The 280672-nt window shown below is 39.5% G+C and overlaps 31 protein-coding genes, 2 long non-coding RNA genes and 1 pseudogene across 76 annotated transcripts in view; 13 read left to right on the top strand and 21 right to left on the bottom strand.

Annotated features, from left to right (window-relative positions):
* Positions 1–1340: 1340 nt before the first annotated feature.
* LOC110185909 (putative fatty acyl-CoA reductase CG5065) lies at positions 1341–20519 on the bottom strand. 6 transcript variants are annotated; one of them, XM_020955103.2, is made up of 11 exons: positions 19819–20519; positions 7645–8608; positions 5865–5981; positions 5694–5798; positions 5487–5630; positions 5284–5418; positions 5104–5224; positions 4494–4793; positions 4274–4406; positions 3935–4192; positions 1341–3449 (listed from the first exon to the last, which is right to left on the bottom strand). In XM_020955103.2, exons 2-11 carry the CDS (start codon positions 8098–8100, stop codon positions 3302–3304), a joined length of 1917 nt encoding a protein of 638 aa, XP_020810762.1. In that variant the 5' UTR covers positions 8101–8608; positions 19819–20519; the 3' UTR covers positions 1341–3301. The 6 variants fall into 6 exon arrangements, with proteins under 6 accessions (XP_020810762.1, XP_086685062.1, XP_020810697.1 ...); XM_086828936.1 differs by lacking the exon at positions 19819–20519 and adding an exon at positions 18661–19042; XM_020955038.2 differs by lacking the exon at positions 19819–20519 and adding an exon at positions 14989–18875.
* Positions 20520–24285: 3766 nt separating this feature from the next.
* Positions 24286–36092, top strand: LOC110186132 (putative fatty acyl-CoA reductase CG8303). 4 transcript variants are annotated; one of them, XM_086828940.1, is made up of 6 exons: positions 24286–24434; positions 32602–32977; positions 33758–34262; positions 34723–35164; positions 35243–35500; positions 35561–36092. In XM_086828940.1, exons 2-6 carry the CDS (start codon positions 32669–32671, stop codon positions 35691–35693), a joined length of 1647 nt encoding a protein of 548 aa, XP_086685066.1. In that variant the 5' UTR covers positions 24286–24434; positions 32602–32668; the 3' UTR covers positions 35694–36092. The 4 variants fall into 4 exon arrangements, with proteins under 4 accessions (XP_086685066.1, XP_086685067.1, XP_086685065.1 ...); XM_086828941.1 differs by having other exon boundaries at positions 24363–24438; XM_086828939.1 differs by lacking the exon at positions 24286–24434 and adding an exon at positions 24474–24657.
* LOC110187599 (uncharacterized) lies at positions 29335–32006 on the bottom strand. The gene has a single exon (XM_020957022.2). It carries the CDS (start codon positions 31769–31771, stop codon positions 29462–29464), a length of 2310 nt encoding a protein of 769 aa, XP_020812681.2. The 5' UTR covers positions 31772–32006; the 3' UTR covers positions 29335–29461.
* Positions 36093–37856: 1764 nt separating the features above from the next.
* On the top strand, positions 37857–43795 carry LOC110186480 (putative fatty acyl-CoA reductase CG8306). Its single transcript, XM_020955705.2, has 6 exons — positions 37857–38312; positions 41314–41898; positions 41955–42064; positions 42129–42579; positions 43119–43376; positions 43433–43795. Exons 1-6 carry the CDS (start codon positions 38305–38307, stop codon positions 43569–43571), a joined length of 1551 nt encoding a protein of 516 aa, XP_020811364.2. The 5' UTR covers positions 37857–38304; the 3' UTR covers positions 43572–43795.
* A 1601-nt stretch (positions 43796–45396) lies between these two features.
* On the top strand, positions 45397–47868 carry Dolk (Dolichol kinase). Its single transcript, XM_020955827.2, has 4 exons — positions 45397–46219; positions 46291–46777; positions 46836–47481; positions 47537–47868. The coding sequence occupies exons 1-4, from the start codon at positions 46089–46091 to the stop codon at positions 47752–47754; spliced, it is 1482 nt and encodes a 493-aa protein (XP_020811486.2). The 5' UTR covers positions 45397–46088; the 3' UTR covers positions 47755–47868.
* A 163-nt stretch (positions 47869–48031) lies between these two features.
* Positions 48032–48623, bottom strand: RpLP2 (ribosomal protein LP2). The gene has a single exon (XM_020956924.2). It carries the CDS (start codon positions 48538–48540, stop codon positions 48199–48201), a length of 342 nt encoding a protein of 113 aa, XP_020812583.1. The 5' UTR covers positions 48541–48623; the 3' UTR covers positions 48032–48198.
* Positions 48624–52477: 3854 nt separating this feature from the next.
* On the bottom strand, positions 52478–59160 carry Cdk4 (Cyclin-dependent kinase 4). Of its 5 annotated transcripts, none has more exons than XM_086828970.1 (7): positions 59084–59160; positions 57455–57652; positions 55032–55197; positions 53758–53893; positions 53368–53696; positions 53173–53308; positions 52478–53102 (listed from the first exon to the last, which is right to left on the bottom strand). In XM_086828970.1, the coding sequence occupies exons 2-7, from the start codon at positions 57546–57548 to the stop codon at positions 53019–53021; spliced, it is 945 nt and encodes a 314-aa protein (XP_086685096.1). In that variant the 5' UTR covers positions 57549–57652; positions 59084–59160; the 3' UTR covers positions 52478–53018. The 5 variants fall into 5 exon arrangements, with proteins under 5 accessions (XP_086685096.1, XP_086685098.1, XP_086685100.1 ...); XM_086828972.1 differs by having other exon boundaries at positions 58673–59130; XM_086828974.1 differs by having other exon boundaries at positions 58846–59127.
* Positions 59161–62256: 3096 nt separating this feature from the next.
* On the top strand, positions 62257–64387 carry Lst (Limostatin). Its single transcript, XM_020956819.2, has 2 exons — positions 62257–62724; positions 63699–64387. The coding sequence occupies exons 1-2, from the start codon at positions 62704–62706 to the stop codon at positions 64098–64100; spliced, it is 423 nt and encodes a 140-aa protein (XP_020812478.1). The 5' UTR covers positions 62257–62703; the 3' UTR covers positions 64101–64387.
* LOC110181308 (venom protease) lies at positions 64377–66243 on the bottom strand. The gene is made up of 3 exons (XM_086828969.1): positions 65928–66243; positions 65650–65857; positions 64377–65195 (listed from the first exon to the last, which is right to left on the bottom strand). The coding sequence occupies exons 1-3, from the start codon at positions 66184–66186 to the stop codon at positions 64577–64579; spliced, it is 1086 nt and encodes a 361-aa protein (XP_086685095.1). The 5' UTR covers positions 66187–66243; the 3' UTR covers positions 64377–64576.
* Positions 66244–66799: 556 nt separating this feature from the next.
* RpS15 (ribosomal protein S15) lies at positions 66800–68127 on the top strand. The gene is made up of 4 exons (XM_020943338.2): positions 66800–66839; positions 67024–67112; positions 67179–67401; positions 67877–68127. The coding sequence occupies exons 1-4, from the start codon at positions 66831–66833 to the stop codon at positions 68000–68002; spliced, it is 447 nt and encodes a 148-aa protein (XP_020798997.2). The 5' UTR covers positions 66800–66830; the 3' UTR covers positions 68003–68127.
* On the bottom strand, positions 68120–72300 carry LOC110176853 (serine/threonine-protein kinase SBK1). Of its 25 annotated transcripts, none has more exons than XM_086828952.1 (8): positions 72031–72300; positions 71234–71469; positions 70310–70571; positions 70144–70243; positions 69879–70061; positions 69335–69821; positions 68703–69072; positions 68120–68388 (listed from the first exon to the last, which is right to left on the bottom strand). In XM_086828952.1, the coding sequence occupies exons 2-8, from the start codon at positions 71288–71290 to the stop codon at positions 68192–68194; spliced, it is 1656 nt and encodes a 551-aa protein (XP_086685078.1). In that variant the 5' UTR covers positions 71291–71469; positions 72031–72300; the 3' UTR covers positions 68120–68191. The 25 variants fall into 25 exon arrangements, with proteins under 25 accessions (XP_086685078.1, XP_020798986.2, XP_086685091.1 ...); XM_020943327.2 differs by having other exon boundaries at positions 68120–68334; positions 72031–72295; XM_086828965.1 differs by having other exon boundaries at positions 68120–68334; positions 71234–71442; positions 72031–72291.
* Positions 69026–69282, top strand: LOC147644416 (uncharacterized). Its single transcript, XR_015270712.1, has 2 exons — positions 69026–69140; positions 69205–69282. It is a non-coding gene; the product is annotated as an uncharacterized LOC147644416 (long non-coding RNA).
* A 660-nt stretch (positions 72301–72960) lies between the features above and the next one.
* DAT (Sodium-dependent dopamine transporter) lies at positions 72961–80305 on the top strand. Its single transcript, XM_020958099.2, has 8 exons — positions 72961–73423; positions 74524–74796; positions 77436–77570; positions 77632–77786; positions 77848–78026; positions 78086–78463; positions 78521–78758; positions 78823–80305. The coding sequence occupies exons 2-8, from the start codon at positions 74610–74612 to the stop codon at positions 79450–79452; spliced, it is 1902 nt and encodes a 633-aa protein (XP_020813758.2). The 5' UTR covers positions 72961–73423; positions 74524–74609; the 3' UTR covers positions 79453–80305.
* Positions 80306–80423: 118 nt separating this feature from the next.
* On the bottom strand, positions 80424–84370 carry Syn2 (Syntrophin-like 2). The gene is made up of 9 exons (XM_020942697.2): positions 84296–84370; positions 84085–84234; positions 83741–84026; positions 83501–83665; positions 83098–83282; positions 82876–83034; positions 82589–82813; positions 82327–82530; positions 80424–82266 (listed from the first exon to the last, which is right to left on the bottom strand). The coding sequence occupies exons 1-9, from the start codon at positions 84368–84370 to the stop codon at positions 82156–82158; spliced, it is 1560 nt and encodes a 519-aa protein (XP_020798356.2). The 3' UTR covers positions 80424–82155.
* Positions 84371–88586: 4216 nt separating this feature from the next.
* Positions 88587–91570, bottom strand: LOC110180037 (uncharacterized). 2 transcript variants are annotated; one of them, XM_086828976.1, is made up of 7 exons: positions 90791–91570; positions 89592–89689; positions 89406–89495; positions 89201–89281; positions 89015–89104; positions 88827–88931; positions 88587–88767 (listed from the first exon to the last, which is right to left on the bottom strand). In XM_086828976.1, exons 1-7 carry the CDS (start codon positions 91060–91062, stop codon positions 88661–88663), a joined length of 843 nt encoding a protein of 280 aa, XP_086685102.1. In that variant the 5' UTR covers positions 91063–91570; the 3' UTR covers positions 88587–88660. The 2 variants fall into 2 exon arrangements, with proteins under 2 accessions (XP_086685102.1, XP_020803319.2); XM_020947660.2 differs by lacking the exons at positions 89015–89104; positions 89201–89281 and having other exon boundaries at positions 90791–91185.
* Positions 91571–105542: 13972 nt separating this feature from the next.
* loopin-1 (cytosol aminopeptidase family protein loopin-1) lies at positions 105543–107495 on the top strand. The gene has a single exon (XM_020948141.2). It carries the CDS (start codon positions 105754–105756, stop codon positions 107302–107304), a length of 1551 nt encoding a protein of 516 aa, XP_020803800.2. The 5' UTR covers positions 105543–105753; the 3' UTR covers positions 107305–107495.
* A 1754-nt stretch (positions 107496–109249) lies between these two features.
* Sema2a (Semaphorin 2a) lies at positions 109250–149962 on the bottom strand. Of its 3 annotated transcripts, none has more exons than XM_086828944.1 (15): positions 149563–149962; positions 146359–146515; positions 117970–118057; positions 117859–117910; positions 115637–115705; positions 114510–114617; positions 114154–114291; positions 113951–114083; positions 113462–113818; positions 112675–112903; positions 111896–112232; positions 111419–111582; positions 111178–111330; positions 110886–110994; positions 109250–110433 (listed from the first exon to the last, which is right to left on the bottom strand). In XM_086828944.1, the coding sequence occupies exons 2-15, from the start codon at positions 146447–146449 to the stop codon at positions 110362–110364; spliced, it is 2100 nt and encodes a 699-aa protein (XP_086685070.1). In that variant the 5' UTR covers positions 146450–146515; positions 149563–149962; the 3' UTR covers positions 109250–110361. The 3 variants fall into 3 exon arrangements, with proteins under 3 accessions (XP_086685070.1, XP_020799989.2, XP_086685069.1); XM_020944330.2 differs by lacking the exons at positions 146359–146515; positions 149563–149962 and adding exons at positions 127693–128104; positions 128896–128967; XM_086828943.1 differs by lacking the exons at positions 146359–146515; positions 149563–149962 and adding exons at positions 127693–128104; positions 128871–128955.
* Positions 129199–132546, bottom strand: LOC110177565 (congested-like trachea protein pseudogene; annotated as a pseudogene). The gene has a single exon (XR_015270711.1). The product of XR_015270711.1 is annotated as a congested-like trachea protein pseudogene (transcript).
* A 607-nt stretch (positions 149963–150569) lies between the features above and the next one.
* knon (knotted onions) lies at positions 150570–153329 on the top strand. Its single transcript, XM_020942835.2, has 2 exons — positions 150570–150871; positions 151040–153329. The coding sequence occupies exons 1-2, from the start codon at positions 150714–150716 to the stop codon at positions 153213–153215; spliced, it is 2334 nt and encodes a 777-aa protein (XP_020798494.2). The 5' UTR covers positions 150570–150713; the 3' UTR covers positions 153216–153329.
* A 4207-nt stretch (positions 153330–157536) lies between these two features.
* Positions 157537–159804, bottom strand: S-Lap8 (Sperm-Leucylaminopeptidase 8). Its single transcript, XM_020942610.2, has 2 exons — positions 159466–159804; positions 157537–159232 (listed from the first exon to the last, which is right to left on the bottom strand). The coding sequence occupies exons 1-2, from the start codon at positions 159565–159567 to the stop codon at positions 157736–157738; spliced, it is 1599 nt and encodes a 532-aa protein (XP_020798269.2). The 5' UTR covers positions 159568–159804; the 3' UTR covers positions 157537–157735.
* Positions 159805–163435: 3631 nt separating this feature from the next.
* LOC110181297 (serine protease grass-like) lies at positions 163436–164628 on the bottom strand. Its single transcript, XM_086828975.1, has 4 exons — positions 164330–164628; positions 164219–164273; positions 163987–164162; positions 163436–163929 (listed from the first exon to the last, which is right to left on the bottom strand). Exons 1-4 carry the CDS (start codon positions 164547–164549, stop codon positions 163526–163528), a joined length of 855 nt encoding a protein of 284 aa, XP_086685101.1. The 5' UTR covers positions 164550–164628; the 3' UTR covers positions 163436–163525.
* Positions 164629–165453: 825 nt separating this feature from the next.
* LOC110181287 (uncharacterized) lies at positions 165454–166233 on the top strand. Its single transcript, XM_020949011.2, has 2 exons — positions 165454–166032; positions 166105–166233. Exons 1-2 carry the CDS (start codon positions 165502–165504, stop codon positions 166213–166215), a joined length of 642 nt encoding a protein of 213 aa, XP_020804670.2. The 5' UTR covers positions 165454–165501; the 3' UTR covers positions 166216–166233.
* Positions 166211–167375, bottom strand: LOC147644417 (testisin-like). The gene is made up of 4 exons (XM_086827629.1): positions 167046–167375; positions 166942–166987; positions 166727–166881; positions 166211–166671 (listed from the first exon to the last, which is right to left on the bottom strand). Exons 1-4 carry the CDS (start codon positions 167242–167244, stop codon positions 166280–166282), a joined length of 792 nt encoding a protein of 263 aa, XP_086683755.1. The 5' UTR covers positions 167245–167375; the 3' UTR covers positions 166211–166279.
* A 113-nt stretch (positions 167376–167488) lies between these two features.
* Positions 167489–168171, bottom strand: LOC147644418 (uncharacterized). The gene is made up of 2 exons (XR_015270713.1): positions 168035–168171; positions 167489–167966 (listed from the first exon to the last, which is right to left on the bottom strand). It is a non-coding gene; the product is annotated as an uncharacterized LOC147644418 (long non-coding RNA).
* A 1100-nt stretch (positions 168172–169271) lies between these two features.
* LOC147644419 (chymotrypsin-like protease CTRL-1) lies at positions 169272–170746 on the bottom strand. The gene is made up of 4 exons (XM_086828977.1): positions 170464–170746; positions 170286–170331; positions 170081–170223; positions 169272–170014 (listed from the first exon to the last, which is right to left on the bottom strand). The coding sequence occupies exons 1-4, from the start codon at positions 170663–170665 to the stop codon at positions 169617–169619; spliced, it is 789 nt and encodes a 262-aa protein (XP_086685103.1). The 5' UTR covers positions 170666–170746; the 3' UTR covers positions 169272–169616.
* Positions 170747–170919: 173 nt separating this feature from the next.
* On the bottom strand, positions 170920–171963 carry LOC110181281 (serine protease ami). The gene is made up of 4 exons (XM_020949001.2): positions 171774–171963; positions 171664–171709; positions 171474–171610; positions 170920–171416 (listed from the first exon to the last, which is right to left on the bottom strand). Exons 1-4 carry the CDS (start codon positions 171961–171963, stop codon positions 171016–171018), a joined length of 774 nt encoding a protein of 257 aa, XP_020804660.2. The 3' UTR covers positions 170920–171015.
* An 8826-nt stretch (positions 171964–180789) lies between these two features.
* Positions 180790–181607, bottom strand: LOC110179690 (uncharacterized). Its single transcript, XM_020947303.2, has 2 exons — positions 180974–181607; positions 180790–180915 (listed from the first exon to the last, which is right to left on the bottom strand). The coding sequence occupies exons 1-2, from the start codon at positions 181450–181452 to the stop codon at positions 180894–180896; spliced, it is 501 nt and encodes a 166-aa protein (XP_020802962.2). The 5' UTR covers positions 181453–181607; the 3' UTR covers positions 180790–180893.
* A 33207-nt stretch (positions 181608–214814) lies between these two features.
* On the bottom strand, positions 214815–216732 carry Parp16 (Poly(ADP-ribose) polymerase 16). Its single transcript, XM_020945950.2, has one exon. It carries the CDS (start codon positions 216043–216045, stop codon positions 214993–214995), a length of 1053 nt encoding a protein of 350 aa, XP_020801609.2. The 5' UTR covers positions 216046–216732; the 3' UTR covers positions 214815–214992.
* Positions 216733–217238: 506 nt separating this feature from the next.
* LOC110181570 (protein G12) lies at positions 217239–219166 on the bottom strand. The gene is made up of 3 exons (XM_020949365.2): positions 218430–219166; positions 218146–218360; positions 217239–217546 (listed from the first exon to the last, which is right to left on the bottom strand). Exons 1-3 carry the CDS (start codon positions 218926–218928, stop codon positions 217439–217441), a joined length of 822 nt encoding a protein of 273 aa, XP_020805024.2. The 5' UTR covers positions 218929–219166; the 3' UTR covers positions 217239–217438.
* Positions 219167–226815: 7649 nt separating this feature from the next.
* On the top strand, positions 226816–229148 carry LOC110181489 (NADP-dependent malic enzyme). The gene has a single exon (XM_020949253.2). It carries the CDS (start codon positions 226949–226951, stop codon positions 228809–228811), a length of 1863 nt encoding a protein of 620 aa, XP_020804912.1. The 5' UTR covers positions 226816–226948; the 3' UTR covers positions 228812–229148.
* Positions 229149–230604: 1456 nt separating this feature from the next.
* jtb (jetboil) lies at positions 230605–231763 on the bottom strand. Its single transcript, XM_020949376.2, has 2 exons — positions 231019–231763; positions 230605–230769 (listed from the first exon to the last, which is right to left on the bottom strand). Exons 1-2 carry the CDS (start codon positions 231643–231645, stop codon positions 230662–230664), a joined length of 735 nt encoding a protein of 244 aa, XP_020805035.2. The 5' UTR covers positions 231646–231763; the 3' UTR covers positions 230605–230661.
* Positions 231764–232919: 1156 nt separating this feature from the next.
* The window catches only part of Sema2b (Semaphorin 2b), a 49881-nt gene continuing 2128 nt past the window's right edge, over positions 232920–280672 (bottom strand). Inside the window, exons 2-16 of one of the 4 annotated variants that reach the window (XR_002319500.2) lie at positions 266717–267324; positions 244569–244656; positions 243314–243365; positions 242287–242355; positions 241908–242015; positions 241314–241451; positions 240690–240822; positions 240237–240593; positions 238490–238718; positions 237325–237828; positions 236642–236794; positions 235483–235591; positions 235194–235290; positions 234614–234751; positions 232920–234471 (exon numbers count right to left, since the gene is read on the bottom strand). Coding sequence is in view for 2 of the 4 variants with exons in the window: in XM_020949223.2 (XP_020804882.1) it covers positions 235201–235290; positions 235483–235591; positions 236642–236794; positions 237325–237828; positions 238490–238718; positions 240237–240593; positions 240690–240822; positions 241314–241451; positions 241908–242018; positions 242287–242355; positions 243314–243365; positions 244569–244656; positions 266717–266909 (2226 nt within the window). In the remaining 2 variants the exon portion in view is untranslated. Of the gene's footprint in view, positions 234472–234613; positions 234752–235193; positions 235291–235482; positions 235592–236641; positions 236795–237324; positions 237829–238489; positions 238719–240236; positions 240594–240689; positions 240823–241313; positions 241452–241907; positions 242019–242286; positions 242356–243313; positions 243366–244568; positions 244657–266716; positions 267325–280672 lie in introns of all 4 variants that reach the window. The other 3 variants (XR_002319499.2, XM_086828985.1, XM_020949223.2) reach the window with 3 other exon arrangements.
* Positions 245606–247771, top strand: Menl-1 (Malic enzyme like-1). Its single transcript, XM_020949240.2, has 4 exons — positions 245606–245882; positions 245938–247137; positions 247197–247491; positions 247548–247771. The coding sequence occupies exons 1-4, from the start codon at positions 245712–245714 to the stop codon at positions 247769–247771; spliced, it is 1890 nt and encodes a 629-aa protein (XP_020804899.2). The 5' UTR covers positions 245606–245711.
* Menl-2 (Malic enzyme like-2) lies at positions 247906–250274 on the top strand. The gene is made up of 4 exons (XM_020949268.2): positions 247906–248070; positions 248216–249412; positions 249481–249775; positions 249838–250274. The coding sequence occupies exons 1-4, from the start codon at positions 247906–247908 to the stop codon at positions 249987–249989; spliced, it is 1809 nt and encodes a 602-aa protein (XP_020804927.2). The 3' UTR covers positions 249990–250274.

The following is a 280672-nucleotide window of genomic DNA, read 5'->3' on the forward strand; positions in this document are numbered from 1 at the left end:
AAACAATGACTTGCAATTTTTGTAACACAACACATTTCTGAGACTTGGCCGGCAGAAGTCACTTCGTTCCGGGGATGTTAGAACCAGTTGGGAATCATATGCACAGATGTGCGAGATTTGTTTTGAAACAAATTTAAGTTTATTTAAACGAAACTATGGAGTTATTCGTCTATATAATTTTACTAGTATATAAGTAAGAGCATTTCAAATTGGTGGACTTTATATATACATACATATATAAAGCTGACATAGGAACAAACGGAAGATTTATGGAACTATGATCAGTTATTAACTATGACCACTAATTAACTTTGAGAAGTAAGTAATTATGAGCAGTAAGTAACTCTGAACAGTAAGTATCTATGACCAGTAATGAACTATAACCATTAAGTAACTATAATCAGTAAGTAACTATGATCAGTAATTATCTATGACCAGTAAGTATGTATGATCAGTTACTAACTTTGAACACTAATAAACAATGACTTGCAACTTTTGTAACACAACACATTTCTGAGACTTGGCCGGCAGAAGTCACTTCGTTCCGGGGATGTTAGAACCAGTTGGGAATCATATGCACAGATGTGCAAGATGTGTTTTGGAACAAATTTAAGAGCAAGCTACTTGAATGAAACTATAGAGTTATTCATGGCGCATGGAAAATCGGTGGACTTTATATATACATACATATATAAAGCTGACATAGGAACAATCGTAAGATTTATAGAACTATGCTCAGTTATTAACTATGACCACTAATTAACTTTGAGAAGTACCTATGTTCAGTAGGTAACTCTAAACAGTAAGTATCTATGACTAGTAAGTATCTATATCCAGTAAGTATGTATGATGATAATGATATAATTGTCATGATAAAGACTTACCGCTGTAGAGGGACACGTCATTGCCTAATTCCATCCAATGTAGTTATATTTTTTGTAAGTCCAATTAAGCTTTTAATGTTATCCATTGGTCAGGTGTTATTTTTGGGTGGAGGAGCAATCACTATCACTACCACTATCAGTAAAGATGTTAACAGCTGGGAGGCCGCGCACAGACTGAGGCCAGCGAGACGACTGGGCCTGTATTTATAGTCCCCGAGTAGAGAGAGCAGAGAAAGTGAGAGCGAGAGCAGGAGAAAGAGAAAGAGATAGCTCCAGAGATGAGCAAAGAGAGTTAGAGAGCTTCAAAACTGAGAGACTGATGGACAGACGGCCATGGCAAGCTCAACTCGGTATTTAATTTTGATCAAGAATATACATATATACCGGAAGTTGCCATATATAATACATATATATGTATATACCTTTACCTGAAATAAAAACCACATTTCCATACCATTTTCTTTATAATTTCTTTTATTGAGATTTTTTTGTAGATTGAATTATTTTCCTGTTTTTCTTCTTCAATTCATTTTCATTCATTTCATTACTAAATTTCAAATTTCTTGTCAGGACCAATAAGAACTAAAACTTTTATATAGCTTACAATTGGTTTTTGTATAGTTTTAGCTTCTCTCTTTGCTTCGAAATATATTATTATCATTAGATAGTTTTTAATTTGTTGTTTTTTTCTAGAGGCTAATTGAACTTTGTTTATTTTTAAGGAAATAATAAGAAGAACGCTTTTGTATATTTTGTATTATTATTTTGGAAGTGTATTTTATTGATGCACTGCAAATTTACAAATCGATTTAGAAATAAAACATAATAAATTCTAGGCATAACATAGGATATTCAATAATTGCACGAAAACGAACCCGAGAACGAACTATCCTGGCCGTAACCCGACCCGGCCAATATTACCTGGCCCATATATATCGATCAAACGAGACGGGAAGCAAAAGTCCAAAGTGGAGGAAGAGTTGGTTGATGACCCGATTTCCTACTGACTGGATGGAATGTTCTTACTATATGTGTCTTGGTTTCTTCTGTGTGTGTGTGTTTTGTCTTTTGTTTTTTGTATTTATAATTTATCGCATTTAAATATAAATTTTCATAATCATGTTTCTCTAATTGCGTTTGTCTCAAAAAACTTCATTCATAGTTTATTATTTTTTTATTGTGGAAACTCTTTTCTGGCTACGCTTAGATTTAGGTTTTTTTTTTGTTAGGCTGCAAATGCTAAGAAATTATGTTTCTGATGTTTATATATAAATATAATTTTTGTTTTCATTAATTTATTATCATTATTATGGATTTTTTTGTGTAGTTTTTGCTTTTTGTCATATACATATACATAAATTGAATTTTGTATATTTGAATTTTTGTCTCCTGTCGTATATAATTCCGCTCCTTCTGCTTGGTTTTTTTTTTATATAAATTGAAAACTTAATTGTAAATGTAAAAATGTTAAAACTACATTCAATTATAAATAATGTTGGTTTTTGTTTTTGTTTGTTCTTGTCGTATTATTTATATGCAATGTTCGCTCGTTACGTAATAATATTTATAATTAATATTAATTAATTAGCATAGTTTACGTTAGGTTTATGTAATTTTTTAAAGCAATAACAAGCCATTTCATTTAATTTCATTTACTCTCTTTACTAATCATTTTCTTGAAATAATCGCCATTGTTTGTTTGTTTCTTTCTTTCATATTTGTGTGTGGTTTGTATCATAGTTTTGGATGTACTAAAAATCATGCAAAATTGTTTCATTCATTACCGCTGAATCCCCGACCATAAGTTCACGCTTCACACCCCTAAAAAACTCTCTATGCAAAAAGGTGGAATTCCGGAATTCAATTCTTCTACTTTGGGTTTCTTCTGCGCTTCTCTCACTGCGCTACTTATTTATTTCACAAAATTTTACAATCTCGCAGAAGGAGAGAGAGATAGAGAGAGACATGTGGAGACAACAACCGACACCAGAGGCCTTTAAATCCCGACCTATATCATTGCACCTGAATAAGTTAAATGGGTGATGTGTGTGAGTGTGTGTGAGCCAATGCCATTTAATAGTTTACCCCATTTTGAGTTTACTACTCGCTATATTTTAATCTGATGTTCCTTTTTCTCGCAGTGGTTGCTATGGGTTTTGTTGATGTTTCGTTTTCTTTTGCATATTTTTGTTTTGTGGATTCTGCTTTGTTTGTTTACTCAATTTGTAACATAAAAAATATTTGCTAAAAACCTCAAAAATGTTTCACCACGTTACGGGCATTTAGAAATCGCAAAGAAGATTAAATATGAACATCGCAGATCCTGTCAGATCGCAGCGAATAAACACATATATATATATTATATATATGTATGTGTCTCAGCTTCCACATCGGTCGCCACCTCCTCGTCCGGCTAATTACAAAAAGGGTATCAAGCGCGCCATCTTCAGTGCATTCTCCAGAAAGGCGCTCCACAAGTCATTCAGGCGCTTGGAGCGCGACATTAGGAAACGCCAGGTGAGCAGCACCGCCACCAGTTTGGTCAGCTGATGCAGATAGTAGAGCCTGTAGAGGAGAGGAAGTTTAAAATATTAAAATCATTTGGGATTTTGCCAAAGAAAATATAAGGACTAAGATGCTTAACATCACTGGATCCCTTATACTCAAGTTTAGGACTGACTCAGGACTAATTGTGTTGAGAAGATAATTCTCTTAAGCATTCTGCCTGCTTGTATACATTCTTTCTGGTTCTATTTTAACTCAAAAGTGCAAAAGCATTATATTCTTAGGTATGTACATATATAAGCTATAAATTAATTTAAGGGATAAAAAACTAAATTAACTTCCAAGCAAAACTGCTTTCGCGTTATACATCTTATTCTATACTTTACTTTAATCATTTGAAGAGAAATATAAGTATCTTGATTTTAAGAAAAACCTGAAATATTAATAAATAATATTCCTAGAATGTTATGTATATTTTTCCTTAATAAATTCTCTATTTTCCCTACATTTACTATACATTTCCCAACGTGTAAACAATCCCTCACCTGAGCATGCGTTTTCTGCTGGCCGGCAGCGAGTCGGGTCGCTGCTTGAACAGGAACTCCCTGAAGCCCAGGACATAGCGTTCCACATAGTTATCCCAGTTAATGTGACGCACATCGAAAACGAAGATCTCACGATCCTTGGGACTCAGCGTGTGCAGCAGGGCGTGGACATTGTCGTCCTTGAAGCGCCATTGGCGTGTGGCAAAGTACTCTAAGCATTCCACAGCTTTGGCAATTTTATTTTGTACGTTGACAACGCTAAAACAGAGACAGAAAACAGGGAAAATTCCAATGAAAAGCTCTGGGGGGAAAGCGAAAGATTATAAATTGAAAACTTACAATGGCTTCTTGCCCATGATCCTTGCCACTCCGTCCAGAATGTAGGCCGGTAGGAAGTGTTTGACTATACAATTCAGCGTGTTCATGGGGCGGTTCATGCGCAGGTCGCCAGTCGGATACCACAGGCAGCCCTCTGAGGAAAATAATAATATACAATATAATTCCGGGTAATTATAATGCTCTCAGACAGGGTGAGGCAATTTTCGGGATAATTACTCACCCAGGGGATGCTTGCGCACACTGGACATGGCGTGTTTGACAAACTCCGACCAGACAATGGGATTGCGCTGGCCGGTGCAACAATTGTAGATGAGTAGGTTGTTGGACTTGCGGGTCGCTGTGCGCCAGGCGGCGGCAATCATCAGGTTAATCACAATATCGACAGGTACCATATCGGCCACATAGTTCTTCTCGCACATCATTGTGCGGAACATGCCCTTGGCCAGCGCCGAGACCAGGCCCGTTGGCCCATTGAAGTTGTCCACCCAACCGGCGAACGGCTCATTCAGACTGGCAGTCACTGCGGAGAGAATAATAGTATTAATATAAATTTCTTTAAATATATTATACTATTTCAAATTTATTCCAAAGCGGTCTTTAGATGTATTTGCAGTAATCAAGCTTCTAGATAAGCCCCTTCATATATAGTTAATTATCATTATTAGGTTTATCTACTCAATTCAAGGTGTAATTGATTAGCCATAGAATTAAGCAAATGTCGCAATTCAAACGAGACACGAATGTAAACAAAATTAGAGGCTCAAGTGTATGGGAATATTTACAAATACTTAATGAGTTTATTTTTATGATGATTAATAGATATGACTTACCAATCGATGGCCTCACAATGGCAACGGGCAGATTACCAGCCTCCTTAAGTAACATATGCTCCGCTAAGGCTTTTGTAAATGTGTACGTATTGGGACGCTTGCCAATCAGGCTCGGTGTCAGCTGTAAATATAAATTAATTAATTAAAGAACCAACTTGAAAATTATATTTAAGAGCTTACCTGATCGAGTATATCCTCCGGAAGCCAGTTGATTAGTGAAATGATATCATCGGGGTTATAGGGCGGTGCATAAATAACCTCGGACACATCGGTTCTATCGCAATTGCAATAGGCAGTGGATACATGGATTAGTGCCTATAAAAAATGTTATTTTGATTACTTCCTTTGATCAGTTATATATATAGTTATATCCTAAAACTAACGTCCAGTGACAGCATGCGATGGCAGAGCTCAACGAGACGTTTCGTGCCCAGCATATTGATTGTGACAGACAGTTTGAGCTTCTCATCGAATTTCACAGTGGCAGCCGAATGAAAGACAACGGAAACATTGCGACACAGTAGGTTCTGTAAAATAGTAAACATCTCTTAGTTGAATATCTAAAGATATGGTTAATATATAAACCATACCTGATCTTTCTCTGAAATGCCCAGCTCCTCGGAAGTTATGTCGCCCGAAATGGGTATGACTTTGCTCAGCTCCTTGGGCTTCTCCTGGCGCAGTGATTCGAAGAGCTAAGGAATAATAATAACATTTTAAATATATTTTAATATATAAATAAACTTTAGTTATGTACTCACTGGTGCATTTAGTAGTTCCGTGAGACGTGCCGACACTTCTTGACCGCGTTTCGGTCGTATCAGTAGATATATATTCCTTATATCCGGACATGAACGCAACAACTTCTCCACCAGCACCTACAAAATCGAATTGTAATTAGTGACTCAATCATGGGATATGGCCATTAACCAAATAAACGATTATTGTTACACCCACAGGGTACACAAGGACACACTTGACCCACTTTGATGGTGTCTGCGGTTAGTCTTGATCTGACTTCAGTTCAATAGCATATATATTTAGGCGAGGGGTTTGGGACACGCCCCGAAAACGATGTGAGAATTGTAGCGGAATTAAACGACAACAGCCCACAGCAGACACAAAAAGGGGTTAGATGGTGGTCTGTGGGCGGTGGGCGGTCTGTTGGTGGTCTGTGGGCGGTCTGTGGGTTGTTAACTGGTTGGCATTTTGGAAAGGGTGGCAAGTAGGATGGGCGGTGGGCGGTGGGCGTTGGGCGCACGACTGCGGGCTGTGGGCGTGTGCCAGGCGCACAAAATCGATGAATAACACACAGTGTACTACTGTGAGCTCAGAGTCTGGGCGGCGCCACTGCGATTTCATGTCATAATGACGCAGTCAGGAGCCACCGACATGCAATATGCACAGAGAATAATTTGGGGGAAACTAACAGTTGAATTTATAAAATATGAATATATATCTACAGGAAATGTTGTGCTATCTTTAATACATTAGGCTGTACAAGTGCTTAAACTTCTGATCCAAATATTATTAAGAAATTGCTTTTATGAAATTAATTTTTATATAAAAGTGTATTTCTTCTTGTGTTCTCTATATACATTTAACAATGGCCTGGACGAAAATTGGCACAACAGCCGGAGGATGTATTTGAAGCAGGGGAACCGAGTGCTTGCCCCCATTACTTGGGGAACAATTAAGTGGAACTCGGAGTGGTAGAACGAGCAAACCAAAAGCCAAATGCATAAACGCAGCCACAAATACTCGTTCCAAATAAAACATACAAATATGTATATATATTCACATACGTACATATATGTAGCATTATTATGAAGTATTCGCATGGCAGGCGACGATGAGTCAACATCGTCTGGTGCAGCCTAGCTCAACGCGACTCAACTCAAGCATTTCGGCTTAGAAAAAAAAAAAAACAAAAAGCAAACCAAACCAAGTCAAGCATACACGCACATCGCTCATAAGCAGCTCGCTCGCACACAGTGCATTGAAAACTCAGTGGAAAGCATTTGGGGGGAAAACCTACTCTCCTACTCCAAGCAAAGTAATCACTCCATTGCCGCAAGACTTGTTGTTTTGTTTATAGCCAACACACAGAAATATTTGTGTGCATATTTTATGACTTGAAACGCTTCGAGTTCTCTCAATCGAGCCCAACCATACCGGTAGCGGGTTCAATAGTTCAATTCGAAGCCAATAAACACACGCGGCGTATGCGTGATGTGAATGCAAAGAAGTTTGGCCGGCAGCCCGCAAAAGTATGCAATAAAAGTTGGAGCGAGCATTTTCGATTGAAAAAAAGGATAAAACGAGCGAATAATGGGTTAAGGCTATCTTTTTTGGGGTGTTTTGTTGTCAATAATATTAGTAAAAAATGTGTAAATGGTAATTCAGATTCTATACAAAGTCGGCTTTCTTTAAGAACTAATAAAAAATACTATTAATGTCAATAAAGAGATTTTCCAGAGAGATTTCATTCCTCACAACCAAATTAACTTCCTTAAAAAGGTTTTCTTCTCAAAAACTCACCTTTCCCATAAATCCTGTGCCGCCTGTGATGAAAACGCTGCGTCCCGCATAAAACTGGGCGATGGGCACATAGCTGGTGTCTTCCGCCCGAAAGCGTTCGTAGGGCAACTGGAGGCCATTGCTGCTGGGCGGCAGGGGCAGGGCCGTCGAGGGTGTCACCGCGGACAGGAGGCTCGAGACGGCCGAGGCCGAGGATGAGGCTAAGGATGAGTTGGCGCCGCCGGAACCGGAAACGGAGCCCGATCCTGCCGCACTCGAAACATTGTAGCCGGCTGACGTTGCTGAGGATGATGCACTGACGCTGGCGGCCGCATGGGTTAAGCCGTTGGTTCGGGCCAAACTGCCGTTGAGTAGCTTGGCGGCATCGTGACTGTTTGCGGGCTGAGGGGTCGACTGTTTGAGGCTGCTGTTTGTGGCTACTTCCGTTTCCGCTTTGTTGGCGACCGCGTTTGACATGTTCGATTTGTTTGTTGCTTCTGCCTGTCCTCGCTGGTTAAGTTGGTGATTGTGTTAATGTGTTGTATTTATCCTTCTTAAGTTTGTAGTCTAGGAAGCAGTTCTTTCTGTCATTTGCAGTGTGCGCTCGAGCTATCCTTCTCCTTCTTCGTCCTTAATATTGAATATTTACTTTTGGTTTTAGTTTGGAAGTGCTGCTTGCTCTAGTTTTGCCCTAGTTGATAGCGTATGAATTGTTCATATAAACTTATGTGGAATAGCTAGCTGAAAATCGTTTTGTCGCCGCTGAGCGTTTATCCATGTTTCCATGAGTCGCGCTTGTCCAGGAGGTTGCCTTGGCTTTTCAGGTTCTATTATGTTGTTTGTTATTTTGTTTTTTTTTTTTTTTGTACAAAAAGAATTCAGCAGGAGAGTGTAAGTCGTCCTCAGGTGTATCCTGTGGGTGTGGGTGGGGGGTGTTGAACGTGACCGATTTACGACAACTTCCAAGTGTTATTGCTCTGCTGAACTGTAATGCAAAAAATACAAAACAATAATTAGCATCGTTGAAAGTTCTTGAAAGTTGTGTATTTGAAAAGCGACAGTTAGAAGGCATTTCATACATTTTTAGTAAACAGTTTTGAGTTTGTTTAAATTCTGTATATATAAGCACTTAAATCCACTTTCTATAAGTTAATTGTGAGCTTATTTTTCAGGAAACAAAGAACACATTAGAAACTCTTACAACTCTTACAATTTTCATAAACCTTCCCTTAACTTAACAATATTTCCTACGTTTCTCTATCTTATTTATTATATTTCACTTTTACTATTTTATATCCTTTACCAATACCCCCATCACTTCCTATTACCAATTTCTCGTCAAAAAACAAACCTCAATTAGCCGAGGACAACGCAATTGTGTCAAGCTTAATTATCCCACCAACAACCCAAATCAAAGTCTGTTTATCCATTCAATATCGCATATATCCTTCCACCCAAACCCAATCCCATCCATCCATCTATCTATCAAAACGTCATTTATCCTTGGGACCGCCTTCTAAAATTAGCAAACCCTTTTCTGAGCCACAGCTGAGTGGCAACCCAAATCCGAGCTATGACGTCTAACAGCTTTGGCAATCGGCCATCACGGAAAAGGATATGCAAATGACGTCGAAGGATATGAAATGTATGCAAAGAACACCAACACTGCACATGAGTCTTTCCAAATAGTTTTCGACCGGCCACAATCGAATTTAACGCACAATAGAACAAAATATATGCAAAGGCAGCCTAATGCCTTAATCGGCTTACAAGGCAAGTGCTGAGAACTCAGAGGCGAGAACTGCAAACTGCGATGGAGAAACAAGAAACGAGAACCGGGAAGCGGGAAGCGAGAACTGAAGACCCGAGAACACAATAGATACACAAGCCGGGGAGACGCGACGATACTGTCGATAGCAGTGACAGTTGGCGAATGCTCACTATCCGCCTGGGAACACCTTCATTCTATATTAAACGATTTTACATGAGCCGAGCTAAGCTGAGCTGAGCCGAGAGATTTCCAGCAGTATAGGGCGACCCGCATGATCAAGTGCCACTTAAAGAGGGTCTCACACGTCATAAATCTCCGCAGGTCCAAAGTTTTAGTGCCCTTCGTAAATGCGCAAGCTCACAACCTCCCTTTCAAAAATAAAAACAAACATAATAAGGAGTTTAATACGCGACAGAGGCTAATTGATTGCCATCTAGGAAATAAATATATTTCTCAATGGGAATTAGAATCTCTTGTTAACCTTTTGTGGGCAGGAGGTTAGAGAGCGTTTTTAGCCAAATCAAACAAACGTGTCGAATACGACGTACACATAGTTTCCTGACTCTCTGTGTAGGGTTGTAAAGAACCCCTAATGAATTTGTCAACAAGCTTTGGTAACAAGTGAAACAACAGGTCTGGCTAAAAGGAAAAATGTCAGATAAACAATAAATCGTATTTGTTCCTCCGCAAAATAAAGACTTGACTGCGCTGACTGCGCATTTGGGAGGAAAGGGCCTGGGGGTCTAAGCTTAAACTTCGAACCCTTGTATCAGTTAGCGGCTATCCATAACTCATCTGTAATTCACCGAATGCGAATGCTAATTGAATTTCAAATTGATTGTTGACCAAATATTGATCATAACCAGGAAATATGGGAGAGTGTGTGTGAGTAATATCTTGGCTAGATTGATTGGTAGATGAGATATACTTATGGGTGTGACGTCAAGACTAGATGATCATAATCGTAATCATAATCGTAATAATAATGATGATGGTGTGGTGGTGGTGTCGAATTTTTGGAAGTTCAAACTGCTGCCCATGACTTTCACTTTTTATTTTTCGAATCTGTTTGTAGGTCTTTGGTTTTTTTCGGCTTTTTTTTAATATCTAAATTCCGCAATATTTTTTTTCCACCACCCGTTTGCATGTATTTAAAATTTGTTGTTGTTTATTTTTTATATTTTGTTTTTGGTTAAACTTTCGTTTTCAATTTTTTAGTTTGTACAAAAATCAACCGCTGTTTTTGCTGTTTTTGGTCATTTGCATTTGGGGTTCGATGGTTTTTTTAGTGACTTGGCTAAATAAGATTTCGATGCTTGGCTTGTTAAGAAATTTGGCACATTTCGGCCAAGAGTGTGTGTGTATATATGTGTGGAGATGTTATCAAATCTCTGGGCTATATCCGCTGAACTAGTTGTGAACGACTCTATATAATTAAAGTTTAAACAACTCTCGAGACGCGGCGGCAATCAGAGCGGCCTCATCACGTAACTGTAAATTTATCAATGAAGACCTGGCCAACTTCGTTTACTGGTGTTTGTTCCATCTTCATTCTAAAGTGAAATTTCTTGAAAATCAACTTTTTCTCCATCTATCCCTGTCTCTCATTCTAGCTAGCTCTCTCTGTTTTTCTCTCTCTGTCTCAGTTTCTTCCTGGTTTCCAACTGCAACTTAAAATTTGCGCGGGCCAGCTTCAAGAGGCAAATGAACCGACATCGAACCATCATTGAAGAAGCCACGCCTCTTTCTCGGCCTTTTCGGAGGAGCGTGTTAACCAAACATGAAGACCGAAATGCTGTTAAACGGTAAACATTCAGCATTCAACATTCAACATTCAACCTGCCTTGACAAGGTAGTTACACACCAGCAAGAGTCTCTGCTGGCCCGTGTATTGTCTGACCCATTTCCTATAATCGTGCCGCATTATCATCATCAAGCTCATCATCATCATCACCATCATCATCAGCAGCAGCGGCAACCTCAACCTCGTCATCATCGACTTCATTATCATTATCATTATCGTCTTGGTCATCGTCATCATCATTGGACAACTGGCCAAGTCGCCTTGCCCTGCCTTGCCCTGCCGGACATTTGGTAGCGACCGCTTTACCAATTTTACATATACCCTAGAGCCGGCAAAAGCGATGGGTGGCTTAGGCAATTAGTTGTTAACTGAGGAAATTTATTTTTTATAACCTGTTTCTGACTCATTTTGCTTAGAGTATAATTAATTAAATAAAGAATACTTTATACTTAATATAGAACCTTTCAAAGTCACGGAAGAAGAAGAATCTTTAAAATTTATAATTGGTATTGTAAATAAAAAATTCAAGTATCAACTATAACGTTGCTTGGTTTTTAAAGCGCCTAACTATTTGTAAACAAAGAATTAGCAAGCCCTTTGTATACGTTTAAATATTATCAACTAATTTACTTAGTAAGTTAGCAACTTTGCAACTTTGTACATCAAAGAGCCACCTTAAATCGTTTTAAAAATTGCAGTTATTAACCTATAATTTACCCTTCTAGAGTATTTCTTGTTTCGACCACATCAACTGGCTTACTTTTTCCCATGGCTGGAAGACCTGTCTTTAAGCTCGTTTCTTCTTTGCGCTTTTCTACACTGTCTCCTCTCTTTTGGGCCCTGCCGTTTCCTCATTTGGAGCTTGTTGCTTTCGGATTACGAGTCTTTAGCACTCAGGGCCTCGACACATAAACACATATATATGCGACACACAAAACAGTGCATAACACACTTCCGCATGCAGACATTACAAATACAGTATAGGGATATATGTACATACATATAGCTTAAAAGCAAAAGATATAGATGTGCGATTCTGATGTGAATACGATGTCAACCTGTTTGTTTTTGGCAAAATGTGGAAGAGCTCGTTTCATTTCGGTCGAATCGGTTTCTTTTGCTCCGAACTTCGAACACAAACGAAAGTTCAAATATGCATTTTCACTTTTCAACAATGGAAGGCCTCTTATTATGTAAACCCGTGAGCTCTACGGCGGATGCTGTGGTTATACATATGGTGTGCCAAGTGTGTGTGTGTGCTATGTGTGTTGGTTGGTGTTTTTGTATTTTTGTGAGTGCCCATAATGGGTCTGTGCCCTCTATTCTATTGAACCTTTGAGTGGAGGCTCTGGAATTGCCGTGAGCCGTTGGTGGGTTGCTGCTGCTGCTGCTGCTGATGCTGATGCTGCTGGGATGTCGCCATGTCGCCATGTCGTTTTTCCAGCTGGCGACTATGTCTGCTCTTGTAGTTATCGTAAGCTATCTATGCTTTGTGTGTAATTGAATAAATCTGTAGGGGGTTGTGGTGGATAGAATGGATCTCGGATCTCGGATCTCGGATCCCGTGTCTCCCTCCTGCCCATAATTTGTGTGGCTTGATTAACAAACAAAAGCGCTTTCGCAGTTTACAGCATAAAAGTTAAATTTAACTGTGTATAATGGGGGCTTGCTGGCTCCTGGTCCCCGCTGGCGGGCCCCTCACCTGAAAGGCCCCCATTCGGAGGTAGTCAGCAGATTAGCTATCCAATTTAAAAGCTCAGCTGAGTCGAGTTAAGCCTCTGTCCCCGCTACCGGCCCTCACGCCCTCACACGCTCACTATCTAAGATATTAAATAATTCACAATTATAATATACACACATGTTTTCATCTTATTTTTAGGCTTTCATCACATGAGCTAAGACCAAATGTCTACGGGCCCAATTAAAGCACTCTTTTGGTTCGTAGTCCGCCTCCTGTGCAATTAAAAGCACTTTCTCGGCTAATTTGAATAATCAAAAACAATTTGGACTTTGCAATTATAAGATGAAGATTTATTGTCGACGAGACCTTAAGATGAACGTCTTTTTTTTATCTCGTAAACTAAGGACTGTGATATGGGGTTCATTCTGAAGGATTTATGTAGATTTTTTGCGGGTTCAAGTTCACATAAGATAAGCCATTCAGCAAGGTAATAAAAAAAAAGATTGAAGGGTGTAAAAAGTAGAAATAGTAAAAGTTTATTGTAAAACAAAAAAATTTAGGTTATTGGTTTATGAAGAAGATGTTTGTACGTTTCTAAATCTACTTTTTATATTCATATTTTTGTACTATTTAAGAATTCCATTTTATATTTTTTTTTTTTTTAAGCTAATGATGGAATGATGTCTTTATTTACTCTTCCAAAAATTTTAGTGAAATAAGAATTGCCATGAAAGGCAAATATGGCAAGTAAACAATAGATTTCAATGACATGTTTATAGCGTCTCTAAGCAAGCACTGTTTACAGTCACCAAATACTATAACTTGCGAAGATTTAAAGGTTCTAAATAGCAAAAAATATCTACGGATCATCTCCAGAATTTTCGCTTTACGTCACAAACTGCGAAAGTGTGTGCCAAATAGACAATCGAACTGAATGCCAAGTGGCTGGCTTAATGGCTCTGTAACCCATTTCGAGTATGACCATTAGCCAAGTAGAATCAATCTAGCCCAGAGTTGCGAAAGTGAAAAAGAAATTCGATGGTTCGCATTTGCTCAGTCGAAGCACGTAATCAATAGAAATATGTCGCCAAAGTATCTCCAGATACCAATAGCACAGATACCTAACCGATATACCAATACTATATGTACGATACGTATCGGGCATTATTGACTGTGGCAATTATTTTCGGCTGAGCTCAGCTCGACGGGCTGCCGATGCATTTGCGCATGCGTCCACTCATTTCATTCCATTCCACACTCCACTCCCAGCCAAAAATGTGGGTCAAGTCAACGGTGGGTTCGCAATTATGACACATTGTCCGAGCGACAGATATTTACCCCACAAAAGCAGAAATCGGTGTAATGATATTTGTAAATGTAAAAATTAAATAAACAATCGGAGGGACGCTGCCTTCTTTTTTTTCTTGGAGGGTTTTTGAGGTAATTCGGTTTTTTTGGTTTTTCATGTTTTTATTTTTTTCTTTTTGCAATGTGAGATGTGTAGTATCTTTGTATCTGGTAATGTGTGTGTGTGTGTGGCCATGATCCATGTTTATTTATTATGCTCCATCGTCTTTTCGCTGTCGTTATCGTTTTCATTTTCGTTTTCGTTGTCGCTAGTCGTTGTCTCGTCTGTGTGCAAATTTTATTTGTAAATATGCAATGATTAATATTACAAATATACAGCAACAAAAATTTCGAAAATATTTGTTGCCTTTTAAAACTTTCTCGCGGCAACAGACAACCTGGATATGGATATTGGCTACAGTCTGGCTTCCTTAAATTGAACCTTTTATTTGCTTAAATTGGTATCTAAATTAGCTTTATTCGCTCCCTATGTTAATGTATAATACCTGGCCTACTATCTTTGAATTCAATTTCATTAATTTAATAAAATATGAAGAAAGTTCCCAATAAATTTGATGAAAAACATAAATTTGCTTAAATTAATTCAATATCTAACTTGTTCCTATCGAGGCTCCACTGTGTCTTAAAGCTGTGGGTCAAATATTAGCTAAAAAACGGAATTGCATAATCCCGACGACGAAAAAAAAAAAAAAGAAACAGCTCAAATATTTGTGGGCCAGGCCTGCCTTGGCTTGCACTTACTTGTCAGACAAACATATATGGCCACAAGATATTGGCTTTAATCGACGAAGACGATCTGAAGATGCTGCAGCAGCTCGCGTTTCGATTGAACTGACTTGATTTGTGAATCGAATTTCCCCGCTTCTTCCGCTTCTTTCCGAGGAACACCGAAATCTAGGTCATTGACATAAAACGGGGACTTGCAAATAATTCGTTTGTTGTGGACTCCGGTTTTCGTTTTCTTTTCTTTTTATTATTATTATTATTTATTTTCTTTTCGGAACTTTTGCACTTGCGAGGGGTTTTCGAGGTCGTTCGTTCGGTTGGAAAAAAACTGATTCGACAGAAAACAATTCTCGTTGACAATTATGCAGAGAATATTTTATTTTCAATTTGACACTAGAGGCAAGGCAAGGTACAAATACGGATGATCCGATACCGATACTGTTATGGGTAGCCACTCCTGACACACTAAAAAACTTCAATCTGAAATTCTTCTGCCGCTTCTTCTTGGACCCCCAAGAAATTTCTCCAAATATTTTCACTTTTGCGACAGCGCGCGAGAGAGAGAGACAGGTGAGAGCGAGGTGAGTGAGTGAGCGCGCGAAGAGAGCCAAGACGGTTGCGCAGGCGCAAAGAAATCGAACCGACTGCGACTTGCGGAAGAAGAGAGAGACAGAGAGCGGTCGCGGGAGAGAGTTGACCGTTCTTCTTGCCCTTTTTTAAACTTAACTTTAAGCTTTTCAGGTGATCTTTTTACGTTCGCCTCGTCGGCCGTTCGAAATTGAACTAAACTTGGCCGCCGAAGAAGTGAAAGATTTATGCAGTCGGCGTCAAAGCTGCGCTGCCAAGAAAGGCGCACAAAAGAAAGCAGCGCAAAGAGAGAGCGGCTCGGACACGTAAACCAAACGATCGGATGGAGAGAGCGAGTGTGGAGAGCAAGGCCTGGAGGAGAGCATGAGCATGCAACAAGCTTTAATTGAAAAAGCCGCAAAAGAACGGTGTGTGTATGTGTGCGTGTGTGGAAAAACAAGTCGTGGAAAACGGAATGAAGAAGGAGAAGATTCAAGTTGAGGGAGGGGGAAATTCGATATGTGGTCAGCAGGCACTGACATTGACCACGACGCTGGCAGAGACGCCGGCAGAGGCAAAAGAGGTCAAAGTACACACATAAGCTTCCCGAGTCTGGTATCAGGTATCTCTCTCCCTCTCTCCCTTGCTCCCTCTCACGCTCGTTGCGTGCGTGTGCATGCATAATCTTGCAGTTGCCACCAGGTAACTGGCAACGCGTAAATTGACCAAAAAAAGACTTTCGTGTCTAATTGAAAGGCAAGTCACACTTGCGGTTAAGCAAAGGGGGGGAGGGGGAGGCGGGGAATCAAAAGCGGGGCTAAGTGAAAAGGGGGCAGGAGAGGTGATTAATTCACCACAGCTAACTGCAAGAACTAATTGAGTGCACTGGAAAAAAACAGCTAGCAAGAAAACATGCTATTAAATATTAGAAAAAAATAACAAATTTATATATTAACATAATTAATAAAGATTAAAGGAACGAAGGAGTCATTTCCGACGCTATAAATCATATACATTTTGTAAGCAAATAAAAACTAATAAGGAAAGCTTTCCAATTTGAAATTAACGCACTTTTAGCTTAGTTAAGATTTAATTTAAGTTTTTAAAATTCCTGTCATGCTTAAGTTACAAGTCGTGTAAATTAAGCCATTCCAAGTCCATATGCACTAATTATATGTAAATTTAAAATATACTAGTATGTTGTTTTTAACGATACCCGCTTCATAAATATTCAATAATCATTCTTGATATAGGGAAACTCATTCGTAAATGCAAATTTCACTAGTATGCACCTGTAATTCTCCACGATTCCCCAGACCTATGATACTATTGATAGACTAGATATGCAAAGATAGAATAGTAGCTCGGTATATGCATATGTATAGTACCATAGGTCAGAAAAATCGTGAAGCATTACACGTGCATATACAGAAAAAATGCAGTTTTATAATTATAATATTGAAATTTGCATTGGCGTATAAAACATAAATTTATTTTGCAGTCAACTAAGCACTTAACCAACGACAAGAGAAGCCTAATTGACAACAAAGTTAGTTCGAGACTCTTAAACAAAGAGGCAGTTAAACAACTAAACAATTAATAATTATTAATTAATTATTATAATTATTAAGCTATATTTATGTACAACAAAATATTCCCCTTTAAAGAAATGAATAGGTTTCGAAATAAACACTCAATAACTAGGCTCTTTATCTTTCAAATATCTTTTTAATCATCTTAAAGATTTTTTTGAGCTATGCACAACAAAGGTCTCTGGCACATGGTGGTGGGGTGTGTTCCATTGATCTTTCTGCCACGTGCACCCGAAATCCTGCTAATTGCTTTGGTCAATATTTGAGTTTTTAATTGATTTTGCATACACTACTTCTCACATTCCCACCCAAAATAGGCGAACGGAAAGCGGAAACTGCCGGCCAGATCGAAGAGTTAGCGAAGCGTAAGCTTAGCTTCGCCGCCCACCCCCACCTTTTTCTCGCAGTGCAAAAACTAGAAGCAGAGCCACCAGAAAAGTTTCTTTGCCAAAAAAAAAAACCGTAGAATTTATTCACGGGAAAAATAATACTTGAAAAGGGGAGGAGGTAGTGTGAGGCTGAGAGAAAGAGACCCATTTGCCTACTTTTAGGCTGAGCAAATGAATTCCAATCTGACCGGAAATGAAGCAAGCATAAAACAAAAGTTTTCCTTTCCTCAATGGCAGGCAATATTCACATTAAATGGGATGGAACAGAACGGCTGTAGTTTTCCGTAACTCAAACCTATATTTTTCATGGAATATACACTCAACTTTGGGTTCCACTTCGAATGCTATTAAAAAGAATTCACTTTTTCTGAAGTTGTTTTCGAATTTTGTTGCTTTTTCAATAGATATAAAATAAGTAGCACAATATCCTTAAAAAGCCATCACTTTTCCAAAGTTTCCATTTGATGCAAGGATGTGTTTTGCTAGAGAACTAATATTCCATAAGCAGGGACAAGGTTTCCTCAGTCACAATCATTCAAGTGTCACACTTTTGGGGCTTAATATATACACCCCCTTCCACTCTCAGACCCATCACATTTTCCACCCACAGCTTTGCTCATTTTTATTTTTTTAATTACACAAAGTTACGGCATTAGATGGCGCCCTGTTGACAGGACCTTCTCCCTGGCTCGTCCTCGTCCCCGTTTCCCCTGGTCCCTTGTCCCTTTTCATTTTCCCATTTTCTCGGCTGTGAAATGGCAAACACTCACACACATGGTCACAATGGGAAATCGACGGGGCGGTGGTGGGGGCGCTCTCGGGTGGTTTAAGGTAGACAACAAAACGGGGAAAATGACATAATGCACTTGAAATGTTATCGCCTCGCTGTCGAGTGCAACAAATACACTGGCACACACAAAAGCACACTCGCACACACACACACACACACGCACACTGATGGAAAATCTTCGATTATATCGAATTACTATTAATGGAAAGCAATTAACCACGGTCAGGTTGTCAGCCTGACCATTCATCTTGAAACATACTTTCGGGCATCCCGGGCATGGCCACTTGCGGCCAACCCCTTGTGAATTTTCCCCAAAAGTTTTCCGGGCGCGATGCCACACACTACTCACACATCGTATAGTATTTTCTTTTTTCTTTTTTTGTGTCGTGTCAACTCAGTTGGCGGAACTTTCCCAGCCCTTTTCACGCATTTTCGCAAACATTTTCACCGTCTATCGAAATACACCGAATTAAAGGGAATTTTTCTTAAATTTTTGTTCGGATTTTTTGTTGGAGGAAACTTTAGAAGTCGCGTCTCGACCGCCTTGAAAATCAATTGGAAAATGCCTGGCCTGTGTTTCATTTCATTTTCTTTTCTCCTCCCAAGCTCCCCGAGATTATTTCACGCGCCTGCTCTCGTTTCGCAGGAGAGATACAATATTGGAGAAGTTGAGAGAAATCAAAAGAGAGACTTCAGGCTCGCTCTTTCGCTGCCATTTTTCTGCTACTACTATTTTCCTGGGCGTCTGCCGGCTTTTCCTGGGGGGTTGTTGGCTATTGCCAAGCTTATATTATATAATGTGCCCAACCAGCTGACTCAACAAACTCTCTGTCAGGCCGATGGATGTATCAGATAAGATAGCTATCCCTATCTATGGGGTTTTATCGATCTAATATTAATATTGGCTGTACATTTATGGGCGGCTGCTTATTTAAGTAATTTTCTAGGGGAATTCATAATTTTATGGTGCATAATTTTAGGCTGACACATGGCAAACAATGCTACTCTCGCCCACTCTGTCTCTTTTGCTCGATGGATTTCTCTTTGCATTTTCCGCTTAAAGCTCGACTTGCTCTCTCCCTATCTCTTTGGCGGAAACATAAAGCGGAAATGTCAGATTTTCTGCTAAATTTTTTACAACCATCGACGCCAAAAAGCAGCGAAATTCTCCGGATGAGATAATAAACCCAGCGACATACATTTTTTTATGGGCAATGTATTTGCGCGGGGGGCGGTGTTGAGCTGAGCACAGGGGCTGCTTTTAAAAGGGGTCTAAAAATAAATGTCAAACGAGAAAGCAAAAAAAAATATAACAAGAAAAACAAGAAAAAGCATGCTCAAACTAGGCAAACAAAATTATGCTAAAAATATGCTTAAAATCGGCTAAAAATTATGCCAAAAATAAAGGCAGACAATTTGGGAGGTCAAGAGGGGGCCTTTTCCTGTTCGCTTTTCTTTTTCTTTTGCATTTTCGTTTTACGTATTTTTTTAAAGGGCGTGTACGTACCGGCTCCAAAACGAAAGTGAGGTTAGAAACGTGCGTGTGGATGCTGCGGCGATTTGGAACTGAGCTGGATTTCCGGAGTTCCTTGATTTCCTTTCTCCTTTCTTCTGTTTGGTTTTTTTTATATCTTTAATAATTGATTGCTATTATTTGCATCACACTAACACACACACACGTTGCCAGGCATTTCGCGTCGCACTTATTTCCTTTTTTTGTTTTTTGTTTCTTGCCTATTTTTCTGTTGTATTATTCTAACACACACAGGCCTTTTTTCGGAGCAAGAAGGAAGTGTACCGTTGTTTGCTCGAAATGCGAAATGTGACTGAGGCAGGAAGAGGAAGAAAGCTTCTGGCGAACCCGGCCGCTCTCTCTCTCTCTCTCTTTCTCTCTGCTTTCTCCACCCTCGCGCCCGCGCTGGCCGTCGCTTTCGCTGTCTCTTTTACACTGCTCTCTCCTGGTCTCTCCTTGATAATAAATTTCTTTTTCGGTGGTGAGTTGACGAAAACACGCACGGTCTGGGGGCTGATATTGCTATGATTTTTCCCACCACCTTGCCCGCTTTTTCCTATTGAATGAAATCCACTTTGGTCTAGTTCTTCTTCCTATCTTCTTTCCGACTCTTTTGAAGGGTTCTGCGCCTGCGCCAACCGAAAGACAACAAAATTGTTTAAGGGCAAACAGAGAAAACTGATTTTTCGCACTGCATTGGGTGCCATAAAAATCAGCGCTAACTGCGTTTTGAATTAATCACCAGTGTTGCCACGTAGCCATGTGAACAGAGTTGCCATTCGGCGGTTAATTTAAATTTTAAAACTATTTCATGTAAAATAAATATGCCATAAATAAAGTATTACTTTAATGGTGGACATATTTATACAATTAATAATTAAATTCAAGCATAAAATGTAACAAAAGTATAAAAGCCATATATTTATAAATCATTATGTGTTATAATGGCATATATAGTAAAAATATATTTTACAATAGTGAATTTATAATGGTATTTAATTTCCAAAAATTTAAATAATTTCTCTATCTATAAGAATTTATTTATACCAATTTACTTTAAAAGTTAAAATATCTATCGAAAGGTATAATAAAAATAATAATAATAATATAAACAAGGAGTTGAAATCTAAATCTGTATAGTATAGTTTGACTTGTAATTATAATTATCTTTATAGAAGTTAAGTTTTCCCAATAAAATCTAGATGAACTCAACATTATATTCGACTTTTCATAGATCTCTGTCGATTTTCTATTTAATTATAATCTGGTATCGTGATAACCTTCGTAGGCCCAAATATTTGGACAATAAGCAAGGTCGCCAGCCGATTGCAGTGCGGTCCAACATAATGTGAAAATCGAAAACAGAAAATACGACAAAAACAAACCAAAAATGCATTGTCATGTGGGGACGGTGGGGCCTTAACTTGTCGATTATATAGACCCGGGGGGCGATTGGTGGGGCTTGGTGGTGATGACGGCTATATCCACTCTGCATATTAATCAATTTTTAAGCTGGGCCGCCGCTGTAAACACATTAAGACAAATGAACGCCGCGACACCAGAGTGGAAATACTAGATGCTCTTAAAGAGGTAATAATTGATAAGTCAAGAAAAAGTCATGCTATATTAATTAGAAAAGCTAATTAAATAAACATTAATATTATTGGTATAATTTTGTGATATATTAAAGATGTTTAAAATTATGTTAAAGGGGATGTAAAGCTAAGATAGTTTGGAGTTTGTTCCTTTTTCTTTTGGGTTATATATCATTTCCCATATTATTTCTATGAAATCTTATAGATTATTTTCAGGAAATATTTTTCTGCACTTCCAGGGAAAATATTTGTTGTTCATTCAAAAAGTTCACCAGGTCAGCTAGTTTATAAATTTAGCATAGATTAAAACCTAGATTCAGTCTAATAATTTTTGTTACAGATTAGTCAGTGAATTACCAAGAACTTTTATTCCAATGATACCTTATCTCATGTGCACTGCTCGCATTTCACTTCAAGTTTTTATTTAAATGTATTTTTTATTAATTCAATTAAACCCAACCTTAACTTTTGTTTTATAAATACCAATCTGATTCAAATTATACCACAAAAAAAATATGTTAAGCTTTATGATTAAGCAAAATCCGACATTACCCCTTCGAACCGCTCCCTGTTGTGGAGGGTATCAGCGGAGACAAGCGTCTTTAAAGCGTTAACAAACAGATGAGAGACATCGGCAAACAGACAAAAGCCAAACATGAAATGAAATACCCAAAGCCCCAAACTCATTACTCATGCGCCCTGGGTGACGTCGCTTTATGGCCAAGACGCCCGCCTCCAAGATGCCCCATCTTCACCTGCCTGCTGCTGCAACTCCAGCTTCAACTCGCGATGACGGAGCACAAAAAAATGTGAGGCAGCAACAATGCCTCGTCATGGGATCACAAGTACATCGAGTAGCAGAAGCCAAGTAGCACTGACTAAGTGGAAATGCGATTAACTAACAAGAACCTATTCTTATTGCGGTTTTCCTGTTTATGCAGGCAAACAAACATTCAATTGGTGACACGTTGATCGCCACTTGTGGTTAATCAGGTTGAAAATTGAATTGCTAATACTGGCAATTGATTTGTTTGCGGTTTCAATTGCAACATAGTTGGGAAATTTTAAGCATTGACAAATTATGGTACAACCCCTTTGTTTCCGTGTTTTCAAATATGCTAATTTAATTGATTGCAATTGTTGGGGTTTTCCTCTGAGAGGTTCATCTTTACACCTATCCTATTTGAGATGTTAATTTCCCAAGAGTTTATTTTGTGACCGCAGTTTCCCTATTGTTACCTCTTCTCAAACCTTTTTCCCCCTTCTCCTTTTACAAAAGTTTTCCACCTTCAGTGACTTTCCTTCGCGTGTTGCAAAAATTACTGCCAATTTTAACATTTCTTTTGTATTTTTTTGGTAAAGGTAAAGAGCTGGGTCGTAGCCTCACACACCTGTAATTACAGCTCACGTGAGGCGCTCTCTAGGGTGTTGCTGTTAAGGCCTATAACTCTGGTTTCAGTATCTTCCACATTTTTGTGTTGTTTTTGGTTTGTCTTACCTGACATTTTAACCAGGTCAACTGCAATTGAACCCGTCGGAGGGGAAACGAGCTTAGAAAGCTCGGAAATCGGATGCGGATCGTCTTTAAGTCGATGGTTTTGTTGTACAAAAGAAAAACCCTCCAACTCATTTGCATTTTTACATTAGATCTATTATTAAGATATCTAATAAAAACTCAATTAATAAAAGTACTTTGCCTAATTAGACAATTAACATGATCGGTAAACACCTCATTTAATCAACTGGTGATTTTCCTACCTTATAATGTAATCGGTAAACACCTCATGCAACTGGTGATTTTCCTACCTTATAATGCAATGCCCTCATTGAAACTCAACTCGAACTCATCAGAATCAGCAAAATATATATGTACTTGGCCGTAATAAATTGGAGATGTCAGCAAACTATTTCGTGTGCTGGTTTATGCAGGGAAATGAATATGGTAACAAAATGAAATGTTGCACAATAATTTGAAGGGAATTTAAACTTTTTTTGGGATGGAAAAATATATGAAAAAGACAGGTAGGGTCTGTCTAAAAAAGATACTTTTCCTGTATGGAGAAAAATAGATAACAATTTCCAATTTGTTTAATATATATTTTTTATAGACCATTAAACCTTAGCAAAGCATAATAATTAAAGTTTTTACAACAGGAACCGAATTGTTAGCCGTTAAAAACATAGTAAGAAAAGACTATTAAAAACGATTAATATTATATAAAAAGCTTTAAAATAAATATATAAAACCACATAAATGGCAAGGCGGAATTAAAAACTAAACTTATAAGAAAAACTTAAGATGCATTTGAATTTTTTGCAACCCAACAAGATTTTTCACCAGAAATTTCAACAATTTAATGGTTCAAATAAATGGCGGCATTTCGTAAACCCTTTGGCATTATTTTACTTGAGATATAATATGCATAATAGAGTAATTTTAAAATTATAATAAAGACAGTTACAATATAAACCAAAATTGAAGTTTCTAAACTAGAAAATGGCCAATGAATGATTGCATTAAATGAGCCACTTTAAGATGATTTTCGGTGAATATTTTAAGAGCCACTATAATTCAATGTGACATTTGATTTTGTGCTTTCTGTTTGATGCGCGTATTTATGGCTCACTCGGAAAGCCGTAAAGACATTGCCAGATCCACTCAAAAGATACCACGCACTCGTAATAGATCCAGCAATAGCCACAATTTGGAGAGTCAGCTTTCTCGGTCTCAGTTACCAAAAAGTCAAAGCCAAGTCGCTGCTTCGCTGGCCACTCAAAGCTTCTCTCTCTGACGTTTTTGGTTTCTGTATTTTTGCTTGGCTGCTGCTGCTGCTGAGTTTGCGGGTTTTAGTTTTTTGTATTTTGTATTTTGTATTTTTTGTTTCTCCCATTCGGGCCGGGCCTGGCTCTTGATTATTTTCTGTTCCGATTTTCATTACGTGACCCGAAGTCTTGGCGAGCTGAGCTCAGGAACAACTCGGCACTTCGGAGACTTAGAAGCTCCGAAAGACTCAAGTGAGTGATTGAGTGAGTGTTTTTTTATTTCAGCAAATAATTCCCTCCCCAGAGCTCCGTGTTATAGGAGCTCTCCATAGAGACTGGAGACAGTCAGTCTTCAGTGAGCGTGCGTCGGCATTGGCAGCAAGTTGGCTAAAAGCGGATCCGATCCGATAGATACCGTTCCACCACCACCTCCTTCGCAGTGACCACCCTCTTCCCCCCACCGATCTCCTTTTTGGTTAGTCAGTTATTGAGTTTGGTTTGCACTTCGGCTTAGCATAATCTTGGCCAAAAGTCGTGCTCCGAGCCGTTTTAATCAAGTGCAAAGTGAAACCCTCACGGGGTGGTGCAATCGATCTCGATCGATCAATTCGGTGGAAGTTATAGTAAAACTAATAAACGAATCGTTTGCCAAATCAATTGCCAAACAATCGGGGCGGAAGTGACGAAATTCAGTTCTGTTTATTATTTTAGAAAGAAAAACAAAAAAAAAAGAAGTGTAAAGTGAATCATTGATTTTTTCCCCCGTTGGCTACTTTGGTTTGCGGAAAAACCAGACGTTGTCTTTAGCTCTTTGATTTTCACTTAAATGTTTGTTTTCATATAGCTTTTCCAGTTTTCCTCGCCGCTCGCAGCCGCTCTCTTTGCGTGAGTCCGTGTGTGTGTGTGTTCAAGAGTGTGTGTTTGTGTTTTTCTTGAGTTACTTGAGTTTTTCGCGACACCGAACTGAGTGAGTACGTTTTTCCGCACATTGCTGGAAAAATTCATGGGCAGCAAAACAAAGCGAGAGAAGAATGTTGTTTACAATTTTCCATGACCAGTAGTAGTATTTAGTAGCTCTCATTAATATTTTATGATTTTTGCTCTGGGAACTTGACGCGTGGCTTTTTTATTTGGCCAGAGATCTTCGCCATAATTATTTATATATTTCTAGCATCGAATTTTTATGCCGCAAACCGGTTTGCCAAATGTCTGGAAATTCAAATAAATAAAACTACAAATCAATTGACAAAATTTAAAAAGCCCTAGTAACAAGCCCTAGTTTCCTTAGTCTGCCATTCAAAGGAATTTCCAATATCTAATATATAGAGATTTGTTATTTTTCTATTAGAATAACAAGCTTAAAAAAAATTAAGAGATTTTTTACATTGTTTAAAACATAAGAAGCACAAAAACATTAAAGCCAAGTAACAAGATACGTTAAAGTTCGTTGCCTAAGTCTTTTGATTGCCATTGAACGAAATCTCAATTATCTCGTCAAACTAAAAGGTTCAATCAGTCCGCTTTGTTTCTGTTTATTTTCTGTGTTTTTTTTTATTTTGGGGATTTCAATGTTAAGGTCTATACACACACAGCAATTTAATGCTAATGCCCAGCCCAAGTGCGATTTGTTCGCTATGCTTTTTTCTCTCCCTCTTGGGTTTTTTTGTTTTTATGGCGCATTGAATCGCACACACCTCGAGTCACTCCTCCCTCTCGTTGTCGCACAAGGTGTCCATGTGCCTGGCATAAACAAAACAAAATTATTTGTTACACATTTGGTTGCCAAGGCGGAAATATTTATACAAATAGTATAAAAAAATCAGGCAAAAATGCGATCAATTCGAATGGCATCGGAATCGTATTGAATGGAATAAAATCAAAGCATAACAGCACATGAAGAGAAATCAATGCTGGGGACGAGATGAGAGAGATCTGTTGTTCATCGTAAAATAGAAAGTGACCAAAATGGATCTTTAGTCATAAACAAAACCCAAAAATTCGTCACAGTTAGAGGATACCCTCACAGCTAAACAGAGTCTCTCCGCTAATCACTTATACCATTCCCTCATTAGGGTCTAGTTTTTTTTATTTTATTTTTTTGCTTATTTATGCCTAGGGCTTGAATTTGATATTTGCCATTTAGAGAGGCTGCAAAAGAAATTTACCAAATATTTAATATGCAGATGGAGTATATATATATATTCCAACGCTGGGTTTCAGTCATTTGTCTAAACAAAAAATTACGAACGAAGCAAAACGCAGACGTAGCAAAATTATGCAAATCTTAGGGCATATAATGGCCACGGGTCTATCTCTAAATATATCCATACAAAAGTATTTATTTATATATAAGTATATAGTGCCCCATGTGCTTTTTCCTTTAAAAATACAAAATAGAAGATGAGTAATGATAAGACCTCTTTCCAAGCTCGATAAATTGCATTTTGCATTGCGGATTAAAAAGGCAGACAAAAGATGTTGCAATTTTGTTGTTTTTTAAAATGACACTACAAAAAAAATTTGATTACTTTTATGCTTCAGCTAAGAATATTACTTAAAGGGTTTCCTGAAACAGTTAAAATAAAGATCCCTATTTCAAAGATTTATCTCGACACTTTCCGTTGGAATTCACATATTCCCATGGATTCTCTATACTCCATAACTTAAAGCAAAGCTCAATAAATCAAAGTAATATATCATTAAGATTTGAATCTTGAAGCATACAAGGTCTTTGGCCCAAATTTAGAATAAACCCAATAAACCAATGTCAAGTTCAATGATCTGATCTGATCTGATCGGAACCCTTCAAAGCCATTAATAACTCAAGCTGTCCATCCCGAAGCGAAAACCTGTTGGTCGAAAAACCAACGAAAAACTCCAAGAAGCCAAAGCCAAAAGTATTACAAATGCGCCGTGAAAATATGACAAAAATGTTGCTGGGCCAGGCCAAAATGGCGATGTGTTGAGGAGACTCTTGGCTCCAAGATTGAGGAAATGAAATGCAAATCATTTGGATGGGGGCCAGGCCAAGAGCAAAAGACAACCGAAACCAGTTAACTTCGTTTAGTTCAATGCTGACCGATTGATGGGCGGCATTCTGTCTCAGATCCCAAGAATCGCTAAGGCTCTCTCGTTCATAATTTGCATAATTCTGGATACAGCCACATGGCAGACTTTTGTCCGAAATCCAAAAAAATGTGTCGAGTCAGTGCCTTGGAAATTTGTTGAAGGGAAAAGCCAACGAAGGTTTCTTATTTTTGCGGGGCTGTCCGACCTGTCAGTTGGCCAATTACAAGCGAATCAATTAGCGCTTGGGTGTTAGACCACAAAAAAGAGAGAAAACACAGAAATGCGCAACTATAACATCTGCATTTTTCGTACCGACTTTGAAAAAAAGAGAGAAAGACAATTCATCTGCATACGAAAACACGCAGCAAGACGATCGACGATCTCTAGAGATCAACAGCGATCTGACCGTGACCGTGCATTTTCATTAAGCCAAGCATTCCGGCTCCAAACTCCAAATATATATATGTGTGGACAAATATTAAGATAAATATTGGTGGGCCTACAGATCGCCACCATCTCCTCCTCTTCGAATGGACAACTCCACTCAAGATCTCTGCAGCGGGCGGCCTTGACACAAATTTGGAAGCGCCGATCGAGTCACACGAAAATGTTCAAAATTAATCTCTCCTCCAACAAATTGTTACGCATTTCGTTAATTATCTTTTCCACCTGTGTACACCTGTACAATGAGCTTGGGCAACGTGCGCCGAACGCTCCGTGTGAGATCTAACTACATTGGTTATACCTTGGTTTGATTTCTTTTTTATTTTTGAGTTTCTATTTTTTTTGTCGGATATACGCGTCATTTGCCATTAATTAGTCGAGCTATTGATGGTTGTGACTTTGGTTCGGAGCGAACAAAGGGCGGTCTTGTGAATGGGTTTTTGGCAGTTGGCAGCGGGAAAGTACAGTTAACAGTGTTGGGCAACGGCCATGAGAGTTGCTTCGAAAGTGTGGCGGCATCGGGTCGAAAGTTTCTTTAAAGGGGTATTAATTACCCTTGAGCTTAGCTTAGCCGCTCTAATCAATTTTGTTGATTTGTGTAAGAGGTTAATTAGAGTTAATTATGGGAAAGTTTAGGTGCATAATGCACAGGAAATTTAACGATTAAGCAGTATTTGTAAACTATAATATTCTTAAAAGGCAGTGTGCCAAAGGGTGTAATGATGAAGAAAACTTCATTTCCTATTTGCAGTCATGAATTATATGTATTTGCTGGTAATAACTGCTTTAGAAGGTGGGGCAACACCGTTCTAGCTTAAACTGTAATTACAGGTGACGTTAGATTACCTTCCTGGCATTGTAAACAAAAATTAAACGTTTTATTTGCTTGTAAATTAGGTTCCCAAAAATAATTACCATTTATTTACACTTGTAATTGTTAACTAACAAGGTAAACTTTTTCTTCCGGTGAATAAGCCAACGGAAAAGTAACAGAAAAGTGGGAAAACTTTCCCTAAAAATTTTTGTATATACCTTGGCAAGGATATTACAATTTTAGTCAGAAGCCTGTAACGTTGTAAGTAGTCTTGTCCGACCCTATAAATCATATAGAGTCTTGATCAGTATCAACAGGCGAATCTTTCTAGCCATATATATTTTTTACCGATGTTTTCACAATTTTTTAACCTAATAAAAACTAATATGGAAAAGCTTTCCGAATTAATATTAAAGCCTTTTTGGCTTAGATATGAGTTTTTGAAAATTTGTCTTATAAAATTAACAATAAATGTCAATTCAAAACATGGGAATATTTGAAGCTTAGTTTCAGTTTCCAATTCAATACTATTAAATACTATTCAATACTAATAAATTTCGGCTTTCCGAAGTTACTTTTCTTTCTTGTTAATGTTATTTTTTAACAATTCTTGACTTTCCTTAGAACCAATTTTAAAATGTCATGTTAATTTTGTCATAGCTCTAGTTTAAAATTTGTTAATCACAAAAGTGAAATAAAGAAATGAAATCTCTTTGAAACAATTTACTTTAATGACAAAATTGAAACTCACATTGAAAAATCGGTCCTTAAAAGTAAAATGTTATAATTTCAGTAGGAAATAATAATAATATTAATATCTTTACGTCCATTGTTTCGTAAACCATATTGTTTAATTGCATTTGTCTAATAAATTGTACATTTCGGTAACAGCGGTGGTATCCCAGCCTTGGACGATGTATTTTTATGTCAATTTAAAACAAACTGCAATCCTTTAGTTTTCTGTTACCAAAATCTTTTTCTTGGCCTGAATGCAATCGTCCAACAAGGGCTTGTTTAGGTTGTCCATATGGAAGCTAGGACCTGCCACCTCGGACAGGAAGTTGAGTCGCCGCAGGTGACTGTTGACGGGTCGGCGTGAAATCAAAGGACGAGTCCTAATGGTCATCTTGAAGCGCGGTGGCTCTGCAGTTTTGCGTTCACGTTTGCGTTTGGGCTTCGTCTTCTTGGGCTTCTTGGGAATGGCACGGAGTGGCTTTGGCATTGGTGGGGCGTTGTCCAGTGGCTCCGACTGGGTCTCAATGGGTTGCGGATTTAGGGCGGTCTGGTGGTAGCTTCGCCTCTGACCGTCGCGTGTATAGGATGGTGGACGGACCGAAAACTTCTTGCGACGCGAATGGTGTTTCATCTCCACATTGGTCTCTGCCTCCTGGTTGTTGGGACAGGAGTACCAGGAGTGCCAGTATTGTGATTCTATGTCCTGATCGCGTTTCTTTTGCCAGGACTTTGAGGGCCGATTGGGATCATAGACCGGCGAAAGGTTTCTGGCCTTCCATGCCTTGTCTTCCGCTTCCGCTTTCGTTTCCGCTTCCGAATTGGACCTATCTTCCTCCGCCTCCGCGGTGGGATTCTGCGTTCGCCAGTCCTCCTCTTCGGCCTCTGGTTTCTTCTCAGCCTCCATGAGCTCCATGAGGCGTCTTTGTAGACCGGTGTTTTTGAGCGGGCGGCCATCACTCCAGCCTTTTAGCCGCCAGTCTTCCTCTTCGGCTTCTGGGCTCCAGCCTTTTACTCGCCAGTCCTCTTCTTCAGCTTCGGCCCTAGGGTTTTTTGAACGCCAATTTTGGGCTTTTGCCCGCCAGTCCTCTTCTGCTTTTGGCCTCCGGAATTTAACCCGCCAGTCCTCTTCCTCAGCCTCTGCCCTCGGGCTGTTCACCCGCCAGTCTTCTTCTTCCGCTTCTGGCTTCCGGGCTTTTATACGCCAGTCCTCTTCTTCCGCTTCTGGCCACCGGGCTTTTATACGCCAGTCCTCTTCCATTCTCCCTTTGATTTTTCTCATCCGCCAGTCCTCTTCTTCCGCTTCTGGCCTCCGGGCTTTTATACGCCAGTCCTCTTCTTCCGCTTCCGGCCTCCGGCCTTTAATACGCCAGTCCTCTTCCATTCTCCCTTTGACTTTTCTCATCCGCCAGTCCTCTTCTTCCGCTTCCGCCCTTGGACTTTTCACCCGCCAGTCCTCTTCTTCCGCTTCCGCCCTTGGACTTTTCACCCGCCAGTCCTCTTCTTCCGCTTCCGCCCTTGGACTTTTCACTCGCCAATCCTCTTCTTCCGCTTCCGGTTTTCTTTCGGCTTCCATGAGCTCCCTGAGACGTCTCTGGAATGACAAGCCTCGGGGTTGATCCTTCATACGCCAGTCCTCAACTTCCGCCTCCGCATCCCCCATATCCTTTTTTGTCCACCAGTTGTCTTCCGCCTGGCCGGTCGCCTCCTTTTCCGCTTCCGCCCTTGGTTTTTTTGTGCGCCAATGTGATCTTTCCGCGTCCTCGTCGGCGTTATACTTTCCCATCAGCCTCTTCATGCGCCTCTCGAACACAGATTCCTCTGCTTCCGCTTTTGTTTCCGCTTCTGCTTCCCCCATTTGCTTTCTTACCCACCAAGTCGTTTCCGCTTCCGCCTCCTTTTCCGCTTCCGATTTATCCTGATATCGCTTGAAGTCTCCCTGCCGATCAAGATCCTTATGATTCATATTTGCTGTCAGCTGTTTATGGTTATCGGGACGGTATGTGATGCCCGATAAATTGATTTCCCTCTTTACCTGCGGCCGACTTTGCCATAGTCGGCGGTTCATCTCGATGATCTCCTTCTGCCGGTTCTGATGCTCGACAGGATCCTGCATAATGACACGCCGCCGCATATCTGTGTTTTCCTGATCGGGATTAGGATTGAAGTGCTTTTGAACCCGCTTCCGGGCCTCCATGCGACGCTCCAACCGCTTCTGGTCATACTCCTGCTGATTGTAACGATACTTATTCTTTGCCATATACAGGCGGTCATTGCAATGGGACTCATAACCGATATCATTCAAGTTTTCTGGGAAATCCGCTCGCCAAGGATTCTCGCGCGGAAGGCCGGCCTCAATACCCGCCTTTTTGATCGCATCGATTCGAGACTGGGTCAGATCATCAAAGGTATAGCGACCGGCATAGTAACGCTTCTGTAGACAACGGAAATTGGACCCATTTCGGTGTAAGCCGCCAATTCGCCAGTAATATGTCGCACCCAGTCGTCCGACTTTGAACGTCCTACTCATAGTGCCAAAAACGGTGTCCGGGATGGGACAGATACAGTTAATTTTCGTAAATCCGTACTCAAAAATTTGTATTGACCAAAACTGTAAGGATGCAAAAAATTTTCAATACCGAAAAAAAAATTAACCAAAAAATTTTGTGAACTGAACACTTTGGAGACTAGAAATACTATGCATAGATGTATACCTAGTTGGACTAAAAATGAATGAAAAGTCTATGGTTTCTCTGATAATAATGTGAAAATGAGTCAATGAGTCCAAGGCCTACTAACTAGGCCTCGAAAGAGAGTACTTAAAAGGCCCTTAAAATGCAAATATTTTACTTAGAAAACCTTAATTTTGTATATTCATTTTTATAGGGTTAATCAATTTTTTAAAGGCACACATATATTCCTTATTATTCTTGATTCCATGGAAGAATTTCCATAGTTAGCATACCTATAAAATATCTCCCAAGCGGTCTGTCTTTGAAGTATACTTCACATCGTACAAAAAAAAGCACCTAAAAAGGGAAGTTTAAATGAAAATTAAACATGGAAAGCTTAACTTTATGCAGGTTTAGAGCCATGTCTAGACAGTAACCTTCCGGTAGCTATAATCGCATCGTGAACTCCACTTCCATATAATTTTGATAACAGATTTATAATGCACTTCCGTCGCCAGCTCAACTTGACACACTGAGGGAGGTGTCGTCTAGCTGGTTTCTTGGTCAAATTGCCCTCGATTGCCGGCTTTTTCTTTTTATATTTTTCATAAAACTCTCAACTCTAAGGCTATTGAACTTGAACCAAGTGATTTCATGGCTCGTTTTATTTTTCTTGTACTTCCTGCAGCTTGCCCCATCCGATTGCAACGCTCAGCAGCAAATTGGCGCCGCCGACGAATCTTGAGCCCTACACCATGGCTGTCATCACGGAACATGGCAGCACCAATTCCACCTCCGAGAATAACAACACCGGAATCGTGGCAAATGGAAAGATCCGGGTGAATGGTACTAGCCATCGGCATGAACTGAGCACGGCTCTTACAATTCCGGAGTTTTTTGCCCACAAAAATATCTTCCTCACCGGCGGCACTGGTTTCCTGGGGACCGTTCTGATTGAGGCTCTGCTGGACACACATCCGGATATTGGTACCATTTACGTCCTGGTCCGGGGCAAGCGCAAGTTCGATCCGAATGAGCGAATTCGTCGTCTGCTCCAAAAGCCGGTAAGTGTGGTGGCATTTGCGGGACACGCCCCCTTTGACACGGATTTTTGGGGGTTCGCCCGAGGGTGACAAGGGGCATGTCATTAAAGCCAATTACGAGGTCTTTTTTATGGGAGCGTTAATTTGTCCAAGTTGCCATCTCACCTCAAAACGACCTCTTCCGCTTTTGACTAGCGATCGCGGCGGTGTTTTAGTTTCTTTCTTTGTTTCTAATTGTATTTGTGTTTTCTTTAAAGCGAATATGGGTTACACTTTTTTGGGGAATAATAATAGTACAATTAGTAATTTTAATAATTTCCTTTATCTTTAATTGAGGTGATTTCCTTTTCTTTTTAAATACTGTTTTGAAAGGTTTTTCTTTTCTTGAAAGTATTTACTGAAAATGAATACAATAAAATAATATAATCCATCATCCGCCTTTAGTTAAGACCTTTTATTTAATTTGCTCTTTCTCCTTACGAGACTCTTCACATATTGTTAATTAAATTTTAAACGCATTTTGAATGGCGTAACAAAAAGTTGTTAAAAGCAAATGCTTTGTTGTCTTTAGACATTGCTTACCTGCGAGCACTTTTTCTCCTACCAAAAAAAGGCTAAAGTGCAAAAAAAGAAAACACTCAAAGCTAACAATCAAAATTTGTGCGGCTTATATGTGGGCGGGAATATTTACCAAAGCACCTTTCGACTCTGGAATCATTAATTGCTTACAACAGCAGATACATTTTAAAAAAAATTATATAGCTATTAATTATTACTTATTGAATATCTCCCCCACAATAGATTTTTGAAAAGTACACGGAGAAAACCCTGGCCAAGGTCGTCCCCGTAGTGGGGGAACTAAGTGAGCCGAATTTTGGCTTTGCTTCCGAACTCCTCCAGGAGCTTATTGACCGCGTCAATGTGATCTACCATAGTGCAGCCACCATCAAGTTCAGCTCCCCGCTAAGAACCGCCATTCGGACCAACCTCACGGGAACCATGCGAACCATTGAGTTGGCCAAACAGCTGAAGCAGTTGTCCGCCTATATTTACTGCTCCACGGCCTTTTGTAATAGCAATAATCGAGGCCTTATTGCCGAGGAAGTGTACAAGTCACAATTCGATCCATACGAGATGATGAAGATGGCCGAGGATGATGCTGCCTGGGAGGATTTCAATGATCAGAAGTGCAAAGGTTATATCCGGGATCATCCCAATACGTATACGTTTACCAAGAATCTTTCCGAAAATCTGCTAATGGCCGAAATGTCGGGATTGCCAGCGGCCATAGTCAGACCATCGATTGGTAAGTCGGGTTTTTTTTACGAATGTTGACACAACCAAACAACCAGTGGTAAGGCCAAGATTATCTAGCCATATAATCAAAGTTTGGCAGTTGACGAAAAATCAAAGAGTAGGACGATAATAGACACGTATAGTGTTTTTATAGTGATTATAACTGAACAACATGGTCGTTTTCACACGTTATGTTGGTATACTGCCGTTTAATTGATAGTAGAAAGAGGTATTTTGTTGTTAAGTTGGGGTTTTTTTAAGCTTGAGTGGGATGTTTGACTACTAAAAATGTTTGAAAAGTTTAATTACAATACCAAATCGGTTTGCTTTTGTTAAAATATGTTTAAAAAGTCTATAGTTGTGACAATGTATAACTGATTTCATGTAAAGGTTATCGTCCCGAAGATAATTCCTAAACAAACAAGTCCCTTAACCTTCTTAACTCTTCTTATTTCTTCTATTTCAAACAGTTTATGGCACCTTGGAGCACCCAATGAAAGGCTGGGTGGGCAATGCAAACTCTGGTCATCTCGGCTTCCTGGCCGGTTTCGTGAAGGGAATTTTCCGAACGATGTGCGGAAGTGCGAATGCTGTGATTGATATCATACCATGCGACTATGTGATCAACTCATCCCTGGTCATGGGCTGGTATGTGGGCACACGGGAGCTGGAGCAACCGGAGATTATCCACTGCACCTCCGGGGAGGTTAATCCGCTGACCCTTTCCGAATTCTGTACGATCATCAATGACAGTGTGGAGCGACATCCGCCCAATAGTTTTGTGTGGAAACCGGCGACAAAACTTCGCAATGGTTGGCGTTACAATCTATTTTTCTATCTATTCCATTTGCTGCCAGCAATGGTTTTCATTATACCAGAGAAGCTTTTTGGCATAGGAATGCCACAGCACACGTAAGTTGCTGAATTTATATAATATTATAATTTATACACAATTTATATAATATTATTAATATTTATGATATTTTTTAGGGCCTATGAGTACATGCGTGTGTTCCAGAAGGGCACCAAGGCCTTTGACTACTTCCTGGACAAGGACTTCCGGTACTCCTTGAAGAATGCCCTGCGTATTTCAGCTTTAATACCTGAAAGTGATCGAAGACGTTATAATTTCGATGCCAGTCAATGCGATTGGTCGGAGTTCATCGATCGCTGCTTGATTGGCATTCGGCGTTTCTATTTCAAGGAGTCGGCAGTGACCACAGAATGGCATCGCAATTACTGGAAGGTGTAAGTAAAGATATCTCTATTTGAAATCCTTAACTGATTAGTATCCTTCTTTTCCCATAGCTTCAATTTCCTGTACTATGCGGGCTATGCTGTCATCTTCGCCGTCCTGTATATCGTCCTTACCTTTTCCCTGGGCCTGCAGCTTGGTCTTACGTTGGCTGTTCTGATCTGGGGATTCCTGGTTTGGTTGTAGCCTGGATTCATCAGGCATCGGATTGTGAAAGATTCCAAAAACCTCCCGCACTTGGTTGATCGTTTCCATCCGTAGTTTGTTCTTAGTAGGGTATCATGTATTTTATCTTTAAGTCTTTTCACACAAGCCAAGTACAAGTCAGACAAAGAGTTGTAATATAATAATAACTAACTAACGATCAGAGCAACACTAGATACGAATCTATCTATTCACACAGCAATGCAAAAGTAGCCCAAAACTTAGTCACATTAACTAAACACTAAATGTTAAACTAATACACGATTTGTACATTGTTGTCATAATTATCCGGTTTATAGTCAAATAGTTGAAGAATACGTGAACTAAACTTTAAATATGTAACTATTATTCAAATAAAAATTATTTTAATATTAAGGAAAATCGTTGAACAAGGTGATTTTTTTTGGGAAAACGGATGAATTAGCTGGAACAGAATCAACCCTTGATTAATTCACGAGACATTTGGTTTTTCGGCTCAAATTACTTTAGTAGAGCTGACAAAATATCAACAGTTTAAATATAAAAATTTATTGATCCTTCTGAGGTCGACATGGATCGAGAACATAGTATATAGAGGCCTTAATCTCAGACGCTCAGAAGTTCGATTTCATTATGTTTTTACACGGGGACTACCAATTTTACACTTCTTTACACTAAGGTTACTTACATATTATACAGTTTCTACATTCAGGCATTATAACAGTTCAGAAAATTTCCGGCAGTTGCGCTTTTAAATAAGAGAAGAAACTATGTATTTAAAAATATTGGCAGTAAATTCCCGATGCAACGGATTACACATATACTTTTAAAAAAGTTAGGTAGCTTTATGGTACAACTACTTAATTTACATAGAATTAATTTGAATTAAACTTAATTTATATAGAATTGTTGGTAGATATTTTTCCCTCCTATTTAAGGTCTTAAATTACCACAACAAAATTTATTAGTAATATCTGTATAAATTTATAATTAAAGTACATAAATAATTTTATAGTGTCAATGCTGCTAACAAACTATACAATAATTAATAGTTTTTAAGGTTAATATTCAGAATCTTGTATAGTTTTGAAAGACAGATTTTTTATATTTTTTAAAATTGAATACAATATGTTGTTTTCAACAATCTGTTCACTTTTCAGAGAGTTCCCTATAACGTTAACTGTTATCTCTCCCACTTTCTCTCTCTCTTTTTTTCTCTTCTTCTCTCTTGCTCTCTATTGTACAAGTGTGTTGTTGCAAACTCTCTTTAAATAATTAACATTAATATCGTAAAAAGCGAGTAGACGACTGGCAATAAATAACCTGGTTGTATTTGGGACGCAAGTGTACATTGGGCCTGACTTAAAAATGTTGTTAAAATTTAAGTCTTCTTATTCATTAATTTGTAATGGAAAATATAGTTTAATTATACTAACATTACATTTTAAAAACAATAAATAAAACTCATATCTTGAAGCTGAAGTTTTTATACCTAGCTGTTAGCAATTGACTAAGTAAGCTTCAAATATTCCCATTTTTTGAATTTATATTTATCAATCTTCAATATGACAATATTTTTGACAAATTAAAATTTAAAAAATTCATAACTTAGCAAAAAAAAACATGCATTTTAATTTGGTTAGCTTTCCCATATTAGTTTTTATTAGGTTAATAAATCTGCTTACTGCATTTAAAAATTAAAAATTTTTTGGAAATTTTTGAAAATTTTAACGTTGAGCCCCTTATAAAATTTGGAAAAAAAAATCGGTCAAAAATTATATTTTTCCCTCTATGGCTAGAAAGATTCGCCTGTTGATGCTGATCAAAAATATAAATGATTTATTGAGTCGGAAATAACTCCTTCATAGCGTTTTAAGCCTTTGGCTAATATTATAATTCTCCGCAGGGGTATAATAAACCAGAATTGAGCCTGACATTGTTCTCGTTTTTAGAGAAACAGAAACCTTTTTAGAAAAGCTAGATAAATTCTTCTTTTCTGTTCATGAATATTTTTGTACCTTTTAGTTAGCTTGCAAACGTCTGACTGAATCTATAATACCCTCAGCTAGGGTATAAAACTCAACAACATTTTCGACTGAATAACTGGTTTGACCGACTGCTACGATCGTGGTGATAATGACGTTCCGTTGTGGCGTTGGAAACGATCAACGGCCTGGCTGCCGAGCACATTTCCGTGGCCATTCAGCGGGCAAGACATTCAGTTGAAGTTGTACTCTTGCCGGCAAACGTTCGGATATCGGAGCAATTCGTTGGATCGCAGATCGCTCTCACAGATACTCAGATACACAGGCGGCGTAACTCTCACACGTGCAGTTGCACTGGTGTTTGTACTTTGTTTACAGTCGCATCGCAGCAACAATAACGGCAGCGGAGTAAAAGATACATATGTACGATATATATATATGTATGTAGAAAGAAAGGAGACGAAGCAAACGAAAACGAGGAGGAGGCAGTGAGAGAGAAGAAAATACGTGGAAAAGAGAAATTCCGTCGTTCTAAGCCAAGTCGCTAGTCTGAGGCAAATAACCAAATCGTGCGGCTAACTGCAACGGCTGGCATAATTATTGGCAATCACCACACCTGCTGAGTAACCATGGCCAGGTAAGTGTGTGTTATTGCCTAAACAACGGTGATTTTGTGATCTTTTAGTGGTATTTTTTGATATTTTTGGTAGCCAGTCTGACCGCTTTCAGCCAGCAGCAGCTTCAGCTTCAGCTTTTTCTCTTTTCACCGCTTTCGGGTGTCATTTGTGAGGTTAGAAAGGCGGTGCAAAGTTCGAAATGCGACAAAAATCTGACAAGAGATACGTATTTTAAGTTCAAGATCAGTATCTTAAATCTATAGTTGTATAGGTTTGCCAGCAGAAATTCTTTAGGATTGGTATTAAACATACAAATGTACTTGCATCTTCCCAATTTGTACCTTTTTAAGTATTTGTTTATGATCATTTTAAGTAATACCAATTTTTAGGAGCGGTTCCAGAACAGAATTCATACAGTACAGTTGATTCTAATGCAGTACTAACTTCCAATGATAATATACTAAAATAACTTATGGTTAAACTTAGTAAAGATGCTGTTAAAGTTACCCTAAAGTTAGGCAACTCTTATAAAGATCTTTTTAAATGAAATACACATATATTTCAGATCTTTGTTCCATATCTCTAAAACCTTTATAACTGACAGAACGTACTTTGAGTTAATTAGAAGTTTAAAGTTTGACTAAATAGTATATATACTATATTATTAACTGCCGCTCGTGTCTGGAGACTAATTCTAGTTCATTACGGATCGTTTAACTCGACACTTTCTTTCCCAACGCGAGAATCTCTCACCTGAAGGGTCAACTCGCATTTGCGTCAACAATGGAAAATTTTATTAACCGGCTTAAATGTGAGAATAAGATTCAAATGGGATTAACATTTAAATTATTTCGACCTAAGTTTGACCTGTCTAGTAGTCCCTATTCAATAACAAGGTGCAATAGTAAAACCGGAAATGGAGAGGAAAATTACAGGTTAACCGGAATCAAAAGAAGCCGAAGGGAAACAAGATCCTGACAGGTTGCTAAATATTTACTGAACACGGCATCATAAATAATAATTTGCCCAGAGATTTATGTCCAGGCACAAGGTTGGATGCAGTTGGTAGGGTCAGTTACCCAAAGTCGAGTGCCTTAATGGCCGAGTTGGGACCAGCGAGCACTTAAGTTTTTATGCAAGCTAATGATATAGTGGTTCTTAACGCCAGCAATTAAGGAATGCGGTAAACTGTTGCCAATGAATGTGTGTTGCTACTGAATTATGCAACAGTTTTCCAGCGTAGTTTTCCGTTAAAGCTTTCAAGCGTTATATTTATCAAAAGCAATAAAATAATGATTAAACAATGAAAATGTATAAAGGAATTTACTTAGTACTTGACTTAGTTGCAGTACAAGTCAAGTATTCAACTTCCATATTAATTTAAATAAATTTAATAGCTATTTAGCAATATTATTTATACTTTAACGTGTTCCTAGGCAAACCAAAACTTAATTTGAAACAATTTTCAAGTAGCATTGCCACCATAAATCGCTTCACTTAATTATCCCAGATAAGCCCGTGACTGGTCAATGGAAAATCTAATCTCAGTAGCAGGCAGTTGATTTCGAAATGATAAGAAAGTTAATTTGCTGCAGTCAAAAAAAAGATAGATAGAAAGAAAGATAAAAAACAGCGGGAAAAAGTTTAAGCATAAAATCTGTCCAATGAGTTATTTCCAAATTTGGCTTGATTGGGTTCACCTACCTACTACCTGTTGTCCCTTTCGTTGCCAATCTGTTAGCCACAAAGTGAAAGCTTAATTTTGGTTGGCTTTAAAGCAAGCTCTTGAGCTGTGAGCCTGGTTAAAACGATGACTTGCCTTTTTTTCTGGCATGTAAACATACTGAAGCACCTGCAAAAGCTTCAACTGCACACTTTATCACATTTTCTTGATGTGTTTGTCCCCCTCGAGGTCCTCCTTTAATTGCTCAAAAGAAAATTTGCATTCCACTTTTATTTTTTGCATGCACAAACATAGGAATAGGAAATGTTGCATTTATTTGCTTCCATCCTAATGGGATTTGTTATGCAGAAATTATATCACGCTTGGGTAGAGGGGGCAAACATAAAAGACAAGAAAGAAAACACAGAAATCATCTTCAATGATCGTCATTATAAAATCATTTGGCATGACAAAAAAAATGTAAAGAAAAGACCGGGACACAGCGAACTGTGATGGAGGTCATTAAAAGAGAAATGAAGTTGGCTAATTGAATGGTCAGATTGCGTGTTTTTGTTAGAGATATCCCCTATGTTTGGTAATTCAATCGAAACAGTTGGAAAATATTGGATTTCAGTACTTGGTGAGAGAGACTTCCGGTTATGGAAAACCATTTTCTTTATCTAAAAAGAGTTATCATAAAAAATTAATGCAGTTTTAATAACAAAATCCGAATAGAAAAAACCCTTATAACCTTTAAGATTAACTACAAAGCCAGACATCTAAAGCTTCTCTTAGACGTCTAAGGGATCAAAGGTTAGTTCTAATAATCTTAGGTATCTTAGGTAGCCTCGCTAGTTATTAATTAACATTAAACGTGATCCTCCTACCACCTTATACAGGTTCTCTACTCTCTCCTTGGTTAGTTTCCTCAGTTCATTTGCAAGTTATTCAATCGCAAGACAAGTTTCCAGTGGAGTGCTCGTTCCAAAGTACCATGAGAACAGCATTTAAAGGCGACACCCACGACATGGATTTGAATGCTAGCATTAACCCGCAGGCCAACACCTGCTAACAAATCATTAGTTAGATCAATATTAGAGGAATCCATACAATGGGCACTTAGAACTTAGATATTCCATGGGGGGAAAACTGGTTTCCCGCTGGACAAACAGAGTCAAAGATGCTGCCCTCTCCCTCATAGGTTTTTATGGGTGAACGAGTGTCGTAAGCAACGGCATTCGCCCATTTGAATGGGCGATGAGAGAAAGTTTGGTTCATCATTTTTTATGAGACATCCATAGATATAGTCGCTAGTAGTTACATAAACTAATTGGAAAAATGAAACTACGTGTTTGCAGCTCACCCATCACAGAATTTTACGGAGGACGCAATGTTTTCATTACGGGAGCCACTGGCTTTGTGGGTGTCACCATTGTGGAGAAACTCCTACGTGATGTTCCCAATGTGGGCACACTCTATCTGCTGATGCGTGCCAAGAAGGGCAAGAATGTCCAGGAGCGACTCGAGGAGTTGAAGAAGAACTCCGTGTTCGATAAGTTCAAGGAGCTGCAGCTGGAGTCACGTCTATCCAAGATTGTTCCAATTGAGGGCGATGTGGGACTGGAAAATCTGGGCATCTCGCCCAAGGATCGCCAGACCCTGATCGACAATGTCAATGTGGTCTTCCATTCGGCGGCCACTTTGGACTTTTTCCAATCCCTGAAAGAGACCACAAACATTAATCTAAGAGGCACAAGGCGAGTGGTGGAGCTGTGCACGCAGCTGAAGAAACTGGATGCTCTGGTCCATGTGTCCAGTGCCTATGTGAATGCTTATCTTACGGAAGTTGAGGAGAAGCTATATCCCTCGCCTGAAGATCCAGAGAAGATTATCCAGCTGGCGGAGACGCTCAACGATGAGGCCCTCAAGGAACTGGAACCAAAGTGAGTGGTTAGCTGTTAATTAATAATTCAATCTATAACGAGACAATCTCTTAAAGACTGATGAAGGATCATCCAAATACTTACACCTTTACCAAGCACTTGGCTGAGCACGAGGTGGCAAATGTGGCCAGTAAATTCCCCTGTGGCATTGTCCGTCCCAGCATGAGTGAGTATCCTTTGAAGCAATCCTCCTACAGTATCCATAAACTGATAGTAAATCTCTTTCTTAGTCACCGCCGCTTGGAAGGAACCCATTCCTGGCTGGACCATTTCGAAGAATGGACCACAGGGCTTCTTCATGGGCGCCTCCAAAGGTGTATTGCGTCGCCTTCCCTTGGATCCCAATATCATCATGGATTACATACCCATTGATGTGGTGGTCAATGGCATCATAACCACCGGTTACTATGTCCACTCTCTGCAGGCTAAGAACGGCGGTCGTCCAGACGAGCTGCAGATCTTCCACCTGACCTCCAGTACTTACAAACCCTTCCGCTTCGAGCTGATGACGGACAAGATCAATGGGTATCTCCACGACTATCCGCTGAACAGTGCCGTCTGGTATCCCAACCTGCGTTTCGTCAAGAGCCTCTGGGTGTTCCGCCTAGGTGCCATTCTCTTCCACTTTGTGCCCGCTTTGATTCTGGATTTGGTGACGAAAATTGGAGGCGGCAGACCGATGTAAGTAGCGAAATGATTTATGTCTATATATTTGGTGAAAGTATGCAATTACCACAACAAAAGAGGAAAGATTAGGGGGGTCTTTAAAAAAAATAATTAAAATATATTGGAAGCTAAAAGTGGCGTTTTTGCATTGCAAATTATGTTGCGAATTTCGAGTTTTCTAATCATTATTTATTTTTATGAACTTTTACCTCGTCTTCTTTTTTTGCACGTTTATTTTAAATACAACTCGCGAAATGCTTTCTTATCTGCTTTGAATTTGAAAATAAACTAAATTTAGGAGATTTGGAGAAACCGAACAGAAAGCTGGGATAATAAATATTATTTAGCTCTTATCAAGAAGATAATGTATACAATATTAAAGCGTTTATTTAAGATTGAAATTACATTTGTCAAGGTTATTTTCATCTTAGAAGCTCTTAACTTTTAAAAGTTTAAAACATTTTATTACAAACTACTTTGAAACACTTAAAAAGGTATTAAGTTTCTTATAATTGTTTAATATATATAATTCAAATTTGTATCTTTAAATACAGCCTGATTCGTCTGCACAAGAACGTTTGGAACTCCCTGAATACCCTGGAACGCTTCATCTTTACGGAATGGCATTTCGACAATAAGCGTCTGCTGGCTCTCTCCAAGGCTATGAATCCGGTGGATAAGAAGAAGTACATCATTGATATTGGAGAGCTTAAGTGGGATGAGTACTTTAGCAATACGATTCTGGGAGTGCGTCAGTATCTCAGCAAGGAACCGCCCAAGAACCTAGAGAAGGCACGTCGCAAGGACAAAATGTAAGTAATTGGGTTTGAGGAAATATAGACCAAGTACTAAATCGTATATCCAACAGCCTCCTGGGTCTCCATGTGGCCCTGCAGCTCGGCTTCTGGTATGGCATCTTCAAGCTGGTCATTGGCATTACTGGTATTTCGGCCGCCAAGGGAGCCCTCATTCTGCCCGTCCTCTATTACCTGTTTGGACTGCTTTAAGCCAGCGATCACTTTTCCTCCATTAGTTCAACATTCTCTTAATGTTATTTATGCTAAATGCAACTTGTGCAAGGTTTGGTTTTAAAATATACAAAAAAAATACAAACAGGAAATTAAGTTTCTGGAAAGCGGATATTGGTATACCCTTGCGGATTACCAATAGACCCAGTAGCATTCCCAGTAGAACGTTTAAAGTCTATTAAATTGTTGGTATTCAGAATCTACTTTTTGATCTATTTATTTATTATTCCCTTGCAGTTTTAGTCAGAAGATATGTTTTTGTTGAGCATCAATAACCAAGTCGATCTAGCCATGTCCGTCCGCTAGTCCGTTTCTACGCAAACTAATCCCTCAGCTTGGAAGCTATCTGAAGCTATCAATTTTCAGTTAGTCTTCTATATACTCTCACTCGTATATAAAACAGAACGAGCCGGATCGGATGAATATAACATATATCTTTTATTATTATTGAATTTCGTTTTTAGTTTAATGAAAATCGGTATACCATATAATATAACTGCCAGAGAAACGGTTGTTAAGTGTAGAGGATCAGTAAGTATCTTTAAACAATAAGTAGATATTACCAGGTAAGTATCAATGAACATTAAGTAACTATGGCCAGTAAGTAACTATGACCCGTAATTAACTCTGATCAGTAAGTATCAATGAACAGTAAGTAACTTTGACCAGGAAGTATATATCACCAGTAAGTACGTATGATCAGTTACTAACTTTGAGCACTAATAAACAATGACTTGCAATTTTTGTAACACAACACATTTCTAAAACGTAGCCGGCAGAAGTCACTTCGTTCCGGGGATGTTAGAACCAGTTGGGAATCATATGCATAGATGTGCAAGATTTGTTTTGGAATAAAGAGCAAGCTATTTGAATGAAACTATGACGTTATTCGTCTATATAATTTTACGAGTATATATGTCGGATCATGGCGAATCGGTGGACTATATAAAAATATATATATAGCTGTCATAGGAACGATCGGACGATTTACAGAACTAAGTACTTACAGAAGTAAGTATCAATTAGCATTGAGTAACTATGACCAGTAAGTAGCTATGACCAGTGAGTAACTATAATCAGTAATTAGCTCTGATTAATAAGTATCAATGAACAGCGAGTAACTTTGACCAGGAAGTATCTATGATCAGTAAGTATCAATAATCAGTAAGTATCTATGAACACTAATAAACAATGACTTGCAACTTTTGTAACACAACACATTTCTGAGACTTAACCAGCAGCAGTCACTTCGTTCCGGGGATGTTAGAACCAGTTGGGAATCATATGCATAGATGTGCAAGATTTGTTTTGGAATAAAGAGCAAGCTATTTGAATGAAACTATGACGTTATTCGTCTATATAATTTTACGAGTATATATGTCGGAGCATGGCGAATCGGTGGATGTGTATGTATACATATATATAGCTGCCATAGGAACGATCGGAAACTTTTAAGAAAAATAAATTATAACTTTTTCAGTTTTCAACAGTTTTTGATTATTTTATTCTACAATTTTGTGTAACATTTTATGAAAATCGGACTACTATATATAGCTGCCTTAGGAGCGATCGAGAAATTAGTTTAATTAAAAACTATAACTTTTTCAGTTTTTAACAGATTTTCATATTACTTAATTATTATTTTAGAATTTTGGTTTTAATTTTATGAAAATCGGACGACTATATCTTATAGCTACCATAAAACCATAGTTAAATGTAAAGGAAAATGCAAAACCGTGAGTGTAGCTTTAATTTAATATGTATTAGTGAATGTAATGAAACTACGTATTACTTCGTTGTTTTTTAACATTGATATGTATGTATATATAGTTTATATGGTATTATTTATTTATGATCCAATTGCAATCTGCAATGGTATACAATCATCGGCGCGCAAAAGTTAACATTCTTTAATATTTTATTTATTATACTTGAAATTCCATAAATATTAAATGAACTGCAGAAATTTCAAATTTGCTAAGGCATTTTGACCCAGTAGTCACTAAAGGGTTAACAGAGGCGCGCTGTTAAGGCAATGCTAAGTGACCGTTTGGCTGTACTTTCTGGTATATTTTTTTGGTCGAACTAAAATACCATAATGTTATTATTATTTCACTTCGTTATTTTTCGTAGATTTGCTGATTTATTTACCCAAAATGTGTATTTAACAATCAACTAATTATAAATAAACTGCCAAAATGGAGTTTAAAGCTAGCTTTGACCGAGTTAACACGCGCGCGCAGTATGAGCGCACTCTAAGACCAAAAATACCAAAGTGCATTTGAAACCAAACAAAGCAGCAGCAACAGTTTGGTGCATGGACAACAACAACGCGCGACCAGCTGGTCCAGTGCATCCCAAAACGCTTTCCCGAAGCCTGACCTGCAGGAAAGAAAAGCCCACGCTTTTCACCGTGACCTCTTTGCCGAATACACACCGAATACGCGGACACTTTTGGGCTAAAGCCATGTTTTGAGCCACCGAAAGGAGCTGATAATGCGGCGTTCCGAACCAGATATCGAGCCATCGGACTCGGATTCCTGCTCCTCCACGACGGACAGCCAGGCGAGCCACGAGCGGATCACCCAGCGAGCGGATGTGTTCACCATCAAGGCCATGTCGCCCAGGTGAGTCGCCGAGAAGGTCCAAAGTGCGGTGATTCTTATCTCTAATCCGGAAATCTTATCTGACCCTTTAGACCCAATGCTAGCCTCGGCGCCTGGCTATGTTTGTTGCTTCCACTGGCCCTGGGCGTCCGCCTGTTGCATTCCCCGACTGGCTGCCAGGATGAAGCCCAGATGCAATGGATTCTCACCGTCTCTGCCGGCGGAATGGCCCTGGAAACGCTCTGTTTCTTCATCTATGCGTTTATTAAGACGGGCATCTTGGTCAAGTGCCTGGTAAGCCTTCTGCCCGGAGTGATTACGAGTATGTGCTTCTGTCTCCTGGCGGACACGTCACTCGCCTTTGCGCTCTCCGTGGGATTCGTGATGACCGCGTCGTATCAACAGATTTATATTTACACACTGCGCGGCTTTAAGAACTCCTTCACGTATGGCGAGGCTTCTGTTTTTGTCCAGGGACTGGTTCTCTTTGTCATGAGTGCTATCTATCGATTCAGTGGCTTGTTTTGCGACGGATCCTGGGCAACTGAGGATTTTGACAAGCTCAATATGATTATGGTGGTTGGTATACCTGAGTTTACTGATGTAGATCTCAATTTTGATCAATTCTCTTCCCCAGAATGCCCTTTTCTGGCTGCTAGTGTTTTGCGTGGCTCTAATCACACTTCCCTCGCTGAGAAAACCTGTGTCCTTTTATCTGTCGTTTGGTGTACTCGCGGCGGCAGTCACCTGTATGCCGGTGACACAACCCCTGCCCTTGATTAACCTCATCCAGTTCCTGCTCCGGGATCAGAATCGTCTGAGCATCCTGGTCTTCTATCTGCTGCTGGTCCTGCTCACCTGCATCACTGTAGCCTGGCAGATTGGCAGCACGGCCAATACACGGGTGCGAAAGATATTCCATCTCTTGATAGTGCTCGTCTATGTCCCGGGAGTGATCTACGAGTGCGCCCTGCTGTACCTAGCTACTGGAGTGGCGTTGGCTGTATTTGTGGTGCTGGAGTTGCTGCGTGTGCTTAAGATTCCACCATTCGCTGACAAACTCGGGGATGCCTTTCGTTCATTCAAGGATGAGAAAGATGCTGGCGATATGGCTTTGACTCCGTTTTGCCTGCTCATCGGATGCTCAATGCCTCTTTGGTTGACGCCGTGTCCTTGCTCTGGCCGGGATGTGCTGGCCTTGCTCTCGGGTATTCTGGCCGTGGGTGTTGGTGATACTGCCGCCAGTGTCGTTGGCTCCAAATGGGGTCGCAGCAAGTGGGGAAGTGAGTTATTTTATGCTCCTATTTTATAGGATTTACTAAATAACAGTCGTTATAGAATCATCGCGATCTGTGGAGGGCACCGTCGCCTTTGTGGCCTCCATCCTGTTCGCTGTCTGGCTGCTGGATTACGCCGGATTAATGGCCATGACCCAGGCCAAGTGGTTTGCCGTCATTTTCGCGGCTCTCAACTCTGCCCTCATAGAGGCCTTCACCGACCAGGTGGATAATTTGGTGCTGCCGCTGATATTCTACGCTATAGTGGGCCTGGCCTAAGCTGCTTTAAGCGGCTGTACATAGTATGTAACTAATAGTAGCATTCCCCGGTGTATTTATGTGTAAATTATAATTAATTAAGAACTATAAGTAAATAAAAATCAGTCCGCTATACGTTTAAATGTTCTGTTAATTAACAGTATGTTAGCCAAGATAAGGGGTCTTTAACAGCGTTGTGCACTGCTTTCCAACAGAATGTTAACAAACACGTGGGGCTTGCAATTTCTTTTTTGGCAAAAATACAACATTTAGGCAAACAAATAACACATTTTGGGCATTTCTATATAATGTGCAAATACTGCAGATTTTTATTGTATAACAATGGTCATCGGATGATAAGTTCTTTATCGTCTGCGGAGTACTCCAGGGGTGACAGTCTGCTTGGTCCAGTATTTACACAGTATATACGGCGTTTTTTGGGTGGGTAAAACTAGAAGATCCAGCTTATTCGAAGAGAGCGAAGCCCATGTCGTCATCCTCGGACTCGGACTCCTCCTTCTTCTCCTCCTTCTTGGCCTCCTTCTTGTCGCCTCCAGCGGCGGCAGCGGGAGCAGCATCGGCAGCAGCGACGGCACCGCCGCCTCCAACGGGCATGGAGGACAGCTTCTCGCGTCCCTCCTTGATGAGCTCCTCGATGCTCTTGCCGGCCAGCTCCTTGATCACCTTGGTCAGGCGCTCAGTGTCGACCTCAATGCCCACGGAGCTAAGGATCTTCTCCAGATCGGCGTTGGCGGGGGAGTCCTTGCCACCCAGGACAGCCAGAAGGTATGCAGCCACGTAACGCATGTTTAAGTCTTTATTTTTAATCGACACGAAACGTGATTAGCAAAAAAGCACAACTTTCCTTTGCAAGTTGAAAAAGCGAAAAGAGACGGAAGTAGGGCCAGAGTTGCCAGTTTGGCCTATATCTGCTACATCTTTAGCTATATCTAGTATATCTGGTATATTTAAAATCTGGAAAGCTTGCCGCTAGCATATAGCGATAAAAAAGCTAGTTTCAATATTCATCTTGCATATTCTACTATATTTTATCTAATAATACATAGTATTTGTACTACGTGTGTTTTATTTAATAAGAAAGATAAATATTCAATTTATATTTACTGACATGGTTTTTTACATCAATATTAATATTTCAAAAAAGCATTTAACTTAAGAAGGGAGAAGGAAAATGCCAATCAATTTTTGGTTTTTTGTTTTGTCTTAAAAACAAATTTTAAAATAAAAATATACTACAATTATCTAATATCATTATCAAATTTCTTACCCTTTTCATACTGAAACAAAGTAAACTATTTAAAAACTTATTCCTGAAATTTATCATCTCCTTTTTCCACTAGATGTAGCGTTTTTAAATTGCCTAGTTCTTCATCTTTTAGAGCGAACTTGGCATAACACAAGCATAATTTAATTAGAAAAACCCTATCACTATGATGGCCAATCCACCAAACTCAAGCTCCGAAAACATCCTCAAATACATAGACAGCTGTCAAATCTTCTACAAAATATGAATCCCATGTAAATATTAAAAAAAAAATTTTAAATAATAAAAAAAACAAAACAAACTGCAGTAAGCAATAAATTATTTTGTAAATATATGTAAACCAATATAGAAATAAGCCACATGTAAATTCTGTAAGTAAGCACCATTAACTACAAACGTAACCAGCGAGCTGAAGGCCTATGTAGCTATAGCTCTTAAACATAAGTTAGCTCTTAGTTTATAACTATCTGTAAGCTTCAGATATATAAAAAAAATACAATTAATTAAGAAAATAATACTGTATACATTTCATGTATAGCTTAAATCTTAGTATTTAGTTTAGCTATTTAGTATTTATTTAGCTTATTTTAGCTATTTTCACCCAGAATTTAGCTATTAAGTGTGGTCATAGCCGGCCACACTGGTTGGGGGTAAGAGCCATAGCTGCAAAAATATCGATGTCGGTATCGATACCACTATGGGGGATGTTTTCCAACATCGATATTTTCGCGAGATAGCTCTAAATTCATGGGCGGATTAAGTATGACCAGTCCCTTTTCTGACTTTTTTTGCTGCAAAGCTTTCGCGCAAAATTCAAATAATTGCGAAAACTAACTTTCTGCAAAGTCGAAGGGCAAGCATTATCACTATCACTTATCACACTAGATGTGAACAGCGTGGAGACCGCGAACAGACTGAGGCCCGCGCCAGTATAGTGCCTGAATTTATACTCTCCAAGTAATGAGAAGAATTGAGAAAGTGAGAGCGAGAGAACGAGATATTGCTTTAGAAATGCAAGGAGAGATGGAGAGAAAGAGATACTCAGAGAAAGGCTGACGACCGTTTCTATGACATCTATATGATATAGTCGTCCTAACTTCGGCACGCCGAAGTTTATATACCCTTGCATATAGAACTTCGATGACTTCCTGGATTCCTTCCATACAATATAAAATATATATATTAATGTTAAAAAACAATGAAGTAATACCTGCTTTCATTTCATTCACCTATACATATTATATTTTCAGTTTTACATTCACAGATTTGCATTTTTGCTCCACATCTAACGATCGGTTGTATGGCACCTATATGATATAGTCGTCCGATTTTCATAAAATTAGACACAGAATTTAAGACTGATATAAAATGGCTATATCTTAAATTTAATGAAAATCTGCTGAAAACTGAAAACGTTAAATTTTTTAATTGTATTCATTTTTTGATCGTTCCTATGGCAGCTATGTGATATAGTAGTCCGGTTTTTTTATACCCTTGCAGGGTATTATAATTTCAGTCAGAAGTTTGCAACGCAGTGAAGGAGGCACCTCCGACTTTATAAAGTATATATATTCTTGATCAGGGTCAACAGCCGAGTCGATCTAGCCATGTCCGTCTGTCCGTCTGTCCGTCTGTCCTTCTGTCCGTCTGTCCGTCTGTCCGTCTGTCCGTCTGTCCGTCTGTCCGTCTGTCCGTTTCTACGCAAACTAGTCTCTCAGTTTTGAAGCTATCTGAATGAAACTTTGTAGTTAGCCTTCTATATACTCTCACTCGTATATATGTCGGAACGGGCCGGATCGGACGACTATATCATATAGCTGCCATAGGAATGATCGTAAAATTTTTACAAAAAAATTTTTAACTTTTTCAGTTTTCAATAGAATTGGATCAAATTTAAGATATAGCCATTTTACTATACTCTACAATTTTGTGTAAAATTTTATGAAAATCGGACTAATATATCATATAGCTCCCATAGGAACGATCGAGAAATTAATACAATTAAATTTATAACTTTTTCAGTTTTCAGCTGATTTTCATCAAATTTAAGGTATAGCTATTTTATATTAGTCTTAAATTTTGTGTCAAATTTTATGAAAATCGGACGACTATATCTTATAGGTGCCATACAAACGATCGTTTGATGTAGAGGAAAAATGCAAATCTGTGTATGTAAAACTGCAAATATAATATGTATAGGTGAATGAAATGAAAGCAGGTAGTACTTCGTTGTTTTTTATTACAAATATATATAATTTATATTGTATGGTTTCCTATTCATAGAAGTTCTATCTGCAAGGGTATATAAACTTCGGCGTGCCGAAGTTAGCTTTCTTTCTTGTTTTTTATAACTTTACACAAAATTGTAGATTAAAATAAAATGGCTATATCTCATATTTGATGAAAATCTGGTAAAAACTGAAGAAGTTATAATCTTTAATTTTATTAATTTCTTTTATTTCTTATAAAATGGCTATGTATCAAATTTGATGAAAATCTGTTGAAAACTGAGAATGTTATACTTTTTAATTGAATTAATTTCTCGATGGTTCCTATGGGAGCTATATGATATAGTCGTCCAATTTTTTATAAAATTTTACACAAAATTGTAGAATAATATGAAATGGCTATATCTCAAATCTGTTAAAAACTAAAAATGTTATAATTTTTCTTGTAAAAATTTTCTGATCATTCCTATGGCAGCTATATGATATAGTCGTCCGATACGGCCCGTTCCGACATATATACGAGTGAGAGTATATAAAAGGTTAACTACAAAGTTTCATTCAGATAGCTTCAAAACTGAGAGACTAGTTTGCGTAGAAACGGACAGACGGACATGGCTAGATCGACTCGGCTGTTGATCCTGATCAAGAATATATATACTTTATATAGTCGGAGGTGCCTCCTTCACTGCGTTGCAAACTTCTGACTGAAATTATAATACCCTGCAAGGGTATACAAATTTCGATAAAAACAATTAAAGAATGTGAATATTTCGGCTCTTCTACAGGTTATAAATTTCCCAAAAACAAGTGATTAAAAAAAAAAAAAATTAATAAAATCATACTAAAATTGTAGTTAATTAAAATTTAAAAAAAAATAATGAATATATTTGAAAAGAATTTCGAAAACAAAAATTGACGTAAGGAATGTAAATTTTTTGGGTCTTAATCCAAATAATCAATAATAAAATATCAATAATTTTAATTTTCCAAAATGTAACAAAACTAAAATTAAAAAAAATGCAAAAATATTTCTTGTACAAAATTTGCACACTCATGATAATTTGTTTTTCGATTAAAATCTAATTAAATTGTAGTTATTATGGCTTAGTTTTATTAGCTTGCCTAATACACGTCTTCCAAATTTGTTCCTAATTGAATGTATAATTTAAACAAATACAATTTTAAGGAACTTTTGCCTTGCACATTTCCAAGCAATAGAAAAGATAATTGCTTTGCGTTTTGTTTATATATATTTCATTTGTTGCTGTATATATAGTTATATATTGTTTATTATAATTACACATATATGTATAAGTGGTTGTTGTTGTACAAAATTTTGAAATTGTATAATGCATTCCTGAACTTTGTGTATCACATTTCGATTTGGGGGACTTTCCGTTTGTCCTCGAGAATCGTTTCACATTTACGGTCATCCGTCAGTTGGTTGTATCATCTATATATAGCTATATACATATATATATATATATATATATATATAGTTGATCGGCAGTAATAAGTATATATCGCGACACTGTTTACACGTTTAATCTTACAACTACAAACATATTAAGGTAATTCCTTCCATATTCCGGACCCGGATCCGGGACACTGTAACTAAACTGGACTGTATTGAAAACAAAACTGCTTCTTCACACACTACACTTAAAAAAGGAACATTGTAACAAGAACGTTGCGAGGCCATTTGTGGGGAGGGGCTCAACTAGTCTCCGGGGATGTAATGATCCCCCAGTGGTTCTGCCACTGGCCCAGGGTTAGAGCGGCTCCTGTTGGAAGTACTCGTGTTCCATGCAGGCCAAGGCAGAGGGTCGCAATCGGATGTCATAGGACAGCATTTGCTGGTGATGCAAGAAAGCGAGAGTATTAGATATATAATAGGAGATTTTTATATAGAAATAATATAGTTACATTCAACAGATCGTCGGCATACTCGCAGAGATTGGGACAAAAGTCACGGGGTCTCTTTGGATGACGATTGGGAAAGTGCTCCCTGGCCACGGAGATAGTTTGTGGCCATTGCTGGTCTGTGGGACGACCCGTCAATCTGTAAAATAAATAGAAATTAGATTTAAAGTTTACAGAAAGGCTATTATCTTGCATTACTCGAAGATGCGGTCCAGCTGATTCTTTTCCGAGGTTCCCGGAAACAGGGCCTTGCGGTTAAACATCTCAAAAATGATGCAGGCAGCACTCCAAATATCCACGGTGCTGTTGTAGGATTGTGCAAGCAGGACTTCCGGTGCTCTGTACCACAGAGTGACCACCACCGAGGTGAGCTTCATCTCACAGTCATAGGTCTTGGCCAAACCAAAGTCTGCAATTTTTAGATGACCCTGCGCCGAGACCAACAGGTTCTGTGGCTTCAAGTCCCGATGGACAATGCGATGGGAGTGCAAGAAGTCCACGCCAGTTAGAAGTTCCCTCGACAGACGCTAGAAAAAACAACAAAAATATATGTATTAAATAGATTTAAGGAGAAACCTAGAAACTCACCTGCACTGTGGCCGGCGACATGCCCGACTTGGGCAGCCTTTCTATGAGATCCGACAGATCCTGCTCCAAGTGTTCAAAAACCAAGAGAATCATCAGCTGGCCATCGCGTTCCAGAAACTGGCATACTTCGAACAGTCTGGAAAGAGAGGGGTAACACACAAATACATCAGTTTGTTTGTGTTGTATACAGGGGAAAAGTTTAAATGTTGAGAGCGTAATACCCAAGCTGTCATACAAGTGCTGGCAGCGCCACTATTCAAGTGGCCATACTTTGGCAATTTCTGGAACTAAACAAAGCACTCCAGACAAACACACATGCACATGGCCTACGATATTACGATCAAAGAGCAAAGAGTTTGAGTAGCGGAAACAAGCAAATAAGAGAAGCAACCTAACATAATGTTAAGCAACATTGTTGATGGCGCTGCTAAAGGTATCTCTTTATGAATTGTTGACAAAATAAATAATTTTATACGTTACTATATAATGTCACTTAAAAATTTGAAATATTTTGCATTTAAAATTATAAAAATGCTTAAGTTTAAGGAAAAATAATTTTTTCCTAAAGTTTTCAAGGCTCTCCTCCACTTATATTTTCTTCAAACCCAAAATACACACTTTTGCTTTCAAACAACATCGAACCCCACAACAGCAGCGCCAGAGTAAACATACAGCTGTTGTCCACTCTCTAACATACGACATTCACGCTCTCCCTCTCTCACGCTGTTGATCTCGCCTGTATCGTAGGAGTGAGAGCGCAACACACAAAGCCAAGCGAGAGTGAGTGAAAGAGCGGCATGCTCTGCCTATCGATCGTTAGCAACATTATTTCTTGGCGCTATCGAGTCTGTTGGGCGCGCACTCTCTTAAAATTCAAATTTAAAACGGCTGCCGCACTATAAGTTTTTGCCAATACAAAATCAGCGGATCTGTGAATGCACAGCGACTGGCGTCGTTATCAGCGGGGAAAAGTTGAGCCGCTTCAGAGTTATTTGACAGGCATATGTCCGAGTAGGGTGAGGAAAGAGCAGCAGTGCAAAACTTGCAGCGCCAGATCGGCGGCCTATATAAAACGTGCAAAAGATAAACAAAAGCAAAGTGACATTGTAGCGATTAGTTGGGGCGCCACCTCGGCCTCATTACATGTATATAAGTATATGTGTGCAAGATAACACCCCCTCATGTGTATACATATAATAATTGTACCCTGTTTGCTTCTTAATTTTGTAGTTTAAAAAAGCTAATATTCTTGAGATAATGAAATACACACTCACTTGACTATATTGGCATGATCGCTGGCATTTAGCTGCTTTAGCAGGGCAATCTCCCTTAACGTGGACATTGGCACTCCATTCTCATTCAATGCGATCCGCACCTTCTTAATGGCCACTATCTTACCAGTTTTCATGTCTCGGGCTCTGAAAACCGTTCCATAGGCGCCTGCAAAAAGAAGAAATCAAAGAAAAAAAGAGCACACGAAATTAGATCAAAATTTTGCGAATGACGGAATAAAATGGAAATGCTAATCAGAAGTGCAAAGCAGAGAGGAGAGCGTACGAAGGCCAGATAAGAGTAAAGTAAAATTGCCGAAAAATTTCGCAACACAAGCGGGGGGTGTGGGAGGTTAAGGGGGAGATATCACCCAAGTCAGCTGTGCTGATAAGATCGGCGAATAATGCCGGCTGATTGGGTGATATCTGGCGCAAAACTATTCAAGATTGCAGGAAATATAGGAGCAGCAGGCAGCAGGGAGGCACAGGGAGAAAATCAAAGCACAAAAACAAACAGCAAATTGCTCATCAATTTGGCTTTGATTTATATATATAGGAAAATAAAAGCCACTTATCTATGACATATGAACCAATATGATTCTTTCAAGCATTTCATATTCATCGGTTTATATTTAGCTTTATGCTTAAAGGGGATATTTATAAAATTCTCTTTATTTTGTCCAGTTTTAAAGGGAATTATATATGTTATTAATAAGAAATAAATATATATTTTATTATACATAATAATTATATTGCAAGACCACCCTTGATAGAAGTTGTTGTATACTAATTTACTTCACCATTTTTATACTGAATGCCAAGCTTTAAAACAATCTTTTAAGTATCTTTTATTATAACTATAAGTATAGACATATAAGCTTAAAAACCTGTATAAGTTAATCTTAAGATACGTAATCTTAAGATTATCTTAAGTTATATAAGTTCCTGAGCTTCTGACGCTATTAAAACCTGATATATAATGATCATATAACATGATCTTGGTTCTGTTTTGTTCTGTTTCCTTTTTTTTTTGCGTGTGTGGAGAAAGGCCGAAAGAGAATAGAAAGAGAGCCAAAAAAGAATTCCAATCAGAATCAAATGCCAGAGACAAAATGTTGTCACCGGAAATTTACGAGTATCGTCCGGGACTGATGGACGGACGGAGACATGCGTGGGATACCACGGCAACCATCTATTTTGGGTGACATTGACAGGCAAGGTAATAGACCAAGGGGCACGATCTGGGGAGGTGTGTTTTTGGGTGGTATGGGGTCTGTTTGGTACTCCACACCACCTATTTAGCTTGTGAACTGTGCCGCTGTATTTCGCGAGTCACAAGGCACAAGGCCGGAGAGCTCGACTTTGACTATTATTGCGACTTGCGACTCGTTTTTGCCGTCGGCTACTGGGCTCTCCGATTTGATTTTGTCAAAATACAACAAAAAATCTCGAAAAATTGCGCACAGACCAAGGCACAAAAAATAAAAAATAAAATAAAGAAACAACAATGAAAGGTTGGAGCGAAAGCGAATGGCAAGGGGCAATAATTGAATGAATGCGAACAAGAGGAAACAGACAGACGAAAAATGTAAGTGTGTGTCGTATAACAGATGAAATTCAGTGCCCCATGAATGGCTTTACCTTCCGTTTAAAAAAAAAAAAAAAAAACCCCTACCTTTACGCCCCTCTACCTGACAATATCAATCATTAACATTCGCTCGGTGACGTAATTGATATTCGGCCTTTATTTACACAAAAATAAACGGTTTAGGAATTACGGACTCAAAAAAAATAATAAGAAACATAACGATCATGAAACACTTGTCAGAGCATCGATCTGGCTTCAATATGACTTGCTTATAAGCAATATAAAACAATATTAATACACGTGGCCCTTGGAATAAACCTAAAAGTATGCAAGGAATGCAAGGAAAAGCCCCTATAGAGGGAAGTTTTTAATAGAGAGGGGTTTACTAAGTCAATATTTCCCCTTTTCCAAGAATTTTCATGCTTAATTAGTTGCGGTTTCACTATAAAACTCTACAAAAGGTTCGACTTAGCTGACTGACAGAGTACCCTACAGCAAAAAACCTGTACAAATTATATTTTCCCTATTTAATACCCATTATTAGTCAACAAATTAACAAAAATCATTAATAAAAACCCGTTTTCAACTAACAAATATTGTGTTTGGTTAAGCTTCATTAGTTCTCTGGCTAATAAAAACTTTTAGTAACCCTAAAAATAAGCCATAAAAAACTCCCTTCCTTAGCCCAAGTTTGTACAAACAAATTAATACAAAATCTTTAATAATCCCACACACACACAGATCCGCAGAGCACCTCGCCAACGATAGGTAAACAGCGCCAGAACTATGAGAAAGCCACCTTTGCAATGACCTATCCCAACAACAAAAATCCGCTTACCTGTGCCAATGATGTTGAGCTCCTCGTAATTAAACGGATCACCGCTGCCAAACTTCTTTGGCTGTGACATTTTCTGTCGCTTTGAGAGTGACATATATGTTGATTTCTATAGCTACCGATCTTTCGCTTCTGGATTTGTCACAATTCACCGGAATTTGGCATGAGTAGATCGTTGGTAATATTCAATTATTGCGCCCACTGTAATAAACGTAGAAATACCGATTATCAATCTGTGCCAAGTTATCGATATATCCTTAGCCGCCTGCGATAGTTTACAGAGAAGTAGACAGAGAAAAAGAGAGACGGGGAGAGCCTGTTACCGGTTACCTGTGCAGATAACCCAAAACTCGCGATAAAGACTGGTGTGACAGGTGTTAATGGAGGGCCCTCGTAAGAAAACAGAAGTCTGGCTATATGCTCTCCTATGCTCGTTCTATCTATGAGACCACACACGCACACACACACACACACACACACACACACACAGGCAGGCAGGTCATTGAACTTTGGTTAATGTTTTCGTTTATTTGTACTTTTATTTTATGTCTAACCGATCGCACGAGAGCAATCGCGCTTCACACTAGCTCTAGTTATGATTTATGCATGTTGCTTCTCTCCCCTCTCTCTTCTCGTTCTTCTTCTTCTTTGGCGTCTCCCTTTTGGGGCTTCTTTCGTGCATCCTGTTACTTTTTACAGCTCACGGAATGCTACTTATTCAAGGATGACACTTGCTTTACTTTCCAGAGAGAGAGAGAGAGAGAGAGAGAGAGAGAGGGAGACAGAGATAACATAAAATGTTAATAGCTTTCCATTTCTGCATTTCTTTGTATTATGATAATAAAGGAATTAAAAAGGAATTAGTTCGCTCAGTGTACTGCTAGCAAGTTCCCAATGCCCGAAAAAAAAGAACCCGAATAATTTGTTGTTCTTGCCATTTGTCAATTAATTCTAATCGCGAGACAACACAAACAACAACAAATAAATAACGCAACAAAAAAACATAGAAGGCACACACAAAGTTATAGGTGAAAAGGCAACAAAATAACAAAAAAAAAAAGAGTGGGTAGATTTCGAGGAAAAGAATTATGAGAGGTGTATAAATCTGGAATAGTTATTGTTGCAATAGTTGTTTCCCGAGTCCCCCTCTCTCTCTCTCTCTCTCTCTGTGTGTCTCTCGCTCTTCCACTGATAACACACACACACGCACGCTTTTTTCACCGTTTCTTCTTCACTTCTTCGTTTTTTTCCCGGTGTATTTCAATGTCAATGTTACTGTTTTTTTCGGCTCTATTGTTGTTGTTGTTCTTCTTGTTGTTGTTGGTTGGTTTGCAAAATATTAGTTAAATATTAAAAAATGTGTTTTTTATTTGCCAAGTGACTCGCACACGCACACTTGTAAGCACTCTGGCGATCTCACACGCACACATCCAAACATCTCCATATATGTACACAGGTATGTCTGTATGTTTGTAGGTTCAATTTTTATATTCGCCTTTCGATGAAATAATTTTTGGGCATTTGTTGATAATCAGCAAGAGCCGCACACGATCGGAGCACGGCGACGCGTAGCGAATGCGGTGGGTAGCCCGATTAATTAACAAATTCTCTAAGTTAAAAAAAAACTTTTACCAATATTTGTAAGAACCGACGGCGAGGAGTGTTTTGGTTGCAATAATGCTGATATACTTGGTTCGCTAACGCGACGCTTACGATATTCGGCCGTTACAGCGTTTTCTCTTCGGCTGTTGGCGCGCTGTTAGCTAACGCCGGCCGGCTAACAGCCTGTTGCTCCTGCTAAAACTGTTAACCGTTAAATTTCGAAAGTGCTTGGAGAAGTGGAGTAATAAAATTATGGTTTATTATCTTTATTTTTTTATATGTTGGGTTTAAGTAAAGGTTACCAAATATTAGAATTGATAAAAACGGAAAAAATATTTTTAAAATTATATATGTAATTTTCCAAGATTTATTAAATTAAATTAGTTGTGAAATGTGAAATTTTAAATACTTTTTGACTTTAATATTTTATAAATATACTTAAAAAATAACTCACAATAGCATGAACAAAATGAAAATATATTTAAAAATTTGAAAACTCAGAAAACGTTTTTCACATGCTTCTGTTGGACTAGGACAAAAATAACGAATTGAGATTAAATGAAACAAAATATTCAAATAATTTATAAAATATTTAACTAAATTAAATATAGATTTGTTTAAATTTAATGATTAATTAATTTATTGTTATATATTTAAATTAAATAATAAATAAATATAAATATTTAAATTAAAAATTGTACTTTTTTGCATTTAAATCAAATAAAATCTAAAACAAAACTTTTTAATACCTTTAAGAGAGTGAAAAATTGTTTATTTTATCTTTGCAAGTGGCGATATAAATCATAAAGTCTAAATATTTAACAACAATATTTAGCAGACAAAACAATGAAAAAAAAAAATATAATAACAAAAAATAAACATTTTTTGTACATAAAAAATATACATTGTTTGTTTTTATAAATAAAAATTAGGACAAGAACCACACGATTACTAAAATTTTTTTTATTAAAAACTACTTTATTATTTATTCTTTATTTCACACATCATATCATTAGGGAACAGATTATTCATTTTAAAATAATTAGCATCAAATAAAATATTTAGACTTATATTTTATTTTATTTTATTTAATGCTGGAATTGTTTATTAAACTAAGATTAACATAAAAACTTTAAGAATTAGCTGACAGTGTCATCCACTGCATACATATGTATTTATAGTGCAGTCTTATTAATAATCTAAAAATAATCCTATTTTAAATTTTTTATTTGAAAGAATTAAAATTTTAAACTTTGACTTTAATAAATGTTAACGAAATACAAAAATCTTTAATTTTACATCAGTGTTACACTCTATTTTAAATATACATGTAAAATTACATTTACTACATTAGGTTCACGTCTAAGCTTGACGAAATCCCGTATTTCGATATAGAAAAATGTTAATTTGTACGGGATTCGATATAGAAAAAGCTCAAACCAATTGGGGCTCGATATCGAAAAAGCTCTCTCGCATCTAAAGGCGCCAAAATTCAAACACAAAGGTTGCAAAAAATCACGTTTCATTCAAAATTCCAGCAGTTAACACCCTTAAATAATACCCAAGCCTAATTAACTCTGGCAAAATTTCCATGATCTTTGGCCAGAGCAAAACAAATTAGGGCTTAAATCAAATTAGAGCTTGTCCGTCCCAGTGGAAAGCGTGTGACGAAGCCAGGCAAAATGTGTTAATTAACCCGCGATGGGATCCAAATCCACAAAGATGACGTACTGACCGAGAGCCAAAAGTGAAAATGCAAATAGTAAAACCAGGATGAATGGCGGCTGGGGAAAATTGAGTTGTTAGTTTTTTGCCTAGAACGTGCCCCTCTTTTGTCACCTTTTCGGGGCGCCATTCCAACAGCCAAAGCAGCCTGTGATTCAGTGCATCCCAATTAGCACCTCAATGACTCGCTCACTCCTCCGCGGAAGTCAACGCCCAGTGACGGGACACATATTTTAGCCAATTAGAATGATTGCATTTCCGATTTAACTAATTATTTTATTTAGGATTAAAAGGAGTTAGTTTTAAGCTAGATTATTTGTAGATAATATTTTGTATTAATCACTTATCACTAATTACTTATTAGGCAGTAACACACTTTAATTTTGTTCATTTTTTAGATTTGTTTGATTAAAGGATCTGGATTACTCCAGATTTCTTCTATACATACTTTATACAATTGCTGATAAGGTTTTTATATTTTGTTTTTCACTCTATGACATTTGTGACGACCTGCTTATCTGTGGGCCATTTGTCTTATTGCGTTGCAAACCGGCTTTAAGCCAAAAAACTAATTAAATGAAATTTATTGAACAAATTATCATGGATAAAATCACTTTGCACTCTGTCTAAAAATACCAAAAGGCTAAGAAGAAACCAATAAAGCCAGGTGAGAGTCTAATAAGTAGGGGGGAGGGTGGCTCGACTCTTAACTCTCTTTAGTCTCCCAAAAAAAAAACACAAAACTAAACACCCAACCGGTTGGCCATTGACACGGCCAAAAGTGGCTTTTAAGTGGCTTCAAGAGGGAGGGGGGGAGGGAGCCATCAGCGTCATAGCAATTCTTGATCTCAATCAAGATCGAGCCAATCTGCTACTGATCACGTGCGGCAGGCGGCAGGGGGACAGGGGAATGGGAGTGTGCGGTGCTCCAGTCAAGCGTGGCTCATTACCATTACCATTAGCTTGGCTTTAACAAGAACCAGCGACCTTCAAATTCCCCTCCTCAAGCATGAAAGCCAAGCTCAAGTGCCAGTGCCAAGTGCCAAGTGCCAGTTGACAATTTTCCAAGCCTGGCCCCTGGCATAGCCATCGGACATGCGTCATCGAGCTCAGCGATTTGCATAAGTTTAAGCCTCAGCTTTTTGGGGTAACAATAATGAGCGCCATGAAATTGGTTCCGACACTGATCCGATCCGATCCAACTTAAGCTTTACGAGTCTATCTCCCTACTCTTCCGTGTTCCAGTTGGTTCCTCATCTCATCCTGGGATTAATCTCTCACATATCGGATATGTTGATTAGTAAGTGCGTCATGGAAAAAGTTTAATTAATTCCCACCCCAAAACAAAAACGAATCGAAGATCACCTAATACCCAGTGCAAACAAACACGGCTGACGCATATACGGTGATGATGATGATACTCCTTGGGAGGAGTCTCCCCTCTAAGCGTTAATTATCCAAATACCAGCCAGCTGGCTGCTCTCCAATAACCAATGCAATTTGGCAATATATTTCAGGCCCGAATACACATTCACTCTAAAGGCTACGCCGCGATATCGGCAACACTTAGCAGGGCGAAACCCGTTCGGCATCGAGGCAGGCCGTATAAAAGTGAATTGTGGCAAAAATTCTGAACAGTTGAAGCGCACGCTTAGCGGCGACAGCATCGCATTGAAGATTATACTTAAAAATTAAAAAAATAACATACAAAAACGGGAGGCCAACAAGGTGTTACTACTGATAACAAATCAAAGCCCACTTACAACCCATATATTACGCGAGTGACAACACAACGGCCAAACAAAATTGGATTAATTTCGACTTGTGTCAAGTGCCTTCAAAACCAGTTAGCAAAACAGGATACCATTAGCTAATCAATTAATTAATTAAGCCATTAAAAACAAACGGTACAACCAGGCACCAAGATGTTTGCATACACTTGGCAAGTAAGTATATCTCGAGGGAATTGAATTTCGTATTTGAAATTTTCGATATTTATGAGGCAAACACACAGAAACGTGTTTCGGCCATTAACATTTTCAACCAAAATTCACCGAAATTAAGGCTGCAAAACAAAGACCAGCAGACCAGACAGAGCCGTACTCTGATTATTTCGGCAAGGCCAAAAGCATTATCGAAATCAAGTTATATACATTTATTCTATTTCTGATTTCTACCAAAGAGACGCGCTGTGATCTTGTGATCTTCATGAGGAAGTGTCATAAAAATGATACAGCTTTATTGTCACTTGATCTTTAATCTTTAATCTTCGATCTACGATCTACAGATCCTGTTGGAAGCCTTGAATGCTTTAACCCTGAACCACTAAAGTCAAAAAAGAAAAAATTCAAAAAATAGCAACCGGTTACATGGCCGCAATCTCAATCTGTTGATCCTCTCCTTTTTTTTTGGCCCTCTGGTTGATTGAAATTAATTTGTTTTGCTGTCTGCGGTTAAGGTTTTACATAATTCAAAATAAGAAATAAGAAATAAGAAAAAGAAGTGGGTGTGAATGGGTGATTCATCCATCATTAGGCTTCCAGGAATATACATAAGTTTGACATTAGCATAGAGAATATATTATAAGCGAAGAGAGTGGTGCATCCGGTTAGATGAATCTTAGATCTGGCGCCTAGAGATCAGCTGGATTCTCGGATCATGCTCGATGACGCCTACCAAATTCGAGACGTGCTCATGAATATTTTACGTGCGACTATAAATTAGATTTGATTGCGGTTATATCATTGACTTGGGGCCCCTTCTCCCTCTTAATTTAAATTAATTATTGTATGCTAATTCCGCACAGCATAAGCGCTAAGAGCAGACAGGTTCTGGTTCTGGCACCGCTGGCCTCCAGCCGCTATTCACACCTCCCGTGTCTCACCTGTGTTTCCCTTTCCTTGATTTTTTTTTGTTGCAGATCAGCTCTGTGATCCTGCTGGTCCTGGCAGCGATGGTTAGTGCAGTTCCAGCTCCCCAGCAGCAGGAGGTTCCACATGCCCTGCTGGACATCGAGACGCCGAATCAGTTCAGCTACAGTCCCTCGCCACTGGCCCAGCCGGAGAGCCTGAGGTCCAAGCCGTACTTTGATTTCCTGAGCACACTCTATGCCCATGATACGGCCAAATCGAATCTGTTCCGGCCTTATAGCCGTCAGCGTCGGGATGCGGATGCTGTGGCAGCCAAGAAGTTGGATCGTCCTCGTAGGGCCATCGTCTTCCGGCCCCTGTTCGTGTACAAGCAGCAGGAGATCCGCAGGCAGGAGATCAGGGATAGGAATGCCCAGAGGCGTCACGATTTGAACCGCCTGCAGCGTCTGTAGTCCTGTCCTCACTGTGTGTGTCCAAGCAGCCAACCCGGGATGTTGGCCATCTACAGGGTCCTCTAGCACTTAGCCTCCACTGTGTCCTAGCCTTAAGTAATGCACTGCAGCACGACGAGAGAGAGAGAGAGCACTCATTGCTATATTTTATATATATATAAATAATCCATTTGCACCGCCTTCACCACCACCCACACCCATCCTTGTAGTTCTAAGTCCAAGATGTTTGTTATGCAATTTGTTATCGCGACTTTTGATTAAAGCTAACAAAACTGATTTTGATACGAGCAGACAGGTTTCTTTTTTGGGGGAGGTGTTTGTACAAGCTGTTATCGTCACCCCATGTGACTGTATTAGGATCTAATTATATTATAACAATGCTTTAAAGGTTATCAACCGGATGTCAATGTCATCCTATAAAACAGTGGATTTATGTTTCAGGTTTGCTCTCTCTAAAATACTACATTTTAAAAGTCTTATTCACCCCACACGATATTCTCAATCCAGTCGGTGTAGAGATAAACCTTGGTGTAAACACTGGGCAGTCCCTCAACACCGCACACAATGCCATAGGATGTGACACCAATTACTTGCTTGAGGCAGGTGTAAACGGGATGCTGGACAAAGACAGGTCCTCCGGAGTCCCCGTAGCAAGTATCGCCACTGCTGCTCCTGGATCCCGCACAGAGCTGAGTCCGCACATCGATCTTGTGGCTCAGGCGTTCGCTGCACTGCTGCTCCTCGAAGCGCTCCAGGGTGACTTTGAGGAGATGCGAGGAACCTTTCCCACCCTCTGAGGTGGCTCCCCAACCGGCAGCAGTCACCTGGGGATACTCATTTCCACTGCCTGGTGGCAGGCAGGCAGGTGCCACATACTCGTTGAAGGTAGCCTCTTTGTCCAGTTCGAGAAGAGCAATGTCATTGAAGCGACTTCCGGTGTCATCATCTTCGCCATAACCAGGATGCACCACATAGTTGACCACCATAAAGTCCTGTGGCCGGGCATCATCCGAGTTGCTATTGTAGTCCAGTTCTCCCAGTCTTACCACATACTTGGGACAGTCGTAGTTGGGATCCAGACGTTGGGCCTTGGTCCTGGAATGATTTTGGATATAAATATAAGGAATCTAAGTAAACAAAATGCTTAAGAAAATCATAAAACTAGTAAACTGGCAGAATATATGTAATATTAATTAATAGCAATTAAATTGAATGGAAATTTCTGTCTTTTGAAAAACTATTCCTCCTATAAAAAACATGTTTAAAACATGGTGCTTCTCTGTTTGCTTTTTAGATCAACATAGTTTATAGCTTAAAGATAAAATAATTTATGGTCTATACATAATAGAGTTGAGAAAAAGATTTTAATGGAGTAACTAGAAGGCAAATAAAAATGTATAAGGTTAACTTTTAACAGAATTTCAAGTTTTAATTAAATAAATTCTTTTTAATTGATTTGGAAAATTCCAAAACACATAGTGTAAGCAAAATCTAGTGAGATATTTAAAGCAATTTAGTAATTTAATATTTAATCAGTAATCTTACTTACTCACTGGTTTCCAGGCAATGGGCGGCGGTTAGCACGAACTTGGGATGAATGAGGCTGCCACCGCAGTCCCATTGAATATGTGAAGAGTTTTTCCTACGTTGTCCCAGCAATGCCATAAAGGGAAATTCGCGGCCCTCGGCCTTGGCGCCTCCCACTATAAAAGGCGTGGAACGGCAGGAAGCTCTTATCTCATTATAGCGGCGGCATTCTGTTTAGAATCGAAAACAACGCAATCTTAATTCAAAGAATTAACTCAACTTATTTTTCGTGTAACTGACCCTTCTCAAATTTACTTAGCCTTACGCCGGTGGAGAATGGCTGCACCTGGCTTTGCATATTAATTGGCAGTGGACAGCAGACAATGTCGTTGAACTCGTCGCAATATTTCACATAAGGTCCGATTGAAGCCAGGTTATGAAATATGGTCGGACAGCCGCTTAATTCCTTGCATTCTCCAGTTCCATTCTCACAAAGTTTGGGCACAGTATGGCCGAGGACGACGCCAAAAATGAAGGGAGTCAAAACCAACACTTGCATTTTGGGTGGTGACGCGTTTCAAACTGAACAAAAGTCAACTTCCAAGTCGAGCTTAAGCTGACTGATAAGCAGAGTGGGTGTTTTTTGGGTTTTTTAAAGAAATCAATCGTTATTAAAAATAATATTAAATTATTATATTGAGCCTAAAATTAAATATGGTAATTTGTTACAATAGACTGCATTTAGTTGCATTTAATAATTCTGTGATAATTTGAATTTAACTTTTGAATTTTTAGGTGTGACTGAATTCTGTATGGCAAAGTAATATCAATTTAGAGTGAACCGCCTAGTATTTTAATTCACGAATTGGTATTTGAGCAATGAGAGAGAGCGAGAGCGTGAGCAACCAAAATACTAGAAAGTCATGTCGCAAAGGAGCCTCGCAAAGAATGGTTTTATTGTTTTGGTTTCACTGTTCCCTCATTAATTTAATAATATGAAAACGGCTAAATACCATAAAGTGTTCACAAATTAAATTAAAACATTTAAAATCATTGCTGCATTCCTATCCATAAAATACCAAAATATCATTAGAGTTACCATGTCAAAACACAGTATTTTTTTGGCTGCGGTGTATTTTAGCCGAGGTCATCTGGGCACACTGATTTTAATACTCTTTCCGTTTTGTCAACCAACCAAAAAAGATGGCCGACGTAAATATCTTTCGAAAATCCAAATAAATATTTGGCATCCGTGTTGGAACTGACCGAAATACAGTGCGAAAAGAGTTTGGCAGTATTTCTCGCACGATGGCAGATGTTATTTTGGAGTTATTCAGTATGAAAATTGCAGCTATACTGACTGTGTTTTTCTTTCCCTTTGATTTTTGCAAAACAGCAAGTCGATGAGAATCTGAAGAAGAAGCGCACCTTCAAGAAGTTCACCTACCGCGGTGTCGACTTGGACCAGCTTCTGGACATGCCCAAGTGAGTAGTTGGAATATTAAAATATTAATTATGCGGCTTCTAACCGGCGCCCTTCTTTCCCGACAGCAACCAGCTGGTGGAGCTGATGCACAGCCGCGCCCGCAGGCGTTTCTCCCGCGGTCTGAAGCGCAAGCCAATGGCTCTGATCAAGAAGCTGCGCAAGGCCAAGAAGGAGGCTCCCCCAAATGAGAAGCCCGAGATTGTCAAGACCCACCTGAGGAACATGATCATCGTTCCCGAGATGACCGGCTCCATCATTGGTGTCTACAACGGCAAGGACTTTGGCCAGGTGAGGAATACATTCTCAGCGGTTATCGTGACTTAATTAGGAGTTCATTAATGCGCTTTTAAATGAGTGATGATTCTAAAATAGATAAATATTGTGTGTTAGCCTGTTGGTCCATGGAATGAGGGAAGCAACTCTGGCTCCTTATACATTCAGCTGTCTGATAACTAGAGATTTAAAGATATAACTATAAACTCAGTATAGTAGTAATGACAAAAGTCTAGCAATTATCGTTTAAACCACTTTGCTGTTCTTAAAATTAGCAAAAAGCCATGTTAAAGGTTAACCTTCATGTATTGAATAATTTGTTGTTATTTATGCTAGATAGTTGATATATTTCTGTTGGATATTCTGAGAATGTAAACTCGTAACTACACCAAGGAATTTAGCCTCTATAATTAGGTCACGAAAACGTCCCATAAATGTTATCCATATTTACTGCCAGATATCTAATTCTAATTTTCCTTTCACCCCACAGGTTGAGGTCAAGCCCGAGATGATCGGTCACTATCTGGGAGAGTTCGCTCTGACCTACAAGCCCGTTAAGCACGGTCGTCCCGGTATCGGTGCCACCCACAGCTCTCGTTTTATTCCTCTGAAGTGAGCGCTGCTCATCTTTATTTTGAGATGTTGATGCGTAATAAATGAAACGTACTTTTATAAGAACTATGTTGCGTTTCCATCACACCAGATCAGATAAAGTAAAAGGAGTGGATAAAACTTAAGAAATGTACGTTATCTATTTATTGGAACTTGTAAATCAGTGAGTGGCTGTGCGAACCCAAAATGGTAGCTATCTGCGCTGGCGGCGAGCGATATTGTGGCTGCTGCTGCTGGTGCGGTCATAGGCGGTGTCTTTCATAACTGGGGCACTCCGGGGACTCCTGCTCGTCGTCATCTCGCTGACATCGGCCGATCCGTAGGCGCTGTCTTTAACTTGAGAAGCATACGGGAGATTAGCATAGCTCGAGGCCCGGCCATCATAAAGCTCTGAAAGTGCGGCAAGGATTAGTAATTAGCCGGCGGTTGTCATCGCCTAAAGAAGGAGTTGTCTTTTGGATTGAGGCCTGTGGATGTCTGGAGATGCTGGTTGAGCTGCTGCAGGCTATGGCTTTGGCCCATGTTAAAAGCGCCCAAAGCGGGATAAGCGGCGGTTACGATTGAGGATTTGAGGATGCTCCGGCTGGAGTTGCGGGTGCCCACTCCGATTGAGTTCTTGGCGGCGGGAGAGGTGTTCACATCGAAGGTGGTTAGCATGGGATTGCTGCTCAGCGAGCGCTGGTTCAGTCGAGGATCAGCCTCACCTAGACGATTCAGTTCCGTCTCCATGGATGTGTACATGGTCATGTTGCTGGCCAGCAGATCCTGCCGCGAGCCCAGCGTCAGCAGGCTGTCTGCATTGTTCAACGTGGAGGCCGTGGTGCTGTAGTTGGAGGAGGGACTGGCGGACTTGGAATACGACATGGCCACTTGGCCCATTTCGCTGGGACCCTGCTGCAATGCCCCCGTGCGTGGATCGAAGTGCTTCTGTGTGGCATCCTTAAGGGTGCCCTTGATCTCTTTGGTGCTTTCCGGCGGACTGGCCGGCTTGCGCAGTGACGAGATGTGACCGGGCAGCGGTTCCCGGGAAACTGATGACGATGGAGAGGCGGAATTGGTCTCTTCGTTCTCTTCCTGTAATGGAGGTTTGAGGATTTAAGTGAATGTTAAGCTACTTAGGGAAGGATTTCGTTTTGCTATATGTGAGTATAAATTTCCCAAAAGATTTCTTGGTTAATCAGAGAACAATGCCTTGGTTTTTTAAAGACAATTAAAAAAAAACTTGGCATGTCTCCAACTAATTAAAATTAAAGGTTGTTCCGCCATGTTTGTTCAAGATCAGGTAATTTTAGCTGCTTGAAAACTTAATCCATTTTAAAATATATATAAAACTCACTTCATCCTCCTCTGTTATGATGGACGACTCGATCCAGTCTTTGATGCGATTCTTCTTCTGTTGCCGATCCACATTCGTCTCGATCCCGCAATCGGCCAAAGTGTATAGCAAACGATTCTTCTCATCCGGACTGCTATGAAAGGAGTACATGGAGGGACACAGCTCATCGGTCTCATATTCGGCCATCTCCTTTTGCGCTGTCTTGGCCAGCCAGCGATCATCTAGGAACTTGGTTACATCGGCCAGGCTCTTTGGACGGTTGGAGATTCTGGCAAAGAAGCGCTTAAACATGCGCTGGGCATTTGAAGTGAGGAGCTTAAAGAGCCTAGGAGTTCGCCGCAGGGGCATCATCATAAGACCACCCTGCCAGGCCAAATATCGCACATAACGAGGATCATCGGATGAAGCCTTCTGCCAGGGCAGGCAACCAGTTAAACACACAAAGATCACAATGCCAAACTGCCAGACATCGTGGCTGGGATCGGCTCTGGAGTAAAGGGTAATATTATTAACTGGAATCATGGTTACTAGCTCCTCTACTTACTTGTAACTGCCCTCGGGCTTGATTTCTAATACTTCAGGCGGACTGTAGGGCAGCCATTCGTTCCGCCGCTCCACAGTGGAGCCTGTGGGAAAGGACTCGCCGAAATCGCAGAGCTTGATGCGCTGAAAGTCCGAGCGATAAATAAGGACATTATCCAGCTTAATATCCCGATGGACTATGTCTCTGAAGGAAAGGGAAATTTATAAGATTAGAAGGGGTCATATGCTAGCTTATAATATTTATCTTTTATATTAGGAAAACTTACTTTGAATGCATGTAGTCTATGGCCGAGGCCAATTGTTTGGCCACACGCTTACTGTAAACTTCGCCCACGCCCGAATCGGTCACGTTCGATGTGAGATCCCCTGAAATTATGAAATTCTCTCATTTAATTTGTTAATATATAAAATGTATAGAGTGTAAAGACCCACCAAGTGGAGCATATTCCTGGGTGAAAACGTAGAAACCCGCCGTTTCAAAGGCCACATCATAGGTGGTCACTATATGTCGATGCACACCCAAATGGAGTCCGTAATGGAATTCCCGATAAAAGTCTCTTAGGGTCACATATGGCTTGGGTACGGCTTTGAGGACCATCTCCGTCTGGGATCCCCGGTGCTCAACCAGCAAGATCTTCCCGAACCATCCCTCGCCAACGATCTGAATGATATCAAACTCGTCCACAAGCTGGATCTATATATAGATGACATATTTAAAATAGCTGTGAAAAAAACTACACCATCTATGTTTTCGAAACTTTTTGGGTAACCTGTCGGTATTAATTAATTAGCCAATATTTCTAGTCAACAACCATTTTTGTACCCAACTAGACTCTGTTTTTATTTAAATTTCTTTAAATTTGTAGAGAGTGTGAAATTTATTCTAAATTCAGCTCCGATTAATAATAGTTCCTGTTCATAAATTGTGTCGTTTCCTGTTCTGAGAAATCAAAGAGCAGAGCTTTGTGCAATATGCTGCGCCTCGTTTAAGACCCACCTCAACTATATCGGAACAATAAAATATACAAAATGTACAGAGATATAGGAAAGTGTGAGCGAGAGAATCGTGTGTATATATATTGTGGCGTTACCTAGACCTATTAAACATTACTGTATTCGAGACCGAGACGATGCCCCAATGCTGTTTGTGTTTAATGATCAGAAATCTAATCGTTAACATGGCATTTTCCTCGATGTGTTGTAGACGATTTCCCGGGGAAGAGATTATTGGCAAAATGCCCATCATAACGGTCAAGACGCGACTGGGCCAAGACGAACTCTTAATACCTTTCTATATCTCTATTTGTTTATTAACTGGATAGATCATATCATAGATCATAGATCGAATTTACTCACCTTCTCCAGTTCAAACTCTCGGATCTTGTGAATGTGTCCACGTGGTTTCTTCGACATTTTGATTGTTTGCAAATGTTCCTTATGGTTTATTTTGTTTTATTTTGGCATTCGCCTCAGTTCATATCACTTGATTCACTTTCAATTCTGCGAAGCTTTGTCCATGAGCAGGCCAATAAAATAATTGAAACAGTTTATGTACGCGAATGTATCTACCAGATTGTATCTACATATTTACACTTTTGTATACAAGACGGGGCGTTGTAAATATTTATAGCGACAGCAGCAGCAGCAGCGGCAAAGGAAAACATTTCTATATCTGTTGGATTCCTTTATACCCGCTAGTAGTATGTGAGATGTTTTCTGGCTTTTGTTGCTGCTGCTGCACGCAGCTAAAGTAAATCAAGAGATGAATCTGAAATTGATTGTGCGCTTTTTGCGCTTCCTGGTAAACGGACATGGACCTATTATTGCACATCTAGTGGAAATTCACCCAAAACAAAAATACGGGGTAATCCGTAGAGCAGCGCGTGCACGTATAAATATTTGGACACGTACCACATCACACACACACACACACACACATAGACCAATGAGCGCGAAGAATTCGAAAGAATCGCTCGCCAGACGGCAATAAGTTTTTAGAACCAGGCCGCAAAATTCTTCTCGTCACTCTCCCCGGCTTCTGGTTCAGCTCGATTCTTTTCTGTTTTGATGTTTGTTTTCTCTTTTCGCTTTATGCATAATATCAACAGCTAAATTAAAAATAATGCCATCGCGCCTGCCTCTTATATAAAAACCTTTTTGCGAAAGTAGCTTCTGCTGAAATTTCTCCCATGCGGCGGAATGGATTCCCGTCTAAATTATCCAGCGGAACGCACTATATCGACACGCATTTCCACACGCACTGCCGCAATTTTGTCAAGTGAGCTGGCAGCAGCCTTCATATGTACATACATATGTGGGAGTATGTATTTAATACAGCTGCACCTGCAATTAAAATCCGCGGTCTGTTCTGCCACAAACGCATCCGATATTCACGAGTGCCCGTTGCCAACTGCTCTCGGTTTGGGATTTAAAAAAAGATATTCCGAGCATTGCATGCGAGAGTTTTCGAAATCGTTTTCGAAATATGTTTGTGCTGCTAATGGGAGAGAGATTAGGAGAAGAGAAAGTTGCACAAGAATATAGACAGAATAGAGAAGGGCTAACAGGAGAGATATTTACCATGATTAACCCCCTTAAATCTATAGTTTTAAAACCGTATATGACTATTCGGTTTTAAAACTATAGATTTAAGGGGGTTAATCATGCTTTTAAATTTGGATTATTATTTTTGTGGATAAAAATTACATGTATTTATAGGATTTATTCAACTATAATCATAATATTTGACCTCTTAAATAATTTAAACAATATTAATAACCATAAAATATATTGATTAATGCATTTAAATCAATATTTCTATTAAATCTTTAGTAATTTCATTGAATCCAATTCAAAAAGCTTGTTACATAGCTCTGTTAAGCATCTCACCACCCAACAACAGCAGCCTCCTCAGTTAACAGCGCACACACATTAAGTCTCTGCACCAATACAGCGCAGCGTGGCCATGTACACAAAGAGCATCAAGTATACGCAGCGTTGTCGTGGTATATGTAAGCCAACTCTAATTGGTCACTTCCGTTCCGGTTCCGTCGACGTTTCCTTGGCGCATGCGACTTTCAGGCTTTTCAGTTTGGGGACTTTAGCTCTAGAGGTTCAACTTCTCCGCTGTCGTTGCTACTGCTGCGCTTGACACACACACAAAAAAAACTTTGCCATGGCACATAAGTGCTGTGCTCTGCCTGTGTGTTTGTGTGTGTGTGTGATAAGAGATGCAGCCTTTAGAACCACTTGTCGCGGACTATAAAAGTGGCAACTGGCCAGCAGCCATTGGCAAACGCTCGCATGTCACCGAAGGCGCAACAGCTCCGATTCGATACGATTTCGCTTTAAATTCCTCCATCCGCCTTAAAAGTTGAGAAATTTTCCATCAAAAACATATATCTGCCAATGAGTGTGAAGTGAAATTCGGTCTGGAAATTGTTTGCGGAGCTACTCGCCTAGTTTTCTATATATTTTTGGACTTTATCAAGGATAACTTAACAATGGATTGGTGCAACTGTAACATTTGAGCTTGATATTTTTTGGGTAAGTAAAAGTATGTATATATAAATCGGAATTACTTGGTGTTTAAATATTTTAATATTTCGAAGTTAAGAGAAAAGTATAACAAGAGGATTTTTGGTTTAACATTGCCAGTTTAAAAGTGCATTTAAGTTTATAAAACAAATATTTAAAGTGTCAAATATTTAGGGAAATTACCAATATTAAAAGTCGCCCTAACTTATTTAAATTCCCTTAAAAATATACCAAATTCTAATCCAAAAATAATTATTAATCTCAGCATTCTATGATGTATTTAAAAGAAACATGATTCCAAATTATATACCTAAAAAATGCACATATTTCTGATTAGATTTCATTTGGTATGCTTATTAAAAATTGGCTTAAAAAGTATTAAAAACTTGCATTTTTAATTAAACTGACAAATGGTCTGAAATAATCTACACAAATATTAAATTACATCATCAAAAACTACAAAACTAACTAGCTATATTATATTTTTAAAGCTCGTTTTTACATTGTAACACTCTGATTTGATAACTTCCAAGCACAAGCTCTTTATCGAATCATAAATAAACTGTTTTTATAATTGTACTTGCTCATAAATAAGCCCCGAGTAGCGGCTAAGCCCGTCGGACCCGTGGAGCACACTCAATCTGCATTTCGCTTAATTGATCACAGCTCTGGACAATTAAAGTCAGCGGGGAAGAATTAAGTAGATCAGATTAATTGTTTGACGTGTTTGTGGTTTCATTACACGCAATGATTCCCCGAGAGTTCCATATACAAATATGTACATATACAACATGGTGAATATATATGTATATACTTGTTCTGTGTTGTGGATGGGTTTGGTCAAGTGTTTGCTGGCCAGTGTGCTTGGACATGCCACCTGTCGTATGCGTAATGTGCCAACGAGCTCTTCAAGGGCTGGGTGAGCACATGTCGTGGCCAAACAGGTTTCAAGTGGCTCTGGACACACACTCATTGAGGTCCAGGGACTTACTAAAGAGTAGAAGAGATGGGTTGGGATTGAGACCTAAATGATTCCGGGTTTATATTTGGGATATGTATATGTTTGAGTCTATACAACTGACCCATTAAAGTGGTACGATTTTATACAGATTTCAAAGTGCGGCGGCGGGAACTTTAGCGTGGTCGAATATCGACGCGTTTTGGGTCAAGGACACGACGGGTTATATAGTCGCAGATGTCACCAACGGGACAGGTATCCAAATCAAAGACGCCAACGCCACACGATAACGATAACAATAGCATTAGTGACGATCGCGAAACATGGAGCGGCAAAGTGGATTTTTTATTATCGGTTATTGGATTCGCCGTCGATTTAGCAAACGTCTGGAGATTTCCCTATTTGTGTTACAAAAATGGAGGTGGTAAGTAGTAATTACTATATAATATTTATCTAATTGATTGTTTCCAGCTGAACCTATATAAGATCATGAATTTATGATATAATTTAAAAGTTTTCTATTTAAATTTTGATATGTTTTTGATTTATATTGAATTTAAAGGTAAAGATATAACGTATGCATCTAAATATAGTGCCTAATAGTATATCTAAATTCTAGGTTAAATAAATTGAGGCTCTAAATGATATCATTGCATCTTACAAACCCTTTTTCATTGGTTTAAAAACCTCTGCGCCTTCTGTGTGTGTCCTTAAATTTTCCTCTGTGTGAACTGGCCAATTAGGGGACAAAGACATTTCGTGAATCGCTTCGGCTGAGTGAAAATAATTTATATGGCTTTACACATCATTGGGCTCGCCACGGAACCCACTGCCTTCCGCTCTCCGCATTTCGCACTCCGCATTTCCCTTTCGGCCTTGTTAACACTTTGTCAAAGTGGTGCGAAGTGCCGTAACTGAAGGGGAGGGACAGACTGGAAGCTCACATCCTTTGTGGAGTGGCAAGGAGTAGAGGATGGGAATGGAACCCGTACACACTCTCAAACACTTACTACACTTCCTGATCCTCACCGTCGACGCCATCATTCAAAACAATTCCAAAAGTTAAGTGCTTCTGTATGACAACTAAATCTGGCAGTCATAATCGCATTTGGCCTGCTTACTCTTTACCCTCCTTGTGCACTCGCTTTCACCCCATTCCTGGGCAATATGTCAGCCGGCTGATGTGGAGTTCAGAGCCTAGAGAGCACGGCTTTTGTTGCCGGAGCACTTTCCCCAACGCATTGTGGGAAATTCATGTGCGAAACATGTCTTCACCCCCCATTTCCTTCATGATGGCGGCACTTTCCCGCTGATGTGCGTTGTGAATGGATTGTGGCTTCTCACACGAGCCGAGCCCTTCGATATAGTTATTACTATTTTATTATTATTCTTTTGCTCCATCAAAGCTTCAGCAGTAGCTGGATGCTGGATGCTGGATTCTGGATACTGGCTGCTCCCTTTAAAATCATAATAATAAATTGTTATATTTATACGCTTCATTGCGTTCAATCAGTGGCTCCGGCGACGGCTTAAATTCCACTTAATGTCCGTTGCCAGGGACCAACACCACCACCAACTCTCTCAGGTTGCGATTATTGCCACAGCTTAGTCGGTATTATTTATTCTCTTTCCCATTTTCCTGCTTACAACTCTTGAGGACACAGGGGAAGAGCTAGCTGTCCTGGCAGCAACAGGCTGTGCCAGCCACAATGTCCTGGATTAGGGCTAAAAACCTCATGGAGGAGAGGCACTTAAGGCTTAGATCGCGAATAAGTTCATCATGCATACTCACAAGTTAAATATGCATTTTCCCTCAAAGGATAGTGACATCTTTTAAGGAATTAAAATCACTTGAAAGTCTGTTAAGTTCATAATATTTACTCTGCTAGTTAAGACCATTATCATCATCTATCGATACACATATTTTGTCCCAATTTCGACCAACTGATGGCGTGAAAATTGAATTAATGGCACAACTTTTCCTCTGTGTCCATGACGAACGGGAAATGCACTTGAAGCAACGGAAATTATGGCTTCAACAACAGTGTCCGGGGACGTCATAGATGGCCTGACTTTATTTTAGACGTTTTTGTTTTACATTTCCACCATAATTGACACGACAGAAGGAAGCCTCCGAGGCAGCCAGATCCTTTGTAGCTCCATACCTACATACATATATATATATATCAAGCACATCGCCCATGCATATATATGTAGAAAGGCTGGTGGGGTATATATAATGTCCGTAGACGACTTTGTCGGCCACTTTGCCTGCTAATAGACATAATCAAATCATAAAAACATCATCCCCTGTCACTCAACAAAGTATCGATGGCACTCTACCAATTGTCGGGCCCAAAAGACGGGGGTTTCCCCCGGGGGTGGAGGTTTTCCCTGGTATTTGCCGGAGGTGACGGAGATGACTGCAGGAGACAGGCGTCCTTCCTCTTCACCCAGTCTCTGTCTCTGGCCTGGGCCTGGGCCTGGCTGCTGTTAATGTTTTTAAAATGTCCTTAGAGTGGCACTTGTAAAACAATTTGATTTTGTGTACCATCGAACATACATAAAAGTATGGCACGGCATATGGTGTCTATGTATTAAATATGTGTGTAATTATGTTTGACGACAAGAGTGAGACGAACAATGCAAAGGCTGTGACACGGGTCAGTCGCAAAGTGTGGCGGTTATGCAATCATTATCATAAAAAAAATTATTGATTTCGCCTTTAGCTAAAATGCAGGCGAGGTGAAAGTCAAGTGAATTTAGGAAAAGGAAAGGAAAGTACATATATACATTATATTTAAGTGTGACATATGCTTCTGTTAGGCAATAAATTGAATTTAAAATTTAGAAAAACCTATTAATCAGGCTTCAATAAAGGGAATTTTGAATAATTAGCAATTTAAATCTAACTTTGATTTGTCTTTAAATATTCGCAAACTGTAAAATTTGGCTTTGCATCTGTTTCGCATTATTATTTTTATTTTTTTCTTGATGTTGAGGATTATCTTTTTCTCCAAAATATATATATAATATCAAGTCTTATATATATCCCATTTTTAGGCGCATTTCTTGTGCCCTATTGCATTATGTTGGTGGTCGGAGGCATACCTCTATTCTACATGGAACTGGCCCTTGGTCAGCATAATCGTAAGGGTGCCATTACCTGTTGGGGTCGCCTAGTGCCACTCTTCAAAGGTAACTATATTCTCACCAAAAATATAAATCGAAATAAAAACCTGGATATATATTTAATTAGGAATTGGTTATGCGGTGGTGCTGATAGCCTTCTATGTGGACTTCTACTATAATGTGATTATTGCCTGGTCGTTGCGTTTCTTTTTTGCATCCTTCACCAGCTCATTGCCCTGGACATCGTGCAATAATATTTGGAATACACCCAATTGTAAACCTGTAAGTAATGTTAATTATACATAATTAAATATTAACCCGTTTTTAATTCATTCTGCTTTAGTTTGAGAGCCAGAATGCTACTCGTGTGCCAGTGATAGGCAATTACAGTGACTATTATAGCCTGGGCAATCAGAGTTTGCTCTATAATGAGTCTTATATAAATGGTTCAATGACGGGCTTGGAATCCCCTTCGGGAGGTCACATCGAGGGCTTTCAATCTGCTGCCTCCGAGTATTTTAAGTAAGTGGATTTTCTTTATATTATTATATATATTAATACATATTTATTGCTTTATCTAGTCGTTACATTTTGGAGCTTAACCAAAGCGAGGGCATACACGACTTGGGCGCCATCAAATGGGACATGGCCCTGTGTCTACTGATTGTCTATTTAATCTGCTATTTCTCCCTGTGGAAGGGTATCAGTACTTCCGGCAAGGTTGTCTGGTTCACAGCCCTCTTTCCCTACGTGGTGCTACTAATTCTACTGATCCGGGGTCTCACTTTGCCAGGATCTTTCCTGGGCATTCAGTATTATCTTACACCCAACTTTAGTGCCATTTATAAGGCAGAGGTTTGGGTGGATGCAGCCACTCAGGTGTTCTTCTCCCTGGGTCCTGGATTTGGTGTACTTTTAGCCTATGCATCCTACAACAAGTATCACAATAATGTGTACAAGTGAGTGCAATTTACTAGAGAGTTCTTAAAGTTATAATATATAATATCTTTCTTTAGAGACGCCTTGCTTACCAGTTTCATTAATTCGGCCACCAGTTTTATAGCAGGATTTGTGATATTCTCAGTTTTGGGTTATATGGCTCACACATTGGGCGTGAGAATTGAGGATGTGGCCACTGAAGGTCCTGGCTTGGTATTTGTGGTCTATCCAGCTGCCATTGCCACCATGCCGGCCAGTACTTTCTGGGCATTGATATTCTTTATGATGCTGCTCACTCTGGGATTAGATAGTTCGGTAACTATATATAACTTATATTTACTTGGAAAATATAGTAATAAATCACCTTAATCCATTACAGTTTGGCGGTTCGGAGGCCATTATAACCGCCTTGAGTGATGAGTTCCCAAAGATACGAAAGAACCGGGAACTGTTTGTTGCTGGTCTGTTTTCCCTGTATTTTGTGGTTGGATTGGCCAGTTGCACTCAGGGAGGATTCTATTTCTTCCATTTGTTGGATCGCTATGCTGCCGGGTACTCAATCCTGGTGGCCGTGTTCTTCGAGGCGATTGCCGTGTCCTGGATCTATGGTACAAATCGTTTCAGCGAGGACATTAGAGATATGATTGGATTTCCGCCAGGGAGATATTGGCAGGTGTGCTGGCGTTTTGTGGCTCCGATTTTCCTGCTCTTCATCACAGTCTATGGCTTGATTGGTTATGAACCCCTGACTTATGCGGATTATGTGTATCCCAGTTGGGCCAATGCCCTGGGCTGGTGCATAGCCGGTTCGTCGGTGGTAATGATTCCCACGGTGGCCATATTTAAGCTACTTTCAACGCCGGGAAGTCTGCGGCAGAGGTTAACCACATTGACAACACCGTGGCGAGATCAACAATCGATGCAAATGGTGCTGAATGGTGTCACCACCGAGGTCACTGTGGTGCGTCTGACCGATACGGAAACCGCCAAGGAACCCGTCGATGTCTGAGTTCGACCTATTGCTCGTTTTCAAATTTACTACGTTTAGATTTGGAAATTTACCAACAACTCATGTTCACATACTTGTGGCATTCCGGGAGAGTGTTAGCGGTTTTTTTTAATTTGTTGGACATTAGGAAAGCAAGGTCCTGGAGGATCGGCTAATTTCGCAAACAACGTACTTAGGTTTCGGCACCGGTAGAGGAAAAAAACCAAATAAGACAGAGAACAGCGTCAAGCCATAAGTCCTAAGTTAAGATTAGCTTGTAGTTTGTATGGTTAATGCCAGTTATATACCATACACATATTTATATATCTATATATATAAAATGCTGTGTAGATAATACCAAAAACCCAATAGAACGGAAAGCCAGCCGTCGTTTAAATCACCTTAAAAGAAATTTTCCAAAGAACGTATGCATGTGCCAATGGAATTAACCACACGATCGTAGCTCAAATTGGATGAAATTGGGCATAGAATCTGTACATACACAAGAATCAATGATGTAAAAGCTTTAAACATGTTATAGGATATGTCTCACGGAACTGAAGCATAGAAAGCTGCCCCAAAATCCTCTCAGACAGCCATTGAGGGGATTTTGTCATATATGCCAAGGTTTTCTTCTAGACTCATTTATATTCCCCCGTCCAGCCAACTGCTATTGATTGCTTAAAGCAGCCATTTTAAGCAATCAATTGGGAGTTACGAAAACATTCCCAATTCAATAGATAATTTATGTATATAGATTTTATGATATTTTGTAATTATTTTAAGGGTTTCTTTCACACTGAAGCAGAACTAACAGCCATGAGTTCTGTTTCAATATGTTGAAATAAATTATTATACTTTGAGTTACTCAAAATTAAGGAGGTTGTTTAATTGCATAGATAAATTCAAGGAAAACTAGGTATTGTTGCTTCTTGGCTTAATGAAACCTCTCTATCCCCAAAGAATAAATACAATTAAATCACCACTTTCTTGATTAGATATTTGGGTTTTTATTCCAATTTGTATGCTTTGGTTTTTCTTGTACAATAATTTCAATTATTAACTTATAAAAAGTATAGAGGAAATTCGTAACAAAAGCAACTCATATTGTTATCCATTTTCGATGATTTTGTATCAAGTAGCGCAGTTTGCCGGTTAAATATTGAACTCTCTCCTCTCACAGAATCGCAGCTTTTGAGTAAGTATTTTTGTTTGTTAGTTCGGGGTACATATTACATATCGCATATATAGTATTTGGTATGAGGGCGTACATCTTCGTACAGCACTATGTAAGCTTTTGCATTAAAAATATATGTATGTATGTTATGTATGGTTAGTACCGGATGTGAGAGATGTAACTCCTTCCGGGTTAATTGATACTCGTATAACATGTTGCGGTGTATGCAGATTACGTATGTTGGTCGGGTTTTTGGATTAAGGTTGCGATTTTTAGGGTGCATCTAGTTATTTTGATTTCATTGGTGTGAACATGGTTTTTATATATTTTATGGTATCGCCTTTTTTCTGGATGCTATAGAGCTTAGCGTATGTACAGTAAATATTCTTTTGATTCTGATCCTGATGCTTTTGGTATACATATATAGGTTTATAGTTATAGAGCAGAGATGACCAGGCGGAGCAGATCATCTCTACCTTTGAGATATTCTGTTTTCTTTGCGCGGTTACTTGATATTCATGGATGTTTTGCTATTTCGTGCTCTTCTTCGATGATTCGCTAACTAATTAATATGCTATATGGTAGATGTATAGATTATGTTGTGCAATAACGCCTAAAACCCATACATACAATGCTGTTCTCTGAAGCAACAAATATACGATATCGCCACTGAAAGACACTTTCTGAATTGACAAATGATCCAATGACCTATGTGAGTGTCCGATGGAATCTCTTAACTGACTTTGGTTAAATGTATAACAGTTATAAAATCTAATTCATATTACGTCTGTGCATTGAGATTTGTTTCGGTGGATGTTATATATATATTTATATATATTTTATAAAGTATATATATCTACTATATGATATCAGCTATTACCTCAGTAGAAAATAACATTTAATCCGTTTTTAAAGCATTCGTTTTTTCTTTTCCTTGGTTTTCGAAAATTAAATTTTCATTAGAGCGCACACAAAACTGGTTTTATAATTCGATAAAAATTTGTCGTTAAACCTTTTGGGGAGGAAATATATATATATATATATCTAGGGGATGTAGCACGGATTAAAGCCTTTGAGGCTCCTCATTAGAAGCCCTTTTCTTTAGGCTCATAGCAAAAGCGAATCGGCAGACCGTACGTAAGATAGGTAATTCAACTATATAAAGGCTACATTGGGAAACAATCGGTTATAAACAATATCTATATATATATATGTGAATTTGTTATCAATTATTTAGTACCAAGTCTACGTAATAGGAAAAATGCCTAAAGTAATTGCCTTATGTACGCTTAAAAATTACTGTAATGCACCAAGAGATTTCACTTTCAGTTTTATCAGCGCTTTAAATATATCCATATCCATATCCATATCAGTATCCAATTACAATCATTCAGATCAACATATATACGCGCACTTGTTTATAATAAGTACAGGCCGACGACATAAAGTATGAGATACCTAGTCCAACATTCATATTCGAATTATTTGCTATGCACTTTACGAATATCTATCTATATCCTTTTTATGTGTGAGTCCCGAGATCCGTCTTAGGTCTGTTGTATTGAGCTCAAAAATGCAGGATCCACCGAGGCCACCTTGGCCGTAAGGAAGGCATGCATGCAGAAGAGCAGGCTCTGCAGGACTTGACATTCCAGTTCCTTTAAATGAGTTAAGAAACTGGATTAAGGTTCCAATAAAGTCAAGGTAGTTCTACTTACCTTCGTCTCTATAGCCCGACTATCATGATCCTGAAAATGCAGCTTCAGCTTCGACTTGCCATCGTCACTGGAGCCCCTCAGTTGTGAGAATTTATATTGCCAAACAATGGCCGAGTCGGCACCTTCGGCCAGAGAAAATCCTGCCTGCCAATCCAATGTGAGTCCACCACTCTTGCCATGATGCGAAACGGCAAATGTTTTGCGCTAAGAATGAGATTGAATTGAGTCACCTGTATGTTATGGCTTAATGGCTTCAACTCACGCCCAATTTAATAACACTGGTCACGATAGCCGCATTCCAGCTATTCTCGATCCTCAGGAGTTCCTGTCGGGTTTCCACACTCAAGTAGCGGGGTTCGTGACCAGAACTTTGGAGCAGAAAGCAATGCTGGCGGCTATCCACAGTCTCCGATTCCTTGACAATACGGAACATGGTTTGGTACACCTTATAGACGACCAAGGCCTTGCTAATGCCAGCCACATTGAGCTATAAATAAAAAAAGAAATACTTAAGTAAATTTGATGAGTTTTAGGTATTTCCCAACTTACTGGCGGCGTTTCAAAGAGCATCACTTCGGTTCCCTTGAGCAGTAGAAATCGTGGCTTATAACTCTGCCAAGATATATTGTTATTAATCACTCCCTCATTCACCCAACCCATGTATTCGATTCGCTCGCCCACTGCAAAGTTTCTGTTGTACAGCTTCATCTATGGAGGATAACAATTTGTTTTTAATGGGGAAATATATCTAATTTTAGGAGAAGTTTTTACCTGTAAGTGTGTTAAGCCCACCACATTATCTGTTATCAACTTGAGCCACTGACTAAGTATGGCCAGTTCATCGCAGTGTATGACTCCAGTGGTAATTCCGTTTAAGCCACGAACTTCAAAGGCATTTTGTCGCAACTTATCGGTGCCATAAATGTATCTCGTCACATAGGCCATCATAAGAGGTACTGAAAGATAAGAAATATTATTAATAAATGCAGATATTTATTCTAGGAAATGTTGTATTAAATAACTAAGAAAAGAAATCAGAAGAAATCATGTCAAAATTATAAATTAATTCCCCAACGAACCACTTGAAAATTACACTGCAAATTACTGGTTTTCTTATATATTTTGAAATTATATTATTATGTTAAATTGTTAATAAGAAACTCTACCCATTTACCTGCCACCACATCGGTCCATCGCTTTTCGGGCTCTGAGCATATAGACATGGGACGACTGCAGCTACGACTAATGGTTCCACTATTCACAGAGGACTTGTAGCCCTCATCGGCCTTCAGTTCAGCGCACGTAGCATCGTTGTCAGAGTCGGGCGTGTCTTTGGTTACTAAAATTAACGCACAAAAAAAACAAAACAAAAGCAATGTTAATTAAATATTTATGCTTGGAGGTATTAACTCACATTGCTTTTGAAGGAAGGGTGTGGCAGCTCGATAGTGCTTCACGGTCAGCACAACAATATCTCCGGCATTTCTTAGTATATTCACCGCATCGTCATGGGGACAGGCTGTGATGTATTCCCCATTAACCTTGATAATGGCATCGCCCACAAACAGTTGACCCGTGATATCTGCAGCCTGATCCTTATAGATTCGTGATATTAATATTGGGAGCTTGTGTTCAGCTCCACCTTTTATGCTCAGTCCAAGGCCGCCTTGCTTTTGGCGCGTAATTTGAACCATGCGTTCCTATATTAAATTGATTATTAAGATCTCTATAATTATAATATCTAATTTCATATATTACCTTTGATTCCATGGGCGGTCCATTGGGATTACAACTGGTGGGGGTTACCACTTCCAGTTTCTGCAGAGAAAGCAACTCCATGGTAAGATTGAGACGCAGTGGCTCGGGTCTGCTCTTGCCATCGCTCACATGGACCATGCCAGTGCGCACCTGTAAGATATATTTTTATTCCAATATAATCTACATGACTTTGCTTATATTTTTAGCTTACCTTTAGGTTTTGATCCAGTTTTTCTTCTATTGGCGTGGCCATGGTGTCAGAGAGCTTCATTATTCCTAAAATCATTCAAAATAGGGAATTAAGAAGGTGATTTATGATGGCAGGTAGCTTTATATTGTAGAGTTTATATTACAAATGGGATTTTAAAGATGAAATATGATTTGAGGTGGAGAGGGAGAGATTCATATTAGGAACACAAACTTTATGTTATAATTAGAACAAACAAAAATCTAATAATATTTATTTGATGAAGATTAAAGACAGAGATTTGGTTTGTAAACATATTAAAAATATACTTTAAATGGAATAAATTAAAATGTAATATAAGGAACATTTAAAAGTCTTTCGTTCGACTCTCTCTCGTGTTTGTAAATAATTCGTTTTGGTTTTATAAAAACTTTCTTTTTTATTTAACGTAAGTGACATTTTTTTAGGCAAGCTTTACCCCTTAAAGTATGTTGATTTGATTGATTTCCCCGGAATGAATAATTTAGTGTGAAACGAGTAAAGGCCATGTTAAAAAGGTTGGCAATGTTGCCTGACTTGCGGCAATAAAGTGAGGGCTACCCTTGTTAACCAATCCGACGATGGCCGCCAATCAAGTTTGAGGAGAAGACCTCCTTCTCAGAGAGACCTCATCCTCCTGCTCCTGCTTCTCCTCATTGTTGTTACTGTTACCACAATGGTATATATTGTGGCCATGGCAATGAGCCGTGAAGCAAGTGCAATCAAATCGCAGCTCCAGCTCCGGTTGCCTTTATCGATTGCCAATTTCCACGTAACAGATACATTCACTTCGAGACAGCAGAAAGCAACGCAAATGCAATCATTGGCGGTGGGATGGATATTGAATTACGTTTGCACACTGGGGCCACCCACCCACCGCTGATGAGCCACGGGCGGCGGTTCAAGGTGAGCCTTGCAATTGCCTTAATTAAATTACACATGCAATTAGAAACAATTAAGCGCGCGGCAATGTGTAATGGAAATCTTGCAGATCGAAGCGATCTCTGTGTGCATATTCTGGGAAAGCCCTGCGTGGCGGCATATGTTTTCCATTAAAGTGGAAAATAAATATGCTACCGGAAAACCAGATATGAGTGAAAACACATTGAAGTGCGCGGCGTGCCCCTTCTTCTGTCGATTTGTTTTGTGGTGTGGAGTGTGCTGAGTGCCAAAGTGTGGCCGCAACTGTTCGTGAGGAACGGGGGACCAGGAATATGAACGCGTATTTCGGATAACCACTTGTGCTCCATAAATAGGTGTTGCTCCCAGTGGAATCGAAGGGGAGGAATACGAGTGGAAGGAGGAGCGTCTTTGAGCGCCAAATATGTGCATATGGTGCCTGCCGGCCGTCTGAAATTGAGAAATTCGCCATATAACTGAGGGGGGAGGTCCCCTACCTCTCACTTTCACTTTATTTGTTAACTTTGAATTCGATACAACAGAAGATGCAGTCGGAAAAATATTTGCCAAATATAAATATTAGTTAATTTCTTCATAAATATTTAAGCCCATGAGATACATTCATTATAATACATTATTCTTGAAGGGGAAGACTGCTTTATGAGCTTTGAAACTGATTTATCAGAGGAGTCTGTGCCAAAAGAAATAACTTTCGAAGTTGATAATGGTTGCCAACCTTAAAAATACGAATTTAAAAGGAAGCTATAAGGAAATTCTTCACTTTTTTTATGAGAAACTGGTCAGGAATTGGCTGAAGAGAGTTTAAAAAGGTAAATGTTATTATAATTGATAAGAAATATATTTCCATTCCCTCAAAGAGGACTCAAATATAAACAAAAGACTTCTCAATAACCAAAATAAAAGCCTACTTATCTTATTATATTTATTTATGAACCAAATTAGTAGGGAAATTTATGAAAATGTTCGTGCCTTATAGAAGGGATCTTTGCTTAAATATTTTTTCAGTGTAGTACTATGAAATGTTTGTTTTAAATTTCGCGAGCATTGCAACTTTATACCAAATCCCCTTTTGGCCGGGCGCGCGTGTCATGGCAGCCAGAGAATGGTCATTTGGCGGACCATCAGGGGGAACACGCATACGCTCCGTTGTCCCGGGTTACCTTTGATTATGGCTTTATTACGTGTGCACGCTGCGCTGCGTGCTCCGGAGTCGTAGGACCGTAAAGTTGAGTTCTCCCCGGTCCCCTCTCTCCCACTCTCACACACACACACACGGGAGAAAGGAGGAGCGGGAACAGGATTTACTGAGCTTCAAACCAAACAAGCCAACATGTTCGGCTCAAGGGTTTTCGCCAATCAGCTGTGCCTCGGAAAAAGAGCAGCAGCAGCGGCAGCAGAAACAGAAGCCTTTCGGGCTGTTTGCCTGAAGTTTCAGCGATTGAACTTTTTGCTTTTTTTGTGCAGCTTTGCCACAGCAAGTAAAAAAAACACACGCACACCCAAACACTTTGACACGCACACACACACTCGGAGAGAGAGAGACAACTCGCATAACCGATACTTTTTGCCCGAGGGCAGAAATGTTGATTATTAATTTATGTGTGTTTGCTAAACAACTTCACCGCGCCCACAATATCGGTTTAGGGATTACCTCCTTTTATTGACGGATGTACTTAGGCTCGGCACATATATGTATGATGTGTGCTATGTATATATATATACATATATATGGACATATAACTGGCACAATATCGTTTTTCGTTCTTTCCAATTGGGTCACATTTTCACAGTTCACAGTTCACAGTTCCGCTTGCTGTCCTGGGCTTGAACTCGCGACTCGGCCAAATCGCAGCTCATAAAAGTATGCTAACTTTCCGTTCTGTTTGTCACACTTTTGCCCACTTCACCGTTAATGCATATATATATATATGTTTATATATATATATAAGTATAAATTTGGTTGGCTGTACTGCCTGAACGGAGTGAGGTCCTTTGAGTTCCAGAAAACAACGTTCCCAAAGCCAGAGCGCGAGCGAACTGAGAAAACACACCGCTCACCAGGCAGCTTTGTGCAGCCTGCAGGCCATATGTTTTGTTTATCGTAGAGTTGCCCCGATTCTGGGGGTTAGCTATAGTCAGCAAGCTTTCGAAGTTTGTGGCACAGCTTTGGGGGCAACTTTGGTGTGGAACCAAAGCTCTGGGATGTGTATTTTACTCGAGAGTTCTAGGTGGCGTTACAGTTAAATTCTCTGTGACGATTTTAGTTCGCACAACAGGCGTATACGTGATGTGTGGCGGTAAATTTATTTACTAAATGTGTTAAAAATATTTTAAAATTATTTTTCACTCAGAAACATATGTATTTATTTATTTATTCTGATAAGGAATATATTAAAGAACTTTTTAACTAACGTTTACTCAATTTGTAAAGGCAAAGCCATTGAGAAACTTAGCAGAATTTAAGTTTTTATAAAGTAAATCATAATTGATCAAGTTAATTTATGGGTTTTTCAATTAAATTTTTTAAGGTGCCAAAGGTGCCTTTTTAAACAAATATTAATATAGAAAAATAATTCGTTTTTGAAGAAATCAAATCAAGAACTCTTTTTAAAGTATATTATTCAACCACTTAAAATCAAGTTAAATATAAATCTCTAAAAACCACAGGCTTTTAACAACTCCCTGTATATCTAAAATAAAAAAACCAACATTTTTTAGCTCAATTATGATATATTTACAAAAAATTCCCTTGTATCAGGATATTGAAAGCACTACTTCCTACCCCAAAGGTATAATTTGTATCAATACAATACCTGAACCATTACATATCAAATAAATAATTTTATAAACAAAAAAAAGTATACCATAAATTGCAGGAAATGGTTGCCGAAAATTGAATAATTCCCAAGAGTCCTTGTAGCTGGTATCTGTTGCTCCTCCATCGGCAAAGGAGCCCATATTGAGTCCCATTTTGCCATGCAAGTCGAACGAAATGCTCGTTAAATGTTAATTAGAACGCTGAATCAGCGGCGTTAGCTCATTAAAAGTTTTGCGCTCCCATTTTTGTTGTGATTGTTAACCAGAATAGGGCCAAGTTCCTTGTGTTTTTTTGTTTTTTTTTTTGTTTTTTGGCCCCAACCACCCTTCGCTCGGCTCAGTGATAAGCCCACGAATAAGTGGCATTCGAACACAATGGATGGTGTGGGGGAAGGCAAAGTTAATTAATGTATTAGCCAAGGTGAAGCTCCCTCTGGCAGGTGAGAAGGAAAATCAGGTTAATACTCAAGAATAAGGTAGATTTTGCTGAATAAATTAGAATAATACCAGTTAAGTCGAAATAAAGCCATCATAACAATGAATGTGAAAATTCAAATGTTTATTTACACATACTTCCTGAGTATGTTTTTTTTTTTTTTTTTTCCTTTACATTTAATGGAAATCTTGTAGGGAACGGAAGTTCCTTAGCCAAAAGTAAAAAATAATGCAAAAAGCAATTTGTGAAAGTACATTTATAATGGAAGCTATGTTAATGTGATCTGTGAAAAATAATTTTGATTAGTAATTGTTATAAAAAATTTGGAAATCAATGACCTACCTTGTGTCAAGCGCTGTTCTCCGTTGTTGAATATTTGGACTTGTCCTATGGATGTCGTGGAACTCGAACAGCTTAAACGATGTGCAGATGCCATAGTATATTTTTCTGTGGAATATTTAAATTTCAGGGATCCAAATAAAGCAAAAAAATACAACTCTTATAAAAAATTCGACAAATTAAAGACCTACCTTTTTTTATGTTATGGGAACAACTATTAATCATCATATTATAACTTTGTTTTGACTTTTCCAATTTTATCACAGGCTTGGTATCATTTTCTGTAAGGATATAACAATTTTAAATTATTTAAAAGGTAGTCATTATTTTTATCGGAATAAACAATTTTTCAAAGAAGACGACTTTTATATAGTTACCTTTTTTTATCAGCTGCTGTTTATTTTTCATTTGAAGGTCTTGATTGCATCGCCAATGTGCCGATCGATTATTATATTTTTCTGTGAAATATTTAAATTAAATATTAAATATAAATATTAAAAAAAATATATATATATTTAATTTAAATAAAGCAAAAAAAATCCAACTCTTATCCAAAATTCGACAAATTAAAGACCTATGTACCTTTTTTTATGTAATGGGAACAACTATTAATCGGCATAGTATAACTTTGTTTTGACTTTTCCAATTTTATCACAGGCTTGGTATCATTTTCTGTGAGGATATAACAATTTTAAATTATTTAAAAGGTAGTGATCATTTTAATCGGAATAAACAATTTTTCAAAGATGACAACTTGTATATAGTTACCTTTTTTTATCAGCTGCTGTTCTTTTTTCAGTTGAAGGACTTGATTGCCTGGCAGAGTCGGCTCAGTAGAGTTACGATTATGATGTATCTCGATGTTTCTGTATTTAATTGGATTTATGTAAAAAGGTGGGTAGTTATTGGTATATTTAATAAAAAAAAACTGTTTGTATTTATTTAAACCCTTGCAGGGTATTCTTATTTTAGGCAGATGTTTCAAAAACACAGTGAAGGAGTCATTTATTCCTAATTAGCATTAACAGCCGAAATAATATTGTAATGACAGTGATTAAATTTTTCTCTATCTCATTTTATCTGCCTCTGTCATTCCCTCTCTCTTTTCTCTCTCTCTCTCTCTCTCTCTCTCTCTCTCTCGCTCTCTCTCTTTATATCTATGTCTATCTCTCTCTGTCTCTTTATATACATCTATCTCTGCATATCTCTAGAAGTATCTCGTTCTCTCTCGCGCTCTTGCTCTAACTTTCTCTGCTCTCTTTACTCGGTGCCTATAAATAGAGGCACTGCCGTCGCACTGGCCTCAGTTTATCCTCTGGCCTCCCGCTGTGTACATCAATGGTGATAGTAGCAGATAGTAATTGCCCTTCGACCCCAAAAACATCACCTGACCAATGCAATACATATGGCTACCTGTCAAGGGCATGATACAATTATACAAGGTAGTCTCGTCGGCTGCCTAACCGTTCGGCTTATTTTCAGTGCGTTCGTGTTTGTCAAACAGAAAGGTTGTGTGCGGACGATTTTTTTTGTTACTTTTAACCCTTGTGTGCGATGTCGTTCTGCTAAGAACATAAACATTAATTTAGATATAAAAAATTTTACTTTAAGATTCGGATATATTTTAAAATTAAGAATTTAAACAAAAAAATAGCTTTACAAAAACACAAACAAAGATTAATGTCAAATTCCAAACTATTAAAAATTAAGTTATAAAACACTTCAACTCTTTTTACTATGTATGAACAATTTAACCCCCATGGACCATCTAAGGGCTAAACTAAAAGCTCTTTTGTCGTTTCACTCGCACTTACTTCGCAGACTCCTCTCACTCGCACTTGTTGTGAGTAATGAATAGCGGAGTGCTTTTGCCGACGAGACTACCTTGTATAATTCTACCATGGTCAAGGGTATGCAAACTTCGGCTTCCCGATGTTTGCTTTCATTCTTGTCTTAAATTGTTTTACCTTTGACGACCTTGAATCCTAGACGGCGAAGGATCCACAGCTGGAATAGTTGAGTAAAGTAAACGCTGACGTCGCGGTATGGTGAAGGAAAATCCTGGGCGACTAGAGTTTTCCGGATGCAGTCCAATGAGGTGATTAACCCTAGTACTAGATGAACTTATGCCTCCGGGACGCAAGAGAGATTCCAGATTGATTGTATCAGAACGTTGATTGCTCTGATATCCATAAAGGACATTGTTGCGGCGGAATTTACGGTTTGAAATCTTGCCCATTGTCGTATAATCAAGTTAAGAAATAAAAAAGTTTTTCTTTAGAATGACAAGTAGTGAAAGAGAAAAAATGAATGACCAAAGGTGTCACAATTATGACTTTTGATAAAAAAAATCGAATCAAATGACAGAAGTTATTATCGTTAAATGATTTTGTTTATATCGATAGTAATCTATCGCATATATTTCATATACATATTCTCTGGAATGATTCACCTGTTAAATACATAATATTTTAAGCTTATTTAACTTTTGGTAACACTAATTTCGACTTGTTGACGTATTTCTGCTGCGTTTTAGCGCCTTTGAAGTTGATTGCGATAAGGACTTTGCCCGGACAGGTGCACTAGGACTAGGAGGGGGGTTGACCCTCGAGGACCATTCCCCCTGGCTGTCAGTGCCACTCAGCGCAATCAGTTGGGGATTTGAGACATTGGCGGCGATGGCAACTAGAATAAGGAAGAGCTACTAGAGGTGCCAGGAGCTATAGCAGATCCCAGGAACAACAGCAGCAGCCACAACAACATCGTCGTCGTCGTCGTCGTTGGCATTATTGACAAAAGTTTTCCGTTTGTTTTCGGCGCTTTTCCACAATCCTCCATCTCAGTCTCTTGCTCTGCGGTTGCGGGAAAAAGGGCAGCTTCAGCTTCAGCGGGAGCCACATTTTTGTTAGCTGATTGAAATTAGTTGATGCATAAAAAAGTTTGTTTGCTAACAATTCCGTTCGAAAATATTTCGGTTCTAAAGTAAAATTATGACTGCTTTGCATATTTTTCGGTTACCAATGTAAAACTTTAGAAGCTACGGCAACGGACGCGTCCCAACTTATTGGCATTGGCAAATGTTGGGAATTTATGGCCTGTGCAAATGTTGGTTTGCCATTCACAATTTTTGCCAAGAGTTTGCCTTCGTTTTCTTTTTTTTTTTTTGTTGTAGAAATATCCTGCATTCGCCTGAATTCCTGTAATTGCATTAGTCCCTCGCTTGTTGATTTTGGCCAAAAAGCGATTACATTTTGTTTTATTTTTAAAGCCCCAATCCAAAATCAAGGAGCCACCTCGTGTAATTGAATAATTATGTTATTGTGTGGCTCGATGAACTCGAGAGATTTCCGTCTGACAGCTGCCACGAAGCAGCAGGATCTGCTAGTTACAGGATACACGCACGATGCACAAGACACAAGGAGCCGCAAGGATGTTCACTCTACCAGCGGCGGCAGACTAACACAAAAACTTAATTAAGCCTGATTCTGGTCTTAGCACCTACGAAGCATTAGCAAATCAATTGAGTTTGGGCAAAAGGAAGAGGTCTAGACTTGTGCACTGTGAAATATTGTTTAAATAAACATTTATATAATAAAATGCTTAATTAAATATGGATATTATTTAAACTGAAACTGATGCTTGGTTTCAGGAACTAATGCATTGAAATTAACTTAAAATGTGTCATTTGTAGATATTTTCTATTAAGATTCTAGTCGTGGTTAGCCTCTTATTTCATATATACTCAAAAATAGTTATTTCTTTAGTTTTTTATTCCGTGTGCGTGCATATATTCCGTTTGATTGGATGGTTGTCACCTACAGGATAACCCATTTTAATGCACTTTCACACTCTGCAGCGCCACGGGATGAGCTCTTCTGCGGCGGTATAAGCTGAGTAAGCAAACAAATCGCTCATAGCCTGCGGGGGAAAAATATGAGACTAAGGAGGAGGACCGACTCCCTAGCCGAGGATCCCTGGGAATCCAATCCAGTTGGGGGCCGATGCAGACCACGCATGCAACATGCCAGCGACAACTTCCGTTCTTTCTCCGGTTTCTGCGAAAATATACGTGTTTTTTTTTTATGCTCGTAGCCGAGATTCACGGCACGGAAAATGCTTTCAATTTAGCAACGAGCACGATTCGGTCGAATGCATGGCAATCAAAATGCGGTTAGTTGCGTGTGGCAGCAGCAGTGGCAGCAAAATAAGGGGGCGGGTTTGCATGGAGGCGGCGGCAGTGCCACAACAACCGCGGTAACAACGCTGACAACACAATGACAACAACAGCAAATTGCGAAAAAAATGACAATTGTCAACAATTTTAATTTTCATATGCACGCAATACAACGGCAACGACAACTTCAGCAGGACAACAAGGATTAACATACGCCCCCCCCCCCCTCCCCAACCGGAAATGCACTCGCATACAGGCTCACGAATTGAGTTTTGTGTGTGTCTGCGTGTGTTTGAGTTTGCGGCCGGCAGTTTGTTTGCATTTGTATTGCTAATAAAGAGGGGATGTACAGCCTATATGCCACGCCCCCCCACACTCCCGCACAGTTGCGGTTGAAATATTGTTAAGACAGGTCCTTGGCAAAAAAAATATCTATATATGGAAAATCCTAGGGGGTCACAGTTTCTGTGCCAACGAATTGAATGCCTTTTAAAATGCCCTCAAAAGTATGCTATGGTGAACTTTATTCACAGCTGTCACAGACTATCCCAGCAAACCAAAACTATCAAATTGATCGCCCGCGACATCGCTTTCTGATCTTCCGTCGGGAGAAAATGGGACACGAAAGCGACTCCTCTAAAGGAGGCGCAGGCGATTCTTCTAGAAGAGTCGCAGAAGAGTCTTCCAGAAGAGTCGCCAGAACTAGCTTAGAAGAGTCCCTGCAAACAATTTGGCGATTCTTCTAGGCGACTCTTCTAGGCGATCGTAGATCGCGATTCTGATCTGATGGGGCTCGATTCTAATCGTAGGCGATTCTTCAGAAGAGTCGCCAGAACTAGCAGTCCCTGCAAACAATTTGGCGATTGTTGAATCGCCAGGCGATTCTTCTAGGCGACTCTTCTAGGCGATCAAATTGATCGCCCGCGATTCATTTCGCACGAAAGCGCAGGCGATTCTTCAGAAGAGTCGCAGAAGAGTCTTCCGGAAGAGTTTTCCATAAGAAGCAGAACAATTTGGCGATCGTTGAATCGCCAGGCGATCATTTGGCGATGCTATTATTATTTCTTGGACTTGGCGATCGCCAACTGCCAACTACCTTAAAAGTAATCAGCAGTCCCTGCAAACAATGTGGCGATCATTCGGCGATTCATTTTATTATTATTATTATTCATTTTTTGAAAGTCGCCAAAGATCAATCTTGGAGTCAGTCTTGGACTCTTGGCGATCGCCAACTGCCAACTTGACGCTACCTTAAAAGTCCCTGCAAACAATTGTTGAATCGCCAGGCGTTATTTATTTCCTTGATTATTCATTTCCTTGATGTTGAATGATCGCCTGGATCAATCCATGGAATGACAATTTTTGGACTCTTCTTGGCGATCGCCAAATTGTTTCAGAGTGTAGTTTCTTAAGCTAAAAGCTATGAAAATATTCAATGAAATAAATATGGTTCATTTAAGATTCTATAACCCTCAAAGATCCTCAATAAAATCCTTTCAAAAGTCTTCCAATAATTTCATATAATTATTCTTAAAATTCCCACTCACTATCACAATTTAACAAATTAAAAGTGCTTGCAATTCAATTACTAGCCCAGCTGACTGCATTCAGTCTTGGAAAGCATTAATTAAATATTCCCACTTTACTCTCCTTTGGACACTTGACCCTCGCTGGCGCTGATTTACGATCTATAGAAATAGTTGGCCGTAATAAGCACTGGGCAAAAAGGTTATTATTATTACAGCAGGCATCCATCGCCAATTGATTTACGCACTTTGCCATTAAATATCATTTTGGGCTTCCCGCTTTGCTCGCTTCTCCCGCTTTTCTCTGCCATTCCCCAGCAAAGCTTATAAATTAATTAAAAAATCAGTATAAATACATAAATCAATTACCCGCCTCAATGAGACGAGCGAGGCACTCTTTGGTGCCAGCTTTGGCGCTGGGAAATTACTTGGCAGCTGCAATGACAAGAGGTCTGTGTGAGCCAGGGCACCAGGGAGGGGAGGGGAGTGAAGGAAGCAGAAGGATGCAGAAGGATGCAGAAGGACGAACGAAACAGGATGAGAAGGAGCGAAGCGATAAAAACGGCAACATGGCGTTCAAAGTGCACAAAATGGCGGTAATTCGCGCTTTGTTGCTGCGCGGCCAAAACGCTTCAATGGCTAAAGCGCACAAGGAAAAATAATTATTAATACATATATAAACATAAATTTTGAAACATTTTTGCCATAACTTAAAAATAAGAACAAGATAGAGTAAATATATGTTGTACTTTATTAAAAACTCTAGTTATACAAGCTGATTTTGAGGCTTACTTCCTTCAATTAGAAAAATTCTTTCAAGATATTTTGATAAGCACTATTTTTTTGAATATAAATAATTTCTGGAATATTTTTCTTGCCGTGTAAGCGCCTACACAACAGCAACAACGACAGGCATAACCGCAACAGGAGCGCGAAAAAGAAAAGCGAACTAAGGCAAAAAAAAAAAATGGCTAAAAAGGCAAACAAGGACGCTGCTAATAAGAGCAAGAGGACGCTGGGAAAAGTGGGTGTGGCAGCTGGGCAAAATGCTGCCATTGCAACGCCGAAGAAAATATATTGTTCAGCTTAATTTCTTCCTCGCACTTGCACTTGCACTTCTACTTCTACTTCTACTACCATCCAGGCTAAACTTTGTTCGAGGGCAAGAAAAGCGTGAATTGTTCATAAAATATACGCTGCAAGGATGCCTTTGGTCCCGTCCCTCCCACCGCAGCGGTATGTCATTAATGATTTCCTTTCATGCGGCCAATGCAATTACGTACTTTTCCCCCCATTGCCCCGATAAATTGATGGCGCAAAGCTCCCGAGAGTTTGATAAAGTTAGCATAAAGTTCCTCTTATTGTCCAGGATTCCCTCATTATCCAACTTTCTGCTGCTAAGTTTACCACAGAATTATGATGTACATACATATGTCCAAGTCTAACTATGACAATTTCATTAAATATGGCTAATCAAATAATGTAAGCAAAGGGAAATGCCACAAGTTGTGTATCGTATAAGTGTATAAAAACTCACCATCAACTGACCATATTTTATAGGACAAACAGTACGTTGAAGTTTTTCCTCCTGGCCACTGGAAAAGTGCCTGTGTGTCTGAGTGTGACTTTGTGTGTTGTTGTTGTTCCTTTTCGAGCAGATGGAAAGCAAACTTTTTCGTTGGACCATCAAAATTATGAAGTACCATATGCTGGAAAGATGTATGAACATGGCTCTGCAGGTCCTTTTTTTATTTGTCGGTTGCTATTTTTGGAAGGCTGTGAGTGTTCTTGTTGGCAACCGCAATAGTACATCAACAGGAGTGTTGACTATTTTCGAGAAAGTAAGAGAAAACACAGACACTCTTGAGGGGTTTCAAGTGGGGAAAAAGGGGAAAATCTAAAGATATGTATATACAGGTAATGTTGTACAGAGGGTAGAGCCCTGGCAATGCGGATTTTAATTATAGAAATAATTAATAAAAAAAACAAGCCTTAATTGTTCCTTATTTTGCAATTTCTCCGTTGAGTTTTTTCTTTAAACAAAAAACGCTTATCCTCCCAACTGAAGGATTAATAGCATTCCGCACAAATCTGATTAAAATAGGAATGAAAAAAAAAGAATCCCCAAAAAAACCAGGAGCAAACCTGACCTGTACACTGTGCCTCCTTTTGGCCCAAAGTGGCTCCTCTACTGCCTACTACCAAACTTTTCAATTACTGCTGCCCGGGCGAAAGTAATGGCTGAAACTGAAGCTGAAGTAACAACCACTGCCAGCTGGCAAATGGCACATTTTGTGCTTAATTTCATTTCCGTTTAGGTGCCGCTCCAAAAATGCCATTTGGAGCCATAGTGAGAGAGAGAGGAGAGGGGTCCTGGTCCAGGTCCTTGCTGCGCAACAATGAAGCGCTTGGGTAACGGTAAATTTCATTTTAAAAGCATTTTCATTTACATTTTGTCCATTTGATTTTGCCATTGAAATTTCGAAGCGAAAAACTTTTCCGCCGGCAAATTTTATTGTTTCGCCATTATTACAGGTAAGAGAGAGAGTTCCTCTGTCTGTGTGTGTGTGTGTGTCTGAGTGTTGAAGCCCGAAAAAACAGTTTTATGACCCCAACGGTGTGGCAGAATCCTCGCCAGGATCCATCTCCGGCTGTCCTGATGGGCTTCCTAATCCGTTTGTGCTTTTAGTGGCGGCGAAATTTTAACGACGCATCTTTGGAATTTGTTTAAGAAATCTATAAGAGCAGAGCCCATTTCGTTATTGGGACTCCCCTTTGTTTCCAAGTCTTGTGCACTGGAAAAAATTAATAGTAAATTTAATAATAAAGTGAAAGTTTAGCTACAACAAAATTGTTTGAGAAATTCTATAAAATGTAAACACAAAACCATTTTATTTTTTAGCTTTCTAAGCTTAATAAAGATATTTAGAAACCTATGCAATTTTAAAAATGAAATACCTATCCAATACCACAAAAATTGATTTGGAATCAATTAAAATTAACCCCAAAAGGTATGCAATGTTATATAACGATTAACACCTTAAAACATTTCTTTGAGAAATCATTGTAACTAAAATATATATATAATAAAGCGCGATTCATCTTTTGTTTGAAAACATTATAATTAATTGTCAAGCTTCCTGGGTTTTAATCAATTTTACGCCTTGAAAAGTTATAAACTTTCATAGAGATCTTAGCATTCCAGCCTGAAAAAGTTTAAAAATTTTCCCACAGTGTTAATTTTTCTCAGTGTTTCCTGATTTTTCACTTTGTCTGCTTTTGACTGCACCCATTGTTTGTTTTGTCTTTATTTGTTGTTGTTCTTGTGTTGCCTGTTTGTAGCCCGGTTTCTTTTTGGTTTTTATGCGCGACGCTGGTTGAACGCTTCGCTGCTTTGATTTGCCTTGCTTAGCTCGGTGCCCCCTTCAACCCCACGACCCCTGACCCAGCCAGACCCCTGACCCCTTATCCCGGCCAGTGCAGGATACTCGAGCCAAGGTCCTTGGACAGGACAGAACAGGACAGGGCAAAAGCAGCATCAGCGGCTGAAACAGGAGCAGCACTCGTGCGCACTTCGTGCTACAAAGCAACAAATCGAGTTTGCGAATAAATGAAATTACTTTTCGGTCTAATGACCATCATCTGCTGATTTTATTAGATTTGTTTCCTTTTGCTCTGTGTGTTTGTTTACTGCTTCTGCTACTGTTTTCCCAGCTTTTTTCCCAGCATTTCCACGACTTTGCTGCCACTGTTGCAACATCGAACTGTTTCAGTAAACTTTAAATGACTTTTGTGCCCAATCGCTGTGAGGAAAATGTTTGATAAGGGACGTGTTGTTACCTTTTCGATTTTGGGGGAAATGGTTACCACGGAATATTATCAAGAAATAAGTCAAGGAAAAGCTGGGCAGATTACCTTAATTTTGGTTTTTGAGAATTTATCAAACTTTGGAAAGCGGCTTTCATAAGAAGTTATGGAAAATAATGTGATTTCAAGCTAATGAAAGGATTTACCAATTTGTGTGTGAAGAATATATAAGAAAACTTTGATGATTTCTTCAGAATTATATATATACCTTTGTGAAAGCTTATTAAATATACAAACCAAAGACTCTTCCATCAAAAACAAAGATTTTACAACTTATTTAAATTAAAACATTATTTTTCCGAGTGCTCTCTTACATTATACCATATTTGTGTGGGATTTTTCCTACAACTTTCCATTTTCCTGGCGCACCTGTTGTTGCTGTTGTTATTTTCCTGTTTCTTCCCCGCTGGGCCTCTGAATTTTCCCAGCCTGACTCTACTTTCAGTCGCCCCTCAAGCAGAGTCCCCCCAAAAAAACTGACATTTCATTTTTATGAAACATCTTATTTTTCTAATTTGCAACAGCAGGTGTCGCCATTTTCTGCAATTTTGTGTTTATATGAGAAAAGTGCTCGCTTTTCCGCCTTCACATAGCCCCCAATCCAAACCCCCCACGGTTGAGCGGGTGTAAATTCAGTTTACTGTAAAATTTAATAGAAAGCGAATTTTCCCCCCGCAACAACAGCAGCAGCAGGAGCAGCAGCTGTGTGTATTTATATGTGTGTATGAGTGTTTTGGGGGGCAACAGTGCGTATGTGTGCGTGCAAATTGGGGTCCTTTGTTTATAGTGTTTCACATGTTTGCATATAAAGTGAGAATTCCTGTAAAGCATGCTGTAAAAATACGTTTAATAAGCTACAAGACGTCTTGTACACGGAAATAAATAATTTATATGAAATTAGATTTAATTTATTAGCATTTAAAATTAAAATACAGAGGATGGTATGAAGGGGAAATTTATCATTAGTTTATTTAATTCAATTATGTTTCCTTTTTAAAAATATATAAAATTTACCTTTATGTTGACCATTTTTAAGACGAAATTAACTCTTGTCAGAACTTTTTTGTAGCCTATTTCTCAGATTTAAAATTATACATAAATCCTGAAATTTCCGCTTTCTCTAATATATTTTTTTTTTAATCTGTATTATCCGCTTGATTCTCCCCCTTGTCAAGAAAAATATAGAGCGGTAGGGATACGAGGACGGTTGAACGGAGACTGCCAACCGACCTGACGTCTTTATTAATTCATAAAACGGTACAAGCGCCAGGTGTCGTTGACGATATGTCTGCGCTCAGCATTCTTCTTTTTTTTATGTTTTTAAAAGTCAAACAACGAAATTTCGGAAGCTCTGGCCAAATTACCAATAAAAACAATAGCCGAGCATCCTACACATACTAACAATTCTTGCATATGTATCCCTCTCCCCATTTGCCCCGCAAAGATCCACCTACCTCCACCTTAGTATAATTCGTTATCTCTGGGGCGTATCAAAATCACGCTTGATTAACTTTTTCGAGCCATTTAACAAATAAGCAATAAAATCCGTGCATTTCCTTAGTCCGTGTCCAAGGCGGGACCTCAACCCCATAGCCTTTGGTCCTTGCTGGCAGAGTTTCCTCTCTGTTGTCTTGAGCAAATTGCCATTTTGTGTTCAAATGAGACGTTTATGTTTTTTAATTTTTTTTCTTGTGTTTTCTCTTGTTCTTGCTCCCGGTAATGGCCAATGTCAATGGGTTCAGCTGAGGGCAATCTGGGGATCAAGGAGCTGTATTGAGTGAGTCTGGCAGGGTGTCCAGTTTATACAGAGTCGGAAGTATGCTTTTAAAAGCTAATATTAAATGGTTTTTTAAATCAAAAAAGTAATAGTTTTCATTATAATATGGTAATATACCAAATAGTTATTGTCATCTATGCAAGATACCCTTTTATACCCTTGCAGGGTATTTGCATTTGCGACCCTTAAAAGTATATATATATTCTTAATCAGTCGATCCTTGCCGTCTGAGGAATGGCGGCCTTAGTATTAGAAATCAGTAAAATCAACGTTGAGCGGGAAAATCAAAAAGTAGGAGAGGAGAGATCGAGAGAGCGGCTCTGTCACTTTCTGCTAAGTCCGCCATTGCTCATAAAAGCTGTAAAAGTATCGATGTTATCGATATTGGTATTCAACAACATCGTTATATTGCGATGTATCGTTATTTTTATATTGAAAACAATTGGGTAAATAAACCTATGGGCCCCTTCTAAGCCAAAAATAAGACGGTATTGCAAAATTTTGAACGTTGTATTAGTGAGATAACAATAGTAGAAGGAACAGTTCATAAAATTTATCACACACGAATATACTTCTTATGTGCTCAAGCGTCTTGAAATAGGCTTAATTTACTTGTTTTTAAGGTATTTAGCTAGGCAGCCAATCTACTTTTATTAATGCCCTTGAGAAATAGTAATTAAATTCGCGACTTACGTCGTGATGTGAAACGATATATCGATACTGCAAGTTTGTTAACGATACTCTCTCCAAAACCACGAACATCGATATACCGATACTGTTATCGGCAGCCCCCGACAGACAAGGAGCCAAAAAAATCGCAACTAGTAATGGCCACGGAAAATTTGCGGAAGAAAAATCCAATTTGCCTGTTAAAAACCGATCCAATTAGGATTTTAAAGTGTGTGAAACAACAAGAACAACCCGGTTTCCTAATTGTAAATCAAAAACGCAGTGTATCTAAGAAAACGAATTGTGCAATTACGATCAAAGGATTTGACCGGTCGCAGCTACATAAATGAAGCACAAAATTTGCGCATAAATGAAGTGCAACAGCAGTTAAACAAACGCAGCAGGTCCGCGGGCGCCTAGTGTAGCAACAGTGATTAATTAGTGCTAAAAGATATGTACTAATATCTTAATAAAACACACAATTCAAGCGATCGCCATGAAACGGTTGCAGCGAGCGAAGAAAAAATAGAGCGAGACAGCGCTAGAATGTATGTATCGGGCTCCAATTCGCACTTGTCGGTCACGTGATGTGCGGGAGAGAATGAAAGAACGAGAAGGTGCGGAGAAACGGGAAAAAGCGAGTAATGTCGTTACCGTTGGCGGTATTCGCCGTGCAAAACATCGGAACCGAATCTGCGTACGAAAGTCGGAAAAATGGCAAGCCGGAAAAATCTACGCGCGGGATTAGTGCAGCCGTTGTTTTTTTTTTTTTTTTTTTTGTTGTTGTGCAAGTGAAACGTAAAAATGTACGCGCGGGATGTGTGGAGCCGTTAGTGTTTTTTGTTGTATTTTTTTTTGTTGTGCAAGTGAAACGGAAAATTTCCGAAAGTGCCAGTGAGTCAAAGTCCCGCTATTTTCCGTATCGCTTTTGTGGGCTTCTTTCGTCGATCGGTCAAGCAGCTTATGCCGATACCAAGGGAAAGCAGAAGGAAGAAAAGCGTAGCGGATAAAATAGTGAGTGAGAAGTGAGTGAAAAGTTTTAATTTTTTTAGTTTTTTTTTGTTGTGCATTTATGTATTTGTGATTATAGTGAATTTTTTTTTAATTTTTTCTTTTGTGAATATTTGCGTGAAAAATTTTGTAAATTGAGAAGTTCATCAAGGCAGAGGAAAAGCGCTTTCGAAATTTCAACGTGCAGCAAAAAAATCTCAAAGTGAGTGTCGATTCCTATTATGTATTTATTTATTTAATTGCAGTGTAGTAATTTTGAGTGAGGATCATTTTCCTGACTTTTCTTCACCCCACCTCCTTTATGATCGTTGCTATTCGCCATTACGGTTTGTGTCTGTGATATTTGCCCTTGAAAATGAAATGTAAACAAACGGCACGGGAAGTAGATCCCGTAATACGATCCACATGTGTAAAATTCGAAGAAGATGTAAACAAACGGAAAGCGCTCTCTCACGGAAAGTTGATCCCGGATTACGATCCACAATGGTGGACTGGAAGTCCTTGTCCTATAAATATAAAGTAAAATAATTGAAAACTCTTTAATAATACGTTTACAAATATTATTTGTATGCACATCTCCACAGTCTTATTTACCTTATTTTTATATTTATATTTACTATATTTATATTATTTTTATATATATTACGTGAATATAATGCCGAAAAAGTCGCTTATATTCTGAACATGTTGCTCAACATTTAGCCATTCATTTTATATATCAAAAAGCAATGGGAAATTAAAAATAGTGAATATTATATATATTGTACAATATTTTTGAGCCTCTTGGAACATAAAAAAAGGATGGTATTTGTCCCGTAGTCCCATAGAATAAATATCCCTGAGATCGGTTTTAATTTTATTCTGTTTTTCGCTTTTGAGAGCAGATCTGTTAATTAATTTTACTTCTTACATGTGATTTTACTTCCTACATGAGATTTCTACCACAAAAGTGAGAATACGACCCATGGATCTGTAACCGTGTAAAATTGTTATGTAGACGTGTATGATGTAAAATGTTAAATAACAGCATGTTATTAAGCAAAATCAAAGAACCTGCTAATACCAGCATGTTAGTAAAAACAAAATCGCACAACTGATAATGGCCACGAAAAATTTGAAATTCGATCACTAGGAATTAATACAATAGAAACTATATTTATGTTTAAAAACAATTAACAAATTTGTTCTAAAACAAATCTCGCACATCTGAGCATATGATTCCCAAATGGTTCTAACATCCCCGGAACGAAGTGACTTCTGCCAGCCAAGTCTCAGAAATGTGTTGTGTTACAAAAGTTGCAAGTCATTGTTTATTAGTGCTCAAAGTTCGTAACTGATCATAAATACTTACTAGTTATAGATACTAACTAATCATAATTACTTATTGGTCATAGATACTTAGTGTTCAGAGCTACTTACTGCTCATAGTTAATTACTGGTGATAGTTAATTACTGATCATATTTCTTTAAATCGTCCGATTGTTTCTATGTCAGCTATATATATGTATATACATATATAGTCCACTGATTCGCCACTCTCCGACTTATACAATAGTAAAATTATATAGAAGAATAACTCCATAGTTTTATTTAAATAGATTGCTCTTTGTTGAGTATATGATTCCCAAATGGTTCCAACATCCCCGGAACGAAGTGACTTCTGCCGGCCACGTCTTAGAAAAGTGTCGTGTTACAAAAGTTGCAAGTCATTGTTTGTTAGTGTTACTGGTCATTGATTAGTACTGGTCATAGATACTTATTGATCATATTTAATTACTGATCATAGTTACTTAATGATCATATTAACTTACTGTTGAAAGGTACTCACTGTACATTTATCAAACGTATCTCTGGCAGTTATATTATATAGTATTTCGATTTTCATAAAACTAAGAACGAAATTCTATAATAATAAAAGATAGCTTTAAATCAAATTAGATACAAAGATTGTTTACTTTAATATCATAATTGTTTTTATAGAGAAAAAGACTTGAAAATGGCGTAAATGGGCCCGGAATCAAGGACATTTTTGGCCAACATTGATCGTTGACAGCTAGTTAATCAGCAACAATTTTAAAAAACTAGTCAAAACAGCTTCACTATGGCTCAAGTTAAAATAGTATTCTAGATTTTCCATTGAATTGCTAATCAATCAACCTGATTTCAAATATTTAATAGATATATATTATCTTAAAATATAACCCACACCCATCAATTAAACCCGGTTGGGCTCCAATTGATTCAGTGTTCATGCAAGCATATTTAGTGCTTACAGAATTTGTAAAATATCCCAACTGGCAATGAATTTGCAACACATTTCTGGAAACATGGCACCACACACTTGGAGTACAAGTCGAGGCATAAATAAACAAACAGAGGAAATTGTAAATCCCCAAATTAGCATTAGCTAATCAAAGGTAACGAATGGCACAGGCAGGGGCAAGTGGGTGGAAAATCTTAAAGCAAATAATGTGGCCATCTGTAAGCGTGTTTGTGTGCGTTAAGTGCAATGTTAAGGGTCCGACCTGGGGCCATCGGGATGTTGGTATAATATATAATCGAGAAGTATGCCATTTGGATGGCAAAATTAAATTTGACTCGACCAACATGGCTTGCAAACAATCGCATGCACACGAGCAGCAGTGCCTGGCCAACATTTGCCAACTGCAGCTGCGAGTACATGGCTGGCAGTCAAATTTTCGGCTCTCTCGTTCACGCTCACCTGGCCCAAAGCCTTGGCCAAAGACAAAGCCAAAACCATGGACCAAATCAGGACAGGAACTAGCCTGCGCCTGGCAGGGACCAATTAAATATTGAGAGAGAGGCATTTGCCATTTCGTGCTCCGTTTGTAATTAGCCGTAACATTCTGCCGGATGCATGCATGCATATACATTTATACACACATATGTGGACAATCAAGTCAACCTCATAATGCCATTTACCGAAAACTCCATTGATTGGCACACCTTCCTCCTTCCTCACCTCAGAACCTTCGACTTCAAAGCAATTTCCCCGTCACCCCAGTCGGAGGGTAAATATTTTATAGTAAACATAATCACATCGCACATCAAAGTCCCGAAATTCGAGATCTAAAATCCAAAATCAATCGAGTTGGTAAATCAGGCCATATTTATTCGAGAGCCGCATTCGATTGGAAATCAAATTTTGATTCGTCAGGTGGCTGGGTTTTCCCCACTCTCTCTCTGTTTGATGGAAAATTACTCAAGCTCAAGATGGATGCATGGATCTTAGTTTTCCCAGTAGCACCACGGCTGATTGATTCATTTTCAGAGGGCGGAGATTACATTCACAGGTGGCTCAGAGGCCACTTTTCCACATAAATACATAATACTCAATTGCATTTGTGGCCAAATTTCAGTTAAACATTGACTTAAAAGGGTATACATTTCTTTTGGGTATTTCTATAGGCAATGTTTATAAATTATTGAATAATTTATAACTAGCGAAGGAAAATCAATAAAGTCTAAACTTCGAGAGAAAAATGTCTTGTTAGACTTAAGTTCTTTAAGAAATTGCTTAATAAACAAATCTTTTTTGTTTCCAAGAAGGAGTCTTGAACAGTTTTATTTTTAATGTTTATAAACCCTTAGAATGCCTCATTGAAACAATGAAATAAAAAAACCATCCAAACAATCTATGAACCCGGTCTTGACAGCTGTCAATATCCCTTAACTAGCTTGTCTGCCTTAGGGTTTACTTTATTCTGGATTGTCGTACGAGTCAGATCGGTTTTGATAGAAAAACAACCAAAATTATTTAGTGCAAAAACTAAAACGAGTGTTCTTGAAATTTTTCGTGTTTCGAAAATTCCAAAATTTCTTGTTGCTATTGATAATTACATTGCTCAGAGTACGTTTGTGGTGAAAGTGTAAACAGAATCAAAGATGCCTTCATTAAGGAGCATGATGCGGACTTGTGCTCAGCTCTCAGGCCGTAGCAATGCCAGGGCATTCGCTACCGAATGCAAAAAACCCAAGGGTGCCGTCGTTGGTGTCTACATGGGAGATGGTGACAAGCCGGCCAAGCCCACCAAGAACGCCGTCCTCCTGGACGATGCAGTCGGCGGTAATCTGATCTCATTGATCCGGGAGCGCGCTATAAACGGCGCCCTTGGCAAGGGTCTGCTGTTTAGCGGATTTGAGGGTGAATATCAGGCGGTGGCCGTCATCGGTGCGGGTAAACATGGTGCAGCCTACAACGAGAACGAAGAGATGGACGAGGGCATGGAGAATGTGCGCATAGCGGCCGGCACTGGAGCCCGGGCCCTGCAGCTTCATGGTATGCATGAGGTGCATGTGGATGCCTTTGATTATCCGGAGCAGGCCGCCGAGGGTGCCGCTTTAGCCGTGTGGCGGTTCAATGCCAACAAGAGGAAGAAGCATCGCCTGCACACCCCCAAGTTGGACATGTATGGCAAGGGTGATCGTGATGCCTGGATCCGGGGACTGTTCAAGGCCGAATCACAAAACTTGGCCCGTCGCTTGTCCGACACACCGGCCAACATGATGACACCATCCATCTTTGCCCAGGCCACCGTGGACGCCCTCTGTCCGTGCGGTGTGTCCGTGGAGGTGCGCTCCATGGACTGGATCGAGGACATGAGCCTCAATTCCTTCCTGATGATCGCCAAGGGGTCCTGTGAGCCGCCACTGATGCTGGAGTGCAGCTACTGCGGCACCTCGCCCGAGGATCGTCCCGTTCTGCTGCTGGGACAGGGCCTCACCTTCCATAGCGGCGGCCTGTGTTTGAAGCCCAAAAAGGGCATGGACAAGTACCGCGGAGCCATGGCCGGAGCCGCTGTCTGTGTGGGAGTACTCCGTGCCGCCGCCGCCCTGTCACTGCCCATGAATATCACCGCTGTCATTCCTCTGTGCGAACACATGCCCTCTGGAATGGCTGTCAAGTGCGGCGATGTGGTGACCCTGCTCAATGGCACCACCATGGGTATCAAGAGCGTGGGCAAGGCGCCAGTTGTTCTTATGGCCGATCCCCTGCTGTACGCACAGGCCACGTTCAAGCCAAAGCTGGTCATCGATATCGGAACGGTGGCCAAGGGAGTGGACTTTGGCGTCGGCGGTGGTGCCAGTGGTCTATGGACCACCTCCAAGTCAGTGTTTGAGAGCTTCCGCAAGGCTGGTGGCATCACCGGCGACCGCGTCTGGAGGTTCCCACTCTTCAATTACTACAAGCAGATTGTGAACAACAATATCACCTATGACCTGTGCAACACTGGCCGGGGTCACGCCTCCTCGTGTCTGGCGGCGGCCATCCTTCACTCGCTGGTCCCCTGCGTGGACTGGGCCCATCTCGATATCCGAGGCACTGGAATGATCACCAAGGTCAACCCGTTGCCATATCTGCTGAAAGGCTCTATGACCGGACGCCCAACCCGTACAGTGTTCCAGTTCCTCTTCCAAATGGGTTGCCAGGACTAGTATCATTTTAACTAGTATCATCACAAACCGTAGTTTCAGTCTGGTGCAGATTTCCTATCTGTGGGCACCTGTCTCTTTGCCCATGTATTTCATTTTGAAGTCCTTTGGTCTGTGCACACAAGGATGCAGTTGGTGTAAAACTAAACACTCTTCCCGTAGTCCCACGTGGAATAAATATCAGTGACATCGAACGTATTATTGTTTTTGTTATTATTATTTTGCTCTGGTCGATCAATAACGTTACAATGCTTAAAATCAAAGCTAGAATGCTGTCAATATCGAGTATCTTTTTCGTGAGTAGATACTTTATTATTACCTGGAGAACCACCGTCACTAGGGCGTGAAATCAAACTCTGAAAGCAATTTGATTAATACATTATTAATGTGAACCGAATCTAACATGGCTAAAACTGATTTCTTATTAACTACATTTTTTTTGTATATGTATGTTAATCCTTAGAAAAACTATATATATTGTAAAATGTTGAATTAACAAAACCGTTTCCTTTAGGAAAATCCTAGAAAAGAAGCACTTCTAATCAATTAACAATGAATTTAAAAGGCTTTACCTCTATTTTAATTGTTTACGTATGTCAGAATGGATATACATTTTTATATTTATTTAGATTCCCCTTTATTAAAACCTTCAACAAGGCTATCCCCCCACTAAAACAAAATTGTAATTTCAAAATCATGGAGGCACAGGCAGGAGTCCCTCAGCCAGGATTATGCCGCCGCTATGTAAATGATAATGACAAAAGAGGAAAATGCAAGGAGAAAGAAAATTTAACACAAAAAAAAAAAAGAAAATCATATGAATTTCAATTAAGTAGTCAACAAGCGGGCACCGGAAGCCGGACGGAGGGCCCTGCTGCTCCGGCCAAGTGTACAGCGATAATAATAATAATAATGGCGGGGAGAGTGGAAATAATTAATTTTCCAAACCAGTGGGTCCAACGCTAATTAAGCTTAATTTTTGGTGTTGCATAACTAATTAAGGTGGGAACAGTGCGAACTGGCCGCAGCAGGCGTCAAAAGCGTTTCACAAGGAGGCTATTATGCAAAAATGTTGCACTTTAATTCTATTTGTCTGCGGGTTTGTTCGGCGACAGGCAGGACAATCTATAATTGGAAAGTATGCCCATGCTTATCTCTCCTGTTTTCTCGACTATTTGAATATGGAATTCAATTTAATGTCGCCCCAGCGCAGGAATATGCAAATCTTTTCTATCAAAAGCACACCAGAACAAGCACAAGCACACAGCACAAATGTTTGCCTTTTGGCTTTGAGCAAGGTGAACCGAAGAAGGGTCACGGCAGCCCGAGAACCCAAACCAAATTGGAATTTTTGGTCATTTTCTCGCCTTTGCGCTTGACCTGACCGAAAAGGACGACAAACTTTCGTCTCCACAACCTGGCAAGCACACAGACATACACATACACAGTTTATCCTGTTTTCAGGCTTGGGTTTCCTCGTTATAAAATATTTGCCCAAGTTGAATAGTTCAAAGTGTTTGATTTAAAATTAACATTTGTCTTTGCGCACTCAGTTGGAATTATGCAATGTGTTCAGAGATAAGCCCAGTTGCAATGAAAATGAAATTATTACATACATATTTGCAGATTACTATTTGGACAGCCATTTCTCACACTGACCATATATTGTTGTTAAATGTTTGCATAATTGCCAGCCTAAAGCTTGTGCATATGGGATTCTCGGGGGGTTTACCGAAAACCATAAGGAAACAATGGTAAAAGTTTAAATAAACAATGACATGGAGTTGGCAAATTACGATTTATCTACTTACCTGTTAAGGATTTAGCAAGGTAGCTCTCAGACAAATCATTTCGAAATTTTAAATCTCTTTCTTTTAAATATAATTAATAAATTATAGAAACCAAAGGAAATCACATCTTTCCCAAAAATAAAGCACAACAAATTGTCTATAATTTTAAATAGATTTTGTTTTGTTTTTTATTAAAATGTTTCTTGTCTCACTTTATTTATAACTAAACGCTTAACAACTAAAGATTTTTCTCATTTTTTGTTTTTGCAAATTACCTTAAGTACATTAAGTCTGAAGAGAGTGCTGCTAGACACATTAAAATCAAAATCGAAATACTTATTTTGTCACTTGTTCGGCGTGGGCAAGATGGAGGATACAATAGAAATGGCTTCAAAGTACACATACGCTGAATGAATTAATGCTCAATTGTTGATATTTTAATGGAGTATTTATGTATATATATATAAGCTATGGACCGATTCGAGTTAAGTATGTCGATGCACGTTAGGCGAGTATTGCTTGTGTGATTGAGGTTTATCTAAGGATAGCTTCCCATTTATATAGAATTGTATTCGATTTAGGGCTGATTCAACTCGATTTATGTGTCGTTATAGTACATTTATGTATAATGTGTTCATCGCGGATTAATTATGTATGTATTTATGCGTGTAGTTGGGCTGTTAATAAATTTATCAAAACTTAACATCACATTGCTTCATCGATTACATTAATATATGTATGTATGCTTTGCCTTGAAAGTTCAAAGTTCGGATATATGTATGTATTTATATATGTATTAGGCTGAAACTGATCAAAGTCTAGATTCAAATAACGATATGAATGTGCGATTCTGCGGCAGTTTTACAACTCACGTATCTCAATTGATCAATTGTCGTAGCTAACTATGGGTTTTGTGGCATATCTTTAGTATTTATATATATATATATAGATGTGGGTGTAAATCGGATTCAAGGAGCAGTGTCATGCGATAATAATACCCTATATAGTCTAAATCTAAGTCAATGAATGCATTGTAAATGCCTCAGTAAATGCATAATCCTTTAGGAAGAGTGTTTCAAGTGTTTTCTGTTCATTGCTGAAGAATGTGTGTATGTCTATGATGATGTCGCTGATGAATAATAATAATAATGTTTATAATCCTTTCCTTCGTTTTGTATTGTGCGCTGATTGGCATTTATCTTCTTTCCATTTACTAAAACTGATTGGACGACGATGACGGCATGTTGAGGGCGAAATTCTCTTCACGATATCAGACATTGGGCTTGCGGAAAATCTCATTCGGATGCTGATTGCTGCTAAAGTTTTGCCGTGTCGAGCATTGCTGCAAGGGAAATAAATAAAAAGGTGGCACACGATTAGTAAATATGTATATATGTTATGTGGAAAACATAGGCCCCCGAAAGTGATTGCATTTTAATTACATTTCCATTGCATTGCATCTCCCCCGCCGCACACACACGAGCGAGGGAAATTACCCTGCATTTGGGTCACAAACACACAAAACACACACACATAGACATCGGATAATGACAACTTAACTGCCTTACACCGTCGTTTTTATTATTATTTTCCCTTTGATTTACCGTTGCGGTGTCAGTTCGGACAGAAGGCTATTAAAATAATTGCCAGCCAAATCGTTTATTATGGTGTATGTCTGCCTTCGACCCACTGACACCACCACCACCACCACCACCACCAACCCCTAAATACAACACCCCCGCCAACCTCAATAGCCAGCGGGTGGTTGGTTCGGTGGCCCTCATTATCACTTACCGCTTGCTTCTTTTCCCAGGACTTCATGGCTGTTTTGTACTTCTCAAACTCGTGACACCAGTCCGAGTAGATTTTCTGATAGTCATTACTCTTGTTCGGCGGAGTGCATCTGTTTGAATAAAAAACAGTGTTTCCATGTGATTAGAATAATGGAATTTCTATATTTGGAAAGGGGTTTCCCTACATTAACATGTAATGGCTTGCATAAAGGCCTAATTATTTTATTATATATGTTTTTTTCGGGTAAATCTTTCTGTGATAAAGCTTTTGGTATAAGTAGATATGTACTTACCTATGGGCATCCACTGTAATGTTGTAGCTGCACAATAGGGAACCGCCCAAATGGCAATCGTAGCGACCGCCATCGGCTTCATTCACCGAAACCACAACCAGGCCACGTTCCGTGGTCTCAATGTACTTTGTGGGCGAGTAACGAATCTCATAGCTGTCGGGGGATTGAAAGAAAGAAAGAGGATGGAACGATGTCAGAAACTGTGTCGTGTCATTCAATCAGCCAATCGAATTGAACTCACCGTCCCTTGTCCTTGGAGTGATGATACCAGGTCACCTGCTCATTTTTCAGCACTTCGGGGATTTTAACAAAGCAACCCAAATGAACGCTCTGGCCATAGGTAACCACAATTTTCTTCTTCAGCACACTGGAGTCACAGATGTCACTTGTTTCGTTGGCCACGTCCTGCATAGTTAAATATTTCATTTGCATTTGGGTTAGTTGGTCTCAAACTAGGTTTCTAGTTCATTTGCTTCTTTTAAAAGGATTAAAAAAATAGCCCAGTTCTTGGGAAATGAATAAAATAAACATTTCTATTAGGGTTTCCCTTTTAGAGTGACTTCTTTATAATTGATTTATTGACACTTCCATTTGTAAATGCTTTTCTTGTGTTCTATTAAATACATTACGTATTTAGCATTCAAGAAAATTAGGTCAGTTGTTTGTGTTATCCTTTCACTATGTTTATCAAACATAAATCCATGATTCCCACACTCACCTGCAGCAAATCCAGCTCATAGGGCCGGCACGTGTTGGCCTCCTTGTCCCAGCCGCAGTACGGATCACGAACGCAACGGAAGCAATTGTCGTAACGGCGATTGCACATGGCCAAATCGATTTGCTTGATGCGATGATCGGTGCCAATGTAGAGGCTCTTACGTGTCTGACTGATTTCCATTACCTGGATGGCCTCATTGGGCGCAACCTCAAAGATATCCAGCAGCTTGGACAGCGATTCGCCGTTGCGATAATACTGAACAATTTTATAAACGCGACCCAGATTTGTGCCCACATAGTAAACAATATATTCCTGATTGAGAATGTCAATGCGGATTCTGTAAAAAAGATTTTAAATATAAATAAACACTTTTAGGGATGTATCCTTGAGGTTTTTATCGTAGATAAGAGGTTTCTATCTTTGAAATTATAAGATATTGTTAATAAGCTCATTAAGACTCGTCCAATTATCTATTTGAGTTATTATTTTGATAACCATTTGATTAAACATCAAGTAGAAGCTATTTAACTAGAAATGATAGCTAAAATTAAATTTTTAAACAGAATATTTTTCTCTAAAAACGTATTTCTTCTACAGAAATAAATTTAATAAACAGTAAGCTCTCTGCGAATCTCTGAATTTTTTCGGAATTTATTTTTTCCCAACGAAAAAATAGAATGAATCCGCAAAAAGATTACCTAGCTGAAATAGCGTTTTTCAGTCTAAAAGCTTACCTGAAAATCATCAAAAATATGTACTATATATATATTGCAACTCACTTGTCAACGACGAGCTTGGTGAAGACCAAATCCCTCTTATAATAGACTGGATTGTTGTGCTCGTGATTTACGGCTTTGTCCATAAGTGGATGGGATCTGATGAAATTCAGCACAGTATCGGGCAGATTGGCAGTATCGTTGACACATGTACCCGGCCGCGGTTCCGGCACCTTATTGTTCAGCACCGGCAGCCAAGCGGAATTCGATGAGGATTGCTCCTTGAATTTACCTGGAATAAGAGAGTGAATGGGTAACAATGGCTCATGTGAGTTTTTGGGAGTGTGTGGCAATTGAACTGAACAAAATTGTATCTCCAATTGAAGATTTAAATCTACGAGGCAAAAAGGTGTCAGCTGCTCCTCCTCTAAGCTGTCAAGCGGCATCGAAGTCCCCCATCTGTGTGTGCCGTCTATAATCCATTCAAATGGATTTTCTAATGCGATTTATGTTGCGCACGGCAACGAATCGAAACTGAGCTGAAACTGAACCGAAACTGAACCGGAACTGAATCGAAACTGAACCTCAACTGAAATTACAAAGCAACCAAGAGTGCTTGCTTGCTCCTCCTCTCGAACGGATAAAACAAATGTGTGGATTGCAAATAAAATTTGCCAATAAGTTGCATGTGCCATTGCCATTTCCATTTCCAATCCGGGCACCGAAACCAATCCACTTGGGGGGACAATGGACAAGCGAGGAAATTGCACGTCAACGAGGGGCAATGTGTGTATAGGATCTCTCTCTCTCTCTAGGAAAAACGATGATAGCGCGGCGATAGTAAGCTTACCATTGAAGGCAGCCTGAACCTCGTTAATGTGGAAGCTGCATACGGCAGATCCAATCAGGCCATTAGTGCTCGTCGTGAATGTGGCAAAGAAGCGGCTCTTATCGTTGGGCAGCTGGTAGACCGATTGGATCTCATTGAAGTAGAACGGAAACTCGCCAGAGATGCTGCAATTGAGGCGGGCCTTTAGGTAGGTGGCCCAATTGTGGGCCAACAAGTTCTTGCCACCCACATCCTTTTTGCAAACACGAGCGATGCGTGAGTAGACGGCCTTGCCACAATTAATATACTCCACGGCAGTTTCACGGAAAAAGAAATACACGTACTCCCCAATGTCAAAGGAGCCCACAAAGTTGGGTTCTGAAATGAAAAAGGAAAAAGAGTATATTAAATAATGCAAGTTGGAAATGAAAACAAAGTTTTAAAGCAATGAATCAGGAAATTACCCAAGACTCTTAATACCCTCTAATTTATCTCATTTAGCATACTTACTGTCCAGCCACTTGGAGTCGTATTTCAGGGTCCTCTTGAATTTATATTCCAAACGTTTAGCCGATGTATTATAAAGATCTGTGCGGAAAATAACCGTATCCGCCTTGGTGAACTCTGCATTGGTGCCCGAGTACTGAAACAAAAGAGGGAAAAGTTCGTTAAGGTCGAAGAAACTTTAAGTTTATGAGGGACATTTTACTTACCAGGCCAGGCAGACCGCCAGGATTGCCATTCTCTACATAAATCGCCGTCGAGTTGTCCAAGGGATCGTAGGGACACTTGGCAATGCCCAGGCCAACGCCAATCACATATTCCGAGCGCGGCAGGTGGGTCAGATTCGCCTAAGTCGTAACGAACAGGTGAATAAAAACGGGGTAAATAGGCAGAAAAGATACGCCTCCGAGTGTTTGACTTTAGTTTAAGGGGCTTTATCTATCTACGCGTGTATGAATAGATGTCAAAGGCCGAGGTGAGCAACAACTGTTGATTGCCATCTAAAGTCAACTGTCGGTGGCGGCAATCTTTTCATGAATGGCTTCCCAATCTGGGCCCGACTTACATAGATAACATAATCCTTGGGATTGTGGGCGTTGGTGCCGCACACATAGAGCCTATCGCCCTGCTCCATTGACTGGATGACACGCACATGGTTCTTGCAATCGAAAATCTGTGGAAATACATATTGATTATAGGAGGAGATGTGTGTATATACAGAAACATAAAGGATGAAGGATGAAACTGTAGAAGAAGCCGACACAATGTTGTGGCCAACTATAGTTACTACTACTATTGAGAGTTTTTTTCAATTTATTGAGGGCACAGCATCATCTGTTTTGTCACCCAATCGCAGCTATATCGAAATTGTTGCCACTCGGTAATGCTGCAGCGAATTTGTGGCAGAAATGTGGACAAATTGCAATAGCACGCGTCGCTGCCGAAGCTAAATCAATTGGCAACAATGCAACGAAACGCTGCAAAAATTACTACCACCCCCCACACACACACACACACACACACACAGACAAGCAGCTTTATGATGACTTAAGCAGGATACCCATATGTGGCCTCCATGCTGCTCGAGCGTGTGTGTGTGCGGTGCAACATGCAACATGCTGCCTTTGGCTCCTGCCACGAATAACTTGAAATTGATTTCGAATGAAAGGATTTGCTGTCACATTATAAACGAGTTGCAACAGAAGCGTCTGCCACATTGCCAGTCGATGGGATTTCCTTGGCTTTAAAACTGCAATCGAGTTACTGAAATACCTCCGTAGGGATGTGATTTATTTGCAACTATATACAATATATATATATATATATATATATTATGTGGGAGGTGCAGAAAAATGCACACGAATTTTCTCCAAGACAAGGTGAAACAATTGTATAAAAATGTGGGTTTTTCCTTTGAAGGAAAAATATTAAATTCATATGAAATTGGAAGGCAGATTAAAATGAAAAGAGAAAATGGATTCTGAAAATGGTATTTCCATATGAAATATATACATTGTTTTGTTTTGCATAATCCTTGGATTTTAGTTGTTTTTAATTCAATTTAGAAGACACCTGTTCTTAGCCTTAGCACTTTTATAAATCAAAGCTAGAGTTATAGAGTTGCTACATCAATTTAGATAATGGAAGCTTCTTGAAAATGTTTTATATAAATTTAGTTATTTATTTACTCACCTGACTCTTTCCCTTGGAAACACAGCTAACCACATCATCGCGCGTTGGCTCCAAGTTGATCACATCCCGCTGCAAATGAAAGATATTTCCCCAGTTAGATTAGCAAAGATGTGAGGAAAATTAAATCTAGTTCAGTTGGCATTAACCATTAGCTTAAAAGCTCACGTGCTGCCGGCTCTATCAATTCAAAAATTCAATTTACTCAAAAAAGCACAAAATACGCTCGTACAAAAATTGTATATTGCAAATGCGATGAGGTTTGGGGGTGGTGGTGGTGGATGCCGCATGTGGCATAAACTACAACTAGCAGTCGTCCGTGGCACCTTCAGAATGCTTTCAACTAAATTTATTTATAAATCACGTAATGTTACCCAGGCAGAGGCACACACGAAATATTTTCACGCACCAACCTCTCCATTGCCGCCATTGCCAACGCGGCATCCACCCAGCCACCCAGTCATCCAACCACCCAACCACCCAACCACCTTACCACCCAGAAACCACCCACTTGGGAGGCCGACAGTCGCAGCAGAGCGTTCATATAAAACCAAAATCATGTATTATTTAGTTGAATTTGCATTTGGCGCATAAAGCAGCGGTAGCAGCAGCACGGAGGAACAGGTGCAGGAGTTGGAAGCCAAAAGGAGAGGCAGACACTGAGAGAAAATTTGAGCTTACATTTTGTAATCTATAAAATGTGTAGAGGATGAAAAATTGAAATTGAACTTCTCAAAGTTTCAACAACTTAGATGTACATTTAATCTAAATATTTCAAGATAATAAATAATATATTTTTTTGTCAAAATGGAATATTCTTTATAGAAACCAGGTTGAGAATTATAAGATAATTTTCAAAAACGATCCATTATTAACAAGAAATTTCTTCAAAATTAAACTACTAGCAAACTAAATCAGCATTTGTTATTAATTAACTCAACATAACATATTAAAATTAAAAAAAAACTTCAAGAATTACTGAAAACTGAAACAAGAGTTGGTTAATTGGTAAATAAATCCAGGCAAAAGGTTCAATGATGCCAACGTTTTATAATCTAACATATAAGACTCTTTTAACTACAGTCTTTAGACAATTTCAATAACCGAATTCCCCTTTTCTGTCAGTGTATCGCTGCCTGTGTATAGGCCAGAACCAAATGATGCCCACGGGCGAATGTATTCGCACTTAACCGCATAAAATATATTGACGTATCCTGGCTGGCGAACATGCGCTACAAGGAAATATAACCTCTTAGACTTTTACGATTCAGCTCGGAGATGCGTTGTGTGTGTGTGTTTTAGTAGGTTGAGGGCTTTTCAATGGCATGGAAATGGTAGGTGGAAATGAAAATGGAATGGATGAAGGGCACTGCGTGGAGGAGGCAGCTTCAAATCAGGTGTGTGTGTGTGTGCCTGTCTCCCGCTCATAAAACAAACTTTTGCAAGTCATAAATTCATAAACAGCCCAAGCTCGGGACCAGGCCCAAGGTGCTCGAGACACGGGGTAGCACTTCCTGTAATCGAATTGCCTCGCAAATGTTGTGGCAAGTTCGCGTATGTGCCGCCCGATACGATATCTGGGCAGCGCATAAACCAGTTCGGGGAATACGCCCAGGAACATAATGCTCCGGACAAGAGAGTGCATATTAAATATGTTTTTTTTTTTGCCCTTTTTTCGTTGGGTTAACTAAAATAAACATTCTGGTTTGTATTTTTTTTGTTGCTGGGCTGCTGCGCCGTGGGAATCGAAGATTTGTGGCTGTCGTCGTTGTCGTGTTGCCATTTGAAGTGCGCCTAAAAGGCTGCTAAGCCGGTGTATTGTGCTGACAACGTTTAGATGGCGCTTTATGGCCACAAAAAGCGGCAAGAAGCTTAGCGGCCATTTGGAAACTATGGAAAAACACTCCACACACACACACACACACACACCCTGCCAACGGGGAGTATAATGAATTTTTAACAATATGCCACAGCGCAGAGCAGCAACAGCCGCAAGCAAAGTTGTTTTGCCCCAAAAGCTTTTCATGATTTTGTTTCCCTTTTATTTTTTGTTGCTGCTGCTGCTGCCTCTGTCAGTTAGATTTGTGACTCGACCCTGGACAACCTGCCACATCCCCTTTGGTGACCTTTGGCTGCAAAAGGACTTAGCCTAAAAGCGTGCTCTAGGATTATCATATTCCAGGCATTTAGGATAATCAGACGCGAAAGTTAGCCATAGTACTTACATTACAATTGGACGAGGAGATATTCTGCAGGTTCAAACGGAATACTCGATCCCTGAAAGAGAAGATATATAATTAATTTATGTTACAATGATATATTAAAATGAAACTTACATTGCACCCACATAGAGCGTATCCCGATCCTCGTTCATATGAAATGTCCTGTAATACAGCTTGCCGCAGTTAAACTCCCGCACATGATCTTGGGAATAAAGAAAGGAAAACATTTTCGTTAAGTAAATTCAATATTTGCTCAAGAAATTTTCCCTAAGTGATACGCCGGATGCAGAGACATGGCGGACATGGCGTATAGATAGTGTCAACAAAGTTTTCATTCCCGGCAAAATACTCGAACAGGACACTGGCCACAGACCAAACAGGATGGGTGGGAGGATGGCTCAAGAGATACAGTTAGATAGATATCCCATTTCAATCAAATGACATTTTGGTGCACAAAGGAAAAAGGAAAAACTCGAGAATGGTTTTGTTTATTTACATTGAAGTTTTTTTAGCAGAGCAAAGCAGAAAATAATCAGAGTTTAGGGAAAACTCTCTGCACATCCCCCCACACCCAGCCCCCCGCCAAACAAGAGCCATTAATTATAAGTATTGTATTATGTTAATTTCTGTGACGTCGCTTTGTCTGCAAATTGTTTGCCCATCGGGAGTATGATGTGTGTGTGCCTGTGTGTGTATGTGTGGTTATTGCTAAATGCTGAGCACACAGTTCTTTAATTAAACTAATTTGTATTTGCCCGCCTGTCACTCAACGCTCTGCCTCAATATCATCAGCAATTAATTGAGATGATAGAAGTTATGATGGGTAATTGGGATGAGGAAGCTGCGGGGCAGCCAAAAGTGTCAAATGTCGTTCAAGAAATATTATGGATGACCGAGGCGGGCATTATCCGCCGGACAATGGCCGAAAGTATGACAGAGGTCAGCGATGGAGCAAACAAAAGGCCAGGACCCCAAACACAACAGGAGCCAAAGAGCCCAGCACCCAAAACAGGCATCCGATTTATGCTTTTGCTCAACAATGGAATATGTAAATACCGAAAGGAAACCCAAGACCCCACAGGCAGAAATGTAGCTATTTTTGATTTCCGATTTCGGTTGAATATATATATATATATATTTCTTTTTTTTTTTTTGTTCAGGGCAAGGGGAAACGAACAACGAACAACGAACGGGCCAACCTATTGGCCAACTACAATAGAAGTGCGCACTCACATCCGTATACATATATGTACATACATGCCTGTTTGCATGCACAATTCGGATAGAATGTCCTTGCCAAACAGGAAGTCGACTTGTGTACGCTTGAAATGCTTTTGTACATATTTTTATTGTGAATGCCTGTCGAACTTTCCTGCTTTTTCTTCAACTTTTTCCCTCGCTCCTTTCTATTTTGATTTTTCCTTTTTTTTACAACAACTTTTCGCCAAGTTTTATGCTTGCATCTTAAAGGGGGTCTGGAGATTTTCAAGAACTCTTTAAGAAAACCAAACAAGACAAGAAAATCATAAACAATTTGCATTCACATTTACACAAACTTAATTGACCACATTGAGTTAAGAACTGCTCGGGAGTCGATTTCGTAGAGCCACAGAACTATAAATGTTTCATGGAGTCTGGTTAAATCTCTCTGGCACACAACGATTTGCGAGATTGTTTATGGGGGCCAATTGTCATCGGCAGCCAGTAAAAACATATTGCCACGATTTCATGACTGGATTAAGCCAATAAAAATATGGCAAATATTAACATAAAATTGATGGCACTAAAGGACGTGAACTCTAGCGAATCGAGGTTATCCCAATTGGCTTCTGGCACTTTGTGTAAGTGAGTGAAAATGCGGGGCCCTTTTAAATTAATGGTAGTGTGTTCGGAATTATTCAAGGGAAAAAGTTATTTAAGGAATTTATTAAAGTTTGGGTGAGTTTTTTTAGAGTTAAGAATCTTATTTAAAGGATATAAAGAAAGAAACATTCAAAAACTATGAATATGTATTCTGTAGGTTTCTTTATTGAACTTTTCTATCTATAAAACACTAAATTTTTTGGAAATCCTATCAAAAACTCCCCATAAAATAAGTTTATGTTTATACTCTTCCAGGGTATTAAAATTTGAGTCTGAATCTTGAAGGAGTAATTTCCGACCCTATAAATCATATATATTCTTGATCAGCATGAAAAACCGAGTCAATCTAGACATATTCGACAGAAACCATTTTTTTTTTAATTTTTTCAAAATTTTATAAATTTGTCAAAAATTTATCAAAATTTTAATTTTTTTTAAATTTTAAATTAAGTATGCAGATTTATTAACCTTATAAAACCCAACATTGGAAAGTTCTCCGAATTAAAATTTATGCTTTTTTTTGCTTAGTTATGAGGTTTTAAAGCTTTGATTTATTGAGAAGATGGTTACAGAAAAATATTAATAAATATCGATACAAAAATTGCAAATATTTTAAGCTTAATTACGATCGATTTCCGATTTGATTCTATAATTCAATTGCAAACTCCAAGGGTATGTAATTTTCGGCTACCCGAAGTTAGTTTCCTTTCTTGTTTCTAATACATTTTTTATAGCAGATAAAACTCAGTTTAAAATATATCTCCGCCCATCAGTCTTATCCATTTCCCTCGCTCAAAAACTCCAGTGGAAATCCCTCAATATGCCGCTAAAGTTTGCCCAGAAGGCAACTGTAAAAATCCTTTCAAAATTTGACATTTAAGATGTGAACTTTATTTGCTTTTAATCCAAGTCCAATCAAAATCAAATTGCATTTACGAGCTGCCTTTGAGAGACGCAAGAAAAAAAAAAAAAAAGAAAACAAACGCCAAATTTTATATTCCTTTTTTTTTGGGTTTCGCTTGGCAATTTTCCTTTGGGATTTTTCAATTGGGGAGTAGGAGAGTGCTTATGTGTATGAGCATTTATGACTCCGCCATATATGTCAATAATTTTTATGCTCTTCATAAATATGCGTTTGGCTTTTACGACCAACCCTCCCCCCTCCCCCCTTACGTGTGGAAAAACGGAGCGAAAAGCGTTAAGATGAGGCGAGGGCGGCAGTCAAATCAATTTCTGGAAGGGAGAAAATGACATTTTCGAAAACGTTATTATCAAATCAAATGCGAGCTAAAGGAGTCCAAGAAGGTCGGAGGCGAAGTTGAATTGCAATGAGCATATTGTAAATTTAATGTCCTTCCACCCACCCAATCCACCCATTTGACCGCGCTTCAGGCAAATACATATATGATATATATACATATATATATGTATATATAGGAGCGCAGAGAGCCCATGTCAGTTGCAGGTGCACAAACCCTTGGCTGACATTTACCTTTGAAATGTTAAGGTAAATTCCAAATTTGTCGCAAAAGATGACACACAAAATGGTACCGCCTCTTGCAGGCAAGTTTCCTTCTACCAAAGTTATGTCAAATCAATAACCCAAGGCTATTTAAGCTAACATCGTTGAGTAAATAATCTTTAAAGTAGGAAAACCAAAATTTCCTTTGATAATTATTCTTTTGTGGCTCAACCGGTTCAAATAATGTCTAGAGTCTAGACAATGGGAGGATGGCGATGATGAGACAAAAACAAAAACGCAAACAAATCGAAACGAAATAAAGTGGTACAGTCATACTTGTCAGTATATTAATATATAATATATTATTTTATAATTTATGAAATGGGTTAAATTATAAGTAATTTATCTTATTTCTTTCCCTGATTTACATTTTTACCAAATGAACCTTTAATATGGAGTTTTAATATTATTTCGACTCAACTAAAATAATTTCCCTTCTTTTTAAATCCACATCAGAATATTTCTGTGGAAATTTCCCCTCTTATTTCCGTGCTAAATTAGTAATATTTCTTTTTTACCTTCCTATTTTAAATTAAAATCAGAACTTGTAATAATCGTATGTTAATGGTAATTATTTTATGGCTACAAAAATATCAACTTATTGAAAATATGGAGTTTTCCAATAATTCCAACTCAACTAAATTAATTTCCCTACTTTTAAAATCCCCACCAGCATATTTCTTTGAACATTTTCCATTTATTTCAATGCTTTATTAGTAATATTTTTTTTTACCTTCCTATTTTAAATTAAAATCAGAACTTTTAATAATCTTATGTTAATGGTAATGCTTTTATGGCTCCAAAAATATTAACTAAATGAAAATATGGAGTTTTAAAATAATTCCAACTGAACTAAATTAATTTCCCAGCTTTTAAAATCCCCACCAGCATATTTCTGTGGAAATTTCCCCATTTATTTCCATGCTTTTGCTAATTATGAGACGTTCACGTCGGCTCTAAGCACTCCAAAAGCCGTCTAGACGTCTGCACCTGGGCTACAAACCGAAACTGTAAGGCGTGGCAGGATGGGGGCCGGGTCGAGAAAAGCCAAAGAAGAATAGAATTTGCAGAGGGAGGAGCCAGGGCACATGGGAAGTGGAAACCAAAATGCTTACCCAAAGTGGTTGCCATTTCATTTGCACACAACAACAACAAAAGAGCTCCACAACACTCGTGGATTGTCTCCGTCTCCTCTGTTGATTGTGTCTGTGTATATAATTAAAACGCATATGCATGGTAAATACACTTATTGTCAGCACTGTACTGCCCAAAGGCTTTGGGTTTGCTGCTGCTGCAGCAGCTTTAATTCTACACTACACAATATAGAAATGAAAATTCCAACGATGAGAAATTCTGCGAGGGTGGCTGTCTGTTCTGTGCGAAACATTTTCAACTCAATTTAGTTCATTTTATGGCAGCAGCAATGCGCAGCAGCAAGTTCATTTTGTTGCAAAATAGCAGCAGAAATGCAAAAAAAAAGAAACAAAAAATAATACCCGGCTTGCGCACTCATAAAAAAGCATGAAAAGAGCAGTCAAAACACCACTAGATAGACCAGCAGCACCAGTAGCAACTGCACCGGGAACAACATATACATATAGTATAGTGTAGTATAGTATAGTATAGAGGTATATAGCCTGGACATTGCCCAAAAGCTGGCAACAAAAACGCAACAAAATGCGGATGCGGTAACTGTTTCGTTTTTGGTTAAAACGAGGTAGAGTTTGAGGTAGAAGAGGTGCTCCTGCTCCTGCTTCATAGTTCAACTCCATTTGACGAGTTCATGTGTGAGTGAGTGTGTCTTTCGGCCACATAAACGGTTGAAATAGTTTTTAAAACCACCTTTTTATACCCTTACAGAGGAGGGTATTTTATAATAGAAATAAACATATGTACATTTCACCCAAGAGTATATTTTCTCTGCAGTGAAATGCATTATAAGTGTGATTTTGTGTCTTAGAATATAAAGTAATCTTTAGAAAAAGTGTTAGATAGTTAAATAAGTAGATAAATTAAATATGATCTAATTAAATCAATTATAAAATATCATAGGGCCTCTGTTCTTTTCTTTATAAAAGTAGTGTATTCCCTAGTTCGTTATCTTATAAAATATCACCATTTAACTGTATTTGTTAGGTTCTAACACCGGCACCTTTATGGTAAATTTGCTTGGCAAGTAAAACATTCTGCGGCCCGCTTAATTAGCCATGAAAGTCTTGATGCTGTTGCCACTTAAATGCACACAAAGCCGCAACTTGCTTGCTAGCCATATGCAACATATTTTGGCCAGACAAAAGAGAATGCAAATTTTGGTCTTTAGCATGCTTAGGCTAAGTCAATTAAGCCAAAGTACACACACACTCGTACAAGCGGGTTGTGAATGAAAATTTAATTAAATTTCACCTTAAAATGATGAGGCTAAATGGAAATTAACGTTAAGCGAGTTGTTTGCATCAATTTAAGGTGATTGAATTATGGCCAAACGACAAAATCTGTGGCCTAACTGCATTTGCAGTTGATTGATTGCATTTCGCCTGTTGCCTGAGCTAATTGCTTTTGCAACATTTTGCGACACTTTGCTATCGGTATTCCTTTGCCTCATTGCAGTCCATTTCCTACTCTCAGTTCGCTTTTTTTTTTAATATTTCTTTTTGCCCTCGGGGAGGGTGATAAGCCGACTGACTTCCTCTGCTTTAATCAGCGGCTTACAGCCTACATAAAGTGCGGCTTTTTATCAATTGAATATTACATAACTATTTGCAAGGGCACTGGAGGAAAAATATACCCCAAAACAATATTATATATATTGTGTAAAGCAAAAGATTGATATATCCAGGAGTAAAATATATCTCAAAACCCTGGGAATATCTTTCTCTTTCAAAAATAATAAAATCTACATTTTAGCGCAATATTTCCGACTGAAGGAGATCTCTTTGTTCTCGTAACTTTTTCAAAACTTTTTTATTCTTGCCAAGAACTTGTTTTGTTTTCTTTTTTTTTGTATGATTTTAGAACGTTTTTCTTTTTTTTTTTCTCCGAGTGGAGTTAGCAAAGTTGTCCAAAGGCGAAACGTGATTTTCTCAGCGTTTGCAGCTGGCCAACTAAAACTTAGGAAAAGAGTCCGCTTTAAACACACTTTTAATGATGTTGCCGCTTGTTGCTCCCACTCGCAAGTCGCCGCCACTCGCCACTCGCCACTTGCCACTTGCAACTTGCCACTTGTTCGCAGTGAAACATTATTAAGCCCCACTTTTGCAGCTGAAGGTGTCGGCCATTGCATTGAAATTCAATTTCGCGGGAAACTTTTCATTGTGAGGCACCAATCCTGACATGCTTTGGGTGGTTCCCCTGTTCTCGGCCAGGTAAATCCCCGCGTGGAGCTCCCAGCTAGAGAGAGAGAGCACCGGCACCCAACGACTTTACCAGTAAACAGCAAAGGGGTGGGCTCAATGAGCTACTGTGTCAACAGCTTTCGACATTGCCATGATGAAGTGGAGCTTGCTGTGGCACTACTACTCTCCCTAAAAAAAAAAAATTGTAAATACAACCCGGGGGCAAGAAGTACGTTCTCCCTTTATCGCTTTTGTCGTTTTAATGGGTCAGCAGTGTGCCACCACTCGGAGAGATGTACTAAGAAACTCTTTAAACTGTTGCGCTTAGAAATAAAAGAGACAGAGACAACCACTTGCTGCAATAAATCCCAGATTACGCGGATATCTGCGGCAATAGAAAATTAATCCAAGCAATGGGAAAAAGGCTGCTAGAATTCCAACCTATTATACATCTTATATTTTCGAAATTATGAGCTATAAGAGGAAGGAACCTTGAGTCAAGGGAAATAAGTCTAAGGATTTCAGTGATTCCTAAGTGTTTTCTATATATAATAATATATTTCCTATAGAGTGAGTATTCCTAAAAGTGTAAAACCTTTTCCCTTCCACTTATTTTAAGGTCAGCGGGACGCCTGTAGTTTCTTGTTAATTCCACACATTTTTAGCTGGCTCAACCTCAGCTACCTGCCAGTGAAGTGAGTCAATAATCATGGGTTTTGGTCTTTATAATGAAGTCATTACACCTTCTGTCAAACAGCCGGCGAACTTTGTATCTTTGTATCTGAGGAGACAAAGGAAAAGGAGAACGAATAAGAGGAAGCAACAGACAGAACCGAAAGATACAATATAAAAATAGAATTTAGGGAAAAAAGAGTCGCTGCTAGAAACATCTGTCAAACCGCTGAGTCAACCAATTGAAGTGGCCGAGGTGGTGAAAGAAGCGGGAGGGGGGAAAATGCAGGAAAACGGGGCTAGGGAAATGCCACAGAGAGACATAAATTTAGTATTCCCTAAAATGAAGTGCAATTAATTTCATTTAAATCAATAAAAATAGTGCTTTTTCATGCATTCCAATGAAAGAAAAACAGAAAATAAATTTTAACCATCAACCGGGGGAATTTATAGTTGACATTTTAGAGTTTTGTTGTCATACAGTTCGCTGCATTTTGTGTGCTTTGCGGTTTAAGTGTTTTAATTTATTGCTTAACGATAGGTTTATATGGTGCATCTGGTGCACCGTTCCACTTTCAATGTTTGTAGCCTTTTTAGTATATATTTAAGTTTTTATTTTGTATTTTCCGAGAGACAGTTGCAGTCACAATAATAGTAGCAAGAGTTTGAAATGCATTTTCTTTCAGCATTTAACATGCTTAGTTTTATTCTGTATTTATTTGTATATTTATTAAGTTTCAATACTTTTTTAGTGTTATATATTCTTTGAAAAATCATCTTTAAACCTGATATTTTTTCCTATACTTGTAGATTTTTCTTTTGTTTGCTTTGCATACACATATTTGTGGTATAGAACTTCCTGGTAAAGTATGCGCAAACAGCTTGAAGGCTCCTCTAATCGCCTCACGTTCTCCTCTCGGGGGCAAGTGCTTAGCCATTGAGTTTACAGTGCAACATGCGGCAAGGACCAAAAATTCTTGTCGGCACGTGAAGTTTTATGCTGCACTTATAGCTTATAGCTTAAAGATATAGCCGAGATAAAGGGGTGGCAGCCAAAGGGTGAGAAAATGCGGAAAAGCCATGACCAGCATTCTGGCACGTGAACCTATTAGAAAATGTTTACTGGTCTTGACCTGAAGCTCTGTTGTGTGTGTGTGTGTGTGTGTGTTTCGCCAACGCAAAATGCGATTTAAATTTTGTATACAACATTTTCTACGTTTTCTGTGATAGCTTTCTGCTGTTCCTCGGCATCCATTGAACTCTGGGGAACTTTTCAATCAACCTCAAGATGATAAATTAATGCTGCCCAAAATTATTAAGCAAAATCCAACATGCTACAGACTCATAAAATGGCCAGAAACCTGTTTTTCGGAGCTCACATAGTTGAATTTTAAATAACTCTTAGGCCTTAATGACTCAATAAAACTGGTCAAACTTTGAAGCGAACTAAAGAGGGCTTTGGGAATCGACTTTGATTTCTCATTAAAAATGGAAAAGTCTTTACATTCTTTTTTTTTTAATTTTTATTTTTGGTGGCGGCATTAAGGGGACACACACAACAGTCAATTATATATCATTCAGGATTTATCTTTGTGGATTACGGGGACTGCATATGGTTAAAATATGATTACATTATTGGTATTTGTTTAAACATGAAATATGCATATGAATAGCAACAATTTACAATTGCGCACAGCCACGGCAATATTCGCTATGAATGCCGCGCATTAATATGCAAATTATAAATAATAACAACAATAACAATGCTCCCAGCAGCGGGTCCAGTAAAAATGGGAAATGGTCCCAATCGAGTCCAGAGAATAAAAAAAAAAAAAAATAGGTGCAATTGAAACCGAACCAAACGAGATAAATAATAAAGGCACAAAGAACATGTGCGAATATTATGGCAAATAAATTACAAATTTGTTGTTGCCTGAAAAATTGAAAAATAATATTTGCAACTGTTAAAAAACGGATGTGTAGTGTAAGCCCCCCAGGGGAAAACCGATGTATGCAATACCCTCTCTATTTATAGTTTTATATATGGATTTTAATTAAATTTGAAAAGAATTTTAAAGAGTATATTCATATTAATAAAAAAAATATACTAACAAGTAGGCCGATTACTTAATCAAAATTAAGAGTGTTGAATTAAGAGCTCTGACTTCATGTTAAAAGCAGCTAGAACCTGTTAAGAATTTTAGGGGTAGCCGATGCTAAGGGAATTTTAAAGAACAAATATTCTGTGTTTATAAATTATTATCTAATCAAATAGTTTTAATAACTTGTAGAACCACAAATATTATCCACTTTTCCGTAGTGTTAAGTACCCTATAAAAAATAGCCTAGGAAAAACCCCTGTGAACATGAAATATAAATTTATTTAACAAATGTATTTTAATCCTTGTTTTCCCCTTTTTGTGCTGCCCCCTCTTTTCGATTATTTACCTCTCCCATGTTTGCCGTAGTTGTTGTTGCCTTGATCGTTTCCAGTGCAACAAGGACGCTCATAGTAGAAGTTCCAGGTGTTTTCATAGTCCGCAGCCGTCTCGCTCACACTGCTGGACAGGAGCAACAGGAGTGCGAGGAGTGGGGATAGCAGGAGCAGCGACATTGTGGGGGCACACGCGTATGAGAGAGAGAGAGAGAGAGAGAGAGGGGACTAGGCTGCCCTCAAACCTCAATTGGATTATAGCGAGAGGGACAGAGAGAGAGAGAGTGCGTGTATCGGCGATTGCTTGTTGATTTTACTGTTGCAGGAGAAAAACCGGCGGGTTTTTTCTCACGAAATAACCGTTAACACATTTAACTTGTATTATTTTTACACACTTTTGCGGCAATTGCAATGGAATTGATTTCACTGGCAAATGGATTTTAAAATAAACTTCTTTCCTCGGGCGATTTATAACACTCTGCCCCACACTTTCCTCCCCCCCTTGCGACGGTAGTGCCAATTTCGTTTGGATTAATTACATATACATATGTATATACATATATACGCGATGCAATACACGCACACATACACACACAAATAATGTAATGTATTTTCCCAGTTGTGAGTTCAATTCGGTTTTCAATTCGATTTCAACGCACTTAGCACTCGACAATTGGTCGCGAAGCATGGGCGATAAAGAAAAAGGCAAAAAAAAAAAGGCAAAAAAAAAAGGAAACTGGTTATATGCCCACGCAGGGAAATAAAATAAAAGAATAGGGAAAAGAAACAACAATGCAACAACAGGAATTCCTCAGCTCGCGGGAGGGAGCGAGACAGCGCGAGGGAGCGCGCTACAAGTGAGCAGTGCAGCGAATTACAGGTAAACAAACTCAAAATTGAAAAGTTTAAACAATTGAATTTGCACCGGCTTTGGTTTTTGTTAAGCGTTTAATAAATGATTGATCTGCAAATATTTCGTTAGTAGTTTAAACTCTAACTTTGCATTTACTTCAATACGAGGCACACAAACACTTGCACATACACAGCGTCGGAGGAGATACACACTTGAGTTGTTGTTGGGAGTTTGCAAAACTTTAATTGGAGTTTTTGAACATCGAATTGAATTAACCGTTCACGCCGCAATTATATTTGTTTTATCATTTTGCAGGGGGGAGATAATTAAGAAGCGCACAAGAAAGAAACCGATTTTAAAATACCCAATAAAGCGGAAAGACAAAAGATATGAACCAACAACACAAAAGGGAACCAAAAAACTCACGATCAGTGTTGCCAGTTTAGCTTCTTTCGAGCTAGATCTAGCATTAAAAAATGCTAGGGAACTTGAACTAGTTTGTAGCTCAATAATAATATCCAACTAGCGTGTAGCTAGCTTCTTAGCTTTTTTCAGGCTAGATCTAGCTTTTTTGAGAAGGGAACTGAACTAGTTTATAGCTTAATAATAATATCCATGTAGCGTGTAGCATTTATATTTACTTTTTTTTATTTAGGTAGTCTCATACTTTTTATTTTTAAATATTTATTTAAAATCACTTTATCAAAGCACTTTAAACTCATTACACATGCCAACAAATGAAAGCTTTTTGTGGTTAAAATGATGGGGCTACAACACGGAAAAAATGATTTGCTAACTCAATGCCAAAGAAACAAGCAGCATTTGCGGGAAATGCGCGAATCATTATTGGCGTAACACCACGATATAAAGCAAGGGGCCCATCTTTAACAATCAAATCTTTAAATACGCTGCGAATTCCATGCTTGTATGTTCCCTCTGGTGCTGATTGCAACCGACTCTTTAAGACATCTGCCGGCATTCCAAAAATCCAGTAGGCCATTCCGGCAACGCCACCAGCAAGAATAGTTGAGGCTGTGCTAATTTGACCAGTTGGTGATGTACTTTTAGCCACGTCCTGAATATATTCATATACCAAAAAATACAAGCCGTTGGCAGGCAAATCCCTTAACATTGTTGCACAGCTCCCCTTAAAAACGCTGCGAACTCCACCTTCTTTATACAGCTTTCCAGCGCAGTCAATCATTCCATTGTATTTACGTTGACCCCCTGTCGCCTCCTGGGTTTGCAGCAACACTTTGATGCGCTCTCCTGGGGCCATAACCAAAGTGGAAAACAGACCAGAGAACGAGCCGGCAACAAAGATCTGGGGGTATGAGAGCCTGGCATCTTCGTCCCGTTGTTGGAGACGTTTTCCCAAAGTGTAGCCAGCAAAACACATTGCAAAAATAGGAGCAACCCCAGTCAAAGGGGCTGACATACCCTTGTATAAACCACGCACGCCTTCGGTTTTAATCGTCTTCGCAGCGCAATCAAAGGTTCCCTTATACAAGGGCTGCTCTCCAGGAGCCGGTCGTGGCATCGTTTGCAAACGTACCTTTATTGTGTCTAGCGGATGACCAGATAAAACATTGCAAATTCCACCAAATCCACCAGTAAGAAGCGACTTGATAGGATTAGCCTTCCGATCGGTGGATAATTTCTCAACGGTGGCCATGACTTTGTTAATTATTTTATAAATTTATTACGATTATTACTAAATCGTTATAGTTGTGTTGGCGACAACGTGACAGCGACGACTAAAATAAAACATACATTTATATTCTATTTATTTTAAAGGAAACAAGAAACGAAGCTAGCTTCGGTACGACGATGTTTTTATACCGGTGCGGTGGATTTCAATACGATCATTAATAATTAATGCAATATAATTTATACAAATTATATATACGTACAGTTACAGTTTAATATACACAGTTTTGTATTCTTATCTATATTTAACGGTCGTTTGTGTTGCACAAATCTGATATAATAGTTAGATATTCATTTAATTAAATCCGAAATTCTGAAATATTAATGATGATGAAAATATTTTAAACAACATTGAAGTTGTATAATTTTTTTAAATTAATTTCTAAATGTCAGCTATATGATATATAACTTTAATATTAATATTTTATAGTAACTTATTTTTGTGAAATATTAGCTGGTTTTTAGCTTTTTTTCAGAATCTTCTCCACTCTAGCTCACGCTACTATCGATAAATTGAATATTTCTAATCTAATTTTTATATTCGATTATGAGCAATAGTGACAAAAAGGTTTCAAGAAACAGGTGTGTTTAACAACATATGGATGAGAACTTTGCTGATCCCGTAAGGTGGTGAACTCGGATAACGATCAAATTCAACATTCGGCCGAGAAGTGAATATCGTAAATAACGTTATTACTCCGCTCATTTTCTGTTTAATCATTGTTTTTGGACAAATAAGAATTTATGAAATCAGAAAATTCTTTACCTTAATATTTTTTTCAATTATCTCCTTAATTTCCCCTCGCTGATACACATTTTCGCTGAGTATCGTTACAAAATGTCGCCTTTTCAATTTCCCAATTTCACCGCAAAGTCGTGCGGAAGCGACGAATGTGATTTTTATTATTCCAAGCAACGACAATTTTGGCAATGAGCAAACATTTGCTGAGCCAGGCAAACAAAACGCAGGCTAGATAGACTGGCGGCCTGGGATTCCAGATTCCGGATCCAGTTTTCAGGCTCTAGGATTCAGGATCCCCAGGTATGCAGGCAAAAACACACACACGTTTGCATTTAGCTATTGCCTTCGGGCGGCAATTAAACACAGTTTGACAGTGTCTCTGGCATTTGAGTGTCTGCTTGGCAAAATATTTAATTAAAAAGCAAGTCGGTTATGTTTCTGCTGCTGGTGCTGCTCTCCTTGATATTTGCAATTGTCGTCGAAGGAAAGGGGGAGAGTTTAACGCTCAACCTGTATGCTTGTGTGCTGTTTGTCTCCTTTGGCATTGTCTGTCTGGCCTCTTCTCTCTGTTTGCCTGCTAATGAGTTTTCGCAGCATCAGTACACTACGCCCGCCGTCGAGTTCTCTTGGATCATGATACTGTTGAAAATTTTTGACACATGTTCACCCACTCGCCACCCCCATTGTTGTTGGTGCTCTTGTAGTTGCTTTGATGTTGGGTGCCATTTTTCGGGGTTTTTCCTTCTATTTTTCTTTTTTTCTTTTTTGGGCGATAGCCTTTCAAGTGCAGCAGCGACAACGTTGCCATTGTCATTTGTTTTCGCAAACGTTTCTTTCACACAATGTCAACTTTCAACAAAGGACTTTAATTAAGTCCTTAATGACAGCTTAATTTAGCGCACTTTGCACAGCGCGTATGCCCCAACACGTACACAAACAAAACGAGCAGGACACACACACCACACACATGACACGCACATTGCCCCCCTTTGAAGCGTCCTTTGGGGGAGAATGGGTGTGAGTTCTGCTTAGTTTTTCTCACTTTTTTCATCTTGGAAAGACACAGTTTGGGTAAAGGAAACAGTAACGCAATTTGTCTTGGTAGAAAGATAATATGCCAACAGATTAATATTAACAAGAAAGAAAACTAACTTTGGAAAAGCGAAGTTTTATACCCTTCCAGTTTGCAATCGAATTATAGGATCGATATGGAAATCGATCATATAGTTACTTAAAATACAAAATATTTTAAAAAATTTGTATGAAATAATGACAGATCAATCTTTAAAAATCTCATAATTCTGTCAAAAAGCCATTAATTTCAATTATTAGGTTAAAAAATCTGCATAATCAATTTAAAGATTAAAATTTTGGTAATTTTTCTAATCTATATAACCCCTTATAAAATTTTAAAAAAAGTTTTAAAATATTTGTTTCTTTCCGCCTATTAATGCAGATCAAGAATATATATGATTTATAGGGTCGGAAATAACTCCTTCCCAGCCTTACAAGCTTTTGATTAAAATGAGAATTAGAACACACACTAAAAACTTTAAATAAGAGTTCGAGTTAGTTAATAATATGAAAAACAATAAGTAATAAATATCAATTAAAATCAATCGATTTAAAACGAAAATTATTTGTATAAATTACGTTAAAGAGAACCTCAATTGCTAAACTTTAAATTAAATTGAATACATAAAAACACATACTTTTTGTTTAAAGCTACATTTAATAATAATAAAAAAAAACTACAATATCCAGATATAATCTAGGGGCATTAATCACCTTTATCCCTTTTTTTTTGCTATTAATTTGACCGCATTTGTAATTGCTGTTTAATACATTAAGCTCCTGACGGGGAATAAGGAATGGTGATAGCGTGGGAGCGTGTCCTTAAATAGCATTTTGATTATGCCGAAATAAAACATGAAAACTTGGCTGGCCAAACATTGTTGGTGGTCGCTCAACTTGTCAGCGGCCAGCAACTTTTCATGCATTATATAAAAAGTTGGCCAAATAACCGGCAGCCAACAACTAAACCAACAACAATACGCACATAGAAGTTGCAAAAAGCGATAAAAACCATTTGTTGTGGATGTCCTGTTTTGTTATTTGTTGTTCTGCTGCCTCTCCTTTGTTGTGTGTTCATGTGGTGTTGTTGTTGTTGTTGTTGTTCTTGCTGTTGTTGTCGTCGTCCTCGCAAGTTGGCTTACTCAAGTTACTTACAAAGATTTCAATGCACTTTCATCCTACCAACTTGTTCGCGCAGAAAGTAGGAAAAGTAAGAAAAAGCAGAAGAGAACCTGAACTGACCATCAGCAAAAACAACAACAATTACAGACGAACTTTGCTAAGTTGGATTTTTTATAATTGTTTAATAAGAATTAATATGGTTTAATTGGTATTTTTGTTTAATTAAGGAATGTTTTTGGGCAGAAAAAATATATGTTATTAAAGCCATGAAGGTTAATTTAAAGTTCTAAATAAAATGCATCATTGGGTAGTTTTAAAAACCTTTAGTTTCTAAAAGAAACTTTTAGAACTTATCCTGGATATGAAGTATGAAATAATATTAAAGTTTTCATATTTTTAGTAAATTTTATTTAGTATCTGAGGTGTTCCTTTTTGTGACTGACTTTTAAGAGTCATTTTGAGGGGATCTTAAAACCTCGGCATTTTCTTTTTCAATTTTCATTAAAAAAAAAACGAATACATTTATACTGTCTTTGTTTCAGGAAATTAAATAGACATATCACAGTAGGATATAGTTATTACAATTTTATTGTTATTGTTCACTTTACCGATGGTAGACTGTACCAAAAGCCCTGGCATCAGCAGGTTTCCAGAACAAGAACAAGAACGATTTGACTTCTGGAAACTGTCAGAGCAAGCAAATGGCACTAAATATTAAGTTTGCCGTTGGAACTTGACCAGAAAAAGTAAACTACGACGAAAACTTGGCCGGCCAGAACTAATGAAAGCTTTCTCAGAGCGTGTGTGTGTGTGTGCGTGGTGTGTGTCTCTCTCTCTGTGTGTGTGTGTGTGGGCTAAAAGTTTTTGCCTTTTGGCTCGACCACAGAATTTCTCATGAGTTGGCGCTGCGGCTGCGGCTGCACTTGTTTCAAGTTCAATTAATTTTAAGTGCGGCAGCAATTGTGTTGCACATTGTTGTTGTTGTTACTGCTACTGTTCTTGTGCTCGTTTGTTTACTACGTTTTTTATGTGTGTGTTTGTTTTTGCTGCTGCAAGAACTGCAAGTTCTTGGCTGCCTTATTTTTTCATTTTTTTGTCCAGGATTCAACTTTTGGCCTGACATGCAATGTCAGCGCCTGTGTGTTTATGCTATAAATAATGCAGCATATTTTTGCATAATGACAAGTTATCGCACACAAACATAATTGCATGTATTTGTATTGCATAGTTGATGACGTCACCTTAAATATAGCATAAAAGGGGAATAGTAACAACCCCATGTGAATTGTGATCCTTGACCCCTAGTTAAAGTCACAGAAATGGTAAATAATTAAAGAGAAATGTAAAGTACATTTTCAACTTAATTTCTCATATGACAGTTGTGGGTTTTTCGCATAATCCTGTCTAAGATATAGCATTCCCCAAAACAAGATCCGATCTTGAGTCACTTAAGGTTGGTGTTGCATCCGTCAGCCGGTGTCAGCGTGTCTGGGATTAGTGTCACATCAAGCAGACAGATGGCGGCTAGCTGGCGCAGCACAGATAAACGATAACAACAAAAGTCACAGCAGCGGCGAAAGAGACAGCAGATAAACAAATCTTGTCTAGCCAGAACAAAAAGAGACACAGGGAGACAGAGAGAGAGAGAGAGAGAGAGAGAGAATGAGAAAGAGACAGCGAGACAGACTTCAGACTAGTCAGGAAGTTGGCTTGGCAGCTTCAAAGTCTAACTCGTCTGCAAACAAAACTTGCTGGCACTTTTCCTTCTGTGTCTCCCTTTTCGACTTCCTCAGCATCCACCCCAACCATGTGCATAATTAAAAAAGCATTTTGGATGCCAGCAAGAGAACGGGGGTTCAACTACTTTCGGATTTATATTGTGTCACTCAATGCGACGACTCCCGACGACTGCGAAATGCAAATGCGAATGCAGCAGACGGTGCAAAATTCGTTGCATTTTTGAATTTGCGGCAACAAAGCGGGGCGGCGGTCGCAGCAGCAACCTTTTGAGTGCGTGCAACAGACTAGAAGAAGTGCTCGCCAAACTAAGGACGAAAATTAAGCGCTTTAAATTGTGGCCACACCTCCAAATTGACCCGTTCTCATAGTCATTACACTTGGAAAAATATCAAGTAATAAATTATATTTATAGAAATTGTGACTTCCTAGGAATAAGCAGGGAAAAACATCCCGTATGAACCCTAAATGTACATTCTTATTTCTAAAGATATTTTAGTTCTTTAAAGATAGTTAGTTCTATATTTCAGTTATTCTTTGATAAAAATCTCTTGAATATAGGAAAGAAAATAAGGGAAATAAGGAAATTCTAAAATAGTTATTATAGTTATATTATAATTATTCTAAAACCGTTTTTGAGATTACTAAGTGTTTGTTTTTTACGTGTTTTAGGAATATAATAGTTTGTATTTCCAATGATTTCTTTTGTAAGAATCACTTAAAAATATAAAAGAAAAGAATGCAGTTACTTTATGTAATGTTAGAATTCTCAACTAGCTTTTCAGGGATAACATTTTCTTAAACTGAGTTTTAGTGAGGAAATAAAAGACACTTTGGTCTAAGCTGTTGAAAATATTCGAACTTATTTTACCTTTAAACAAATGTTCATGCTAGTTTTTTATAAGTTTTAGTTACATTTAGCCCTCTTCCTTAAATATATTCTAAAAGTTAAAGGACTTTAAATGTATTTTTTCCTTTTGAGTCTTAATTTTCCCCAAGTCCCCACCACTTTGGATGTTATTTTGTTAAGTGCCTGATGCTGTCACTTGCCATTTGCCGGGGTAAATTTATATATAAAAAAAGAGAGGTGGATAATTTTATCGCTTAGCTACGGTGAGACCGCAGCAAAGCTGAGTTTTCTGATGGGTCAAAAGCCGCAGTTTCCAGCCGCATGTCAGCAAAGTCTGGGAAAATCCGGCTTCAAGTTTCTTTTTTTTTTTGTGCCACCCCCCATCCCCCTCCAAATACCGCAACGCAACTCGCAACGCACTCGCTGTCAGCTCTTTTGGGCCAGAATTTTCCAGGAACAGCAGCAGCAGCACCGGTGGCAACCCTTTCTCTTTGGCGACATCAGGTGCAGAAGCACACAACAATTAACAGACTTTTGGCCGGGGAGAGGACTGGCTTTTGATTCAGCCAAAGTTGTGCAGATTGCTGACTCTAGTAGGAGGCATAAATCGGGATGTCGAGGAAAAGAATTTTAATTCCAGCTGTCAGGTGGAAACATCACAAAGCCCTGTCGATGGCACACACATATGTATGTACGTGTGTATGGGCAGCCTCTTCAGTTCTGGCCACATTTTTTCCGATTGCCACTCGTTTGTCATATTTATACCCTTGCAGGGTATTATAATTTCAGTCAGAAGTTTGCAACGCAGTGAAGGAGGCACCTCCGACTATATAAAGTATATATATTCTTGATCAGGATCAACAGCCGAGTCGATCTAACCATGTCCGTCTGTCCGTCTGTCCGTCTGTCCGTCTTTCCGTCTGTCCGTCTGTCCGTTTCTACGCAAACTAGTCTCTCAGTTTTGGAGCTATCTGAATGAAACTTTGTAGTTAGTCTTCTATATACTCTCACTCGTATATATGTCGGAACGGGCCGGATCGGACGACTATATCATATAGCTGTCATAGGAATGATCGGAAAAGTTTTACAAAAAAAATTATAAAATTTTTAGTTTTCAACAGAATTTGATCAAATTTGAGATATAGCCGTTTCATATTATTCTACAATTTTGTGTAAAATTTTATGAAAATCGGACTAATATATCATATAGCTCCCATAGGAACGATCGAGAAATTTGAGAGGAATGAGAATGGCGGTGGCTGTTGTCGGAAGACTGACAATCGCGGTGGCGATAACATTTTTAGTTTTAAACAGAATTTAATCAAATTTGAAATATAACCATTTCATATTATTCTAAAATTTTGTGTAAAATTTTATGAAAATTGGACGACTATATCATATAGCTCCCATAGGAACGATCGAGAAATTAATACAATTAAATTTATAACTTTTTTAGTTTTCAGCTGATTTTCATCAAATTTGAGGTATAGCCATTTTATATAAGTCTAAAATTTTGTGGCAAATTTCATAAAAATCAGACGACTATATCATATAGGTGCCATACAAACGATCGTTTGATGTAGAGGAAAAATGCAAATCTGTGAATGTAAAACTGCAAATATAATATGTATAGGTGAATGAAATGAAAGCAGGTATTACCTCATTGTTTTTTAACACAAATATATATAATTTATATTGTATGGATTCCTATTCATAGAAGTTCTATCTGCAAGGGTATATAAACTTCGGCGTGCCGAAGTTAGCTTCCTTTCTTGTTTTTTTTTCCCGTTTGTTAGACCGACCTCAGGAAAGGCTGTGCGAAAATGTGCTTGTCAGGAGAGCCAGGATCTCATAATTGAATTTCAAAAGTTGCAACAACTGGCGAGGCAGAAACAGAAACATGGCAACAACTGGAAAGATGTCAGATTAATAATTTATCAATGTCGCAAGTTTATTGAAATAGATTTCCGCCCCTGTGAGACATTTGCATTTCCTGTTTCCGCTCAGCCATTGTTGTTGTTGCTGTTTTGGCCTGGCATTTGCATGTGCAGTAGTTTGCATTTATGCAAATATATTCCGAATACATATTCCAGCATGCATACTTAAGTTTATTACATTTTCCCCTCAGCAGAGAAACGCACACACATGCACACGGAGATGGGTTCCTAATTGATTGAGATGAATCTGCCATTCCATCCGAGATGGCCACTCTTCGTCCAGCTTCATGGTTTTCTAATCCCTCAGCCGTCCATTTCACTTCATTTTCATTATGTCAGATTAGAGCAAAAGTTAAACATTTTCCAGCAACGAGCTGCTGCATATTTGTATTAGCCAAGAATTGAATTTAGTTTTGCATATTTGAGATGCTCTCAACAAGATAACTGACCATTGTCTGGAGTTGGTTTGTTTTGATGGCAATGGCAATGGACCCCCACCACCTCATTAGGAAAAAGTTGGGAAAATAATGAAATGCTGGTGCATACTTAAAAGGAGCCAAGGGAAATTCCTTTCAGACTTGCCATTATTAATTGCACAAACACAAATACAAAGTACAAACAGATATTCTGACTCGGCGGAGTTGCTCCTGCGATTGTTATTGTTACATTTAGAAGGAGACGGTCCCTCCCCTGTCTGATTGCGACTTTGAGCAAACAAAGGATTGCTCCTTTGTTGCCATTAAGTAAGTAGGCTTACTAAGTTGCAGCCGCTGCCGTTTTTGTTCAAAAATTAAGCGCATTAAAATCGGTTCGATGCGAAAGGTGCTTCTTGCCTGCTTGGCAATGGGAAAAGCGGAACCGGAAATGCCAAAAGGCATTGTCTGACACTAGAAACGAATTCCCTTTTGTATTAATAACAAAAGCATTGTTTAATCGAAGGATTTATAGTCCAACAGCGATTTATTTTAAATAATATCCAAGAAATATATTTTAAGAACAATCAAAAGATCTTGAAATAAATAATAAGAAAGCTAAGAGAATACTTTTTAAGCTCATTATTATTAGGAATATAATGAAATTATTATAATTTCATTAGGATTATAATGAAAATATAAATTTTTTACCATAAGTATTTGCTTAGGAAACTTTTATAAAATTTAGCTACATATCTTGTTAATATTTCCAACTAAAAAAATGCAATTTAAAACTTAAGTGCTTGCATCAAGGACCTGCAATGCTTGACACTACAGGACACGCTCTTTGGCAAAGTCAAGTGCAAAATAAGCAAGTGCAAAGTTGATAAAAGACGATGGAGGAGTTGGCCTGAAGGTGGAAATGTGCTGCTGCACGTTAAGTATTATCAATTTACAGCTAACATCGCCTGATTGCCGAACAGCACACACAAAAGGTGAGGCCAGGCAGGAACCAGAATCGAATGCTGGGCGAAACTCGATTCCCCGGGAAAGGACACACTTGATCCAATTGGCCACTTGAGCTGCCGTTTGCCAGGAGCTTTTTTATGGCTCATTGCATTCCCAACTAAGTATGTATGTATTGCAGACAGAGTCTTGTTTGTTCAGTTGTTTGATTGTAAACTGGTGCATTTTTCATATAATTTTAGTTTACAGAAAATAGTGAAAGAAACAGATATCAATTGTGTTCCTTATTTTGAATTTTTTAAGAAATCAAAGAAAATTTAAGATTTTTGATTAACTATTATTTTAAAATCATAGTAAATTCTTATTTTATTATCACAAGTATTAACTCTTTGTCAAGTTTGGCTTTTATTGAGTTAATTTTAAGTTATTTTTTAACTTCTTTCCCATTAATCTTTTATTATAGTAAACAAAATTAATTTTTTTTTTGAGAAAATCCTTATAACAATATTACTTTTATCTCTCTCTCTGTACAAATTCCCAGCTTCAAGTTGAAGTTCGAGCCCGGTTTTCTGGCTTTTCCTTTTTTCCGGCAGTCAAGGCAAGGCAAGGCCACTCACTGGGGAGCGCATATCCACATGCCACATGCAATTGACGTGCTAAGTAACTGTGTCTATGCCACCCAGGGCCCAGGATCCAGGACCCATAGCCCGAGAACCCTTCGCCATTATCCTGCATATCCTATGTATATATCCTATACGTGTCTCTGGCTCATTTGCCTTCGCTCGCTTTGCTACTCTAATTTTGCAATGCTGTAGTACGTACTTCTCCTTTTTCGTATGTCTCTCAAATGAAAAGACATATGCACTTGTCTTCTGTGTGTGTGTGTGTGTGTGTGTTGTTTGCTTTTGGTGTTGATTCCCAAAAGTATTTTGTATTTCCCATTGTTGTTGGCTTGTTCTTGCCTAACAATTTCCATCAAACTGTCTGTGTTTCTGTCCCGTTTCCCTTCTCCAACGGGTTTTTCTTTTGTTTATTTGGAGTATTTGTAACGAAGCTTTGGAAGTTTTCTTTTTGTGTTTTTTATGTTTGTCGGGGTATAAAAAGGGCACACTTCAGTTTCAGTTTTAGGATATTCGAAACAAAGAGAAAATTGTCCAAAAAGGATCGAACAAGAAGAGCTAAGATTTATTTCCATTTTATACAGTTGTTTTATAGAATTTACCTGCAAAACTAACACCTTAATATATTTAATTGAAATATAAGAAAAATGTAATCCCATTGTAACATTTACTGTACTTTACCCACCTTTAATCCTTTATTTTCTTTTGAGTGTATATGGAACACTGCTGCATATTATCGTTCATTATCAACTATGCATAATTATAAGGCAGCAATGAGGAAAAACCAAAATCAAAATAATTATTATTTTGGGCCCGGCCTCGAGCATTTCCAAAGTTCAAATTGAAATCCAGCCAGGGTTCGTTCGTTCGCTCTTTGAAGTGCGAGGAAAAAGCCTCAGGAGCTGGCCAAAAGTTTTTCGCCGGGCTTGTTTCAGCCGGAAATTTCAGGCCGTCGGGCATAGCTCAAATGACTCATTAAATTCTTATTTTTTTTTTTTTTGCGGGTTCTCAATTTTATTTTTTTGGGGAATTTTCCGAAACACTTTTCTCTATGCAAAAATTTTCACTTTGCTTCGCTTTCAATTTATTTCTCTACACGGGACAGATGCCAGCGACAATTTACAGGACTCTGGGCACTGGGAAAGCTGCAAAAAGGCAGGGGGGAGTGTAGGAAAAGATCCAGTTTGAGGGAAAACCATGGGAGGAGGAGATGGGAGGTGGAGGTACAGTGGTCCAGGGACTTCGTGCCATAATAAAACGCTCACTAACACAATTAAACGGGCTTTGCCGGGGTAAAAATGAATGTTAAGCAAACATGACAAGGCTTTTAAGTTTATGGAGCTACCCAAACCCTCGGGTATCCGCCCCTCTCCATTTTCCATCTGTGGCGTAGACTAACATGCTCTCGTTTTTCCAGGGGGGGGGGGGGGATGGAAAAACTGCTGCACTTACTGTCACTTTTCATATGCAAAGCGCCGTACGTCTGCCGTTAATTTAATAACATGTAACATTTTGCACAGGATAAGGTCCTGGGTTGGGCGGTCTACAAAGTGCCCAATTAGAGGGGGAAATTTTTGGGGTGTGTGTCCTTCTCCACACCGTTTACTTTTTCCACAGTCCCTGCATTTTGCAATAAATATCCAAAAATGGCAATTGCCAAACTGAAACTCAAACACACACAGAGAAACGCGGATGCGAACGATTTGGCAAGCGTTTTTGGCTTTTGCGGAAGTTCGGCGAAAAATCGTTGACAAGCGACAAAACACTTGACAGCGTCAGCAGAGCCAACAAAAAAAAAAAAAAGGAAGGGGAAAAGAGGAAAAAATTGTAGAGGAAAATGGAGCACAACAAATAAAATCACAGCTAGAAAACAGCAAAGAATGCCAAAAGAAGTTAAAACGAAGCAAAAGATAAACAAGCCAAGAAAGTTTCAGGTGAATCAAAACACGGAATACCTCTTTGGGGCAATTTATGAATGCATACATTTAATAAAGATTTATGAATAAATTGGAGTTTGGGTAATGAATCAGTTCAATACATTATCTTAAGAAACTATAGCATAAACAAGTTAAGTCACATAACTCACACGTTTGCTTTTAAATTTAATTAAATGTGAGTTTAAGCACCACAAAGATGCAAATTTAATTAATTAAGAGCCCAAGTGAATTAGAAACTTCAATTAAAATGCCTAAGGTAAGGTAAGGTATTAAGGTTTTAGAAATCAACTTGATTAATCACACATTTCCTTTTAAATTTAATTAAATGTTATGTCATACATCAATAATATACAGATTAATAAAGTTGATGGTCTTAAAACCCAATATAAACTCATAATATTATATACAGAAAATACATACAAAATACGAAAGTAAACCAAACATATAATTAAAATAGGTCATGCTTTAAAATCTCATAATATATATTATAAACACTTCATTGTGTCTTTTCGTGACCTTAACTATATATTAATATATAGAATAACAATCCGCATATACCCCAAAAATCACACGGTATCAACACGTTCGAAATTTTGTGGTGCAAGCAAACCTGAGTGCAAAATGTGTGAGAAAGCTGGACCGGCGGCAAACAAAAAAGCAAGCAACAAAAATGTGTAAATGTGCAATCAAATGAAAGAAAACCAATAATCGAAAAATGCCAATGCAGCGTACACACACACACACACACACACAGAGAGAGAGGATAGCCTGGGAATTATTGGCTCTGATAGAGGGATATAAGGTAAAGGTGTAACCAAAACCATGAGAAATGCACTAAATAAAACATGAAATTGCTAAAAAACAAAAATGTGGACCATGTGAGCGGCACAAGGATGTCAGGTTGCTCCTTCCTTCCTCCTCCGGCTGCCAAAGGAATTTGCAGCTATAAATTGTTGTCGCCAAAAAATAAAAAAGAGGAAAGTGGTGTATATAGAGAAGACTTGCCTCCCGGGAATAATTGTGCAGACAATAAATCAAGTTGAGCAGCGGCAAGTGGCAAACAAAAGGATTTTTTCAATTTGCTAAGGCAACAAACACACAAAATAAATGATAATAGCCACAACGAACAACTATTGTTGGCCAAGTGTTGCTGCTTTTTTTTTTGTTGTGTGCGAAATGCGAGACGACAGGCAGGAAGCCGGAAGCCACAAGCCAAAATGTCAAAATGCTAAATATTAATCATCATTATTTCAATCAACATTTATTAACATGGACTTTGCATTAGCACATAATGTATTTTTGACCTTTTGTCAGCTCCAGAGGGTTATATATCCTTTATACTAACCCCATACCCGTGGGGGGGAGGGAGTCGACCACATTTTCAATTTTGCCACAAGGGTCAGAAGCAAAGAGGCAGTCAAGGAAGAGTCACAAAGGCCGTGGCCCATTCGTTTGTCTTTTGCGGCAAATGTGAATGTGTCTGTGTCTGTGTATCTGTATCCTTTGCCCCCCTTTTTTGGCATTTGTGTGTACTCCAAATAAGGGGAAGCCCCCAGCTAAAGGCATTCCCCTTGGCCCCAAAAACCATTCCACAGTCATTTCAAACTCGATTTCAGTCATTTGTCTTTTGTCATATTAATAATTCCCTTTTATTATTGCCACCATGATAATAAGCTGTCTGCTATGACCGTTCCACTCGAACATCCCCCTCATCATCCCGAAAACATTTTCCATTATCCCGACTTTTATAATTTCCCCATCGCAGCGGAAAAAGGTGCGCGTTCACCTTTTTTGTCCCGCTCATTAATAATAATCTAAGGGTGCAGGGCAGGTTTCGGTTGGGGAATGCTGTGTACCCTTCCCTTATTTTCCCCAATTGGAAGAGGTTCGAGTGCTGCATTGTCCACTGAAACAAAAGTCACAGGACTGGGCTTTTTTTCTGTCCTGCACTGGGAGAAATCTGAGAGAGTATCGATAAGAAAAAGGGAAACAAATTTGGAATAGATTAAACCTAGATTTTAATTCGGAAAGCTGTTCCATGTTAGTTTTTATTAGGTAAATAAATCAGCATACTCCATTTAAAATAAAACAACTATTATTTTTTTAGTTTTTTTTTTTTTAATTTTTTACCAATGTTACACCTTATAAAATAAAATCAGAGAATTTTTTTTTGCCGGAAATGGCTGGATCGATTTGGCTTTTAATGCTGATCAAGAATATATATTATAAATCAATCGGAAACGATTCTTTCATGGTATAAAAAGCTTCTGAATAAAATGATAATACCCTTCAAGGATTTTTAATATGGTAAATATCTTGCCTTGGCTTATATTTATATTATTGCCTTAAGATAAACTAATATAATGCTTTAAATATTATATTTTTATAATATATTTTTCTATTATTTCAATATAAAGAAGCTCAATGTAAACTTCTTTTATAGAAGTATGGTTTTTATAATAAGAAAATTAACATAATAACTTATTTATAAAAGTGTAGCATGAAAAATGAATAAATTATTATACATTTTCTGACTCTGACCTGACACTTTCCTCCAAAAACCCCTAAAAGCACAGCTCTAATCAATAATGATTTAATAAGCAATTTTTTGTCCAGTGCACAGACCCTCAAGTTGTTCTCTTCAAGTCATTAATTTTCATCTGTTGTCTTTGGTGTTGCTGTGTGCATCCCTCTTTTTTTTGTATTTTCATTTATATATATTTTTTTTCTGCAGGCAAATCATCTTAAGTATTTTCTCGTTGCGGTTCGCTTTGTAATAGATCATTAATAAGAAGTGAAAAATTCCACAAATGCTGGGGCAAAGTAATATTAATGCAGTCAAGTGAGTTATTTACTAATTTGATAGATAACCGCAAAACTTCCCAGATGAAGCTTAAGAAATGCTTCTGCTTTTCTGCTGCTGCTGTTGTGCTTCGTGAAAACTTTTAACGCAAGTTTCATTGTTCAATTACGAGTGGAGTGTGTGTGTGTTTGGGATGGATGTGAGTGATGCTAAAGACAAAAGGTGGAAGGACTTGAAGTTGTTGTCAGCTTGTTAGGCAAAAGTTCCTTCCCTCAGATACAGTCAAAAAACGAGTCCTTTTCGAGTATGGCCAAACAAAACGCAAAAGTTTACAGTGCGAGTGCATACATATGTGCGTCTGTGATTCGATTAGCTTTTGGGGTTAGCACACAAGTTGGCTTCATTCAAATCAAAACCAAAAACCACAAAATATCAAGTGTGCCTGGCAGAGGCAAAGGATCCTAACTTGATTTGCAATTATTATTGTTTAACAAGAAGCATAAGCCGACACTTATCCCAACTCACATACACCCAGCTTCAAGCAGCTTCCTGTTGTTGTTATTATTATTATTGTTGATATACAAGAAGAAGAAGCCCTATGTGCCGTGCAGGAAAATTTTCAAATATTTGAAAGCCTTCATCATCATCCGACTTCTGCCAGGACTCGCACAATTGTTGCTCCAGCAGCAGCTGGCAAGGACGAGAAGGGAGGAGCGGAGATGGGCATAAATCCAATGACAGTGGCAGAGAGACCAATGTCATCTTATTTTAGGCAAATGATAAATTGACAAATTTATTTGGGTCACAGCCAGGGCACATTCATCATCATTTGCAGGAGGATTTTCCATCGGGCCACAGGGAAATTGAAAATTTCTCTCTGTCGCCCGTTGCGTATTTTCTAGGTATACAATCTTCTTTTTTTTTGTGTTTGTTGGTAAGAGAGTCGAGAGTCCTCCCACTCATAATGGAGTTTGCTGGCCAAACGAACAACAACTGACACTTTTGCCTAATGCTAATGCAGTTATAATGAGCTCTAAGCCAATTGGATTGGATGTCCCTGTCCCTGATTTGGGTTGAGGCAAAGTCGGAGTCAAAGTCGTAGCCGAAGTCAAAGTCCGTGAGGCCCTTCCTTTGGACATTTGCATAATTAAAATTGATGTTCATGCCGTACTACTAGCAGCTCTACTTCATCCCCCTCGACTTGTTGTCCATTGTTTATTTATAATCCCAGCAACTAGTTCGCTGATTGAGTTGCCCAAGTTGAGGAGCGCATAAATTTGCATTATAGATCGACACACAGGAATGACTGAGGAAGTACACTAATAGAAAAACATATATAGTAAATCAGGAAAGTCATTCTTGCCCACTAAAATTCGTTAATTAATTAACATGTTAAATTCTATCAAGGAAAGAGGTTTTAAGCTGAGATTCATTATACTACAAAGACTCCTAATTTATAGAAATTCCATACTCTTTAAACATTAATGTAGCATTAGGGTTATTATTCTTACTTTAAACAAATACCACACTTACTTAGTTACCACTTTACATAAATGAAAAGTCTTAAAAGTTGAGATACATTCATAATATCTTACAAAGAACACTCGAAAGACATTTAATAGAAATGATTTAATTTAACATTACTTTAATGACTTTAAGATGTAATTCGATTTTGTATTAATTCATTAGTTAAAGTAAGAATTTATTAGTAAAATTCAAACCCATTTTTCACTGTGTATATTCATGTAACGAAGGCCCTGTTGTTCTGACCTACAATGTATCTGCATGCAACATTCGTGCTGCAATTTCTTTTTGCATAATGCAAGAGAATGTTCAGACGGCAAGCCCAGGTTCAATCAGGTATCCAGCGACAGGTGAGCATAGACTGTGAGATACCCTATTTTCCCCTCACTTACCTGGTGATAGTTCCTCGGTGACTGCCTGAATTTGTGAGAGAAATAGCAGAAGGCAACTGCCAAGCAGCAGCCATTGTGCTCGATTGCTCATGGTGAGCAAAGTTTCCTTTTTTTTTGGCAGTCAGTTAACAGACGGTTTTTTGCTTCAAATTGGATCCTGGAATGTTTAGCAAGAAAAATATAAATGAATTATTAATAAGATATCAAGCTTAAGCAGGGAAAATGCCTCAAGAATAAAGGAAATCAATTAGAAATGTTTACCCCATAATAGGGGTAAACTACCAACTTAGGTACAAACTCTATATAAAGTCTGTGGAAATTGTTATCCCTATGGGTAGCTATATACATATATCTTTCGACAGCGTAATTTGCCAGCGAAATCGTTAAGATTTCAGTCATCGAAGGGGCGTCAGTTCCCAACGCACATTATTCACTGCCTCCGCTCGCGCCGCCAAGTATGCAACGTCATGCGGTGTGGCAAGGGCAATGGCAATGGCAATGGACGATGAAGGACTCAACGATGAAGCAAGCAATGGATCCATGGATCCAGAGAGTGAAGCCACTGCCACTGAAGACCACGACCTCTCCGTTGAAGGGGGCGTGCCCGGGAGCCACACGTCAAACACATTCATCACGAGTGCCAGAGTGACAGATGGCAAATGCGCCTACGGCCTCGTTTGTCCGCCAGCTCCTGAGCATTATCCTTGGTCCAGTTTGGTCCCTGACAACCCAGAGTCGGGCAAGGGCAAAAGAGTACAAAATGGAAATTTTTTCCAATTATTGCCATCGGAGGTGGCGGCGTCAACAGAAAAAAAGGAACATTTAACGCTTTAAAGTGTGACAATACCCATATTTCATTCAGCACTCAGACCCGAGATTCATGGATTCATCAATAACTAATTGCACAAAATTTTGAGTGACGTCCGCACTTGATCAAAAACTCATTCTGTCACCCGCATGTGGACACGAATCCAATAACGAAAGTATGTGTACAGTATATATATATATAGGATATATATACAATATATTCTAAGTAGTGCAATATGTAATGTGGTCACATCTGGGGCTGACATGATTTTGGCATTAAAACGAAAGTCATTTCTGCCAGTGAGAGGGAGTGAAATAACCTTTTCATTTTGTGCTCGCCGCCTTCAAAAATGTTTTCCATTTTTCGGCAAAAACTTCACTTTTATTTTAGACTGACAGCAGCTGTTGAATAATTACGCATACAGAAAAGCTCGCGGACAGGCTAGGGTTAGGTATACAGTGTCGGAAATAAGTTTAAGGGCAGTCTAAAATAATTTCAAAGCAATCAAGATAAAATAATACAAGATTTCGATAATTATGTATGAAATATGATATCAAATCCTTGAGAACTTCAACAAAATGTTACCTATGATATATTCCCAGGACCTCCCAAGTCTCCTTAACAATTTCCTAGGCCTTTTGATATTTCTCTTAGGACTTACGCCCGCGAAACGGACTGTAAGAGGCACCATATGCCAGCATATGACCCAAGACACGGCTCAGCGGCTCCCATCAACACTTTCAATTTCAAAAGGAAACTTTTGGGGCCACAACCGACCACACACACACACACACACACATACTCCTATATGGGGGTTGGAATTTTTAGAGGTGAGGGACGTCTAGAGGATTGGCAAGGTTTTACGAGGTCCTGTTAACCGCGGGTATTTACACTAAGTCTAATGAAATGTTTAACAAGCACTTTGCTCTGCGCAAATCCCAATGACCCATAATATTAGCATAAAATCACTTGCCACTGCGGAGAAAAAGGGGGCAGAGCCAGCAGCAGCACCTACCAACCTCCATAAATAAGTAGTTTGGGTGTGTGCTCATGGTGTGCCCATGGTGTGTGTGTGTGTGTGTATATGTTGGGGTAACTACTTGCTAGTCAGGCTGCGTGGCTTGACACGCTCTATGGCGAAAATGCGGGCCTCAGCTCGGGGAAATTTTCATTTAAATTGCACACTTTAAAAGTTTTGCCCCCCCCCCCGCTTCAACCCAAAAAGGGGGCAAGGAAGGGCTTAACAAAGCACCGACATGGCCTACGGATATACATATATATATATATATATAGTATGTATACTATATATATTTTGCCATTACGATGCATATAAATTTTTATGTTGGTCCATACTTTATTTGTTTCCTGGCGGCCGGCATTTGGTTTCTGGGGGTTTTAACCCTCCTCTGCTACCAAAAATAAATTACATTAAAATTCTAAGCCATCAGCCGGCGCCCGCGAGCTTTGGGAAAATTTATTTTTCCACATTATCCGCCGCTTGCCGCAAAACTCTATTTTCGTTTTGGGTCGAGAATCGTCGAGGATCTGGCTGTCCAGACAAGTTGTAAAGTATCATTCGAGTCAATTAGTTCATTTGCAGAATTTTCATTTCGGTCTAACAGAATTTTGATGAGTTTCATCAAGTTTTTTTTTTTTTCTAAATAAATTTGAGCCTGAAATTGAGTTAAGCGAAAATGTTACCATGGCTATTACGTGGTTTTTCATTTGTATCCTGTAATTACATTTTTTAGAGGGATTTTTTATGCTGGCTTAAAATTTGGAGGGATCTAAAGAGGTTTGAGGGGTTAAATCTTGATAGTCACACCCAACTGTAGTTCTTATAGAAATTGTTGTTTAAATGGTAAATATATTGTAAATAAATTTATGTACAATTAAACTAAAAGAGCAAAAAATATATGACTTAGAAAGATATTAAAAAAGTATTAACATAGCATTAATATTAAGTTTTAAATCACTTCAAAATATTTGTAGCAACGTAAGGATCTTTTCGAATTAAAATACTTTTTTAAAGCTTAAATGTTATTTTTTTATGTTTTTTTTTAGAAGCATATATAATATTATTCTTATAACATGTTCTATTTTATATTTTATTTTGCAAATCATTTTAAAGTATATATTTTAAGTCCTTTCTCCTATTATGACTTTATTTTCAATACAATTTCTTATTTATTCTTATATTTTCAGAATGTTTTTCCCTGCCATATTCATCACAAATCCTTGCACAGGTATGTCCTTTATCCTCCACATCTTCACACTCATGTGTTTGTATACATATACACACTTAAACAAGCACATACACAGGCACAATTTGCACTGACTTTTAGGATAAATAAATGACATAAACATTCACATCTTAACTTCAGATATTTACTTACCTAATTAAATAACTGCCTTGAGTTCAAAATAATGTTTATTAAACCATAAATCGGATTGTTTAGTTTTTGTTTTTTATGGTTAGAATGAATGGAAAAAATGTAAACACACTCTTGTATGGTACACACAAACACGCGAAAAAGGAACACGAATGTTTTTTCCGAAGTTATTAGCGTTTCTCAAAGGATTTCAACGCAATCACAACCATTGACCACTATTTAGATGGTTAAATAATGTATTACACTCGAGTTTTTAATGTTTTTAATTGGGGAAAATAACAAAAAACCACGAAAAATTCACAGACGCTAGAAATTTGCTGACAAAACGGAGCAGACAAACTCTCGCTCTCTCACTCTCACGCCGTTCCCTTTGCCATTTCGTTTCGTCCTGCGGCAGAGAGAGAGCCAAGTCAGGGCAGCTGTTCGAAAAAAGGACCTTCGGGAGGGCAAGGAGCGTTGCCGAGAACTGTCAAATTGACAGCTGAGAGTCGAAAGAGCGCAGGCGCTGGCCTCGTTCCATTGCCATTTCGTTTCCAGGACCTCCAACTTTTTGGCAAGGGTTGGTCCTGCGAGAGAAAAAACAAGAAGAGAGAGAGAGAGAGAGAAAGCGGTTGACAATTACCTGGAGAATTGGCATTAGCCCATTTTCGTTGCGTTATAAATTGCGTTTGTCACTTTGGAGCATTTTCCTACCTCGACACACGGCTAAGGGTGTGATTTTACATTTCCCCCCCTCAATACCAAACCAGGATCTCAGCCCCAAACCAGATCCTTGCCATTACATTTAACTTTCCTTGAGCAGAGTCTGTGCTGCTGCCTTGGAATTAATTTTCGATTTTATTGTCAGTTAGTCAAACGCCAGGACTTGCCTGGCTGTCGCTGCGTCTGACTCTGATTTAATTGAAACTGCATGAATATGCAATTTCGGGCTATAAATTGAAATGCTTCTGCTGCTACCTCTGCTTTCTCCCCCCTTTTTTTATGGCTTTTTTGGAATTTTCACTTTTAATGGCACTCAGTTGGCTGCCTGGTTGCCTTCATCTACACATCTACAAAATCATATATATGCTTCTCAGTAATAGAATAGACTAGATTCCAATGTAAACACAACATATACTCAGGCATTAAAGAAGTACAGGCAAAGAAAACTCAGGATGTGGGAGAAACTGGTGAATTGCATCAAAGGTGGAGCCGGTTCCAGAAAGAAGAAAGGCTGCCAAGGGGTCAACCTGGCAGAGTTGATGAAGCAGGTGCCTCCGAATCAGCTAAAGCAATTCAAAATATTTGCCAAGAAGCATGAAGAGTACAAGGAGTAAGTTTTGAAAAGCTTTGAGAAATATATAAAGAGATTTTAGTTAAAGAAAAGAATTCTTACGATTGAATAGATAGTTAATAGTAAATATTAGATAGATTTTTATTATTATAAAATTAATTTGCTACACTCTTAGTTTATAAATGAAAACCTTATCCCCCCACCAAGGCGCGTTCGCAAGTATCCCGAATCCTTGCCGGCTATCGATTGGAGTTACTATCGCCAGAATGTGCGTCCAGAGTTCGTTAACTGGGTTCGAACCTATGAGACCAAATACGACAAGCTACATTCCCTCTTTGAGAATCGGCATGCAATTGTGGATCACAAGCGTTACTTTGAATTGGTCGACAAGGAATCGGAGGTGGTTCGACAGGAGATTCTTGAATACAAGGCTGCATCGAACGAAAGAATTAGGGAGTATCAAGAGCAGCTTGAATTCCTGTCGAGCCTTAAACCCTACGACCAAATGACCATGGAAGAATTCTGCTGTGCTCGTCCCCTCTTGGCTCCTGATTTTATAAACAAGCCCACTTTTTGGCCCCACACACCGGAGGAGCAAATCCCTGGACCATCGGATCCAGCAGCAGCTGCTGCTCTCCACGAAGACGAGCCAGAGCCACCTGAGCCGCCAAAGAAACCACCGCCGTCGCCGCAGCTGGAAGCTAAGCCAGCTCCTGAGAAACCAGCAGCTGTGGCAGATGCACAAAAACCTTCTGGCGAAATGGTCGAACAAGCTTCTAAATTGATCAAGGATTTATTTGAAAAAGCCACTGTTTTGTTTTACATTGTAAAAGAGAAAATGTCCGTAATTGCCAAGGATGTTCAGAAGAAAGCCGAAGCCGCAAAAGCTGCTCGAGCCGAAGCTGCAGCCAAATCATCAGATCCTGACTCAACTTCTTCAGCTTCCTCAAGTCAGAAAACACTGGACAGCTTTTCAGAGCGGGACTCGAAGCCCAATATCTGCAATCAGACTATTATTCGTTCCGGAGAGGATGAAGGGAATCCGGAGATTAAAGCTCGACACACAGACCTATCCATCGAGGCAGATCCTTGCGAAGCCGAGGACGAGAGGATTCGTCAAAAGGCCAGAGATCTGGAACGCCGTCGTCAGAAGGAGGAGCAAAGGGAGTGGGATGAAATTTGCCGGAAGGTCCCTGATCCTTGCAAACCCAAGGATCCTTGTGAATCGGTGGAGAAAGAACCCGTCTGCGAAGCTCAGCCGGATCCTTGTGAATTGAAGGAGGAAGAACCCATCTGCGCGGCTCATCCAGATCCTTGTAAGGTCAAGAAGGATGAACACATCTGTGGGGCTCAACCAGATCCTTGTGAAGTCAAGGAGGTGGCACCAGTTTGCGATCCTTGTGAATCCATGAAAGAAGAAGCCGTTTGCGAGCCTCAACCAGATCCCTGTAAGCCCAAAGAGGACGAATCCTGTACTGACGAGAAGGAAGACTCTGATCCCTGTAAATCAAAATCCAAAGACACTGAAGACTCAGGAGAACCCAAAGAGACCGAACAGGTCTATATTTCGATATCGGAATGCAGCAAGGAAGTTCACAAGAAGGAGCAGGAGCAAAAGAAACCCGGAGATAAGCCCAAGGAATGCGCATCGCTGACAGAGAAAATTGAGGGCAAAGACCAGAAATTGATAATGGGCCAACAGGTTCCCGAATTCAAGGATCAAAAATGTGATGAAAAGGCCACCATGGGTGGCATCGTCGATGTGGGTCATGTCTATACTGATCCCAATCAAATTGTTCAATTGCTGACCCAAGAAAAGGAGGACAAGGAGGCCAAGGAGGCCAAGGAGGCCACGAAGGCCAAGGAGACCAAGGAGGCCAAGATCCAGACAACGGAGGAAACTTGCATTAAGGATGCCGTTAAGCCTGTAGATGGCAAGCCCGTTACCATTTATCCCAGGCGCCAGATATCACCAAAAGCAAGGACCCCAGGTTCTAAGGAACCCGAAAAGTCACCCAAGGAGTTAGCTAAAGATGTGCATAGCATGGCCAAGGGTGCTGCTTCGCTGCTATCGGAGGCCTCCAACATTTTGGAGGATTTAAAGAATAGCAAAGAGGTGCGCATTGAGATCCTGGAACAGGCCTACATCAATGCCCAGCGACAGGCTCTCGGAGCACTGGCCGAGGCCTCGAAGGCTGTGAATGCTGCCAACAAGTTGGCCAAGAGATCAAGCGAGGCAACGGGTAAGGTCAGTAGCCAGGATCTGGAGGCTCTGGTCATGGCCGAGAAGCATGCTGTTATGGCCAAAATGCTGGCCAATCGTGCTGTTGCCTTAAAGGATGAAATTGCCCGGGTTCTCAAGGATCTGAAGAAGAAAGGATAATCTCTCTATCGTTATATATATGCATACATAAGTATTTTTCCAACGTTTTTGTACCCCACCATGTGTTCTATGTTGTTCGTATTAAATTTTCTGTTGCATTTTCCAGCGTTCAAAGTTTCCCTTTCATTTCGTAACATTACGTTTGTTTTTATGCAAATTTTATGCCCGGCCAGCTTTTGCTGACCAAAAGTTGGCGGCGGGCAATAAATTTTTCTTTTCCACCAGCTTCGGTTTTGCTTCTGCCGCTGCTACTGCTCCTGCTGAAAACTTTTCTATTTGGAATTAGCCAACAAAATGAGCTAACATGTGTGTGTGTTTGTGTGTGGCTTCGTAGATTGCATAATTATGCAAATTTTGTTGTTTTTCCACCCGCTACTTGAATGGTATAAAAGGGTATGATGTATAGAATTGGTAATTTGAATTTGAGATATTATTTTACATGATTTCCTATGGGTTAACGATGCCTTAATTAATATGGAGTGGTGAGTTTCGGTTAAGTTATTTGTTTAGAAATAATAAATTAAGTACTTTGTACTTACTGCTCAGCATAAAATACATTAAATTACATTTGAAATTCGAAATTACTTGCAAACATTTCCGAATGTAAGTCTAGAAAGAATATTATATATAATCGATGATAGAATGATTTCAATTAGCATTAAAGAACATTTAACATAAGTTCTTTGGAAATTAAAAATTATTTAAATGAAAAATTATTTAAATTAATAATTATTATGATAATCAATTTCTAAATCAATTATTACAGGATATTAAACTAGTCTTGGCACGACTTTGTAGCACCTCCATTTTTGGTTTGCTTTCCAAAAGCAGCGATTCTAAAAGTGTTGCCTACTTTTTGGCGCACCATTTTCGCAATCAAACACATTTGCATAATTAGCTAGTCCTGCGAGTGTGCGTGTGTGTTGCGTGTGTTGGTGCGTGCTTAATTCCAGTTTGATAGTTTGTTATAAGCTTTAAGCTGAAACACATTCCTTTTGTTCGCGCACAACAATGGCAAGGTCTGACAATGTAAACAGTCCGCTGAAATCCGGCTTTAATTTATGTGTATTCACGGCATATATACGCTTTTATTTAAATATATATAAATATATATATATATATTTGTAAACCTGAGCGGCGTTAAACAAGCCATATAAATTCAATTTGAAAGCGCTTTGTCTGGCGCTCTTTTGTGAGTCCTCATTGTATCCACCTTATCGCTTAATCGATTACGTAGGTGACAAAAACATTTTAACAGGTGGAGTGCCATGGGTCTAATGTACCCCTTGGGACACCTTTTCTGGACTCCTTGCGGCATTTGCATATTTATTTGGATTTTCAAACTGATTTGAAGCCCCTCCTCGGTGCAGAGGGTTAGTCGATTAAGCTGAAAAGGATTATTCATGAGCTACAAAGTGCTGTTGCCGGCTTAAAGCCGATGAAGACCCTTAAACTCCAGCAAAGCGAAAGCCTTAGCCAAGTTCAATGGAATTGGCCATTTGGCAGCATTTGAACAGCATTTTCCCCGAACCCGAACCCCGAACTTTTCCTGACTAGTTTCATGTGCTCGTTGACAATTTCCCGCTGTTTCTTGTTGCGGAAATATAAAATATTGCGCTTATGTTTATTGTTTTCTGTCTCTGGCAATTTTCAATCGAAATAGATTCTTTTCTTGGCCAAGGCAAGCTCGCTTTCGAGTTCAACTGGCAGTGACCCAAGCATAATTAAAAATCCTAGCCATTCCTTTTTCCATGATTATGATGATGATGGTGGGAGGAAAATAACTTTTCCTTTACTCGCATTACGAGTGTTTTTATTGCCTCCCCACTAAAGTCGTTTCTGGTATTTTGGTATGTGCAGCTGATTAACGGCCGGCCTTTATGGCTAGCTCAGTTTTTAATAGCCCAGCCAGGAATGCGCACAAAAGGGCCTAATTAGCGGCATTTAACTAAGCCGCATGTTTGGCGACGTGATCCTGATTATTACACCAACAACACGACCAGGCTCGAGCTCCTACTACGACTCCTGCTCCATAACCAGGACCTGAGCTCACCTGAGTGCCCACGCGACGACCCAGGACATTGAAAATGTAAATTTTCTGCTCGCGCACAGCAGGAGGAAACCTATAGCCGGTCTTGATTAGTGAACAGCGACTCTGGCTTCCCGTGTCCGTGTCCGTATCCACATCCTTGCTAGTATCCTTGTCCTGGCGCGTGTCCCTCCACACACACACATATACATATACATATATGTGTATATATGTATATTGGGGCAGACGCACCGGCACTCGTACCCCCACTTAACGACGTAGTTAGCGTTAGTTAACGTATGTACGTGATATCGTTAAACTTGGTCTAACGTTACCAGACCGCCATCGCATAATAAGTGTCTTATTAGTTATGCCAGAGTACGGAAAGAAATATGTAGGAGTTTTGAAGTCTTGAAAATAACTTTAAAATGTTTATAGTTTCAGCTTTAAGTAGCTATTAATTTTGCTAAGAAATTGCTTGCTTTTCTATGCTGATTTTCCAAATTATATTTATATTAATAAACAGCTAGCTTAAGATTTCTGAAAGGTTGTTAAAAGTCTTATTTAATAATCCAAAATATATTCTTTTCCTGCTAATATTTGTAGGTTGTTGATATTTTAATAATTATCAATATATATATCTCCGAATTTTTTCTCCCTCTGCATCTGGAGGGGCATCCTGTTCAAGCAACCTGAAGCCAAACCCAAAACCCAGTTTAGGACACGCATCGCCAAACTAGGAGACACTTTCCATGGCCCGGGGGCAAGCCAGCGTCTCATCAATGGGCGAATTCTGTTTGCTTGGCTCAACTGTTGCCCTGAATTTCAATTTGGATCTCTTTCCCCATATATGGGAGTGTGGTGTGTGTGTGTGTGTGTGTCTATTTAGAACAATATATACTCGTATTCGCCTCAATTAGCCAATTGCTGATGGTACTTCTTGTACCTAAGCTGCCTCGCTGCCAATTGGCTGGCATTTTCCTTGGCATCGATGGGTTTTAATTAATTCAAGGCAAATACTGAGACCAGTCGTTGTAAAGTTTGTTGGTGCGCGAAATTCTCTACGCAAGCAGGTCCTAAAATAACAAACAACCTGGAAATCTATTTTCCAAGATAAAATTAACGCTGCCGCGTCCTCGAGGTGTAGGGGTGGGGGAAATGAAAATTAAATTCCAAACAGCCGGTGGGCCCATTTCGTGGATGGAGGAATGGGACGTGTCCCAGGGATGGTGGTGGTTGTTTCGCCACGCTGTCCAGGTAATCGCCAACGTGTAGTATTTGCTTTTGGCGCTGCTTGTTTATTTTTTAATTTCCTTCCAATTAAGCAACAAACAAGATACCAAAAGCGAAACCGAGACTGCGATAAAAACGCGCAAGAATCAGCAAATAACAAAAAATAAAGTAAGAGAAGAAGGCACCAGAAGGAAAAATTAAATCAATTTGGGGGAGAACCTAAAATGAAAACATGCTGGAAAAATTCATTAAAAAAATCGAAGCTTTCCGGAGTACTAGTTGTGGTGATATTTCTTTTTTCTTTGTATTGTTTATACCCTTACAGGACATTTTAATTATAATCAGAGGTCCTAAAATTGAACTTTTGTATTTATAGTAAATAGTTTAATGACTACAAGCTTAGCTTATCAGCTTTACAATACTATAAAGAAGTAACCTGCTTAAAATCTTTATTAAATAAATCTTCTTTGAATGTAATTTAAAAATACCTATAGCTAATTTTCATAGACCCTAGCTGGAAGTTAGTTTACCTTCAGATCATCCATTTAAAATTATGCAAAGGCCTTGGCATTTAGAACTTTCCACAGAATATATATTAGCCCACCATGATGTGCGGAAAAATGGCGGGGAAAACCTTTGTCACGCACACATACACACTCACATACATATTGAGGTCTCAAAAGCGGCCCCCAAAACTTATCCCTGTGCATGTCATTACCTATGCAAAACATGTGCGCATTAATAAAGAATGTACGCCAAGGCACCCTACATCCCTCTTTTTCCAGCACGTACACATCCTGCGTTTCCTTGAAGCAATTAGGTCCTGTACCCAAATACCCGAATATGCTTGCTTTTCTTAGCACTAATTAGGCGCATATGAAAACGAGACCTGCCGGCCAGCACTTAGTCCTAGGCTAATGGAGGCCTATAAACGGGGCCTTAAAGGTAGGCCAAGAGGAACTGGAATTGTATAAAGATTGGACTATATGAGAATATAATGAAAACATAGCTAAAGCTACTTCAAATATAACCAATTTACGATCACAATATGATCAAACGTTTTCACTTTTTACAATTTTATTAGGCATTACCCTCTACATATCACTGATTCTTTTTTTCTGAATAATTACACATACTGACTATACAACACTCTTGTCTTGTTGCAGACAGGACGTCATTAAGGTACATAATCGGGGACAGCACACACACCAATTGGGAGACATCGCGGATCCCTCGTCAATACTCGTAGAAAGAATCATTATTTGCAGGCCATCTGGAATAGGAACTGAATGATGGAACGCGTGGGTCGTCCACTCATATGGTTCTTGAGTAAATAGGGTGGGACCCCGTGGTTGGCCAGCATTCCGGTGCCATGGATATCGAGATGCACCCAGTCGGAGCATGGCACCAGTTGGAAAAGCATGGCAGCGGCCAGGCAAGAGGATGCATGGCCCACGCCCTGGTTGCACATATCATAGGACTTGGTGGGGGCGACTAGTTTGCTGAAGTAATTCCAGAGGGGCATTCGCCATAGCCGATCGCCGGTGATGGTGCCAGCCTTCTGGAAATTCTTCCACAGGAATGCATTGTTTGTCCACAATCCCGTCGCCGAGGCACCCAATCCCATGCGCACTCCACTGGCCATTGCACCCACCTCCACCACCAGTTTGGGCTTTATCACCGACTGGGCATAGAGTAATGGATCGGCGAGGAGAACAGTTCCCGCCAAGGATGTGTCCTTAATCCGCAGGGTCTTGCCATTGAGCAGGGTCACCAAATCGCCCGGTTTCATGGCCATTCCCGATGGCATACTCTCGCATAGGGGCAACACAGCGGACACATTGATGGGCAGCGAAAGAGCAGCAGCCGCCCGAATGGCGGCCACACACACTGCAGCGCCCGAAACTGCTCCCCGATACTCATCCATGCCCTTGGATGGTAGCAAACACAGGCCGCCGCTGTTGAAGGTCAGCCCCTTGCCGAGCATCAGGATGGGTCGTTCCTCGGGCGAAGTGCCACAGTAGCTGATCTCCAGGATGATGGGAGGTTCGCACGATCCCTTGGCCACCATAAGAAAGGAGTTCAAATTCTGATTCTCGATCCAATCCATGGATCGTACCTCCACAGCCACGCCGCACGGGCACAAGGCATCGACGGTGGCCTGGGCAAAGATGGATGGTGTCATTTGATTGGCGGGCGTATCCGAAAGTCTCCTGGCCAGATTCTGGGACTCGGCCTTGAACAGGCCACGCGTCCATGCATCATGATCCGAGGATCCATATAGCTCCAGTTTTGGTATTGGCAATCGCTTGGATTTCCGCTGATTCATGTTGTTACGCCACACAGCCATGGCAGCGCCCTCGGCCGCCTGCTCCGGATACTCCATACCGTCCACGTGACAGATGGCGCAACCTTGCAACTGACACGCTCGGGCACCCACGGCAGCGCAAACTCGCACATTCTCCATGCCCTCTTCGATGACCTCTTCGGCATTGTAGGCGGCGCCTTCCTTGCCCAGGCCAACCACAGCCACACAGCAGAACTCTTTGTCCAAATTCTGGTAGAGTCGTCCGACTCCCAGCTCCCCATTGAGGCCAGACTCTTTGAGTAGCTCCGCTATTTTTCCGCCAGTGCGATCGTCGAATTTTTCACCGCCAGGTGAGAGCTTTAGGTTCTTGTCGCCTTCCTTGGCATACACACCGATTACCACGCCCTGCATGGGACCATTGGTGCCATCCTCGCATTTGTATCTAACCTGATGGAATAGGGATAAAGGATAAAGGATATAGGATATAGCATAAGCTAACAAAGAGTAGTAAAGATTTAAAGAAAAATATTCTAGATATTCATCATATTATCTATAGTATTTGCAAGCCATTCATCTTTCATTAAAAAGCAAGTGCGTTGCCAGTCTACAGATCTAGAATGCCTCACATTCTAGCTGGCGTTACTCATCTTGTTATTACAATGCCTTGAGCCTTAACTCACCTGCTGATGAAGTGGACCTTTGGCAAAGAATGTTGACCGCGGTGACCTCATCAATCCCATCATGGATCGGCGCAATAATAAAGCCACTTGAGAACGAGGCATTTTGCGTTGCAATTTGGATAAAGTTCGAGGGAAATTTTCACTTAATGTAGAATACGAAATTTCGGAAAGCGATCTAATCCGGCAAAGTAGAAATCAGTTCAGCAGCTGTAAAAAAAAAATCGTGAGCTTATTTAAAAAATTAAGCACAGTGTTAGCTCCGTTGAGCTGGAGTCGAGAAACTGAAATGACCGAAACTTTCGAAATCAACTGACACTTTGACAATTTTCACATTCAGTTTACTGGGATCCAAAACAAATTGGTAGTTGAAATATATTAAAAATTTGATAATTGAAGAATTTTGTTTGTATCCACCGACACTTGAAACTTTATGCGCTGATTAAATTTGCAATTATCGGCTACAACAAGTGCACTCCTGCCTGCGGCTTAATGAAAAAGTGAATCAGGGGCGGAGAAGGACGCGTAAAAATACCCGTGTGTATGTAAAAATTGCAACCAAGCCGCAGACGAAACACGTAAAAGCAATAAAGCAATAAATTGCCCAATTTGAAGCACTATTGTAGCCAATAATTTGCACAGCCACTTGGCCTGCTTCTGATGCAGAAGCCCTTATTTCAACCCATTCTTCCAGTCCTTGCCAACCACCCAGCCACCACCACCCACACCCCCACCCACCACCTACCGCATATAATTTTCAACAAAAATATTCACATTTGTCAATGTCGCGTGATTGATGTGGTCGAACGCATTTCCGCCAAGCCGAGCGGGCCAGCCAACGTGCTGATGGGGTCCAAATAAAAAACACACAGTCCCAGAGCGCAGTCACAGACAGAGAAATACACTGAAAATAAATCATATTGGTAGTTAAATATATATTAATATAGGTAAAAATTCATTAGACTAACCTATAACATAATAATCAATTTAATTGGAATCCAAACTATTGGGGAATAAAAGAAGGAGTCACTTCCGAGCTTATAAAGCATATATATTCCTGATCAGCATAAATAGTGGAGTCAAATTAGTCATGTTCGTCTGAATAGCTTCTCTGCTTGCCCCTCTCTCTCTCGCTCCCTTGATTTGTAACTCCACTGATATCTCTTTCTCTCTCTCTGCTTATCTCTAGAGAAAGCTCTTTTACTCTCGCTCTCACTTTCTCTGTTCTCTTTCCTCGGAGACTATAAATACAGTCGCGGCCGTCGCTCTGGCCGCATTCTGTTCGTGGCCCTCCAACTGTTTACATCTATGGTGATAGTGGGTAGTGATAGTGATAGTGATGCTATATGAGGGATCAGTCTTAGGTCTATAACTAGCTGTGTTAGCTATTTATTTATTTATCAATGAATTCCCTTATTGCCATGGATACCATTACTTAATATTAGTTTAAAGTAAAACCTTGGCTTGAGGATACATACATATATATACAAACATATACTCAAAGTTAATAGACTAACTTAATAATAAATTATTCACGAATATTCATTTCGTACCCTTATTTTGATACCAATTTTTGCTATATTTTTATACCCTTACAGGGTATCATAACTTCAATTAGAAGCTTGTAACGATGTGAAGGAGTCGTTACCGATCAAATAAATCATATATATTTTTGATCAGCATGAAAAGCTGAATCGATTTGAATACGTCCGGCCAAAAAAAATGTTTACTCATTTATGGAAATTTATATAAGGGGATACATCAATAAAAGTTAAGACAAATTTTAAGTTTTTACATTTAAAAACTAAATATGCACATTTTTTAACCCTATAAACACTAGCACAGAAAAGCTTTCCTTATAGAAATTAATGAATTTTTGGCTTAGTTAGGTTTTTTTGAAAAAATTTAATTTACCAAAAAATGAGCTATAAAACATATGCAATTTGTTGTTTCTTAATTATATTATTATTTTTATAACTAAGTAAAAAACACGAATTTTAAATTGGAAATTTTTTCTAAACTACTCTCTATTAGCTTAACCAATAACCATATTGAATTTTTATTATTTTTATTATTGATTGAATAAATACACAAAATATACGCTCAGTGTAGATATATGCATGGCTAGCAAGTAGGCGTCGCATAAAAACAAGCAAAAAATATACATTTATTTTTTTCATATACAAATGAGTGTACAAGAAGGATGCTGAGGCTATGGACATGGCCATTGCCATGGTTATATGTATATATGTATGTATATATGAAGCTATGGCGGTGAGCCCGGAATCTGGACTGTGGGTATGGCCGTGTTGGCGACATTACGCGATTTCACGCATGATTTCAAATTAATGACAGAGGGAGCTCAGTGCACACACACAGACACATGGGACATGGCACACCTTTAAGCCTGCACACAGAGTGGCAGGGGCAGGGGCAGGGGCGGGGGAAGAATGAAATTTAAAATGTCCACGCGGGACAGGATGTTTAATTTCCTAAATGCATAAATCTCACTAATACGGGCAAATCTAAATCTAATGCGGTTAACGCTTTTTTCTTGCCCCGCCACTGTGGGGTGCGTGCAACATCCGAAAATCATAAACAAACTTCAAAGAGGACAATGGGCAACCGAAAAAGCGTTTTGCAGCTTATTACACACGGCAGCCGCACGGTAACTGGTGGTCCTGCTCCTGGTCCTGCTCCTGCCCCCCTGCCAACCGCAACAATTCACCAAAGTCCTGGTTCTGATGGCCATTTGTGGGTGGTGATACGGAGGCCTAACGTAGTTGATTCCTGGTAACCCAATCCACACACGTAACGCGTTCATTTCCATTTCCGTTTTTTGTCCTCGAACAAACCGAAAATGTTCTCCCACACAAAACATACGTAACTTGGGGCTGGCTTTTGTGGAAGATCCTTTCACAAGCGAACCCTCATCCCCCCCCCCCCCCCATTTGTCCTTTGTTCGATTATTTGTTTGCTTTTTCCACAGAGTATTGCCAATTGTTGCAGCATTGATGCAAATTTATTGCCATCTTTGTGGTCTTTTTTTAGGATTATTTGGTTTCGTAAATTAAAAGAGATGCCTTAGCTGATTTTGTGGTCTTTTGCTAACACTTAGTTTTAAATACAAATTGATTTCTGGCTAGATAGTATGCACTTTACTTTAGCTATAGGCAATCAATGAGTAATATATCTTCTTGGTTTTTAGTTATTTTTTACTTAATTTACAAATAAATCAATTGAAAACTTCTATTAACGTTCATAATTGATTCCAGCCTTGATTAATTAAAGCATTAGAGGTGCTGTTATTGATCAGGCGAAGTTTTGTATAATGATCTCTTCAATCCAATTGGAATAGCTCAAAAAATTCGCAAAAACTTACACTCCACGGGGCTTATTTGGAAATTGGAAAAATATGGAAAATTAATAAGGATATAAGGAATGTTTTTTTAATAATTACTTTATAGAATTATATATTATGCAGTTTTCTTTGTAAAACAAAAATCACAGACAGGCATTCTTTGCATTTGAAAGGATTCGAGAGCCTTAAGCACCTTTGCTCATCCTTTTGTATATTGTAGTAATGATTGATTATATCTTTTAATTACCTGTATATCGAACTTATTGTTCCAATTTAAGTATAGCTATATAATTATGCACTCTCGTTTTAAATTTTGGGTGCCTATAAATATGGGAAACATTATAGTCTCTCTCAGATGGAATACATACCAAACGGCGTTTTTGGGATTCCCCAATAAAATAAAACGTGCAGATCCCCGATTAAGTCGTCTTCCAAGAATTAAACAAACTTCTAGTAAGAACCACCATGGAATATACTTAATCACGAAGCACTCAACACAACTGTCGCTGTGATAAGGTCGCTCAAAAGCGTACAATTCAAGCTTATTAGCCGATTATCAGTGTTGAAATTCCTAGAAGTTTACCAAACTTTGGATTCATATTTCATTGTAAGTTTTGAATCATGTATTTCACTTTTCAACTTTATTTTCTCTTGATTATATTATTTTTTTGTATCATTTCTTTTGATATCTAAAATATTATTTTATTTGAATACATTTATGACTCGATGAATCCAATTCGTATAGGCCAATACATTAGTAAATACGGCTACTCCATGGTAGGGCTTTCGATGATGGCTGACAATTCCGAATTGTACAAATCTCAAGGAATTCATATGTTCTATCACTGCTCCCAACGGACTTCCAGAGTCACCTTTTCCCACATAACTGTTGTAACTGCCTGCACAGATGTGGGTGTGATCGACATTGTATCCATAAAAGTAACGACATCTAAATCGATCGACATTCTTCATATAGGCAGTCTGGAGAATACTACTTTCCCATTCATCTGGGGTTTCGCCCCAGCCTGATACAACAAAGTATCTGCGAGTATTTAGAATGTTCTGCAAACTGCTACCCAAGACCAAGCAAATTGGTCTAATGCTGTCTGAATAACATAAAGTTTGACTATTATTATATATAGTTATATATTCGTGTTATTTACCTGAATATGTTACTGTACGGTCTAATCTCCCTAGAGCAATGTCATGGTACCTAGAATTCTGAAAGCTGGGATGCCTTATTTTGTTTATGATCAAATACTCTCTATGCGGCGGCGCACATTCATCCTCATCACAATCTCGGCGAGTCTGCGAATTGTGTTCGCCCAGTCTAGCGATTCTATAGAAAAAATAATAATAATAATGTAATCATAACAATATCATATTATTACTTACATCCTTTGGTTATTATACCTATCCCCAAAGCAATGTCCAGCTGTCAGAATGAACCCTAAGGAAAGATTTTAATTTATAATATTGTATGAAGAATTCTCGAAAAATACCCACTAGAATGAATAAGCGAGCCACCGCAAATGAATTTATTTGAAATATGCAAATATACCATCCATGGCTTAGCCATTAGCTCTTCATCATGACCTCCTGATATACGGGGAAACATTGCTTGTGATATGCCACATCCTTTATCTAAAAATGACGCGAAACCTGTAGAAAATAAGCTAAAGACGATCAATTGAGTCACTAGAAAAGCTCTTAGAAGATGCTTCATCTTGGAGCTCGTAAATACAACTGAACCGTTTTTCTACAAATCGTATCACTCATCATTGATATAAATAATTCAAGAAGATTAAGTATATAATTATAGTAATAATATATATTTGTAAAATATTTATATTGATGTATGTACTCATTCAGATTTCTAGGTATAGATTTTATCTCTATTCTGTATATATTTATGTTTGTTTTAAAAATATTCATAATCGCCAATGCCTTTAAGCTTGAAATATAATAGAATGTGTGTGTGGCTTTGCAGTCTGTTAAATGAAGTCCAAGGCGGTGGGTGCTTTTTTGTGGCATGGAATTCTCAGATGGCTCGTAAATTTGCCGACTGCATAAATCACACAATTGAATTCTAATTTTTCCTACTCCGGCAGACAACAGAACAATGTTTGCTCGGTTGGGTTAGGAAATGCATTTGCGAGGCTCTGAATCAATCATTATTTTTAATGCACAAATGGGAGCAATTACAGTCAACTGCTGCTGCTGCTGCTGCTGCTGGGCCAGACAAAAGAATGTCTCACTTGATTTATTGAGATTTGACCAATGTTTGCTATTGGCCATGCATCTTGTTTATCAACTGCCAAATGCCTTTGAATACTGCGTACAGAAAGTCGACTCTCAAATGCTGGTGAAAGCAAGAGTTTACAGTTTACACAGAGAGAAAAAATATAAGCCAAATGAAACATAATTTTAAAAAAATATGGCAAATTTATTCATTGTGGCAGTGTTTAGGTGAATACATAAACAAAGTTGTCTATATACCCACTGCTTAGTATTACTATTTTGTAAGTGCAATAGTTTCTTCGGTCCAAATAGCTAATGAGACTGGTTACCTGTTTTCAATTAGCACCTGGCACACCCCCTGAAAACAATGACAAATATTGTGCCCACTTGGGGTATATAAGCATTGGCAAGACCCTAAAGTCTCTAATAGTCACATAATGGCTTTCTCCAACTCCGTGTCGCTTATTTTGTTGATTTTTGCCATCAGCTGCTGGTCATCAGTATCGGCAGACCTACGATCCGATCTGAAAGATTTTGCTGGTTTAGTTCCTCGACGACGCATTGGTTATTTAACCGCCAGATATTATATCTTCGATCCGAGATTCCGACAGGCCGTGGAGTTTGTTCGCAGCGATGAGTTTACAAACACCTGGCAGCAAATTCGTGCAGCTCCCGATTTTGTTAATATTATCAATTACCTAACCGAGCATGGCTCTGGGTATGATATCACCACTCTTGTGGACCGTTTGATTGCCCGATTGAGGGCTTTCCAACTGTCGCGCACTGTACCCGTAGAGCTGATGCTGCGTCGCGATCTTACTACCTTCCTGCGGGACATTTTACAAAGTTTGCCCCGGACAAGGATCTATTCACTGATGGCCCAGAAAGTGCGACAAGGTGGGGAGTTTGCCAAGCTCTACAAGGCTCTCAGGGATAAGGCTTTCAAGGATCTGGTGCAGCGTGCGAGGGTAAGGATATCGGATATAATTATCAGCTTTTTTTTTAAGTTTAATTTGTGAAATTGTTGTTAATCCTTTTAGTACTCTCAAGAATTGAGGGCACCGTTGAGAAAGCTGAGCCAGAAGAGCATTAACGTGGATGAGATACTGCAAATACTGTTTGAGATCATCAGTTGGGGTCCTCAGGTTTAATAGGTGTTAAACATCTATTTATTGATAGAATTTAGTTTATATTTATTATTTCTTCTCCTCCAACCTAATACCAATTGCGTTGCAATGTGGCTACGATCCAGGGGGTATAATGATAGACATCTGTAAATATGCTATAACCATCGCAATTACCTGTAACCGAAGTGGCTAATCCAAATTGGGCAAATATGGTTCTCTTTTTGTAAGAGACCAATGCTCCCAAAGGACTTCCCGAGTCGCCAAAGCAAACGAACTTAGTAGGATTTCGGCAGCAAAATCGCTCGGGATTACCATTACACCAATACTCGTTGATCCGCCTTACATTCAGCCTCTGAAGCCGCGTCGGCATCTGATAATAGTGTGCACTCTGACCCCACCCAGTTAGGGTAAACTCTGGAACAGAGTTAATCTTTGACCTTAGTTTCATGTCCAACAGAATACATATTGGCCTAACATTTGCTGCAAAAAGAATTGAATTTCAATATTATTTTCGGAAATATTTGCTTTTATTTACCTCTGTAGATCACAGTTCGATCGAGTTTGAGGATCGCTATGTCATATGACATATGAGTAACGTAATTTTCGTGCCTGAAGATTTGTATTACACGAAATTCCTCAGTTCGACCATCCCTATTCGTAGCTGAATCCAGTTCACCCAATCGGACATATCTTTACCAATAAGAAATAATTAATATGCAGCTGAAAAGAATTTTATATCTCATTACATACAAATTATCGTTCACTTGGGTACAATGAGCAGCGGTCAGTACAAAACCTAAGAAAAGATATTTAAAAATTAATATGGTAATAAATAAATTATAGTAATTACTAACGGTATGCAATCAGTGAACCTCCACAAGCGAAATTTCCATTGCGCAGCAAGTAAGCCATCCATGGAGCCCGCTCTGAATTTTTACCACCGATAACTCTCGATCTGTATGACCTTTGACATCTATCGTCCAGCAATTGTGCAGATCCAAATCCGAGAAGTAGGAAACTTAGAATGGCCAGAATAACGTTTGGTAATGCCATCTCGATGGAATCCACAGAACAACTGCAATATGTCAATTAAATATTTGTTACTTGTTGTGCCTACTTTGCAAAACAAAATCTGTGGAAACAATTAAATGTGCCCCTGGAGTGTAATGTCTTGATTATCAGCATTGCGGTTCACAAGAAAAATATAATGATGCGATTATTTCTAGGTAAAGATAACACCTATATGTACACCTATATGTACAAAAATAATATTTAAATGAAATTACATATTCAAATCTTGCATTATTATAAGCATTTATTATTATTTGAGTAACATCAATCATTTCCATTTATAGTTTGTTTTACATATTAACCAAAAATCGACCCAAAGAAGGTAATTATTTTCGTCCATGGGCTGTCCTTCTCTTTTGGTTTATTTATTGTGCTAACAATCCAGGGAGTAACCTTAACGACATCGGTATAAGTGTTGCATAATGGATTTGAGCCTCCGGCGAGTACTCCTAATTGAACCGAAACCGTCTCGCCATTGTACTTTAAATGACCTTCCAAAGGACTTCCCGCATCACCGTCACATGAGAATTCCTCAGGATTTTGTACACAAATATTTCCATTTCCTCGATTGCCACAAGAGGATGGATTTTCTATACGCTGAACAGTGACTTGTTCACGGGAATTCACTACTGTGAACTCTGTGATGGAGTTGAGTTGTGATTCCACTGCAGAATCCGCGATAATACAAATCGATTTGATAGTGGCTACGGATGGGAAAATGTATTGAATACTTTCGAATACTAAAAAGTCTGGAAAATGAAATATTTCCTACGTTTGTACTCCACTTGTTGCTTCAGTTCCAGTAGGGCAATGTCAATGTTTTTGTCAGGATGAGGATTAATATATGCCACTGGAATTGTTTCTTCTTTGTCTGGGGTAGACTTATCATATTTCCCCAATACCACTGAGCTGGAAAAAGATAATAAAAGTTGTTAGTAAAATATAAAAAAATCTCTAAAAAGTCATTACTTACTAGTCACCCTTAAAGTCCACACAATGCTTAGCAGTAAGAACGAAGCCTATAAAGAATTTTAAATAAATTGTAAGTTAAAGTTGAAGTAAATTGTAAATACTTACGATTTGAAATGAGTGAGGCACCACACTTGATGGAACCATTGAGTTTTATGTAAGCCAAATGGGGAGTAGGATTATTATATGAACCGCCCCCACTTATCATGGGTATATATCTTGGCCGACATCCCTCGTCCAGTAACTTGGCACATCCTTGTCTCCCGAAGATCAGGATTATTGAAAGCATCAGCAGTGAGTAAGCGGACATCATCTTAATGCAAAAAGCTTCACAATTGAATTGAAATAAATATAAAGTTCTGACTGCCTGCTTTTATATAGATTAAAATGGGAATTCATACGAATTCTTTGTTATCAGTTTTCAGGAAATACTATTCAAAACTGAAATTATCTGTATATTTATATAAGCTTTTCTAAAAAAATATAAATTAAACTCTGCAAGGCTACAAGGCTATATTTATAACTTAATATATATACATAAAAAATAAATAAAGGTACGAATTGTTTAATAGTGTTTCATAAACTTTCCTTTATATGTATCAAGTTTCTCGAAAATATATTAAACTTAATGGAAAGATAATAACTTATCTTTCAGATATTTCAATATTCAGGATATTTAATAAATGAATTTACATTTCATTTTCCAACTAAAAATTGTTAAAAATAGTGTTATAGATATTGCGTAAATCTTGTGCGTAATTTAAGTAGGGGAATGTCCTGGCCCCATGGAAAGAAAGCCGAAACTGTAATTAATAAATTTTACTTTATTTGATCTACAAATATATGCAGATGTATTCTCCATTATGAATTAGGTATGCCATCCATTGAGATTGATTAGCATTCTTCCCATTGACAATTTTCTGGCAATTGTTATCCAAAAAGAAGACGGCTTCCAGTTTTCCGAAGTACAGGATTACCAGTAGTCGTTTTGATTAAGAAATTTACACAAAGCTGATCTACTTACATAAGTGTATTTGATATTTTTTTCTGACGAAGAGAAATATTTTTATTGCAAATATATAGAAGTTCGGCAGCAAGGTTTCATCGTTTGATAAGGAAATTATTAAGAAATCACACAGCGTAAAATATACAACATCGAAAGGAAAATAATAAATTATAAAAACATGTTGAATAAATTAATTAAAATAGGAATTCTGCTGAATTCCTTGTTATCAGTTTCCAGAAATTACCGTTAAACTTTAATGATTAAAGCTTGAGTTAATCATCATTTTTTATTTCGTCCATTGATACCCTCTTAGTAACCCTTACATATCCTGGGCATAACATTCAATGTTAATATTAAATTACATTTACATTTCATTTTTCTACAAATTACTTCTAATAGTGTTACAGATCCAAGAAGTGTACGGAATGATATCCACATATTTCGCATAATCGTAGCACTTTTCATGACCGGAACTCAGAACTCCATATAAAACACTGGACGTGATATAGTTATATCGGCCGGTACTAAAAAGGGGGCTTCCAGAGTCTCCGTGACAAACAAACTGGGAGGGATTTTGGCAACAAATTTGTCCATTTGGATTGCCACAATATGCTGAATCCATTTTCGTAACTGATATTTCTTGGAGAACAGTGGCTTGTATCTTGTTAGTGCGGGACATCTGACCCCAACCGGTTACAGTAAAGCTATTTACCGAATGAAATTGCATTACCTCATTAAGGTTTCCAGATATTACAATGCAAATTGGCCTGATGGTTTCTGAAAAAAAAGAGAATTATTGATTTTTACAGTAATTTTTTATTAACATGGAAATATATATACTACCTGTGTATTGTGTAATTGTTTGGGCTAATTTAAGTAGGGCAATGTCCTGGCCCCATGGTTCAGGAAATACAGCTGTAACGCTAATGTCATAGGTCTGTCCATCCGTTGTAGTCGATGTATCATACTCTCCTAATCTTGCATAACTGTAATCAATTATGTTCACTTTATTTGATCTATAAATATTTATAAACATTTCGTTACTTACAAGTAATTTGGAGGTTTTGCACAATGAGCAGCTGTTAGAACAAACTCTGCCAGGTTCAATTGAGAAAGTGTGTATTTAATTCGTTGCAAAATAATATTATTATTGGTAGATTAAAAAAATTATGGTCAGATTGATAGATTAATACATATAATTATATAGAATTAAAATAGGTACTCACGAGAATTCACGAGTGAGCCACTGCAGATGTATTCTCCATTATAAATTAGGAATGCCATCCATGGAGATCGATTAGCATTCTTGCCATTGATCATCATCGGCACAAACCCTGGATGACATTTCTCATCCAAAAAGCGGGCAGCTTCCAGTTTTCCAAAGTACAGGATTACCAGTAGTATTAACCGTGGAAGCGCGGATGTCATCTTGATTGAGAGCGTGAAACAAAACTGATCTTGAGTGACTATGAATTCTTTCTGGCAAACAGAGATATTTTTATTTAAAATGTATACAAATGTGACAAGGTTTTATATTTTGATAAGGAAATATTCCAGTGAATCATCAACCACTTTATGGTCTCACAGATTTATTTCTTCTATTCGTATGAAACCATTGCTGTCAGAGGTTAGAAACACTCTAGTTATCAAGCTTTTCCGGGTTCCCAAAAACAAAGGCAAAATTTCGATGATTCAATGCTTTAATGTTGCTTCATTTTTCATTTATAAATAATTGTAAATTATTATTATTATTCTTATATATTTATTATTATTTCAATTTAAATATTTCTGCGTTGTCGTACCACCTCAACGATCCAATCAGTAAATTGCACGACATTCGCATACTGGCTGAAGGATTGACACCTATCAGTCAGACCTCCATGGAGTACTCCGACTTGGGCAGTGACAGTTTGATATTTATGTTTAAAATCAACTGTTAAAGGACCTCCTGAGTCACCCTGACAGGCAAACTGATTGTAGCCCTGGGCACAAATAAATCCATATGGTCGACCACAATTATCCCAATGCAAACGCGTTAATTGTGCTTCTTGAAGTATCCATGGTCGTTTTTCATAGTCCTCATTGGAAATCCGTCCCCAGCCAGTTATAGTAAAGCTGTTACTATTGGTGAGTAACGACTGTTCAGCTCCCAAAATAATACAAACCGGTTTGATATGAGCTGCAGAATGAAAACATCATTAAAATTATCTTAAATCTTCAGCCAGTCCTTACGTACCCCCGTATATCACTTCACGATTCAATTTTAGGAGCATCAGGTCAATATGACGGTCATTATGAGGAATAAATTCTTCTATTTCAAACGATTGTTCCAATTGTGGGTCCCGTGTATCGTGGACTCCCAACTTCACAGCGCTGGGAAAAATGAAACGATAATTACTACTCTTTTTTAAGAAATCATTACTTACAAGTCGGCATCGTGGACAAAACAATGTTTAGCGGTAAGAACAAAGCCTGTGATATGTTTTATATTTCCAAATCATGTTTAGAATTGCTTTAAGTAATGTTGATTACTTACGATTTGAAATAAGGGAGCCGCCACAGTGGTGCTCTTCATTGCGCGTTATAAAAGCCATATATGGAACACGGTCAGAATTTGAACCATTTAGAATCATAAACACCTGTCTTGGCCGGCATCCCTCGTCCAGCAGTTCGGAAAATACCTGTCTACCGAGAATCGAGATTGTCAGAAAAAATATCAGCATCATCTTCGTCGATTTTACAGAACCAAACAGTTTCACAATAGAATTGAAATAAAAACCACACTTCTTCTGGCTCGCTATTATATTCAGACGCTGTTTTAATAAGCTGATAACAAGCTGCAGGTTAAAAGTTGATCATCCATTTCCAGGTATATCACATTTCATAAGAATCTTGGTAATTTGTATGCTATAGATTTATTCATTGCTTTTAAAGATCTCTGGAGTATGTTAATTGTTATGACAATATCAAAAGAATTGTATTCTTCAGATTAATTAATTTAAAATACAAATTTTTTCTGTTCATTATCTGTACTTTTTATACCCTTGCAGGGTATTATAATTTCAGTCAGAAGTTTGCAACGCACTGAAGGTGGCACCTCCGACCATATAAAGTATATATATTCTTGATCAGGATCAACAGCCGAGTCGATCTAGCCATGTCCGTCTGTCCGTCTGCCTGTCTGTCCGTCTGTCCGTCTGTCCTTCGGTCCGTCTGTCCGTTTCTACGCAAACTAGTCTCTCAGTTTTGATGTTATCTGAATGAAACTTTGCAGTTAGCCTCCTATATACTCTCGCTCGTATATATGTCGGAACGGGCCGGATCGGACGACTATATCATATAGCTGCCATAGGAATGATCGGAAAATTTTAACAAAAAAAATAAAACACTTTCAGTTTTCAACAAAATTTCATCAAATTTTAGATATAGCCATTTTATAATACTCTACAATTTTGTGTAAAATTTTATAAAAATCTGACTACTATATCATATATCTGTCATTGGAACGATCCAGAAATTAATACAATTAAAAATTATTACTTTTTCAGTTTTCAACAGATTTTCATCAAATTTGAGGTATAGCCATTTTTTATTAGTTTTAAATTTTGTGTCAAACTTCATGAAAACCGGACGACTATATCATATAGGTGCCATACAAACGATCGTTAGATGTGGAGAAAAAATGCAAATCTTAAAATGTAAAATTGCAAATATAATGAAAGCAGGTATTACTTCATTGTTTTTTAACACAAATATATATAATTTATATTGTATGGATTCCTAGTCATATAATTTCTATCTGCAAGGGTATATAAACTTCGGCGTGCCGAAGTTAGCTTCCTTTCTTGTTCCCATTAATCTCAATTATCTCGTATTGGTAAATGTTGCATTTTGCCTAATCTTTGGTTTAAGAATTCCATGAAATTTAACAATAATATGAAAGCAAAGCAAATATTAATTATTATTCAAGGAAATTAAAGGTGAGACCTTCAATGGCTGTGACTTGGTGGCGTTTTTCACCTGATGTCACTACAATGTGGAAAATCAGCAGAAAAGGAAAATCCCCATTGCAATATGCTGGCACGCACGCACATAGGTGCACAATGTGCAATCATTAGTGCAGCACGAAATCAGGTTGCAAGTGCATCTTGCTGACGCAATTTGCCCAGAAAGCTTCATTGATTCATCACAGACCGATGATGGGTTGGCGCCTAAAAGTCACTACCGATGCATCGGTGATAAATGTCAGGCAGTAGCATAAGGGATTTTATTCAGTCCGGAGCTTGCTGCATAATTTGTCGACATCGACATAGTTTTTATGGCTGGCAGTTGCAAGTTTATTTGCCACAAAATGCGGCCATATAAGCGTTGCCAAGTTTATTTCGAATGGAGTAAATTGCTGTCGCTGTTGCCGTTACTGTTGCTATTGCAATTGCTGTTGATGTTTCAGTTGCTGCTGAATATGCAACAAAAAGTTGCAGCAACTTGAAACCCACATGGCGAGCTGGAAAGCCAAGCCAAGCCGATCCAGCCCACATCATTTTGAAGCAGTTTTTGGCTGACATCGTGGCAGAGGCGGCGAATGGGAACGAATGGGATGCCTCAGCTGGCAGTTGGTCTCCTGCTGCTCTTCCTTTATACTCCTACTCCTGATCCTTGCTGCCCCAGCTCCACATCCTGCTGGCTCTGCTGCTTTTGCTGTTTCCCCATTTTGCTTGACATTAATTTTATGCCATGTTGCTGGCGTGCCAGCGGGCCAAAACGCGCTTAAATTGTCGCATTTGTCTTGCCGTTTTAAGTTGGCTGTTGCTGCTGTGTTGCTCCTGCTGCATTGCATAAACTTTTGTGTAATCCTTTCAATTTGTTGCATACTTTTAGGCGGAAATTAAAATAACAAGCGCTACGTGGCGACCGCTACACTCGAAAAAGAAAGACCGAATTACTTAGGATTAGAATAAACTTTAGAGCTCCACGTTAGCTGTAACTGAAATATAGTGTTTATAGCTCTCTGGTCTATATTTTAAGCCATGAATTGCGATGTTAAGTGTAAGATTAAAGTCTGACCTTAAAGTCCCTTAAATGTGTGTCTTAAAGTAAAGAAAGTCTTAAAGAATGTCAGTGCGATTTTGTCTTTTTTCTAAGCCTAGTTTTAAAACAACTTTTAAGCGATTTCAAATTCCCTGCAAATTATATTTGCTCCCCATTTTTGTGAGTGTACTTACTGGCTTAGTTACTGCACTGGCATTTGTTGGGAAAACTTGCACTACACGTGTTATTCCGTACACTCTAGTTCATCAATTAGTAACCTAGACAATGTTGCTCCATTTCTGTTTCTGGTTCTTGGCTTTTTGGGTTCCCTTGGATTACACAACCCAAACGTCTTTCGCCCGTGTGGAGTGCATTTCATACAGTAGAAATTTATGCTACGAATTTCTGTAATGAATTTTGCAAAAATAGTTAAATTGAATTTTATGCTGCCGAAGCCCCTTCCTTTTGTTATTCCAACTCCAACTGTTGTGCGCTGGCCCTGTCATTCGGCATCAAGCAAAAGTAAATAATTGCTGCTTAAAATGCTCGTCAGGAGTTGGCCATGTACACTCGCACTCGTCCTGGTACCTTATTCGTATTTTATTTTCATGCTTGGCCAACAGCCCTTTGGCCTTTTTTCTTTCGACTGGCCAGAATTTTGAGTGGCAGCAGCTACGGCAACATCAGGACCAAAACCAGAGGCAGGAGCAGGAGCGTTATCCTGATGGGTCGATTTGTTTTTTGCTCCTTGGGCGGCTGACTCGTTACCGCCTTAACTGCAATATCACTTACAGGAGCCGCTCTCTATTTCAAAGCAGCCTTTGGCCGCCCGGTTGCCCGCCTTCCCTGCCCGTCTGCCTGCCGGTTATATTTCGACCAGATTGTCTGTATTTGCGGTTTGTGCGTACGTGACATGGATGTTCGACGTTCGACTGGCGTGCCTGCTTGCTTAACAATTAGTTTTAAAATGCTGCAGGACATGGCCAGTTCTTGTACTCGAACAGCTTCTCATTAGGGAGCCGGAGGATTCGCCGTCAAAAACTCGACTGCGCAATCCTTGGGCCAAATATAGAGATTGCTGTTCTGATGAAAAACCAGAAGGGGAAAAAAGCAAAAAAGTAAACAAAACCATCGAATAAAAATCAACAACAACAATCAATGTTGTCCCGTAATCAATTAACGATTTAACGTTCGTCTAGGGCTGGTCAACTGTGTGTGCCCCGTCAGCATTTGGCGCCTCATCTCCCGCCTCCGGCTCTTTTTTTTTTTTTTGTTTTATCACCACCCCCCTCGAAGGGGGTTTGTTTGTATACACGGGGGGAAGTTCGAAGGTCGCCAAGGGGTCATGTTGATGGGGGAGGACGGATACTGCATGGACACGTCATCGTGAATGCATTTTGGGGGAAAGCGCAATTGCCTTTGTATGTGCAGCTGCACTGCAACAAAATTTGGCTAAATAAATAGTTCTAATTTAGGAATGATCTCTATATAATATATAAATAATCTGACATAGCTAACACATTTTAGAAACACAGTTTATTAAACTCCTTTAAGCTCTTTCACAACCCTCTTTTAGATTTTATTTTTCTATTAACCAACAAAAGTTGGTTAGATAAATAGTTATATTTTTGGAAAGATCTCTATATAATATTTAAAAAATCAGACATAGCTAACACATTTTAAAAACTCAGCTCCCTCTTTTAAATTTGAATTTTCTATTGTATCCCCTTGTTATTTTCCATTTTCTTTGAGTGTATCCACTGCTGGCACTGACAGGGCTGTCATCTCGCTAAAAGATCCTCTTAGTTCCTACTACCATCTCAGCATCGGGGAAGTGAAACCCCAAGCGAAATTCGATAATCTGCAAATGGCAATCTCATTCTTGATTGCCTTGTCGTCCATTTGAAACAATTATATATATGAGGGACGATGGCAACCCTGGTCGACCCAGCGGAAAGTACGAGTATTTGTTGGGGGGCTAATGTGATTACTCCTGTCATTATTTCGTCGCTACATCCGTCTCTTCCAAAAGGCATCCGCCTGCCATTAAATTGACCACCGACGACTGGCTGGCTGTCTCCCCCCTATACCTATATATATATACACGATATATATATACATATAGCCAGATGTGGGTGCGTGTCTGTGTGCATTTAACTGCACGCTTTTCAAACTTTGACCCGCGCTTCATTCCGGAACTCCAAACGAACGTCCTGCGGTGCGGTGCGGTGAGGGGTTTGATTGGTTATTGACTTTTAACAGAAAAATTGATGTAATGCAATTAGTTTTACAGCTAAACCGTTTGATGATTGTACAACAAAAACAAAAACAACAACTGCTAAACGAGCACTTTACAGCCAACAAGAGCTGTTTAATGGCATTGGGGGCGGTGGGGTTTGTTGCAAGTACAAGTACATTGGAAAATGTATATGCATACGAGATGTTGCCGTGTGTGTGTGTGTGTGTGTGTGTTTGCCAAGGGTGATTCACACAAGTCCCCCAGGGAGGTACGAAAGACTATCTGTTTGAGATTTCATTTCTCCGGGGGTTTGCTCAAAATTACTCAAGCAGGTGGCTGGTTTAGCCTCAAGTAGCTGTTATAATTTTAGGAAAATAAATATGAACATTAGAAATCTAGCAATAATTCCCCAAGGATTATGGTGTTGTATTTGCATTTTCAGTTGGCTTTCTTAATCAATGATTACAGAATCGAAAAGAACTTAGCATTAAGAGGGAATACTTGTTAGTTTAAGTTGCTTTCCCAAGGACTTTATCTGTTCGACAAATAGTAAAAGTGAACTGAATCTATGAATTAACTTAAATGGTTTCTCTGCTTTCATTTTGCTTTAATGAAACTCCAAAAGACCCCCCGGTTAACTAGGTTCAACTCGAAACATTTGGTTTGCCATAATTTTGCAATTCACATTGCTATACATTCTAGTAATTGTATACGCTTCCAACTCGCATACGAAATCATTTGCTAATAGTGCAACTTCATCGCCATTGCCAAGCCGTTGTTCGAATTTACGAAATTATTAATTAAGCCAAGGGCGGCTATCAATTACACGCTCTCGCTGGAATGAAACCATAACGCGAAATTCGGTGGCAACAACGAAACTGAATCGAAATGCCAGTACATATGCGGCCAAATGAAGTGAAAAAAGAAGGGGGGAAGTTGCCCCATAAGGGTAGTTGAAATTTATTACAGTTGTACGAAACAAAGCGTAAAATTTTTGCTGCTTAATTGAAAAATATAAATTGTTGGCAAGCATATACATATACATATACATACATACTATATGGGTGTATGTGCGGGACCGGAAGTAAAGTCAAAAGCAGAACAACAACATTAATAACGCTGCCAAAACGGAAATAATAAAACCCATTTTAACGATGACGCCAAAAATGAAATAAAGAAGCATTGTGCGAAATATACATAAAATGGCTCAATATTGTGTGGCAGTGCCAGTCATAACTGTAACAGTTAAATGGCCTTAATGTTCAGCCGAACTTGCTCCTTCAAACCAATTACTTTTATATATCATAAACAAGGAAAAGTAAAAGTTAACTTCACTTTTGTTTCTTAACTTATTATCAGGCTTAGTTTTGAGTCAACAAAATGATTAAGAGCTTTTTGCTTAATCCTTAATCTTTAAAGGAGAGACTTTTTACTTAAGTTGTTGAGTTAAAAAAGCCTATGAGTTCTTAAGCTCCATTACTGCTTTTTGCTTTATTATCGGCTCTTAGGCAATTATCTTCCATTACAGGCAACTCTTTTTCGTACGATTTTTTCCCAACGAAAGTAAAAGTCCTGCAAAACTTTCCTCTTGATCCTCAACTCATCATCACCACATAACCCCTCCCCTCCTCCCATTCGCCGCTTCAGTTCAGTAATTTACAAGCGGAAAAACGACAATCAATGCGGGTCAATATTTGCCAGTTGTAAACAGAACACCAACACTAACAACAAGCGAAATAAAGAGCAAAAAAATGGCAAGAATCACACATATACTCACGGCCAAAAGGCAAAAGAAACCGGCAAAAAGTCAAGTGCAAACAGCAGAATAAAAAAAATATATATCAGGAAAATCGAGCGACAGGGAGTCCAAGAAAATGCGACATGCAGGTAGCATAAATGGATACAAAAAAAAAGGAGGAAAACTGGCAGGAAAATACAAACACACCCATACAAGCACAATTATCACAGCGTCCGCCTGGGGATCCTTTGATGATGAGCTTCCTGCACATCAAAAGCCAAAAATAGAGCAACATGAACGAGCAGAAAAGGCCAAACGGGTCACAGGGCGAGGCGAGAGTTCGGGGGTATTTCGGGGCTTCAAAAAAAGGATTCAAAATGGGTAAAAACGTAACGAACAAACAACGTGCCCCGATGTCAGCCACACAAATTCCATCTCTCTCTCTGCCAAGTGGGTGTACTCCTCGTATGTGCATAGTATGTGGGTTTGATTGAAGCTGGAGCCTTCTCTCCTCCGATAGACCCCCATCCAGACAGACCCCAGTGCATGGGGCATCCACAAAATCCCCAAAACATCACTCTCCTCTACCCCAAAAAGAAACAAGAAACAAACCAAACCCGAAACGTACATACATAGGTAGCCAGGTAAACACGCCTTGACTCCTGGTCAGATATTCTGATTTGTTTGAGTTTCTACTTTTCGAGCTTAACAAATTAAGCGCTCAATCTGTAGGCCACCACCAAGTGCAGACAGGGGAAGCCCCCTTGAAAAAATACGAAAATCAAGAAGAAACGTAAAGGAAGCGTTTCCCAGGACAAAAAGGCAAAGTTATCAGGCGAACAAAGTAGCTGCGAAAGGGCTAAAAAGAGCAACAATACTAATCACTTCATCAAAACTACAGAGTATACAAAAGAATAACAAACTTTTGGGAAATCCATACTAAATTATTCCTTAGTTAACAAAAATTAAATAAAATTATGAAGCCTTTTTAACAAGAAATAATTTAGACAGCAAAGTTTCAGGCCCCTTAAGCTCTTAGTTATTGTTAAGCAAGCAATATTTATTCTTAAAAAAAAAACAAAAAAGCTAAGCCGGAAATCGCTGCATATTAGGTGACAGGAGCAGCGATTGAAGTCAACTCTTCGTTAGTTCTGTTTGTTATGGAGCCACCCTCAGCACCACCCTAGAACTCACTCCCCCCCCCCCTTCAAAGCCACCCCCCCTCTTGGGACTTGCGTGCGCCACCTGCGTGTGTTGTCGACGTTTTCCATTTGTTTGCATTTCCCTTGTAGTGTAAGTGTATGATGTGTGTGTGCCTGTGTGTGTTGGCTCCTCGTTAGTCCTGTCGCTCGGTTTTCCCCCTTCCCCCCCACTCACTCTTTTTCGGTAGCTAGTTTTGATGAATTTATTCGCTAAACATGTTTATTATTTGCCAACAAATCACACAGCAATTTGACAGTTTTAAAAGTTTACTTCTGCCAGTTGATGTGTGAAAATGGAACAGCAAAAGAAGAGAGACGCAAGATACGAATTTTCCCCAAGGTTTTTCTCGGTCCTCTTTTTGCCCTGCTGATTAATGGTTACCCACAAGCTCTGGCAGCGAAAATTCGTTTGGTATTCAGTCCGCAGTTCTTTTGCTGCCAAATCAATATGCCATGGGTTTTCTTTGCCACCCCCCAAACTTTACACAGAGATTAAAATGGGGGTTAATTAAATATATAACTTGTAAAATTCAAGCTTTGTTTTAAAGAGAATACTTTGTGTGTGCTTTATTAAAATAACTAACAAGCAACATTAATTACATTTTTAATCTAACACTTTAAAATTGCTTACTTTGGATTTCTTTCAAGAAATCTTTTCTAGTGTTGATTTTAGTTTCTTAAATTATATACAAATATTCCCAAATTAAATGTAATCAGAAGCCAAACACTCTACATGACTTGAATTCAAAATTAACCATAAACAATTTCATTTCCTTATCCGCTCAGTGCTGAACTTAACCTGCCTCATAATATTTTAAGCTGCGTAATTAATTTAAAACCTTGTAATTAATAAATAACACCCGCGTGTAGCAAGACCCCTCCCTCCCTCCCCTCGAAAAACACAGATACAGATAAGCGGTAATCATTAACACTGCGGCCAGTTTGGAGGCTGTTAATGGATTTTACTGGCTTTGCCTGCGGCCTGTCGCTGCTTTGGTTGCTGCCGCTTTTCCCCGATTTTCCCGCTTCTGCTGCTCTGCTGCTGGGGGGAGGATGTTGCCGCGTTTGTGGCAACAATTGTGCGTGCTGCGTGCCGGGGCTTTAGGCTGTAACTAATTCAATTCGATCGGAATTTACAGGCTTAGTTGCATGGTTAAAACACTTTTCAGTTTTTCAGTGGAACAATTTATTTTCACAGTTACGTATTTGTATACTCTTTCAGGGTATTATATTTTTCATCAGAAGTTTGCAATGCTGAATCCGAAGGGTATTTAGTATATAGTTGTATTAATATAAGGATTATACGGCTTTCTTTATAAGAGTTTAGTTTGAAATAAACATATTATTTAGGTTGTAGTTTTATGTATCATTTTATTAGGCGTTCCAAAATGTATCCTGGCTTCGACTGGCTTCAATTATTTTCCAAAAAAAGTAGACAGAGATGTAACATTACAAAAATCTATCTGAAAAACTAAGGATAAACGACGATTATTAAATATTTATCTGATTAGAAGGCACGATCTACTTACTTTAGCTCGGAAACAATCTCCAAGACGTATCCACGGCGATTCATGTTGGCAATGGCAATCCAGTGCAGCATCATTTCAGCGGCTAATCCAAAGATAATGCAGTAAATGATCAGGGCCATGATCAAGGACGTTGAGTCGTTGTATTGCTCTAAATATCCAATGGCAATCAGATGCATGCTAACATTCTTGAGAAATTTGAAACAGCAAATCAATATCCAGGGAGCCATGGGCAGGAAGTTGAAGAAACGACGTCTGGTTAGGCAGTTTGGCAGGCTCACCACTCTTGGCAACATGGTCAAGGCGGTGAGCAACAGGGCCTGGAACATAGTTAACCATATATTCGGGTAACTAAATGAAATATTGGAAATTAGGCGATAATTTAGCTTAAGTTTCATCAAGATATCAGGAGCAGCAGTGATTGTAGTCAGAACCGCAGCTCCATAAAGCAGCTCGAACACCAAATATCGACAATTTTCCATTCTTAAATTGTTGTATGGAATTTAAGAAATTTTTAATGAAATATTTATCAAACTCTGCTATGGATTGTGTGCCTGTCACTGATATTTTATCCTTTTTGAATGAAAGTTAACTCAAGGCTTGCTTTGTTTGATTCCGAAATGTATAATTTTGATTTGTAGTAATTGTTTATTTTTATTGTTGGTACGGATAAGTTAATATATATTCTCATTTGACTGAAATATATTAATTCTTAATTATTTAATGGCAAACTGCAAGGGTATGCCAGCTTCGGGGTTTCAAAGTTTATAATTTTGTTTTACTTTTTGGGAAAAGTGTGGCCGTAACCTAAATATGTTACCAAGTGCACTTTTTATGCCTTGCTGCATTTCGTTTTTAGTTGAATTTTATCCTAATGAGGCTCTCGAAAGTAATTATTTTCGTTATTAAGGTCAAATGTACACATGAGCATTGCATTTATTATAAGCAGTTTATGCATTTATCGAAGTGATTGAATCTTTATATATTGTTAAAAAATTTAGTCTATAGTTTATCCTTTCTTATGCTGCCTAAATTTAGGAAAATTGTTTCCATTTTCAATCCAATTTATCTTTGAACTTAATTGAAATCATTGGCTTCATTGTTAAATAGTTTGGAACTTAATTTCGTTAGGCAAGCCTGTTCCCAAATTGGTTTTGCATGGCAACATCATTGATATGGCCAATTGCCACTTGTTCTATTAAATGGCTCACAGCACACACACACACACACTGACACGATGTCCTGGCACCCACACCATATCCTGCTGTTGATCATCAATCACGGCGGCACGCGAACCAGAAAACCCAGCCGGGCTGACATTGCACTTTTTTTTTCCTCCCCATCGAATCCCTGGAGGGGGAAACTCTTTTGGGTGTGTGTGTGTGTGTGGATACAACTGGTACAACTATAATTGGCAATTCATGCAGGAAACAGGCCATTATGCCGCTGTTAACTTATTAGCCGGCCAGGGAAACTGGTCTCTTCTCTCTCAGGCTGCGTCACTGCATCCGGAGCTGTCACCTCCTCGAGTGGCCCCGGCCGGAAGTGTTCGTTGCTCTTTTATCGAATATAATTACCATGGCACACCTACGATGATTCCCCATCCCCCCTCAAGGTCTGCGAAACGCACTTCAATCCCATGTCCTTTGGATAGCCCGCGGCGGCCATTGTCTCTGCGGACGAGGTGTTCATCTGGATAAGGCACTGAGACAAGAAAATGTAACTAGAAAATAACCTTTATTAAATATTTGCTATTAAAATTATGATACATTTTTATAGATAGGATTTATTTTATGCTTAAATCCATTTATTATATTTTTATCATATAAATATTATAGTTATATTATTATTTTTCACTGTACCAATAAGCGGCTTAATTACAAATGCAGCAGCCGTGGACAGGGTCAGGAGCAAAAGCCGGAACAGGCACAGGTGAAGGCCCGAGGCAAAGGCATAAATACATGCACTTGGATTCGCATTAGAACACGTCATGTTTGTAGCCTGTTAATTACACTACCAGCCTGCTCAAGGCTACTGTTTTCCCACACTTCCGCCTTCTGCATAAGCACCCGTTCCCACTCCTTAATAACCCCCCTTTGGCATCTCTGTTTATGATGCCATTAAGCAGCTGCTGAAGCGGCTCTAAGCAAATGCAGAATTTGCAATGTGTGTTTGCTCGTGAACATAAAATTACAAAATCTTGGGCACAGAATTAACACGGCCAAAAATGCCGGGACATGTGCCGATTTCTGATGTGTTCAACGCCCTGGCTGGCAGTTCAAACACAATAAAAATTATGCGTGTCATAAATCCAACTGATGAGATTTGCATTTGCTTCCTTGCCTCTAAAACTCCCTTTTGGCAAAAGTCGTTATGCCATCAAACTTGAGGAGTGACAAGGGATGGGAGGGGGGATTTGTGATCCTGATGCTCCTGATGCTGATGCTGTTTGGGGGAATGGGTATGGGGACAGTGTTTGATATCCAGCGGGTGCCATAATAATTTTCGCCTAATAATGATGCGCGTTATGGCTTGACGACAACAGAGGAACCTTCCTTCCACCGCCATAACTTTGCATGTCTCTGTGCCACGACATTGCAGGGAAACAAATGACGCTATTCTGCGATGGTGTCTTCAAGGCACTTGGGGAAAATTTGGCTAAGAAACTGATTATTTAGAAAAATTTAACTTAACAATACAAAAATAATGAGATAAATAATGAAGGCTCGGGAATATCAAAGATATTAGATTTCTTTTGTATTATTTCTTGAGTTTTAAACTTTTGTATCAGAACTTACAGTTCTTTTTTCCCAGTGTCTGTGTGTGCAACAAAACTCAATCATAATCTGCGGCCAATGGCATTACTCCAGCTTGAAAGTACGACGTTGTCATGACAACTTTCCGCCAAGGCACTATGTGGAATTTGACCCGTTTTCGTGGCCAAAACTCATTTTTCGCAAGTATCCAAATTTGCGTATTTTCAATGATACCATGTTATGAATTGATCAAACTGCTATGTTACATACCCAAAATGTTAACTTAACAGTTCAATGTTAAAATAACAGCTGTTAAAGTCAGCTGTTGCAAGCGAACACCACGGGCTGTCTTATAAGTTGACTTTGCGGTGCAGTTTCAAATTGGCATATCTCTGATATAAAATCATTAAATAACCTAATTCAAACTGAATATTAATTCTTCAGGTTATTACTATGTGTTGATACTAATATGTTGCGTGTTCCGTTCGTATTTTTCTAAAAATTTGTACATTTAGCAAGTGGTGTCCATTTGTCACTTTTGGAAATAAAGTTGAACTTTCCAAAGGGTTTTAAAAAAAGGTTCAAATTGTATCAGCGAGTGTCCATATACATGTTGTAGGTTTGTCAATTCTGAATTCAAAATATATAGGCTCATTGTGCGTTTTTTGCGGTCTTTTGCGTAATTTGAATTATTAGGAAGCAACATCTTGGTCAGAAATGCAGAACTGCTAGTAGTGTGGCGTAAGCAAGGGAGGTTCAATTTCTCCGGAAATATATTGTGGAACAATCAAACTCCGCAGAATATAAGGTTTTCTTAACCGTTAAAACTGATATCGACGTTAGGGAAGACGACAATACCTATTTTTTTATAATAATAATGAAATTGATGACAATGATGAAGTTAATAATTAATATGTAGAATAATAAAACCAAAAAAAATGATATTCTTAAATAACTTCTACATTTATTATCCGATCTGAACTAAATTTACAGGACACATTTAAAATAAGAAATTCATCCTGTGTTCCAAAATTGGGGTCTCTAACTTGAAAATTGCTTTAAATATTCGATTTTTTTCGATTTCTGTGGGCGGAGGGGGGCGTTGACACGCCCACTTTTCTAAAATAGCTTCCTATAGTCATAACCATAATTATATAAGAAACCTGCATTAAAAAATGTTAATAATTTCAAAAATTTTAATTTTGGCCACGAAAACGGGTCAAATTCCACATAGTGCAAGGCAACGAACGCATTGCAATAACTTTTCGTTTCCTTGGCTGCTGCTGCTTCTCCTGGTGGTGTAGGAGGTTCTTTTACAGCTTCTTCCCGGTCTGAATCTTCATCTGGCTTGTGCAGTTGATAATCAGTGGCATTGGCATCATAAACATATCAGCAGGAAGTAGATAAGACACTTGCCACACACTCCCACATCCAATACACTCCACCCGCACAGTGGCTTAGCTGGCCTCTTAATGGCAGTGCTTGTGTGTATGTGATTAGGCATCAAGAGCATAAAAAGAGGGAATTTCCTACAATGTTTACTCCACTCCAATTTCAATCGTAGGACTATAAATACATGCAAGATATGAGCTTCACTGAAATAAATCGTTTTGAAATCAAGATAACACTAATCAAATCAATAAGAAAACAATATAAAAAGGGAAACTAATGTTTATGGCCTCTAAAGGAATGTCAGAAATGTAGATAAATAAAGGAAGTTAACAATTTTTAATAGAAAATATTGCCAACATTAGTTTGTTTAAAAGGAATCGTAACTTAAGTCAAATCTTAAGATAAACAAATCCCACTTTTTCGACAGTGTTATTCTGAAGTGTGTGTAGGATTCATCGGAGCATTTCGTTTCTGGCTAAGCATGGCAAATTAGGCTTCTGATTGGGTACCCAAAATGCAGCCATGAATAATTTATGTCTTTGCTTATGCCACTGTGTCCATTCGACAACACCGCAAAAAGTTGTGAGAGACAGAGGGACCAGCCCCACCCAACACTCACTCTGCATAATTGCCTTTAAATGTCTGGCAATTTCAAGAAGCTAAAACATTCAAGTCTTTGTTTTGGCCACACACACACACACAGACAGACACCGATGCATACCGGCACACACACTGTTGGACTTTGTGCATTTCCCGTTCAGAGCATGTTGACAAGAAATTGCATAATTATGGCTTGCCCGGACAAGCGGTCAGATCAACTCGACCGCAAGTGCTGTCTTTACACGACAAGGACAAAAGGGAGAAAAGCTGCCGGTCCAAATCTAGGGGAAAATCCAAAGGGGGCGGAAAAGCTGGAGGAAAAGCTGGAGGGATATGCAACTAACTGTAGCTGTGGCTTAGCTCCCAGCTAGGAGGAACTCTGGGCCAACGAAGTTTTTGGCCGCAGGCAGCAGCTGTGAGGAGCAGCAGCAGCATCAGTCCACCGCAGATGCGGACCTCTGGCTATAACTGGAGTACAGGTGATCACAAAGAGATGCTAACTTGGTCAAGCAGATGTTGTTATACTCTTGCAGAATGCAGGAAATTTAGTTGAATTACATTAAATAGCAGATTAATTAATCCATGAACCTTTTGTTTATATTGTATATCTTCTTCATCTTGTTACTTCTCTTAATTGATTTTCCTGGGAATGCTTTTGTTCTAAGCTTCAAAATCATGAATCCCCTTGCTAGGGTGCAAAAAGGACGCGGCCAGGTCCTGTGCATATGCATAAGCGGGAAAGCAACGCCTAAGCGGAATCCTGGGACAGCAACTGGCACAATTGAATTGCATAACATGAATGGAAATGAATCGGGAGGCTTGGAAACCGAGAGCTGCTCTTGCGGCTGCCCAAATGGAACTATAGTTCCACGTAAGAATTTGCATATACCAAGGATATGCGGTGGAAAGAAAAGAGGTTGCCAAAAAAAAGTGTCAATGGATTTTAGGGTTTTTTGTTGAAGCATTTTTTGTTGAAATAAAACTGCAGTATAATCATTTTTTCAAGAAATCGTATCATAAACATACCAGAAATTCTTTAAAAGGTATTGCCTTTAAAAGAAATGATAATAAAACATTTTCAACTATATTTTCTATATATTTTGAAAAAGTATTTTGCAAGAATTTCAAAAACTTTAATTATTTCTAAAAGCAAAAAACCCCTTATGGCTTTTAAAACATCCATTTAAAGCGCGATTTTTACTGGAAAAGAAAGAGATTTTAAAGAGGAAAATTCCTGGGGCAAACCCATAGCAATTTTCACACTCGATTAGCTGCATTTGTGCACGTGCCAAACCGAACTCAAATAATACACAACAACAGCGCTTGCTGCTTGGAAAATATATATATCTGGTAGAGAAATCCACAGAGGGAAAATTACAATAAGCGTTTAGATTTTCATTAAAAACCAAAAGGGAAAACCAGTATTGAGTATGTGTGCGTTCCAAGAAAACGTTGCCTACTTTGCAGCGCACACAGCGAAATGGAAAGTTAAGCACTTGAGACGGCGACAAAGAAGGGGTGCTTCTCGGAGGGGTGAATCCCCGGCACCCCTTTCTTTTTCTCTGCTAAATCCCCTTCCGTAAAGTCCTTTGTTTGGGTTCGCTTTATTCCCTCTTTTTCGTTTTTTTTTCTTCTTTTGCTTTTGCTTTTGCACTGAGCTGCACACAATAATGAAAATGTTGTTGTTTGTTAAATTCCAACAGCCGTTGCTAGAACACACTTGAGCGCCCACACACACACACACACACACACGCACACTACGCCAAGCTACATACACTCATATATATGCACGGCTACATTGCATTACTTCCGCCTCAATGGTAATAATTTTAAAATCAATACAATTCAATAAAGTTTTATTACTGACGCTGACAAGGGTGGCGGATTTTTCACAGAATCCGCCACTGAGTGTGGCTGCGTGTGTGTGTGTGTGTGGTGCTTTCATGGGTTAAGTCAGATCTCTGAAAGCTTAACCCATGTCGGCTTTAAGTGAGTGGTGAGAGAGGGAAGTAAAAAGCATCTCCACCTGCCGCGGAATCGCTGGCAATTAGAATACGTTTTATAAGCAAATTGCCACCGAACTTATGCGTCAAAGTCCAACGCCCATTTGTATGCAAATGCCACTAAGGATGGTACACTGAGAGAAACTCTTGTGGATACCAAACTGAAGTTGAATTTACTTTGAGACTTTAAACTATATTTTTGCTATCTTAAAGGGAGCCTTGCAATGTAAGGCAATTTTTGAGATGGGTTATTTTTAAGTAAAAACCCTGCATTTATCTTGATTTGAAATTGAGTTTACCTTGGACCCATTTTCTCAGATTTAATTGGCAGTGCAGGTCAGCGGCTGTCGCTGTCTCCCAGCCACTTTCCCCTCCTGATGAATCAAAGTCATAACGTGGCCCGAACCCCGCCCCCTTAGCTTCCATTCTCAACGGTTACGCATCGTTATGCACAGCGGCAGCGGATGACTGTTATTAAAATCAGTTGTTCTACGGGGGAAAAGTCTTCTTTCGGGCAGACATGGATGGAAAATTGGAGGCTGAAGGATGGGGGCGATAGATGGAGGATTTGGCACAGCTGTGTCAGCGCCAACTTCATTATGGAGAACGGGGAGGGGGACGAGGACGGGGTCGCAGGACGCATTCGTTTAATGTCTTAATTCTGCACTCAGCCAAGTGAAAAATTAAAATGGTGTGGCTCTTTTGTTCGCAGAGGAATCCTCCCATTGGCAACAGCTTCACCTGCTGCCAGGTGAGATGTAGTCCTTAAGGGCGCAGCGGTCATAAGTCTAATGTTTGCCTTGTTTAAATATTAATAAAGCCTGGGGAGAGTAGCCTTAGCCTTAGCCACAAATTGTTAAATTGAAGCTAATAAAATTTGGCTATTACGCGTGGCCAGTGTCCATTTTATGGGCCACAAATTTCATGGCGATTAACTGTGATGGCGGGGCATGCATCAAAAGACTGTGGATATTAATTCAACCTTAAATGGAACCATTTGGAAACATTAAACTTAAAAATATGTACATGTTTTTCAACAATTTAAATACTATTTTAACCTTTATTCTATAGTAATGCCTTGTTGTTAATATTAATATGTATATCTTTACCATATAAGCCCCCCTTTTGACCACTGTTCATCGGTTCGACTTCATTGCGTAATTGTGGCCAAACACTTTGGGGGCGAAAGAACAATGGAGCTCGCAAAATATTATAAAAAAAAGGACCCAGTAAAATCGCGCTAAAAGAAATAAAGTAAAAATTAAAGCGCGCAAAAATGCAAATGTGCCGGCAGGGGGGAAAAGCTGGCTGAGGTGAAAGCTGGGGGAAAAGAGGGAGAGAGCGCGTTGGGAAAATGGCTCAGCCAAGCGTTTGTGCAAATTATGGTTTAACACCTCATTGAACTCGCTGCGAGGAGATGCCAAGGGGATGCGATGGTATAGCTCCTCTGAAGCTGTGAAAATTTGAATTTGAATATGAATTTCATATTCAAATGAGTTTTCAAAGACTTTGTGTGGCGCCAAACGGGGAATAGAGTTAATTATATATAAATTATGGCTTATTGTTTCCATTCCAGCCTTGCCCAAAAATATATGCAAATTGGCCGCATAAAATGCCGTTTAATTGGACACCAGGCCGAGTCTAAGGCAGATCAAAGCGATTAAGGCCAAGCCGGATGGAAAGCAATGCATAGCCAAGCAGTTTTCCAAAACGGATAGATTAAATTAGAAAGCTGAGAGAAAAAAAACCAAGGCGGGATTAAGAAAATTAAGAAGGGTTTTGGTTTCTTAACTCAACATTGAAGATTCTGCGGAAATGTAAGAAAAATATTATTCAAGCTTAGCTGGGAAATTAACAAATGAATTATAATTATACTCAGGAACTAAGATTAAAGATATATTAATGTATCTTAAGACATATCAAATACTATATATATTCCTTAGCATTAATAACTATAAACCCTTTTGTAGTCCACCTTCTCTCCTAAATAATCCATATTGCAGGCAACGCCTTAAGCCAATCTCATGCCTCAGTTTTAGGGCGATTGTTTTGCGGTCGGTTTGCATATGTAAAACCTAATTACAACTAATTAGTATTTGCACAAGTGACAACCTTTGACCCAATGTAAACAATGGACGATGTGCGGCGGGCAGTCAACAAGCCAAACAAAAACCGATAGGCCGGCAGGCGCTGCGCTGCGCTGTGCAACGCTGCTGGCCGAAGGAGTGACCGAATGCAAATAAACAAAACGCTTTGATTAGAAAATTTCATTACACCAAATCGAACGTTTGCCAATGGCACACACACACACACACACACATGCTGGCACACCCGCAAATACACACACCCATACACACACAAATGCAAATACAATCAGTGCCAATGCAAACAAATAAATGCACAAAGGGGCCAGGCCGAATGCAGTTGCCCAAATGCATCAGTTCATTAAAATGCCAGTGAACTGCCCCATCCTGCTGATCCTGATCCTTCAGCTGATGCTGGTTGGTGCAGTGCAGTTTTCCCTTACCTCCCCCCCTCCCTCCTGATCCCCGTTTTCAGTCATGTTTGGGGAAAAACGCAATTTAATAACGACTGCAAATGAGCAGCGCTTTGACCGACCTCACAGACACACTGTCCTCTCTCATCTCTCCACTACAAATTCGACATTGGGACCCGCTGTGGGTCCTGGGTTTGTGTCAAATTTTATGGCCCAAAGGCGCATATCAAATGAAATCGACAGGCCCGTCCCAATGTCATTGTGTGTGTGTGTGTGTGTATGCACTGGAGAAATTCAGGGGGATCTTTAAAAAATTATATAGGAAAATATGAAGTTTAAGGGGTAAGAAATTGTGGGACATTTTTAAAAATATTTGTAGGGGTGCTTATTAAATTTATTCATTGATTTATATATTTTAATTACATACAGAAAGTATTTAGATATGTGTATGTTACGATGTTTTTTTTTTTTTTTGTAAATATAAGTTTGGTATAAATTTTAAAAATGTATGGGCTTTATTATATCTACAAATATCCTGCAAGGGTCAGAAGCTTGAAACACAGTGAATGACTCATTTCTGACTCTATAAATCAAAAACATATTCTTGATCAGTATAAACAGGCGAATCTTTCTAGCTATGCCGGACACAAAAAATCAATTTTTTCAATTTTTTCAAAATTTTATTAGGGTAACATCGTTTAAAATTGTTAAAAATTGTAGAAAATTGAAGTTTTCTACAATATAAAATTCGGAATGCAGAGTTAACATTTTAAAGACTAGCTCAGAACAGCATTCCGAATTAGAATTCATTTTTGGCTTAGTTTAACTTTGATTTGTCGAAAAAATTTTGATAAATTTCAATTAAAAGAATGGTAATATATTAAGCTTATGCAGTTATGATGGATTTGCATTTCAATCTTTAAATATAATTGAAAAATAAATTGGTATATAGACTCTAGCTTTCCATAATTTGTTATTTTTCTTGTTAAACATGCTTTTTAAATGGAAGTACTTATCTTTATACATTTTCTAAGCCATTCTCCCTTAAGACACACACGACGTATACTTAATTTAAGTGTCTTCATGTTAAGTATACGCCATGTATGCCCCCAGCTATCCAGCGAAATGAAATAGTTTGATAAGTGTAGCAGGCCAGTTAAGATAAGTATGCTCTGGCCACTCTAATTGAGATGTTACGCTCTCTCAAAAGAGAACATGAGAGAGCGACTGGCTAAGAATGGGGGTTGATTGAGTGTTTGCTGAGAGCGGCAGATCTCTTGGTGAGAAGATCGGAACGAGAGTAGACGTGTAAAGACAAAAGTGTAAAGACAAGAGTGAAGAATAGATAAAACCAAGTATAAAAGTTTAGGATTAAATAATAAAGAAATATTAGTAAGAGAAGAAAAGAACAAGAAGTGTTTAGAACTAAAAGACGGCCACATAAGGTAGTTTCAACTGATTCTAATTGAATTAGAAACTAAAGTGAATATTAATATCTGTGGGAAGAAAGACAGAATCTTTAAAACGTGACATTATTTGCAAGGAAAATTTATAGAACATTTTAGTGCAGGGTATTTTAATTTTAGTCAGAAGCTTGAAACGCTGTGAAGGAGTCATTCCCGGCCCTATAAATCATATATATTCTTGATCAGCATTGAAAACTTAGTCGATCTAGCTATCCTTGGGAGAAAAACAATATTTAAAATTTTTTGAAAATTTTATTACTGTGTTACTATGTTAAAATTGTCAAAAATTTATAAAATTTTTAGTTTTGAAAAATATGTAAATTAAATAAGCAGATTTATTAACCTTTTAAAAACTAGCAAAGGACCGCTTGCCGAAATAAAATTAATGATTTTTTGGCTTAGTTATGAGTTTTTGAATTATTGATTTTCTAAAAATTTTCAAATAAAAATATCAAATTAAAGAAAGCGAATATATTAAGCTTAGTTATGATAAATTTTCGATTTTACCTTATAATTCAATTGCAAGATACAGGTTTATGTTCGATTTTTCTCTCAGTGCTCGTGCTTAGGCCAAAGCTGTTGCAGTTTCAGTTGCAGGCTGCACTAGATGGGCCCAACTCAATTTATTAATGCACCCGCACAGATGAGTCAGTTGGACTGGCTATATGGACGGGATAAAGGGACACAGGCATCACCATGGGAGCAAATGACGGCTGATCACAGTGCCTGTGGATATTTGCTCCCTGCGACATGTGGATCCTTAAAGACTTTGTCCAGAGATCAGAGCGTAAGGGAAGTTTTAGAAACATACAACCATATTTCACTGGTCTCTTCTGGGCACCATGTGGCCGCAAATATTTTAACACTCAATTAAAATTGCAATGCAAATAATTGCAACGCATTTAAAGGCTATCTGTCCGGGCAACTGCTTTCGCATTTAATGCATTTTTGTGGTAATGGCAGCAAATTAAGCGGAAATTACACGACCGCCCATATCGATATCGATACTCGGCGCCCCCCGGCTGGCAACTGAGCGTGCCGCGTTGCACGTTGCTCAAATTATGTTGATTTATATATAATTTTTTGTGTAATTTCATTAAGAAATGCAAATTGCACATTAAATGCTATAAATATTGATAAATGAACGCGGGAATACCAATGAAAAAGAGCAGTTGCCGGTCGGCATTCACAAATGAGCAGTTTCGGTGGCTGGGAAAAATATAATAAAGTTTCTTTGGCTTTTAAAACCTGATTAAGGTTTATTTTATATATTATTAAATAAGTGTTCTTGCCGTACGTAAAATAAAAGTTTAAAACTTTCGCAACTAAGTCAAAAAAGTGTTAATTTCACTTTGGAACTCTGCAAGGGTATAAAATTATTTTAGACCTTAAAGAATTTACCTTTAATTTCTTTATATAAAGAGTTGAAATATTGAAACATTTTCATAATATTAGGTTATTAGTTTAATATTATGGTAGTTAAATACATAAAGTTGGCATAAATATATTCAAGAGTATTTAACGCACTCTCTCTTTTTTACTAATTTTACTAACTTTTAAGCAGATTATGACTTTTAAGCATAATTATAACGATGGCCTAGAACTTTATTAACTTGTAGAACTATCAATAAATAATTACCATTCAAAAAAAAGGCCCCCCCTTGGCTGCTCATCACTTGAGGGAAATGCCTGCTAACTTATGTAAGGTAATCCCCAGCTGACCTCAACTACCAACCGCTGACCTTTGAGCGGCAAGCAGAGCTTGTTAGCCTCGTTTGCACAGTCCGAAAGAGGCCCCTTGGCCCCTTAACCCCATCACCCACTTTACCCACACACACACACACATACACACACACACACACACACACACACACTCGGACACACTTGTGTGTTTTATAACTATTTGGCATTCGAGGCAGCAAGTCGCACCAGCAGTAGATAACGCCCCTTTTTCAACACTTTGAAAAAGTTTAAATATAAATTAAAAAGTTTTCCCATTTTTTGTTGTTGCCGCTACTGGTGCTTCTATTTTATTTGGTATGTATTTTATGTTCATGCAAAGTGAAAAGTTTGCCGGACGACATCGAACCCCAAAGGGGAGAGTAAAGCCAGCCTCATCCAACGGTCTTAATGCCGCGGCAACTGTTTAGGCCATTTAATCCCTTACCAATTTCCGCACTCATTTCCACCAGAGAGAGAGAGAGAGAGAGAGAGCCGCCTTGCCTTGATACTTATTAGGCTGACCGGCGATTTATGCAATTCTTTGTCCGCTTCTGGTATTTGCAATACATTATTTGCTGTCAGATGAAGTTGTCCTTTTGCAAAATTAATTGCATCCTTTTTGCGGGTGGATCGCCTGGGTCCTGTGGTCCTGTGACCGCAAGCAGACTTCAAGGCCTGGCATTGTTGTAATATTTTTGTTAGTAAAATGTGGTCAAACTTTGGCAGCCATAAAGGCGCAGGCGGCGCAAACAACTCTTGCCTGTGTTTGCTGGCGGCTGGCCTCTGTGGAGTAAGAGGCTTGCCGCAAACATTTGACCGTAATGCAAACGCATTTGCAGCGTGCCACGCTCAAAGCACCCAAAAATGTTGACCATCTCCGTTGCTACTTCCTTGCGGAAGGACCCAATACCTAAAACTGCACCTACATATATCCTCTCCGATCGTTAGTCGTTGCCCTGAAAGGCATCGCATTTTGGGTTTGCTTGCGGCTTGCTTGAGGCACTCAACCTTGTGTTGCAGCTCTGAATGCAGGCAAAAATCAGTGAGCGAAATGCTTTTCACATTTTCGTGTGTGAGTGTGGGCACTCGAAAAAATGTATATGCACTTTTTGAGAGCTTTTAAAGAGCTAAGAATATTTAAATTTAACAAATTCTAACTAATAAAAGAAGGAAGCGGAGCCGAATGTAATTTAAATGTATAGAACTTGCTCTTAGAACTGAGAATATAGTTTTAAAAGCAAAGCTATAATTTATAAAATTTATGAAATAAATAAGCAATTAATTATCATTTTCCATTTTTTATAGTAACTTTGAATTATTTCCAGTGTCTGTGCACTAAATGTAATCTTCGGTTGCGGCCATATATCTCCTTTGCAGCGGCTTTACTTTGCTCTGGCTTCAAAAAAAGAAACCAAAAAAGTGTGGTCGAAAAAAGGAAATTAAGTTCAATAAAAAGGAGCATTCGTAATTTATTAGGGTGAACCAGTTACCTGCCCCCTGTCCCGCTCCTCCTTCCATTTGGTCCTTTCAATATTAAAGTTTTTGGCAAGCAAACCCATTTATTCGGTGAGTGCGAACTGCCATGTAAGTTGCTCGTTTCAGTTTGATGTCACCGAGAAGAAGGAGTTATCATTTTGACAAGTTCTTAATATGCAATTCCATTAAGCGGCAAGGCGGCGACAGCAAAGTTCAAATACTCGAATGTCCCACTTTTAGACCTCCCCAAGCATTCATTCAGTCGCTCATTTATTCGTCCATTCAGTTTGCAGTTTGCAGCGAATGAGAAATTGAGGAGAAAAAATGAAGGAGCAAAGCATAATTGCATTTCGTGGACAATTAATTCCCATTCTATTGCCCATTTCGTCGTAATTTAATTGCAAATTACTTCCCCCTTTATGTGAGTGTGTGTTTCTGTGTACTTGTAGACGTAATTGTAGCTTCATTTGCCTTCAGCTTATGCCTGGACACGCAAGGCGTTCCCACTTCCTTAAAGGGCTCCCTTTTCGCTACTTTGTTGGCCATTCATTTGGTCGTTTCCAAATTGCAAAACTTTCACGCAGCAGTAAATTCTGGAAAATTGCATGTGAGCTGCTGCTGCTGCCACTGCTGCAACTTTCCTCGGTGGTCACACAAAATTTATTATTAAAATTCACTCCACTCCATAGGAAGCACTTGAGCATAACATTGAATCTCATTTGACAATTCCGTTCTTCTATTTGTTTTGTGTTTCTTTCATTTTTTCCTGTGTTTTGCATAATTCCAAGCAAAGTAACTCCAGCGGAGTGGAACGACTCGACCAACAGTGGTTGCATCTTGGAAAATATGTGGAAAAACCATAAGATGAGTTAGTAAATTAAATATTTTATTTAAATCAAGAAGAAGTATAAGTTATTGTATCTTAAAGGAATGTTTTAATCTATGACATATTTATGCAAACTGGAAGAAATATATGTTTCCTATAAGTTATGTATTTAACGATTTTGGCATGTTTTCCTAACACCATTATAGTTTTGTTTTTTATTACTTTTATCATGTTTTTATTATTGTTATCATGTTTTTGTTATTATCATTATATATCAGATGACCTAATATATATATATTATAGGGTCTTTAAATCAATATTTTTTAAATGATAAATATTTTGGAAAATCCAAGATTCAAAATTTCATAACTTAGCCAAAAAGGCCTAAATTTCGATTCGTAAAAATTTCCTATGTTTGTTTTTGTCTTGAAAATCTGCATACTCCTTTTAAGCTTTCAAAAAATTTAAATATTTTTTGAACATTTTTACATTTACTTTTGATATTTTTCTAAAAAATTTGTAAATTTTTTTTTCATTCTAGGAAGTCTAGATCGCCTCGACTGCTCATGCTGATCAAGAATATATATTTCATTTATAGTGTCGGAAATGTCTCCTTAATAAACTATAAACGAAAAACATTTACTAAAAGGTATTATTTTTTTTTTTTTGCTTGTTATATATTTAATTTTCTCCACTGTCCAGCAAAGCCAGACCCTACTGGCATGGAGTATGGGTGGAAAATGTGGGTGGTGGGGGCGTTGGTCAGCTGTGTGACACGAATCAAACAAAAGCGTCAACTTTGCACAGAGCAAATGAAAGCGGAAAGGCAAGTGTTGATAGAGGGGGCCGAGGGACAGGGGGGCTGCGGAGCGGTTGCTGTGCTTACATTGCCAACAAAGTAGAAAATCCGTAAGAATAACACAAAATTCTCGGCACTACCGCCCCTCTCCTCTACCGCTCTGTCTGTCTCTTTCATTGTGCCGCTTGTTTCTCTTTCTGTTCCTGTCTCACTCCCTGTTCTTCGATTATCCGGCGACGTCTTTTCTGGTGATTGTGGCACCTGCAAACGAAGCTGCAAGCTGAGTGGGCCGTGCAGGGGTGGGGCAAGTGCCATGTGGCACAGACAAAGTAAGCGCCCCAAGCTGCAGTTTGCAGCTGCCGGGGCACTTGGAAAAATTAGGGTATTAATGGGATAAGTTACATTGAAGGTATAAGTTTATTATCTGTGTAAATATTACATTTTCTAATAGTAAATCATAGAAGGAAATTAACTTTGCATTGATATTTATAAATATTTAAAGGTGACATAATCAAAGTTTCAGAAACTCATAACTAAGCCAAAAAAGCATTAATTTTAATTCGGAATGTGGTCCTATGTCAGTTTTTAATGGGTTTATAAATCTGTTTATCTTTTTTTTAAATTCAAAATATTTCCAATTTTTGGCGAATTTTAACGATATAACCACTTATCTTTCTTTGAAAAAAATGTCTATTATTTATTTTTTACCGGACATGACTAGATCGCCTCGTTCTTCAATGCAAATCAATAATAAAAATGCTTTATTGGGTCGGAAATGAATCGTTCACTGAATTTCAAGCTTTTGACTAAAATTATATTACACTGCAAATGTATAAAAATATTCTATAAATTTCCCTTGCAAATACTGATATTTATTTCAGTTTCTAATTAAGAGCTATTGAAACAACCTAATCAAACAATTCCATAAAGCTGATCAGCTAATGGACATACATGGCGTATACTTAACATGAAGACACTTAAATTAAGTATACGCCGTGTGTGTCTTAAGGGAGTTTAGGTTAGAAAATTTATAAAGACAAGAATTTCCAGTTAAAAAGTAAAGTTTAACTAGGTAAATTACAAACTTCGGAAAGCTAAAATTTATATACCTATGCAATTTGCAATTGAATTTAAACATCGAAAAGAAAATCGAAATAAAAAAAGAGACTTTAGAAAACGTAGCATACTTTTTAGCAACTTTTTAAGGGAATAAAATGTTGCAAGTATTTCTTCAATGCCAACTTATTTTTCTTGCAGTGTGAGTGTGCCTCTGTGTTGCTGCTTCATCAGTGGCAATTGTTTAGCTGCGCTTTTTTGGCCATTGGATTCATTTGAAATTTATGCAAATTAAGTACGGCACAGAGCAGAGCGGCGCATACTGCAGTTGCATAATCCTTGGGGCGCAAAGGATTTACACTTTTGCTTTTGCCAGATAATTATCTTAATTGCAATTTTCGCTGCTAGCTGCTAGCTGCTCGCTGCTCTCGACTTCCTGCTGGGGAAAAGCGGGAAAATTTACAATTTAATTAAAGCTGCGCAAAATGTTACCAGCTAAACCAATTAGTCGTTCAGTGTTTGTATGTGAGTGAGTGTAGTTAGCATAACAAATTAAATGGCAATTAATTTGCAAACGCTTTCCGAAAGCATTAATAAATGCAGGCCCCATTCATTATTCGGCAACCTGCACTTGCCGACCGAAACTTTCATTATTTGCCATCGGTTTTCCTCTTCTTGGCCTGCAGGGTTGCATCATTTTTCAAGCGGCGGCAAATGAAAGCACTTAATCTTGCTCCCTGAACTTTGCCGCAAACTCAACTCAACTCGACTCTACGCAGCTCAAACCGAAGCCAAAGCAAACACTCTGCACTCTTGTAATTTTAATCAATTCATCTTAATTTCGTTTGAAGTGCACATTAACCTAATGGACAGACAGCCTGGGAAGGGAGTTCCGAGGACCCTACTTTTACTTCTACCACTCCCCTGGCCAATAGGTGACGGTGCCCTATTAAAATGTTATCTTCTACTTGGGTAGTTGGCCAACAGGATGAAATATAAATACTGAATATATATCTCCGTCTCCGTCTCCGGCTTGGGCTTGGGCTCGTTCTTGGCCTTGCCCTGTGGTCCTCGGACGTCTTAGGCGGCGGTGGTGGAAATGGCGAGGTGGGCCAGGTGATGTTTCATTTTCACATTTCCCATTTATCTTGTTTAACCGAGAAGATGCCTCAAGGTGGTTCTCCGCCAGACAAAATGTACAAATGATGTACAGCTGAGAGAGCTTTCTCTATCTTAGGTTAAACCTAAATGAACCTGAGAGATCTCAGGAGACTTGAATATTTTGGCCACAACGAAAAGAATATGTAGTTTCTTTAATTAAAAGTAAGTAAAAGTAGAAAACAACTCTTTGGCATGTATTTTCAAATAATTCCCAGTCTTATTGAAGGATAAATGTTCAGATAAATTCAAGAAAAGTACACTAAAATAAAAATAATGAGAGTAACTTACTACAAATATGCACTTAATATAGTCTCCCTTTGGGGGTTTGAGGAAAAATATGGAAATTACGGATGCATTTGTAAGCAATAACAAATCATTTTTTGATTAACTCATGCGTGTCAATTTGACGTAAATCAAATATTTTCCCAACACATACACTCACTCAGAAAGACACACTCAGACAGATGCACAAATAGCTAAGAGAAAGGAGTTGCGGGGGAGGGCGGGAAAATGTGGGAAAAAAGAGGAAATCATGCCAAGGAAATTGCAGTCAACAACTAAAGAAGCATTTGCCTCCTTATTTGCCTTCCGTCTGAGATTCACCGCCTCGCAACCATTCGCCATCCGAGAATTGAACTCACAAAGATGTATGCAAATGCAGCATAAACAAAATTCAGCATATTTATTTCTGAGGAGCGGAGGTAAAACGTATTTTTACGCTTCATTGGAATAAAAAATATATCTATATATATATATGAGACTTTCTGCTGAGTGGAGAGGATGCGACCGGCTGCAGGATAAGCAGGATATGCGGATATGCGGATGCATTGACAACGATTTCCGCTGAGCTAAAGGTACGAGTATTCCTGTGATCCGCAAAGGAAGCGATTAAGATGCAGTCACATTAGGCTGGCCTCACTGCACTGGCTTCGGTTACTGGAATTTGGCCCAAAATCAGATCAAATTAAATACGCTCGCTGATTAGATTGCAAAGATGATGGCAAAGTACGAGGCAACTTGGCCAAAAGGAGAGGCCCGACCCGGAACCGAACCGAAAGCGACGGCAACGTCAAATCTAAATGAGGTTATAATTAAAAAAGTTTTCTTATTTGCCGTTGCTGTTGCTTCTGCTTTTGCTGCTGCTGCTGCTGCAAATGAAGAAACAAGTAATTCGCCTAATAACGAGCTTATGTAATTAGCTCATAAACAACACAGAAGCAGGTCCAGCAATTGCAGCCCCTCCTCCCGAAAAAAGCAAGTAAAAACAACAAGAACAAAAATTCAAGAAAAACAACAGCAGATAGGGAATCGTAAAAGTCAAAATGTAATGAAAAAGTTCTGGCAGCGCAAAAAAAAGTTCGAGGAAAATTTCGAAGGTAAGCTGAAAACGGCGCAAAAACCTGTCGCCTGTCCTTCCGAAAAAGTTCTCTCCTATATATAGTATTTTATATATATGTATATATAGCGATGGGGGGAAATGGTAACTGGTGTGTATGTGCAATTTGATAATTCGTACATCGTTAGTCAAGGAAGCTGAACAACTGCTAAGGAAATTATCAAATTGAAATTGAATGGAAAAGGTTACCAGTTTTCGCTTGATTTTCCAGTGGCAGGATATGGTGGAGGTTATTACGAGAGGAAAAGTAAAAGTTGCAGGAAACCTTAATAGGGAATTAAGGAAATAGCTAAGGTAGAAGGTAGAAAGGTAGAAAAAGAATATGTAAAGTCACTAAAAACCCAAAAACACATAATCAATTCTTAGGCTTGGATAGGTTAACCGCAGGACCTCCAGAACGAACATAATTAACCACTACAGCGCTCGTTAATGCTCGTTACGGTCTCCTATATCCTGTGGCTCCATGGTTACTAACCATGTCATGTGGCATCACCCAGTCGCCGGTGGCCTGGTCATCTCATCGGAATCCCCCCCGGGAACCGCAGGCTCTGTGTGTGTGTGTGTGTGTGTGTGTGTGTGTGTGCGGCCAGCAACACTTCCGCTGACATTTCAATTACCTCCACCACTTAATAACAGAGGGGGACAGACGGTCGGTTGGAAAAGACTACTGATGGGAAATGGGAAGAACAAAGCCTGGCCGCCGCCAGCAGTTGACCAAATGCCATTTGGCATGTGTGACTGACTATGACTATGAGACCAGGATGGCCCTCGTGGCGAGTAGCAATTTTTTGATTAATGTGTCTGCTACAAATTACACAAAAAAAAAGAACAACGACCAGAACGGCAGACAATACGTGATACCGAATGCAAAACCCATCCGCACTTTGGTACTGGCTTCCGCCTAAAAGGATGGCTGTGCCCAACGAAATGAAATAAACTTGGCTACTAATGTGGCAACACCCCAAAATAAACTAAATCTGCAGCCAACAACGATGTGATTTGTGCCTCTCGGGGAAAATTTACTTTATAAATTTGATGGTAAAAGTGGCAAAGACAGCCGGAGCGAAGCTGTGGCAGTCAAAAATGATTTTCTAATTAAATTGCCAGAAGAAGTAGAAACTTCTGGCGGAAAAACAACAAATATTTCGTCTTTTGGCCCGGGCTTGGTGAAAAACTTTAAAATTCAATTAAAAATAATGCGGGTACAGAGCAGAGGGGGCGTGGCATATGGCATAAAGCTGACTGACTGACTGACTGGCCGCATGCAAAATGAAATACAAGCATTACAAAAAAAAAGACTCGGGGAAAACTTGCCGTTACTGTGTTATTCGCCAGTAATTTTGTGCAAAATTTTACTAAAAATTACAGCCAAAGAAAATTTGCACATAATTTGATTAAAAAGTTACACGCATTTGCTGTGGCGTCAACGCCAGCGTAGACATAAGCAGCAACTTTGTAGTACTTTGTGGAAAAGCGAGCACAAAAAATATATAAAATATATAAGTATATGGGGAAAATTAAAAGTGCTGCGGCTGCTGTGGCAAGGTTGCGGCCTGTGAAGCTTTGCCTTGAGTACAGTCAGGCCTATACAAACAGACACCTTTATAAAACAAATAAATATAAAGATTTTAAGGAGTGGTATATAATAATTACGACTCCTCATAAGTAAAATAAAAAGCATAAAAAGAAGGTAAACTAATTATATTAAGTTTGCCTTTTGCCTGTCTGAAAAACACTTCACCATAGACCACTCTCCTTGAACTTATATTTATTATTATATCTATATTTTCCCCTACTTATATTATTCCGCTTACAATCTCAGTTGGACTCACACTAAAGTCCTGGTTGCAGGACGAAAGTGCGGGTCTGGGGACTTATTGCGGCTTTAACGCTTGAAAAGTTGGCTAAAGAAAACTTTCGAATTGATTTCGCTGCAACTGGAGATCCTTGTGAGTCCAGGCCTACTACACATTAGTTGCTTTTCCGAATACTTCCTCCCAGCTTCCCCCCAAGAGTTGCAGCTTAGGAGTCAAACTTTGTGAAAATAATTTGCCAGGAACTCTCGCAGCGAGTGTCGGATATCAGAGTAAACACAATCCAGGATCCGAGAGGAGCAGTCTGCCGAAAAGTGGCAACTCTGACAACGAGGATCTGTCAGAAAGAAAATAAAACTCAGATGTGAAAACAAAAAGGGGCAACTTTTGTCTAGCTAATCAAATATTTGCAGCCAGCGAGCGATGGGAAAAAGGGAAAATGGGGAAAACCGGGGGACGGACCGATGACAGAAGGCATTCGTGCGAAGTACGTTGAAGGACTCGAAATCCTTTTAGGCACGTGTGTGTGTGCAGAGTACCGTTAATATGACAGGAACACCATGCTCAAGCGTGCGTATGTATGTGACATGCAAATCTTGTTTGTCAAGTGCCACGTCACAGTTCCCCCCAAAAAATGAGTAACAAAACTCGTTGTTGCTCTCGCTGTCGCTGTCGCCTCTGCCCCAGGGTTGAAGTACGTTTTTTAATTGAAAATTATTACGGAAAAGTTGTAAATCCCTCGTATTAACTGCGGAGAGCATGTGAGAGGGTTGTGGATGCTGCACGCTAAAGAAAAATAGTATTTAACTAAAGTATATGTCATATTTTATCACATATTAAATTAATAATATTATATTCCCCGAATTTAAAAAGAAAAAGTATTTGAATTAATTGTTTGAACTTTTTGCTTAATATATATATATTTTGTTAGAGATCTTTTAAAGCCATCATTTAGTGTCACTTGGGAATAAATAAGTCTTCATATACCTAGATTTTTATAAATATATTTTATATACTGCTTAATCTGACATTTTCTTTTATCAATCACAATTTCCCAAGTTGAAGCAGCATTTTCTTCACTCCCTTCTAAACTTGTTCCCTTTTCTAACTTGATTTTCTTCAAGTGTTGGAATTTTACTCACTCAAATTATTAGAGAGGCCAAAGGTGGTCGTCCGCATACAACGGATTGATGTTGTTTAATTAAATTAAACCGCCGCGGCGCCACACGTCTGCCCCAGCATCCCATCATCCCAACTTTGACCCAACTCTCTCATCTGCCTTTGTTGTGGCATAAAGGCGTTATTAATATGCTTATGTGCTGCGGATTCGCTGCAGTAAGTATACGTACGTCCGAAGGGTTGCATTCATAGCCAGCCAGGTGCTTAACATAATGCCGCACATTAAATTTTAAGTGTCAATGGCGCCGCTTCTTTGTTGCCCTTCATTATCATAATGCTGCTAGCCATAAAAATGCTCAACTTTTTCGGTCCTTGCAGATCCACAAGAGAGAGCGGACGCTTATGGGATCGTATATAGCTTTATGTCTCTTTGCTGGGGGCTCAACCAAAAAAAAAAAAACAAAGAAGAAATAATCTCCAAATTGTTATCTTATAAAGCAGCAAAATTTAACTGTGCGGATTAATTGTTTCATATAATTTGGGGTCTAAAAAATGTACATTAAAACATATATAGGACTGTATTAAGGGAGATGAAGTGGTCAAGTGTATTTTTTATACCTTTGCAGGGTATTAAAATTTCAATTAGAATCTTCAAAACCAGTGATGGAGTCATTTCCGACCGTATAATTCGAGCCTGTATATTATAGATCAGCATCAATAGCCGAATCGATCTAGCTTTCTTTGGAAGAAACTAAAAGTTCTCAAATTTTTTTTTTACATTTTACATTGTTACAATTGTAAAAAACATTAGCAAAAAATGTCTTTCTTTTTTTCTAATTATAAATTGAGTATGCATATTTTGGAACCGAATAAAAACTAACACAGAAATGCTTTCCGATTTGAAATTATTGCCTCTTTGATTAAGTTATGATATTTCGAAATCTTTAATATGCCCAAAAAAATTGTCATATAAAAATATTGATAAATATCGATTTAAACAATATGATATTATAGTTCCATTGCAAACTTCAAGGGTATATAAACTTCATTTTCCCGCAATTAGTTGCCTTTCTTCTTTATTCTTTAGATTTCTTTAAGCTGAGCTATAAAATTAGTCAGTAAATATAGGTTATTTAGGATTGTGAAATTCTTCAAATAATGTATTAAAACTCAGTTTATTTTCAAAATAAAATAATAGCAAAATCCAATTAAAAACAAATCTCTGAAACCCAAAAAACAATTGATTAATAAAAGAAATAAAACCGTAACAATAAAATTAATTAAGCATTGATAAACAGTCAAAATTTCATTAAAGAAAAACTAATCTATCGCAAAAAATTACTGTCTCTATAAATACAGTGTTTCTTCCATATAAAAAGAAACTCTCAGTTCTAAAAGCTTGTTTAAATAATTTGCAACTAAGTGGTTCTTCTTGTCCAGTCCCCTCTGTACTCCCATTTTGTTCGCTTGGCTTGCTTTTGTTTGTTTGTTTATTTGTTTATTTGCTTGTTTGTCTATTTTGATTTATTTCATTTGGAAATGATGCAGTGCCGTCTTGGTTGTCATCAACCTCCCCCTGGGATGTCCTGGGCTTAGCTAGTTGAGGGTTAGAAACACTCGAGTGAGAGAGAGTCGGTAGTTTTCCGGCAAATGGCTCACAGCTATTTTTATTTAATTTTTGTCCCAGCCAAGATACTCTCTGCTGACATCCAAATCCTAAGACCGACTCTTATTTGTTCATGAAAATTGCAGTTTCTGTGATATTTGCCCTCGGTCCGGGCACAAGGTGGAATCATAATAATTTTCAATTTCTATTTCACTTTATTTTGTTTGTTCTGTTGTCACCCCGGAAATTCATATCCTTGGTTTCGAGTACCTTGGCAAGCTTCTTATAAGTTTTAAATACCTTTCTCTGGCCCTCTCTCAATCCCTCTACATGTACTTTGGTTGGTCAAAACTTTTTAATTAGCCTGATCTTGAATAAAAAGCGAAAATTTTTAATTACAGCAAAGTTTGTGCCAAAGAAAAACTTATTTGAAAGGAAAGTTTCCTGGTGAAAAATAAAATGTCAAACAGATCGCAGGACTTTGGCTTCATATAGGGATTGTTATGCATAATGAGTGTTATAGGAGAGGGACCCAAAAAATAAAACACGCACACAGATGGCATTTTGTAGTCTTTGCACGTTCGTAAATTGCGCTCATTAAATTGCAAATTTAAATTTAATTAGTTATTTATGCAATTTGATATTTTCGCAGGCTGTTTTCTATTTTGTTTGCGTTCTGTGGCCATTTCAATGTAAATTTCATCACGATTTGTTATTCATATTGAGTTGGCCTGCGTTTTTTTTTCCCGCCCGCATGTATTAGTTGTTTTTCCGCCTTTAAATTTGGGTCCGCAATTATTTTATTTGTGCATTACGTGTGTGTTTTTTGTAGTTGTTTCTATAAATATTCAGTGGCTATTAAATGCAGTTATACATATTAAAAATTTGTGCTGCATTTGTGATTTTTTGCATTTTTGTCTGTGGCAAATAAATATTTGATTGCCCATTTGTCACACATTGACCCGAATGGAATAATTTCTGCGCATAAATATTAATGAGTTTCATCCTGGTCTGTTTAAACTTAGTGCTCATTTAAATGTCATTAGCCTGATGTCATATCAGTTGTGTTTGGATGCAGTTATGGCATAATGTTAACCATTATCATATTTTTGCGGCAGTAATGCAAAGTTATACGAAATCAGGATGTTAGTGTTGCAGCTGTTTGCCATCTGTAGATAAATTCTTAAATAATACAGCACTTTTCATAAAGGCAAATACTGGACTTAACATAAAGTAGTGTCTTTGTATGCCTAAGAATTTAATATATTATACATAATCACAATATAAGTTGAAGCTTTCCAAGTATTAATATTATTTAAATGTAATATTTCAATTCCCTGTCAGAGGCAATCGTAGATTTCCCAGAATCAAGTCCTATTAAAGCCACCTTTTCTCTCCCCGCCCCTAAATCCATCCCCACTTATCGCAATCGCTTGTCATGTGCAAATTTGTTTGCGAATTTGTAAATAATTCCAAATTAATTCACTCGACGTTTTTTTCTATCACTGCTGCTGCTTTTTTCTATGGCTACGCATCAAGTTGATTTATTTGCCTGGAAACTTTCTTCACTCTCGGGCTGTCTGTCTGTCTGTCGGAAAATGATTTACATAGGGATAATAGAAAAAAAATAAATTGATTTTAAATCATTTCAACAGCGGCAAACGACACACTCTGCCAAGCTTTCCCGCATTTGTATGCAAATACGCGTGAAAATAAAAAATACAAAAAATAAAGAAAAAATAACAAAAGGCAAGTTAACGAGTATTCAAAAACGAGATTAAAATAGGAGTGCTCTGTGAGTGCGCCGCATGCTGTGATTTATACGCCCCCAATCCCAGTCACAGCTCCCAGTCACAGTTCCCAGTCACAGTCTCAGTCATCGTTGTCCTCCTCCTCCTTCTCATGATGATGTCACATCAGTTGCAACGAGCAAGCAGCTGGGGGAAATATTCCATTTTATCTGGCGGATCGCAAATCACTCTTGCCCCGCCTGGACAGGGTAGCTCAAGATATTATTAACATGTTGCTGCACAACACACTGCTGGGCATCCCCCCCGAAAAAATTGATTCGCAACTTTGGGAAGATTCAGGGATGAGTTTGAGCCATGCTCAACCCTGTTACATTCTCGTAATCTTTGGCAAGAGGCATTTTGGCATTTTGCATAGTTGCAGTCGGGGGCATACCCCATGATTTACTCGCTCAGTCACAAAATATGGAAATTGCTCGTGTCTCAGCCTCTCTCTCTCTCTTCTCACCTGCCGCTGTGGTTTTTGTGACATGCCGCATCAATCCATCGCCATTTTGCTGTCTCTCGATGGGGAAACCTGTATGTGTGTCCTGTTCGATCTTTTGCCAGCCGATGCAATGGGTTGCGGTGCTCCTGCGATGCTCCTGCGACGCTCCTGTGAGCATCCAGAGCTGGCAAATTGAATAGATTGCTAGGTGGACCAGCCGCAGTCGCAGTCGCTTGCTGGCAGCATTTTGCCCCGAATTTTGCATACATAAATATTTATGAATTTATTAAAAGTGAACCACACACACACACTCACACTCACACATACATATACAGTCGTTCGCTGGGGCATCCTGGCGGCTGACTGGATGGATGAATGCATAAGTCAGCCGCTCACGAGCTACGAGGAGAAAGAGGTAAATGCAGTATAAAAAATTAGATGGATCAGAAAAGATATAAAAGTAATAAATTAGTTACTTATAAATTGATGAATTACAAATAAGTTTTACTTAAGGAAATCTATGTTTCAGGAGGCACAGAGTGTCACAAATTCATAGCAACCTTTAACCTATTTTCCTTGCTTTTTCTTAGCAAACATAAAATGTTAAACACAAGAAATATATACAAATATTTTCCCAAGTGCAGGCAACTTCCAGTTGGTTCTGGGGACTGGGGGCTAAAATGGAAAAAGGCCGTGGAAAATGGGTAGCCTAGGCCATCCCAGCCGTCAGCAGCAACGCCTGCACACATGCCACAGCCACCGGCGGGGCAGAAAGGAAGGGGCATCCACCATGCACCATGCAGCAGCAGCATGCCTCGTGTACAGTGAAATGTTTGGTACATTTTTGGGAAAATTTGCACCACATAGCGCCCCCTCAAACCACACCTCACACCCCTTGGGGTCTCCGCCCCTTCGAACCAAAAATAAAGAAGGAAAAACTGCACAAACTGGCGCGTTTCGTTGGCTCTGGGCCTCTACGGTCCCTGGGTTTTCGGGGACCTGGTCCTGGGGTCCATTCATTTGCACCAGAACAAGGCAATCGCATATTTGTGGCAGGAGGACGCTGAACGAAATTGTCAAGTTTTTGAATGCCTCAGTGGCTCAGCGGCTGTCGCTGTCGTTCAAACTGTGGATAAGGACGAGGTCCACATACGGACAATACACCCAAAGAAATCACTGACTAGTAATTACAATAATTAGTATTAAACTTGCAAGATATAATATTAAATGATAAAAGTTAGATGTTAAACAAGAACGTTTTATTGGATATTTCTTAGTTGTCTAAAACATTTCGCAGGACTTTTCTTCAACTGCATGTCCTTGCCCGCTCGTCCGTGCTCTGTGGCCCTCGGGCAACGCATAATGCATGAAGTTGTCATTATCAGGGCCAATTCAATTGAGAATTTTCGTGCCTAATTCGGCACAGAGGAGCAGTGGCTGGGAGCAACAAAAGAAACCAAATTTCGCATAATTGAAAATTTTTGGTGGTGCAAAAAGGGGCAAGGCAAAGGCCATGTTGATTGCGAAAATGTTGTTTGACCATTGACATGGCACTTGATTATACCTTTTGCAACTCTACACTGTGTGTGCGTGTGTGTGTGCCATGAGGTGTGGGTGCTGCCAAAGTAATTTAAACTTGATGTCAAATTCAGCAGCGTCATTCATTTTCAATGTCGATGCATAATTTTTCGGGAGAGTTTTGTCGGCATTTGGAGTGTGAAGAAGGATACTTGAGGAGGCATGCCACGTAATTACCTGAGGCACTGTAATTGCCCAGGACGAGGGTCCTCGAGAGTGACGCGTCGTTTTTTTGTGTGGCCTCCTTACTCATCACTTTCGAACTTCCCATTCCTAAGACGGTGGGGCCAGGCTTGAACGCAATTTATGCAAATTTTCTTGGGCAAGACAACGCACACACACAGTCAGTCGAGAGTGTGTGTTGACAGGCGGATCTGAACCCATGGTGGAACCCATCCTCGGATTCCAATTCTCCCAACACGTCCAGCCTTGGCACATTTAACAAGGCAAGCCGCATCGAAATCCGCACGATTAGCATAAACGCATTAAAAATCTGCCACCCCGAAAAGCGGCACACATGAGATATCTCTCAGTTAGTCGAAAATAATATTGGGGGGTTCTTCTGGGTTGGTGGTGGCCTTGGTGGGGGCGGAATTTATGGATTATACTGTTTGTTTTGACATGCTCGATGACAGAGCGTCAGCAGCGGCGGTCGTTCAAAGGCAAGTGAAATTTTCAATTGCCAAAACATGTTGCATGCGGCCGAAGCACTGATAGAAAAGAGGGGATTATAATAGAAAGAAATTCTATTACTTAACTAACAAAAAACATATAAATTTAATAGTTTTTCAAATTGTTTATTGAAATATAAATTGTTCCGGACTTAGATTTTATTTAAATAACATTGGCTTTTAAGGACACTTTATTTTTTATTTAGGAAACTATTATACTTAACATTTTCCATTTTATTTAATTAAATATTTCCATTACAAATGTAATACACTTACCCTTTGCAGGGTATTATAATTTCAGTCAGAAGTCTTAAAAAGCAGTGAAGAAGTCATATCCAACCCTATTTCATTTATATTCTTAATCAGCATCAAAAATCGAGTCGATCTAGTCATGTCCGGTAGAAAAGTAAATGTTTTTCAAAGGAAGAACGTTAAAATTTTCAAAAATTTTATTTTTATTATTTTATATTAAATTTTTTACATTTTATATTGAGTATGAAGATTTATTATTATATTATTCAAAATTAGGAAAAAACAAGCTTCCGTATCGTATTTGGTTTGTGCAAGAAATTGTCTTAAAAACATAGATAAATATTGCCAAAAATGCGAAAATATGCAGTGAAGGAGTCATTTCCGACTAAAAGTTATTTAAACTTTAATTTTTCGACAAAAGTTGCCTCTTAAAAATATCAATAAATATTGAACCAAAAAAAGCATATATTCTAACCTTAGTTATAATCGATTTCCGATTTAAACCAATAATTCTTTTTTTTTCAAACTGCTTCTCTTTCTTTCTAGTTATTCCGATATTCAGAACCTTATAAAATTATATTATCTATAAATAAATAAAATAATTATAAATCTTTAGTAAGGCAATTTTATAAAACAAAATTCAAAAAAACCCCACAAAATAGTAACCATAGAAAAGTAATTTGTCAAACCTAGGATGCAAAAAGATTTAAATAATGTAAAAAAATCAAGTGTCCTTGTTACAAAAACCAAAAAAAAAGCTATATTTTTTCCAAAAGATTAACCTTTAAAGTGCCATTAAATCTGCTAAAGGAATGCGCTGCCTGTCGCTGAAATGAAATGAGCATTCAATATGCAAATTTTTTATATTAATTTATATTTAATCGGTTTTTAGTGCTGCAACGGCTGTGGCACACACACACACACGCACAACATGATGCCATCAGTGAGACGGGTTAAGTTATTCGGGAGGAGAAACGTGAAGGTTCACTGAATGCAATCATAAATAAACAGCACGCATCTAGCATACTTGCATGTAAATAAGGGGGGAGGTGGGGAGCAGCAACAACAATGCCCCGTCACAACAGGCTTTCCATTTTCCACACTCTACTCCAATGCCACCACCCTCCCTCCCTCCCTTCGTCTCCTGCTGTTGTCATCGTAATTTAACATTTTTCCTTCAACTTGCATCGTCTGCGGCATGCATCACTCACTCACTTAGCACCGCATGGCCCTTTCCTTTACGACCTTGGCTGATACTGAGGGGAAAAGTTTGAAAATATTTCAATAAATATTAAATAAAATATATATTTCTTTATTATTAAAGTAAATTTCAGTTTGTTATGTGCCAAGATAAGAGATATATACTTCCTTGTGGTATAACTTAGACATTTGCATCTTTTTCTTCTGTAAGAATTGCATTTCTTGTGAGTTTCTCATACCTTTTTAAATTGGGAAAAATTATAAATTTCTCTCAGTGCTTAAAAAAATGGCATTTCCAAGCGGACTGCTCACTGATGAGCTCTGTGCATTGCACACTCCGTGGCGCAGACTGCCAACCTGCCACGGGCACCGCCCATCAGTTATTTGTCTCGCGTGGCATTGTTTGTCTTGCGAGTTGGTGCTGCAAGCTCGCTGGCTGCCTCATTTGCCGCATGCCGCATGCCTCTGTCGCTTTAATGTGTGGGTAAATGCGACAAAATCAAGTTAACTGCCAGCATTAACGCACATGCAACCAGGCAGCCACCCAGCTAGAGAGAGCGAAACTTTCGACGCGACTTTGCCAACTAACTGAGTTTGCAGCGCAAATGAAATTTGCCAAAATGCCAGCGTCCCATCCCCCCTCAGTCCGACATCAAATTACGGCGCCATCAGAAGGATTTTAAATCAATTGGAGGCGAGGCTGCGTGACAAATAAACCTAAGCGGAGCGACCACACTGCGTATGCGCAATCAGGACATAAGGCCGATGGTCCTTCTCCTACTCCTTCTCCTGTTGCTAATGCTCCTGGTGCTCCTGAAACGATTAGGATGGGGCAACAACCATTACACGACCACGACCCTTTGTGCGGGGGCATTATCTACGTGGCCACTTGAGCGACTCAAAGGGGCACTTTGATCTGTGCACCCCAAAACCCACGTCTTGCACCTGAGATTTAGCCAATGCGACACGGTGAGAAATAAGCCAAACCATAACTTTAAAGGAAAAACAAATAAAAAGAGCTCTATGAATACATATTTTACAGAGCTGAAAGATCCTTTAAAGTCATACTTAAGGTATATATATTATCTTATCAAATATATATCTTGTTAGTTTAGTAGTACACATTTTCCTCGCACAGTGCCATCTTGATTGCCTTTGGCCATCAGGCTCTTCATGTTGTGGTCACTAAGCAATGGATGTGGACACCTGATTGAGGGCACATCACTTGAAGTTTGCATTTGGCCATAATGGCGGATGCTGCTAATGCACTGATTAGTCAGATGCACACTCGTCCAGGTGGACTGGGGCAGAGCTCCTTTGAGTTCAATGCGAGAGTATTTCCAATAATTAAACAATCCGTACAGAGCTTTCTCCCCCTCCACTTGAGTCCATTGAATCGAAGTTGAATTGCATTGAATGCGAATTGAATTCAATGGAGATTCATGATCAGAGTGAGGGTTAGAGAGGATGAGGTCCTCAAGTGAGTGGCATGTTGCACTTTAACCGGATTCTGCCCCAGGGATGGGGGGAGAGAGAGAGCTGTCTGACTATCCGGTGGCCAAACACACACTTTTTTTCTTCCCCTGGTTGGTACGAAATCAATTTATGCCTGGCCAACGTTTGAACAATTTCTGTTTCTGTTTCGGTTTGGGTTTCCGTTTCTGTTTCGCTTTGTGCAATTGACGGGCCAATAATTAAGCCGGGGTCCTGGGAAAACGCTCGGAAAAACGCTTGAAAAGAGCATACAAAAAAAAAAAGGGAAAATGTTAACTAACTAAAAGGGTGGTAAAAAACATCCGAGAAAGTCTGATAGTTGAATGGAGTTATATTTAGCTTACATTTCATAGTGTCACAGATTATTATTTATTTAATTTATTACTCAGCCATCAATTTGAGATTTTCCTAAAAATAAAAACCAATGCCAGGTAATATCTGTCGGCGCCGGTTATTTGTGGATTTTACCTTGCAACACCGCCGCCGTTGCCGTTGCAAAGTCAATTTCCTTGCTGATTTAAATTTCAAAGCAAATGACAGAAGGTGTTGCCAGCGTTGCCGCAAACTGGATTAAATTTCGTTTAAAATGTAAATGGAAAAGCGTGATAGACAGGTTGGGCTTGTCTTCTGAATCATATCCAAATTTCGTTTACGCCGGTGAAACTTCAAAAAATAAAAATAAAAGCGTGGCTTTAAAGGAAAAAATTCTAAGCGGCACCGAACGCAGGAAAAACTAAACAAACACCTCATCAAAGAACATCAAAGGCCGCCCAAAGGAAGAAAAAAAAATGGAAACCCAGGGCCCAGGAAAACCCCAAACAATAACCGGCTGAGAGGGGAGAAAAAATCACAAAAAAACGTAAAAGAAACGTGGGACGAAGAAAGGAAAACATTTTGGTGCTCACAACGCAGAAAATAAAATCAAGAATTTCACACCTTATCAATTTTGTTAGATTAACAAAACGAACAATGGGGTGGGCGGCATCAACACCACCACCCACACTTTCACCGGCCGCCTTTTACCCATGGAAATTGCATCATCAACGTCCTTGCCGCACTGTGATCGACATCATCATCATCATCGGCATCATCATCGGCATCATCCTCATCCTACAGATGCAGGAAAGCCACCGTTGCCGCACTTTGTCATTAAGGAAGTCAAAAACCTCGACCCCTCCTCCAAAAAAAACCCGGTGACTGGAGAAATGGAGAAATAGAGAAATGGGGGGGTTGGTTTCTCTCTCTCTCTCTTTCGAAGAAATGCGGAGAAAGCTGGAGAAGGGAGCAAAGGGAGAGATTGGTTTGGTTTGGCTTTGTGTGACAGCCACGTTGACATTTATTTTGATTTCAGTTTCGAGTGCAGGACCCCTAAGTGGGTGAACTTTCCATTTCCCCGCTTCTGTGTTATCCACTCCAACCTGTTTACCAACCCCAGCCCAGTAATACACTAAGAGAAAACTACAAGGAAAGTGTATATATAAAGATGAAATAATAATTAAATAATAAGATAAGCTAAGTACATTTTATGGCAATGCATTTATTGCTTTACAAAATGCATGGAAAACAACTCATCTATAGTATATAGTAATATGTTTTTATATTTTTCTCTAGTGTAAAGATGCTAATGTGCATCTTGGCTTAGCTATTCACTCGGGGGATGGCCTTTTTTCTTGCTGTCGCTGCCACTAAATTGAATTTTATGTGGCGGATGCCAACTTTGATGTGTGCGTTTATTAATGGTTGCTGGGAACTGTCAGCCGGGCCAACTGGGAGTGGGGAGTGTCGCCTAAATGGGGTCTAAATCAGCTCTGATAGAGCGCAGACTTTACGGTAATTGCAACAGCAGCAGCATCACAAAACAGGGGCGAAAACTCGCTGGCCGGTACATGGCGGCAATGTGGATTCGATGAAATATGGCCCACAAAAATGTCTCGCACAAGCAACGCCTCAAAATGCCAGCAATGTCCTCTCCGGGCTGCCCGGCTGCCCGGTTGCCCGGCTGCCCGGATGACCAGCGGCTGCAAAAGTCCGGCCATCGAGAAGCTTGAAATTCCATGCATAACTTGTAGCAGCAACGAGCAGACGAGCATATGTAAAAAGCGGAGCCAGCCAGCGACACATACTCTAAGTACACACGAACACACATTGCTGGCGGGTTTCCATGACATCAAAAAAAAGGAGAAAATCGTCGGGTAGCAAGACGAACAAAAAAAGCCATGAGAATGGAAAATCTAGCCCAGCCAAGTCTCTAAATTGTGTGGCCCTAAAAGTGTCCGGCGGCACATAATGCTCAGAGTATATGCACTCGGCAAAAATAGAACCCAAAAGCTTAGATATTCAAATCAATTTGAACTTTCTTTGTCAATAAAGAACAAGCTAAACCTAGACCCTGCCTTATTTGTTCTTCTCTTTAAATATAACTGAACTTTGAGGACATTTTCCCAGTGTATTCCCAAGCACACACACAAATCTGTCTGTGTCCTTGCAACATGCAACGTCTGATACTACTGGTACTGGTGGCTGCTGATGTTGCCCAATGGCCGCAAGGAATTTCACACAATTGCTAGAGAAATTGCAGAAAATTGAAAATGTGCGAGAGCGCATAAATTTTTACTGCGTCACTTGTGAATGCTAAATTGTTGTTATTTATGTGGGCACTGTAAAAGCCAAGGTCCGCCCCTCTTCCCCCAGTCTACCCGAGAATAAAATCAAATCTCTAAGAGCGTTTAAGACACAGTTCGATTTTATTTTACACATTTGCAATGTCACAAAGGACTTTTCTTACCGATATCAGAGTGACGTGTCTCTCTAAGATTGGTAAGAAAAATCCCTGCGGCATCTCAAGGTCGCTGGAAAAATTCAATAAAACTTGACGACAATTTTTCACGATATTTTCACAATTTTCACATCACTCCCCGCTTCAGGACGTGCAACCCGATATGGGCCAAGAGTCGAAAGAAGTTGAAACTATAATTTGACATTGAGGAGACGATCAAGAGGCCGACACTAAGGGATATGGTCCCCGTTTCGAGGCCACCAAACCAATGGGGCAATTTCAAGCCCAAATGCTTCCTCTCCAGCTCCATTTGCACCTCGGCCTCGCGCTCCTGGCAACTCTGTCCGTAAACCATTAGGTACGAGATTTGCATAGTTTCCGCCTCTCGGATCAGGACATGTTGCTTATCCGGACTTGTTTCGTTGTCGCGGAACACGAATTCCACCACGGCCACGCAGCGCAGAATGGAGCCACACCGGGAGCCACCCAAGCCGGCCTGGGGTTTACTCCTAGCCAGGGCCTCATTCACATTGCAAGTCAGTTCAACACACTTGCCATCCGTCAGATATTGGTCATTCAGCAGGGCATACATCTTCTCCAGCTTGCAGCCATAGAAACCGAGTCTCACAGACTCTTTATTGTTCCGCCGCAGACGGAAATAGGCCTCGGCCTTGGGATTTCCCTTACCCAATCGCACCTCGAAGATATGTGTGGGTGTTCGCTGTGGAGCTGGCATGCCCAGGTGAGCGTATAGCTCCGAGAACTCGCAAGGTCGCAGCGAGCTCAAGGACACGCGATCACCCTGCTCCACCAAAATGTCCGTCAAGAGGCGTGACACATTGGGGGAGCAGGACATGTAATCGCAATGCATGAGCTCATGGTTCAGGATACTCAGTGGAGGGACATCGCTCAGAGTGTGACACAGATGATCGATGCTGGCCCAGTGCTGGGGAAAGGGTCTCAGCCTGCTCCGATAGCGATAGCTCATGGCAGCGGCCGCAAAAATGGACAATAATGCCTCGCAACCCATCAGATCCTGCTGGAGCCTCTCCTGGACGAGATACATTGCCTTCAGGTCCACCGGATCCGGTCTCGATTCCAGGGCAAGCGTTAACAAACGCCGCCAGCCGATCCGCTTCACTGACCTATTACGTCGTGCCTGCAACATGAGGACCGTCATTCTTAACAAGGGATTTGAGCAGGTGCGCAAGGACGATGACTAGAAACTGAAATTTTGAAATGATTTCGCAGAGTCGGGCATCAATCTAAGCCTCCCCGACAATCGAATGAAGTGTGTCGCCCAGGTGGCAGGTCGGATGATTTCCCCGAACTGGTAGGCAGGTGATTGGATTTCGTCCTGGTCAGGCACTGGCAAAAAAACAACAGTATTCAATTGGGAATCTCAAATATAAACCTATAATTTTTGCAAATATTTAAGACTGACATTAAAAGCTTTACTGTCTAGGAGAACAGCAAGGTATTTAGGTTTATTAAAATGGGTATTTTTTTAAGTGCATTCACAAAGTAACAGTTCTGCTTCTGGTGGGTGGTGGGCCTCTTTTGGTCTGTAATTGATTAATGGGGCCTGCTGTCGAATGCCTGATGCCTGCTGTCTGCCACTTGATGGCTGACGCTCACCTTATGCCAGTTTCAGTTTCATTCAGCCCAGGAAAGGTCTCTCCCCCTGCTAAACCTGGGGTGACTTAACCCCAGACCTAGAGCAAACCCCACCCGAAAACATTTCCAGAGCAGCAGGAGTGAAAATGGGGTCCAAGTTGCATCATAGCTACGCAGTTAATTGGATACTTTTTCAATACTTTTATCTCCAGCAGCAACCCCCAGAAAAAAAACCACCCAGAGATCTCCACCTGCCGCAGCATGCGTAATTTATTGATATACTCCCGCTAAATTATGAGTCCCCTGGGGGGCGCGAGAACCAAATATATATATTATTTTTTTTTTGTGTGTGTGTTTTTCCGAGACGAGGCTGCAGGTGTAGGTCTGTGTGGAAATCAGTTAACCGAAAAAGTTTGCAACTTTTTGCCGTGCTCGCTGCCTGTGAAATCAAAGTTGGAGTTTATTCAAATAAACGCCGACATTAAGAGAGAGAGAGTTGCAACTGTTGCGTTGCGTCTCCTGGCATTCGGCGGCATAAATCAGGGACCAACAGCCGTGGCAACTTTTCTTTTTTTTTTTTCTTTTTTCAGATAAACTTTTGACGTCATTTAACCCTCTTTTTTCCGGAGTGGGTGCCAGCGTTTGTTATTAATATGCCCAAGTTTCTTTTGGCGTTGTCAATTCCCCGGAGGCGTTTGCCGGCTAAATAATTTTGTTTCAGTTGCCATCGATTTCCCAGTGTCAGGGAAAAACAAATTTTCTTTAAGGGATTCACTTTGTTTATTACACACACTCAACAAGGGGCAGATTTTGTATGGTTTTTTTCTGTAGTCAAATATAGAAATGATATTCGGAAATGCCTTGATAACCAAGGGAGACTGCTTGTCTCTTGTAGTTTTTCTAGATTAATCATTTAAATAAGCTCTTGTTTTTCATACAAAATCAGCACCTTTTTACTAAAAACTAGAGATGGATAAATACGACTTCACAGACTCCACAATCCTTTCCACATAGATGCCATTGTTGTGCAGGACAAATAGTAGATTTCGCAGAGGCAGCGAGTTCTGAAATGTGAACAAAAATTAAGACTCGAATCAGTGCGACGAAATCAATTATCACAAACACTCTGCTCCATCGAATTGCTGATAAATATTGTATATAAGTATTAGGGAGGGAAAATAAATATAAATTGCCTGCCGGCTGGCGATTTGATTTCATAAATATGTGCCTCACGTAGGCCAGCTCAATTGCCAATTAGAAGCAAAGCCAAAAGGAAGAAAAAACAGCGGTAAAAGCGGCAAGAAAAATAATAAAAAGAAAAGAAAAGGCCTTGCTGGGTTGGCACTTGAAAATTCGAAGGCATCAACGGAAGTTGATTTGTATACGGAATCGCATATAAAAGTTGTCCACTTTTAACCTGCACCTTTCTTCACCGAGGAAAACTCAATAAAGCAATCTCGCATTTTTCTCACGTCCCGCTAGGAAATTATTATGGTGAAGGCGGCCATTTCAAATGGAATTTTTTAAACAATTTTCCAACAGCACGCACACACACACAGAGACCCAATAAGGAGTCTTACAAACAAAGCGTGTCCCCAAAAACCAAATTACATACACCACAAGCGAGATGTGGATGATTTTCCGAGGGTTTTCCGGGACTCACCTGAAGACCGTTCAGTATTTTGGGAAACTTGGCACTGCTAATGCTGTCGACGACCGCTGCAAACTGTTTGTTGCTCTCGAATTCATCGAAGAAAAGCGCCCATAGTTGGTCCTGCGGCAGGATCTCCAGGACATTGTCCACCATGCCATGCAGGCCACTTAATGGCTCCCGGGTGGTAGAGCTGCCCTCCTCATTCGTTATGGATTTGGGTGGCACTACACAAGGGAAAATGTTTAGTTCTTGTCACTAATTAAAATAATAATCCAAATATTACGTATACGCACCGTTGACTGTAATAGATTCCAATATTTCGGGCTTAAACACATCTGCCACCGACTGAATGGCCTTGACCACATCCAATCCCTGGGCACTGAGGTAATCGGTCAACTCCAGGACCTCTGGCAACTGTAGAATCTTTCGCTTGATATCCGCAAAATCACGACTTACTAGGAAGGCATATGCCCTCTGGAACTCTGCATCATGATGATAATAGTGGGCAGCTGTGGACTGCACTTCACGCAGTGGAATCAAAGCAATAAAGCCACTCAAATCAACCGATTGATTGGCGGGATTTGGTTTCTTTCGACTCAGGAAAATCAGGTCATCGGAGGCATTGGCCTTGCCATCACTCTCGTCGCTCTCCTCGCTGGCGGATTCACCGAGTTTCACGAAACCAATGCCACTTAAGTCCGTCTCAGAACTTTCCTCATCGTTGCCGAAATTCGGCAGAGCCAAAGTTGATGAGATTCCGACGAGTAAAACTAATACTTGATAACGATTCATGTTCCTATCCGATCCGATGTGATCTCCTATCCAGTTTTAGAGCTTCTGGCTGCCTCTTCACACAATGTCTGTGGTCTGCCCCCCAGATTTTTGTGGAGACTTTTGGAGACTGCCCTGATCCATGATCGTTTTGTCCGCGGCGATTATTTAATTGAATCAGTGGCATTCAACAAAAAATAAGATAACAACCAGAGAGGGCTGTCACGAGTGAGAGAGATGGAGAAAATGTGAGATTGCACTAGGAAAACATGTGAAAAACATTGATAAAACTAAATAAATCAATGAAAATACCTCTTAAAAAATATGTAAAAAACTATAAATATACATTTCTCATAGAACAAGTACCTTAAATTCTTTCAAGTGCATTCCTCATATAGCTGGAAGTAAATAAAATATTGATTTATATGGCTTATCGCTGGCTTCGATTAGGCCATAAAACATGTACATTGGCCGTTCTCGTAAATTATAGGCGAATAGGCGGTTTTCCTGTCCGCCGTTTTGGCCAACTTGCATTTCCGCCGATGCAAATCAAAGAAAATCACACCCGCACACACACACACCCCCTCGCTGCGGGTGAGCGTGTGATATTCACACTTTGACAGCTGGCTGGAGTGTCACTCGGTTAGTCACTGTATGTGTCAGTCAGTCATTCAGTCATTTAGTCAGTCATTCAGTCAGTCAGTCTGGCACTCATTCAGGTCTCGTTTCCAGCTCGTTCGCTTGTCAAACTGTGCATAAAATATGTACATGCATATGTCTCTCTCTCTACACACAGCTCACTTGATATATTCATTTGCTCATTCAGCAAGTTAAGTAGGAATAAAATTGTCAATTTTCATGTCATTATTTCATGTCGCCATCGCCGTCGCCGTCGCCGTTTGCCGTTCACTTTCGCATGTGTCAACTGTGACACTCTCCACTCTCATACACACTGGAATTCCGGATGGTATGGCATGGTCTATGGGTGTGTGTATTTTCAGATATGATTTATTCACTTGGTTTGATTTATTACAAGCCCACAGCACTGAGAGCCCACAGAGCTTGTAAATTGTTCCTGCCTACAAACCAATAATTGTATCGTTGTCAACGTCACCACCGGGCTTTCCCCTCACAACTTTAGTTGTGAGCCGCAATTTTTTAAATAAATTATTTTACTAAGCCCACAAACTTGATTAAAACTTGGCCTAGACGATAACCGGAACGGACGTACGGCGGCACCAGAACGTAATTCGGAACGGGAACGGGAACGGGAACAAGAAGAAGGCTCAGGTTCACCGTAACGCTTTGCCCCATAACGTAACGTATGACACTTTATAAATTTGGAGCGCAAAAGTTTTCGAGGGTGCGAAACTTTGCCGGGGTCGGTTTTTGGAGTCGTAAACAATTGGACGGGCAAGTTATCCTGCACTGCAATAAATCTATACTTATTTATTGTTATTTAATTTATTTCATATTAAAAGAATAATCTCTTGGGAATTTCCACAAAATGTTTAATAGAATAGAAAGCATCTGAAATAAGGCTTACAGAACTCTTAAGGGGTAAAAATGTATGTAAGAAAAAAGGAAACGTTTTCCATGTCTTTTATTTGTTGGAAATGATTTAAATTAACTGTAGATTATGTTCATTTTCGTACAAAAATATTGTTAAACTATTAATTTTGTATTATTTGAGTGGAAAGTCATTTCCGTCCTTATAAATAATATATATTCTTGATCAGCTTCGAAAACCGAGTTAATCTGGATGTGTTTGGAAGAAAACAAAATTGTAAAATGTTTTCCAAAATTTTATAAGGGGTTACATCGTTAAAATTTTCAAAACTTTTCAAAAGTTTGAGATTTTAAACGGAGTATGCCGATTTGTTAAACTGTTAAAAACGCACATAAAAACTAAAATTAATGCATTTTTGGCTTAGCCATATAAAAATGTAGATAAATAATATCTGCTCAAGGAATGATTATAATTTCAGTAATTTAAAGTTTTCGAAAGTTAAATAGAGTAAGCAGATTTGTTAAATAAATAATAACTCAGACAGAAAAGCTTTCCGAATTAAAATTAATGCATTTTTGACTGAGTTATGAATGATTGAAAATTAAACTCCCAAAACAATTGCAAACTTTTTGCTTCTCAAAGTTAGATTCCTTTCCTTGTTATTTTTTTATGCTGTCAATAAATTATATTACTAAACGGATAGGGATGTATTTCACCCTCTCCCTTTTGTACTTATAAAGAAACCCCAATAATATTTTCTGCCAGTGTAATGGACGGACCGAACTTATAAATTAATTTCGCCACAGCAGAATACTTCAGCGAGCTGCTGGCATACCTCAGCTGCCATAAAGGTGGCGGCGGCCCAAGTTGCCGGTTTTGCCGGTGTGCCGGCGACTTAATTAACTGCAGTCCGGCAAAGTCAGCGGTACACACGCACCTGAGACCTGGGAAGGACAGGACCAAGACCAGGACCAGGACCAGGACCTGGCTCAGACGCTGTGCTGCATACTTTCAGGGCGTCGTCGCAGTAGTTAATTTCATGCTGCCTGGCTTTAACCCCTTCTTCCGGCAAAACGACCTCAAACTCCGTTGGCCATGTGTTTTAAAGTGATTTTCCTTGGGTTCGGGTTCGCCCTTTTGTTTATGTTGCGGCATAAGAGCTCCAGTTTACCGCAAGTGTCAACATTTATTTCCAACTTAACACTTTTGGCGTAACATGGCGCTTAATCCGCAGCGCCAAGTCGAGCCGCGCCAAGAACTTGACTAATTTTGTGCAAAGTTCAGCATTAACATTACCGCAAATTAGCAAAAGTTTTCGCACAAACAGCCGCAGCGCAGGAAAACAAAAAAAAAAAAAACTAGGAGGCTCAGGAAAATCCGATTGCAGGGATTGCAAGGAGGAAAAGCCAAGGGGAAAGCGAGAAAAGCCAGGAAAAGCGGGCTGCAGGGAGCACTTCTCTCTCTCTCTCTCTCTGAGTTGTGGCATCAGCAGACGGTGCCTGTAGTTATCTGGGATGGTTCACTGACTGCCATAAATTAACTTGTCTAGGCCCGATTCCTTGGCAGGACGAAGGAGAGGCGACGGCAGCCTCGTCCTGTCCCCAAGAACTTCTTTGCCAGATTCGGATGCTCGACTTGTAATCTGTTTCACACTTAATGTTTTCTCCTTTCACAGTTTGATTTCGGCTTTAATTGCACGTATAATTTTCAGTTTAATTACACACAAAAATTTATATTAAAAACGGCAATAAATTACATGTTTAAAGCATGAGAGATTTATCGTGAATAAGTTATTAATGCGAGGGCTTAGGGTTGCGTTTCCATAATATTGAATTATAAAGTATAGAATACATAGAATAATATTAACAATAATCTTCCTAGATAAATATTTGTAATTTCCGATAACAATAATAACAAGCAATCTAATATTTAAACCTATTTTTAGATTCTCACAGCCCCACTCCCACAGATTACCATCGATATAGCTTATTTAACGGCGGACAGATCAATCGATATATGCCTTATCCACGACGACTTGTTCCCCGTCAGTTGTCAATCAATTTTCGGGGCTTTTTTGGCTTTGATTTCCATTTGCCCCAGTCATCCCCTCCAATGGATGAAGGATGTCACTAAACCATAACAAAAACAGAAATTATGTCCTTACACACAGGTCACTGGCACGGCACAACCTTCAATCAATCGAGAGAGAGAGAGAGTCTCTGTCAAGTGGATTGGTGGTGGTGGTGTTTTAGGAGCCGGGAACTGAACTTGAACTGGGAAGAGACCACACACCCATCCACCCACCCATCCTTTAGGGAGCTCTAGGTGGTGGTCGTTCCAGCGCTTTTGACACGTTTGGCAAATATTTGAGCACGTCTAAAAGCGCGTTACGGTCTCCAGCAGGCGTTCAATATTTTCCAGACCAGAGGGAGCGCAGCCTCAGATGACCGCTTTTTCCCCATTGGCTTTTCCCTATCAGCAGTGTTTTCCCTACCGAATTTTCGTCCCCGATTTCCTCCCCCCGCCCCCCATCATTGCCATCGCGTGGCAGTGCGTGCTTTGCCCTTGGCCAGTGGCTTAATTAATTTTCGCTTCCGTTAACAATTTTTATGCGAACCTGGCTCCTTGGAAAGCGTTTCGCATGCGCTGATTTCGTGTTTATAGCTCCTTTAATTCGCCACTAATGCGGGTCCGTTTGCGATGGAATTATTTGCCGGATACATGCGATTAGTTTTGGCCAGATTGCGAATAGTTTTTGCCCTCAATTGGTCGTCCTTTTTTATTTTGCAGGCATGCAACAAGTTAATTACATAATTCAGCCTGCCCACGCCTGCACTTGCTCTTGATATTTATGTCAGGCCGAAAGGGATTTTACCAATAAACACCACATGATGCCAATGCCAAATTCCGGTTAAACACCACCACCAGCAGCAGTAGCAGGAAACTTGGCCAAAAGAAAAATAATACGAAATAAAATTAAATAAAATAAAATATAAAAAAGCTGAAGCTGCACCAGTCAGTGGAGAGGGGGTCACGATAGAAGAGACTTAAAAAATAAGCTAAAAGTCTTTTGAAGTTGCCAAAGTAAAAGAGCCAGGGGGAGGGGGAAGGAAAATGGAAACGAGGATGGGAAATGGAGGCAAACAGCGCGATATAAAGTTGGGGCTTTTTGGCTTTGACGCACGTAGCTCCCGATTTGAAAGTTTGTCGTGTGTGCTACGTATATATATATATATATATATATACTTGCTTTTCTTTATTCCCTCCATATATCCGAGAGTATGTATGGGAAGGAACAACAAGGAATCGACAGTGGAGCCACTTTTCCCTCTGCTGCTGCTGCTGCTGCCGTTTGCTGCAACGCTTTTATTAAGCTTATAAATTTTTTATTTAAGACTTTTCACTTTGAGCTGTTTTTGGTGCAAGCCTCGGGGCCAATGGCAAACAGACGACATGAATGTGACATTTATTTGACTTGTGCCAGGAGCATTTCAATTCCACATTCACATTATATGTATATCCACAGCCAACCCGTTGAGCCCATAAATTATCGAAATCGTTAATGCCACAATTGTGAAATAGTGTGACAATTTCATTAAATGCCCAGAGCGTACATTTCGCTCTCCAAAAACAATACAAATAAAATGCAAAATTTCAATAAAATGTCCATGGACATGTGAACCGAAAATATTTGATAAACTGCAACAATTTCCCCCACGGGTTGACCGTTTCTTTTTTTCCTTTTTGTATGGCAGATGCCCGCCCGTATTAGGTTAGCGAATATTTTAGCCGAAAATGCGACTAAATCCATACGGAGTTTATTCGATTTGATTTGTGGCCAAAACTGGAGTTTTCAAACTAACAATTTTATGAATTTTCTACATTTCAGATGGAGATGCCCTGTCCTCTGTTGATTATAAGGTAAGTAATTAAAATGTATATTTATAGAATATTATAATACTTTAACAGGTTGAATAGATTATATAGATTTTAATAGATCATATATATTATGTTATATTTAATTTAAGAGACTAATGACTTGTTTTAACACTGATTTCCTGGGTCATACAATCAAGAGTTAGGATTTTAAAACCACATAGAATTTCATTGTTAATAATATCGATCTTTATCCAGTTCTAATTTCGATAAAAAACTTCCTGGCACCACGTTGCGTATGCGTAATATGTCTGACTGTAAGACACTAAAAAAAGAAAACCGTCACGTGGTGCATATAAATTGCCCTGTTTTTTGACATTTTTTCTATGAAACTTTTTCGTTGAGGTGCAAATTACTTTTGTTTCATTTCCCTTTTGTTGGCTTACGGCGTATTTTTTGGTCACCTTTTTACTGGATTTCCGTTTTTTATATATATATATATATTTTATTTTTTTTTCCCGATTTCCCTACGAAACTTGACAACTGTCAAGCATCGAGGAATGACCAGAGTTTTTGGCATTGCCTAAGCGTGCGTGTGAATGACCAAAAACTGGACACGGACGCACAAGTATTTATAGCAAACTCACACATGTATGCATGGGTCAAAGGAAATCAATTTCCATATGCAAAACTTTTTTAGTGCACGTAGTAGGACTGGCCTGGGAACTGAAACTGGCCAACGAGAGGGAGCCGAAATCGAATTTTGTCCATAAAATATTCAAATTGTTCTGTATAAACGACGCATAAACATTCTTTGTGTGTGCAAGGGGGGGGGGGGGGGAGGGGAAAGCACCTGCAGCAGCGTGGCATTTCCAACTCAACTCTCGAATCGCATAAATTTTTATGTTCAAATGCCAAAGGCCGTAGGCAGAGGCGATCGCTTAATGTGTCCCGCGGCTGAAATTCAATTTGTAGCACATCCGTGGCCAAGAGGAAAAGGTACAACCAGCTGGGGAAAAAAAAGAAGAAAAACGAAACAGTTATACATCCGACTGGAGAAAACTGCAAATGTGAAAAAAGTGCAAATGTCCAACTGGCCAAAGGACAAAGGAGCAAAAGAGCAAAGGAGCCGAATCGATGTGAAACAAAAACGGGAGGAAAAGTCTCCCCAGGAGAGAGAGAAACTGTGGAAAACACAGCCTGGCTGCTACTACTACTTTGCTATGCGAACGATTGATTGAAAATTGATTTCATTATGAACTTGTGATGCATATTCGCCCGACCAACAAGCCACCGCCCGGCCTCATATCCTGCAACACCGCCCAGCATTCCCAACCAGAGTCCTGTGCATCTCGGTAGATAATTGGATTTCGGAAGGTTCTACCAGGATCCTAGTTCATACACCCAGAGAAACAAGGTCGTTCCATAAAGTTGATAAAAGAGAAACTACATTAAACTCTTGCCTTTAAATCTTAATTTTATGTAGAACGTATTATGGAATGTCCTTATTTTAGCCATTATTTTTATTTTGCCTGTGGATTTTATTCCTTTTCTCTGAGTGCCTTGTATTGTGCACTTCCACTCTTCCAATTAGTTATGGAATTTTTGCTGTATTTAAATTTTTTGTATCCCCCAGTTAGTCTTATAGGAATGTGTAAGTTAAGAAGGGGGAAATTCGGACTCTTTAGAGACGAGGAAAACGAAACGAATCCCACCCAGACAAGAGACCCAGGAAATTAAGCCGCTTATGGCCAGGCCATTCGTTCCCTTTTGTTTTTTAATGCTCAGCCATGCTCCCCAGTCTCTCCTCCTGCTCCTCCTCCTCCTGGCACTTCCCGAAAATATTACTCAGTTGCCATTCCACTTAAGATTCCGCTGGCCAAGTGCACTTGTCCTGGCCACAAATGGCTGTGTTGTCTGTTGTCGCGCGTATTTAGCATAAAAGGTGCGGCGGCCAGAGTCTTCGGCGGGGTCTTGGGCTTTTGATGTTCACTCACCACTTGCTCTCAGGCTCCCTCCCCTTACCCTTCCCCTTCCCCATCAATGTTGATATTTTGCATCAAAATTCTGACAAACTTGTTCGCCAAAACAAGGGGGAGGGTGAGAGGAACTAGATCCAAAGCGGAAGTGGCGACATTTTAGGATGTCACTACGAGTTTGAGGTCGCCGCAAAGTGCGCAACACAATTTGCATAATACCCGGTGGGACGGATGGATGTGGATGTGGATGAGGTTGTGGATGGAAGGGAGATATGTCGAATGCGGTCTCAAATTTGGTCCAGGTTTTGGGTTACCACACTGAGGGAAAAGTACATAGCCAAGAAAGATCATTCAAGTTTAAAGAAATGCCTTTAAATGTCTCAAATAATATATCAAATCTTTTCACTTAACATTAGGAAATCTCTTGACTTAATCAATGAATTATTTTGGTACTTAAACTCTAATTAATTGTCCTGACAGTGCATGCAAATGAGTTCGAGATGAACAAGCAGGCGTTGTAATCTTTGTCACTATATAGGTTCAGGCCCGGTTAGGTCCATAATAACACACAAAACACAAAGTCACCTTACCCAGCTATTGTTGAGCTTAGAAACATACACACACAGACACATCTATATAGATTGTTCCTGAAAAAGGATCCCCGGACAAGGACATAATGCCCCCGACACCCAGAACAAGTCGGGAGAAGGCCGAGAAGCAGCAGAAGGCAGAGTACGAGCTAAAATGTGTGACCGATTTTGAAATGACCAAGAGGCTGGACAATATGCCCCGGGATATGGATACCTTCTGGGTAACCGATACCGCTACACCAAAATCCCATTTCAGTGGTCGGTCGGGGCTCAGTAATCCCAAGTTTAACAAGGGAGTGGGGTTTACGTTCAACGAAAGGCGACTACTTTCCATCCACGGATTGCTTCCGGCTTCAGTTCAAACCATTGACATGCAGGTGAAGTGCTGCCAATTAGTTGTGGCCTCTATGAGTGGCCCATTGCAGAGATATGCATATATCATGGTTTTGTCGCAAACGAATATCAGGCTCTTCTATCGTTTTCTACTGAGCGATATCGAACTGTATATGCCAATGATAGATGCCTCCAGTTATCCCAATTTGCTTGAATACAACAAAATGCTGAGTCCCATTGGCAGGGGCTTGTACATCACCATCAAGGATCTGGGACATGTGCATCAGGTGCTGAGCAATTGGCCAATTCGGCACGTTCGCTGCCTGGTGGTGAGCAATGGAGCTTCTATCCAGAGTTTCGGTGACTTGGGTATCAATCAGATGCCGGCCCTCACCTCCGTAATGCATCAGAATGTGGTCTATAGCGGGATTCATCCGGATTTTTGCCTCTGTGTGTTGCTGGATTTGGGCACAAATAACGAAGAACTCTTGAAGGATAGATTCTATATGGGATTGAAGGAGCGTCGTCCGCCACAAAAACTTTACGATGAGTTTTTTGAAGAGTTCACGATGGCGGTTCTGCGAATGTATGGGTCACGTGCCCTGATCCTATGCAAGGACTTTGAATCGCAATATGCCAAAAGGCAGCTGGAAATGTATCGGGAGCGTCATTGCATTGTGGATGTGGACTTTCAGTGTATGGCCGCATGTGCTCTCTCCGCGATAATAGTGTGTAATAATGCTGTAAAGCGAGTGCTCTTCACAACCAATATGATCCTGTTTTATGGAGCTGATCTCACAAATGTGGGAATGGCCAAATTGTGCATTGCCTATCTGAAGAGGGAGGGCCTCAACGAGACCAGTGCCAGGCAAAGGATATGGTTTTGCGATGCCGAAGGATTAATTGTGATCGGCAGACCTAACATACCCGAGGAGCTGCTGGAGTTCGCAAATCCCCATGAACCCATACCCACATTGGTGGAGGCCATACAGAAGTTGAAGCCAAATGTCCTGGTCGGTGGATGCTCTCAGGCCAATGTCTTTACACCCGATGTCCTTCGGGCCATGGAGCAGAGTGCTCAGCAACCAATAATTTTTGCCTTGTCAAGACCCATAAGTCTGGCTGAATGCACACCGGATGCAGCCTTTGCTTACACCAAAGGACGATGTGTCTTCATCTCGGGATCGAAGCTGCCGCCCATCAAGTATGCCAACAAGATGTATCAACCGGGATACTGTAGTAGCCACATCTTACTACCTGGCCTCACATTGGGCGTAATGCTTGCCGGCTTTACCACCGTTCCGGACGAGACCTTTTGCGTGGCCGCCGAGCGTTTGGCCCATATGGTTTGGCCAAAAGACTTGGCCATGCGGAATGTCTTCCCGCCGATGAAAAAGATTCAATGCATCAGCCTGCACCTGGCGGAGGCTGTGTTCACCTACGCCTTCCGTCGTGGCCTGGCAACAATGTGGCCGCGTCCAGAGAATCCCCTCGAGTACATAAAGTCAAAGATGTATGATTCCAGCTATCGTATACACGGCGAGGATGTCTATTGCATGCAGGAGCGAAAGATTGCTACCACGGAGTCTGAAAATTACTACCAGCTTAGCATTTAGAACCTATACTTGCCACTAGACCATTATTAAAAGGGAACGAAGGACATTGGGGTAGAGGTTGTTGGGGGGGGGAGGCAAATTGCATGGCATATCATGTCTAATAACAGTTGTTGGCCCAGTCCGTCGCATATTGATTTCGATTCGAACCCAAGTCGGAGTGCAAGTACGCCAGCGGGCAATTAATTGCATGCAATTTTCATGTGTCAACTCATGCTGTGTGGCAGTTCGTACTTATATACGTAGGACACTGAGAGAAATGGGTTGATTTAGGGAAAAATAAAATACAAAAATTATATCCATCCATGCTAATCAAGAAAATATATAGTTTATAATTAAATTATATGGTAAATAACGACTCCTTCACTAACTGAAACTATAATAATGTAAGCAAAAGTTGGCGACAAAGTCTGCATCAGTTTTGAAACTATCGTAAGGATAAGATATTAATATTCAGGAATAGTTTATTATTACATTTTTTTGATATCCTTTACACAAATTGCTTTCTCATTTTAAATTAAATTCAAGAAATGGATTTCTTCTTCTCTTAAGAGAATTCTTTCAAAAAATAAATGCAAAACTAGCACAGCTGATACTAGACCTAGGCCTGATCCCTCCTTTAGCATCTATATTACAAGATTTAATTGTAAAGATCAAGACTTACTGCAGTACAGTATTTCTTCATTACCTTATTCGGCTATTAATTGATTTCCTAGCTATCCAGATATATTCCATTGGTCAGCTGATATTTTTGGGTCACTATCACTTTCGATGTTAACACTGGGAATTCCTCGGACTGAATGAAGCCAGTGCGAGGGTCGCGGCTATATTTATACTCTTCGAGGAAAGAGAACAGAGAAAGTGAGAGCGAGAGCGCAAGTGATAACTCTAGAGATAGTGAGAGAGACATGGAGAGAAAGAGATATCTCTTGAGATACACAGAGAGAGCTTAAGTGAGAGAGAAGAAGAAGAGAGACAGAGAGAAACAGCGAAAGGGACAGATAGAGAGACAGAGATAAATCAAGATGTGTTATATTATAATACATTTCAAGGGTGTTAAAATGAAATATCAATAATATAATTTGTAATTTAGAAAGGTTTTCTTCTACATGTCTTTGTCCTAGTTAATTTCAAATTACTTATCTTCTTGTTAGTTAATCTTATACTGGTTATAACTTCCTTAAAATTTACATACTGTTTTTTAAACGCATTCTTTTAATAAGCTTTGGCTTGTTTAGTTTAAATAAGTCAAAATCCCCTGTTAAAATGTTTGAGAAATCTACAATTTTAATTTATATTTTTTCCTGAGTGTGTAACGCCTGTGTGTGCGGGTGTTTTCAGGTGGCTTGGAATTCTCCAGTGACTGCAGTCCAAACTATCGCCATACAACAATAAAATAATTGAAACAACCACCATAAAATGGTAGAAAACACAGCCACAACAAAAATGCAGACAAATTAAATTGCCCGAATGTTACTCAACTGAGTGTGTGTGTGTGCGTGTGTGTGTGTGTGTGGATATGAGTGTGTGTGACGTCTGGCTTTGACAGGTGTGCGTCTGAGCGAAAGCATGATATTCCATTCCATTTATCAATACGACAAATGAAATGCAACCCGGCCCCGTGTGTGTGTGTGTGTCGGTTTTCCTCTTTGTCACATTGAATTATTTGCTTAGGTTTTTTTACTGCATTTTCCGGGGATCGTTTATCGGCTAGCTTTTAGCCACATATTTTGATAGCGCATCAGGTGCATTTGACTCTTCTGTCCTTCCGGCACTCAATCACTGAAAACAATATCTGAGAGACATGAGCCAGATTTTATTGTTATTCTACAAAGAACAAAGGAATTTGCTGGCTAAGCTGGACCCCAGGAGATGACTTCGTAGCCAATTGCTTTGAGATCCTGTGCATTGATTTGATGTCCTGACAGCTCCTTAATCACGCCTTGTACATTCGCAGTGGTCTGTAATTAAAGGGGGTTGCGTGTTTTTAATCAAACAAATATAACAAATAAGAATAATTAAATTTGAATATATATGTTGCTGTCTTTAAAATGATAATTGCTTTGAAAATATAAACATCTAATTGGTGTTTTTAATATATATTTATAGTTCACCAAGTCAATGGCATCTCATAAAATTATTGCTATGACTTGCATGATTTACTGTTGACCTACTAGTGACTCATTGCCTTTAAAGATTAGAACTCTTACCCAAGCGGCTTCACATTTGGCTTTGAATTCCGGACTCTTCAGGGCCAGATAGAATTTGGCAAATATGGCACTTTTCTGGCGTTTCTCCTTGATCAGAGCCACAAACCGATCGCGGGGCAGATGAGTGAGTATTTCCTGAACGAAGCTAGTGAAAGAACCCAAAGTTCTTGTATCTGTGACCGGCTGAAGTAGAACAAAGACAAGTTCCTCGCTAATCGAATTGTCCAGCGATCGACGATGCCGGTTGCCGAGGTCATGACTCTTATAATAATTATGATGATGCTTGTGTTGATACCAATGAGTTCGCCTCTTTTTCAAGGTCGTCGTATCGTTGAGATGCACAAAATTAATCAGATCCACAACTTCGGGCAGAGACTCTGTGCGTTGTTGAAACCTCTTGAAATCGGAGCTGCGCAAAAATTTTACGGCTTTGCGAAAGCCGGAATCCGTAATCATATGCTCGGCGACGATTTCGCCGATGGTGGCACTTGGTATCAGTTTCTCAAAGTCTCGTAACTCGCTTATCAGCTCTGGGGAATATTTCACTGCCCTGGAATAGCGAAAATGTCCAGAAACTAGCACAACTCCAAGAAGGAGAAATTGTAACACAAGCTCTAAAGTTGACATTATTTCTGATTTTCAATTTATAACATTTCTTAGTAATTCGTTTTTGCAAGCTCTTCTTTGCTCAGCGGTTTGTTTATTACTGTCAACTTGATTTTTCTGTGGTGAGATTAAATTATGTATGTTTACTGGTTTAAGCATGTGTTATTGTATTGCTTGAATACCCTTTAAATTGAGGGTATAAATGTTTTTGAATCAGTTTGTTGGGAGAGTTTAAAAATGTATAATAAATAAATTCAGAAAAAGATTTATTTACAAAGGTTCAAGAAATAATAGTTTGTTTTCTGTGCCATTCTTAATCCTTATTCACTCTAAAAAATATATGAATAATAAATAACTGAAGTACCTCATATATAATAAATTAAAACCAAAAATAGTATTACTTACCTTTTATAAATACATTCAGCTTCGAAAAGGGTACTCCAAAGTCGATATTTTTATAAATTAATGTTCAGATTCCCGGCTTATCGCTTTCATTCCACTCATATTCTTTGTTGAGCTCATTGCATTCGAACTCGTATTCGAATTTGAGCAAGTACAGTTGGACTTGAATTGAGTTCCTTGATTTCCCCTTTCTACAGTCGCTTCCCGAAATAAAAGACCACACTTGAATTGTTTGCTTATTAAAGAATCTTATCACATTTATTTACTGCATTTTACTTTTAATGTGTTTACACCTAATTTGTTTTCTTACTTTGTTTCTGTTTTGCGTTTTTCTGATTTTTGTTGTTTTTCGGAAATATTTCGATAGCTCGTAGATCAATCTGCGTTTGAAATTGTTCGAATGGAACCTTTAATTGGGCGTATTCGAATTATTTGTAAGCGCAAATTTTCTTTTATTGTATGAATACTTTGTAAAAGTCGTTTATCTATTTATGTATATATATATATATATATATATATATTTACCGCGAATATTTATTTTTTACCTTGTATTAATATTTTTACAATGAATTGTTCGTTAAGTACTCAATTAATATTAATTTTCATCTTTAATTGCCGCATGGCAATTTGATTCATTTTTTTCTGCGTGTTTTTTCCGAGTTTTCATTTGTTTTGCGTCTATTTGTTTGTTTTTTTTTTTCTTTTACTCAACATCATGTGATTGTCATACAAAACATTTCACATAATCTTTCAAATTATTTACAATAAACGTTCGAACGAAAAAACTCTACTGAAGGCAACGCAAAAACATTTCATTCATTAAAGTTAGAAGCTCAGAGCATTAGTAGCTTTTTAATATATTTATATACTTTTGAATAGTTTTTCTCCTGTGGTTTTGGTTTAGTTCATGTACAATTGGAATGCTAAAATGTTTTCTATCCGTTTCTTGTTGGGTAAATTCTAATATGAAAACATTTAAAATTTTGCCGAGAAAATCTTTAGAAAAATATTTCGAGTGTGTGTTTGTGTTTAGCTTGGGGTGAGAGTGAGTAATGCCTGCAATTTCGATTTTTTCATTTAATTTAAAACATTTCTGCTGCAAATGCCTATTTTGGTTTCGAGTTCTGTGAAGCGTTTAGTTTTTCCAAGATTCTTTGCTCTATATATGTATATTACGCGGCAGTTTTAAGTGATTTTCCGGGGGGTATGTGCGTGAATGAAGTTTCGACAGTATTTAATACAAAACAAAAGAGTCGTATCTATTTGCCACACCAACTTACCTAGGCTACGTTCGGGTAAGTAATCATGAGCATGTTGGTCTCAATGCAGTAACTTCATGTATCTATAACTATTTATGTCTTTAGATTACGCATACGCATATAATATGTATATATATATAAATATGTAACTATGTATTGCTTATCGTAAACATTAGGCCAACGCACCATCTATACAAGAGCGAGTTAATGCCGAATCGAGAATTCAAAAATCATAATCGGAGTTGAGTAAAAAACTAAATTAATGCTTGATTCACTTATCGACTAAAGCCCTCCTATTTACAAAATCGCCCTAAGCTATAGTCCATAGCCGCCGATTATAGATACATATATGTATTTATGTGTACTGTGCGTCCAACGTTTCCTCCGTCTATTTCCGGTTTTTGTTTTGGCTATCGTTATAAGTTGGTTCCGTATCCGTACTTGTCTATGACCTAAACAGGGGCAGCTAGTTCTGTGTGTGGTTTTGTGTCTTATGCTAGTTTTATTCGAACAAATATGGCTAAGTAATATACAAATTCGTTTAAGATCTTCCCAACCCGGAAACCGAAATAAATTGAAATCAAAATCGAATCGTTGCGTCATCAGCTGTGAGCTAATAATACTTCTTTTGCCTTGGGTCAGATTCTCGCTTAGGTGGTTGCAGTTCCATCTGTGTCTGTATCTGTATCTGTTTCTGTATCTGTATCTGTTAGATTAGAATATCCTTAACCTTAGCTCAAAGTAGAAATAGTGTTTGTGAGTGTTTTTTTTTTCTGTGTGAGTGTAAAACCGTAATTTCCATTTGACTTATGGCAGGATCCTTTTGCTAGTAACTTTTCTCGTTTACTCCATCTTTGTATATCAGTTAGTTAATATGTCGAAAATCATTCAGTTAGACGCTGACAACATCTTTAAAAACGAAACGGAACAATGACACAAAAAAAAACCAAATATTATATAAACGCATCGAAATTATTGGAAATATTGTCGATTTTAAAAGCTTAAAAATTTCAGTCTTTGTAGTGGTTTTTCCTTCCATCTTTTTTATAGTTTTTTTGTTTTTTGTTTTACTTTCTTGGTTGCTTTTCCTTTTAGTTTTTTTCGTCGTCCCTTGTCACATTCTCGTAGATGTTTTCCACACTGATTTCTTGGGTGGCTCACTCTGTTTGGTTTTGCTCCTCTGCGCCTGCAAACAAAATACAGCCCAAAATAAAGCAAATATGTTTAGATATATGATATATGTGTTAGATGCGGAGTCTTTGTTGTTTGGTTTCCGGTTTGAAGAGTGTGGAAAGTGTGGGTTGTCTTACATGGGCACTCCAACTTACATTTACATTTTAACTAGAAACTTTAGAAGCGAGCAAATATGGTAAGCACGAACACGAAAATGTACAATGTGCGGTGGGCGATGGCCACGCCCTCCGAGGACGACGACGACGACAGAAATTCAAAGCTGTACAAGTACGCTGGACATTTCGATTTCGAACGGGGGGCATCAGCGGCAGCGGCAGGGGGGTGGTGGATTGGACAAAGGACATTTTTTTTTTGGTTAGATTTCGTCAGGGTCTAGTGGCAGAAACTAACAGCTACTGGTTATGGTGGGACAGGTGATGATGGTTTTGCAGCACCGAAAAATCATTCTGACACTCAGGAATGTGAAAAGTTTTATATTTTACTTGAAAGTCTAGAGAATTCTGCACAAGAACCTGTCTTAATTCAAGTATAAATATTTTGACTTTACAAATAAAATACATGCATTGCCCTACTTTCCAGATTTTTGTACTACTTTCTCCTCAACTCTTCAACTTTCACATTCTTGATTGCAGAATGATTTTCTTTTTTGTCGGCACACTCACTGATTATGCAGGGGCTGAGATAGCATGTGTTGGTTATTTCAAGGATACTCACTTCTGGGTCAGACCAGGGCATCGTTGCTGAACACATCGTTCACGTGCTTGCCGTCGTTGCTGCTGATTGGTCCTGCTTTATCCTTGAGGCCGCATTGCTAATAAAACGAAACGAAAAGGGAGAGAGAGAAAGCACTTAGATCTCTGCCTTAGCAAATTACAAAATAATTAAAACTCAAAAAGCACCCCCACACACCTGACGCCTGAAAAATTAATTAAAACAATTAACGGCAGCTGGCGCCCAACCCAAAATTATACGTATTATTCCCAGGGACTCCAAGGATACACACCTCCTGTTTGGCCTGCCACTGCTTCATGGCCGATTTGTATTTCTCGAACTCATTGCACCAGTGCGAGTAGATTTTCTGATAGTCCTGCTTCTGCGATGGCGGCGAACATCTGAAGTGGGGGAAAAGTGAACAATAAGTTATTGACATTTCACGGAAATTAGGCTGCGGGGGGTTTGGATTTGATGGGTCCACAGGGTTGCCTTGCTAGCTATTTTAAAGGCAGTCCTTTTTAGACCTAATAATCTTGTAAAGTTTATAATCCTTTCTTATTATAATTTGTACAGACTTATGAACCTTATAAAAACTAACACAGAATAGCTTTTTGAAATGGAAATATGATTTAGTTATTGTACTTTACTTAGTTATTTTTACTTTGTCAAAAAAAATATAAATATAGACTCAAAGAATGCAAATATATCAGGTCTTCTTAAGAGCATAAAATACTAAAAAAAATACTAAGTGAAAAAGTCATTTCCGAGCCTATAAATCATATATATTCTTAATCATGTCCGGTAAACAAAAAATTTTGGGAATTCTTTTAATTTCTTCAAAACAACATAAAGTTAACCCTTTAAAAATTGATACAAATTTAATTTTTTAAATGTTAAACTGAAAATTAATACATTTTTGGCCAAGTTATGATATTTCGAAAACTTTGATATGCCCAAAAAATAAACCATATAAAAATATTGATCTAAAGTCCTTATAATGGTCTTCTTGATGAAAGAGTCTTTTTCGACCCCATAAATCCTAAATATTCTAGATCAGCATTAAAAGTCGAGTCGAAATAGCATTGTTCGGAAGATAAATAATTTTTCAAAATTGTTTCATTTTCTTATCAGGGGTAAACATTCTCAAAAATCGACAAAAATTTTAATTTTTTTAAATTTCAAATAGAGTTTGCAGATTTATTTAGCTAATAAAAACTAATGAATTTAATGCATTTTAAACTTAGTTATGAAATTTTTAGATTTTCACTTACTCAAAAAAATAACACTTAAAATATGATTGAAACAATATCATACTATTTACAAAATATATACATTTCCACATAATAAATAATAAGAAATTAACAATTTTTAGCTGAAACTAACTCCCAAAGGACTTGAAAGTAGGCAACACTGTGGAGTCCTTGTTACTTTATTTGTGTGTGACTCACCTGTGGGCATCCACGGTGACACCGTAGCTGCAGAGCAGGGTGCCATCCAAGTAGCTGTCATAGCGTCCGCCATCGCCCTCATTCACCGCCAGGAGCACCAGTCCGCCTTCATTCGTCTCGATGTATTTGGTGGGCGTGTAGCGCACCTCGTAGCTGCCAGACAGAGATGGGAGACAGTGAGACAGAGATAGCGAGATGGCCATAGAGATGGCTGCTGCGATATGGCGCAAGAGGGGATTTTCCATTTTCTATTCGCATTCGCATTGGAAACGCACAATAAAAATCAATATCAAACTCTGACTGGCGAATGCTGCGACTATTATTGGGTCGCACCGTCAGTCGCGTCGAAAGTTGAAAGTTTTTCCATTACTTCAGGCAGCAATGCCAAAAAGCAGTCTGGGAGCACATTTTAAAGTGTCAATTTACCGCAGCATTGGCACAGCTAAGTGAGATGAAGCAGCTCTCTACGCTTTTCCCCATTTTCCCCACATCCCCAAAACATTATTCGCTTTCAATTTTCCCAGAGATTTTCGATTCAGATAGATGAGTAGAGTGTGAGGTTTTTAACCGTGAATAATCAGAGGACAATAGTCTCCTCGGTATTAAATTTACTTCAAGGATGCCAAGCAATGGTTCTGATTATTCAAGGATATATTTAATGTGAAAATCCTGCGAGCACTTACCGTCCTTTTTCCGTGGAATGATGATACCAGCGGGTCTGCTTCTTCCTCAGCACTTCCGGCATCTTGACGAAGCACGAAAGATGCAAGGTCTGGCCATAGGATGAGGTTACCTTCTTCTTCAGCACACTCGTATCGCAAATGCCCGACGTCTCATTGGCCACGTCCTGGAGCAGACCCAGCTGGTATGGCCGACAGGCTTTCACCTCCTTGTCCCAGCCGCAGTAGGGATCCGCAACGCAACGGAAACAGCTGTCATAGCGACGGGCACACATGGCCATATCGATCTGCTTCACCTGATGATCGGTGGCCAGGTACAGGGAGCCCGTCTTGTGACTAAGGGTCAGCTCCCGGATTGGTTCGTTGTGCGGCGAGGCCTCAAAGATGTCCACCAGGTTTGAGTGCCGCTGGCCATAGTGCATAAACTGAACTATCTTGTAAATGTGGCCCGAGGTTGTGGCCACAAAGTACACGAGGAATTCCTGGTTCAGCTTGTCGATCCGTATCCTGGGAGGGGAGAACAAAAAAAGAAAGCCAAGAAAAGCAGCGTCAGTGGCAAGCGCTTAACTGAAAACATATCCTGCGGCACTTTGCTCACAAGTTCCGGCCAAGACAAGACATTTTTCGCTGCCAGAACAAAATGTCAGGACAGAGCCAGCCCAGGAGTCTGTGCATTACACACAAAACAATAATAGAGATAATTATGTTTAAGGGTATTTAGAAAGCATTTAAGAGGATAAGAATCTAGTAAAGCCAGAATATCAAGCCTTGAAGAATGGTTTACAGCATAATATGCTTTCAAAATCAATCAAACTATAAAAACATAAGCTTGAATGATTCTTTTCCTTAATAATATCTCTATTTTCTGTACCTGTGACCCCATATATACTCGTTTAAGGGTATTTAGAAAGCATTTAAGATGATAAGAACATGATAAAGCCAAGATATCAGGCCTTAAAGAATGGTTTATGGCATAAATCGCTTTTGAAATCAATCAAAATATAAAAACATGAGCTTGAATGCTTGAATATCTCTATTTTCTGCATGTGTAACCCCATATATACTCGTGTAAACCCGACAAATGTCAACAAGGATACTCCCATGCGACTGGCTCTGTGCCAGAATGGCTGGCTGGCTGGCAGCGCTAATGAATACGGCTCTCACTTACTTGTCCACCACCAGCTTGGTGAGGATGACGTCCCGCTTGAAGAAGACCGGATTGCCAAATTCATGATCGACCGCCTTGTCCATTAGCGGATGTTTGCGGATGAAATTCAACACGGAGTCCGGCAGCGTGGCGGTGTCGTTGTGGCAAGTTCCCGGACGTGGCTCCGGCACTTTGGAGTTCAGCACGGGCAGCCAGGCGCTATTTGAGGTGGCCTGCTCCTTGAATTTGCCTGGAAATGGGGAAAGAGGGGAGAGAGATGGAGGTGTCAGTGCGGAGTTAAGTGCCGGGCAGTAGTACTGCACTTAATTTATGTGTGTCAGTGCGGCGTGCGAGTGCTGATTTGTGGCACTCGCATTTGGTAAATAATAAAATATACAATTTAAGAATCATTGCCACGGCTTTCATGCATATGCCAAGTGGTTTCTGCATTAACATTTCATGAATAGCAAAGGTTTATTTATTATTACTAGCAGTATACATATATTTTGTAAGGTTTTTACTAGTTATCCTTAAAATAGTCCTTTAAATTATTAGATTATTTACTAGTTTTTTACTAGCTACCTTAAAAAAAGCCCTATGTATTATTAGATTCCTGCAGGGTATTATAATTTAGTCAGTAGCGCTCGAAAACTGCAAGGATATATGTATAATCTATTTCTTACCAAAGCTGGATCCCTTTCTTGTTCTTATTTAAATTAAAGTTTTGAATGCAATGATGCATATTCATTTAACTTTTAAAATGTTCTTTAAGCACAAACTTAATTAATTTTTAATAGTGCCAAGGCATCTGTATATCATATTCAGAGTCCTGGCCATTCCCATACAGAGGCATGACCTGTCAAGGATAAAATACAATTTAAGAATCATAGCCTGGCCTTTTGGAGTGCGGCTGCATAATCGTTTGTTGCCATAATTAATTGCTGTGGCTTTCCACATTTATTTTTATTTTTATTTTTATTTCATTTTTTTTATCACACTCTCTGCTGTCTGTGCAACATGCCCGCAAACTTTTCGTAATGAATTTTAAGTGTATGCCAGATTTTTTGCGAGCACTTTGCCCTGTGGCTCCGTCTGTGTGTTGTCTGCCTGATTGTCTGCCTGTCAGTCTTGGCACCGCTCCACACACACACACACACACACACACACACACATTGAGAGCAACTTTACGGTGTTAATGAACTTTCCAGGCCAAGTTGGGTTAAACAAAAAAAAAATGTTGGCCATGGTACTCATTACTTGAACCGAAAGCAGCGAGTTCCACGAAGTTAAAGCAAGAAATTCGTGGCGAATGTGAGACTGTTTCAATAAAAGAAGGAGGAGCAGTGTGTATGTGTGCCACAGTAGCTGTGGCAAAAAGGTCCTGTGGGTGGTGCCACCATCAATTCAATGCGCACCATTTAACGCTCAAATTCCAGGGACAAGGTCTCCACCTGTGCGCGTAATTTCATCCGCAGTCACAGGCGAAATGGGAATCCCCCCTCAAGAATTATGGACAGTGCAATAAATCACACAAGCCCACATACACACAGTAACCACACTCGAAGGAAAAAGGGTCATGTTACTAAACTAGATCTTGGAATATGAAATATTATAAGGACAATAATTATTATTATAAGAATCTAAATAATTCCTTTCTTTAGTGTTTAAATCTTTTTCGAATCAAGTATTAAACTACCGTGTGGATTATTGGTATCTCTTACTTTTGTTTTCTTATTTTAATACAATATTCTTTAAAACAAAAACTTACCATCAAAGGCTGCATTAATATCCCCTATATCGTAGCTACATACTGCCGATCCAATCAGACCATTTGTATTCGTTGTAAATGTAGCATAGAATTTGGTATCATCCGAGGGCATCTTGTACACCGATTGTATCTCATTGAAGTAGAAGGGAAACTCGCTGGATATGCTGCAGTTCATGCGAGCCTTCAGGTAAGTGGCCCAATTCTGGCTGATCATATATTTGCCACCACGATCGTTTTTACAAACCCTTGCCACACGGGAATACACCGCCTTGCCACAGTTAATATACTCCACTGCATGTTCTCGGAAAAAGAAGTAAACAAACTCTCCAATCTCAAAGGAGCCAACAAAGTTGGGTTCTGAAAGGATTAGAGAAGAAGGTTCCATTAATTTTTAAGTCATAAACTTTGATTATAGATATCTCTCTTAAATTATTTCGTATGAGTTTAACTTACTGTCAAGCAGCTTGGAGTCATATTTGACGGTTCTCTTGAAGTTGGCCTCCTTGCGTCCATTTGTCAGATTGTAAAGGTCCGAGCGAAATATGACGGAATCCGCTTTGGTGAACTCTGCATTCGTGCCGGCGTACTGCAGATTGTGTTAGGAGAAAGCCAGGGAAAGCGGGAGAGTCGGGAAAGCCGGAAACAAGAACGAGAGACACAATCGTGGTTAGCAAGCGGCGACTGATGATAAGGCCCCGAACATCACGCATACGCCCAGTAAGCCAAGGCACGCACGCACACAATTACGCACAAAGTGTACGCACGTGCCTCCCTCTCTGTACCTCCTTCCATGTCTATATATATATACATATGTATGTGTGTGTGCCCTGCTCTAATTTAATTTCAGCTGCTTTATTGCTGCCTTTTTTGCTACCGTCTTTCTCTGTCTTTAAAATTTTTCCTGCCTCGGCATCCCCAAAGCAACACAACTTTTGCCAACTTTTCCCTCCTCCCATCATCAGTGGGGGCCTTTACTTTTGTAATTTTATTACAATTGACATTTTTCCTTTTTATTTGTGCGCCTTCCTTCCTTTATCCTTACTTTTATTCCACTTCCGCTTTCGGGTCTGAACTTACCAGGGCGGGCAAACCGAAGGGATTTCCGTTCTCCACATAGACGGCGGTTGAGTTGTCAGCGGGATCGTAGGGACACTTGCCAATGCCCAGGCCGATGCCGGGCACGTACTGGGATCTGGGTAAATGTGTTAAGTTTGCCTAAGGGTTGAAAATGGGTGGGATTCCGGGTGTAGTATATTGGGTTGGTTTGAATGTTTTGGATGTTTGAATGTTGGGTGGAAAAAGGGGGAGAAACGGGAGAAAAGCGCATTAGTTGACTTTAATTTTCGGCCACCCGCTGGCTGAAATGAACTTCAAAACTTGACTGACATTCACAATTAGGCACATTGATGAGGTTCCTCGGAAAAATCCCTTATTTTGCCTTTTCAATTTTTGGGTAAAATACAATTTTATATTTATACGAAGGCTTACATATTCATTTTAAGCTTAAATGAAAAGTCAGTCAAGTTGTTTAAAGAACGATTCTTAAACTAAAGTTATTTGTTCTAAAACCAAATGAAAAATATAAATTTTAATGTTTGGAAATACTCAATAAACTATATGGGGGATATACATATAACCCTTTCTTTAATTAAGTTTTTCCATTCCACTTACATTTATTACATAATCCTTTGGATTGTGGGCATTGGTCCCGCAAACATACAGCTTCTGTCCATTGAAATTCATCGGTTGAATAACTCTTATGTGATTGCGGCACTCCACCTTCTTGTCAAGTGCCCCAACATGCAGGTTTCCATTGAATTTGATTTTTGTTTTTTGGTTTTTGTGTAATTGTAGTAAATGTTAGAAAATCATAGGTTTAATGAAATCAAAGAGTGGGTTTGTTTTCATGTGTGTGTGTGGTTTCGAAAATGCAAATTGGAAATGGAAAAGGGCGAGGCCGTGGCATGAGTTTCGGTTCATTGATAGACAAAATTTTGCACATGCTTTGGATTTGGATACAATGGTTAATAACAATTATTTATCGACTCACCTCCCGCTTGCCCTTGGACACACAGTTGAGAATATCCGAGCCGGTGGGCTCCAATATGAGGACATCGCGCTGGAAGAATGAAAAATGGCATCAAGTTGAAATTTATGTTGGCCAAGTTTATTGAAACCGTGCTGGAATTCGATGCTGCGAATGTTCAACCGAAGGCACGCGCCAAAAAAAGCATTTTTGGTAGACTCGCATGTCCTCGCAGTATTTTACTTTTTTTTTCTTTTATTATGTGACTCACGTTGGACATTTGTTTATTTAATTCGATTCGTTTACTTTGTCTCTAGCTCTCTCTGTTGTTTTTTAAGCGGCACTTGAATCGACAATGAATCTACTTTTTGGAGTTTGTCTTTCTGCAAATACTTTTGCCTAAGTGAAAGCCACAAATCAATGAGTGGGGGGGAGACGGGGGCGAAAAAGCCATCGACTGACAATTTTTATGCCTGACATATAGACACAATATCCGGTGGCTTGCGAGGATGCACTTTCCACTTTTATTTCCACTTGCCCAAAGTGTCAGTCCTTTTTGCCGCTCCAAAGGCACCGGGCAAGTCTAAGTGCTGCTGGCTTCAAATGGAATTCCTTTTGGCCATGGCCCCTCCGCAAGCCGCCCACCCAGAACTCAGCACAAATAATTGCTGTTAAAAGCATTTGCTACGTCTCAGGAGGTGGCGATAGTGCACTGGGCTGCCGCCTTGCAAGGACGCAAGGATGACACAAAAAAATAAAAAGGATAGTGGCGGAAAACGGTTAAACGGACAGGGGCGGATATTGATAGTTGAAGATGGAATCATTAAAGTGCAATTGCTTGGCTGTCAGTGACAAGTTGGTCACTCACAAATGCAGCGGAGGCTTAAAGGTTTTTCCACTACATTTATATATATATTGAATTTAGCATGAATAATATTCAAGGGAAATGGAATTGAATCCAAAAGGACATCCGATTTAGGTCAAGAGACTGCATTTATTATTTAGTTGATTCTGTAAAGATAATACCATTTATTCTTAAACCATATCTTACCTCACAAATCGATTGACTGATGTTGCGCAGATTGAGACGAAAGATGCGATCCCTGGATGGAAAAAGAAAAGCCAAGAAGACAAAGAAATGAATTAGCATGGTAAAGAGGAAAACTTTGTCAGGCCCTCCGACACTCGAGTTAATCCCAAACTCGTGCCACCTCATGCGATAAGTTAATGCCGGCACCAGTTGCCAGCTGTCTGGCCTCCGTAAGCTCAAGCTCATTGACATTTTCCCCTTCTGCATTTTCCCTTCTTTTCTTTTTTTATATGTTTTCGGGTTGAAAAATTGTTGTCGCACACACACACACACACACACCTGCTGTGCGAAAACTGTCAGGCCTGCCAGCGTACTTATTGCAGTCAGTGTGCCCTGATTGATTGATATGTCGAATGTGGCAATATTGCCGGGCCCGGCTTTAAGCGTAGCCATCCGACCACTCGAAACTTTTGCGGCGCCGCGCGGAAAAACAAAAAGGAAAATGCAAACGGGGGTAGTGGTAGTAGCAGTGTGTTTTATGTAGTTCCTGACACTGCCGAGTTTTCTTTTTCGGGGGGCTCTTTCTCTCCCCCGTCAACCCGGAGACCATTAATCTTCATTTCCGCTCCTCTCCAGGAGCAGCTCCCAACGGCAATCGCTGACGAGAGCCGCCAGCTGTGGCTGTGGTGGATCCGCCGGGTTCCGTGGGTCTCCTCCACGAGTCAAGTGGTAATTTTGGTTACTTTGTTTGCCCGCTCTTAGGCGACCATCTCCTCATCAGAGTTTCCCTGGGCTCGTCTTCCTTTATGCCTTCCTAAAAACCGCAAACTGTGAAAATGTGGCCGTGTTGAACTTGCCACAGACAAATGAGCAGACGCCGGGGCAGAGGCAGAGGGGCAGACTCTGCCGGTGGTGGCATTAATTCATAATTATGTATGCCGACAGTGTGGCCAGGAGCCATGGAAAAATGAAATATGCAGTCCCAAATGCGTTCGGGTTTGCCAAGTAGGGCCACAACCCCTTCCTGTTTCCCCCGAAAAACCGGAACTTTCTAATTGCCGGCAGCCGGAAAAGGAAGTTGACCGAAAATTATAGGAATTTTTCTACATTAAAAGGGTCTGCAGTTGACCTTTAATAAATGTATATTGAAGTAGTTTAATAAGTGTATCAATAATTCAAAGCTTTGTTTGATAGTGAAATATTAGTGTGGGAAAGGACATCCCCATATGATAATTTGCTATTTTTTTATTTTCCAAATCTAATTACTTATACTTACATTGCACCCACATAGAGCGCATTATTGCGCTCATCCATGTAGAAAGTTTTGTAATGCAGCGGGCCACAGCTAAAGTCCTTGACATGATCTGCAAGTAGACGAAACAGAGACGAGATTGAGTATACGCCGTGTGTACATTGATTAGGCAAAGGCTCTGGCAGTTAATTAAAGTCTAATGAAACTGTCAGCAGCAGTTAGTCAGCAACAACAAAAAAAAAACACAAAATGAACTAATTAAACTATTATAATTTCAGAGTAACAAGAACAACAACAAAGACAAAGAGAAAGTTAATTTATGGGGGACAGAATCCAAGGGGCCAGAAAGTAAATACAATATAGGCAGAAGGACCAAACCGACCGGCTCCATGGCCATGTCCTTGCACATTTGACACTGACAGTGTCACGTACTCCTGCCAGCAATGTCACGTGCCCCCAAAGCCCAAGGCCTCGGTTCCTGGAACCCCAAAGTCAAGCCGCAAAAAGTTGCACCGCTGTCAATGTCATTAACAAAAGATTGAGGCATTTAGCTGAAATTTTTACGACATTAAGTTGTCAACTAATTTGGCACAATTAGTAAGGACAACAAAAACAACAACATCAGCAGGAGCAAAACACAAACAACACACACAGAGAGAGAGGACACAAAGGACAGTTTTTATTTTTTGTGGCAAAGCCTGAGCAAATCCTTTGATGGCCGCGCTAAGAGTCATTTGTGTTGACTTGGCCAGCTCCTTTTGTACCCGGCCATTGGGCATTTGACACTGACAACCCCTAATGGCCGGGCCAAAACAGCAGAAACAACAATAGCAGTTACACAGTAGTAGAGATTTCCATAATAATGCATAATGAGTGATAGGATACAGGAAGTGTGTCTCTGACCTCATGCAAATTAGCCCGAAATATTGCAGAAGTTTTGTATTTCTTTTTATTTTATTAGTTTTATTTTCTGGTAATTGCTATCCTTTAAAATTTACTTAAGAAGCTCAAGATTTATTTGGCCAAAAGAGGCTTTGAAAGGTAAATCATTTCTGTTTAAGTTTTCTTTATAATTTTAACATACAGACAATTGGTCTCACAGAAATATTTAGGTACTGCAAATGAGCCAAATTCGGATTATTCTTCGTGTACTCTTACACTAGCAGGATGAGTTTCTTTAGGACCTTTAACTGGGGACTTAACCGTCTGACAACCATGGCCCAGACACCACAAAGGACACATCAACCCAATCTGGAGCAATATCAAAAACGTGAAGGTTCTACACATGACACAATTCGATTGCCATTGAATATTGTTTTCTCGGCCAAGTACAATAAGGTAGGATGCGTTTCAGAGACTTCCTTGAAGGGAATCTTAATCCTATCCCTTAAAGGCTCTGGCCTTTACTTTAGAGGAACGCCAGAGGTTAAATATTCATGGTCTCCTCCCCGCCTCCGTTCGCACCTGTCGGGATCAAATGTACGCCATTGAGACCAACTTTCATTCGTTTGAGACAAATGTGGAAAAATATCGATATTTGAGGACAATGCGACAGAGCAACGAGCGAATGTATTTCCAATTTGTTTCCGATCACATAGCTTTGGTCCTGCCCATTATCTATACACCAACGGTGGGCGTGGCCTGCACTATCTACGGCATGCTGTATCGGGAAATAACTGGGCTTTATATAACCAAACACGATCGTGGACATATGTCGCAGGTGCTCTCCAATTGGCCGAAATGTAGGGAAATATCTGCAATCTGTGTGACCGATGGTGAACGTATCTTGGGTCTGGGCGATCTCGGTGCTAATGGAATGGGCATATCAATTGGAAAAATGGATCTTTACACATCCTTGGCTGGCATTCCGCCATGTAAACTCCTACCCATTTGTTTGGATGTGGGCACCGAGAATCCTGTGCTCCACCAGGATCCCCTGTATATTGGTCTGCGTGAAAAGCGGCTAAAGGGTGTGGAGTATGATGCCTTCATCGATGAGTTCATGCAGTCCGTGGTGGAGACCTTTGGGAGTCAAACTCTCATTCACTTTGAGGACTTTGCCACACCGAATGCCTTCAAGTTTTTGAAAAAATATCAGAATTGTTATTGCAAATTCAACGATGATATTCAAGGTACGGCGGCTGTGGGTGTGGCCGGTTTGCTGGGCATCCAACGGATGACCAAGGTGCCGCTGCAGGACCATGTCATCCTCTTCGTGGGAGCTGGCAGCGCTGCCATGGGTATTTGCGGACTGCTCCAGAAGGAGCTGATGTCCCGTGGACTCAGCGAAAAGGACACTGCGAAGAATATATACATCACCGACCAAGATGGCCTAATTACCAAGGAGAAAAAGAACCTGTCGGCTGATCTTCAGGCATTTGCCAAGGACATGGAGCCGATAAAGTCGCTGGAGGAACTGGTGGACAAGATCAAGCCTTCGATTATATTGGGTGCCACAGCAGCGGCGGGAATTTTCAATGAGAAAATCATTCGCACGATGGCCGCAGCTCACGATCGACCGGGCATCTTTGCATTTTCCAATCCCACCAACAAGTCAGAGTGCACAGCCGAACAGGCTTACAAATTCTCAGATGTAAGTTTAACATTTTCTTTTAAAATTGATGTATAAACATCTATCTTAATATCTTTAAGGGTCGCGCCATCTTCTCGGCGGGTTCCCCCTTTCCGCCAGTGGAGTTCAATGGCAAACGCCTGACACCCGGACAGGCCAACAATTGTCTCGCTTTTCCCGGTGTGGTCTTGGGAGTCCTCACTGGCTTGCCCCAAACGATTCCCGATGAGATTTTCCTGCTTGCTGCCCACGAGCTATCCAAGTTCCCCTCCGACGAGGAGCTGGAAAGTGGAAATATCTATCCCTTGGTGGAGAAGGCCAAGGATGTGGCCTTTAAAATAGGCTATGAAGTGGCCAAGTATATATTTGATAATGGTAAGACAAAGTTACAACTTCAGAGAAGATCTTATGTATATGTTTTATGGTTTTAGGTCTTTCGACAAGATGTCCACCGCCCGATGATCTCTGTGAATTGTTGCTCAAGAACACGTACGAACTGGAACATGGCAGCTCTCTGGCCGAGACATGGAAATATCCAAATGTTAAGCCAAATCCCTGTCCTGATGATCAAAAGCCTCCAGAGAAGAAACCTCTAGAGAAGAAACCTCTAGAGAAGAAATCTCCAGAGAAGAAGCCTCCAGAGAAGAAAAAGTAGGCCACTTCACTTCCATTTGTTGTTCCGTTTTTTCTACAGTTCGTATGTACATATTATTTTCTTACTAAAAAAAAACAACCAAAAATAATTGAAATTCAAAATTTAGGAAAATTGTTTAGGTTGCCTCACTCACAATGGTCATAAAGGACATGACATGTCTGGGTCCTCTGCTAAGGACTCTTTGGCATCATTCCTTCCGACCGCTGGTAATTGTTCGCCGGGGAATCACCTATAATGATGACATGGATCATATAACGCGACCCAACTGGAGGATTATTACAGATGGCAGACGAAATAAGGTGACGAAACCCTTCTAAACTATTCTCCAAAAGTAAAATCCTTATATAATGCTAATTATTTCTAAAACTAATGCATTGCATGCTTAGTTAGTAATTATTTTCGTCTTAATCTTGTACTATAGCTTTTTGAATTCCCCATTTCCAGGGCCTTGCTTTCACCATGGAGGAGCGACAGCGCCTAGGACTCCATGGCCTCTTACCCTGCACGGTGCGCACCATGGAGGATCAGATGTTGGCCATCAAGGCGAACTTTGATGCACGACCAGCAAATCTCAATCGGCATACGTATCTGAGTTCGCTGCATAATCGCCATCGGCGTCTTTACTATCGATTTATCCGGGATAACATTGAGCAGGTGCTGCCCATTGTCTATACACCGACAATGGGCGATGTGGTAAACACATATGGATTGAATTTCCAGTTCGCCTCCAGTCTGTATGTTAGTATTTTCGACAAGGGACATATCGTGGAATTGTTTCACAACTGGACGGAACGGAATGTGCAAGCGATTTGTGTTACGGATGGCGGAAGAGTCCTGGGACTGGGGGATATGGGTGCCAATGCCATGGGTATAAGTGTTGGAAAAATGGTTCTCTATACAGCCTTGGCCGGTGTGCCGCCCTCCCTGCTGATGCCCGTTTGCCTCGACGTGGGTACGGATAACCAGGCCCTGCTCCAGGATCCCCTCTATGTAGGATCCCGCATTCCCCGGGTACGTGGTCCCGAGTACGATGAACTGGTCCAGGAGTTTATGGAAGCGGCGGTGCAGTGCTATGGCCACGATGTCTTCTTCCATTTCGAGGACTTTTCCTCGCCCGATGCCCTGAAGTTCTTGAAAATGTATCAGAACGACTATTGTTACTTCAACGATGATATCCAGGGAACGGGCTCCACCGGATTGGCGGGATTCCTCAACGTGGAACGGATCACTGGCCGAAAACTTGAGGATACCAAATTTCTCTTTGCAGGCGCTGGTAGCGCCGCCATGGGCATTGCCAATATGATTGTGATTGAGTTAGAGCAGCGGGGTGTCCCGGCCGATGAGGTGTTAAAGAATATATATATGCAGGATCAAAATGGGTTGTTAACCTGCGATAGAACCGATGCATCCGAGCAGACCAAACGTTTCCTCAAACCCATGGAGGCCATCAGTGATCTACTGACCACAATCGAGAAAGTGAAGCCATCGATACTAATGGGAGCGACAGGTAATGGTGGCATTTTCACCGAGGAAGTCCTCAAGGCGATGGCCAAGAATCACGAACTGCCGGCGGTGTTCGCTCTTTCGAATCCAACTGCCAACTCGGAGTGCACCGCAGAGCAGGCCTATTACCATACAGAGGTACGTTTTGATATGTTTCCTATTTACCTATTACCTATAAATGATCTATTATTGTGCCTACTTTGCAGGGTCGTGTTTTGTTCTGTTCTGGTTCCCCCTTTCCGCCGGTGGTGATAAATGGAAAACGTTATGAGCCCTCACAGGCCAACAATTGTCTAACATATCCAGGCATTGCATTGGGTGCAATTACTTCATTAGCCCGACATTTGCCCGATTCCCTATACCCTGTGGTGGCACGCACTTTGGCCGATGCCACATCCCAGGAGCGACTGGATGCTGGAGCACTCTATCCAGCCATCAAGGATGCCAGTGCGGTGGCCATTAAAGTGGGTGAAAAGGTTGCAAAATTTATATTTGATAATGGTAAAGACATATTGATAGCTTCGCTCCTCTCTGGTAACTCTTCTTCTTTACTATTCTTGCAGATCTTTCGAACATTTACCCCAAGCCAGATGATATTTATGAGTTTATACAGAATAAGCTGTACAAAATGGAATACCGAAGCTCGCTGATTAGTACTTATTACTTTCCAGAGTCAATACAACCGAAGCCAAAGACTGAAAACGAAGAATGCTAAACTTGACCGAGACTCCTGACCTGCTTTTCTAACTGAAAGGACCTTGTGTAATTAGTTGCAAATACAGCATATACACACACAGAGCAACAATAAGAAAACCATGCCACAGGAGCAACACGACGGGACGATAAATGCCCGACATTTTAACGTTATTATTGTCCTGTCAACGCAAAGCCAGTTGACATGCTCGTGTGCCAGGACATTGTGTGTCCTGTGTCCGTATGTGTGTATCTTGCTGATTTGCATATAAAATAGGACGAAATGTCTGCTCACCAAAAATGTCAATCAATTTCTTTGCCTTCTTTCCTCTCGATTTTCCTTTTTTTTTAAAACATTTTTTTTAACGGAGAGAAGAGAGACGAGGACGTGCATACATTAAAAAGCAATTGGTGTTAAAAGAGCAGTCAGGCGGCAGTCGCACGTTGTCTGCCTGTCTATCAGTTTGGCATTGGCATGTGCCACAGCTCCTCGACTTTTCCCTACGAGAGTGGAGTGTGGAGCTTTCCCCGGGAAACTTGCCTTGCCTTGCCGCCAAAGGAAGCCCGGCAAAAAATGGAAGCAACAGAAATGCGAAATCATTTCCCTCGACTGACAGCTGTCAAAATATTTGCTCTCTGTCGATGGCTGCGTGGCTTCTGACGCTGCGCTCGTCCTTGTCCCCCCCTCCTGGAAATTTCATTTTAATATTCATTACTTCACACTTAACACAGGCACTGTCACACAAAAATTCATTGGTGACCACAATCGGTTCTTCAATCGCATCGATTTCCCCGAAATAGGGAAAGGATCTTAAAGTGGCAGAAGCAACTAAAATATCCTTAGGCGCCGCGGCCGTTTGCTTTCGCTACGGTTAGCCTGGCTTATGGAATTTAATTGGCCATAAAAATGTATGCGGCTTGTTGAACGTGGCAAGCTGTGCCCGTAAATCGTAAATTTCCCTCTTGGCATAAGGTTGGGGGGCAGTTTCCGCATCGATTTACGCCCCACGATAGGGCTCTAAATTTAAATGCCAGCGGCAAAGGTTAAGGGTTTCTTTTTCGTTTTTTTCTCCTTAGTCTCGTTTTGTCTGTTCCTGGGATAAAGATTATATGATGCGTCAGCATATAAATTATAGGCCAGATAAACCAGATAAAAGGCAGCTAAACAAAGTCAGTCCTTTCCAGGGGAGAACTTGAGTTGTTCTTTTATTTTACGTTTATATACAGGGTTTAGTCGGGCATAAAAGTTGCAGAAAAGATGGATGACTCTGGGAGCAAACATTGAATTATTTTGTTTGCAAATAATTAGGTTTTAAAAGGTAGTAAACAAATAGTTGTTAGGTAATACCTTGATTTATAATTGAAATTAAATTTGCTGTTCGTTTTTTTCCCCAGAATCCTAATTGTTAATTTCGTTTACTTGGCGAATATTTTGCATTGGCTTTGCCCCCTCAAATCCCCAGTGTTATCAATGTGGCCAAAGACTAAGCCTCAAATGGGGTCAAAGTTGGGGGGCCAAAAGCTCACTTGACTGTGCTCAGTCGATAAGTAGCCCCAATAAACACAAAAGTCTACTCTCGGGCCTGGCCTCTGTTGCTGTTCCTCGACCGCTACTTCATCTTTTTGAAGATTTTCATTTATCTGCTGGCCAAGATAAAACAGGCAGGCAGGCAGACAAGCTGGGCCAACGAAAAAATAAGGCAGAAAGCAAGCCAAAAAGAAAGCGGCACTTAAATCCATTTAAGCGAATTTTTCAAGCATTAAATTTGCGTTTACGTTACGTATACTTAACTTCCAATGGCAACGGCAGCTGTGGATGGCGGGAAAATGGAGGGAGCAGGAGGAAAACTCTGAGGCTGGCAGCAGGTAAATGAAAAATTTGCCTTCGTTTTTTTTTTCTCCAAATGTATTTTGCATCATTTGTCTTAGCCAGGCCAAGGATCTTGCTCTCTCTCTCTCTCTCTCTCTGTGTATGTGCTATATATCCTTGCCTCCCCTCGAAGTCCTATCTGCTGGGAAACACCTGACTTTACCTTCGCATATGGTCACAGTTTTTGGTCCGACTTTTGTTTCACACTCTCCTCTATATATGTACATGTAAGAATGGCGCCTTTTTTCCACCCATAGTCAACAGTTTTGTTTTCCTGCGTCTGCTGCCATTGTTGTGCTTTGCGGCCATGTAAATGCCTTGCCACGCCCCATCTACCCACTGTTGTTGTTATTGTGAAGCATTTTTCCTTATCTCCACTTTGCATGCCGCACACTGTGTTTTTCCCTCCTTCCGCTGGGGCTTTTCTTTGGTTTTTCTTCCACTTGCTTTTTTTTTTCTCCAGACGAACTGAGTCAGCACTTAATTTTTATTTGATTCTGTCTCAGTTGCGTTGCGGTTGCTTGACTCCACTTCACTTCACCGTAGATTGAAGCCGAGTGGCAGGGAGTGCGTAATTTTTTATGGCGTTAATTTAACAATGATTGGCTTTTCAACACAGCCAAAGAAAACTGAATCTGCAATGTCAGTTTTTTATTAAGACAAATGAAATGAGAAACATTCCTTAACTTCACAAAACTCGAAATGAGAAAGAGATTTGTTTATTGACTTTCAAGCTCTTGCCTCGCCCGAGTTCATTCAAAAGTCACATTATTTTTCTCCCTGTGCATTAGCTAGTTTTCCGGATTGCGGAACGTATAAGGCCAGGTTTTTGGGGCCAATGCATCAAGCTTATCTCACTCCCTGCAGCCGTAACTGTCGCACAAATCTCGAAGCCATTTGCCAATGTCCTGGGCCACCTGCATGTCCTTTACATATAAATATGTGTTCGATATTTAACAGCTTCCAGTCGAATGCGCCTGGCAAAAAGGACGCCAAAAGGATGGCAAATGTTGGAGGAGTTCGGAAAGGAAACGAGTTGCCGCTGCAGACGAGACATATGTATGCAAAGTGAACTGCGGCGGATGTTGGCCAAGCTTAAATTTGGCCTGGCTTTGGGGCAAGTTTGCTCAGGAGGGAGGCTTGCTCATGGGCCAAGTACAAATAAGAGTTTGCAGAGAGAGAAAATTACTTGGTTTTCTATAGATATTTTCAGTTAAAGCTAAGGAAAAACGAAACCTTATTCTTATTTAAACATAATTCTCACAGATATAAAGTAGTAAAATCAATTGTTTACAGTCCCCAAAAAGTTAAGCTACTTGGGAACCCTTTTCATGTACTTTCTGTTCCAAAATCCCTTACAAGTTCTTAAAGATACGCTACAAATTAAAAGCTCAGTGTATTTGCTGTCTTGTTAACTTCAGACAAACAGACACAGTTCCATTTAAAATGCAACAACTTTGGCTATATGAATTTGATATTATATTGGGCTTATTTTTTTCCGCGTGCACAGTAAAAATCCAATAAGGTAAACGGCAAACAGGCCGTAGCAATGTGTGTATGAGTGTGTGTGTGTTGTGGATGTGTAAGCACCTGGCATTTGTGTTGAGCACGTTCGTACCTTATGTGGGATTTAGTTTAGACTTCATTTTACTGCGCTGCGCTTTTGGTTTCATTCCGCCTGTCTCACACTGCCCACATTTCCCAGGCTCCCTGCAACGCTTTTCCCTGCCCATCTCTGCTTTGCTCTTCTTTATGCCAGTTTATGATGGCCTGGCAGTGCCGTAAAAAAGCAAGAAAGAAATTGGATAGAATACGGAGTACGCGGCGACACAGAAATGTATAGTAAAAATAAAGCCATAGACATGGCTGGCACCGAGTCCACTTGAGTCCCCCAGTCCCGTGAGGTCGGGAAAAGCTAGACAATGCTGTAATCTAGGAACACAAACGTGCAATTCTCTGCTCACAGTAAAAATGTGGTTGCGACACACATACGATGCCTTTCTCTTCCTGTAACCCTGTGTCCCTGTATCCCTGTGTCCCTGTATCCCTGTGTGTTGCACACATATACACTTGACACGAAATGGCGTGGGAATATATTACAAGTTGGTTTACAAGGGAAGTATGTCAGTGGCTGTCCCAGGAACTACTAAGAGAGAGTGAGAGAAAAAGAAAAGAACTTCAACTTAAAGCACTCAAAGTACAAGTTTTGTTTTCTTAAAGCGAAATCCCAGTGAGACCCTGACTTGCTCCTGGAACTGGTCAAAAATTGAGGCAGCATAATTCAGCGGATGGATTTTACGACTTCATCGGAAGCTGAAGCTGCATGCTGCAATGGCGAGAGGAAACATTAGCAAGTCTAGACACCTACGTCATGCGTCAGCAACAGTGGAAGTAGCAGCAGCAGCAGCAGCAGCAGGAAAAGCCGAAAAAACGTGCAGGACCAAAAGGATATATACTCGAACGAAAGGAGCCCAAAAAGAACACGAAGAAGACTGGCGAAAACTGAGAAAAAATGAGACGTCAAGCAGACGATGAAGTCGACGTGGTCTGACAGCCAGACAGCCAGCCAGCGAACTCTTGAAAGGAACAGAATCAGCAGCTGGAAGAGGAGCAAAAGGAGCAGGACCAAGAAGAGCAGGAGCAGGAGATCCAGGACCTACAGGAACATTTGAACCTCTTGGCTTGTTTAATATGCTGAAAAATACGCGTCTCAACTTACTGCTGCCCCGAATTTTCCGTGCCCTCAGCTCTCTCACTTGGAATGCATTTCCAAGTTTTACATTTCCATTTCAATGTAACGACACATGTACTTGTGGTAAAAGCTTAGGAGGAAAACACACGAGAGAGAGAGAGAGTGGGAAAACCCTGAAAATTTCCCAGGAATTCATCAAGCGATCTCTGCGCTTTGAAGCGTTTTTAATTACATCGCATAATTGGAATTCGATATCTAACCGCGTTTCCGGGTGGAGGTCACCACCTGAAATTAAAACAAAATTTTCCAGCTACTCCCCGTCGTTTGTGGTTCGAGTGGTGTGTGTGTGTGTGTGTGCACCAAAACAGTATGATAAAAATTTTCCAATTACCAATTTTACATATTCCAAAGCACCCCCCAGCATAAATATTTATGGCGTAAATTTATGAAAACTAAACGTGAGAGCCAAGCGATGGCAAAAGTGGGTGGCATGCAATCGTTGGGTAGAAAATACTACAAAAACACATATTGATTACACTGCAAGTGATGAGGTTCTTAAAAAAGGTACCTAGTTTAAGTTATTTAACTAATTTAGGTCAGAGATTTCTATATAATTGTATTTTGATATTGAGTTTACAGCTTTTTTTTTAAGATTTTCTTGCAGTAGTTCTTTCCGATCGCATTGCTTTCTCGGCTTTCCCTCTTTTAAAAAGATCTCAAAAGTGAGATTGATTAAGTTTTCCGAGAGACTTACTGATCAATCAGTGTAACTTAAGATAATTCTTTCAATTTAAACCCTTAATTTGCTTTCTTCTGATAACTTTACAGAACTTTCCAGTAAACACAAGCCTCTTCACATTAATTCTTTAATTGTAAGCCCATCTACCTTGATTTTATTTAGGTGTGCAGCTGGTATACATTTTATTTAAGGACATTTTTCTAAGTGTTTAAATACATTTACATGTATCTGGCGGTGCAGTGGATAAGCCACTAGTGTGCACATACATAGTAGGGCGAGGACTGAAATCTCTTGCATATTTTTTAGGTGATTTGAATTTTTAAGAGAGCACTAAATTTCTGTTCCAGCTTATACCCCGGGGCTGTGTGTCACCGAGTTTAAGGTGACTTCCTGTGGCCCAGAACACTTTCCCCGCTTTCCCCGCCAAACGAATCCCTGCGGCCACGTGGCATTGGAAAAGGAATGAAAAGCTCTCTCTCCCCGCTTCTTTTTTTGCATACCAAGAGCAACGTGTGTGTTGTGTGTGAGGGAGGGGAGAAAAAGAAAACTGAAAGCAACCAGAGCGGCGGCACTTTACCTTGATTTCCCCAATGCTTGAAGCGTACCGCCCAGCGGCCCCACCCATCACTCACTTACTCACCCACCCACTCACAGCGCAATTGGCCGCAATTTGTTTTCAGCAGCTAAACAAGTCGGGGATTTCCCTCAGCGCCTACGGTGCGTTGCAAGTGCTAATTAATCTTAGGCCCAGGTATATGAAGTGACTGCTCACGGCTCACACCCGCCAGGATAACTACCCCTTGCCCTTGGCCATTAATTAAATTACGCAAGAGGAAAGAAAGTTCAAAAACACATAAATCAGTCTGAATCATTGGGGTTGTCTCTCTCTCCCCAGATGGCTTTTTAGTGCCCTTGCGGGACTCGACATAAATATTTGTACTACTTTCCCGCACTCTTTGCTCGATCCGCACGCACAGATAAACTCATTTAAATGTTAATGCAGCGTCAAAAGTTTGCCTGAAACGTAGGAAATTGCATGCATTTTATTGGCCATTATGCGTCCGTCCATATTGAGACGTCCTGCAGGTCCAAGCTCCCCTCATCGTTGGTGGTTGGTGGTTGTTCCTGTCGCTCCCTTCTCGTTGAACTATTTCCCATTTTGGTTTAATAACTGCAACATTGTTGCCTTAACCCCTGGCGAGCGATGTGTAATGTGGGGTTCTGGGAGGGTGTGTGCCTGTCTGCATGTTAATTATGTGGCACAAAAAGAAAAAAAAACGGCAAACTAAACAAAAAACACAGGGAACTGGTCGTTTTTTTAGGGTTGTATATCGATGGAGAGGTGTCAGTGAGTCAAGTGTGAAAACGGGAAACTAAGCTACGTTTTATACAAAAATTTATATAAACTTGCAACTTATCGGAAAGCGGAAATCACTTGAGAAAGTTAAAAGAATATATAATTTCAGTAAATTAATGTTAAGAGATTTAAAATGATAGTGTTTCAATTTTCTATTTCACAATTTCTTAATGAACCTGATTTTTAAATCACGTAAAAGCAGTCTTTTCAAATTAGAACAATCCTAAATAGTTATTAAAAGAAACCCAACGAAAAAGTCTCTCTCATGGAATTCCAAATTTCTCACATTTAACTCCTTAATAAGTATAGTTTCTTCGGCATAAAACTTTTCATATATTCCTTTTTCGAAAAGGTGCACGTGAAAGTTTTACTAATTAGTTGAAAGAATGCAATTGCAGTTGAAAGTTTTGCCAACAAAATCCCGACTCGTTTTCCACCTGCAGCTGGCAGTCTGCCACCTTCCTGCTCTACCTGCTGTTGGTTGTAGTAGCTCTTGGCCCACTTCATGTTATTGTTTATAACACATTTGCTCATCATAATAAGCAACATTTTCGTAAAAACATGCCAAGACAGTGGCGGCGGCGCCATTAACCCTGTTAATGCTGCAATTATGCGGCAAGAATAATGTTCCAGGAGCAGGTGGTGCTGAGGTGGCACACTGTTACTACATTGGGTAACGGCCATAAATCCAGGAAGCCTTACCCGAAACTTCAGAGTGTGTCTGTGTGTGGAGACCAGTTTGGCATAATGATACTTCTTGGGTAGGAGGAGGGAAAGGAGTGAGCTCCTCGTCCTTTCTCTCCTCAGGAGCTGCTGGCAACTCAAATACAAAGTGGAGAATATACATACAATGGCACTAAGTTGTAAGTTTAATTACCCACATAACAGAGACATGAAAAACGGGGAAGGCGATGGTGATGGTCCTCCTCAGGAGCTCTCGTCTAATTAGACAGACATGGTCTGTCGTCTGCAACTGGCACAGTTGGTCTGCTGGCTTAATATATAGAAGCTTGATGCCCCTTTACGATCATTTTATTGTGTTCGGTGTCCGTGCGTGCACTATAATTGCATTCACCTCACCTCTGACCTCCTCCTGTGGAAACTACTGCCACTGCCATCATATAAATCGTAAAAATGTTGAAAAATAATCATCATAAAAGACAAACAAGAAGCCATGCGGCACGCAAGGTGGGTGAGCGTTTCCCACATACATATATCCATGGTATTATTTAAGTTTTTATGTCCTTTCTTTGGCTCTCTGGGTGTCGTGTCCTTTGCCTTGGCTACACATAAATCATTTGACTTGTTTGCCCTGCCCTCTGCTTTCCTCTTCATTTACTCATTAGATCTGGGACATTCTCTGTTTATGCTTGGGTTTTTGTCGCTTTCATAACACAAAGGACATAATAATATGCTTATTTCGAGAATACACCTTTTGTGTCAACATTGCCAGAGCTATAGCTTCGTTTTTCCTCCACATTTCTCCCATCTCCCTGCGTCAGCAGAATTTCCCCGGAAAAATGGAAATGGAAGCAACAGCAACTGGCCTCGACGTTGATTGGCAGTGGCTTTCGGTTTTTTGGGTCTCATTCTTTTTTTTTCGGCTGCCTGCCTGCTATTTTCTTAATTTTCAACACGTTTGCCTCTGCTCTGAGGCATTTCCTTCTGCCCAGGCACGCCTTCGTGGGCAGGACGGACAAAAGGAGTATCTATTTCGTGACAAAAGGCAACTTTAACTTTGCCCCAACTATAAGTTTTCTTATGACCAAGACTGCTGCTACTGCCTACACCTGGCAGAAAAGTATGCTAACGCCTTGTAGCACGCACATGTCCTGGTCTGGGTATGGGAGCGAGAGAGAGGGGTGCAGTATCCTTTGAGCCTTTTTGCGTTTCGTATGCGCATAACTTTGCACCTCGACCAGACGCCGCCAAAGTGCGTGCGACACACATTTCTGCACTGCGCAAAACAAATACCAATCAAATTGCTTGGCAATTCGATTTTTATGACTCCAATGACGCACATGGAGTAATAACTAAATGATATAGTAGGAAATGTTAGAAAAGAGTAAAGTTTTCTAATGTTTTCTATTTTAAATCCTTCACAAATCAAACCTAGATATATCCTACTCGTTCTACACTTCCTAAACCTATATAGAATTAATCTTAAGTTCCTTCCTGTTTTCTCTCCGTGAGCGGCAACTTTAAGGATTCGCTTTAATTCAACGCACACAGTTTTCCTTGAGCTCGCTTCCCTGTAATTCCCGGGATAAATGGGAGGATGGATGGTGGAAAATTCGGACGCATTGCTTTGACGACGACAACGACGCGTGGCCTAAATTGTTTCAAATTACAGGACACAGCCACCTTGCCTCCTTAATCCGCAACTATGGCAGAGTCTGTATGCCCGTTTGTATGTCTGTATATGTATCTTCTCAGGCCGGTATGTGTGTGTGTTTGGCATTTCCGGCAGCTCATTTCCGTTTCACCTCAATTGGGTAAACCAGAAAAAATAAAAGCTTCTTCTATAAAACTCGTGTAGCACTAAAAAATCGCATAAAGGCAACTCCGAGGGGAGAGCACATGCAGCAGCAGGAGCAGCAGGTTGTGCCCGGCTTTTACAGAAGGGTGCATAAATTAGAGAGTTAGAAGGGGGTTGGGGATTGAGGATGGTGCTTTACGGGCTGGATGAGAGTGGCAAGGTTGCAGTTGACCGTAGACAGCTGGCGGGCAGAGACAGAGACAGAGATAGAGACAGAGAAGACGCCAGCCGGTGGAATAGCCACCCCCACCCTCGATGGGTGAACTTGCGGGCAACACCTCAGCACTTATTTATGGTGGAGAATTTTAAATTCAAGCCAAGCCACCTTCACTGCACACACACACACACACACACAGGCACTCGCTTTCCCTCTAATTCGAAAGTGTGGCAAATTGCACGGCACAAAAACCTAGCCTGGGCGCTGCCGGAGGAAATTTGGCCCAAAAATTGCACGGTAATTGTAGCCGCTAAATTTCACTTTTGCTCGGGCTTTGCGCCAAAAGCGTAGAAAGGTGGAAAGGTGGACTGCCAGCCGGCAGCAATTGAGCGGTTACAACAGCAACAATGGGCAGCAACAACAGCAGCGGGGGAAAAAAGTGAATTATGCGGCAGACTGAAGTTTGCCACCGCTTGCACCCCCCGCGGGAAAACCAAGCCACCCCCGCGGAGGTAGAGCTACCTCATCTCATGACAGCCTGGCCGGCAGTTTTCATTTTTAAATTGGCGGTTTTATTTGCAATTCGAAATGGCAATGTACATGAGAGTGTGTAGGGTGTGTGTGTGTGTCGAGGGTGTGTGTAGGGTGTGTGTGTGTGTATTCCGGCATGACTAATATTTGCAGACACACACACACACACACACAAGAGCACACGCCCAGGAAAAACGCAAAACTCACACAGCCACAGACAGTCTGCTTGTTGTACGCATTAGCCAAATTTTATAGCACACTTTTGTGCGCTATTGCAATTTAATGTGCCCCCTTGTTCGTCCTGCTCCTATTGCCGCTCCTGCTTCTGCCATCTGCGCTCCATATGCGGTTTTATGCTTTACGCATAATTTTTGCGTAACAATTGAAACACTCGCAATGCAAATGCAAAAATTTTCAACGGTTTGAGTTGAGATTTATATTTTGCTATTAAGCCACATTTGCCCAGCAAAGGCAAAGGCAAACAAGGTGCCCAAGTTCTCTTTCCCCTTACACACATACACACACACATACCTCTACCTCTACTCCTGCTCACCGCAAAGGGAAAGTTCATTTTTCATGGAAATGACTTTATATGATTATTCGTGTTGGGCCCGAATGAACGGTGCGTGACGGTACATTAAGGCGGCTTGAATGTCAGCGGTCGATGGGTTTTCACTTGGGATTATTGAGACTCGAGTAATTTTCCTTAGCCCGGAAAATGATTAAAAATTAATGTGAGGTTTAAAAAGGGGGCCTGAGAGACTTAAAACTTTTGTTTATATATTATTATTACTACTGAATTTAAATGTGTTTTAAGGTGTTTTACTTTAAGAGCTTTTATTTAACAAATTGAAGATGCTTCAAGTGCAAAATGCTTTTATGCAACGCACTGTAAATAAATATATAATGTCTTTTACAGGATATCCGCCGCTGTCATTGCGGTTACCATTTACATTTCAAGCCGATTCAAAAGGAAAAGTGAAAGGTATTTGTTTATCATAAATACTTTGTCTTTCCCCATCCCTTCTCCCCCCCTCTTCCAGTCCTGAGTAATATATATTTATTCAAATATATATATATTTATACATATTTCGGAGTACAAATGAAGTGAATATTTTCTCGCATTGATTTCGGTTGGCGTGACTGCAGGAGGCCACACACGGCGTATGCGTAATAAATATTGAATATCCATATGAAGAAGTTGTTTGGCCATAACTTTTCTTTGTCTTTATATTTCCGTGTGTGTGCGTGTGTGTGTGAGTGGGTGAGTCCTTTGTTTCAGGTTTATTATTTATTATAAATGACTGCACACACGGTCGGACAGAAGAATCCCGCTTAAATACTGTTATTGAGTGCGCCGGAACCAACTCCGATTTCGATTCCGATTCTGACTCCGTCTCTGAGCTGGAAGTATCTATATACATATATAGCTGTCGGACGTAGGAAACGGGTCAATCGATTCTTTTCTTTTGCCTTTTGCTGTCGCTTCTGTAGGCGTTTCCCATTGTCTGCACAATTTTCAAACACAAGCTGTGCTCTCTATCTGGGCATTAATTAGAAATGGGCTGTTTTTCTCCCACACAAACTCTGTCCGTCTGATTGCTTTGTTATCGCCTTCCATTGTGCATCGATTAAATGATGTGTTAATTCTACACCCTCTCTGGCATGTGAATGTTTTTGGATATCATGCGAAAGAGCTTCGATATAACCTTTTAAATCAGTCCATTCCTATGCATCACGAGACGAGAACGAGCGGAATGACTGCACTTAATGCAATTATTTTGGCATGGCACAAAGTTTTTTGTATGTCATAAAAATGGACAATAAACCAATTTAACTTTTGCAATATGCTGCTGCTGCTGCTGGCTATCAACCCCTCTGACAGCACTTGGCAACCCTTAAAAGTGGAACCGAAACCGAAACCAAAACCAAATTCCGTATGCCGCCCCCTTTCTCTGCTGTTGCTGCTGCTGCCTTATGCTTTCGGTCAAAATAGTTTGGTGTCCACTCTAAAAATCCAGCATAGAATGAGGGGGTTCTCCCCTTAATTTCACGCTGTTCCATATTCCAAATATATATATATATATAAATTCCCCGGGAAAAAAGGGCAAGAAGACGAACCACCACCACCGTCGAGTCACATGTGGGGTTAGGGCCAGGCAATAACTTTAATATATTTCACTACGAATTATTTCTGACTGGCACACACACCATCCCATCACCATCCCCTTTCAGCCTAATGAATGAACCAACATATTTGGGCTGTTCATATTGTTCCTGAACTGTTGTTGTTATTATCCTTGCGGTTGGTGTGTCTAACTGCGAGCAGATAATTGAAATCGAGTGTAAATAAGTGCACTGCCCATGAGGTGTCTGTCTGTATCTGAGTTGGTACGTTAAGTGCTATTTCTGGAGATCAAAGTTTGCAGTTTATTACTTCCTCTAATGATTATTTATATTTATTATGTTTTGGATGGGATCGAAAGTCTGTGAAGGCCATGAATAATGAGGGAATGAAGTGTGTTTGTTTTGTGGTAATTATTAAGGAGTAGGAAGAAAGAGAGAGCTATTTATTTTGGTTCTTATTTTACATTTACAAGTTGGTTCCAGCAAAGCTGAGATCTTTTATACCTTTATTAATCTCGTTTTAAAGCGTTTATATTTATAATTATTTACCCTCGCTTATTTCATTGTTTAAAGTGTTTAATTAAAAACATACGTCTGACAACAAGGGCGGCGCAATATTGTCAGCTCTCTGGTGTTATGGCCATCGGGTTTTTCGCCATCATGTGTCACTTGCAGTAGTTGCAACAGCAACAGCAGCAGCAGCAGCAACTGCCACGGGAGCAACATGCAACATGCGTGCTGCTGCTGCTGCTGCTTCCTGGCAACAAAAGCCGCAACGGTCATGTAAAGTTAATTAAATCAAGCGACATGTGTTTTAAATAAATTGAATAAACTCCGGCATTAACATAAAATGAAATTAATTTTAATAGGCTTGCCAGGGCCGTAAGTTGTTAAGCCAAAACTATAAACAAGTTGCCATTGTGTCCCGAGAACGGGACCGAGACCCAAGGAAAGAAAAGTTGAAAGACCAAAGTTTTAATGCCTCCTGTTTTTTTGGGGTTAATGCGTACAAGTGTGGCATCATTATGTTAACGAATTTATGGCAAACACCCAAACACACACACACACACAGAGAGACTGCGACTGGGAAATTGGAATGGAAAACGTAAACTTTTATAATCAAATTTAGTGGCGCAGACATTTCTGGTTTAATTAATTTGTCGTCATTAACTTGAGCCGAAATGTGAGTGGCTTTTGAAACGTGATGAGATGGGGGATGCCAAGCGGGAGTCAGGCTCCTCTCTTTTGCGGTTGACTCTTCGGCCTTGAAGCTGCCTCTCTTCAGTCTCTCAAAGGTGTCGAATATATACATTCTCTAGCTTTTGTTTAAGGCAACAAGAAACCGCAACTCGTGTGTGCCTTGTATCTGTATCTGTATCTTTGCCCGAGTGTCCTTGTGAAACCGTGTGGCAGGAGGATGTATATTACAGCGGTGCACCGCATCTGATCCGTGGTAAGGATGTCTTTTTGCATTAAGATATATCGCACAACCTGGGTGTGTGTGTGTCAAACAAGCATTTGTACTTGCGCTGAATTATGTCCCTTTGGAGTTGCAGTTACACGGGGCTAATGAATCCGAGTCCAAGTCCGAATCCGAATCCGTAGGCCGTAGGAAACCAGGTCAATGCGATTGTAAATTATGGCTTAACCTCGTCTGATTTTGGCTTTGGATTTGGCCCTAAAAGGACACTAAACACACACACACACACGGAACAGGTATTTATAGCAGTAAAACACAGACACACATTTACGGGAGCATTTCCGGGAGCCTCTATTGATTTTCTTAAATTCCACCGCAAGGCATATACCAGGACGTTGCGTATACGCCCCGTCTGCCAACCTATTGATTGTGCTTGCGTGTGTGTGGTTTTTTGGGGTTTTATTTTTTTTGGGCAATTGCCACCTTAACTTGACTCCGGGGCAGCACTTGAATTGTGGGAATCTGCTGATGGACTTATGAAACCCAGGCAGAACTTCTAGACGCCACCCGCTGCTCCCTTTTTTGTTGTATTTTTCTTCCCTGAAAATTGCTGCTTAATTGCTGAGCTTGGGGTTGGCTAATTTAGCCAACTTCCACCTGCTGGTCGAACGTAAAAGTTTACTCGTTTTCTGCCCCCGAAAAAGAGGAGAAAAAAGTGGAAAACAGAGAAACAAGAAACTTTTGTTGGCTGCCAGCGCTAAATGCTCGAAATTCTTTAAGTTTACGAGAGGAATGAACATTTGTGAGCAGTTTTCATTTTCCTACTTTACGGCTGCTCCCCCCAGCCATTTTCCCAATGTATTTTCTTTTCGTTTTTTTTTTTTTTTGGGCTTCGCGTGCGTGGGGGAAATAAGGAGCCAAGTTTTTTGTGTGGACTTTGGCACCCCTTTTTGCCCGTTTTTCCCGCTTTTCCACAGCCCCAGTGCCGGCTTCTGGTGCTGCTGTTTCTATTTACGCAATGTCCGCAGCAAACTTTGGACCAAAGCCAGGTGGATTTTGGTTTTTTTCTAAGGGGGGTCCTTACGGGGGGTAATTTCAGCGGGCTGCCCCCCCACAGCTCTCGCTAATATTCGCCATTAAACTTTTGCTTGTTTTTCTTTAATTAACAACGCAAACATCTGATATGCTATCCCGTCTCCCGTCGCTTTTTCGCCTGGCACTTTCCTTCTCATTTTCCCTTTGCTTTTTTTTTTTTGTTGCTTACTTTGGCGTCTCGCAAAACCTTTATGAAGTTGAAAATTTCTTTCTTTTCCCCCCTTTTTTTACATTTTTTTGTTGCTTTTTGCGGGTCGCCGAAAAGTTTGAGCGCTTAAAACTCGTTTCTGTTTACATTTCTGCGGCTGGAAAATCCCTTTCCCTCGACCGAGACCCAGAGATTGGTGCGGAAATCTTTTGCGTAAACCGAAATTGTTTATGTAAATAAAAATGCTAAACAAAGGAGCATTTTCACACATAATAGCCGGGTCTTCAACCATAATTCCTCATGAGCATTAAGACCAAAAAGTTTTGCATTATAGCCCCTTTCCCCCCCAAAATAGTATTCGTTGGTTAAAGCGGATTACTTTTGTATACACTCTCATCCGATATGCGAAATGGGTTTTAATTATTCAGGAACAGAGCCGAGGAAAGAGCGAATCTGTGTCCGGCTAAGCTCGGCTTTCAGTCCATAAAAACTCCACTTGAAAACTAATTAAACACTAATAGTTGGATGAAAGAAAAAATAAAAATAACAACAACAAGAAGCAAAGCAAAATAAAACACATCTTAAGTGGCGGAAGTGACGGTCAAGATGTGGGGGAAGGGGTTTCGCCAAGCGGCTTGCAGGGACTTTCAGGGGTTTAAGGGAAAAGAGAGGTCCTGCAATTGAACAAACACAAAACGAAGACCGTGCAGAAAGGCGAAAAGTTTTTAATTTCACTCCAAGCAGCACTGGCGGAAAAGTAAAGTACAAGGAAGCACAGGCTGCTGCGCGCGAATGAGTCTATAAGTTGGCAACACCCGCTCAGGCTCCTGCTCCTGGTCCTGGCTCCTGCTCCTGGCTCCTGGCTCCTGAAACCCTATCAGCTTCACACAATGCGGAAGAGAAATGTCTTGCCGATGAAATAAAACAATGGCAAAACAATAGCAATGCGAACGAGTTCTGGGTGCCAAATGGCCACGAAACTCTGGGACGGCAAATCAAGAGGAGCAAAAGGATAACAGACGTCGCCGTCGGAAGTGGAGCGAAATGGCAAATCAAGAAATGTAGAAGGAGATGTGGGCGGCCAAATCCGCTTAAAGTGAAAATTATTCCTTTTTGCCCAAAAAAAGGGAAACCCCCCTAACATATATACACACACATTCGTTTCGGCTTCTTGGCATTCGCGGCTATGTAAGCTGTTGACTTATTTCGCAAAAGTTCGATCCCAAACCTCGGCTGCCATTGTTGCAAATAGTTTTGTATGCCGGAGCTTAGCCTCGATGGAAATGTGAGTGGGCCGAGCGAACAAAGTGAGGCTAACGTTTAGGCTATTTTATTTTGTATTCCGCCCCTGGCCATGTCTGAGCACTAGGAAAAATATATCTTAAATAGTAGAGAACATGTATTTAATAAGAAACCAGGGAAAATGTTTTAAGCAAGTGAGTTTTTTGGGATATTTATGTCAAGGTTTGAAATGTGGAAAACATTTTTCTAAGAACACTTTACATATATACTCAAAATAAAATTGTAATCAAGTTTTATGAAGTCAAAAATTGAAAGTAAATATTTCAACAACATTGAGAAACTCTTTTTATATGAGCTTCTAAAAATTAAATATTCAATTTAATCATTTTTGAGCGACTTATTTAACCTTCCTTAACCTTCCCTCAATAATCCTTCAATGAAACAGAGTACATATAATCACTACAAAAGTTGCTTTAGTGTTTCTACAAATAACTTAATGTTTAGGATTTTAATTCCTGTAATAATTGAAGCTAGCAAACCAAGACAAATATCCTGGCGAGAATGTTAGTATTTAAAATGAATACTTCAAAAAAGTAGCACTTCATTTAAAAGTTGCTATTAGCAATGTTTCAATCGTTTTTTAGGAAGCCAAGAATAGGAATTTTCCCCTTGATACCTAGTTTAGTTTTTCTTTTTGTGTAACTGAATTTAGGGACTGATTAAGTCGCACCTAATCCGACCGCAAATTAAGGGACTCACTCACTTACCTCGACTGAGATGGCGAGATGAAATATGCAGGGAAGCTGGTAATAGCTGGGGCATTGAGACTTACCTTTGTGGTGACGCAGATGATGGCCGGCGGCGGAGCCTGTGCAGCATGGCGGCTCGTAATACAAATTCCAGGTGTTCTCGTAGTCCGCCCGGGCGAACTCCACGCGAATGAATTGCGCGCCAAGGACGAGGAGCAGGGCGCTGAGGCTGCTGAGGCGATTGAGGAGCCGGTGGTTCCTCCCCGTGGCACACATGATGCCTAATCCAAGGTAAAGTCTTGGCCTAATACGGTTTCTTTAAAGAGCTTGCCCTCTGAGTCACACACACACCGGCTGTTTGTTATTATTTTTGATTTCTTCAGTTATAAGTTATTATTTAACTAGTTGAGCAATCTTGAGCTGGGCATGGTGATCTTTCGGATGCAGCGATCTTTCCATTACACAGACACGCACACACAGTCTCGCTTCGAGTCGAATTTCGTTCAAGTTCTCGCTTCCGTTTCCGCTTTCGTTTACATTTACGTTTCCGTATCCGTTTCCCCTGTTCACGCGCACTTCGCGAGCAGCAGACACGAACTGAAGGCTTTCGCCACGAGGAAGTGTGTTAAATAAACACACTCGCCAGCGTTCGCTTCGCGGCGACTTCGGAAAACTTCGGCTGCTGTCGAACCTGCAAGAGTGTGGAAAATTTAGAGAGCATCATTAGTTAGTTTCGTGTGAAAGAGCGGCGCAGGCGCAGAGTGAAAATTCCCTTGCTCTGAGTGGATTTCCCAGTAATGTTTGTGTTTATGCCAAGTGTATTGAACTCATTTGCAACGGGCAATGTGCAACGTGCAACGTGCAACGTGCAGCGTGCAACATGCAGCGTGTGCAGCTTGCAACGGAGTCTGCAACGGCCACATTTTCAAGGGTAAATGCAGCAGACACATTCAAGCTGAAGTGCATACAAGCCGGGGTGGGGCATGCCCCATCCTCCTGGCTGAACCGGACAACCCAAAGCGAGAGCAGACGGCTAGACGAGTGAAGGGTTTTCCAAAGGAAAGGGTAAGCTCCTGGCTACACTCAGCACACTCGCCCCCTTCGTAATCCCAAGGAAATCGGTCTTAATGTATCGGTTTTTAGACTTTTCGAGGCAGTAATCGTTTGTGGAATATGTTTTTCATTGATTTTACGATCTTAAAAAGCAAATTTGCTATGATTTTGGGTACTGAACAGATTTATTTCATACTTTTGGAAACCATTTTAGGGAATTTTTAAATGCCAATCACTTTTGTAGTAATATTTTCATATTATTTTAAGCTTTAAATATTTAAGTTTTAAATTTATTTGTCAATTTGTTTCTTTTTAGGGTTCCTTACTTCAGAGACTTCTATGGGTAAGTGATATTCTTTTTATTTGCAATATTTCCCATTCATAAACAAATTGCTTATCTTCTTAAATAAGTTATAGCTTTAATAATTAGCTTTAGAGGTTTGTCTTAATATCCTGCTATTACTGCATTTCTCTTTACCTTAAAATTTCCAATTTTTATAAAGTCTATTAATATTTTTTTCGAGTGCCCTATGACAGAGTATCCGCAGCATTGAGCCTAGCAGACGCTGCACTTAAAGTATGCTCGTGCATTATTATTTATGCATATGCTGGTAGTGATTGTATGTGTCTGGGAAATTCTCTGCTTTTCCTCTGCTTATTTTTCCAACGCTCCGCATCGCGCAGCGCAGCGCAGCGTCGCGTGTTTCAATTTGCAATGCAACATTGTATGCTGCAAAAAGTTCTCTAAAGCCAGACATAAGTCACTCAGACAGGCCCTGCGGGGGCGACGGCGACGGCAGTGAAAATAGGGGTAGCAGTAGGGGATGAGACTGTCGGCCAGACACAGTCGAGCCCAAAGACAATTAGGCATTGTGGTGTGTGAAGGGCAGAGGGTGTGCGGTAACCTTCAGACAGCCAGGTCCTTCGAATGTCTTTCAGCTTACTTTTACCCATTTGACTCGAGAGTTATTCTACAAAAATAGGAGTTGCAAGGCGGAGGTCAGGAATCGGCAAGGGAACTCTGGTCAGTTCAGGACATTGGCAAAGTTTTCCAGGATTTCTGAGAGACAATTGTGCGGCAGTCAGGTCAAACCTGAATGCACTGAACTGCATGAAAAAGGTTAAACAAACCATTGAGTTAACGTTAAGCATTTAGATTTCAAAATGTTGTGGAGTAAATAAGTAACTCATTTAATATTTATCTTCAGTATTCTTAAATTAGAAAACTCAAAACTTCTTTTTGCTTTAAGAAACTTTTTTTTCTATTCTATTCAAAATAATTTCCCTAAGCGTGATTCTCGACTCTCAGTCCTAATGCCATATGGCTTCAATGTCCCTTGCAGCCGTCAAGGAAACAGGACCAAGAAGCAGCACCGGCACACACACACACACACACACACACCTGTCGTGGCCAACGAAACGAGCTCCACAATTGCCTTATAAATGCCCTCAAACTTTGACTAAGCCAAACGAAAAACTTTGATTAATGTGCGCTTAAAGAGGAACCAAATACGTGGAAAAACCTCAACAGGACAGGAAGAAAAAAAGAAAAAGCAGCTAAAGAAGCAGCAGAAGCGACAACAGGACAAGAAACGAAGGCAGGCAGCAGGCAGTGAGGCAGGAAAAACAAGGACAAAACTTTTCATAACTTAAAGCCAAAAAAAGGACGAGAGGAGAGAAGGTGGCCTAAACGGCGTGCAGCCAGCGGCTTCTTAGCCAAAGCGCAGTACAAAAAACTTGTGCAATCAAGACGGGTTAGCAGGATGGCTGGCGCACAGGGGGGTGAGGGGGGAGGGGGGCCAAGGACGATGGCGGCGGCAAAAGGTTCAAGGCGCCGCACAACAATGTCAGGGACCCGCTGGCAGGACGAAGGAATCACAGCGCGAAAGCGTTAAAAAAGCGAATTGTAAAACAAGCAGCAAACAAACGAGCAACATTTGCTCTGGGGGCTGGCTGACTGGCTGGTACCACAGCGCACCCCCGCGCATTTCCCACATTTCCCGCATTTCCACACACAAAGTAGCCACACGATCCCAAACACAGGAACCGCCTTGGCGACCCCCCTTAAAGTTGGTTAATAGAAAATGTAATTCGATGCATTTAATGTTGGCAACGGTTGCCGGCGCTGCTTAAATGGAAATCAGTCTATGCTTTTTTCCCCTCTCCCAAAGTATCCTTTGGAAATTGGCAGGTCCTGTCGTTGTCTATTTTCTTGTTTTTTCCATTTTGTATACCCTTGCAGGGTATTATAATTTCAGTTAGAAGCTTGCAACGATGTGAAGGAGTTGTTTTCGACCGAATAAGTTATATATATTCTTGATCGGCATCAAAAGACAAATTGATCTAGTCATATCTGGAGGAAACGAAATATGCATACTTGTTAACTAATACAGAAAAGCTATCCGCATTGAAATTAATGCATTTTTAGCTTAGTTATGATATTTGCAGATCTTCGATTTAAAGAGCATATAATATAATATCGAATTAATATATATTAAATATAGATATTTTTGATATATTAAATATTGTAAGTGTACAAAGGCAGAAAGAACCATTTGCCATTAAAATCTTTATAAATAAACTTTATTTAATAAAGACATAATCCTATGATCTCATTGGTAACTGCAAGTGTATACACACTTCGACTTCTTGTAGTTAGCTTCTTTTCTTGTTTTTTTTTTTTTTTGTTATAAGTTCTCATTGCTGCATCCTGGCAATGTCCTGCACTCCCGTTCCTGTTTGAGTTGCTTACCTAATCCCTGCAAACAAGTTAAAAACGTTGTAAAACAAACAACAGTACAGAATGGGTGGGTTCAATGGTTGTGTCTGTGGGTTTTACTGCCTTCATACTTTTTCGGGAATACAGGGGAATACAGTAAAGCCATCCTATGACGATATTTGGGGTTCTACCATATAAATTATTTAAGTTTTATTGATTAAAATAAGTATAATAATGATATTTAAAGAAGAGCCTTCGGTACATGTCTTCCAAAATCACATTTCTTTATAATTATGTTGAAATTCCTTATTTATTTCTTTACCAAAATGTGTCAAAAATTATTATCAAAGTTGTATCGACTTTTTTATGTGCGATGTTTTACGATTTCAGTCAGGGAAGCTCGACTGTATATATATTTTTCGGGGAGTGAATGAAAACGAAGCGATTTTGACTGACATCGAGTGCCATGAGAAATACAAACAATCAGGCCGAGGCAGACAGTTGCATTCCCTGAGCCACCAGCCACCCTTTGGCCCAACCTCACCACCCCACCCCAACCCACCATTTTCCACCCCCCTCCCATTTGATTTTCCACCCCCAACTCCCCCTCAACCCAATCCCCTATGCAGGGTAACCTCAGCAACCTGCGGAGCGTGCCGCAGCAATGAAAACGAAGCGACAGCAATGCTAATAGAAATTAAGCGAAAGTTAGTCAGAGGGTGAAATCGGATTTGGGGGGAGGGCAGACGGTGATGCCGAATGCTTTTCCACCCACTGCACCACCCACTTCTACCTGAACCCCGCTGAAGGTCGCCCTCTGCAACGCTTGCTTTCATTTCGTTTAGCTGCCGTTTTATTTGCGACTTTACATTTGCTTTTATTAATCATAAAAAAAAATAAGCGAAAGACCAAGAGAAATATTTTGCTGAAATTGCCAAAAAACGTTGACGCGGCTCGTGACCTCCGTCTGCCGCCGGATTCCCATCCCACCACCACCCCATTCTGGGTTAGCTTAGTATCCTGGGCAGGATTGTGCCTCCTGGTCTGTGTTGCTGCTGCACGAAAGTGCAATTTGATTTTAATGGCGGCAAAATGCTGAATTCTAGTCGCATAGCCCAGACATACAGACGAAGGACCAACGTTCGGCTCAGTCCCCGATCCATTCAAGGCATATCCCCTTAGCTGTTGCTTCCTGCCTGCAATCAGGAGCCATTTGTGTTTGTCGTTGATCCTCCTGGTGCAAGGCTCACGCACGTGCACTTGGGAAAATTATTAGAGAGTTTCTCATAGAGATGAGATATTTTAATCTTCAAAATGTTGAAAAAGGGGAAGGCATTTTAATGCAATTGAAAAGATATATATTTGAAAGAGAATGAAAGGACATTAAATGGTTTTGTTTCCTCTTCTTTATTGTGTTTTACTTGTATAATTTGTAAATTTATTAAGGTTTCTGTTAACCAAAAAATATTGAATTAAAATTGAATATAGAAAGACCCAAGACACACAGAACAATGTCTTCTTTATATATATACTATAATATAATACTAGAATTTAAGCTCTTTAATCAACTTTGCTCTAGATATAAGATTCTTTTTCTTGAAAAGTACTATTTTCCTACATTTTTAATAAAATAAACACACAGTTCAACGTCTTCTTCAGATATAAACTATTATAATACTATAATTTAATCTCTTTAATCAACTTAGCTCTGGTTAAAAGATTATTTTTCTTCGAAAATGTATTATTTTCCTATCTTTTTAGTCATTTTTTCTGCAAGTGCATTCGCACACACAGTCACACTCCCCCTGGAGTGTCGTCTGCCAGGTTCCGTTTTGCATTTTGATTGTTTTTTACGAGTGTGTGTGTGTCGCCTGGAGTACGTGCGTGCATTTGTTTGTTTGTTTGTTTGTTTGTTTGCGCCGAATGTTTGGTCGAGAACTGAGGCAAACAACCGCTCGTCACTGTCATTAACGTCATTGTGGCTCCGGTCAGGAGCAGCAGGAACAGGATCTGTCCCAGGGTCCCTGGCCGATGTGTCTGGCAATCGAAGGACGACCGACAAAACGCGTCTAACAATTTAAATTATTCAAATGACATTCTTTCAATGGTTTTGCTGCCCCTCCTCCCCTAATTACATTTGGCCAAGGTTTAGTTCAAGGTGGAAAAGGGTATAGAGAGAGCCATGAAAACTATCAATTATTCATTTATTTTCATTTAATTGACTAAAATTTCAGGCAACACACGCAGCGTATCCACGCACAAATGCCATTTGCATTTTGTCCTTCTTTTTTCTCTATTTTTTTTGACACGCCTTCTAAGAAAATTTATTGCCAAGCATTGACCTCTAGCAAGGGAAATGAAAATACAGGGTTTAAATCTAAAAATAGATGCGAATTTTATAGCTGAACTTTAGGGGTGATAATTGTATTTAGTAAAATGTGATATTAAGTCTTACAAATGTAATAACATATATGGATTTGAAGTTAGAAGAATACAATGAAACTAAGGATATTTTGTACACCTGTTACTCTACTAAATATTTTCAATCTGTTCAAAATCTTTGTTGTATTTTATTTTTCGTATTTTTGCCCCACTGTCCATCGTCCAGAAAACATTAAGAGCGAGTCTCTGGATTGGTCTTTGTTTGCTGATGTTTGCAGAAAGTCAAGTCCGGGGTTGAACCTGCCTGACTGTTGGTGAGTCCTTGATAAGGGTTTCCCAGCGGCACGCACATACCCCAGCCCCCTCCAGGTCACCACCCCGTCACCAGGAAAATTCGACCCCCCTCAGGACTCACAATGCAATGCTGTGTGCATGGGCTTAACTCTAGTTTATTTGTTAATGGTTTATTTATTAATTCCTGCGGATTATCACATCAGACAGACATTGCCCATGGCAACAAGATAAGGCACGAATGGACAACGGAAATCCATATGCCATTTAGTCGACATTGCCAACAGCGGGGAAAGGGGGAAGTTGGAAAATCGGTGGAAACGGAAAATGCTTATCGCTTGGCAGCTAATTCACGCCCACCCGCCAAAGTCTTGAGCAAATTGCAAATTTGTGTCGAACATTTTTGGCATCGTGCATTAATAATGGATAAGCAGCAGCCGCCTTGAATAGTAGTAGTTTCCCACATATCCTTTATCCTCTTAAAAGTGCCAGAAACATGCGTAGACAATTTCCTTGGCGGCGAGTCGGCGAAGGCAATCCGGAAATTTGAAAATTTTCAAGCACAAGCTTGGCGAAAAGGGAAAACTGCACGGTGAAGTCGGAGGAGAGGGGGAAGAGCTCTCTTCCAGGAGTGCGTTTGACAGGCTGTGAGTGTTCAGGCGTGTGTGAACTTCCGCACATGCACACACACACACTTTCGTCTGCCCGAAATTGAAGGAAAATCAGGCGGCAGTTTCCCACTCATTCGAGAAGAAACACAATTTTTCAAAACCCCTTATATATAGAGAAATGTACAGCAATTAGCAAATAAAATGTTTCAACTAAAATTTCAGCCCCGCAGGAAGCGAGAGTGAAAATTGAGCAGGAGAAGACGGAATGCCATCGGGGTAGCCCGAAAAACCTTTTAAAGTATTCAATAACATGAAAATGCCAACCCTGCTCCACAATAAAATGAACCCCTCCTGCCTCCTGCCGTTTGCTTCTATTTTAAACCTGATGGACGTGACAACAAATTGAATTTCTCACGCCTTCAGATTCGGTTGCTACAATATTATTTTCGGTTTTATTCAAACAAAAACAAAAGAAACTCACTACGAACCCAATACACTCCCGACCCTGTTGTCATCAAGTTCATATTAAGGAAAAGGTTATCGGTGGAATGTCATAAAATGAGTGTAGATATCCATAGAAGCGCATCGAATTACCATGACTCTTTGTTGTTTAATATTGAAATGGCCAGGAATTTTGATTATTTAAACTCTGCCCTTAGCCATAATCGTCAAAAATAAAGCCACTTAGCCTATGTCTCCCCCTCAGCAGGAAAATAAAACAAAATTGAATGTCAAATTCATACTCGAACTTCAAATTCAAATTCAGCATGAGTCTGACATTGAAATTTGCATATGCCATGGCGGCGTTTACGTGTTTTGTTTGCTTTTTGTTTCTGTTTTTTATTTTTATGTTGATGTTGTTGTTGTTGTTTTTCCCCAACACCACCCCCTTAAAAAATGTCAATGGGGTTGGTTATTTGGTCTCTTGGTTTGGGCGGCGTCCTTTGAAGTGTGCCAGCATGGCGCTTAGCTGCTGATAACCCTTTTTAAATAAATTTGTTGGCACAAATCGTTATGCCAGCCACACACCAACGGGGGGGCCCTCAAAAAACGCACCTTTTCTGGCTTACATTTTCCTTTTATTTTTTCCTGCTGCTGTTGTTGTTGTTGTTGTTGCTTGCAACCCCTTTTCATTAGGACTGCGTTTTGTTGGCCTTTCCCCCAAACACTTTTCACTGTTTTGCTAAGCATGTTAATACACAGGAAATTAAACACTTATGCGGAAGTCATTGAAAAGGCAACTGCCTCACATGATGCACAGGGAGAAAATATAGTAGATTATTGGAAACCTAAGAAACTAAGACCCAAATAGAAAAGGAAACTAACTTTGGAATGCTAAAGTTTATATAAAGTTGTAGTTTGAAAATTAGTTATTTGATTAAAATGGAAATTGATCATAAATAAGCTTAAAATATTCAATTTTTTGAATCAATATTTATTTATATTTTTGTATAAAACTTTGTTTACAAATCAAAGTTTTAAAAACTGATAACTAAGCTAAAAAGGCATTAATTTTGAATGGAAAGCTAATCCTATATAGTCCTACTAGGTTATAATTCTGTTTACAAAACTTTCATTTTTTAAAAATGCAAATTTTTTTGTCACTTTTTGACAATTTTAACGATGTAACCCCTTAGAAAAATTTTGAAAAATTTGATTTTCTTCTAAAGATAGCTAGATCGATTCGGCTTTTAGTGCTGGTCAAGATTTTATCATTATGATTTATAGGGTCGAAAAGGACTTCTTCTCTGCTTTGCAAGCTTCTAACTAAATCTATAATACCCTTCAGAGGTATAAAAATATAAAGCACCAAGAATGTACTCTCATTTTCCCACCGTGTAACCAACCACATGCATAAAGTGGAATTCGAAAAGCGTCTGAGCATTCAATTATGCACAGGACAATGGCGCAATTGGGGCCAAGGTAACAAACGGGCTTATGGCGGCACTTTCCACTACAACTCAGATGACGCTGATGTGAGGCCCAATGATAATGACAATAATGAAGACGATAATGATGATGATGATGAGGATGATGCTCTCGGTGATGTACATGAAGGGCACCCTTAATATACACCCCCACACAATACATTAACACAGAGCCACAAAAGCGAGAAACAAAAACCCAGCAGCCAGGCAAAGGCATGAAGAAAATTTCATTTAGTTTGCACTAACACGCTGTCACACACAAAGGCGGAGAAGGGGAGGTGGGCGGGAAAATGTTTAAGAGGCGGGGCAAAGCTGTGTTTTCCCTTGCCGGCGAACTTAAGCGATTTTGCATTTCATTACGGCTTCCCTTTACTGAGTTTTTTTTTGTGGTGGTAAGCTCTCATCGTAGAGCGGAGCAGAGCAGAGCAGACAAAAACTGAAGATAAACACAAATACATAATCCAGGAAGGGTTAACCCCACACACAGAACGAAATCCCAGGGCCACTATCCGTTCTCCTTCAGCCAAATCTGTTTTGTTGGTAACGGCTTGAGTTACTTAAATACTTTGTGCGGCGCATTCGAGCGCAAAATGAGGCACGGATTGACCCCCACAGGATTGTGTTATAAGATAATTGCTTAAAAGGATAAAATCCAAAGAGGGAGGAGTCGTCACAGGACCCAGTCACCCATTGTGACGGACACGTAGCGTATGTAAGCGGAGTAAAGTTTCATTAAATCGTAAATTGCCATAATTCAACGATTTACATTAGCCGCTCTTTAAAATCAGCGAATTACGGCCGCCAGTATAGGGATAGGGAAATGGTGGTATATCCTTTGCGTTGTCCATGATCCCGGGGAGAGGAGGGCAACAGCCAGACATCGATTAAATTGCGCAACAGAATGAAGCAATAAACATTTAGAGGGCTCAGGACCCCGGACGAAGCGAAGTCAAGGACCAGGACCAAAGCCCAGAGTACACGACAAAAGCAGAAAAATTATCGCAGTGTGTGTGTGTGTGTGGTGTACACTTAAAAAAATACTAAGCTAAAGGTATAATTTTATAGTTGATAAAAGTGATATATGATAGTTTCTTTAATTTTTATAAACTGATAATAGAATATAATGTTAGTTATTTATTTGTAAGGAGTAGTATGGTTCTGGTATTTATTCGTATATTTCTCTTATAAATTTCCAGCTTATTCTTTCGAAAAAAACTTAAGTGTATAGGTAAATATTATTTATTAGTTATATTTTCTTTTTAAGTATGGTAAGAAATTACAATATTGATTATTTGAGTTAGTTTTAGGAAGCACCTAGCCCTCTAGACTCATTTTCACAAAGTGTTCTTATTAGTCTCAACTAAATCAATAGTAAAAAGGCTTATGCATTTAATTCATACAACATTAAATCTAGTCAATGATAAATGTTAATTTATTATATATTGATTACCTAAAAAGAAAGCACAAATCTTTGACTTTTGCAATCATATTTCATGAACCTATAGACGATTTCCTTTTGAAAAGCAAATAAGAAACCCTTTTATTGTCTTCTATTTGTATTTATCTATTATTAACTCTTTTATAACTTGAATTTCAACTCACAACCTTTTCTCTCAGTGAACTGTTTGTGTGAATATTTGCCAGTGGGTTAAACGTGTGCACATCGACATCCGCATCAAATGGCCAAGCGACGTTTAGCAGTCGATAAAGTCATTCAGTGCAGCACGTGAATGCCGGCTAAGTTATGCCTGTGAGCGTGTGTGCCATGAGTGTGTGATGTGTGTGTTTGTGATGTGTGTGTGTTTCAGCCAACCCCCCCCCCCCCTGCAGCTTGGTGTGGCTCATTTTACGCTTTTGTGATAAAGTAATCAGCTGATGCCGTCGGACAAAGTCCGGAGAGAGATTGCCATCGATGGATGTCAACTGGGGGCCACGACACTGACCATCGGTAACCGCAAAATGTTTATTGATTTTATACAAACAAACACACACACACACACACACACACACGTACGCAGCGTTGTAATAAAATTGATATGAAATGCATTTTGTGTGGTTAAATATTGACAAGAATTATATGTAAACTTTGTCGAATTTATTTACCAAACAAATAGCAGGGACAAAAAATTGTGTAAAATAAATCAAACCGAGACCGAGTCATGCCGAATTGGCCAAATCAAAACAAAATTCGTACGAGAGCTCGTACCATCAAATCAAAAATAGTTCGGCCAAAACAAATAGGCACATAAAATGAGGCGACTTTTGTGGGGTGTGTGTCCTCGAAAAGCCTCTCTGGACAGTCGAGCGTCTAGACAGGATTGCATTTCGGCCATGGCCAATAAAGCAAATGCGAAAAACACAGCTCCCTACACTCGTACACTAAAAATTAACAACGGCGACGACACGTTTTGGCCAGAAACGAACAAAATAAAGCCACCGAAAATGGGGGAAAATTGCGGGGCAAAAAAGGGGGGAAAAGTAAGAGAAAGCGAAGGGCATAAACCAAAAGACAGACAACGACAGACGACTGCCAAAATGGAATAAGAAATGGCAATGAAAGTAATAAAAATCCACGAGTGAATGAGCCAAAACGAAAAGGGGCCAAGAGCAAGGGGACTGGGAAATGAATGAAAATCGGAAAATGCTAAGCAAACACACGGCAAAAACGGTCTGCAAAAAAAAACCAAAAAATGAGAGGATAAAAAAGGGAATATGGGAACAAAACCTGGAGTGTCTGTAAGTGTGCGTGTGCAGTGAAATAAAAACGCAACAATGCGCAATCATCATTATCGTTAAAAGAGGCGCTTACAGAACTAGACAAATTGCCACTTTAGAGAGAGAACTCTGCTGGACCCGGCCAAAAGCCAAAAGGCTCAAAGTGGCAACAGCAACAGCAACAGCAGCAGCAACAGTAACAACATCAGCAACACTTGCTGCTGGTGAACAGGAGCAACATCAAGAGCAACAAGAGCGGAAGTTGGCGGCCACAACGTGCCAAGAGGGGCCAAGCGTCTATAATGACCTCTGGGCAAATGGGCCAACACGCACACACACACTAACACACAGTACTGGCCCGCATAAAACAAAAATGGCGCACATTAGAGTCCCCGACGCTCACCGCAGAAAAGTATGCTACGTACGCCTGCCTGACCATTTCAGGCTATGTTGGCTAACCGAAAAACGACCAAAGACCAAAAAAGCAACAAGCCAGCTCTTCCAAATAACGCCAGGAAAAAGAAAAACCATACTGGCAAGTGAAAGAAAAGCATGGGGGAAAAAACCATAACACTCATAATCAACTGCCGCCGACTGAACAATGAATGGAATCAAACAAAACCCAAATAGAAGCACAAGCAGAAGCATCAACAAGAGACCAGCAAGTTCAAGGTTCGCAGTCTCATCTCATTGCTGGCTTTCGTTTCATCCATTGGAAAAGCATAGGCCAGCACTTTTTTTGGCCTTAATTATAGGCACGCACACACACTCATACACCCAGAAGAGCTACAAAACATGAAGGGGCACAATTATGTGGCAGCAACATGAACCTCCGATTCGGTTTTTTTCAGGCACAGAAAGAAATAGGTTTAGCTCAAAAGCAGGTGCTAAAAATTTACATATTTCTATCATTTAGAATTGTAATTAACATAGAAATATTATTGAAAGGGTTGGAATGATTCTTTTAAAGTTGCTTATTCAATAGAAATAATTAAAATAAACACTTTCTTTTTAAATATTCTTTAGGTTTTAAATAAACTCATTTAATTCCTGATGCCTAAGATTTTCCTAGAGTACATTTCAGACTTCTTTTCATGATTTTCCCTCTCATTAAGCTAACCCACATAGCTTTCAGTGTTTCAAGGACTCTCCCTTGACTTGTTTTTCTATTTTTTTTTTTTTGCCATGTATGCCTGCTTGGTAATTTGCTGGCATCTAAATGCTTTCCAAGAGCTCTCATTAATAGGAGGGTTTGGGAGCCATACTACCCTTTTTACCCTTCTTAACAGCTTTGATTGCTGCTCTTTCACTGGATTTTCCTCTGCTGCCTCTGCTGGTGCTTGCTGCTCATGCAATGGCGACAGCAATTATTGTTACAATTAAAAAACCATTAGGCGTAATTTGGTTACTTTTCTGTAGCTCCTTTTTCTCGGCCTTATGGTGTGTGTTGGTTGTGCAAGTATTTGTTTGATTGAGCCAGCCGCACGACACTTCCGCTGGGAAGGCGCCGGAAAACGCAATGAAAACATTAATTTGCCGCCTAAGAATCAATAAGAGGGAAAAAAAGTGCGGCGGGTACTTATAACCGAGAATAACTAATCCCCTCTTGGCTTAGGTATTTACCCTCGATTTCAAATATTCATGGTAATAACGCAGAAATTGCTTAATTCCATTTAATAAGCTGAAAATGTCTCTCTACTGCAATTGATTGTGTACATAAGGTGGGTAATTTACTGGCCTTCCGTTGGAGGAATGTTACCAACTTTGAACTTAACTATTTATGAAAATGAACTTTGGCTCCCATTATCGCATAATTTCCTCAGTCCACCGAAAAAAAGGCGAAAAGACCAAAAAAAGGAAAAGTTCAGAACAATTTCTGAAAACGTTTTTCCACTTTTTCCTTTGAATTTTTTCTTCCTTTTCGTGTGCCTTTTTCCCTCGTTTTTTACTCCATTTTTTGCTGTAACACACATGCAACATGCCGCCGAGCAGAATGGCCGCAAAGTGATGGGCCTAGGCTCCCATTGATTGGCAGCTGTCTCACATGGCACCCGCTACCCCTAATCCCAGGCAGGCGGCCCCTCCTTCCCTTTATGCCACCAGCTGAGTGTCAAAGGCGCTTAAACGCTTTGAGCATGCCGCCCCTGCCACTGCTTTTCCCTCAATTCTGCACTTCTTCGTTTTTCGGCCAGGTTCCCTTGGCCATTTTTTTTTCTTCTTCTCTGGCTCTGGCCAATCTTCTCAGGTTCTTTTGTGCCGAGTGAATGCGGAGTGAACAGGGCTGAAATGCTTTTTGCACCGCTTTCGCATTTAATACTCTAACTGGCCAAAAAGGGGAAA

Source organism: Drosophila serrata, unplaced genomic scaffold (assembly GCF_035046125.1).
Source record: "Drosophila serrata isolate PLE 108 unplaced genomic scaffold, ASM3504612v1 contig_184, whole genome shotgun sequence".
Lineage (NCBI taxonomy): Eukaryota > Metazoa > Arthropoda > Insecta > Diptera > Drosophilidae > Drosophila > Drosophila serrata.

Bases quoted from the DNA above. Each gene is read 5' to 3' on its own strand.
- LOC110181489 (XM_020949253.2), top strand. From the start codon at position 226,949: ATGCCCCCGACACCCAGAACAAGTCGGGAGAAGGCCGAGAAGCAGCAG.
- LOC110181297 (XM_086828975.1), bottom strand. From the start codon at position 164,549: ATGAAGCATCTTCTAAGAGCTTTTCTAGTGACTCAATTGATCGTCTTT. The intron at 164,274-164,329 runs GTGGGTATTTTT...ATCTTTCCTTAG, and splicing joins TGGCTCGCTTATTCATTCTA to GGTTCATTCTGACAGCTGGA. The intron at 164,163-164,218 runs GTAAGTAATAAT...TTTTTTCTATAG, and splicing joins AGGTATAATAACCAAAGGAT to AATCGCTAGACTGGGCGAAC.
- jtb (XM_020949376.2), bottom strand. From the start codon at position 231,645: ATGTCAACTTTAGAGCTTGTGTTACAATTTCTCCTTCTTGGAGTTGTG. The intron at 230,770-231,018 runs GTAAGAGTTCTA...CTTTAATTACAG, and splicing joins CCAAATGTGAAGCCGCTTGG to ACCACTGCGAATGTACAAGG.
- LOC110181308 (XM_086828969.1), bottom strand. From the start codon at position 66,186: ATGCAAGTGTTGGTTTTGACTCCCTTCATTTTTGGCGTCGTCCTCGGC. The intron at 65,858-65,927 runs GTCAGTTACACG...GATTCTAAACAG, and splicing joins GCTAAGTAAATTTGAGAAGG to AATGCCGCCGCTATAATGAG. The intron at 65,196-65,649 runs GTAAGTAAGATT...AAATCATTCCAG, and splicing joins CATTGCCTGGAAACCAGTGA to GACCAAGGCCCAACGTCTGG.
- LOC110186132 (XM_086828940.1), top strand. From the start codon at position 32,669: ATGGCTGTCATCACGGAACATGGCAGCACCAATTCCACCTCCGAGAAT. The intron at 32,978-33,757 runs GTAAGTGTGGTG...CCCCCACAATAG, and splicing joins GTCGTCTGCTCCAAAAGCCG to ATTTTTGAAAAGTACACGGA. The intron at 34,263-34,722 runs GTAAGTCGGGTT...TATTTCAAACAG, and splicing joins CATAGTCAGACCATCGATTG to TTTATGGCACCTTGGAGCAC.
- LOC147644417 (XM_086827629.1), bottom strand. From the start codon at position 167,244: ATGGCATTACCAAACGTTATTCTGGCCATTCTAAGTTTCCTACTTCTC. The intron at 166,988-167,045 runs GTTAGTAATTAC...ATCTTTTCTTAG, and splicing joins AGGTTCACTGATTGCATACC to GTTTTGTACTGACCGCTGCT. The intron at 166,672-166,726 runs GTAAATAAAAGC...TTCTTTTTGCAG, and splicing joins TCGAACTGTGATCTACAGAG to CAAATGTTAGGCCAATATGT.
- LOC147644419 (XM_086828977.1), bottom strand. From the start codon at position 170,665: ATGACATCCGCGCTTCCACGGTTAATACTACTGGTAATCCTGTACTTT. The intron at 170,332-170,463 runs GTGAGTACCTAT...TGAACCTGGCAG, and splicing joins TGGCTCACTCGTGAATTCTC to AGTTTGTTCTAACAGCTGCT. The intron at 170,224-170,285 runs GTAAGTAACGAA...AATTGATTACAG, and splicing joins GCAAAACCTCCAAATTACTT to TTATGCAAGATTAGGAGAGT.
- LOC110180037 (XM_086828976.1), bottom strand. From the start codon at position 91,062: ATGGGCAAGATTTCAAACCGTAAATTCCGCCGCAACAATGTCCTTTAT. The intron at 89,496-89,591 runs GTAACTATATAC...ATATCCTCACAG, and splicing joins ACAGCAGCTGATAAAAAAAG to AAAATGATACCAAGCCTGTG. The intron at 89,105-89,200 runs GTAACTATATAA...ATATCCTTACAG, and splicing joins ACAGCAGCTGATAAAAAAAG to AAAATGATACCAAGCCTGTG.
- Dolk (XM_020955827.2), top strand. From the start codon at position 46,089: ATGCGGCGTTCCGAACCAGATATCGAGCCATCGGACTCGGATTCCTGC. The intron at 46,778-46,835 runs GTTGGTATACCT...TCTCTTCCCCAG, and splicing joins AGCTCAATATGATTATGGTG to AATGCCCTTTTCTGGCTGCT. The intron at 47,482-47,536 runs GTGAGTTATTTT...CAGTCGTTATAG, and splicing joins GGGTCGCAGCAAGTGGGGAA to AATCATCGCGATCTGTGGAG.
- LOC110176853 (XM_086828949.1), bottom strand. From the start codon at position 71,290: ATGTCGAAGAAACCACGTGGACACATTCACAAGATCCGAGAGTTTGAA. The intron at 70,572-71,233 runs GTGAGTAAATTC...ATCTATATATAG, and splicing joins GAGAGTTTGAACTGGAGAAG to ATCCAGCTTGTGGACGAGTT. The intron at 70,062-70,143 runs GTAAGTTTTCCT...CCTTTCCTTCAG, and splicing joins ATAGACTACATGCATTCAAA to AGACATAGTCCATCGGGATA.
- DAT (XM_020958099.2), top strand. From the start codon at position 74,610: ATGTCACCAACGGGACAGGTATCCAAATCAAAGACGCCAACGCCACAC. The intron at 78,027-78,085 runs GTAAGTGGATTT...TGCTTTATCTAG, and splicing joins GCTGCCTCCGAGTATTTTAA to TCGTTACATTTTGGAGCTTA. The intron at 78,759-78,822 runs GTAACTATATAT...AATCCATTACAG, and splicing joins CTCTGGGATTAGATAGTTCG to TTTGGCGGTTCGGAGGCCAT.
- LOC110181570 (XM_020949365.2), bottom strand. From the start codon at position 218,928: ATGAATCGTTATCAAGTATTAGTTTTACTCGTCGGAATCTCATCAACT. The intron at 218,361-218,429 runs GTGCGTATACGT...TCCCTTGTGTAG, and splicing joins GGAATCTATTACAGTCAACG to TGCCACCCAAATCCATAACG. The intron at 217,547-218,145 runs GTGAGTCCCGGA...TTCACATTTCAG, and splicing joins AAATACTGAACGGTCTTCAG to AACTCGCTGCCTCTGCGAAA.
- LOC110181281 (XM_020949001.2), bottom strand. From the start codon at position 171,963: ATGATGCTGATATTTTTTCTGACAATCTCGATTCTCGGTAGACAGGTA. The intron at 171,611-171,663 runs GTAAGTAATGAT...CATTTTTCCCAG, and splicing joins TTTGTCCACGATGCCGACTT to CGCTGTGAAGTTGGGAGTCC. The intron at 171,417-171,473 runs GTACGTAAGGAC...TTCATTCTGCAG, and splicing joins TCGTGAAGTGATATACGGGG to CTCATATCAAACCGGTTTGT.
- S-Lap8 (XM_020942610.2), bottom strand. From the start codon at position 159,567: ATGCCTCGTTCTCAAGTGGCTTTATTATTGCGCCGATCCATGATGGGA. The intron at 159,233-159,465 runs GTGAGTTAAGGC...CTATTCCATCAG, and splicing joins AAGGTCCACTTCATCAGCAG to GTTAGATACAAATGCGAGGA.
- Cdk4 (XM_086828970.1), bottom strand. From the start codon at position 57,548: ATGTCACTCTCAAAGCGACAGAAAATGTCACAGCCAAAGAAGTTTGGC. The intron at 53,894-55,031 runs GTGAGTGTGTAT...CTCTCTTTCCAG, and splicing joins GATCATGCCAATATAGTCAA to ACTGTTCGAAGTATGCCAGT. The intron at 53,697-53,757 runs GTGAGTTTCTAG...TGTTTTTTCTAG, and splicing joins TGTCGCCGGCCACAGTGCAG to CGTCTGTCGAGGGAACTTCT.
- LOC110186480 (XM_020955705.2), top strand. The intron at 42,580-43,118 runs GTAAGTAGCGAA...CTTTAAATACAG, and splicing joins ATTGGAGGCGGCAGACCGAT to CCTGATTCGTCTGCACAAGA. The intron at 43,377-43,432 runs GTAAGTAATTGG...TATATCCAACAG, and splicing joins GCACGTCGCAAGGACAAAAT to CCTCCTGGGTCTCCATGTGG.
- Lst (XM_020956819.2), top strand. From the start codon at position 62,704: ATGTTTGCATACACTTGGCAA. The intron at 62,725-63,698 runs GTAAGTATATCT...TTTTTGTTGCAG, and splicing joins TGTTTGCATACACTTGGCAA to ATCAGCTCTGTGATCCTGCT.
- LOC110187599 (XM_020957022.2), bottom strand. From the start codon at position 31,771: ATGAGTAGGACGTTCAAAGTCGGACGACTGGGTGCGACATATTACTGG.
- Syn2 (XM_020942697.2), bottom strand. From the start codon at position 84,370: ATGATTTTAGGAATAATGAAGCTCTCTGACACCATGGCCACGCCAATA. The intron at 83,283-83,500 runs GTAAATGGGTAG...CTTATCTTTCAG, and splicing joins ATGGACCGATGTGGTGGCAG to TACCTCTTATGATGGCCTAT. The intron at 82,814-82,875 runs GTAAGTTGGGAA...TTTTATTTATAG, and splicing joins TGCTCTTTGAAACGCCGCCA to CTCAATGTGGCTGGCATTAG.
- Menl-2 (XM_020949268.2), top strand. From the start codon at position 247,906: ATGGTCATAAAGGACATGACATGTCTGGGTCCTCTGCTAAGGACTCTT. The intron at 248,071-248,215 runs GTGACGAAACCC...CCCCATTTCCAG, and splicing joins CAGATGGCAGACGAAATAAG to GGCCTTGCTTTCACCATGGA. The intron at 249,413-249,480 runs GTACGTTTTGAT...CCTACTTTGCAG, and splicing joins AGGCCTATTACCATACAGAG to GGTCGTGTTTTGTTCTGTTC.
- RpLP2 (XM_020956924.2), bottom strand. From the start codon at position 48,540: ATGCGTTACGTGGCTGCATACCTTCTGGCTGTCCTGGGTGGCAAGGAC.
- RpS15 (XM_020943338.2), top strand. The intron at 67,113-67,178 runs GTGAGTAGTTGG...CTTTCCCGACAG, and splicing joins CAGCTTCTGGACATGCCCAA to CAACCAGCTGGTGGAGCTGA. The intron at 67,402-67,876 runs GTGAGGAATACA...TTCACCCCACAG, and splicing joins ACGGCAAGGACTTTGGCCAG to GTTGAGGTCAAGCCCGAGAT.
- LOC110181287 (XM_020949011.2), top strand. From the start codon at position 165,502: ATGGCTTTCTCCAACTCCGTGTCGCTTATTTTGTTGATTTTTGCCATC. The intron at 166,033-166,104 runs GTAAGGATATCG...TAATCCTTTTAG, and splicing joins ATCTGGTGCAGCGTGCGAGG to TACTCTCAAGAATTGAGGGC.
- knon (XM_020942835.2), top strand. From the start codon at position 150,714: ATGTGGGAGAAACTGGTGAATTGCATCAAAGGTGGAGCCGGTTCCAGA. The intron at 150,872-151,039 runs GTAAGTTTTGAA...CCCCCCACCAAG, and splicing joins AAGCATGAAGAGTACAAGGA to GCGCGTTCGCAAGTATCCCG.
- Parp16 (XM_020945950.2), bottom strand. From the start codon at position 216,045: ATGACGGTCCTCATGTTGCAGGCACGACGTAATAGGTCAGTGAAGCGG.
- Sema2a (XM_020944330.2), bottom strand. From the start codon at position 127,858: ATGTCGCTGCTCCTGCTATCCCCACTCCTCGCACTCCTGTTGCTCCTG. The intron at 114,084-114,153 runs GTAAGTAAAATG...CTTTTGTTTCAG, and splicing joins CTGGCGGTCTGCCTGGCCTG to TACTCGGGCACCAATGCAGA. The intron at 110,434-110,885 runs GTAAGTGATAAT...TTTCCCTTGCAG, and splicing joins CCTGGGAAAAGAAGCAAGCG to CAATGCTCGACACGGCAAAA.
- LOC110179690 (XM_020947303.2), bottom strand. From the start codon at position 181,452: ATGGAAAATTGTCGATATTTGGTGTTCGAGCTGCTTTATGGAGCTGCG. The intron at 180,916-180,973 runs GTAAGTAGATCG...GTTTATCCTTAG, and splicing joins GAGATTGTTTCCGAGCTAAA to TTTTTCAGATAGATTTTTGT.
- Menl-1 (XM_020949240.2), top strand. From the start codon at position 245,712: ATGAGTTTCTTTAGGACCTTTAACTGGGGACTTAACCGTCTGACAACC. The intron at 247,138-247,196 runs GTAAGTTTAACA...AATATCTTTAAG, and splicing joins AGGCTTACAAATTCTCAGAT to GGTCGCGCCATCTTCTCGGC. The intron at 247,492-247,547 runs GTAAGACAAAGT...TTATGGTTTTAG, and splicing joins CAAGTATATATTTGATAATG to GTCTTTCGACAAGATGTCCA.
- LOC110185909 (XM_020955103.2), bottom strand. From the start codon at position 8,100: ATGTCAAACGCGGTCGCCAACAAAGCGGAAACGGAAGTAGCCACAAAC. The intron at 4,193-4,273 runs GTAAGTTTTCAA...TCTCTGTTTTAG, and splicing joins ATCATGGGCAAGAAGCCATT to CGTTGTCAACGTACAAAATA. The intron at 3,450-3,934 runs GTGAGGGATTGT...TCTCCTCTACAG, and splicing joins AGCAGAAAACGCATGCTCAG to GCTCTACTATCTGCATCAGC.
- loopin-1 (XM_020948141.2), top strand. From the start codon at position 105,754: ATGCCTTCATTAAGGAGCATGATGCGGACTTGTGCTCAGCTCTCAGGC.